General features: G+C 35.8%; 2 protein-coding genes across 6 annotated transcripts; one reads left to right on the top strand and one right to left on the bottom strand.

Moving 5' to 3' along the window:
• Positions 1-30,190: 30,190 nt before the first annotated feature.
• LOC145669708 (uncharacterized) lies at positions 30,191-248,975 on the top strand. Of its 5 annotated transcripts, none has more exons than XM_081738018.1 (4): positions 30,196-30,322; positions 32,590-32,828; positions 60,829-61,889; positions 248,328-248,975. In XM_081738018.1, exons 3-4 carry the CDS (start codon positions 60,856-60,858, stop codon positions 248,383-248,385), a joined length of 1,092 nt encoding a protein of 363 aa, XP_081594144.1. In that variant the 5' UTR covers positions 30,196-30,322; positions 32,590-32,828; positions 60,829-60,855; the 3' UTR covers positions 248,386-248,975. The 5 variants fall into 5 exon arrangements, with proteins under 5 accessions (XP_081594142.1, XP_081594144.1, XP_081594145.1 ...); XM_081738019.1 differs by lacking the exon at positions 248,328-248,975 and adding an exon at positions 190,957-195,272; XM_081738017.1 differs by lacking the exon at positions 248,328-248,975 and adding an exon at positions 190,712-190,938.
• LOC145670626 (large ribosomal subunit protein P2-like) lies at positions 132,389-132,697 on the bottom strand. Its single transcript, XM_081739419.1, has one exon. It carries the CDS (start codon positions 132,662-132,664, stop codon positions 132,389-132,391), a length of 276 nt encoding a protein of 91 aa, XP_081595545.1. The 5' UTR covers positions 132,665-132,697.
• Positions 248,976-258,382: the final 9,407 nt, after the last annotated feature.

Genomic DNA, 258,382 nt, shown 5'->3' with positions numbered 1-258,382 from the left:
TTGGGCAATATAAACAAAATATGTCAAAACTTGCGCCCCTTATGGGCACTTCCATTGTATTGTTGACCATTTTTGGTCATGTTCCCGTTGAGCTATGGTCACCATTATTTATATGTGAAGGTCTTAGACTACGACATCTTCCCACACCAAATTGTATGAGAGCAACGCAAACGTGAAAATTGGGTACTTTTCGAACTCCTGCTTTATATTTTTCAGTTCTTTCAATCAGTGCTATTTTTATGATATCAACTAAAACACTTCATTTCATTTCCTTTCGAGATAGCTGGCTACAGAAAGAAGCTTCACTTTTGGGTGCTACTGAAAAACATTTACTCGATTCAACTTCTATTTGTGAATCTCTACTGACAACGATATCGAGGCAATTTCTGAAACGGTTCGCCAAGTAGTGAAAAATGGATATCCGACAACAGAATGCGGAAAAGATTGTGAATAAAACAAGGAGAGTTCTACAGTACGTGTAAAATCCACATTGATGCCTAGAAAGTTTATGCTGTACGTTTCGTGAGATTGGAACGGCAAAATGCGTAAGGAACTACAGTCGCCTGGTGGAAGGATAGGTCTTGTACTGTAGACAAGTAGCGCGATTAAACCAATCAGCTCAAAAAGGACCTGAACTGAAAAACAGGACAGGTCAGGGTTTATATCCCATGCAGACAACACCAAATTACAAGCATCTATGATAGCCCGCCAGAAATCCGAAGAACTTGCCTGGGCCAGATTATCATGGAGAGTACGTTATGTATAATTAGATCTAGGTCTACTTACAGTTAGAAGTAGATAGAGAGCCAACAGAATATTTAGTAGTCAGTACAACGTGGTTTCTGCAGAGACTGCAAATTATTTTCCATGAATTGCCTTTTTGTAAAATTATGCTTTAAAGCCCACGGACTTGGCACGCCAAGCTTACAACATCGCCATCAGAGAGAGACCACAGAAATTTGTAAGAAGACCACCTTTTACATGTAGATCAGGTTACATGGATTAAAAGAAAAAACACAAGGTTTCTAAGTTTATGAATGACACATTTCTCAAAGATTTCAGCAGTTGGATGTAGGAATGAGGTAGCTGTTAAACGGACAGAAAAGTAAGATTACACACTGTTCAAGAAGAGAGGTAATTAGAAGATGGAATGGTGATGAAACAGATATTGCTTCAGATTCATTGGCAACTAAAAGGTACCAATTGCCAAGAAGAGAATAGCAAGAAAAGTATAGGGAGAACAGAGCGTCCTCCTTCAGGTGGGAATACTCTGCTTTACCTCAAAGTCTGCTTAAATGAAATAACGTATGATAATACAGATATTGAAGTTTGCAATACTTCCTTATATGTTAAATCTTCAAGAAAAATATTAAAATGATTAGACCTTATCTAGAGTAGTTCTGACGCGTGATTAATAACCTAGTAAGAAGTTCGAATAACATATGATTTCTGCAGTAGTCAGGCCTTTAGTATGACTATAATCGCACATTAAAAGGTCTCTGCATAAGGCACATTATGTATGGACGACTCCAAAAGTGCACTACGACCTGCAATTCTTCTTTTCATGCAATAGTGGGCAACCCAAAAAGCTGAGTCGTTGGGTTGGTTCAGAATCAGAAAGACGATGCACCAAACCTCAATTTTGTTACAAATACATCAGTGTGTAAACTGCAAATAAAATAATAAATTGTTAAGAATAGCGTTTTTATGTTTTGAGGAAAATGAATGACATAAATAATTACAAAATGGTCTTAGTGAAACACTACAAACAAGATGAATTGTAAGAAATAGATATCAGAAGAAAGTACTTTCTTTCCTTCTTAAAAAAAAACTGAAAAAAGATCAAAGGTTACATAATGTAAAGGTCTAATATAAAAGCCTAACAGCACAACAACAATTATTCCCAAGAAACAAACACAGACTAAGACACACCATTTGCGTAGCAGAATTGCGGGCCTCCCATTCGAAATAAATACATGGGACTCTACTTGTAAATCTAACTGTTATAATAACAACAATAGTAATAGTAATAATAATAATAATGAGAACTCGCTTCCTTTTCAAACTCTCCAAATCTGTCTAAAATCATGTCTGCATATAGCAGTCATATGTGCACTTTTCTTTTACAATGGAAGGTCCCAAAAGGCCAAGAGGAATAAAGGAATTGAATCTCCAAGAGAGAATAAAAGGCTTTCTTATAATAAATTCTCAAAGCATTATGGTCAAATCTCAAAACATTTACTTTTCCCAGGTGCTTTCTTGTTTCTTTTTCTCGGGGAGAGAAAATTTGGCGCCTAAAAAATTACAGTACAGAATATTGAAAATTTGCAAGTAGATTTATTTACATTGCAATTTGTAGTAATAAAGAAATTGACATTAGAAAACATAATTGTAAAAATTAAGCTTTATTACTTCATCTATCGCATGTCTTAGGTTCCCTAACTCCCTCGCTCCCCTTCTGCGGAGATTGATATCGAAAATTTAGGATATGGAATACAATTGAATCAACAATCAAAGTCTAAATGTGTTCTTCCATCTTCGTACCTAAGGATGAGGACGAAGGGGGTGAATCCAAACAAGCACTTTATGCCAAAAAATTGTTAAAATAAAAGTAGCTATACTTCACCCTTAAGAGAAAAATATTACTGTAATTTCTCTTTTAACACTGTTTCTGATTGCCATAAGAAATCAGCGACAGTACACACACACCACATAGAGTAGCTATATATACTTCACAAATAAGCAAATCGGAAGATGGAATTCTTGTGATAATAAAATGGAATGTTCTACCATATAATCATAATTCACGGTTCTTATTTCTGTCAGTAATTTTAACACAGATTTAGACCTACAAGATTAATAAAACTTAGAAATGAAAGACTTATTTCCTTTTTTCTCTCACACTAAAAGATGTCTGCATTTTGTTGAGACTGTCATTTTGAAGTATGTAAGTCCCATATCGCGGGCTAATTCTGGCTATGGGTATTTTGAGGTTATCAGTACTGGAAAACGTAAAGTTTGTCGACTCCTAAATCTCGAGTTTGTTAAAGGAGATTTCACATTTCATATTATTTATTTGTTACAAAAACACTTCTGATTGACTATATTCGTGGTGAATTACTGAACTCATACTCTCCTCATAAAAAAGCGACAGCTAACACCATTTAGCTAGGTCATCCGATATTGATATCCGATTTCCACATTCGTTTTTGGTAGAGAGACCGTCGCTCTCCTCCTTTTCTCTCTCCCATACTAAAATCAGCAACAACATGAGCACAGTTCTGATTTTAAAATATACATGTATTATTGTCAATAAAGTGAAAGAATAAAAATGAGACGAAACGAGATTCATAAGTTGATGTAGAGAGAAGTTTAAACGTATCTCAATATAAAATTGAAACCAATAGGTATCTGATAGAAATACGGAAGTGACACACAGTGAGAAATGAGATACAGATAAAAATATTAGATTTAAACGTAGTAAGGAAAGACCCTAACATTATAAAGTTCCGTTTCTAGAAATCCGATAGTAATACACAAATAACTTTGTTTTATTTTTTTTCAGAACTCTTTGAATATGTAGAGAATGCTTGAAGAACTCATTAAGTCACTTTCAAAATGAATACGAAACTGGGTGGTCAAATTAAATACTCCTTTTTCAGTGAAGCTAGTGTTTCGAGACACATCTAGGATCATGCCAAAAGTTTAACACTACCCTATCTTCCGCGTGGTTCGGTTGCAAATTCGGTAGTGTTCATTAAACGCACATATCTGAAATACATTATAAGAAACCTAGTAGGTAGCGTAGATCTTACATCCCATTCCAGTCAACTAACGCAAACTGAACAAAAAAGAAAGAACAGGAAAAAACAAAATAAACAAGAAAAAGAATTGAATAAGTATTATTTTACTGCTAAATTTTTATCAGACAGAGCCTACATTAAAAGTCCAAGTTTTATCATAATGAAAATTTACAAAGGTTTGAAAGGAAAACTGGATGTTAGTTTCTTATAGACGTAGCAAATCTTCCATATTTCGCATTTTGTACGTGGATAAAACGAATTGAATTAGAGGATGGAAACGAATTTTGTGTCAAATTAATAGAAATTAAATCTCTCTTGAAATGACCAAAAAGGAGGCCATTTTCTTGTCATTTCTAAACATTTGTCTGTCCCGAACATTCACTCTATTTCAGCTATTGCGGATACAATGTTGTAATTCGCAATGATAAATTGAACAGGTTAGAGCTGAAATGGGTCATCGTTGTGACGCGGTGATTCGATTGAAACTCGGTATCCCACAGGAAAAAAAGAGACTACGTATTTCCTTTACATAAAGTGTGTGTTTGTGTGTGTGTGAGAGAGAAAGAACAATTACACGAAAAGTGGTTAGTACAGAATTAAAATTCTCGAATTGTCCTAGTAGCCGCCGTAGGTATTTGCCCTTTCCCAACCAAGTTTTGTAAATCGTCTCTTTCATGATACAGCCCAGACAGCAAAAATGACTTGCAACAAATTTGCACGAGCTTTGCGGTTCAAGTCTAGCAAACTTGTGCTGCAAGTTCGATGCAAGTTTAATGCAAACATCTTAGTTGACGCTCTTCGAATTTGCAGCACGCCTGCAGTGCAAGTGTATGGTAAGTTAGTAAAGCAAGGTTCTTCAAGGAGTTTACTTGCAAGGAGCCTACCGCAAGTGCATAGCACGTAGGCAACAAATTAGTGCAGGTTTGACACAAGTCTCTGCAAGGATACAACTTGCACTGCAACTCTACAGCAAGTTTTTAGTAAATCTTCCGTAAGTCTACAGCAGGTCTTCAGCAAGTGAGTGTAGTAAGTCTTCTGCAGGTATATACTTGCTTTGCACTGCATCCGTTTAACAAACTGAACATTTCCTGCACACGAACAATCACACAGTATATTTTTCTCAACAACTTTGTCAAACAATACATGTTTAAAATATAAATTATCTCTACGTACTGGACACTTACGTAATTAGCTTAATTATCCACTTGTTTTAATGCTTCACACACTTCGCACCTACTACAAATGGCGGGTTTGCGCAGAAATTTCTAAGATTATACTTTTGTGCCACCTGTTGGTAGAAACTAGAACTAACACATTTGCTACAAAGTTGCAGCAAGCCTCCGAGGCAAGTGAAATCTACCAAGTGAATATCAAATTACGACATTTGCGGGTAACTCTTTCAAAACTCCTGCAGCAAGTGTAAAGTGCACGGAAAGTCTAGCAAGTTAAAATCAAATATAGTGAAAGACTTCCTGCAAACCAACATGCTATTAGGGAGGTGTTTGCTCCCACATTCTTACGGATTTTTCGTTTAGTACGAGAAGTCACTCTTTGAATGTTCACGATCACTCAGTGAAAAATAACCTTTGTCTCTACCAAGATTTGAGCTTACGTTTTGAACGTATACTACTCGTGAGTCCATGGCGTTACTCATGCTCTACCCTCCCACCTGAAACTATTGCTCAAATCTTACTAAGTTCAATTCTGGTCTTTGGAAGGAACCGTAAGCGTACTTAAGAACTTGCACGGCGTAATTACTACATACAGGGTGAGCACAGAAAAGTCCCAGGTTTCAAATTAGTGTAACTTTAATACGCGAAGGAATATTTTGCTGAAATTTTGAACAGCGATACATAAACTCAAAAAGTTTTTGAAGGAAAAATTGAAATCACAAACACTTTATGTGCGCGCCACCTGTACCGCGGGAAATATCGAGGCGGTAATCTAGCTCCAATTACACGTTGTGAAGCATATCTGGTGTGATGGAGTTGACAGCATCACTGATGCGTTCTTGGAGATCGTTCAGAGTTGCGGGTAGTGGAGGTGGATACACTTTGTCCTTCACAAATTCCCACAGAAAGAAGTCACAAAGAGTGAGGTCAGGTGATTTTGCAGGCCACTTGCAAAAACATGACCTTTGACTTCAGAGCGCCCTATCCATCGGTTTGGGAGGTTCTCGTTTAGAAACCTGCGTACAGCACGATGCCAGTATGGCGGCGCTCCATCTTGTAGAACGAAGTCGTCTTTCTCTGCATTACTAAGTTGCGGAATCAACCAGTTACGTAGCAATGCTAAGCAACTTTCACCTGTAATTGTGTGTTCCTGGAAGAAGAACGGACCATGCACCCGACACTGTGATACTGCAAAAAAAAAAAACAACTCATTTTCGGTGAGTTACCTTCCACATTTACAGTTGCATGAGGATTCTGCGTTCCCCATATCCTTATATTGTGTCTATTCACCTTTCCACTTAAGTGAAATGTCGCCTCATCGCTGAAAATGATCTTCGTCAGAGTTTTCGTCGTACTCGATTAAATTTTGCATAGTCTCACAGAACTCACGGCGCTTTACATTGTCTTCTGGATATAACTTCTGAACCAACTGCAGTCGGTACGGGTAACACCGCAAACGCTTGCGTAAGATCTTGCTTACTGTTGTTTGTAGCATCTGCAACTCTCTGCTAACTTTACGTGTACACTTCTGTGGACTGTGTACGAAGGCTGCTCTTACGCGCTCCACAGTTTCCTCGGAGACTGGACGTTGCCCTGAATGTCCTTTTCTTTGGTCACAAATGCACTCCGTCTCAATAAACGTTCTGTGCCATTTCACAATGGATTTGTGTGTGGATGGATGAGCATTAAAATGTTTGAAATCACGCTTCACTTTCACATATAAGCTTGTTTTTGCAAATTGTAAAACGCATCAGCTTCGCTGCTGTGGGTTCAACGCCATTTTCGATGTTACTGCCCTCTAGCTGCCCTGGTCAGAACTAGGATTCCGAAAAGATAGATACGAAAATACTTTTAGTTTACTGAGCTCTGTACAAAATTTCATGTAAATATTCAATTAAATGTTAATTATATGGCACTTTAAAATCAGGTAGTTTCTGTGCTTACGCTGTAGTATATTATTTCTGTAATTTTTCCTGGATTGTATGTTATTTCGTTTATTAGTGGACACTAATTTGTCTGCACGTCGTCGAATAAATTAATTTCGGCGTGCACTTCTCTATAAATAACCTCACAAATGAAGCCATTTCGTTGGAAAGAGCAGAACTGAAATTAGTAAGATTTGACTTATAGTTTCAGTTAGCAGGATAGTATAGGGGTAACGTCCTGGACTCACGAGTAGTATAGGTTCAAAACGTAAGTTCAAATCATGGTCGACAAAGCGATCGTGAATAATCGAAGAGTGACTTCTCGTACTACGCGAGCAATCCGTATGAATGTGGAAACAAATACCTGTATCATGATAGAGACGATTTTCAAATGTTGGTTGTGAAAGAGCAAATATTAACTATGGCGGCTACTAGGACAACTTGAAACACTTAGTTGGTCTAAAGTGTCCAATTTTCATGTTATTGTTAGAAAGAAACACTACCTTTTTTAAAAAAATGTTTCGGGTAGAGTAATCGTTGGTGTATTTGTACCGTCCTAGACATTCAAGCCGAAAATTTCGGTTCGAATTCCCATTAGGTATTATCATTTTTTCATAAAACATTGGGTACGAACGTTGGTTCAAGAAGTTACGAGGCGACAATCCAAATAAAGAGTGTGTGCAGTCTTCATACAGATTAACGATAAGTAGTTTATATATTCGTCTCTTTCTCTATCCATCTCTCGACGTTTCCTTATTATATCTTGCATCTTTCTCTTCTCTTTCTCACACACACTTTATATAAAGGAAATATCTCCTTTTTCCCTTGTGGGTTACCGTGTTACCGTATCACTGCGATGACCCGTTTCAGCTCTAGCGTTTTCACTTTATCATTACGAATTACAACGTATCGCAATAGATGAAATCCAGAGTGGATGTTCGGAACAGACAAACGTTTAAAAATGACAAGAAAATGGCTCCCTTTTTGGCCATTTCAAGAGAGATTAATATTAATTTGACACAAAATTCATTTCCATCCTATAATTGAATTCGTTTTATCTACGTATGAAATGCGAAATATTGAAGATTTGCTACCTCTATAAGGAACCACATCCTCTTCGTCTTTTAAACATTTGTAACTTTTCATTATGATACAACTTGGACTTTTAATGTAGGCTCTTTCTGATAGAAATTTAGCAGTAAAATACGACTCATTCACATTTTCTTTTTGACTATTTTTCATCTTTTTCTTTTCTTTCCTTTTGTTCAGTTTGCATTAATAGTCTGGAATGGAAGGTATGACCTAAGCTACCTACTAGGTTTATTATAATGCATTTCTGAAACATACGTGTAATGAACACTACCGAATTTGCAACCGAACCACGCGGAAGATAGGGCATATGTTAAACTTTTTGCGTGATCCTAGATTTGTCCTGGACCAGTAGCTTTACTGAAAATGGATCATTTAATTTCACCACCCAGTTTGGTTTTGATTTTGAAAGTGACTTAATGAATTTTTCAAGCATTCTCTATATACTTGAATAGTTCCGAAAAAATTTAAAACCAATGTTATTTCCATACTAATGTATCATTTCTGGACACTTAACTTTATAATATTAGGTTGTATCTTACTATGTTTAAACGTAATATTTCTATTTGTTCTCCTTTTTTCTTCTTCTATCTACTTTTCTGTCTCTGTCTTACTTTCGTACCTCTACCAGATATCTACCGGTTTCAGTTTTTCATTGATATATATTTAAGTTTCTTTCTAGATCAGCTTATGAATCTCGTTTCGTCTCATTTTTATTCTTTCACTTTATTGACACTAATACATGTATATTTTGAAATTATAATTGTGCTCAAGTTGTTGCTGATTTTCATGTGGAGAGAGAAATGCAGAAGGGAGAGGCGGTTCTCTTTACCAGATACGATTGTGGGATAAGGTTTATATTGGATGTCTTAGCTGCAAAATGTTAGCTGTCGCTTTTTTATGCGGAGTGAATAATTTCAGTAATTCATGACGAATATAGTCAGTCAGATGTGTTTTGGTAACGAAGAAATAACATCGTCAAGTGTGAAATCCCTTTTAACAAACTGTCGAGTTCTTAAAGTCGGCAAACTTTACACTCTCTAGTACCGATTACCGTGAGCCACAGATAGCCAGATTTATCTCGGTATTGGGAGTTGTATATTTAAAAAATAATGAGCATCTCAGCAAACTGCAGACGTCTTTTAGTCTGAGAGAAAAAAATAATTAAATCTCTCATTTTTAGCTCTACTAATCTTGTAGTTCTCACTCTGTGTCAAAATTACTGACAGAAATAAGGACAATGAATTATGATTATTTTGTAGAATATTCCACTATTTTATTACAAGAATTTCATCTTCCGATTAACTTCGTCATGAAAAATTATAGAGTATATTGCTATACTACGTATACTGTATATTGCTATACTATGTATTCGTAGTGTCGCTGATTTCGGATGGCAATCAGAAACAGAAGTAAGTGATAATTACAGTAATAGTTTTCTATTAAGGGGAAATTACAACTACTTTTATTTTAGCAGATTTTTGGCTAAAATGTTTGTTCGGCTTCATTCCGTTCCTCTCAACCTTGGACAGGGAATGCAAGAACGTATTTCGATTTTCAGTATTGATTCCAATATATTTCATGCATCATTTCTCGGATCTAGGGCTCTGCGATATATCGATATCGATATAAACATATATCAACATTCGATATCTAAAATATATCAACATTGACGTATCGGTATCTGTATCGTAAATTTTCGATGTCGTTCTTGGAGGAGGCGAGGCATAATGATTAAAAAACTTGCGATGGATGACGAAACAAAACTTCACTTTTACAATGATGTCTTCTAATCACAATTTCTTTATTATCACAAATAGTATTGTAAATAAATCCACTTGCAAATTTGCAATATTATGTACTGTAATTTCTCAGGAGCCAAAATTTTTCTGTACCCGAAAAAAGAAAGAAAGAATCACCCGTCAAAAATAAGTGCTTCGAAATTTAACCTAGAATTTACCATAAGAAAGTGTTTTTCCTCTCTCTCGCAGATTTCCATTCCATTTCGCCATTAGACTGCTCATTCACAAAAACTGCACGAATGACCGCTTTATGCAGACATGCTCTTATGCTGAATCAGAGATTTGGAAAGGAAACGAGTTATCAATAATAATAATAATAATAATAATAATAATAATAATAATAATAATAATAATAATAATAATAATATATTATTATTATTATTATTATTATTATAACAATTGGGTTTACAAGTAGGATCCTATGTCGTTGTCTTGCATGGGAGGTATGATAAAGGTGTTTCTTCGTCGTATGTTTGCCTCTCTTTCCGTTCCCTGTGGATGTTCGTTGTTGTGCTGTTATACGTTCACATTAAACCTTTAAATTATGTAAACTTTTTTCTTTTTACGAGTTTTTTGAGAAAGGAGAGAAACTTCTTTCCTCTGATATCTATCTCTTACCATTCATCTTGTTTCAATTCCTTAAGCAAGATCATTTTGTAACTTTTTGTGTCATCCATTTCCCTCATAATAATAAAACCTCATTCTTAACAGTTTATTTTATTTTCTTATTTGCAGTTTGCTATATTTATATATTTGTAATAAAATTGTGGTTTGATCCAACGTCTTTCGAATTCTCAACCAACCTAATGACCGTGTTTTTGGGTTGCCTACTATTGCAGGAAAAGAAGAATTGTAGGTGGTAATGCACTTTTGGAGTCATGTATACATATGCATTGTTATTTTCCAAAGATGGTGTGTTCCTTTTTATAGTTGTGTTTATGCCTATTTAGTAATTGCAATTAAAAGAAATCTTTATATATATATATATATATATATATATATATATATATATATATATATATATATATATATATATATATAGAAGTCGAGATTTCCAGTGCTTCTGAAACCTCGAAACAGTACTTTTAGTTTCGGAATACCAGAAAAAACATGTCATGTCTCACACAAGTCACGTTAACTGTGACCATGTGTGGTGACACAGATGTCCTCTGTGACCTAATTAATTAGAAGTGGGTAGCACACGAAAGTCCAGGTTTGTAGTGTAATGTAAGGCTTTGTATCATTGAAATAAGAAAACAGATTGGCCTACGTCCGAGAGACGGATACGCAACATTAATAAAGTTCTTCCCCACGCCAATTACAAATCGAGTATGTCTAATAATAATAATAATTATAATAATAATAATAATAATAATAATAATAATAATAATAATAATAAAAATTTAGCAATGAACGGGATTTTACTCTAAATTAAATAATATGAGGGTTCGAATATAATTTTGATCTAAATGATAATTTCAAGATTACTGTAAATATACGTGAAGTATATTTTTAACAATAAATTTTTCAACAAAACGAACGATATAAAAAATAACAATCCAACCATAGTCTGAATTACAGCAAAATGCTCTGAATAGAATTTACTATGCTAGAATAATATTATATTTACTTCACAAACTTTATACTTGTCTAATTCTCTTGTAGTCCAATGGGTCACCAGGTCGGACTGCTAACCAGGAACGCCTCGTGTGACAACAGACCAAAGATATACGTAAGGTATAGCAAGTTTAATAAAAAGGAGATCAATTAAGCAAGCAAAAATATGACTATTTAAAGCAATTAGTTAATTATAGAGAAGGTAAATTTTAAATACTTAGGTTTCCTGTTGGATCACGTGAGGCATATGGTTGAGCAATCTGTGTAATGGCGATGCAAAGTTACAATTATCAAACCAACACTTAATAATGCCTTGGCATAAATATTTTCAGTCCACACCATATTAAATGGTATGTCCATACCATAAGTACCATATTAAATAATGAATTAAATCACCTTCATACAAAACATAGCACTAACAACCCATATTACTAGGTGCTGCTAACGAAGAAAAATTGCTTCCGTAGGTCAAGTAGATTTCCTGCCTTCTAACCTCGTCATCGATGAAGAGGACCACAAACCATGAAAATTCCCTCCAGAGGGCAATACAATAGAAGGTTACGTAGATACATGTATGCTCCAAGTATACCAAGGAGCAAAAGTTCATATAGTCCATTTTGACATATTTACCAAAAAAATAAAGAAAAATTACAATGTAATAAATATAATTTGTAACAGACTTAGTAAGAATAATAACGTAAAGACGAACAATCATACGTTACACCCTCACCCAGCACAACAAAAAATTGAGATTTTTTTTAGCCTAAAACGATAATAGCAACTGTTCGATTCAGACAATCTAAATATCTTGTTAGTGGAAACTAAAAAGACTTGCACTCCATGCATTCTATTCTCAAAAAATCCTATCCTTTTCATTCATACAAAACAGTCCTACCAGGAAAGGATGTTAGTGTCGGATAAGTACTAGACATCCAAATTTCTGATCAAACATCGTTGTATGTATCAAATATAATACGTACATATGAAGTATAATAAACGTACATAAATAATAGATATAATAATCACTAATTTACCCTATAAAAGGAACAATCCTCACTAAAAATACTTTAGAATCAATTTTCTTACATACCTTAATATCACATTCTGTGACAATAAACAAAAACAAAGTTTTATATCGGTGATCAAAAATTTTTCAAACATTGGATAACAATAACAGCAATACTAGTTAGAATTCCTCTATATTCTGATTTAGTTGAAGAAAATGGGATCCAAATCAGGTACTTCAGCGAAGAAAAAGAGTAGAAGAGCAGAGGGAAGAGAGGAGACCTTCTGAAGGAAAGAAAAAAGAAGAAACAGAATGTTGCGACATATAAGTGCATATATATACAGAATGACTAGAATATTAAGAGTGTATATATATAATTTTATTAGGAAGAGTAATAGGCAACATTAGGTTAAATTAATCGATCTACACAATCCACAAAATTACGTTACTGATCGAGCTCCATGAAATTTCTTTACTAAAGATACATGGCTCTTACGAACATCACAATCATCCGTAACATTTTGAAGCAATATAGTGTTGGGGTTAAGGTATTTTAACACCTGGTAGGAACCTAGCCTTCCAAATGATAAACTTTTATTTATTTTATCCAGCGCAAGTGACAATCTGAGACTTTATTAAAACTTATTATTCTACTTCAAAATATGAAGGTACTCGATTTTATCATAACAGAGCTTACGACTATGCAATACTCTTTCCATGATCAGTACTGCTATTTTCAATACATTCATATTAGGTTTAGATACAAATACTTTATCAATTCTCCATTTAACATCTAATATGGATCATTCACGTTGTAATTATATTTTAATTCCATAGGAGAGAATTTCGTTTCTTCGTGAACAGAATTATTAAAGGAAAATCTCATCTCCCTGAACATAGTATCCCATTGATTTTGTTTATTATGTACGTATATTTTGAGCGCGTCCTTAACACCACGAATACTACGTTCCGACGAATTAGATGCAGCAAAATATGGCGAAAGTCTAAAATCCCGGATTCCCAAGTTATGCAAAAAATCAACGAAAACTTGTGAAGTAAACACTGAAACTTGTCATGAGTCAAACGATGAATATATACGTGTCTATTCATTAATTTCTGCATAATCTTAATAACAAAAAAAAAAAAGAACTCTTAACTCCCTAAATGGTTCCAGCATCAAGAATTTGCTACAACGATCCACTATAATTAAAATATAACGTCGTGAATTACTTCCAGCTAATGGACTAATGACGTACACATGACGTTCGCAGTTGATAATATTGTTTATTTCAGAGGATAAAACGCCTCTCGGACGAATGTTTGTAGCCTTTGCCTGTAAGCACAATCCGCACGAGGCTATATAGGCGTTAATTTCCTTCTACATTTTCTCCCAAGGATAACGACTCGATATCCTTGCTCTACTTTTCCGTACTCCTAAATGAGTTCCGCGCAGAGGATCATTATGATATAAATCTATAATCATTGGCCTAAGAAAGGCAGGAATACATATTTTATATGGTGAAACGTTAGCTATTGTTTTCTTGCATAAGGTAACATTGACGATATTATGTGTTGTAATTTCTCCCCCTTTTTGTAGACGTTCTACGTTTAATGAACATTCCGGATCTTTTAGTTGGTGCTGCTTTATGGAAATTGAGGAACTTGAGTTATCCCATAAATTAGTATTAAGTAAATTTCGATCTACGTCCTCTTTTCCTGATGTTTGATAAATAGAAAATTCGAAGGGATCATAAACACGTGAAACAAAATCTGCATATGTAATTTGGACAGTTGATTGGTGTTTTACATAAAAATTAAAACAAGACAGTCTATAAATAAGACTGATACTTTTTCATTCGGTTTACACTACTTAATGCAAATGTTAATGCTTGATTATCAATCTGTAAATCAAATCTATCATGTAAATACAACTTGAAACGTTCAATACTCTCAACCACTGCTAATAATTCTAAGTTATAAATACTCTTATGAAAATCTGAAGGTTTAAGTTTGCGGGAGAAAAGCAGCACAGGCCTAATATTTCCTTCATCATCAGTTTGCTCGAGGACACCCCCTTCTGAGGACCCGCATTGAGAAATCTGATCTGACAGTAAACCTTCGGTTCAGATCAGGTAATTTCAAAATCACATGACTCTCAAATAATTACTTTGTCTTATCCAGTGCAGCTTGTTTTTCTTCCCAAACAAATTTCACTTTTGCCGAACCAACTTATGCATGAGATACATAATACCATTGACATTTAGAATGTAACGAGCCTAAAACTGAACAAACTCGGCCAAAGAAATTAATGATTTTTGTTTTTGGGGCCGGGTTGATTTCGAATAATGTCCTAATGCTGAGGACCATTTTCAAATTTCCATTAGATGATATGAAACCCAATCATCTACTTGTTGTTTACACTTGTGCGGAAAAATGTACTTTCGGTAGGTGAAATGGCTATACCATTATTTCTGAAAATTTAAAGAACTGTTATTAATAACTTTTTGTGTTCTTCCACATTATCACTATACAAGATGATATCATCACAATGGAATTCAACACCTTTGTCTCGAAATAATACAAAAGTTTATTCATTACTTCCATCAGAGCGTAGCTCCCCATTGTTCAACCTAAAGGTAATTTATTATACAAAACTACCTGTATAATTGTCGAAGGAAGTGTATTTCCTCACATTTTCAATCAGAGAAATATGTTTATACGCTGCAGTTAAATGTAACAAAGAAAAGATATTACCATTACATCATGAAGAGAGAACATCATCTATAATAGGAGAAGGCTGACTAATAACACAAAGTTTTTTGTTCAATTTAGTAATCAATTACTAATCTTTCGTCTCCTGATTTTTTATTGACTGAAAAGGCTGGTAATGCCCAAGGGCTATTTGATTTCTGAATTATATTATTTTCTCCCATCAAGAATTTTGAATACTGTTTCGACATGGAATATGGTTTAAATCATATGAGATAAAATCTGTTACATATATATTTAATTCATAATTCTTAATGGTACCTACCTTTTTAGTAATAACATCATGATATGACAATGCTAGCTGGTCCATATATTCTTGAAGTTGGTCTTGGAACCCATTGAGTGTAGAATCCACTTTAAATTGCTGGCAAGTACCATAATCTCTCCCACAACGTGTTTGATCTGAAGCTCCATTCCTCCACTGAAAGGCTGACGTGGTTGCAACCTCAACTAATTACTCAAAACTGCTCAACTGGTTTAAGCCATGAACATCACCAGATGGATCATGAATCTACACCATGCTACTTGGGATAGGAAAACATGAAGACCTAGGATTGGGATTGGAAGTTGTAGGAATAAATAACTTCAACATTTCCTTGCCCTGGTTTCGATGACGCACCTCGTTTCCTAGGAAGAGACTTCGAAAAGGTAAAATATGTTACGGGTAAAATCTCTTAAAGGTATTACATTTCACCGAACCAGAAATATATTGTTTATAATAAATAGCGTTATAATCACGATTATTGTTGAACGTTATATGATCATTATATCTATCGATGATCGTGCAATATTTTGATATAGCATCTACACCCAAAATAAATTTAGGGTTCAATCCAGGCCGAACAAAGTATTTAACACTCACTTCTCTCGTTTCAAACACCCACGATAATTCAACATATTCTGTCAAAGTAATAGTCATGCCATCTATTTCCGTTCCTGAAAGGGTTTATTTCTATGCTGTACACTATGAAATCGTTCAAAGTTTGTCACTAATCCATCATCAATTAACGATACAGTCGAGCAAATATTCAGTTCTATTGAAGAATAACTGAAATTTTGTTTCCTGATCATATCAACACTGCTACGCTTTATCACATACGACAGTATTATATGCCTATAACTCTTTTAAATGTTAGATCGATTACGCAAATAATCTTTTGTGTTTCAGAAGTATGTGGCAATTAGAATGTGATGCATATCCTTTTGTAAACAGGAAACGCTGTGTATTTTGGTGTGTGGTTGCCACCTTTCCATTCTAAAATCTAAGGGAGCGTAAGCGAGTGAAGGCGAGTTAGAGCACCGCAGAGCACGTTGTTTTCCATTTTCGTTACCAACAATTCACTTTCTCTTCTCACATAAATCACTTCTACTTACCTTTACGGTTTGTACAAATTCCCTCTGTCTTAAAAAAATTGTGTTCGATACTTTCTTGACTACTTGAACACCACTATCTACTCATTTCTTCCGTAAATCATCCTACGTTTTGCTAATTTTGGTCCCCCAATACTAAACAATTACTTTACTTTTTAGTGTGAATGGAAATGGAACTTAAAATATCATATTATTAATTATACAAAGTAGTCAAATAATTTTAAATTTTTTAACCTCCAAATGCTTTAAAAGCTAGAAGTAAATCATAATATATTAAAATAAAGTAATTAGCCATATGGTTCGTATAACTTGGGACATAAAGTAAAGATATGGAAATAAATTCCTTCCTGGGAATTTGTAGGCCAGGGAGAAAACCGGGAATATTCCCATTTTTTAAATTCCTTCCCATCGGGGATATTCCCACTGCCCATCACTAGCCAGACCAGATTTCTTTTGGGCTGGATAGTACTTAGTCTGGAGTGATTGAGTCAGCAACTTGTAGCGTTTGGGCTATTACACGTTCCGAAATATGGGCCATTAAACTTTTTGAAAAGTGATTTTCCTGCCTTTTTATGCTTCCGAATTCACTAATATGATATTTCTGACGAACACGTTTATTGGAATTGATAGTACTTTGTGTCGACTAGCAAATTAGGAAGTTTGAAGATTTTGGCTGTATTAGTAGGAATTAGTAGGAAAAGTAGGAATCAATACAGTGAATTTCGATTCTTTCGTGTTTTTGCCCTCAAAAGTTCAAGCTCAAATACTGAAGTTAGCGCCCTCTAGCTACTTGCGAAACACGTATTGCCTTAATTTACATATACAAGATCTATGTATAATTTCATTCGCTTCGGTCCAATCCTTCCTGCGCTTCTGCTTTATTATGTCCCTTCTTAGGAGAGGACCTTGGCATCCACACAGTTTTTCCCCACAAACTACAAAACACTTGTTAGCTTATTTTTGTGTATTGTTTCTTAACATACTGTCGTTGCGATTCTCTATGTAATTTAGGCACTTTGAAAATATATTCATGAGCACTTTTCATATTTCCTAATCTAATATTTGGAAGGGCCTTTGCCCCACCCATTTATTTCCTTGTTTCAAGAAAATACGAAACAAGTATTCCCTCATTTTACATCTACTAGGTACAATATCTGTGCACAATTTCATTCAGTTCGGTCCACTTCATACTGCCTTCAGGCGTCAACTTTCGAAATATTGGGAGGGGGCTTTTGTCCCTAATAATTGTTTCTCTGCAGAAAATTAAAAAAAACATGTATTCGTGTATTTTATGTGTAGTATCTAACTGCCAAATTTTATCAAAATCGGGGTGTTACAGTTAGAAACTGTTACATAAAAGTAAAATCTTGTTGCAACTGTGAGTGAAATGCTTGTGGTGAAAGCCGAGCGAGTAAGAAAATTTTTAACAACTCAATTGCTTTGCAAACCGACACCATTGATTTAACAGGGCGTCAATATTTTTAATCATTTCTAGCACTTTTCCTTTCATTTTGCTCGTTCGGCGCCTTCTAGCCATCAGCGCCCGTACGACCGCCCCGGGCGTCGCCTTCTAGGACGGCTCTGCGGGCAACGGATCCGAAATTTAAGGAAACTAGTATAAAACGATTGACGCTTTTCTTATAAATGGATATAAAACATTAAATGCTATAAGTAAATGGGAAGCAGCCCTTTTCTTGTGTTATGAAACTCTTACCTTGGTACTTAGACAGTAACTAAAACTAACTAACTTTATGGCCTATGGAACCCGGAGGTTCAATGCCGCGTTCACAAAAGCTCTCCACTGACTTCTATCTTTAGCTAACTGCATCCAGTTTTTACTTTGTATTCCAATCTCTGCGAGATCCATCTTAATATTGTCCTCCCATCTGCGCCTAGGTCTTCCTAATGGTCGTTTCACTATTGATCTTCCAGTCAAGACTTTGAAAACGTTTCTACTTTCTTTCATTCTAGCTACATGACCCGCCCACCTAAGCCTCCTAGACTTGACGACCCCAACAATGTTGGGTAAACCGTATAAATTATGTAGTTCCTCGTTATGAAGTTTCCGCCATTCCCCATTCCCGTTCCTCTTGGGTCCGAATATTCGTCTCAGGATCTTGTTCTCAAATACTTTCAGTCTATGTTCTTCCCTCAGAGTAAGTGACCATGTTTCGCAGCCATACAAAACAACAGGCATGATTATCGTTTTGTATATTTTAAACTTCAAATTCCTCGACAGAATTCGCGACGACAACAAATTTTGAACCGAATAGTAACACGAATTCACTGCTTTTAGTCGACATTTAATTTCTTCGTGGATATGATTTTCCTCTGTTAATATTGATTCTAGATATTTGAAACTGTCCACTTTATCAAAAATATTATTTAATATTTTAACGCACCAATATTTTGCTGTATTACGGTCCCGACGCACTTCCATGTATTTGGTTTTCTTTGCATTTACTTCTAAACCCATGTCCCTGCAAGCGTTTAATAAGATCTCTGCAATTCTTTCTATTGTTATCCTATCATCCCCTATTAAATTTACATCATTAGCATATGCCATTACCTGGTGAATGCCGTTCAACTCTAGGCCCTGGTTGCTATCTTTGATTTTCCTTATAGCGTATTCCAGAACAAAGTTAAATAATAATGGCGACAACGCATCTCCTTGTTTCAGGCCATTTTCGACGTGAAAGCTCGTGGACAAAAGTTTTCCTACCCGGACTTTACTTTGGGATTTCATTTAAACATATCTTAATTAATGTAATTAGCTTTCTCGGTATTCCAAGTTCTGTAAGAACGTTGTATAATGTTTCTCTCCTAATCGAGTCGTATGCCTTTCTAAAATCAATAAATAGTTGATGCACCGGGGTATTGTTTTCCCACTTTTTTTCGAGTATTTGGCGAATGGTAAATATTTGGTCGATAGTTGATCGATTTCGTCTAAGTCCGCACTGATAATCTCCAATAATTTTATCTGCATATGGGATCAGTCTTGCTAATAGAATATTTGAAAGGATTTTATAGGACGTTCACAGAAGAGAAATGCCTCGATAATTATTACAGTCAGTTTTTTCGCCTTTCTTGAGAATTGGAACAGTGATTGATTCTTTCCACTCTTGTGGCAATTTTTCCTTGTTCCAGATAAGGAGGATGAGTTTGTGTATCTTGTTCCACAATTTTTCGCCTCCAGCTAAAATTAACTCAGCCAGAATTTCATCTACACCCGGAGATTTTTGTTATTTAATTTCTTTATAGTGGTTTCTACTTCTATTCGGTTGGGTTCTGGAATATACGGTTCTGCGGTGTGTATTTCCTTTTCTCCACGCACACTAGTTTTTGGTTGCGTGTTAAGAAAATCGTAAAAGAAATATTTCCATCTATTTAAATGCTATCCGTGTCAGTGAGAACTGTCCCGTCAGATTTCTTTAATATATAAGCACGAGGTTGATAGCCTTTCTTAAATTCGTTGATTCTCTTATACATGTCCCGGATGTTTTTATTTTTACTATTATCTTCAAGTTCCTTAATTTTAACTTTCATAAAATCGCGTTTCTTTGTTCTAAAACTTTTGGAAGTTCCCCGCCTGATATCTGCGAAATTTTGTGTTGTTATTTTATTCGGATTTTGTATCCAGTGTAATTTTGCCTGTTTTCTTTTCTCTGCTAGTTTTATGCATTCCTGGTCGAACCATGGTTTGTTCCAACGTATTTTCGCGTGTTCCAATTTTTCTTTTGCTGAAATTTTAATGCTATCTCTAATTTCAATCCAAGTATCCTCAACACTAGTGCACTCCGAATCTTCTAAAGCCGAGAATCTATTCGAATCTTCAATCTGGTATTTCTCTCTTACCTGGCTCTCTTCTAATTTCTTTAAGTTGAATCTCTCCGTTTTCAGACAATGAATATTACCTTTATTAAACGATAACCTCTCTCGTATTATCGTTGCTACCAGGTAGTGGTCACTGTCACAATCAGCCCCTCTAAACGACCGGACATCAATTATGCTAGATTGCCTTCTTCTATCTACTAAAACGTGATCAATTTGATTATGTGTTCTCCCGTCTGGTGAGTAACTCCAACAACCTTGTAAACGTTCACCAGGATTGAGTTAGCTAAATACCAACAAGTAAAAAACTTTGAATTAATCTTTTATTACAATGCCATCAAATACTGAACGTCTCAATAAATGCTTGAGCAATACAAGACAAGTTGGGCATGAATGCAAAGCTGAATGACAGATAAAAAAATCAATTACAGCATTATTCTTGATGTTCATAATTAGACTTGTTCATTGTAAAATGGGATGCACCTACTATAATCTTTACTTGTATACTTATACATGGTTAGCATCTTTAAAACCAAGTAATGTAGGCACATCTAATTAAAATTACATCTTCTTATCAATGCAGTGCCAATTTAAATATGGAATGGAGGTGAAACATAAACACCAAATTAAATGAGAAAGCGAGAAGAATTCTTTTTTTTTTACAATAATCATGAAATATAGAATGCACAAAAGTAAGCAATAATTAAACTTACTCATCGTAATATGTGTACGCTTATATGAAAACCTCGACTAGTCGGGTGCAAAATATAGTAATGAAGTTAAGTGGACTAAGCAAATAAATTTTCACTGACAGAGACAATGGGCAATTATACTTGCAACTATCAAGAAATGAATGTCATCATGTTGTAACAATAACACAAATTGTTTGCAGATACGGAAATTGGACGCGGAAAACATACGAAAGGTCGTTGGAGGTGTTTAGCGACTTGCAAACATCATTAAGGTGCAATAAGTAAGACCCATGTAGTCAGCATAATAAAACGTTGCGTAACTAACTTAAACATGTAGTGGGGATACCTTACTACGAAGTAAGAAAGAAAGAACTCGAGAGCGATCAGTAAGAACCGCAACAACAACACTGATTCGCCAAAGGAACGAACGTATCGAGCATGTCTCTAAATGATCGTTCCAGTGCTCTTCTTGATATATTTTCACTACCTCTCATATCTGAAAAAGAAATAAAAGAAGCAGTAAGGAAGTTGAAATCGAAAACAGCAAGTGGCCCAGATATGATCCCAACGTACATTGTGAAAGGCTGTTCAGATATATTCTTACAACCTCTGAATATTATATTTAATTTATCTATAAAAACATGTACCTTTCCTGAAAAATGGAAGGAGTCAGTTGTGTATCCAATACCCAAAACAAACTCAGCTAGCAACATCGAACAGTTCCGACCAATTTCTATCTTACCTGCGTTTGCCAAGGTGTATAAATATATACTGCATAAGCGAATAATGGATCATGTTAAACCTGCATTATCTGTCAGTCAGCATGGATTTCTGAAGGGCAGATCTACTGTATCAAATCTAGCACTAATAGCAGACTACATTTCGAAGGAACTTGACAAGCAAGGACAAGTAGATGTCATATATACTGATTTTTCTAAAGCATTTGACGTCATTGACCATGACATTCTCTTAAACAAACTGCCATCCTTTAACTTCTCGAAATCAACTCTGCAATATTTTGCTTCCTACCTTCAAAATCGTAAACAAACTGTATTGTATCGTAATCATAAATCTCAAATCTTTTATGCAACATCTGGAGTCCCTCAAGGCTCGAATCTGGGACCTCTACTTTTCATTTTGGCGGTAAATGATCTTCCTGAGTGCTTTCAGTTTTCTAAAAATCTACTCTTTGCTGATGACCTTAAAATATTCAACAGAATTGAAACAATTCAGGACTGTTTAGAACTTCAGAGTGACTTACAAAATCTTGAAATTTGGTGTAAAAACAATAAATTTAAGTTAAATAGTCGTAAATGCAGTTATTTAACATTCACTAGAAAAGAAAAATATATTCAATATAATTATTCAATATTAGGGGGAAAACTAAAAAACCTTGATTTTATAAGGGATTTGGGAGTTATTTTTGACTCAAAATTAACCTTTATTCAACATATTGAAACTATTTGCAAAGAAGCCTACAAAAATCTTGGATATATTTATCGAGTCAGTAAAGATTTTCAAAATGATCAAACTTTAATTGTGCTGTATTATGCATACGTCAGGTCAAAATTAGAATATTGTAGTAATATATGGAACCCCAATATACAGAAATACTCATTCTTGATTGAGCGTACTCAAAATAAGTTTTTAAGGCTTCTTACCCTTAAGAAAACAAAATTATATCCAAAATTTGAAAGCTACATTAACCTTGTTGAAAATTTTAATTTTGAAACATTAGAACTCAGGAGAAGAAATATTGATTTATTGTTTTTACACAAACTCTTTCATGGCAAAATAGACTGTCCTGATCTTAACGAAAAAATATGTATCCAAGTACCATCTATTAAATTGCGCACTGCTTCGAAAAATACATTTTTTTGTATGACAGCGAAAACAAACGTTTTAAGCAGATCTCCTATATGGAGAGTTAGTGCAACCTACAACAGGTTAGTTAAAGAAAATTTCAACCTGGATGTACTGGCAATGGATGTAAGTAGTTTTAAGAAGTCTATTAATTTGGAAGGCAAATGTAATTATGACCAATAGCTTTATTAACCTATATAATCTGTATAACGATATACTATGTAACACTGTAATTAGGCCTGTGCCTGTTGTGTTATATGTCAATAAATCAAATCAAAACGTAATGAAAAACTAGGAGAAAAAACACCAACTTGTGGTAGATGGACTTCTGGTGTAAATTTAAATAGCTGGAATAACCTGGATAGATTTTTATTGGCCTGGAATAAACATGACTATAAATTCACAGCTTGATAACTAGCAGCTTGGTAAAACTTTCTAACATGCTATGGTCATACTGCTTCCTCATTTAAGTGCAGCACTAACTTATCTGCACTGGCTGCATATACATGAACTTGTAAATAGGCCACATGGAATGCATATCATTTCACTAAAAACACATCATAGTGTGAAACTAATTTCAGCTTCCGTTCGAAGTGGAGAAAACATAAAATGCCCACTACGAAGGTAGGCTCACTTGAGCAAAAATTGTTTTATTCGTAACACTTCACTTGAGAATGACGAACGTATGGCTATTTTATTTGCATTAAACACACACAAAATAAAGGCACCACACATGAGCACTACGTTGATAAATTGAACTTAAAGAATTAATGAGGAATCTCCTGGAACTCCACTTAAGCAGCAAGCCACTAAAGGCTGCAAATAACTTCAAAGAAAAGGGATGCCGAGGCTAATAAATGCAACCAGGGACATCGCTCACTTAATTTATATATGCTATCCTACTTGATGAGAGAAACAAGACAAAACATCATCCATTAACTGTGGAATGTGCAAACACTACTCTCCTGGCGTACATTATTTCATTATATTGGACGAAGGCGCCGAGCTGGAGGGCCCTAGCTAGGCCATATTGGACAGCTTCTTCCGGTACAAACAACATTACTTCTCTCTACTACAGCTATTCATGCGTTTGGGTCTACCTCAAATGCCAACCGCTGACGTTTGATTATTAATGTTTACAAACAGGAAATAGGAATAGAGATTAGCACTGGACACTAAGCGCAGCAACAAATAAACAAACCAACTGGGCGATTCCACATGTGCGCCTGCAGCTTTATTTTAACTTTAGTCTTGTAGCAATATAGAAGGACACATGAACTCCGTGCACTTACGCAAAAATGCCTACTCCAAATTGACACTTCCATGACTAAATTTCACAGGAAAGATATACACTGTAGTAATCAACGCAACTCAAAGAAAGAGAGGGTACATAACGTGACATGCTTGTCGTTGTCAAAATCACTAGTAAGCAGGTAACTTTAAAGTACGACAGACATGCTATGCATTGACAAACACTAACAAACTGAATTTCTGAAGGATTTTAACCGGTGAGGGTGCGTCAGATAAAGTGACTTGTAAATTCGTTGGATTGGACGTGTCGTAGGTTGGGGGCTCCGGCTTAAAGTTTAGCTATTCATAATTGGATTGCTGTTCCTACTAAGAAAACATCACATCTCGGCCGTTCGTACTAATGTTAACGAATACTCCGAAAGGTATTTAGGCACTTAGGAATATTATTAATTTCAATAAGTCACTGCAGAAGATTAAAAATGAATTGCTTAAAACAACTAAGTCCAATGGCCTGACAAAGCACAATGCCGAGCCTTTATTTTATCTAGGGTGCGAAACCATTTGAAAATGGTGGGGGGGGGGGAAGAAGTTCAGCGATCCACATTAATGCTTCGTGAGGCCTCCAAAAAGTTGAAATTTTAATGGATTATTATTATTATTATTATTACTACTACTACTACTACTACTACTACTACTACTACTACTACTACTACTACTACTACTACTACTACTAATAATAATAATAATAATAATAATAATAATAAATGTTTAAACTAGTCGACATTGTTATTTAAAAGTACTTTAATGTTATTTATCCATTTAACCAAAATTGATAACTTATCTACTGCACTTAATATACACTTCGGTGCGTATGGTCCAGGGCTAGACTTTCGTGGGAGCACAATACTCTTGTGTTTACCATCATATTGAAGATGCATTTACGAAAATAGCGGTAGAGATCTATAAGTCAGAAATAATAGTCCCTGAGAACCGATGTCCTAACCAAGCATTAGAACTACTAACTTGAAGCGCTTCACCTGGCCAGCCATAGATCCCCATGAGCTGTAAAGTCAGAGCATAGTTTTTATTATTTATGAAATTCCCGTATCTTCGATAAGTACTTAGTATTTCAGATTGGTCGCTCAGATATCCGGTCATTTATGTAAGTCTAAATAATACTATGTATTTATATTGTATTATTAGCAAGAATATATTATTATAAATAACAGATATGATTTCAATACAAATACTTGATAGGCAACAGAAAGCCGTGTTGCCTCAGTGGCAGAGCGCTCACCTCAGGTGCGTGGGATCCCTGGCTGGATCCTAACTCGCGCCAAATTCTGCTTGTGGTATACAAACAATTGTGTGCGTGGGGGGGTTCTTGGGGTCCTCCCGCTTCCTTCCACTATCTTAATCCACCATTATAATTCATCTCATCATGACCGTCTTCCTTAGCCTTACTGAATATTCGTAGGATGTTAAACCTTAGAAAATGAAAGCACAAATACAATAATACGATTGATTTGCTGATTTAAATTTAGTGTCTCTTTTCAGCAGCGATGTTATGAGATGTGGCCTTACAGTTTAAGGTGGAATCCGAACCACGGTAATCGTTCAAATTTTTGTAAGACGCTCCCACCAGGAATCAAACCCGGACCCCGTGTACCGAAGATGGTGCGCGCGTGCTAGCCACTAGACCAGCGGGGAGAGCCACAATAATACGAGTATTGAATGATTGTGTTACTGTATTTATATACCTAAAATATAATTTGCAATAACGTATCTTACCCTAGAGGAAAATTTTAAGATTAAACTTCACTTTCTTTCCGTGTGTAACGAGAGTTGGACGAGTGATGGCCAGAAGAAACTCACGTATGAGCAGCAGTAACAGCATCCCATAATTTTAAAGGAGGTCCACTGAGTTTAATTGTCAATAAAGATTGCAAGGTATTCGTCAACATACGGTTTATTTCGGAACTTTTAATATGAACAGCACTGAATCCACGTTCACAGGCAACATTTGATAATGGCACAGAACGAACTTTCCGCGTTAAGTCTTTTAAGAACTTGAAAATCATTTACCGACTTAGAACTTGACTTGTACTCTCTCCATAATGACATTGTAGGACCCCGTTTGGTCTAGTGGCTAGCACGCTTGACTTCGGTTAGCGTTGTCCCTGGTTCGATTCCCGGTGGAGTACAGTTGAACGACCAAAGTGGTTCGGATTCCATTATAATCAGTAGGTCCACGTCTCCTTTAGCCTAGCAGGCATAATCGTGGGACGTTAAACTAAATCAAACCAAACCATTCTGACACTGCACTATCAGGATTCAATCCAAACAATTGAGCTGCTTTATATACGACTACGTTGCCGTATAAACCACTCATGCTACTACGATCTTTATTTTCAAACACTGAAAAGCAGTGTAGCACACCATTAGAAGGAAACCTTCTTTCCACTTCGTCTACTAAACTCTGGATTACCTGCCCCCTTATTTGATCAAACTCACTATCATCACTCCCTGTATCACGTTTGTCTGCAGTGCACTAATACAAAGACTTTGGTAGACATCATTTTTCAATGCATTTCTCTCAGAGCTTGGATTAAAGATTCAATTTTTGCTCTATTTCATTGTACGAAACTACTTCCTTTTGCATCGTTTTACTAATATTAGACAGAATCGACCCAATATCCAGAAGAAAACCGAGCAATAGAATGTTCTTTTTCTCCGAATTTTTTTTTTTTTTTTTTTTTTTTTTTTTTTTTTTTGTAAATACCATTCAGTGTCAGTTTAAAACTATCTTTGTTGAAATGGTCAGTATTTTCATATTCCAAAAACATGAATTGCATTATACAAGAAAATATGTCAAGACTGCAAATAATGCATCCTTCTCATTTGAAATCCAATGTATGTGAAACAATCTTTTGATTTTAAGCAGTCCTGCGCATCTGACTGTCGCGATATTTTAAAGTTTTGCAGCTGTAGATGACTTACTGAACACCTTGTGAAGTTCGCCTAACAAACATTCAAAGTTGTGAACAGCATTCACAACACCAAAAACTCTTTCAGATACAAGATCCATTGGATATGCCATACAGTGTACGCTAATTAGGCACGGGTCGACATTTCTTCTAATTTGAGCAGCAACACCTTGTTTGTTACAGTAAACACTATATCCCCGCCCGAACCAAATCCAACAGGCTTTTCTTTAAGATTAAACATATCTATGTCATCTTCGGAAAACGCTTGAATAATTTTCTCTTCAAGGGATTTTGCATCGGCATTTTCTACAGTCACTAATTTATAAAAACAACAACAAGGGTTATTTTCTTCGTCCACATATGTTACATATAACAACAAGTGCTTATCCGCAAACCTGTTTGTAGATTCGTCAACTGAAATTGAAAAACAATCTGTTTAAGAAATTTTACCAATTTTGCACACGTCTGGTACACTAGAGAATAAAGGTCTCCATCTCGTCACAACGAAACAGCTGACAAAGTTAAATACCTGATCCCTTTACAACTAAACTACGTTTCTTAAAACAGGCATGCATTCAAAATTATTGTTTGTTTGAAAATTTTCATTATAGACCTACTTATATATTCATTTTAAGGTGTCTCCCCTTACAGATTTTGTTGGGGGGGAAAGCAAGTATAAAACTTTTGGTGGGGAAAATTCCTCCCGTCCCCCCCCCCCCGGGATTTCGCACCCTGATTTTATCTTTGTTTTTACCAAACCAACACTACTTAAAGATAAATGACCAACGAAATCCTATGTTCACTCTCGGGAGAAGTTTAAACCTCAGATTGATAGCTTGATGATGCACTGTTAAACAACTTCACGATGATAAAAACACAGAGATTGATAATTGCAGACTATAATGTTGCCATTTTCGCGGATGATTACCCAGAATTCCTATCGAAAGTGCGCGAACACGATGGCTTTCAGTGTTGCAAGACCTTGTTATTTGAAAATTTTTACACATTGAAATTAAGGAGTAGTTAAACAATTTACAATAATACAGTGGGGCGCTACACCCACACGATTAATATGTATGTTCACTGGCGTATTTACGATTTTGTTTCGGGAGGGCTTTGCTAACTTTCGGGCGGGGGGGGGGGGCTTTGCCTGAAAATGTGAAAATTCTGCAAGATATTTCATATACTTTACTATAGTAAGTAAGATTTCGGGGGGCTTAAGCCCGAAAACCCCCCTAAATACGCCACTGTGTATGATAATAATTCAACAACGTATTACAATAATTATTTGTAGATAGTCACATGTATTCTATGCACAAGCTAAAAAGCATTGTTACTTTCTCTTATCGTCTTGTATATTACTATATAGAATATTCTGTCAGTTTTTTCTAATTTTTTTAAATCATTGTTTGATTCCTTCATTCATCTCTCTATCTGCAAACAAAACAAAGTGCATGCACGAGCCAATGGTGAGCACAGCTGCCAACTGCGAAATGAGAACTTCCGGTAGTCCAACGCGCCTTGATGTATATAGAACTATACGCTCGACAAGCTATACGCTCGCGACTGTCGCGCACCTGCCGATGAAACCCTGACTGCAGTTACACACACACACACACACAAATTTTATCAGCACCGTTGGGACAACAAACGTCAATTTTCAAAGTTGGTTTCTACGCACTAGTGGTGGTGAAAGGATACCATCTAACGCGGTTTCCCACTGGACGACCATATAGTGTCGCCTGATCGACCAGCTCGCCTGATGGAATGAAAATCGCCAACGTATGGTCGTTCCATTTGTATGAGGATATATATATATAAAGACCTGAGGTAAATTTCAGTTAGTGCCATTTTCTGAAGTTTCGAGTTATAACCGGAATGATGGTCTATGGGCCAAGCCAGTTTAAGTATATTCGGATCTAAGCGCCACATCTGTGCGATGTCCACATAATTGGCAATAGAATGCCTGACCTGTATGTGCGCGGCACAAATTCTCGAGGTAAACTTCATTATCTCAAAACTGTTTAAATGGCACTTACATCTTAATTTACTTCATTTCTACATATATGCTTAGTTAAGTGTATGGCCTAAATTTAGCAGAAGTGGTCCAGCTCTTTTCTCTAAAAAAATATTACAATTTTGGTATTTTCTGTTCACATTCGGTTAGTTTATGGTAGGTTAAATTAGGTTAGTTTAAGTTAGGTTCAGGTAGTTTGTATTATTTTAGTGTAGGAATCCTGCATAATTTTACAAAAAAATGATAGAATCTCGCCTATTTCTACTAATATTAGATTAGTTTAGGTTAGTCCAGGTTAGCTTAGGTTCGTTTATGTTAGGTTAGAAATGGTTATGTTATGGTACGTCTAAGTACTTGCATCATTCATTTACCCTTTAAATTTTGTGTTTTTAAGTGCTTCATGACCCCTTATACTAAACATACTCCAAGAGTATAGTTGCAACATAATTCAGTTTTAGATTTGGGTTACAAATCGCACTAATCTGCTACATTTGCGACAAAACCCTTCTTCTTTATAACCTTCACCTAAGCAATAGTGAATGTTATCTTGGAGAGGAAGAAGGAATTAAATTGTTTCGACAGTGGTCTCTTGCCACGTGTATTATGTAGTTATGTGAATAAGAGAGTGGAGTAGGATTTCCTATACACCAACACTAAACTTCATTTTCTTTTACATTTACACGTACATACAATGTCTACTTTTTATACTCTTTCTTTTCATTTTACACTTTCCACTTTCCTATAACTTTTTGCCCTGTGCTACATGGCTTTCACCCTTCTTTCACTGTTTGAACTTCTTTCACCTCTTCCTGACTCCGAACATTTTCCCCGATTGTGTCCTTTATTCCTAATTGTGTCCTGTAATTGCTTCTAGTTTGATCCAGAGTCACAAATCCTGCGCGTGTGTTACACATAAGACAAAATTTGCAAATGTAGTACACACAATTTTAATGCTGGTGCACCGACCCATTTGACTGATAATGGTTTCAAGACAATTCAAGAAGAAGGCCACATGAAAAAACAAAATGTCTTAATCAGATAATCGTGAGACTGATAGTTTATTGTACGAAGTTATATGCATATATAGGATACAGAATCCAAACGTTACGCGTGTAGCATTAATATTGGTAAGGAACAGCTTTTCTTCCTTCAGTTAGCGTGTGGAATAATTAGAAATCTAATGTTTTACTCCTTTAAACAAATAGTTCAGTCTTCGCCATATTGATTGCCAGTACTAATTAATAACTTCCTGCTTTATAAAGATTATGTTCACTATGTACGTTAGTTTATAATACACTTAATATGGGTTATGTTTAACATATGGGGTCCAGAAGCACGTAAAAGAAGAAGGAAAATTTACTAGTTGATTATGCAACTACTTAGACCTAACACGACATAACCAAATCTATCCTAAACTAACCTAATATTAGTACAAATAAGCGAAATTGTATGATTATATATATATGCCTGACCCCTTCACTAACGTAATGTAACACGAACCAACCTGAATTGACCTAATCTAACCTTATGTGAACAGAAAATACTGAATTGTAATGTTTATAGAAACAATTGCAGAACCCCTTTTGCTAAACATTAGCCCTTAATGACTGCCCAACAGTGTTTTTTTTCTTTGGTGCGTTGAGTTCGTAACAAAACAAACACACACAAAGCAAGGTAAGAATGCACTGTATGCCGAACATCCATTGGATCCGATTCACCTGAACCGATTCCTCGAAACAGTTCAGAGATCAGTTCCCAAAAATAATCCCATGAATCGAAGCAATGAAAAAGTAAATTCTATACAAGTTTTGCAGACCACCTAATAAGAAATCGTAACCTAACTTCACACCAGCACACTAAGATATATATCATGACAATGATAATAGAGTACGGTTGCTAAGCAAATGATCTACCACACTCACCAAGAACTTACTCTTCAAGTGCTACGTACAAGGGCAGTATAATTGAGAACTGACGCTCAAATATTCGGAGAGTTCAATGCAGGTGAAACGCTATCAATTTTGAGATCTAAATGGGGTGCTACCGGCCCCCAAACCCCCCGCTCAAGTACCATAAAAGCATTAAAATCAACAAATAATCAAACCACTACGATAAATGTAACGTAATAAGGAAAAAATATTGTAAAAAAAAAAAATTAACACTCACCACTAATTATAAATCAATCTAGCATGCCCAAAAAATTAGATACATTTCACCAACCACCCAGCAGCAGCCGGAACAACCAGTAGCAGACTACCCACTCCTGACTACGGCGCATTCAACCCACATTAAATTTACGACTACCGAACAACTCGTCCAATCCATCTGCTTTCCAGGTCCTCCGATAAGGTCACTAGAATTTCTAACGATTGTTTCAAGACACTTCTCTACAGATACACAACCAATTCGAAACAGCAGGGGTGCCCACAAGGGGGGGCTATGACGCAAACTGCGTCATTGAAATATTTGGGGGGTTAAAAATCCATATAGATATGTTTGAGGGGGGGGGGTAAAAATTAATCGAAAAGATTTTTTTTTCATGGAAGAACACCTACGGATAGACAATTGAGGGGGGTGCGTCATGGACATGAGGGGGGGTGGGCACCACTGCGAAACAGTGTCTACTACGTTTCGAGGAAATTCCAGAACATTCGCTTATTATGTAGTCATAATTAGTAATATTATAAACAAAAAAAAAAAAAATAATAAAAATAAAAATAAATAAATAAATAAGAATAAAAAAATAAAATAAAAATTCTTCTAAATATTAATCAATCCACACAATATTCCGAAACGATATAAATTCACTTCAATATCAGAAACATATTTCAACAACAAAAGAGAAAAAAAAAATCACTTCAGAATATTAGAAACAAAACAACATACAAACTGACTTAACATCACACTTAACCAACGAAACACGCACATTCAACCGTACACTCTAACATCAGTTACGAATACATAACAACCAATCAGCGAGTTCAACACAACCAATGAACCACACCACAGGAGGCAACATCATTCGAACATCAGTTACGAATACATAACAACCAAACAGCGACTTCAACACAACCAACCAACCACAGCAAGAAGGCAACATCAGTGCCACCAACCGTTAAAACACCGAGTTCGTACCTGTTACAAATAACAGTAATTCCGTTCCTCCAATGGCACTTTCAGTGACAAAATCACTTGTTCGGCATAAACCACTCTAGCCAAAAGAAAAAAAAAGTACAACACTAGGGTGAAAAAAATGTAGGAATATGAAATGATTCAGATACAGAATACCGTGTCAAATATGAATTTCTGTGTGCAGGTCAAGTTTAGGCATACCAATCGAAATAATTGTTGGAAAATTATAATTCTTTGAACTGTTTTTCTCATTTACCTCCAGATCATGATTGGCGACATGACACTATCCCACGTAGCATAGATTAAATTTAAGGGACCACCAGAAGTATTTGGTGAGAAATTTCAATTCTTTTACGATTGGTATATAAATACAGCAATGATTTTATTTACCTGAGCACCGGGGAGGAAGACTAAAAAATTATGCTGGGAAGAATCAATGCCGGAAAATAAAAGTAAATGAAAACAACACTATTTTGATTGCCAAATTCACAAACCTTCTTGGTAAGTCATTATTTTGTAATATTTAGTATAATAAGTTTTTACTTTAGACATTTCATTAATATTTTTGCGATTCTTCGATTCTATGATTTGTTCTTGTCTCTCTGGATTTGAGAACTTACATGTTCTACTAAATTTATTACTGGTACCAAGTCACGTGTGACATGATTTTATACTGTTGATATTTCTTTGACCGGGCAATCGTGGATATGATTTGACGTCATCTGCTGTCATGGTCCGCAGTTTAGCACGTGATTTCTTCGTGGTCATATCGAATAGCGTAGAAGTTCTTTTTGGTCGACAATTCATAAATTAATTAAATTTTTGTCGCTTAAATACATTAGAAAATTGGAGTGATGGTAATGCTTATATGTTCTGTTTTAGTGTCCTGTTAGTGGATCTTTAAAAATTTTTGCTGTGTATGTGGTAAGTGCGACTGATCCACTAAATGCGTACTACGTATGCTGTAATCATAAATGTTCGTCTTACTTGAAGCAATTATGTGTGAGAAGAGAAGCATCGTTAATAGATTTGGGTTCGAGGTAATTGAAATTCTTTTATTCTGCTGTATGTTTGTCTCAGGCGTTACAAGATGTGACAAAATTAAGCAGTAGAACTGTATGCAATTGGGCAAAAGGATTTGTTATTCATGAATAGAGACACAATTTTGTGGTAAATAAGAGTTCGTAATTTCGTTATAGAAATATGCGTAAAGCGGGTAAATTGCGAATAAAAATTCAGTGTGACAACACTATTTTCCTTGATAATTACAATTAGTTACCTTTTGTTTCACCTCAATTTCCACTCATCAATCATGACATGAGCTCATGTGTGACTATATGAAACAATATTTGAATTTTTAAAAAATGACCCCAAGCATCCTCATTGAAAAAAGGTATCGTTTAAAGAAAAACAAAAACAGAGACAAGAGAACATTAACAACGACAAAAAAAAAAAAAAAAAAAAAAAAGTGCACAGTTTACTTATGCAAATAATAAAAAAACATTGCCTCAATTTTTTCTGGTATTAAATTTGTTCTTTGTCGCTAAGTGTGTCATTGTAGCAAGGGAGTGCCCTCTCCACATCAACATTGGAAACTGATAAGAATTAGCCAATGATACAGTTAACAACTGCCAGTAGCAGACGATCTAGTTAGTTACAAATCTAGCCGGCTGTGTCGCAGATATCCAGGTCCGTATTTAGGTAAGTGCTATTCTGTGCTCTAGCACAGGGCGGGAGAATTTAGGGAGCTGCAAAATTTTGTTTTTTTGTAAATGAAATGAAATTAAATCTTCAACTTTTACGTCCCACGATTATGTCGGCTAGGCTAAAGGAAACAGTGATGATGAAGATGGATGAAAAGGTGGAAAGAAATGGAAAGAAGCGGGAGAACCCCGAAAAAACCCACGCACATAGTGTTTGTCCATCACAAAGCTCACTTGGCGCGAGCTGCGATCGAACCAAGGATCTCATGCACCAGAGGTAAACGCCCTACTACTGAGCCACCGCGACCCTCAGGATTTTTTTTAAAGATTCACAATAAAGTGATATTTAAAAGTAGCAACCCACAGCGCGAGAAAATATGTTAATGTGTTTAATTCACTCTAATTATAGTAGTTACTAATTAGCTAGCTTTTCTGTTTATTTTTAAAAAGTCATCCTCTCTCACCCTTACCCAAACTAGTGAGGATGGACTTAGACGTCATGAAAACTGATACTGTTGAAACAATGACCTCAAAAACTATGAATTCGACACTAATATCTGTCGTTTTCGATTACATTTATAACCTCCCCCCATCCCTGGGGAGTTGAGTATGACCTCGAAGTAGAATTGTTTTAAAACTTTCACTGTTTATCTCAGCGACCCCAAGAACTATGAATTCAACTCTAATATTGGTCGTTTTCAGAGGGGGAGGTCGGCAAGTTTTGTGCCGGGGACGGCAAATTATTTAGAACACAGGGGTGCACAAAATATAAATACGGGTCTGCCGATATCACTTTCGTTGCATTGTGGGAACGATTTGAATTTGAATTAGGTATAGAAAGTGGTGCATCAGGCAGTCCCATATTTCATTGTGGTAGACAAATGACGAACTAGTAGCGTTTACTCACGGTCAAGTATGGTGAAGGGAAAAATAATGGTAATAAGTAAATTGTAAAAGTGTCGAAAAATTATCACTTTTGCATAAATTTCGTGGAATATCGAGACATATTGCAAATTTCGCTAATTCGACAGAATTTCGCGTTTATCGCGAGTGTTATATGGCCTAACAAATAATAAAAAGATATATATTTTAGGTGCACAACATTTTCATACAAAACTGATATATTTCGCGTTTTCGCGTGTCATCCACAAGTCTTGTCTTTATTCATGAAGCTTGCTTCAAAATAATATCCACCACATTAAAATCCCAGGTATTTACTTGTAATTATTTTTCATGAGTTGTAAGATATTTAGGTGGTTTCATTCGGATTCATGTTTCCTTCCAAGTACTAGTTCTCTGCAGTTTGCACGATACGTTAGTTTTCTGTTCTTAATTGTAATAGGTGCACTTGCCCCCTTTATGCATAAGATTAAATTTTTTATTTTGTAATTGGAAGAGGGGGTTAAAGAACTTTCCTCCTCATGTATAATTTCTTTCTGAATGAAAATGTGGTTCTTGCTGTAGTTTTATCTATTATTTAATACATAATGTATTTCAATGTTTTGTTACATTGAGAACCGATACGATAGGAAATTCGCTTAGTTCTGTATGTACCAATAAATGAAATAAGCAATGTTTTAAATAATAGTACAATCAAAGCGTCCTTCTTAACGGGTCGACTCTGAATGTAATAAAGCTGGAAATCCATTAGGTATTAGATAAAACTATAGCAAGAACCACCACATTTTCGTAAAAAAAAAAAAAAAAAACATACCCAGGTTGGTCTATACTTTTTGTCTTATCTTAGTATTAGGAATCACCTCCAGAACGTTGTCGATGTTGTTTTGAAACACCCTGTATATATGCATGAGGTGGCAAGTATTGCAACCCCATCTTGCAATTAAAAATCGAGAACTAACGCACTATTCTATATGTACCAGTGTTTAAGATACAGTGTGTTGTAAATAATAGCAGAATTATTACAGTCGGAGCCACCAGTTCAAACTGATTTGATTCGTGAGGAACTAGTTCCTGGTGACATTTGCCAAATTGTTTCGAGGAACAGATTCCTTACGAATCTGTCTATTGAACTATTCAAGTGAGTGAAATAGCCGAAGTAAAACTTGCCTTTTAAATCTTTAATATTAAATTAGACTGCAGTTTAGCTGAAGCTATATGAGACATGGACATACAGTTTAACGTTGGATCCGAACCACATGAGCTCATGCGAATCCAACCCGTGTCTCCTAGACCAAAGACACGTAACCACACAACCAGGAGAGAGTTCATTACTTAGTAATATGTGCATTCAATTGTAAATTTGAAATTTTATAATGAAATACAATTCCTTTTACTAAACAAACTTAAGAAAGTAAGGTCTCAGCTGGGCACGCTTTATTATTTGAAAAGATGTCCCTTTTTGTTATCTTTGATTCTAGGATTCGACTGTGGGATGAAAGAGATGCAAATGATATATGATCTCATTTTATGTAGTAGATCCATTACTTCATAAACTTGATGCTTAATTAGAGTATAATCTACAAAGATAGAAATTTAAGACACATTCAGGATTTGGGTATATATATTGCGTTATCTACAAATTTATTTCATTATCGTTCGTGACAGTCATAAATTCAGTTAAAACACATAATAAAAATAATGAAGTTTAGTGAGGGCGGTGTTAAAATTAATGCGGAAAGATAATTTAAAAATCTGACATAATTAAGAAAAATCTAGTATAATTCAGGCTCGTGTCTGGCATGTTCGCTAGTCTCGAGTGTAATAGCTCTGATTACGATTTACCGAAAAACGAGTGAAAGTTGACATTTGTTGCAAACACTGTCCATTTTCCCTACGTAGTACCGCCTTTCCCATTTTAAATGGAGTGTGTCTAGTTCTCCGCATGCATACTGTGACTAGTTTTTCGAGAATTCTAAAAACAAAGTTTCATGTAGATTGCGAAACTACATTTTTTTTTTAAATGATTGTGTTTCATTCAGTACCATATTATGACTAACTAATGTTAATTGCCTCCATTGCTTCCACTTGATATTTTCAACTGCAGTCTCTGTGTTTGACCGTGTTTGTTTGCTGCTGGTTCCAACTCAGACTTACGTATTCCTTCACCGACCAGAAAACAAATCCAATATCAAATGTACTTCCTGAAAGAAAAGTGGTTAGCAGAATAGACTTTAAAATGCAATTTTCTCAAAAGAAAAAAAGTTTGATATGTATTCGTAATAAATCAAACGTTAAAACCGATTATCAAAACGGTGACGAAACGGAAGAAACAACGTTTAAATGTGAATGGCTGTAATAGGAAATGATCCGTCCTGCTTTTATTTTCATCGATCCTTTTTCAAAATTATAATACCAGTATATCAGTCAGGAAATAGGGGGGCGCGGTGGCTCAGTGGTAGAGCGTTCACCTCTGGTGCTTGGGGTCCCGGGTTCGATCCCAGCCCCCGCCAAGTGAACTTTGTGGTGGACAAACACCGTGCTCGTGGGTTTTCTCGGGGTTCTCCCGTTTCCTCCCACTTTCTTCATTCTACCATTTCACTCATCTCTCATCATCACCGTCTCCTTTAGCCTAACCGGCATAACCGTGGGACGTAAAACTCAAAGATTTCATTTCATTTCATTTCAGTCAGGAAATACACTCTTCTGGTTACTAAAAGCACAGCATAACATACATTATGAAAATGACTCAAATACTCTAAAATTCAAAAAACACACCTACAAGTACAAATGGAAAATCCACCTTTATTCAGTGTAAAAGGTGACAAATAAAGAATAACCGAGTCCCTCATTCTTGCACCATCAGAGATAACATGCAAACATCATTCATCAGCATTACTTCACCAACTAATCACAATGTATAAAACCTTGAATAATTGTAGAAGCGTTGTAAATCTATCAACTCATATCAGCAAAGCGTAAAATGTATTTTTAAGGGCCGTTCACATATTAGGTAACGTGGCAAGGGAAGGGAGGGGTTCGGCGTTGCGTTACGAAGTGTGACATGGGAGGGAGGGGATTACCCTTTCGATACGCAACGCACCATTTTTTACTCTATATTTTTTATTTTTATTTTCAGTTTATATGCAGTCTTTTAATAAAAAAATATTAACATCTTTTCTTTTGTATAACTAAATAAATAAATGTTTCTATTGTTTTGGAAAATTGCAAACATACTCTGTAACCTATATAAAATGAATCATGCAGAAGGAATTCGAAGGCGCTACTAAACACCAACATGACTAGTGACGAATCTTGCGTGTATTACAATACAATTAAACTCCATTTTGTAGTTATCGAATCGTTGAATTTACGCCGCATGGAACTTCTATGAAGTTAGTAGCGATCGTTACCACCGCTTAAAAAAGCTCTCGCGTTCACACTTGTATCGCTATTTCTAAGAGTATGCTTCAAAATTTTGATTTTAATCATTATTCAGTCTATTTTTCTAAGGGCTTTTGCATGTGAAATGAAGGAAGCCTTTTTTTCATGAAATAGTATTCTCCGCGACGGAACGATCTACGATTTGGAAAGCAGTCTAAGATATTAGGAACGGAATTATTTAATATTAATCTCGTATTAAATTTTATGCTCTTTGGATTTGAATTTTTCTCGAAAATCGAGTTTATTCGCATTCTGTCACTGATTTACAACAAAAATAATATGAAAATGGACGAGATTAAGCCCAAATTCGAAATATGATGCCCGAAAGCTTGTTCACAAACGAGATGTCCCGCTTCTTGTACAGCCACGAATCTGTGGTCGACGAGATCTTTATATCATCTACACTGCCGAATTTCAAATACATAAAGCATTCTGGATCTCGGAAGAAGAGGTCGATGCAAGTTTTTTGAATCATGTTCCATCTGTATCTTCTAGCAGTACATCCTTGCCAATTATCATTGATCTAAAAGAGTGGGTAGGATCTCGTTGGAAAAACGACAATGTGTAATATGGAAGAATTAGGAGTGATTATTTAAACAATCTTATGGTGTTAAATTATTATTTAGGTACTATCATTTTCTAATACTGTAATTTGTTGAAAAATGTACTACAAATTTATTCAGAATAGAAGCATTTTGCCATAAAAAGTTTAGCCATTAAAATTAGGTTTTTATTGTAATATCCCCAAAAGAAGCTAAATCTGGTGAAAAAACAAAAATAAAAAACTGTTACGTGACAAAGGGGATTGTTCGGCCTTGCGTTACAAAGTGGGGAAAAAGGAGTGGGGTAGGGTAAAAATTTGACAAAAACAGCGTTACGTATCATACGAACGTCCTTTAACTTGGGATCAACATATTCTTAATGGTGTAAGAGAAATCGATAAAAAAACATTCAAAATGTAAGAAAGAATAATTCAGGGAGAATTACTATAACATTCTCCGTTTAAACGATTACGGTTATTAACACCATTATCCGTATTGAATTTCTTTTACACCAAGTGAACATTGAGTGAACAAACACCATATGTGTGGGTTTTCCCGGGATTGTCCAGTTTCCTTCCACTTCCTTCACGCCACAATTTTATTCATTTCTCGTCATCACTGTATCCTCTAACCTAACCGGCATAACAATGGGATGTAAACCATAAAGATTCCATTTTCATGTTTTGAATTTCTTTTAAAATGCGGAAGTTGAGAAGAGAGACTGACACGAGTAAGGACATACTTCAGCCATAGAAAAATCACATACGCAGAAGTGTAGGGGAACACGGTAAATTAGTGGTAGATTGCTTACCTCTAGTGTTTGTAGTCTCTTTTTCGATCCCCGCCTAAGCAAGTTTGTAGTGCACAACATCGTGTCCGTGTGTTTTCTCGGGATACTGTTTCCCCCACATTCTTATTCCACCAAGTCTTTCATCATCATTCACTTGTCTTAATCATCATTTCCCTTAGCCTAGATATATAATCGTGGAACGTTAAATTGAAAAATTTCATTTTACATATGAGTATAGAAAATTGAAAGAAATTACCAAAAGGTTTCAACCCTTCTCTACCTAGATTAATGCACGATACTAATATAGTTGCACAATGCACAAAAGGTTAAGTTAGTTGGTATAAGCCTTAATTTAGAAATATTGTAAACAGTATTTACTTTCCTTAAAATTGCTAAACAAAAAAAAAAAAAAAAAAAAACGCTAGCAAGCTATAGTACGGAAGTAGATAGGGGCAGGGTGAGATGTGTGATAGAAAAGAAAGGAAAATCTTATGTTACTTTTTAAATGACCAGTTACTTATTATCAAGTTTTTATGAGTAAGCTACACTTTATGCGTTCTAGCCATTTACTTATTTTATTTAGTATTTATTGTTATATATAAGAAAACAAATGTGTTCGTAAATTTCTATAAAACAGCACCGATTTCTCTGCGTAATATTTGTTATTATTTTCACCTTTCTTCCAGTAAAAAAAATACAGTAACTGCAGGTTTAAGAAAACAGTAGAATTTAGCATTTAATTTTTAAAAATAAAACTATTTGTTTTTCATGCCAGATAAACTAAACAAAGAGACTTGTATATAATATTCTAATATGTAAGATCTGTCATAGTCCAGAGAAATTAGATTTGATTATCAGTTCCTTCAATAGTTTCTTGTAAAATACAGAAAATCTTCAGGAGAAATACCAATAAATATTCATCAGTATCAGTAAACATGTATATTACTACCCATCACTGCGCGTAGGGATGGAAGAAAATGTAAGGAGGCCATAACACGTATTCTAAATCATTATTAGTAATGCTTTCAAGATGTAATTATGTGAAACAACATCGTGTACTTTGCCGAAACTTACAAGTTATTACAGTATTATTAGTAATTGGCTACAATACCAGCTTAGGAAACAAAACCGACGTAGAGCCAGTTGTGATAATTTCCACTCTAGCTCGTTGCATAAAATAAAATAATACAAGGGTAATACATTCTAAAAAGTGAATACTCTTGCTAAGTTGAGACGCAACCTCCCAACACACTAAACAAGGCAGCATTGCAACACACAGCTGAGAAAAACACATTTACATACGTCGAGTTGCAGGTAATACATCATACCCTTATAAAAAGCTTATACGGAATGAGCTTATATTTATACACTTTCAAAATACAAAATATAAATGTATACTAATCGATGGGTGAACTCACATTCGGTACCATATTGTTACTGAGTACCTCCAAACAACTAAATTATCTCGCAGTGAATGTAGCTAGGTAATGCTTAAATATGAATTCGTACCAAAGAACTTGCAATAGCAATTATATTTCTAATATGCAAATAAGGTATGGCAAATGCTAGTAGTTTCATATAAAAATAGCAACTAAACAACATATTTACTGCAATGAATATATTGTTGTTCCTTATAATATATGCTGTGGTTTACATATAAAATATAATATGTTAACGTTTGTGTATATTGGTTTTCTTGCCATACACCCTTTCCTTCCACATTCTAATTTCAACGTTTCTTCCATCATTCACTCGTCTTAATATAATCCGTCTTTCTGTGCTTAAAGGGCATAATTGTCAAACGTTAAAAATAAAGGTTTCATTTCAATTGTAAAACTAATTTGTATACTCAGGAATTATGTCATATGGAAACCGAAGATTTCTATAGCAAACCAGTATCAAGATAATAGCAGATAGAAGAAAAAACTTGCATGAACATAATGTAGGAGCAAAACCATTATTTACCTGAGCACGTGCAAACCATATATTTCTCAAACATACAAATTAAGAGTCTTGTTTGCACAAAAAACATATGGATATAGAAGGTCAGTACTGTATAAAGTATTGCGTAGTATATAGTAGGTACATATTGAAATACGCGTAGTAGGCACATTGTAGCATGAGCATGTAACATGGAATTACTTCGTCACTGTCATGAAGTTAACCTGAAGGAGGAGCAAGGGATTTATACGGACATGATTACGATCATACTTCGTAGCGGTAAGACAGCATCTATTACTATTGTAATCATTATACATGACTTGAATTTTAAAACAAAACTATAACTTGATATTGTTTCTTAAAAATACAATTTCCCACTACTTAACATGAAATTATACTTTGTTTTTAAATGATATTACAACTATTGCACTGAATTAATGAAGAAATGTGCTAATAAAAAATTTCCCTACACGAAAAAAATTGCAAGAAAATGGAAATTCCGTCAAACGATATTTAGTGCTGTTTCAATTGCAAGATATTCTTAAGAGAACGAATTAAACCATAATAAACGTAAGCAGTGATTAATGCGTAATGGAAAGACCCATGTGGTCAAAGGCACCGTCCATCACAAAATTTCTGTAGCTAGGCCATCCACGGGCGAAATAAAGATAATTAGGAAATTCTTGCCTAATTTGTTGTAGAAAATGTCTAAGAATCAATAACTGCAGAACTTCAGTAGTTCTCTTAAAAATTGTAAGTTGTAAGTTTATCGAAGTTGATGTCGAAATCCCAAGACTAGTTAAATTTAGCTTCACTTTCTAAATTACGTTGTTATTTAGCCCACATTTTTTACTTCTCATCTGCCCTTAGACTCTTTAAGGAACTACATTCTTTATTTTACTAGTTTCTGCTCTTTTCTATCGCCATGATGAACTGCTACGGGCAATCTTCGTTAAAGGATCTCACGGTACAAAAACGCGGTACACGCTACAAATAGCACCAAAGATTGCACAAATTGCGTAACAAGCTCTGATTAGTCCATTTAAAAATGGAACTTTCCACTTGGGTCTTGAATCATGTAGATAATATGTATTTAATAATAAATCTAAACTAAATGATATTATTTGTAGCAACAATATTCATTATTTCTTACGTTTCTTTAAAAAATAACTTCCGTGCAGTAAGAAGTGCCGAAAATCTTCTGAAATTTCCTTCGCTCATTCTCCTGCGATCTTTTTGTTGAAGACTGAATCGTGCAAATTATATCACCACAGACTAAAGCAAGACAGACTACAACCAGGCTTGAGAAGGAGACTATGTTTTATGTAAATTAAGATGAATATTTGGTAAGACGTAAATGGAGAATAAATAATGTTACATTGAAGAAGATAATCACAACTCTCCCATATAGTAAATGATGATACCGTCAGCATTCTATTTCTTTAACTATCTAATATGAATTTCGCTCATCATAATCATTTAACAACTTTTCTAATGTGCCTCCCAAAAGTATACCAGCTACGAAGGTAAACTCGATTTGTGTATTTATTAGTTGTTGACCTGAAACATTCCATCTGCAGACCTACGATAAGAGTAGTTGTATGGAGTGAAAACACCAAGGAAAGAACGTGTTACTAACAAGAGAGAGAACTTTTACAAGAAATTAAAGAAAGAAGCAAAACAGTAATTTTCTTATATTAGCTTCATATGCTGTTTTGTAAGTCTTTGTAAAGCAGAAGCAATAAACATAAATGAGAGAATAAAATAGGCACGCAAACCTTGAGTGAGAAACTATTTCAACTTTTAATATATTGACTTGTACACCCAGCCACAAAAGTAACTCCACCCTAAGCGCTCTAATACCCTTACTTGGAGTCCAGGTAATTTCCAGTTGTGAGAACACCTAGACAGATGCAACCCTATTTACACGAAACTTTTCTCGGCACTGACAGCAGTTGGTACCCCTGATCCAGTTGTTTATGCGGGTAAAACTGTAAAGTAGGTGACTAACGAAACAGTTCTCCATTCTAAGATTATCTTTCTAGTTCAGAGCGTGTTGTCCAATGAACATCATGTGTTAATCTCAATATTGCTGTGTATGTAATGCACTTTTTCATTATATACTGTATATTCAAAGAAATAAAAACACTGATCACATATAAATCAAAAAATGCTTGAAAGTAGCTGAAAATATCAAATCTAGAACAACTACTGGAAATAACTTTGTAAATGATTGCCTTCATTGGGAGACTTTCTCCAATTCTCCTCATTCCAACATCTTTTTCTTTCTAGGGAAGAGAAGATTTTGCTTATAACACTGAGTATGCATTGCAATTGAAACAGGAACACTTGAAAAATATTCAGCCTGGCCGGGATTCGAACCCGAGTCTACCGAACAAAAGTTCAATGCGCTAACCACTCACCTACCGCGCCAGTTAACCTTCCACCAAAACTAATAACTAGTTAAAATCGTTTCATTGAAAAATATAAACAAGATACTCAAATACAACAAACAAATACAAACAAAATATAAATAAGAAAATATAAGCAACTTGTGTGGGTGTCTTAATGAGTTACTCGATATTTCCTTGTTTTACTTAAAAACAAGTTATATAGGCGTTGCTCAATGAAGAAAGTATCACGAAATGTTCTTCAAGTTGAATCTACGTCATCGGTAGAGCCGTAACTTGTCGGGTGGCAACTGCCCCCGCAGAGAAGTTCCTTGCCGTTCAAGGGGGCCATTTTTAGACAAAATTTTCTTACTCCATATACGATACGAACATGAAATTAGAAATGAAGCATCAAATAAAGTTGCTACTTTACATAAACCGAACAGCACACAAAAGGTAAATAGAAGAAAGATGAGTCGTGAACCCATAACAGTAATATTTGTTCGTATGGCTTTGAGTTTTGTAAATATTGTCAACTTAATAATTTTGCCATGTATAGAATGGGCCCAGGGAGTAACTAACGGAACTACAGACCTTGCCGTGCGGGAGGGCCCACAGGCTTCGGTGGGCTCAAAGATTAAAAGAAAGTTGGAGAGAGGGGGCTGAATAATTAGAAATCAGTTTTTTTTAAGGTGCCCAAATAAGCTTATTAATGTTTGTTCCCCAAGAAAAGAGTTGACTTGATTTTGATTTTAACGTCCAGTTCAGCACCGAGGCTATGAGACGTGGACCTACTGATTAACGTGAAATCCGAACCATATGAGCTCCCGCCGGGAATTGAACCTGGACCTCCCATGCCAAAAGCCCCCCATGTAAAGAACCTAAATAACGGCTCTGGTCGTCAGTTGCAGGGATGGTCCCGATTTACATTACATTTCGTCTCTAACTTCTAATTTCCAAAGAACAACAGACACATTATTTTCACATTCTTTAATTTGTATGCACACATGCTGAAATAGTTCTATATTTATGTTCCACAACTACTAGTTTATTTTCTTACATTCATAAGAGCAGTTTGTGGCAAATTGAACCGGTGGTACTAGCCGAGTGATCCCGGGCGTTTGGCTTCTGATCATGTAGCGCAATCCACTAGGGGTTTGAATTCCTCTGAAGAGCAGGATCGGAATTTTAAATGTCCTCAATATTTGTGTTCGTGTTCCTGTGGTGTTTGTAATACGTCCAAAGCACATGAGAGACCAGTGGCGAACAATACTCCAGTTGGGGCGATTTGTTTAAGAAATTGTAAAAACGAAGTCACATTGCAGCTACTTGGGTTCAAATCCCGTCGTGATAATTACATTTTTTCTGAATGGGAATATAATGTTTATGTAATTAATACTGTAATTATGTTACTCCTTGATTATTATATTATTATTTTTATTATTAGTATTACCACAATTTTTTTAAAAAAAATAACAGTCGAAGGTATTCATGGGAACAGAAAACATATAGCGTATGTCAGATGTGTCTAAGTTTTACTCGTGAACGCAATAATATTATTACGTTTACGGATTTACAGATAGGATTATCATTTTATGACAAGAAATGGAATATAAAGATATGTTAGCTGATATCAGTAATGTAATTTGTTTCACCCTTCTAAGTAGAAAGGTGAGGTGACATCTTAAATAGAATCATTCCCGTGACTAGCAATCCCTATTGTACGTTCGATCACTATTAGCAATTTGTGCACAGCTACGAACAATTCCTTTGAACTCATTTTTGGCCCATACTACAGCAATAAGGACGTGTTTAGACCGTATATGATCATCAATTCTTGTCCAAACACGTTACTTGCCAGGCAGTTACGAAGATTGATACAGATGACGTAATTTTCTGTTGACGTTTCACCTACAATACCTTCAACATTTTTCATGTTACTATACATCAGAAGTATCAGGTTTGTAGATCATAAAAATTTGCTGAATTGCTCCAGCAGGAATCCCCAATATTACAAAACTAATGCGTAAGCCACTACTCTAAGACATCACTGTTGTGGGAGAAGGAAAAATGGAGCTGTAGTGAATTCAGTAATTACACACTTTTACGATTCCAGTGTAATAATGCTGAAACTGTCTGGTTTCAGTCATGATAAAATACTAAAATATTATGCAGAAAGAATAGTCCAGAGAAGTCAAATTTAAATTGACAACTCATATGTACGGGGGTGCTGCCATATGCTCTCGCCTTGGGCCCTGATTTTTCACGGCATGGCGTTGGATAGATACTTATATTAATTGGAATCTGCTGTTTCAGGGGACTTTATTATTTTTTGAAGTTAATTAATTTAACTAATCTTCCTCAGTACCTTGTTTCCTATTTTACGCGTTTTACTCACATTTATAGTTTTTCCACTAACTCTTTATGAAGAGGGACAAAACACATAAACATGGAGGACAGTAAAAATGACAAATACTGCTCGCGCGTTCTTCCCTTGCCTGAAGTAAAACAAAATATGAAAAACGCAATTTTTTGTCTTCCATTTTCTATGTAGTGTCAGATCCAGAGTTGGAGTGGGTCGGGGGTCAACAGCATGTGGCCCACTGCGACGCACCACCCACCGTGACCCACCATTCACTATGACGCAATCTAACCGACCGACCCTTTCTGCTCACTGCATTGTATACAGCATCTTCTGACTCCACAAAACGCCAATGAACTACAAAATTACTCCCCCAAAATATGTTAAATCGCCTATCGATGTGATTTGTTTATATTAGGTTGAGTCTAGAAAGCACTTAAAAAGTATCCCGGAGGAAGCTCGAACCACCAATCTTACGATTAGTGGGCGGGTGTTCTTCCGACTTCGCCACGGAGGCGATAGACACGTCGCTTGTAAAGGAATAAATCGTTGAGATCGTCTTAATTTGGTTAATCAGAGTGCTCTTTTAACCGTATATATAAGACGATAACTGTTTGGGATAAGATAAAATGCGTTCGCCATGTAATTATATAACAAAATGACGCGTGTCTATTTACTTTATTTCATAGTTCACCCATACTCACTTTCTAATGATCGACGACAGTTGCCATCTAAATTCGTAAAATTACCGCACTCAGGAGTCTTCAATTCATGATGTTGAGGCAGAGGTTAGTCTTGACCCCCGGAGCTCACTTAAAGAAACAATTCGTCAGGAAAAAATAATATATAATAATAACCGCATGCTCATGACTGGCAATAGTTCGTATTGGTCCCTTCGGGATTCTCCGCGACAAATCGAAAGAGCGCGGACCAAAACGAAGTCCTTGCTGCAACGCGGTGGTAACTTCAACACCCCGACGCGAGGTATTTGCTTCGACTCGTCGAAACCCTGCCGGCAGTGGGACACTAGCGGCAATCCTTCCACTCGTCTCTACATTGACGATCGATATTTACCCGCAAGTAGGCCACTAGGTGTTGGTGACGTTTACGGCATGGGGCAGGTCCATTTCATGTAGCCTCGCTGCTGAAAGGGACGTTAAACTCAAAATCAACTCAACAAAAAATACAGGGCTTTGCATCATATATCCATATATGCTTACCATGCGCTTTACAATAATTGCTAAAAGCTTGTTTATTATATGGACCGCTTAGAGCACTGGACAATCAACCCATAATTTTTTGAGAAAAATAGACAAAATTTGAAATGTATGCTTCTATATGTTTTTTTTTGCGTACCTTGATTTGGAAGTTTCAAATTCCCGCGTTTGCAGTGAGAAAATGGATAATGCAACAAGGAAATAATTAAACCATGATAATTTAATTGAAATTCATCGTAAGTTTGCGCATGACAAACACTACCATTCTACACTGTAAAGGTTAGATGAATCATTATTGTAACAGAGCGGTGCTTGAGGGATTGACCGCAGAAATTCAAACTCCGAGTAGTTAAAATTTGGCAATCTGGTTTTATTACAAGTATAAACTATAGTCGGTAGAAAAGAGGACGTGGATCCTTGGTCAGAGTTGATGACGGGTCAGTGTTTCGGTGGGTCAGTGGTTCATGGTGGGTGGGGGAGTCGGAGTCGGTCATGGTTCGTACTGGGTCAGAGTGGGCCAAGGTGGTTGGTGATAATGGGTCAGTGGGTCGTGGTGGGTCAAGTTTTCATGGTAGGGGATGCGGTGGCTCAGTGGTAGAGCGTTCACCTCCGGTGTTTGGGGTCCCTGGTTCGATTCCAGCTCGCGCCGTGTGGACTTTGTGGTGGACAAACACTGTGTTCGTTGGTTTTCTCGGGGTTCTCCCGTTTCCTCCCACTTTCTTCATTCCACCATTTCACTCATTTCTCATCACCGTCTCCTTTAGCCTAACCAGCATAATCGTGGGACGTTAAACATAAAGATTTTATTTCAATTTTCAAGGTTTCATGGACCCACGCCATCTCTAATCAAATCTGTAAAACCAAGCCAAACAAAGAGCAATACTACTGCACAAAACGCTCAACATCTTAGCTATTCATGAAACTATTGCATAATCCGAATAACTCTAGTATATCTACAAACCAATCCATTTGTCATATTTTACCGAAATACGTCATGACTTTTCTGACAGCCTAATATTTGAAATGTTGTTAATACGCAAAGTTCATTAGTCTCATCTCTTATTCACTTATTCTCTTATGATCATCACAAACTTTAGGGTACTTCCCGTAGATATAGAAAGGTGAAATGTAGTATCCAGGCTTGGTGTAGCGTGCAAGTAAACCAGTGAAAAGCAACATGATAATATTTCCCTCCTCCAAACCCCCTAAAGTGGAGTGTGTTTATTATTCAACAGAAAGATTTGAAATCCAATCAGAAAATTCATAAAATATAAAATATGTAGCCAAGTCTCGACTTTGCAATAGTAATAATAATAAAAATATTAATAATAAAGGAATAACAAAAATACAAAATCAATTACATAAACAATACCTTCCAATTAAGAAAAAATGATTGCCACGACGCAGTACCGTAACTTGTGGGGCAGGGAGTCACTGGTTCCCAATTCCAGGGAAGCTCACCGCCGTTCAAGGGGTACTCATTTTAAGACACAATTGTCTTACTCCATATACAATATGAAAATGAAATTATAAGTGAAGCATGAAACAGGTTCACTACATTACATAAACAGAACAGCACGCTAAATTTAAACAAAACAATAATGAGTCGTGGGCCCATTTCAGTAAAAAGATGTCTACTATTAAGGGCACAAGAAACAAAATATATTCGTATATTATTGTCAGATTTGTCAATATTATCCCCTTAATTAATTTGTCGTGTATGGAACGGGCCCAGAGGAACGACCCCGCAGACCTTGGTGTGCGGGAGGTTCCAAGAATTTCAGATATCCTCTTATCTTATTGGCCGATACAGATAAGACATAAAGCGTCATGATCCACATACAGCGGAAATTAAGGCAAACTGCTATCGGCCCTCGTCGCCGAGTGTTCTAGGGCAACGTTCTAGAAATGAAAATACTTTTTTGGACATGGTTCAAACCTTTCTCAAGATTTTTTTAAATTTTCATAACACTTTTTCATTAAAATAAGCTTGTAGTTTTACCATACGGATCCATAGTAAAAGTAATAATAATAATAATTTGTGGAAGTAGCAGTTGTAGTAGTACTAGCAGCATCATTGATAATAATTATATTATGTAGAATACTTAAAGAAAGTACTTGAAACTACACACAGCTTTTGTCTCGATTTTCTTCTTTTCGACTCGACTAGAATCGAAAGTCGAGTCAAGTTGGAGGAAGTTTTTCGAGTTGAGTTTTCGAGTCGAGCTCAAAGATGTATGTTTTGAGTCGGGTCGAGTTTGAGTGAAAACTCGGTCGTGCCCGTCCCTACAATTCTTCTTTACCTTGTAGTTTCCAAAGAAGAAAAGACGATACAAATTATTTTCACATTCTTTGAATTATATCAACGCGTGTAGAAATAGTGTGTGCTATGATTATCTAACATAACTACTACTTTATTTTCTTTGTCTGAAGAATTGATGGTAAAATGAGAGAGCAATTAACTGCCATTAGTCGCCCTAGTTCGAATCCCGGTGTGGCATTTATTTTTTTTTGATTGGAATGTAATGTTTATGTAATTGATCTTGTACTTCTGTATACCTACGGGAAGTACGGTACCCTAAAGGTTTTGATGATCATAAGAGAGTAAGTGAATAAGTGCTGAGATCAATGAACTTTGCATATTAACAACATTTAAAGTATCAGGTTGTCGTTAATGTCATGACATATTTCGGTAAAATATGACAAACGATGATTTGTGGATATACTGGATTTATTCGGATTATGCAATACTTATGAATAGCTAAGATTTTGAGCGTTTTGTGTAGTACTATTGCTCTTTGTTTGGTTTGGTTTTACAGATTTTACAACACATAGAAGTTGGAAGACAAAAAATTGCATGTTCTCCTTATTTTATTGTTTTACTTCAGGCAATGGAAGAACGCGCGAATAGTGTATGTGGTTTTTAGTGTCCTCAATGTTTCTGTGTTTTTGTCCCTGTTCTTAAAGAGTTAGTGGAAAAACTGTAAAAGTAAAATGTGTAAAAATAGGAAACAAGGTACTGAGGAAGATTCATTAAATTAGTTAACTCTAAAAAATAATCTAGTGCCCTGAAACACAAGATTCCAATCAGTATTAGTATCTATCCAATGCCGTGCCGTCAAAAATCAGGGCCCGAGGCGAGAGCATATAGCAGCGCCTCCGTACATATGAGTTGTCAATTTAAAGTTGACTTCTCTGGTCTATTATTTCTGCATAATCCTTTACTATTTTATCACGACTGAAATCGGAAAGATTCAGCATTATTACACTGGAATCGTAAAAGTGTGTAATTACTGAATTCACAGAAGCTCCACTTTTTTCTTCTCCCAGAAGAATGATGACTTAGAGTAGTGGCTTAAGCGTTAGTTTGGTAATGTTTGGGACGCGAGTTACAATCGGGGTGTGGCAATTCAGTAAATTTTTACAATCTACAAAACTGATACTTCTGGTGTATACTAATATGAAAAATATTCAATTTCTCTGTGTCTAAGTTGAGACGACCTTTTCCACAGGTGAAATGCCAAGAGCACGAAATTACGTCATTCGTATAAACTTCATTCGTAACCGCCTTGCAAGTAACGTGTTTGGACAAGAATTAGTGCATACATAAGGGCTAAACACGTCCTTACTGCTGTAGAATGGGCCAAAACTGAGTTCCAAGGAATTGTTCGTAGCTGTGCACAAATTGCAAATTGTGATCGAACTGACTACGCTAGTCACCGGAGTGATCCTATTTAAGATGTCACCTCACCTTTCTACGTAGAAGGGCGAAACAAAATGCATTATTGTTATCAGCTAACAAATCTTTATGTTCCATTTCTTCTCATAAAATGATAATTCTATCTGTAAATCCATAAACGTAGTAATATTATTGCGTTCATGTGTACATTTAAGAAACATCTGACATACGCTATATCTTTTCTATTTCTATGAATACCTTCGACTATGTTACTTTTTCTTTCCTTCTGTGGTAATAATAATAATAATAATAATAATAAGGAAATGCCATAATTATAACACTAATTACATAAACATTATCTACTCATTCAGAAAAATTAATAAATTCTACGACGGGATTTGAACCCAGGAGCTGCAATGGGAGTTTCCTGCTTTCACAATTTCTTTTAAACAAATAACCCCAACAGGAGTATTGTTTTCCACTTGTACCTCATGTCCTTTCGACGTATTCCAAACACTACAGGAACACTAACACAGAAATACTGAGATTTAAAATGCCGACCTTGCTCTTCAGAGGAATTTGAACCCGTAGTGGATTGCGCCTCATGATCATGTGGACTAACTTTGCCACAAATTCTTCATATGAACATAAGAAAATAAAGTAGTAGTTATGGAACATGAACATAGAACTGTCTATTTCTACACGTATTGATACAATTTAAAGAATGTGAAAATAACTTGTCTTTTCTTATTTGGGAATTAGAAGTTGTGATAAAGAAGGAATATAATGTAAATCGGGACAACCCCTGCAACCGATGACCAGCGCCGTAACTTACTGGGGGTTCAACCATTAAGAAGCTTATTTGGGCCCCTTAGGAAAACCACTAATTCTTGGGCCCCTTCTTTCCAACTTTCTCGTAATCTTTATGTTCGCCCCGGAGCCTATGGACCCTCCTGCGCGGGAAGGTCTGTAGATCAGTTACTTACTCCCTGGGTCCATTCCGTACATGGCAAAGTTATTAAGAGAACAATATTGATAAATCTCAAAACCATACCAATAAATATTAATTCTAGAGCCCCTAATAGTAGACATTTCTTACTAAAATGGGTCCACGACTCATTTCAGTTCCATTTACTTTTGTGTGCTGCTTTTTTATATAATGTGGCGACCCTATTTGATGTTTCATTTCTAATTTCATGTTCGCATCGTATATGGAGTAAGAAAATTTTGTCTGAAAATGGGCCTCCTTAAACGGCGGGGAGCTTCTCTGGGGGGGGGGGCAGTTGCCCACTGCCCCCCATACGTTATGGCTCTCCCGATGGCTCTAGCCTCAATTTGAAGAACGTTTCGTGATATTTTCCTCATTGAGGAACGTCAATATAACTTGTTTTTGAGTTAAACAAGGAAATCTCGTATATATCATTAAGACACACAAGTTGCTTATATCTTGTTTATATTTGTTTGTTTCTGTTATATTTGAGTATCTTGTTTATATTTTTCAATGAAACGACTTTAACTAGATATTAGTTTGGGTGGAAGTTTAAATGGCGCGGTGTTTGAGTGGTTAATTGAACTTCTATTTGGTGGACCCAGGTTCGAATCCCGGCAAGGCTGAAAGTTTTTTAAGTGTTCCTATTAATTTCAATGCATACTCAGTGTGACAAGCAAGATCTTCTCCAGAAAGAAAAAGATGTTGGAATGAGGAGAATTGGAGGTCTCTCAATGGAGGCAATTATTTAGAAAGTTATTTGCAGCAGTTGTTCTAGATTTGATATTTTCGGCTACTTTCAAGCATTTTCTTATTGATATGTGGTCAGTGTTTTCATTTCTTTGAATATACAGTATATAATTAAAAATACATTACATACACAACAATATTGAAATTAACATATGGTGTTCATTGGACAACACGCTCTGAACCAGAGAGATTGATCTCAGACTGGAGAAATGTTTCGTGCGTCATCTACTCAAAATTTTACTTCCATACAGACTTGACTCAGTGCTACTAACTGCTGTCAGTGCCGAGAAAAGTTACGTGTTAGATTGGTTGCATTTGTCTAGGCGTTCTCTCAACTGCAAATGATCTGGACCCCAAGGAATGGAATTAGTGTGCTTAGGGATGAATTTCTTTTGTGGCTGGGTGTACGGCTGTTTTGGGAGCAGATTGGTAGAATAGTGGTTAATTCATCAGCACGGGACGCGGAAAATCGGGCTTCGAGCCCCGATCCAGTGAAACAATTTTTGACTTACTGAATTCGCACTTACAGAGGATTTGGTGTGTAAAAATATCGTAAAATCTATTTTCAGCCTTCAATAATATAATATAACTGTTAACGTGTTCTGAACATCGAAACTGTATTCTCGAAGTACAACAGCTTGCTTGTGGTTCAAGCCACTTAGTCTGAGTGGAAGGGAACCGAAAAAGTGGAAGAGTGTAAGGTTGCTCTGTTAAAAGACTGGGTAGCGTAGTGGTTACCGCATCGATACAGTACACCGAAGATCCCGGGTTGGAATCTCGTTCCAGTAGTGCACTTCATTCACTCTGTCTGCATTTTTTATTTCGTCTGTTCATTCAGTGTTAAAAGTTATCAAGTGTTGTGAGGATCTCGTAAGTTAGAGGTTGTACAACAGAGTAACACGAAAATTAAAGATATGTGTGTTTATGTATAGACACTGTGTGTAACTAGCACCGATCCCCAAATATCCATAGAAGCAGTATTAAATTTAATTTGGAACCTGGCGTTGGCGCATCCGGGTTTACAGTCTACAGTCGTAATCATGGGAAGGGGAATTAAATCAGTTAAGAAAATGAATGATGAGAAATTAACGAAATGAGGTAAAGTAATTCAATGATTAAAAGTACAGTTTAAAATTCTCAGCGATCACCTTATATCAACTACTAACATTCAAAATGACCATCTTTCCAACCGTTCTTGAACGCTGTTTAGCGTTAGACAAAGTGACAACATAAACCAAAGATCATAAACCAAGTTTCCGAAACTAAAGTTGAATATACTAACCATTTATTTAAGGGAAAGCCTAAATAATTTCCGCTATATATTTTTCAGTTGTGAACTATGGGTGCAATTGTTCTCGCAAATTCAGGCAATATAATTCACTAAATATAAATAAACCTTTTCTCAATGAGTGTAGGCTGCATCACGTTTTCACAGGATTATTGTGTTGGTCACGTTTCGAAAGAAATAACAAAAGTATATTTTTTAAAATAATAGTAATCTAGTTAACTAATTATGTGATAATATTTTGATAGTATATGATTTGCTAAATAAGTAATCATTTTTTAAATACCTTATATAGTGTAATGTGACTTATATATTGTGATTTAATTTTATATTGTAACGTCCGTTTCCGTAGCGAGGCTATATGAGATGGTTACCTATTGGCGTAAGATCCGTACCAGATAATCTCCCACAGGAAATCAAACCTGAGTCTCCCGCGTCGAGTACGCGAACGCTAACTATACAGCCACGTAGTAGCTCTAACGTCGTCTTGTGTTGTAATAAGTAGCAGGGATAACCACCGAAGTGGGCGAACTTCTCAAATGATTTCTTACATCAACAAATACTACTTTGGTGTGTAAGCTTTTACATTCTATCTAAAGGGGTAAGTCTGCAAGGATAACCACAGTTGTGCTGTTTTATTTGGAAGTCTTGCTAGTGTATGCTTACGCTAAATTACGTAATGATTTCAATCAGATATTTGTAGTTTTCTTGCCTTTCAATGTATTATTTGATACATGTTAAACGTTAAGGCACAATATGTTTAAAATATGAGTGAAAGTAGTAGCTATTTTTAAGCCTTTACAACAGTTTGATTATCTGTGTACTCCCTATTCCAGAAAGGATGCCCACATTGATTATGGCTGTTTCGATCTAAAATTTTCTAAGAACAATTTAAGGTAAGGAACAGTAATTGATAGTTGTCAACTTGGAGCCCCCAAGCCAAACTTAGCAGTCGGGAAAATTTATGAAGATGTATTTTTCTTTAAGTGCAGCAACCTATGTTGAAACGCAATTAAGTCTAAAAAAAAGTAACATTCATTGAACTACGTAATGATACGGCATTTGGAAACGGTGTACACATGTAAGGACACACTGGTTTCGTCACCTACGTTTCCATACGTAGGAGAACATTTCCAATTAAAGAAGACATTTCCAAAGAACGTTTCTGATGCGATTTAACTCCAAATTTAGCATCACTAAAACTCTGGCGACAAGAATGGTGATATGAAAAAGTTATCAAAAATAGCTGGGCGATGGTAAAGGGTTAACATGTACAAATAATGACCGACATTTCTTTTGAAACCATAATTCATGTCATTGAAATTAATATTATTAATTGCAATGCCGATAGCGTTAAAAGTCAAAAAGTCCAAGTTCAGCTTTACGGTCTATTTTACTCGTACGGTTTTTGTATATTACACATAAACAATAAAAACAAAATGAAACACGTCTTGATATAAGAAGAATGTCAAGGGAAGTGAAAATCATTAGGTTCGCCAGTGAGCAATTTCACTCAGTTTACGATAAAACGCATGTTAACACTAGAAACAAGAAGCTGTTCATTTTCATCCTTGAACTCATATATGTTTCTCTATATATATGTAATTAAAAGCTCTTTAAAAAGATATTTTTAAATTTTGCATATTTTCTTATTTTATTCTTGAGAGAGATTTTGACATACATCCTAGAACTAAGAGAATAAAACATTTTAGTCCATCCCTAAACTATGTAAGAGATTGCAAGAATCACATTAAGTTTTCTTATATGCAAGTAGTAATGTACTATTGATATTCGAAAATGCGCACCTCTTTATAATTGTAAAGAATATTCCGATAGGGTTTGCTTTCAATTTTACCGTGTTCATTATTACTGCTTTGATTTTATTTCGTTCGTTGGTTTTTGCACTTTAATTGTCGTGGGTGCAATATATTATTTTCTTTCTTTTTCTTTTTCTGTTATGTACAAAGATTTATCGTCCGATCAACTTCTTCAGTTTCAGAATGTTCGTGGAGGAAAAGTAACGTGTTTTGAGAATTTCTTGTAAACGAGGACTTACCTAAGCAGAAATTTACAAATTTTTATTAATATCAGATCACGGCAGCGAAGATGACTTTGAAATTTAGTTAGAATGACTATTTTCCAGAAACATCATTGAGTGAAAACGAGAATAGTGTTTACAACCCGGATTGTGTTCCATTTCATGTTCCAATACCATCTGAAATGAGATCCAAGGAGAGTGGTGGCCAGTATTTCTTACAGAATGACTGTGAAAGATGAAACTTTCGGAAATCCCAAACCCTGATAATCCAACTAGTTGGAGAAGAGGTAAAGCAAACATTCTAAAAGAAAACGGCGGCCCTATATAATTTGGTATTCACAGAATAAATGATGGCGTTTTGACTGCATTCCTCCTGCTCATAGATGAATCCATTTTGCGTCATACAGAAAAATGTACAAAAGCGGAAGCTGGCCGTCAATATTAGGACAACTGTTGGTCAGTGTCATTGGAAAAAAATCGAAGTATGCTTTGCAGTTGTATGTGTTCGTGGGGTATACTCTGCAAAAGGAACATTTATTCAGGACCTTTGATCCACCAGTTGGAGTACTACATTCTTCAGGGAAACTTCTAAGGAATGGATTTTGTAGTGACAAGTTTGTACTGTATCAGAAATGCAGTGTAGATTTATTGATAATTGTATCCGCTGCTACAGGTCTAGTGAAGATATTAGCATCGAGGAGAAACTGCTTCCCAGTGAACAAAATGTAGATTTACGCAGTACATAGATAACAAACGTGGTAAGATGGTCTCAAATTCTAGGTTGCAATTAATGTTGAAACCACATTTTTCAACACCTTTCCATATTTAGAGAAAGAAGATTCGACTCTAGATAATCAACCATTAGGTGAACATGTGGACCTTCTACTAATGAGCCCCTTTCTAAGTCAGGAAAGAAACATTACTGTTGACAGTTTTTTCAATGGTATCCAACTTGCCAAAAAGTTTTTGGCATAGGGGACAATATTGGTTGCTGCTATGAACAAGTCTCAAAGAGAAGTTCTATCTGAAGTAAAGTTCTCGAGCTGAGCTGCATTCAAGCGTTATTCTGAAGTATGAGAACTGTATCATGGCCGTTTATTAAGGGAAGAGGAACAAAAATCGTATTATGGCTAGTACTCTTCAGCCTCAAATTGTAGTAAATAAAGAAGGAAATATGGAAACCAAAAACAGTAATCTTTTACAACACCAGATTTAGTGTTGGTGTCATCGACCAGATGTGTCGTAGGTACACAACATAACGTGCTGGAGTTGGCCTATGCACATCTTCTATAACATGCTAGATGTCATTGCAATAAATTCTTGTACAATTTACAAAGAAGTTACTGAGAGGAATATATCAAGGAGGAACTTTATTGTGCAATTCGCTGAGGAACTACGAGATTATTCATTGAAATAACGGTGGAAAGCACATTCGCAATGATGAAGAAACGCTGATACAAGAAAGAATGGAACACAATAAGTGTAAAATCAGTTTGAACAAAGGAAACAAAACATTGCACACGTGAACTACCTTCCAAAAACACGTGTATGATAAATTCCAATAAGGTGGTGAAAAAGTGGAAGTGTGTCAAAATTTCACTAATAGATAAATAACAGTATTAAATACAAGTTTCAGCAAAAGAAAAATAAAGGATCTGACTAATAATAAAATTCGAAATTTCATTTTAGTATAAGACGTTGCTTTCCCTGCTTGTTGAATTATTTTGTATTGTAATTTATTTTATACTTGATTGTAAAACACATATTCATAATAGAGTTCCTTCGTGGCTCAGCGGTTAGCGAACGCGCCTTTACCGTGGGAGACACGGGTTCGATTCCCGGCGGGAGCTCATATGGTTCGGATTCCACGTTTCTCAGTAGCTCCACGTCTCACATAGCCTCGCTGTTGAACGGGACATTAAACTCAAAATCAACTCAACGTATTCATAATAATAATTGTGTTGATAATATTGTTTATGTGTTAATAATTTTAAGCAAAGAAATAAAAATCCTAAGCAAATTAACATTTTACATAATTTTTACATGTTGGTCAAATTGACCCATTCTCGTCTTTTTAGCTATGTGAGAAATCCTATATACTAGAGTTAATCTGTCGATTGTTCAGTGCCTTGCATTTCATAGCCAGGACATGATTCTGTTACAAGTGTAATTTGACTAAGCTATGATCGAGTCTCTACAGATTCATACACATTGACAATTATGCTACATCAGAGATAATTTTCTCTTTCATATGAGTTTGTTTTAATATATTCGCCACCATTAAAAGAAACTAAATTGACGCCAGTGGTGTCGAAAGACTTATTCAGTTTTTCCAGTTCTTCACTAATTTCTGTTTTAGCTGTTCCAAGGTCATCCTCAAGTTGACAAATGTAAAACAGTTTAGTTCCTTTCAAATTTTAGACTTTCGTAATTTGATGAAGAGCAGTTACAATTGCCTTATTGACTAATAGAGAAAAAAAAAATTCTTAAACGGCCCAGGACTGGAAACTGTCTGTGTGATATTATTTTACAAAACAAAGAAATATATATGACAAAGATTTTTCTTTTTAAAATACCATCAGACTGTCACGCTAAATGGGCCACTTCATTATCCATTAGTGATTTCAGTTAAGGAAGACCAGCTAAGTAATAATGAAAGAAACTTATTAAATGAGATGGACTTCCGTCTGTTTTCGTAAGAGATCAACTCTGAAGCTTCTTTTAAAAGATTGAAACCAGTAAGTTTATCTTTATGCGTGTAAATGCACTCTAAGAATTCACTTTGTCAAAAAAAAAAAAAAATGGTTCTCTTATGCATGGAAATTTATTTGTGAAAACTTTTCGTACTCTTATTATATTCACCGCGTTATTTTAAGGTTCCTTTCGCGAATATTGACCAAATCGTTCCCGACAAAACATGTGTTCTGCAAGTATCTAATCGCATGGTTACCGAGTGTTGGAGTAATATTTTATATATATATATTTTGTTATGGGGCTTTCACTTCCTACTGTTGCGAAATTGTGACATTATGAAATTCGGAAATTGAATTAATAACTTCCCAATACTACCTATGCGGCCACCGCTCGTTCTTATAGAAGATGTGTCACAAAACTTCAGGTTGCGATGTTTACCGAAATACAATTACGTATGTTTCAATCACGCGTAAGGTATGAGGAGAAATTCTAATATCTGAAGATAAGAACTAACTGCTTTATTCAAATTACACAATAGTGAAATTTACTTTCCATAACTGTGATCATGCATTAGACGAATAAAGTGCATAATGATACAAACTTAACAGTGAATTACACGTTAAGTACAAATTGTATCATATTTAATGATTACAATGCTATTCTGAAGAAAAATAATCCCATGCTGTAATCAGAATATTAAAAAGTAACTTCCGTATGACAAATAGCTACAGACAAATGTACACCTGGGAGCTTCTTCGTGGCTAAGCAGTTAGTGTACGCGCTTTTGGCGTGTGAGACGGGTTGGATCCCCGGGAGGAGTTTATGTGGTTCGGATTCCACGTTAATTGGAAGATCCAGTCTCATATTGCTGCGCTGCTGAAAGAGGCGTTAAACTCAAACTTAATTCAACAAATATACACCATATACGTAATTTCATTGCATGTTTTACTTAATTTTACATTCACATATATTCGTTCTCTTAACATCCATCACTATCAGATGTACTTTACTTAACAATTACTTATGACTTGGAATGATTTATGAATATATATATATATATATATATATATATATATATATATATATAGAGAGAGAGAGAGAGAGAGAGAGAGATACAGATATATAACTGATTTATTTTAATGCAATTTTATATAATTATTCATGCATCCAAGAATATACCATTACCTATCAAAAATTTTCTCCCAATGAGTAACCGAGCTAACGATCTTAAGATTAGAAATCCCACACTTCCACTGAGTTAACATGAATACCTTTATCGAGCTGCTTGATATTACTTGAATTTGCAAAACTATGATATTCGTATGCGTTGCACATTCTGTTGTTTTTGGTTCTATTTTTGAGTCTGCTATGAATGCGAGATCAATTTTCGCTCTCCTTCATTGGAGATGCTTTTTCACATATGGAAACACAGATGACAAACTACCGTGTGTTTACATGTATACATAGTTCGAAATTACACTTAAAACTGCTCAGTTCTTCCCGATTGAGAAGTTTTACTCGATTGCTTGAACCTCCAATCTTTAGTTTACTGTTTCGAAGGATGTCTGAAGTTAAACTTGGAAACCTATAGCTCAAAACAACCACAATCAAAACATTAATTTTTAATAGGGTGTACAAATGATAGCAAAATTCCTAGAAATGTTGTCCAAGCATTGAGGTAAGACGTCACAATATAATTCCTCCATGGAACAGTTTTTATATTAGAAAAAAGATTTGCTTCAAAATAAATTCTGATTATTAATTATATTTTTTTGTTTCAGGTGAATACAATTGCTGCGAAACAAAAGATGAATATAGAAGGAAGTGATAGAAAACCAAAACTTGATGCAGTTGTTTCTCTATGTAGGATAACGGATTTTTCCGAATCGAAACAAAATGTTTTGTTACCTAAAACAGAAATTGCATATAATGATTTCCAGTCTAAAATTCATAGGTCAGAATTGTACTTCGAAAAGAAACTTAAGCAAGCAATTGTGTTATGCGAGAAGTTACCTCCACTTAATAAATATGATACGTTTGGTATCACCCATCGAGGCGTTCCAGAGTATTATAATAGGCAGATGAAAACACCACAAAATGTTCTTTCTCCCGTAGAAAATAATAACATTGAAAACTTGAACCCAGACGATATGGTATTAAAACAAAGGAAACTGCGGCCAGGCAATGAACGTAAACAATCCCCAGAATCAATGTCTAAAACAATGCCTGATTCAAAGCAAATTGTTTTGTTACCTAAAACGGAAACTGCTTATAATAACTTGAAACTTAAAAATCGACGCTCAGAATGGTGCTTCGACAAGAAAATTACAAAAGCAATTGTGTTATGCGAGAAGTTACCTCCACTTAACAAATGTGATAATTATAGGTTTTGTCTTGCCAGAAACGTTCGAGAGGATTACAACAAACAGACGAATACAGCACAAAAATTGATTTCTTCCACAGAAAATAATTCCATTGAAAATTCCAACTCAGACGACACAGCAATAAAAAATATGGAACTTCTACGAGGGAGTGAACAGTGCCTAGAGACAAACATGGAAATGAATAGAACGGGATTGAATAAAAGTTTAGAAAATTATCCAAAAGACGCAAAATATAAATCTGTTAACTCGAACAGTGAGAAGTATAAACCTTCATATTCCAAACTGGAAAAGGCTTCAGCCAACACCAGATGTCACCTTGCTGTAAGCAGCATTGATTCAAAATGCACCACTTCTTCACCATGCGTAAAACCTCTCAAGATGGGACTTAAGAGAAAACTAGAGTGTAATTCTAATATTGATACTGAGTCTCACTATACCAATTTCTCACGAAAGAGCAGGTACGTAAAAAGTTTCGCATGGTTTGTACTTTATTTTGTACATAGAACGGAATGAGTATTGGTTTGGGCAAAATTCAGTTAAACTGTTCTGCTAAATCCGACATTACCACAACACAAAAAATTTACATGTGTCATTCAGATGTTATATTTGTAAATTTTCCTTTTATTGTAGCTTTCATTCAAAGCAGTTCGTATGCTATGTGCCCCTCAATAGTGACTACGTATTTCTGATTTATATATTGTAATAATCTTTTAAAGTTTGTCACCTTCAGGTTTTTCGGAACTTCTCAAATTTCCGAAATGTCCTAAAACAAAATATGACACACGGCAACAGTGCATCCATATGATTTCTTTGCGGGGGTGGACATAATAATATGGGAATTGCAGTGGTACCTGACATAAGGGGTATCGAAAATCTGGGGTTTTAGTGTGTATATTTTTTTCTGGAAAGTTAATCAGGAGGTATATTATAAATAGAGTTAACCTTATTGAATTGTGGCAACTTGTATAACATTTGAGCTGAAGGATTTGCTATTTTGGGGTTATTTTCCCGTCCATATAAAATAGTTGGGCTTTAATGGAAATGTATTAACCGATCAAATGATGTTAGTTTTTCTGTCCATGACATTATATTTGTAACCGAAAAATATCAAGTTTCCGAACCAATGGAGGGTTTTCGCTTGAAATTGTATAAATCATGCTACAAATATATTTGCAGTGAAGTAAATAGCTTTTGGAATGAGATTTACGATCATACATGCTATTAATCACTTTGTAATTATTAACAAAGACGATATAAATAAATGTGACGGACTTACTTGTATGATGTTTTAGGTCATAGTGCCGTATAAAATTAAAGACAAAAATTATTATGATCGACATTACCTACTCAGATTATGGCGGTTTCATGTAGTGTTCTTTGCCACATTGATTTCGTGAGTTCTTAAAGATATAGTTTCCTTCTGATTTAATAGTGCTAATCGGTGATTATGTGTTTCCTCATGTATTAAGGAAAAGTTTTCGTTTACTTTCTTTCTTTTCATTTGATCATTTTACGACCTTGATTATTAGGTAAGACTTTGATTTGAAACGTATTCTTTAGTGCTGATTTCTGACTTCAACTGTATTCGAGTGAGCAATCATATTTTCGAATCCTAGGTTTTAAGATTGTATTTCCGAATTCCACAGTATCAAGTACTGTTTAGAAAAATACGTGAAGGAAAATGACAAATAACCTAAGCAAGTGTTAGATTTAACTTTGTCACAGATCACTAATCCTGTTGTATATGAGTAAAATAGAAATGTATATAGATACTTTACGCTGCCCATATAAATTTTGTATTAGTTCGTCTCCTCACAATAATATTCTGGAAGAAGAACTCTTCCGTTCAAGAATTTCCACTGGGTCACGTATAGAAAGTTTATATTCAGTAGTTGTTTAAATACTTAATATTTTAGACACAAAATACATTAGAAATTGACACACAGCCTTCTCTGACGGCGAGACAGGGCGACGCGTTCCACCAAATTTGCTGTACAAGGGGAAGTGTATGGAGGATGAGAATACATATATGGAAGAAATAATGAAGGAAATATAAGCTTTATTATTGTTGTTAAGTAGTAGTATTTTATTGTATATAATATTTATATCAAACTTCTGAGAAGGAATTGTTTTCTTAGAGTCGTGGTATGATGGAAGTAAAACAGAGAAAAAACTACAATTAATGGATAGTATCAAAGCATATAATTCCTATGTTAATACAAAGATGTTAAAGGCCACTGGTAAAAAGAAAACGTAAACTCTGCCAAATCCCGAATTTGTGATTATTAAAAATATACATCCTGGAAAAAATGTATAAAGCCAACGAAGAAAATTCTGTCGCTTTTTCACCTACCAGTTTCGAACATCGACATGTCACCTAGGACGTACCTGGAAGATGAAGATAGTCCCCATCAGCATCTACGACCTTCTGCCAAACTTGTGGAAGGCCATGGATTCCATTCCTATAAAATTTGGTGGGGTGTGAAGCGAAGAAAGTGCCAGATGCATTTTGCATCTCTACTAAGGATCTGAACTGCCATCCTATAAGGTGATAGTCCAAGGAACAAGAAAAGTGATATTCGGGTGGTGCAATGTCCTGGGAGTATGGCGGATGCAATAGTGGTTCCCATCCAAGGCGCAGAATGGTGTCCCGGGTCATACTTTTCACGTGAGGCTTAGCATTGTCGTGTAACAGGAGGGCCCCTTTGCGATTAAGAAGTACTGCCTCCAGAGTTTTGAATTTTTCTTGAACACGGCTCCACTGCTGAGAGTACGTAGTTGTATTGATGCTCTAATCAGCTGGTAGCAGTTCCCAATGCACGATGCCGCGAGCAGTCCACCAAACACACAGGAAGACTGGTGCTGGTTTCGGCTGTTTTGGAACCGGTCATGGGATGTTAACCAATGATGATGGCGCCGTAGAGCTTCGCAGAGGACCCACTTCTCATCATATTTCAACACCCTGTCCAAAAATGGGTCCTTCCTCAGATGAGAGAGCAAACAAACGCAGGTGTCCGCTCCCGTAGCCTTCTGGCCCGGAGTCAAATCATGTGTGACCAATCGATCCAACTTGAAGTGCTTTCCAAGTTGATGGAGGTGCTGCGGACTGTTTCCTCTACTCATACTGAACTTGCCACAACTATTAAACGTATGACGTATAAAATGATGTTTCAAAACGATGGAAAGAAAACTATGGAAAATAAGTTGCATAGATAAATGTTGTGTGTAGAAAATTGAACTGCAATTTAAGAAGGGAAATCGACAAAGACGAGGAAATATGCAGTACGTGTAAAAGTGACAAGAGAAAAGACAAAGAAAATTGAATGTGTTCTGAAGTAAATTAATTCGAAATAGAAAGCAAGGAAATTGTACTAAGATGTTACATAAACGAAGTATGTGAGTGAGTCTAACAGGCGAAATTCAAATTGAGATGATGGAAATAATACATTGAGTTGTATGACAAAGAATAAACTGTATTTAACATAGAAAACAAAACGAAGTAAACGAAAATTGCAAAGCAATTGCGATATCAAGGAATAAGTTCCAAAATATATAGTGAAATGAAGAATAAAATGGGTGATAACATTGCAGGAAGCGCGGTGGCTCAATGGTAGAGCGTTCACCTCCGGTGCTTGGGGTTCCTGGTTTCGATCCCAGCTCGCGCCGTGTGGATTTTGTGGTGGACAAACACCGTGCTCGTGGGTTTTCTCGGGGTTACCCCGTTTCCCCTACTTTCTTCATTTCACCATTTTCACTCATTTCTCGTAATCACTGTCCCTTTTCACCGACTGTTTCTTCCAAAACTTTCAGCTTTGTGTGTGGTTGGATTCGGTTAAAATGACGCGTGCTGCTCAGGATAATCACATTCTTCTAAAGGGAGCCTGAGAACCACTGGTGTACACCACGATGGATTGCTGACGCGATATGACATGCAAGCAGTAATTAACGGAACAATCATCCACTCCCTCACTGTTTCAGTATACGGCTACACTCAAAGACACTTCATAGTAGTAAACTTTTGCTAGCATCGTTCTGGGAATGATCTCTAATTAACAACAATGTTATTCTCATCCGACAACCTACATACTAGCAGCATCCGTTCTGTAGCCAGTACAGTAGATCAACCTGCTATTTATGGTGGCCGGTGACCTGGGACCTTTCTAAGATCAGTAAACCTTCAACAGGCACACATTCTTTCATATCTGTGTTAAAGTTTTAGCATTATTGTCTTTCTACATCACACAAAAAAAATCAGCTTCGAATATAAAAAGTATTACACAGACGAAGAAGTAACGAAGTTGAGAAGGTAAGAGGAGTTGAAAGAAAGCATACAGAAAAATGCAGTTACTCTAAATCGAATGAACAACGTGAAAGTTTTTCAGACGAAAGAAAGGAAGCGTACGTGGTATTTGTTGATTTCGAAAAGTGTTTTAACTGCTTGAATTAAGTAATCTACAAGTTGCTTGAGATGGAAAATCAGACTCGGAACGAGCTTATTTATGAAGTAACAATTAAAAGTTGAAATTGAATCTATATTATAAAATTGAAAGTGACTATGTTCGTGACCCTTAATCTCTTGAATCGCCCAACCGATCTCGATTAAATTTTTGATCTAGGTGCGGTTCTGGCCTGGGATTTTTTTTTAGCTATTTACTTTGATAGTTGAACTTAGTTTTTGGGGGAGCAGGCGGAGACAAAAAAATAAATAAAACTTAATGACTCTTGAACCACCAGACCGATCGCGATAAAATTTTCAACATGGATAAGATTCAGGACTACAAAGTTTTAATATTTTCTCTTTGACGGTAGAACCTAGGGCCGGGAAGGAAGAACCAATTTTGATTAAATTTTCAACGTAGATCACATTCGGGCCTGGGTTGACGTTTGTAATTTTACTTTGACATTGGAACTTAGGGTTGGGGCGGAGGGATATATATGGTAAAAAAATAAAAATAAAAGTGACTTTCTTTGTGACTTCATTACTCTTGAACCACTCTACCGAGCTCGATCAACTTTTCTGCATAGATGAGGTTCGGGCCTGTGATTATTTTTCTAATTTTGCTTTGACTGTGTAACTAGGGGAGAGGGAGAAGGGAGTATATATATATATATATATATATATATATATATATATATATATATATATATATATATATATATATGGAAGTAACTGTCTTTTTGACTTCATCACTCTTCAACCGCCCGACCGATCTTCATGAAACTTTCATCATAGTTGAGGTTCAGATCTGAGATGGTTTTGTCATATCACTTTTACTATGCAATTTAGGAGAGAAAGGAGGGGAAGGAAATTATCGAAATGATCCGAACTTATAAATGATCAAAAATGACCGACATTACTGTCGAATCTATAGTTTTTTGGTCGCTGAGATGGATAGTGACACGTCTGATGCTGATTAAATGCAAATTCAGCACAGCAACTTAGAGGAGGAGGAAGAGGGATATGTGTATATACAGGGCTTGGCCAAAAAATTCTAGAACTTTTGGAAAAATGAAAATCATACCTAGTATGGTGTGGGACTTCCTTTTGCGTCCGAAACAGCTTGGAACTGGCGTATACAGCTCTCAAATCATGGTGTGTAAAATTTTCTACTATTGTTCCTCCAAAACAGGCTCCAGTTCCTTAAGGGATGCTGGTGGAGAGTAATGAGACCGAACACGCCTTTCTAACTCAGACCACAATGGCTCAATGATGTTCAGATCTGGTGATTGTGGGACCCAGGGGAGGTGTGATAGCTCCTCGTCCTGCTCCTCAAACCATGATTTCACCGCTTTTGCATCGAGACAGGGTGCTAAATCATCTTGATAGATGCCATGACCATTAGTGAACAATATTTGGGCCATGGGTAGAACCTGGTCCCCCAAAATGGCCTCACACGTTAGCATTCATCATTCCATGCAGGGATATCATGTTACCTGCAGAAAACCACGATATCACTGCTCATACTCTTAACAGAACGCAAACACGACCGGTTGGTGGAAACAAGACGAAAGGTCGATTCATCGGACCACATTACGTGTTTCCACTCCTCATGAATCCAGTCCTTGTAGTCCTTGCACCACTGGATACGCCTCTTCGCATTTACTGCTGTGACCAGGGGTTTGGCAATAGCGGCTCTGCCATGAACTTTCATTTTATGAAGGTCCCGTCGCACTTTTCGATGAAACCGGGTTCTGTAGGCCCAAGTTGAGTTCAGACGTAATTTTCATTGCAGTGGTCTTCTATTTAGCTGCTACAATCCGTTTTAATACCCACTGGTCCCTATCTTGACAGGATTGTCTTTCGACCTGTGTTGTGTTTTGCAGACGTCGTTTGCCCATGATTTGTGTTTGCCCTCCTGATATTGAACACTGTGCCTTTCGATACCCCCACAATGTTTGCCACTGTTGCCACAAGCTCCAGCAAGACGGTCACCAACGATCATGCCTCTTTGGAAGTCTGTCAGGTCGCCCATTTTACCGCACCACTTTCACGCCACGACACTCACAAGTGATCTGGTTACTGCTGACGGAAGGTCCACACGACACATTGAAAACAAAGAACGATCGGCAACCGCAACACGTGTTGTACAGTGGAGGGCCAAACTTACGTCCTGTATGAAGTGTTTTTAGATTTTTTGTCCCCTATATATAAAAGGGCTGGGGGAAAACACGATAACTGAGAAAATAATGTTTGCAACCTTCCTGCTGCCATCTTTGCTCTTTATTGTAATTTACTTGCAGTAAGCGGTAAGACGAAACACTTTCAACACGTGCCGGCTACTGGAGGATTGATGAGTTTTCGCCACCGATCGACTGTTCGTATGAAGAAGAACAGAGAGACCTAACAATTTCAAAATGCCGAAAATATCAATTATCGTGTTTTCCCCCCGAGTCCTTTATATATATATGATCAAAATGACCAGTATCAGTATCAAAAATGACCAATTGGTTTTCGGGGTCGTTGAGATAGAGTGAGGCTTCCGATACCGTTTACATCCAAATTCAGCCCAACAACTTGGGGGAGGGGAGATATATGTATAAAACTGATTGAAAATGGCTCATATTAGCATCGAATCCATAGTTTTCGGGGTCGTTGAGGTGAAATATGATTTTTTCGATGCCACTAAAAACGAAAACAGCATATTTCATGGGTACCAAACACATGAGATGCCGAGTTATGCATTTAAATTTTCATTTTAACCCAGCGAAGCGAGGAATCGATGCTAATAAATCATATAACAATGAAATTAAAAATGGTATTTAAAAAAATTATGCTCTCAGTGACATATTCGATCAGGAAACAATTTGAAAGGAGGTAGTATAACGACCAGTAAATGTGTATTCCTACGGGAAACACCAGTTTGTAATGTGCTTAACGCTTGTTTTGCATATCTTATATGTCGTTACAGCCCACAGTCCGTAAATTTATATATACAGGGTGTTTAATAAGTAATGGTCATAAATTAAACCGTAGATAGTACATGCCAAAACTAAGAAAAAAGTCTTAGTAAACATGTGTCCGCAAACGCTTCGTAACGGAGATAGGGGCTGTCAAAAGTTTGGGAAAATGAAGTTTAGAGACGAATATCTCAAAAAGTATCAATCGGACAGAGGGCGGTCCAATGAATGACTATCGAAGTCAGACATGCGCTATGCAGAAATGCATGGTTGATAACTCTGCAATGCGCGCGCAAGGGATTCGCCAAAGAAACGGAAGGAATCCCGGAAAATTGTCTAAGGAAAGGGGGCTCGAGATGAACATCGAGGGCGAGTCTATCCACCAGTAATTCGTACGTCGTGGTACCAGGTCGAAAGCTCGAAAAGATACAAAATGGTGGACAATGTTTACGTGCCGTGTGTGGTTGCATAACCAGCAGGAAATGACAGAGGTAATCGAAGTGTGGTGATGTACGTTCAGAATTGCTCCAGGAAGAATTCCGACAACTAATGCATACGTACAAGTGTGGCAGCACTTAGGTAAATCAAACGGTATGCAAGGCACTGATGAAGCATTATGTGCTAAGCAGTTAACGTAACGAATATCCGCAAACTGGATTGCAATGGGAAAAGCATGACAACATTCGAGTATGTGGGAGGCGAATCTGAAACATTCCGCATGTTGAACGCGTAAATGTATTACAACAAGCAAAAGATGATGGACATGTAGTGTTTCTCCATATCAACAAACAGAAATCGTCATGTTGGTAATGTGTACAGCATTAATCATAAGGTAAACAGTAAATACCCAGATGTGTAACCACAGAAGAGATGCATGAGAAATTAACGTACCTCTATCATTAAAGTAAATGTTGGAAGTGTCGTCCATTCATGCGAATGCATGCTCGTACTCGTTTTCGCAAAGATCCACGTACTCGTGATAACATGTCGGCATCCTGTTGAATATGTCCGCACCATTGTTCCACCCTTTCTCGAAAATCTGAGATCAGAACCACTGCATTCAGTGGGCACTTCAGCGGATTTGAACCCGTAACATCATGCACCCAAGGTGAGCTCAACGTCTGTTGCAACCCCGATTCAGTATTTCTAGCTGGCTTGCATGTTCTACCAGTGTTCCTTTCGGCCATTCCATTCATTTTCGCACATCGTTTGTTTTACCTTGGTATTGATACAGTAAAGGACTACTCTGTACATGTGCATTCGTCTTAGGAATGTGCTCTGAAGTAGTTTAGAACATGCACCACCACCTTTCTTCGATTGCCTCTCTCATTTTCTGTTGATTATGCAACCACACTGCACGTAAACATTGTCCGCCATTTTGTATCTTTTCGAGCTTTCGAACTGGTACCACGACGTATGAATTACTGGTGGATAGACTCGCCCTCGATGTTCATCTCGAGCCCCCTTTCCTTAGACAATTTTCCGGGAATCCCTCCGTTTCTTTGGGGAATCCCTTGCGCGCGCATTGCAGAGTTATCAACCATGCATTTTTGCATAGCGCATGTCTGACTTCGATAGTCATTCATTGGACCGCCCTCTGTCCGATTCATACTTTTTGAGATATTCGTCTCTAAACTTCATTTTCCCACACTTTCGACAGCCCCTATCTCCGTTACGAAGTGTTTGCGGACACATGTTTACTAAGACTTTTTTGTTAGTTTTGACATGTACTATCTACGGTTTAATTAATGACCATTACTTATTAAACACCCTATATAATCTAGGTTGCCGTTTTACCAAAATTCATCTAAACACTTTATTTCGATATTACCTTTTTTATTGTAGTACGTAATAGGTTAAACATTCGCACACTTGAAATATTGTACATGTATTTTTTTACAAGATGGACTCTCTCTATATATTATATGATTTCCGTTGCTATGACAACTTACAAAACATGTCATATCACTATCACAACAGAACATCAATCATAATAGCAGAAAAGGAATTAGATCTATTTCTCTTTATATTTTTTCTTCTTCCTTTCTGAACAGTGTGTGCATGTTTTAAAAGTCCATTTTGGCCGTAAATACAAGTTCACAATACCGATACATAATGTCGCCCGAAAAATCGGACTTTTTTCTTCTCCATTTCTTGTTAAAAAATTAAAAAATAAATCCTGGACCGTTAGATACCACGTATTGTTTATTTAAGTTTTCGAATGACCCTCGTGTATGCAATAATTATAATTCATAACATCATATATTTTACTTTTATATCAATATTATTTTCATATTTATCTTTATTCTTATAATTAATTTCATTTTATACAATTCAACATCGACAATAGAAGGTATATTCAACTAACGTCATAAAAGGTGTTTAATTTAAAATCCTTTCGAGGCAATTGATACGTGTTAGAAGTTGGAAGTTAATTAAATCTGTCATTTTCTTGGGCAAAATTAAGAAGATTGCAAAAAGGATATTATTATGATATTTGTATAATTGTTCTCTTAAATGAGAAAAACAAAATGTAAATTATAAATGAAATATCGACAATATCTAGAACAAAACACGATAATCAACGTCATAACAAACTAACATAAAGAAATTATCATATTAAAAATTAGCTCCAAAATTAAATGTCATTCATGTTAACTTTGGTTACAACTTCCAAAGGAACTAAGATAATGTCTTAACTAATTACATCCATTTCCTTTCAATATACTCTGAAATACACCATAACTTAAGTTCAACAATACTGAATCATTTGTTTGAGCATTTATATTATCTTCATAGAATTCAAATAAAGTACAAATACAAACGAAATCATAACGCTATTTACAGTGAAATAAAACAAAAATCAATTGAACATGGTTTTCTCGGACGCCGTAACTTTAGCTTAAGTTACAGGACCAGTGAATTCGTTTAAGTAGCATTGAAAGTCATAAATGGGAATACAGCTTTGTGTTATGTATTTCTACATTTCTTTGTTTCCTATTTTGAGAAATTAGCCATCTATGAAATTTCTACGAAATCCAATTCGAGGAAAACTAGATCTATATGCTTCCTAAGTATAGTACGATTACTATTAGTGTTGCTGCTAAGATTAGTTTCGGTTACATTATTGGTACACGTGGATTTAACATTTCTTTTTACATTGGAATCACACTTTAATCCCACATGGATATTTCGAACTTGGTTTCGATTTAGGTTAGTTTGGTTCAGGTTAGCACTGTATTGCACCATTGATGGATTTTCAAAATTTTGCAATGACACACCTAGATAATTGAAATCAACGCATTGCATCACGTTCTGTAAAAGCACCATCGGATTGTTCACTATTATCATTTTGGTCTTTTCGTAGAGCGAACATTTCAACAGCTCCAACTCAATCGACCAATCACTACAAGCATTGGTGGAAACACACGTTCTCTTTCGGGATTTTCACGAATACTGGAATCAACTTTCTTCCTGCTACATGAACCAAAGTCGTGTACATATCATTAAATGGTTCTATTACAATTACTTCATCTCCAGGATTAATATCATGTTGGATATACTGTGAATGCAAGCAACCAATGGCATTCATTAGACGAAGATAACCATTACTTTTCGCATATTGATGCATACTAAAATCTTCGTTACACACAGCATCAGTAAGACGATCAAAAACGTTCGAATGAAGAGAGACATCTGCATAATCTAAACCAACCAATATCGCAGTATGTTTTTCCGAACACACAGCAAATTCCATCCACACATTTAAATCAGTGATGTGATATTTCTTCGTTAATGCAAGTTTAGGATCTGTATTCTCTATAGTTTCTGTGGAAGGTTCAGATTCACTTAATGCATTCATGCTAACTTGTGGTGAAATTTCTTCAGTAACTGACAAATCTTCCTGTAACTCCTTACTTTGATTATTATACTCAATAATTACAGTTTTCGCAACTTCTGTAGAATTTTGTACTTCGGTAAACCTATGTACAATTTGTTCCATTTTATGATCACTCCGTTCAATTCGCTTATTTGTATTCTCAATTTGTTGTGATGAATGTTGACTATTACTGTTGAGTTGTTCCTTCAATTGTGCAATGTGCTGATTCATTTGTTCACCTAAGTCTTGCTTCAATTGTCCAATGTGTTGTTTAATAAGGTCAGCTAGGTCAGAGGATGTGTATATTTCCCAATTACCACTTGCTTCAGGTGTATTTTCACTACCAGGAAGACTCATTTTAGTATATCTGAAAATGTTTTTTTCCATTCCTTAATAACGTATATTCCGTTTGGTGTATTTAATAAAATTACTACGTAAACTTCAAATCAATCTGCAGTTAGTTATTTAGGAGATTGTTTACTTCTTACAAATCTCCTGATGCGGTGAAACACCCATTTATAACGAAAGGCCCATGAAAAATAATGTTATCCTGGAGCGGAAAACACCAATTTATAACGACCAATAAATGTGTATTCCTACGGAAAACACCAGTTTGTAATGAGCTTAATGCTTGCTTTGCATATCATATATGTCGTTACAGCCCTCAGTCCGTATATTTATATATATAATCTAGGTTACCGTTTTACCAAAGTTCATCTAAACACTTCATTTCGATATTATCTTTCCTTCTTTTTTTCTTTTTTTTTTTTGTAGTACGTAGTAGGTTAAACATTCGCACACTTGAAATATTGTACATGTAGTTTTTGCAAGATGGATTCTCTCTATATATTATATGCTTTCCGTTGCTATGACATCATACGCATATCACCATCACAACAGAACATCAATCATAATAACAGAAAAGAAATTACTTCTATTTCTCTTTATATTTTTCTTCTTCCTTTTTGAACAGTGTGTGCGTATTTTAAAAGTCCATTTTGTGCGTAAATACAAGTTCGCTATACGGTTACAATGGAATTAGTATTTTTGACTTGTTGATTATACGCCTACCGTGGCGGAATCTGAGTAAACAAGGAAATGATATCAGAAAAGTCACACAAAAATTGTGAAAATAGCTTCACATTTAAATAAATATGGGGAAGGATTAAACCAATGGTTTACAGAATGATTGAGACTGTGATAATTCTAGAAACGTTACCAAGGAAAGGAGATTCCAACTCTTGGGTAGTATAATTATTAACGAAAACACAGGATGATTTTTTTTTTAACTCACAGACTTCATTTGGGTCTAGAATTTCTGACCGAAGCCCGATTTTCGTGTGGTTTCTGACAAATAAACAAGAAAGAATGGGAGATTTATGGGACTATGTTTACTTGTTTAACTTCATCCGGGACTACCCCTCAAGAAAAACAGAAAATATTCGTCAGTGTAACTTACAATTGGAATTAATACCAATAAATCAGATATTGTACAGCTATAACCGGTTTCTTCCAACAAACGACGGAGATATTTCTTCGGCGACTTAAGGAGTCAATAACTGATATCTTCTACAACACTCGCCTGCGGAGTAGTAGCCCCCCGTTATGGAGAAGTTTGGAATTTGACCCCGACCTATGTGACGTCATAAGTCAAAGGTCAATGACCTTGGCCCGAGGTCAATGACCAAGGGGTAATTATGACCACACCCTCTAGATTTTGGAAATTGCCAAATCGAAAATTTGGTATGGTAGCTTAGGAGGATAGTATGTACCTCTATTAGTAAAGGGTTCAATCTCGTTCCCTTTCGATGGGTAAAACGTGCCAAAAAGTCAAATTTCAGACGGTTTTGACCTAATTTATTTCCTTTGATGAGGTCTTATTACCTTATATAGTTATATGGGCGTACACAGGGGTCCATTCCCTTTCACAAAACATGGGTACATTAGTGCACCCCTTTAAATTTTTGGGAGGGGTACCTTGGCCCACGCCCTAAAGTTTTGGAAATTGCCCAATTTAGACATTTGGTAATATAGTATAAGTCCATAATATATATCACTATAAATTTTGGTTCACCTCGTTTCTTTTCATGGTTAAAAAATTTCCAAATTTTAAATTTCGGAGGATTTTGAACTAATTTATTTCCTTTGATGAGGTCTTATTGCCTTAAATGGTTATATGGACGTAAACAGGGGTCCATTCCCTTTTAAAAGATATAGGTATATTGATGCACCCCTTTAAATTTTGGGGAGGGGTATCTTGGCCCACCACTTACATTTTGGAAATTGCCCAATTACATTTGGTATCATAGTACTGGACCCTAGTATGTATCATGATAAATTTGGGTGGTCCATCTCGTTCCCTTTTAGGGGTACAAAATTGCCAAAATATAAACGTAAGCAATACGTTGTACCACGGGTTTGGTTTTAGGCCCGATTGATCCCCTTTGATGAGGTCCTATTACCTTATATGGTTATATGGTCATGTATAGGGATCCATTCCCTATCACAACACATAGAAACATTAGTGCACCCCTTTAAATTTTGGCAGGGGCTCATAGGACCACCACTTCATTTTTGCAAATGGTGAAATTTAAGCATTTACAGGACGTAAATTTGTATCATGATAAATTTCGGTGGTTCTTTCATGGGTAAATTGCCAAATTTTTAGTACAACCACGTGTTCGGTTATTGACTCAATTTATCCACTTTGATAAGGTAATAAGGTATGAACGAGTATCCCTTTTCAATTTGGTAGGACCCTTAGGGTGTCAAATGCTACTAGGGTCACGAGATTGATGATTTGGTTTTGATGCGCGAGTCTTTGATACGACAATATATGTTATGAGTCGTGGAAATTTTGAACAAGATCCATGGCATTTAAAAATGTTTTCAACTTTCAAACTAAAAAAATTCAAACCAAGATTTTCAAACAAAAAAATTGAAACGAAAACTTTTAAACAAAAATTTTCAAATTCTGAAACGAAAAAAATTCAAAACAAAAAATTAAAAACAAACTTTCAAACAAAAATTTCAAACTAAAGAATTTTCAAAACAAAAACTTTCAAACAAAAATTTCAAACGAAAAATTTTGAAACAAAATTCTGAAACGAAAAATTTCAAATACAATTTAAAATCAAACAGTGATCAACTTTCACGGTTAACCTCAAATTTTATCAGGTTTTTAACTATTCGATTAATAAATAAACGGTTTTCAACTATTCAATAAGAAGATAAACGGTTTTCAACTATTCGATAAACAGATAAACAGTTTTCCGTTTCTCGCCAACATTTACCAGTAAGTGCAAGAATTTACAAACTAAAAAATAGTCACTTTAATTAGGCATGACATTTGAAACAAGTTGTTAGTGTTCATCATAGATACACAGTGGAAACATCCATTTACATGTATTCTCGCAGGACCTAGTGGGTGTGGAAAAACGTCTTTTGTGAACCGATTACTGTCATCTCCCAACCATGATCAATACGAAATTTTGTCAGATATACTGGTATTATGCAGAATGGCAAGAAGTGTATGCGACAATGGCGGTTCCAATAGAATTTCACGAAGGACTTCCACGAATGAAAGATTTTCAGCCTCAAGATGGACCACATTTGGTTATTGATGACCATATGTGAGAAGTGAATAGTGATATTGTTGATATTTATTGTGTGATATTTATAACGAAAAATGTATTTCATCAAAGTAAAGCAATTAGAAATATGAGTTTAAATTGTTCGTATTGGGCGTTTAAAAATCCGCGTGACAAGTCACAAATCAAGCATATGAGCTATCAAATCATGCCTGATCATACACCGTTTCTACAAGAAAGTTATGCAGACGCAACAAAAAATCCACATGGCTATTTACTGATGGATAATAAAAAAGATACATCCGATGAAATGCGATTTCGTACAAATATTTTTAACGACGATTTGCATCATTATGTTTACATACCAACAAAACATGTTTAAATTATTGAGCATGTGAAAAGCATGACTTAGTCTGTCACGATATCTCCTACAGTGAAACACGCTGATCTGCTACGTGCTCTGCACAAAGCTAAACCGAGATTGCGTAAAGCTATTATTGTCAATGCAGATGCTTCATTAATTCATAGTATTTGTGAATGTTGTTATAATGTCTTAAAAGGCAATGTTCCATTGACGTGCGCAGAAGGCAAGATTAAAGCCTTACAAGAACACGCTCCGCTATCTCGTGGACAATACAAAATCATTGGATAAAAAGAAGAAACATTTAGCCGTAGAAGAAGGAGGATTCTTACCTGCAATATTTGCACCTATTGTAGGAACTGTGTTATCCAGTATTTTGTTTAAACAATAAACATCACGGAACATAGCAAGAAGATTGTTTTAGTGCCACCAGAACTGCTTCAACGAACGCATGCATTATCATCCCGTGCGAGTGAAAATCGAGAATCTAATCTCGATCGTGAAATGCAGTCTATATTGAATACATCGTATCCAAGTAATGAAGGAAAATTGAATCAGTAAAAAAGAATATTACAGAAATATCTTTATGTGGTACGTAAACAATAAGAACCAATACCACTTACAATTACATCAATGAAACCTGATGATGATGTTCAGAATGTTGACGATAGCACAAAGCAAGAAATTTTAACCGCAATACCACAAATGTATCGTAAGTAAGCCGAATTACTATTCCGTCGTTTAAAACAAGATGACCCAATTACTTGGGATCATAAAAGAACAGTGTAAACTACATGGATCCAATATTGTAGATTTAATGTGTGATGTGACTCGACCGAGGAAACATTCTCATCCTCAAGGCTGGGAACTTTTGCAACTACCTTGCATCGTCAAACACACTTCAAGAATTAATTGGTAATTCACCAAGATTAAACTATGTTGTCAAACATAATAGTACAATAGCATCTGAAGGATCTGCACAACCAAAACGTGCACCACAATTATTTTCTTCCGGAGAAGAAGATATGATGATGATGTTTTAGAAGTCCGACCAAAAAAACCGTATTTTTTCCACAATGGTCAACGTACAAACCATAAACAGAAAGTTGAAATCCATTTATTATAATCCAGCACATCATGCATCGTCTTCTACTGCAAAGAAATTATGGCAAGTCACAGAAATATCTATACATCTAGCAAATATAAACCTTTGGTTAAACAACCTACCCACACGTTACATCGTCCTGTACGTCGTCGTTTTCGTTGAGATTTTTGTCAACAAAATTGATGATCAATGAGAATATGATTTGAATGATTTACAATCACTTCAAAACTATAATGACAATTACCGTTATCTTCTTACAGTGATTGATGTGTTTAGTCGGTACGGGTGGGCTGTACCACTAAAATCAAAACGTGCCGAGTATAGTGAATGCATTTGAAATGATTTTTCAGGACAGGAAACCAATTGTGCTACTTAGTGATCAGGGAACTGAATTTACGAACAAGACAGTACAAACGTTTCTCAGGAAACAACGTGCAACATGTTACAACAAAGGATCCAGATATTAAAGCCAGTATCGCAGAAAGATTTAATCAGATATTGAAACATCGTATGTGGAAATACTTTGTCAAATATCAAACATACACTTACATCAAAGTATTGCCTTGTAAATGCATACAATGAAAGTCGACATTCCAATATTAAAATGGCACCTGCAAACGTTTCTCAGGACAATTTACTGGATGTGTGGCATAACTTACACGACGAAAAACTATAACGTTCAAAACAAGATACTTTTGATTATACTATTCGTATTAGTAAGGGAAAACGTATCTTTGACATGGGTTACCTCGAGAACTGGACTTCGGGAAATATTTAGAGTAAAAGCCATTGTATCAAGAAACCCACCAATGTATCGACTAGAGGATTTAAATCATCAACTCATCGGTGGTGTTTTCTATAGACAAGAATTACAATCAGTACCACTCCCTTCGACGTTCCTCATCGACAAACTGTTACGTACAAGAACAAAAGGTCGCAGAAAGGAATATCTCGTCCAGTGGAAAGGATATCGTACCTCATTCAATTCGTGGATCCCTGGAACTTCATTGAAGAAGAAGAAAAATGGAACTTGAAGATTTTTACGTTACACTTTCCAGTAATAGTTCGATCGATTATTTTCCAGAAAATACATTGACTTCGTATATTACTAAATTACAACGACGTGTAGAGTTCCGCCAGAAATGGAATGTACAAATTGTAGAGATTCATTATCCATATTTTTTACGGAACATTAACAGTGAAAACAATAAAATATATTACAAATCATCAAGTAGTAATGATGAGGAATCGTGGAAGGTTGTAACGATCCCTGTACGCTATTTTAACAATATACGGGATCTTATTCATGCAATTAATACACATCATACAGAAACCAATTTATTTATATCTCATGACGCAACTAATAATATATGCCTCATAAGACATCCCAATAAGGAAAGCCATACCTCTGTAGAATTCTCACCAAGTGTAAGTTTAATGCTTGGATTTGAACCGAAAAGTGATTTAAAAGATATGCCAAAGGGACAATATACACCGGATGTACAATTAGGTTTACCATCACAAATGTACGTCTACTGTGACACTGAATCTGTCATTGTTGGAGATACAATGGTACCTTTGCTACAAATTGTCAATATGGATTCTGTGAATCATACTTTTGGAAGTCATGCAGTACAAATCTTTAAACCTGCACATTATGTTCCGGTGAAAAAAAAAATGTGCAAATGGAATTCGACATAAGGGATAGCACAGGTCATCGTATGCCATTCACCTTTGGAACGGTGTGCACAAAACTATATTTCCGTCGTCGTCATGACTGATCCGTATTTGTAATACTACCAAAAACAAGCGTTGTTCGGTATCGGCAACGTCTATGTGAGAAGTCCCTATTGCAGGACATGGCATTGGAAATTTCCTTGGTGGCTTATTTCGTTCCGTGTTACCACTTGTGAAGCAAGGAGCTAAAACTGGGAAAAGAATTATTAAAATCAGGTGCCAATATGATTAATGATGTGATCTCGGGTCAACCGCTGGAAGAGTCGTTTCATCAACGTATGCAAGAGGCAAAATCAAATTTACAAGAAAAAGCTAAAAATAAGTTGAAAACTGCTGGGAAGTGAATATCATAAACGAAAATGGGATGACTGCTCTCAGTTTGAGGTTGACCTTCCAACGATCAACAACTCCATCAACCATACAAAGAGACGCAAATTATCACATAAGAAGAAGAAGAAATCATTGGCATCGTCACCAGATATTTTTGATTAATTCAACGATGGCTTTCTTGCATCATCAATCCTGTGAATGTTTGAAAAGTGAATTGGACATTTTTCAACGTTACCCACGCAAACCAGTGTTCTGGACAATCGTATTATTGGCTACAAACCAATTAGTTCAACAGCTGAAAATTCACCAATAGAAATTGTAGTGAGTGGCAGCAGTGATGAATATATTGATTTGCCACAAACCTTATTGTACACCGAATCACAAATTGTGAAATCAGATGGTTCCTCCTTCACCGAGACGAATAAAGCAATTGCACCTGTCAATGATTTTCAAAATGCTATGTTAAGTGAAGTACAAATCTACTTGAACAATAAACTGATTTCATTTCCGTCACATAATCATCCATATCGTTTGTACCTCGAAAAACTGCTCAATTATTGTGATGGGCTAAAATACTCATTTACAAACAGCAATGTGGTTTCAAGTTACGGCTGGTCATATGAACGCAACCACCAGTGAGAACAAAGGATTTCAACAACGTTATGAACTGACAAAACAATCTATGAAATTCGATATGATTGTACATCTTCATTGTGACATATTGAATTAAGATAAATTTTTATAGGCGGCTGCAGATATGAAAAAAAACCAGCTAACCCTCAAAAAATTCCTACAAAAGGTTTCTCAACGGTTTTTTGTAGTATCAAGAGCACTGAATAACATACTAAAAGTTTACCCAAGTTTGATCACCGGAAAGACCCAATTTTCAAGATGGCGTCCAATATGGCCGTCAAAATACGGATTAACCCGAAAAAATTACTACAAAAAGTTTCTCAACGGTTTTTTGTAGTATCGAGAGCGCTGAATAACATACTAGAAGTTTACTCAAGTTTGACCACCGGAAAGACCCAATTTTCAAGATGGCGTCCAAGATGGCCGATGAAATACGAGTTAACCTTCAAATGCTTCTACGAAAAGTTCAGAGAGCTTTCCGTGGACATCTCTTAATAGACAGATGTCTGAGTCATATAATTATCTCAGATCTGGAGAAAAATAACAAACAAATTGAGTCACTAGTGAATGAAGTAGAAAAATTATATTCATCATTGATATTGAAACAAATCACGATTGAAAATGCGATGAAGTCAGATGCGTTGATCGAAGCAAAACAACTGATTGATACAAGAAGGAGAGAACTTGGCCACAGATCACAAACAAGTCTGCTTTGGACAAACTATCAAAGAATGCTGCAAGTTGCTCGATCACTCATCAAAGCAGACCGCACAGAATGTTGGATGATGCACTTGCAAGCAGTGTCAGACTGACTACCAATATTTTCCGCTGCTGGACATTATAACCACTTAAAATCTGCATATCTCTATGTGCAAGAAATGATCAATTGAGGAACACACATCCTGATGTATATGCTGCTTTCTGCAAGGGATTCCATGTGATTCGCCTCAGTAACCAGTTTTGGGCAGGACTTAGTTCAGACCTAGTTATCGAGCAGACGTTGATGAGGTCTTTAAAGAGTAGTGGCGGATTAACCCACAAAAGTGGGATGACTGAAGAAATGTGTGCTTTGTGGACCATGTCTACACCTATAACATCTCAATGTCACGATGCTATGCAGGCATTCAATGCCCTTACCTACACAACCAGCCATCAGCATCGAGAAACAACAATGTCAAGAGTTAAGAGAGATTACTGGGATTTGGAGTAGATCAAGGGAAAACTTGTAACCTGTACACCATTCTCACCAGACCCTTCTTTGAGAAACATTGTTACGGGTGTAGTTGCCAAAGACGATGTCAATGTGCATAATTCAGAGATTGTTGGGAAAAATATTGTACAAGATATGGTCGGGAAGCCAATCTTTGATATATCATTTAAACGAAAAGACCGTGCAAAAACTCTTGCCGACGAGTCGAGCATTAAAATTAACAAAGACCGAACCATTGATCCTGCTCTTCTCTATCAACAATTTTGGTTATGTCAAAAAATGTAGACCTTTCTCTGGAGAATGTTTTGAGATATGAGCTCAGTCCATTCCCAGCAGCTCTGTTTGAAGCCAAAGAAATATTTCGTAAAAGTGACAAGGCTCAACTGGCTCATACAATTGAGGAGCATGTTATCAAGAAATCCCAAAAAGCCATAATGGATTCGAATCCCAGAACTGAACATTGTGTGTTAAACGGTGGTTCCCTTCTTCATCGCTTGCCTTGGAAAAAGAACGACACGTATTGTGCCATTGCACGCTCATACGATGAATTTACCATAAAACATTACGGAAAAGCAACTGTTATTTTTGATGGTTACAAAGCCGGTCCTTCTATCAAGGATAATGCTCATCATCGATGAGGTCATATCACCCACTCGACCATCAGCTTCAATGCAACAACAGAATTCGCAGGAAATAAAGATGATTTTCTCTCTATATCCTCCCAGAAACATTTATTCACGTGGTCACAGAAGAACTGCGGTTAAGAGGATGCAGTGTTATTAATGCGTCAGAGAATGCAGGCATGGACATTGTCAAGGCAGCTGTCAAATCTTCAGAACAACATCCAACAACGTTGGTAGGAGAAGATACAGATTTACTTATCCTTCTCCTATACTATGCACAGCTAAATAATAAAGGACTATATTTTCGTTCGGACAGGTCTGCATTGCATAAAGTATATGATATCACAGAGATTAAGCGAGTTCTGGGTAATAATGTGTGTTCGCAACTACTGTTCATTCATGCTTACACAGGATGTGATTCAACTTCGCGCATATTTGGTGTAGGCAAGAAGTCAGCATTCCAATAACATATTAGGAGTGAGAAAATGATTCAGAACTGTGGAAATGTGTTTCTGCAGCCACGACAAACAAAACCTATTATAGAGAGACTAGGAAGCAAGGTAATGATAGTTTTATTTGGGGGCAGAAATACTGACTCTCTTCTTTGCGCCACCAACACTTCCGAAAAAAAACTTGTTTCTGCAACGTCATTCGTCACTCCACAGCGCCTTCCTCCTACCGAGTCTTCGACCAAATATCACAGCTTTTGAGTATACTATCAAATCATGGTTTGGATTGGGAAGGACAGTGATATGAATGCAGTTGATTGGGGTTGGAAGCTGTTGCACAATCAGTATGAACCATTTATGAGTGATATACCTGTTGCTCCAGAAAATCTTGTTCATATGATCCACTGCAATTGGACGACTGGATGTCTAACGAAAAGATGCACTTGCATAAGATATGGACTACCATGTACGTCTGAGTGTGGACCGTGTCAAACTGAAAACTGTGAAAATACTTTTAATGATTCTGTTTCGGAAGAAGAATGGGAGAATGAATATTTGTAATTATTTCAATGTTCAAGAATAATTTTGTAATTTTTCGTAAATTAAGTATAAGCAAAATTACTGGTAAAATCAGATGTAAAATAGTTTTATCTAAGGCCCTTAAAATTATAGTGTGGACACTTTACTTTTATAGAATGAAAACTCTATGAATTAAGTGTTTGATGACCATCATGGACGCCACATTAAAAATTGAGCCTTACCGGTTGTCAGACTTAGGTAAACGTTTAGTATGTTATTCAACGCAAACTATAGTACAAGAAAAACGTCAAAAAAAATCACCGATTTTCGTGTCAAAGAAAACTAGAAATTCTTTCAATGAGACTGTTTTGGAAAAGAAATGTGACAATGACTATTTGTAAATACTTTAATGTTAAGAAAACAACATGTTCAGGTAAACTAACGTTAAAGAAAACAGTTTTGGTAATATAGGTGTCATAAATGTATTGTAAGATTCTGAAAACATAGTGTGAACACTAGCTTTACCTTCATAGGATGAGAACTGTAGACGGGTTTGGCGACTATCTTGGACATTATCTTGAAACTGAGGTCTTTAAGGTGGTCAAATTTGGGTAAACTGAGAAAATTTTGTAGAAATAAACGTTCAGAAACTTCTTTGTAGAAATCTTTGGAGAGTTGAGCCGTATTTCCACGGCCATCTTGAAAATCGAGTTTTTCAGGTGGCCAAACTTGGTTAAACTTTTAGTATGTTATTCAGTGCACTCGATACCACAATAAACCGATGAGAAACTTTTTGTGGGAATTTTTTGAGGGTTTCACCTACTTTCACGGCCATCTTGGACGCCATCTTGAAAATTCGGTCTTTCCGGTGGTCAAACTTAGGTAAACTTTTAGTATGTTATTCAGTGCACGTGATACCACGATGAACCGCTGAGAAACTTTTTGTCGGAATTTTTTGAGAGTTTAACCTATTTTGACGGCTATCTTGGACGCCATCTTGAAAATCAGGTCTTTCCGGTGATCAAACTTGGGTAAACTTTTAGTATGTTATTCAGTGCACTCGATACCACAAAAAACCGTTGAGAAACCTTTTGTAGGAATTTTTTGAGGGTTAAACCGTATTTTCAGCCGCCTATTAATTCATGGAGTGGAATTACGTGTAAAACTTATTCCTGCAAAAAAAACTTTTGTCTCATGGCCAGTGAAAGTATTGTCTATGCAAAAGTCAATATTATAGATGCATCATTACAAGTGAAAAAGGTCAGCATTAGCTCTAGTGTCAAATTGGCCCACAATAAAATTTTACAATCTACATCGGCAATGTATGCTCTCACAAGGTTTCAAATGAAATAATTTACCATAGCGAATATACAATCCAAAACTTTTGATAACTTGTTTATGGAAACATTGCCAAATCGTATTGTTGTAGGATTTACATCGAATGAAGCATCCAGTGGAACTATTACCAGTAATCCATTTGAGTTTCAACATCTAAATATTAATTTCTTTACATTGTACGTGGGTGGAAAAGCTGTACCTTCAAAACCATTGCAACCCAGTTTTGAAGAACATCTCTACATTTCATCGTACCACACATTGTTCTCAGGCTCTGACATACATGGTACCAATACTGGAAATACCATTTCAAGAGCCGACTACAAGAATCGATATACACTGTTTGTATTTGACCTAACTTCCGACTCTTCTGCTGGAGATTGTCACCATTGGAACTTAAAACGACATTGAGCCATCCGATTGGAAGTCCATTTCCAAGAAAAATTAGCAGCACCTGCAAACTGTATTGTGTATGGGGAAATTTCCTCACTCCTAGAGATCGACCACCAGCGCAAAATTATCCTGGATTTTTAAATTTCAAGGTATGTATACGTTATGTATCATTTCCATTCATGATGTTGAATACATTACAATTAGCTAGTGCTTTAAACGGTAGTCCATTATTCAGAAATCATTTTACCGGGGTATTTGCAAGCGATGAGCTGCCCTCACGGATTTCTCTTCCTCTGGTAATCATTGTAAATACAGATCCACCCACAAAATTAGGAAGCCATTGGATTGCAATTTATATTGATATCGTGGTGTTGGAGAATATTTTGACAACTATGGCCTTCCTCCTTATGTACCACAACATGTTGCATTCTTAAAACTTAATTGTATGTATTATAAATATAATAATAGCCAAATGCAAAGTTTTGGTTCATCCGTATGTGGTTATTATGCATATTTTTATTTGTGCTGTAAAGAGTAAGATAAATCCCTGCGTAAATTTCAATACTGCAAGAGTCACTTTAGCCTCTTGCTTGTATATATTAAATTTTAATATCGTAGGTATACATATATATTATTAGTATTATTATATGTTTAATTATGATAAAATAAGATGGGGATCCCAGACCTGGGTAGCATTTAATTCATATATTCTGATTAGCATGTAAAAATTATTATCAATATTATTATTGTATATGTGTTTGAATATTCCATGTATTTTTCTTTTCCTTAGAGATTTTTAAAATTATTGACAAAAATCTTTCTTTCTTATTGCTAGTTTTAGAAACCAGTTTATTTCTGGATTTAGCCAGCCAGCTTTCGAGAGGAGGAGCCCGCTTTCTCTCGGAGTATCAATGGATTGTTTGTAAGGGAGGTCAAAGCGTCCCTTTTGGGCAGTTCCCTGTAAATACGAGGATGAGCTGTCATCCTCATCTTCATTTTTGGCTAGGCTTTACGCTCGATGCCTCAAAGATCATTTTTCAGCTTTATGCTAGCTTTTTTTTGCCTTAGTGATGGCATTATAGGTTATGATAGGTTCCTTAGAAGTTTAGCACTTTTCAAGACTCAGATGAGTGATTCTGAGACAGGAAGTTTCACAGCTTTTCAAATGAGAGGCTGTATTCCTGGGTAAGATAGGTATGGTAGGGCAGTCCCTGGTTAGGAATTTCTTTCTTTCCTTAATTATAAGGATTTAGTTAGAAGTTATTAAGTTAATATATGTGATTTTAATTCTACTCCTATTTTGGAAATTTGATTTTTCTTAGAGTTTTTCTGAGGCTCTGTAAGCTTTCAGTTAAGTCTGGTTTCTACTAGGAGGGCCAGCAGCAGGCCAAATTGATATTTACGGCTCCTATGGTTTTGGGTTCTATTCCCCTTATGAAGGCAGGTGTCGTGATCGGCCTGCTGGATAGAGTTTATAGGTCTTACTCTTAAGCGATAGAGATTATGGGCCTATATCGTTTTGTTAAACATTCAACAATTTAACCTGTTCCAGAGTGAGGGACATATTTATTTCCTACTTAAGGAAATATTGCCTTACCTTTAACCTTACCCACTCCTTGTAAATTGATTAGATTAGAATCCTTTATTTAGTAGTATTGCCTCTGATAGGTTTTACTACGAGTAGGCGTTAGGCCAGGTTTCTGAACGAGTGCCGAAGGAACCTTTGAAAATTAAGGGCTCACTGGAAGGCGTGTAAGTGAATGCAAAGAAGGTGAGTCCGCAGGCCCAAAGATTTAGAGTAACTTTAGTTAAATTAAGGTTTCATTTAATGTTCTTAAAAGATAGCAGAGTAGGAACTATATCTCGAATACGGGCTATAGTTTGGAATATAGTTTCCGAGAGCCAACTTGTGGACTCGATAACTCTTTGAGAATTAGATTGATTCAAAGTTAAGCCCAAAGATTTTTCTTTTATAAATAAAGCATAGAGAGGAAAGAATTTAAGGCTTTTATTAACAGGATATGTTCCCGTATGTAATTTCATTGGATCAAATTTTATACCCCTAGGCAAAGCCAGAAACTGATGTCCTCTGGGTTAATAGGATATTAGAATTTGTATAATATCTTTATTATACATCTTTTAAAATATATGCAAGGGATTTGGAGCAGTTATTCTTGAGATTTCGAGTTAATTAATTGAGAATATTTGTATGGCGGGTTGCCTAACATGATTACCATCTCCCGAGCGAGTACGGTCACTAATTATTACTATGATTAATATATACTTACAATCTCATAAGATTCAATATCACATTTTTTTAAATATTTTTTCCTTGCATATAAATGGGAGGCTCAGTCCGTGTTTAATAGAAGGCTGAACTAGTTTATGAAGTTAAGATCTGGAAAGAATATTGGGAATATGGCGGAAACTATAACTTTAGAAGCTTTAAAGAACGCTCTGGGGTTAGAATCAGGAGAAATAAACTCCGAAAATATTTTAGAAGCGATTCGAAAACTCAGAAATAACGGAAGTGAGAGTAGAGAATAACCGATTCCTTGCTTATGAAGGAAAATTTGCGACGACATAAAAGTCCAACTCCCACAGTTCTCTGGAGCATCAGATGAAAATCCTTTTGATCTCACTGATTCAATCAAATACTATTCCAAGAGGAAGGAAATTTCTCTAGAGGAAATTTTGGATAAGGTCGTTCCTTATCTCCTCACTAGAAGTAGCAAGGAATGGTACAATTTTAAGTCTCCATTCTCAAATTTTAAAGAATTTCAACATTTTTTCTTGCAGGAATATTTTAGCTTCAAATATGAGGAAGAATTTGAGGAGCAAATTGCGAAAAGGGTACAACATCCGAACGAATCACTCGCGAAATTCGTTCGTGTAATGGCAGTTTTGTTCTCCAGACTTCAAAATCATCCACGGGAAGTAGAGCAAGTTAGGAAAATAATTTCAAAAGCACATCCCAAGTATAGAATTTATCTCCATGATAAAAAAATTTGCCACTCTTAAAGATTTGGAGTTTCAAGCCCTAAAAATAGAGTCATATTCTTTAGAGGAGCTAAAATATGTAAATTTGCAGAGAGACGGAGAAAAACAGACTGAACTAGCGGTGGTAGGAAAAGAAAATTCTGTTATAGATGAAGTTCCCAAACTTCAACCAGAATCTCTTGATCCTGCCTTTCTCAGGAGGAAAACAAATAAAAGAGAATGTCCAAAGGAAAGCAAACAATCACAAGGCACTATTAAATGTAATTTCTGTGGGGTCCGTGGGCACAAGAAATTTCAGTGTTTTAAGTTTAAAAAGGAAAGCCGAAACGAGAAAGACAATAATCGAAAGGATAAGGTTAGCCTTTGCGAGGAAAACAGTTAAGAAAGCAGCTGGTGGAAAGAATCCCTCCCCTTACATTTATGGGTATTTTTACCGCAAGCCCTTTGATATTTATCTCGATAGCGGCAGTGACATCTGCTTAGTCCACGAAAATATAGCTGAGTTTTGTAGACAATCAGGGGCGAAAATGAAAGATGAGGAACAAACAATTTCGTTCGCTACAGGTTCCAATGTGACTAAACAGGTCATATTCCCCAGATTTTGCATCCGGAAGAAGACTTTTACACAGAAATGTTGTTTCTGGTTTGAACCTCGGAATTGTATTTGGCCTCAATTTTCTTGAGAAGGCAAAAATTGAATTATTGTTAGGAAAGGGTGGATGGCGCTTTCAAGAAGAGAATTTTGTTACTAAGTTCATTGTCCTTGAAGAAGAAGAAAAAGAAACAAAGAAACCGTCAGTGGGCCGACGACTGAGGAAAATAGAGAATGGGGGAAATGAAGGAAATTTGCCTGCACGTGCAGGAAACAAACCCATAGAAGAAGAAGAAAAGGGTTACAACCACAGAAAGAATTTGAGTCACAAGAAGAAGTACAATGAAAATAATGAAAGTAAACATTTTTTTACCCTTGCGTTCTCGTCCGAAAGAACGAGAGAACCGCTAATTTTGTCCACTTTGTAAATAAGCCATGCCTTTTATTCTTGGATAGCGGCAGTAGCCTATCATTTATAAGTGGAAAACAAGCATCCATTCTGAAAGCTGCTGGTTGCAAGTTCAAGAAGGATCCTTTGTCATTGTCTTTAGCCAAGGGTACATTAACTGCTGAAGAGAGCGTGGTTGTAGATGTATTATTTGCAGGTCATAAAGTTAAACAGAAATTCTATTCTATTCCAGGCTTAATAAAGCCTTACATCTGTGGTCGGGACTTTCTCTATAAGAGTAAATTTGATATCCATCGCTTCTGGAGAATGGCAGATCGACGACCAACAGTCACCCTTTTGTATTTTTGATAAACCTTCTTTGAATAGAGATGAGGATGACTCAGAGATTTTGTTTATACGGGAAGATAAAAATGCAATTGTTAATGGAATGCTTGAGCGGGTTCAAGCTAAGGTTGAACTTAAAGAAAAATTGAGAAATGTTTTGTTAAAGCATAAAAATGTGTTTTCAAATAAACCTGGTTTAACCCATTTGATTTAGCATCACATTACAGTTAAAAATCCGAAACCTTTTTACACCCGTCTACGCCCTTTGTCTTTAGAAAAGAAAAAGATAATGTCTGAACTTTTGGATCAAATGGAGGCAGATAAACAAATAGTTAGGTGCAATACAAACTACGTGAGCGCACCTATTTTACATAAGAAAAAGGATGGTTCTTTTAAACTAGTACTTGATAGTAGAAAAATCAATCTGATGACGGAGCCCCAGTGTTGCCAACTTCCGAGTTTAGCTGAGGCTCTTACATACTTAGGAAATAAATCTTGGTTTTGTGTAGTCGATATAAAATATGCTTATGGAGCCATTCCATTGCATCCAGATAGCCAAGATTATACGGGTTTCATTACTCATAAGGGAATATATAAATTCGTTCGCTCGTGTTATGGCCTCCGCGATGTCACGTTTAGTTTAGCCCGTCTAATGCAAATGATTCTCAAGGAATTATATTTTACTAAGGTTATCTGTTACTACGGCGATTTAGTTCTCATAGCTGATTCTCCTGAAGAATTGCTTGAAATCCTAGACACTACATTATGTAGGATTAAAGAAGCTGGCCTAACCTTGAGTCCCGAGAAGGCAGTTTTTCTCTCCGAGGAGATAGAGTTTTTAGGTTTCAAAATCAAGGGCGGAAGAATAAGCTGTACTGAAGAAAAGCTAAAAATGGCGAATCAGATAAATCCCCCTAAAAATGTTAAACAGTTGCAAGGATTATTTGGATTTTTTAATTTCTTCCACTTTTGAATAAAGAATATGTCAGAGATCATAGCGCCTTTAACGTTATTGCTAAAAAACGACGTAAAATTTAAGTGGGAGAAACAGCACGATGATGCACTGGCGCAATTGAAGAAATCGTTGGCGGAAGATCCGAAACTTTTGCTTCCGAAACTAAATGAACCTTACTACGTATTCACCGATGGGTCCAAAGTGGCGAGTGGGTTCACACTCTGTCAGAAAGACGAAGAAGGGAAATGTTCGTTGTTGCCCGTTCGTGGGTCCCGTCGTCTTTCTCTCTCACAACAAAACTATAGTTCAGCGTATTTAGAGCTTTTATCAATCGTTACTGGATTAGAAAAAAATGAAGTCTATTTGATTCACGCTCCGATTATACACGTATATACAGACAAAAAAGGAATAATTTTGTTAATTAAATCAACAAAGTGTCCTGCATTAGTTCAGCGTTGGGCCACCCGTATACCCCGTTTTCCCGTAGTTTTACATTTTCGGAGTGGCAAGAGCCAAGCTGTAGACTACCTATCCAGAATAGAGAGTGGGTATACAGAAGGTCCAGAATTTAAGGGTTCAGAACAGGCAGAAGAGAATCTTCCAATAGAAGGAGAAGACAATGGTTTTATTAAAGTCCATACAGAAGATAAAGGAGTAATTGGCATTAAGGACTTTCCCTCGAATGACTTATTAATTGTTGATTTTGATAGAAGTAAGGCTATGAAGGAAATTAAGAAAAAATTTAAGCGTAAGAAGAGAGAGAAAAACTCGCCGAGTCTAAGCGAGATAAATATTTCTGTCTTGGATAAAAGAAATCTTTTAGCAGAACTTCCTTATTGTATGCTTACTGAAGAATCAGAAGATCGTGGGGAAAAAGAAGGCATTTTGATCGATCTAAATGATTTAAAGAAGATAAAAGAATATCAGAGACCTGATCCTTTTCTGAACAAATTAGATTTAAGCTTAATGAAACTAAGATTTCCTCCAAGAATACACGAGAAAGATTTAGAAAACTAGATAATGTAACATATTTCTCGGATGGTGGTATCCTCATGCGCCGTACGAAATTTCCAAGGCGAGGAGAACGACGTGATTTGGTTACCGCAAATTGTCAGAGCTTCTGCTTGTTACGGCGCGCACATTGCAAAGGAGTCTGTTCATTCATCGTTTTTAGAAATATACAGAAAACTTAGGATGCACTATTTTTGGACGAACAAGCGAAAGGATATTCAAGATTTTGTGAGGAGTTGCATCCCATGTGCACTGTTCAAGGAAAATATTAATACTAAGTTTGGGAAATTACAAAGTAGCTTAGTAGAGCGCCCGAATATTGCCGTTTATATAGATAACCTTGGGCCCCTAACATGTAGCAAGGAGGGATACAGATATTGCCTAGTAATGGTGTATGCCTTTTCCAGGCTAGTGAAGCTCTATCCAGTTAGGAGACTCACTTCGAAAATAGTGATAAACTGTATCATCAATTTTTTCTCAGAATTCGGGTATTATTTTAAGCTGATTAGTGACAATCACTCAATCTTTACTTCAAAAGTCTGGCGAGAAACTTTAAAGGCACTTGGTGTGAAATATTCAAATATTAGTTGTTATAGAGGGAAATCAAACCGAGCTGAAAAGGCCATAAAGGATGTTAAAACTCTATTGGGCCTATATAACAAGCACCATGAAAATTGGAGTAAGGACATAAAGCTGATTGAGTTTGCACTAAATTCAAGAGTAACTAAATCTATGGGCTACACGCCATTCAAGATTCATTTCGGGAGAGATTTCACGCATCCTTTGCTTAATAGGCCTGAGGCAAAAAAGAGATCAATAGATTCGATGGAACAAAATGAAGCGAAAACATATTCCAATTATGTTAAAGAAATTAATAGGAGGATGCAAATTGCTCTGGATAGGGCAAATGAAATACAGAGAAAACACCATAATCAATATAAGAAAGTTTATGATAAGGGGAGAAGAAAAAATCCTTTCAAAATTGGGGAGCGTGTTTGGCTTAGAGTTATTCGGATATCCGAGCCTACGCAGAAAATTTCATCTTCTCTTTAAACCGTTACAGCGGTCCATGGTCTATTCAGACAGGTAGCTGCAAATACATATATAATCAAGAACATATGGACGGGCAAGGAAGTGAAGTCTAATGCCGACATGTTCAAACCTTTCGTTGTACCTCTGAATTTCTGCCGCCACATTCCGGAGCTGAAAGAATAATTCATTCATGAGTTCTCCCAGAAGAAGGAAAAATTAAAAGGAGGGGGGAAAATTAGGTATCCCACTGACACAGTGGTATGACTGTTTCTCTGACCATAGTGAGGTCTCAGAAGTCAGTTTTTTCCCTCTTTCTTTAGCTTTAGTTTAGCTCTAGCCAGCAAAGAAGTAGTTTCGTACTGACGGCACGTAAAGTCCCAATATGAATTCTTCGAGAAGAAAGTCTACGAGATCTGTCTATATAGCTGCCAGACCAAATCCGGAACAGCCAGAATGTTTACAACTTCTGTGTCATGTCGACTCTAGACGCAACAGTAAACGAAGAGAAAGACGTATGAACAATGTGCATTTTAATTCTCAAAAGAAAAGTAAGTTGCAATTTTTCGATAAGTCTGGCTGATTTACGTGATTAAAAGGCGGAGACAAAGTCCGACGACAATAATACTACAACTAATAGATTAGAGCTACTAAGAAAAATTAGTGAAGCACAGAATGCGGATAACAATCGCCCTTTCTACGAGTAAGACAGACCTGGAAGAAGAAGAAAGCGAGTTTCTGGATCTCAATCCAGAAGACCAAAGTCTCTATGAAGAATTCCCGAAAACCCCAGGGAAGGACATACATTTCCTAGATACATGTAAAGTAGGAAATAAGGGTGTAAAGAGACGTCTTCAATTGCAAGTGTCTGTTCTCTAGTGCGAGGTGGTGAGAAAACAAGTGATAGTACGAGACTGTGAACTGTGAATTACAGGCTCTAATGCCCGATATTTTTTTTTAATATTTTGTGCTCAGTGATTATGTTGTGTATTAAGAGAAGTGAACTGAAAGTGACTGAAGACTTTTGTGATAAAGATTACACAGTTTAAATTTCAATATTTAATATTTTAGTGTTATTGTCTGTGTTTAAGTGAATGAAATTTAAAATTTCCTCGATCCTCAGAACGTGGACTGAACGAGACTCTGAACTTTCAAAGATTCTGAGAAATAATTTTAAGCCAAGTGCTTTTGATTTTCTTTTTCTTTTTTTTATTTTGTTGGTTGTGCATATGCAAGAGTCACTTTATGCCTCTTCTTGTATATATTTAAAAAATTTAATATCGTAGATATACATATATATTATTAGTATTATTATATGTTTAATTATGATAAAATAAGATGGGGATCCCAGGCCTGGGTAGCATTTAGTTCATATATTCTGATTAGCATGTAAGAATTATTATCAATATTATTATTGTATATATGTTTGTATATTCCATGTATTTTTTTCCTTAGGGATTCTTAAAATTATTGACAAAAACCTTTCTTTCCTATTGCTAGTTTTAGAAACCAGTTTATTTCTGGATTTAGCCAGCCAGCTTTCGAGAGTGGAGCCCGGTTTCTCTCAGAGTATCAATGGATTGTTTGTAAGGGAGGTCAAAGCGTCCCTTTTCGGTAGTTCCCTATAAATACGAGGAGGAGCTGTCATCCTCATCTTCATTTTTGGCTAGGCTTTACGCTCGACGCCTCGAAGATCATTTTCCAGCTTTATGCTGGCTTTTTTGCCTTAGTGATGGCATTATAGGTTATGATAGGTTCCTTAGAAGTTTAGCACTTTTCAAGACTCAGAGGAGTGATTCTGAGACAGGAAGTTTCACAGCTTTTCAAATGAGAGGCTGTATTCCTGGGTAAGATAGGTTTGGTAGGGCAGTCCCTGGTTAGGAATTTCTTTCTTTTCTTAATTATAAGGATTTAGTTAGAAGTTATTAAGTTAATATATGTGATTTTAATCCTACTTCTATTTTGGAAATTGGATTTTTCTTAGATTTTTCTGAGGCTTTGTAAGCTTTCAGTTAAGTCTGGTTTCTACTTGAGGGCCAGCAGCAGGCCAATTTGATATTTACGGATCCTATGGTTTTGGGTTCTATTTCCCTTATGAAGGCAGGTGTCGTGATCGGCCTGCTGGATAGAGTTTATAGGTCTTACTCTTAAGCGATAGAGATTATGGGCCTATATCGTTTTGTTAAACATTCAACAATTTAACCTGTTCCAGAGTGAGGGACATATTTATTTCCTACTTGAGGAAATATTGCCTTACCTTTAACCTTACCCACTCCTTGTAAATTGATTAGATTAGAATCGTTTATTTAGTAGTATTGCCTCTGATAGGTTTTACTACGAGTAGGCGTTAGGCCAGGTTTCTGAACGAGTGCCGAAGGAACCTTTGAAAGTTAAGGGCTCACTGGAAGGCGTGTAAGTGAATGCAAAGAAGATGAGTCCGCAGGCCCAAAGATTTAGAGTAACTTTAGTTGAAGTAAGGTTTCATTTAATGTTCTTAAAGAGATAGCAGAGTAGGAACTATATCTCGAATATGGGCTATAGTTTGGAATATAGTTTCCGAGAGCCAACTTGTGGACTCGATAACTCTTTGAGCATTAGATTGATTCAAAGTTAAGCCCAAAGATTTTTCTTTTATAAATAAAGCATAGAGAGGAAAGAATTTAAAGCTTTTATTAACAGGATATGTTCCCGTATGTAATTTCATTGGATCAAATTTTATACCCCTAGACAAAGCCAGAAACTGATATCCTGTGGGTTAATAGGATATTAGAATTTGTATAATATCTTTATTATACACCTTTTAAAATATATGCAAGGGATTTGGAGCAGTTATTCTTGAGATTTCGAGTTAATTAATTGAGAATGTTTGTATGGCGGGTTGCCTAACATAATTACCATCTCCTGAGCGAAGTACGGTCACATTATTATTATTATTATTATTATTATTATTATTATTATTATTATTATTATTATTATTATTATTATTATATATACGCAATCCCCATAAGATTTAAGATTAACCCACACATGCTTTCTAAAAATATTTTTTTGTTGCAATACCTGTTCACAACAGTACCATTAGTTAATGATCGCAGACTACTGCAATATATCTTCCATGTTATTTTATCTTATTTATCATTGAAAGTGCACTTGTTTTATCATCATCTATTTCGATACTCACCATCTTTTTCCTCGTCCTTTTTACCCAATTCGCAATACGAAGCTTTGCAAACCGATGCTATGCTGCAAAACATGGAAACAAATAATCAGAATCAAGAAGAGGAGGTCTAATGAAGAAACTCAGCTCAATATACAAACATTGTCAATACCTTAGTGTAACAAGCAAGAAAAAGAAGAAACCAGAAAATGAATAAAATACATTTTAGGCTTATCTATGTTTTTTTAATTTTTTATTTCATCAATATGATACATACAACGTTATCAGACTCAAAGTAATGTTCTCTGCGCTATAAGACGAGAATCATGGTCATGAATATTGTTCAAAATTCCCACCTAACGCATACACAACGTTGACCAGGGACACGTCGTCGTATCAAAGGCTCGCGCATAAAAACCAAGTCATCGATCACGTGACCGTACTAGCATTTGACACCCTAAGGGTCGCACCAAATTGAAAGGGGACACCCGTCCATACATTATAGCCCTATCAAAGAGGATAAGTTGAGTCAATAACCGAACACGTGCTTGTACTAAAATTTGGCAATTTTGTACGCATGAAAGGACCATCGAAATTTATCATGATACATATAGACGTCCTGTAAATGCTTAAATTGGACATTTTCAAAATTAAAGGGGTGTTCCTATGAACCCCTGCCAAAATTTAAAGGATTGCACCAATGAACCTATGTTTTATGATAAGGAATGGACCCCAAAACATGACCGTATAACCATATAAGGTAATAGTACCTCATCAAAGGCGATCAATCGGGCCTAAAACCAAATACGTGGTACAACGTATTGCTTACGATTATATTTTGGCAATTTTGTACCCCTAAAAGGGAACGAGGTGGACCACCCAAGTTTATCATAATACATATTAAGGTCGTATACTATTATACCAAATGTTTAAATTGGGGATTTTCCAAATTTGAAGGGGTCGGCCAATGTAATCCTCCCAAAAATTTAAAGGGGTGCATCAATATGCCCATGTCTTATGAAAGGTAATGGACCCCTGTATACGCCCATATAACTGTATATGGTAATAACACCTCATCAAAGGGGATAAATTAGGTCAAAACCCCCGAAATTTAACTTTTTTTGGCAATTTTTTACCCATTAAAGGAAACGAGATGATTCACCCAAATTTATAGTGATTTATATTAGGGTCCTATACTATTGTACCAATTGTTTAAATTGGGCAGTTTTCAAAATTTAGGGATGGGCCAAGGTATCCCTCCCAAAAATTTAAAGGGGTGCACTAATATACCCATGTCTTATGAAAGGAAATGGACCCCTGTGTACGGCCATATAACTATATAAAATAATAGCACCTCATAAAAGGGGATAAATTAGGTCAAAACGCTCCGAAATTTGACTTTTGGCACTTTTTTGCCCCACAAAATGGAACGAGATGGACCCCAATACTAATACAGGTACATACTTTGGTCCTAAGCTACCATACCAAATTATTAGATTTGCCAATTTCCAAAATTTAATGAAGGTGGTCCTATGTACCCCTGCCAAAATTTAGGGGGTGAACAAAGGTACCCCTGCCAAAATCTAGAGGGGCGGTCCTAAGTTCCCCTCGGTCTTTGACTCCGGGCCAAGGTAATTGACCTTTGGCCTATGACGTCACAAAGATCGGGGTTAAATTCCAAATTTCGCCACAACGGGGGGCCTACTACTTGCAGGGTCCTTATCCTTCCCTGTCTCACTCAGAAGCGGTCCTGTTTCTTCCAATTTGTTCACTAGAGACCATATTGTGTTTTTGTCTCGGGCAGAGCATGAGGTAAATTTGTTTCTTAGTGACCTATGCGTTGCCACAATAGATTCTGTTCTCCCAAAACGAACGATAAACTCATGTTGCTCCAAAGAGTACACTATTCTGACTGTCTTTATCATGCAAAGTTGCACAGAACTATACAGCATAATTCCCAATACAACTGCCCAGTTTTCTCTTTCTTATTGACATTGTCGAGGTTGTCAACTAACGAGAAAAACTGAAATCTTTAAATCGCGCCGCACTTCATTCCAATTGTAAGGTACACTGGCGAATATTTGCTGTTTTTCTTGAGGCGTGGCCGATATTAACCCGAATGAATTTAAACCAGTAAACATATATCCCACCCTTCCTTGATCATTTGCTGTAAACCGTATGGAAATTGGACTTCGATTAGAAATTCTAGACCCAAATGAGATCTGAGAGTTTTACAAAAAAAAAAAAAAAAAAAAAAAATCAACCTGTACAAAATGTAAACGGTAAATAGAAAGGAAAAATAAAGAAATCAAGATTCTTACTAATAATAGGGGTAGAAAATAAAATTTGAAGTAATGAAAAATATTAAGATAGTGTTGCAGAAGAAGTACTACTTAGGGTGAGATAATAGGAAAAAACAAGGATGGTATAGAAATATAAAATTAATGAATGGTTGAATAGTGTAATTCCTACAACAAGACGAACTGCACTAACATACTATATAGAAACTGCTAGACGTATGTCCAAAACGTACTACTGAGAGAATATAATGTATATAATTATAATTCAAGATATAGAAACCTGATACCGATAGGTCAAGTAGCTCTCCACTTACCTCACGTAAATTTACCACAGTTGTGATAGATTTTTTCGACTTTTTAAATGTAAATTTAATTGAATCTTCAAGTATTCTTTGTTGTAGTCGATCCCTTTAACTCTTGCGTACCAAAGGTACCCATAGTAACACACCGCTAGTGGCTTATGGACAGTGCTTACTTAACAAGTAAGCCTTTGCGCCAGTCTAGCGATCTCTTTGTTATAGAACTTTTAGCAATTACTATTGTTATTAACATCATAATATTCATAGTTTTATACAACATTTTCATTCAGGTATGCACATATTAAAACGGGCAAAGTATTAGTTACCACTCATAAAGACAGAAGCATACGAAATTTTCATAAATCAGTATTCCATACCTTTTCCTATGTGAATACACCTATACTCAGCTTTATTAACGTAACGTGTTTTCTACCTTGCTTTTCCTTGATTCAAATGTATTTTCATTTCGTAGGATTTCTGAACAGAAGGCATCGAAAAGTAAGGATAATAGTAAATTGGGTGGACATTTTGGTAGAAACAGCTGCTTGTTTTCAGTTAGATCACGCAAACAGCCCAAAAATGCTGAAATCGATCACAAGGATAATCAGAAAGTTAGTGACGTGAAAGTAGTATTAGATATTATGCGTGATGTGATTAGATGCATTTTGTGTGGTAAGACTTTTAAAAACATGACTCTTGTGCACAAACACATGAAATTGCATTCCATTCATGTGTGTGCTGAGTGTGGGGACTTCTTTGTTTATGAATGCGACCTTAAGAATCATATTTCATTTCATACGAAGAACAACCCCTTCACATGTAAATCTTGTGGCAAAGGATTCCAAATAGGGCGGAATCTAGAAATTCATATTAGAACACACAGTGGTTATAGACCATTTTCGTGTAAAACATGTGGACGAAGATTCACTCAGAAAGCCGCCTTGAAGAAACACTTACTTATTCATTCTGGCATAAAAGATTTTGCGTGTAAACAATGTGGAAAATGTTTTGTGCAGAAAGTGGGTTTGGAAAGACATCTTCGTACTCACTCTGGAATAAAGCCCTTTAAATGTAGTGAATGTGACAAATCATTTTCAGATAACAGTGCGTTTACAAGACATAAAATTATTCATAGTAAAAAGAAACCGTATAAGTGTTCGCTTTGCCCACAATCATTTGCAGATTATGGTGCTTTGCTCAGGCATAAACAAACACATGGAACCGAGAAATACATTTGCGATGAATGTGGTAAATCCTTTTCTGTAAGGTCGTACTTTTTACTCCATTTGACCCTACATAAAAGATTAAAGTCATACAAATGTGAAGTTTGCAACAAAGTATTTGCAAGAAAAACATATTTATTAGTTCACTTAAAAATTCATGATTCATACTTTTATTGGTGTGATATATGTGGCGCACACACTAGAAATAAAGGCAATCTTGTCTCGCATATAAAGAGGAGGCACTTGTGTGAAAGGTATAATTGCCCAATATGTGACAAGGATGTCAAAGGGGCATATCTTAAGAGGCATATGTTAGTACATAATGAAAAACGTGATTATTTTCTTTGTGACTATTGTGGTGTATCATACCAAGCTATAAGTGGTTTGAAATATCATCTAGCTCAATCTCATATGGAATCTAATGTATAAATACGTAAAAATAAAGATCTATGAAAGAAAATTCGCATCTTTAGTACTTCCCTAATTATTTGCAAATTAACTAAGTTAAAATAACAAAGGATGATGAAAAGCCTTAGGAAACATGAATCGCTAGGGATGATGCTACTTTACTACTATGTTTACTTACAGGGTGAACCACGGAAAATTGGAATTGAAATACACTGCCAAACTGAAGCGCATGGTGGCACTAGTTGCCATGCCGTCTACATCACAGATATCTGCCATTTAGTTTACAATAAGTAAGCATTGGCCAGTGTCCGTGCGTGTTGAAGCGGTGGAAGCCTTTGTTCACGAGAAGGGTATAGTTGTTCAGCAAGAGCTGCTACGTAAGCAGGACCGGTATTTTAATGTGCGAAACAGGAAAGCAATTGCCAGATTGGTGAAACAATGAAGAGAAATTGGTTCTTTCGTCTTCAAGAAGCATGAAGAACCTTGAAGGACAGTCAGTACACCAGAAAATATAGACCGTTCTTGTACACCAGCAGCAGCAAAGTCAACAATGATCAGCCTGTTGCCATCCAAGAACACTACACATGTCGCAAACATCAGTGAGTCACGTTTAGAAAGATCTACACTATCATTCATACAAGATACAGACTGTGCAACAGTTGCACCTGTTCGACAAAAAGCTTAAAAAAGAGATGTGAATTGTTTTTATAAAAACTGAATCGCGATAAAGACGAGCTAGACAACATTATGATGCCTGAAGAGCCTAATTTTCACCTTAATGCATGTGTCAACAGAATTTTCGTTACTTGTCGGACACAAATTCTCCACGAGATTCCTCATCAAACCCATAAAATTGTCGTTTGGTGTGGCATCATTGTTGTCAATGGCATTGTGAGCGCATATTTTATGAGGACGAGGAAACTGTGACAGTCAATACCGAGCGCTATGGGAACATGCATATCAACGTTCTTTAACCAACCCTACGCAGAAAAAAGTACTTCAACACAACATGGTTCCAACAAGATGGGCTATATCACTTCCCGGTCGTCTGTGACTATCATGAGAAGAATATTTCCACCAAGTATAATCACTCGCTTCGCAGATATCTCATGGCCGACTAGCTTGCCAGATCTTAGCGCCCCAGACTCCTTTCTTTGGGAGGGGCTGCGGTGGTTCAGCAGTAGAGCGTTCACCTCTAGGGCTTGGGGTCCCTGGTTCAATCCCAGGTTGCGCCAAGTGAACTTGCTGGTGGGCAAACACTATACAAGGATTTTCTCAGGATTCTTCCTTTTCTCACACTTTCTTCAGTTCAGCATTTCATTCATTTCTCATCACACCGTCTGGTTTAGCCTAGCCGGCATAAGCCTGGGACGTAAAACTTAATGATTTCATTTTTCTTTGAGGTTACCTGAGAAAAAAGTTAATTCTATCAGCTGGATAGTCTTCTGAATATAAAGGCAATGATTCAAGAAAAGAATTGTGCAATACTACGAGACTTAATCCGTAATGTGAAGAGGAATTTCCGTGTACAACTGCTGATATGCAATGATCCGAATGGAGGTCATTTAAAGTATGTTATTTTTTTGAAAATAATTACATTGCGGTATTTTGAAAATTACCATTAATGGATATACTTGTACGATAGCGAATCATAAAGTTAGTTAAACTAGTTCGCCGCGAGGGCAAGTTGTGGGTAGTGACTAGTCAATACGGGTCAATTTTCAGTAACTGCTGATACGTCTGAGAGCAAGGCTTGTGTGGTCTCACGTCGTGTTATATGTGCAGAGCCGGCTACATTCATTGGCGCATCAACTGGATGTTCACTCCAAATTGGAGATGCTTGCTACGATCAGATTCCCATGGGCTAAACGGCTCAATTGCATGAACATTCATCGTGAAATCACTGCTGTATGTGGTGAGCCTGCAATATCTCGTCCAGGCATTGTAAAATGGTGTAAACAGTTTGACGTCTGACGCACGGAACTCAGGGACAAATATCTCGAAGGTAGGCCCGCAACGTGCAGTATTGTTCCTATGTTGACCGTGTGGACAGATCATTAGAGAGAATCGGCGCAAAATACTGCAGCAAATTGCCAGACTGCTGAACATTTCGTAGAGCAGTGTGTTCTGCATTGTTCACGAGTGCCTTGGCCTTCGTAAACTGTGTCAAAGATTGGTCCCTCGGATGTTCACAAGGGACAACGTGTCCAATCGTCACTGGAATTTAGCAACGGTATTCTGTGGAGGACTACGAGTTTGTGTGACGAATCGTCGCAGGGGATGAAACGAGGGTCCACCAATTCACCTCCGAATCAAAGAGAACATTGATATAATGGATGCACATATCACCACGAAAGAAGGCCCAAGGATCAATCTTCAGCACGAAAGGTCATGGCGACAGTGTTGATTGACATTGAGGGTGTGGTTCACGTGGAATTTATGCAGTGAGGAAATTAAAGAAAACTGCCGGGTACAATGAGCGCTGGTGTGATTTTGTTGCGCGATAACGCAACACCACACAAGGCCCGTCAAACGTCCGGACTGCTGTAACGATGTGATATGGCAACATCCTCCATACAGTCTAGACTTAGCGCCATGTGATTATCATGTATTCGGTAAGCTGTAAAAATATCTTGCTGGGCGGCGATTCGGAAACGATAATGTAGTGAAACCAACTGTCTGCAGGTGGTTACGTAGCGGTGGAAATGATTTCTATGCATCTTGAATCGAAAAGTTCGTTGACCGTTACAAGAAATATTTACAGTCTCTTGGTGACTATATGGAAAAGTGAACGTAGAGTGTATGTTGTCATAACCGTGTTGCCAATGTGTAGATGGTTATATAAATGATCATGACTTGAAAGTTTAACTTACTTTTTGATTCATCCTCGTACATGTCATGGTTAGTAGTAAAATGCTTCTAGGTCTAACTATCTTCTTTAATGAATGTTTAAATTGCCCCATTTTCCGTGGTTTACTCTGTTTTAGGACCAAGGACAAACTATCAGAACGTAATGCGTATAACACGAATTCAATAAATATGTAGTTGTTGCGAAGCTGTTGAAATGTATTCGAAGTTTAATTGCATTAATTAAATACAAATTATATAACATGTAAAATATATTATTTGCCAGGCCAGGTACTAATCCTAACTGTAATATCCAATTTAAAGTATTCTATGGTGCAGTTTATGTTAAAATGTAAAAATGTTTCAGTAGCACATGTTTCGAACTATGTTAACTCTTGATTTTTCTCTCATATGAGAGCAGATACGAAATTACTTTAGTTCAAAGAGACGATGTGCATCTAGGAATAAAACTCGAGTCTACGTTTACACGTAAACAATATGTAGGTAATGCGATAAACATACGCTGCTTAATCTATTTAGGTAATGTGGAATCCAATATTCCGATTTTAAGCATTGAATGTTAAGACGTGCTAGTACTACAAAAATTATCCCTTGTATTTTTTTCGGGTCAGAATGAGAATAATGTATGGTCAGGTTGTCCTAAAGGTGATATGTTGTGAAGCACTTTTGTAGCAGCTTCGTAGTATATATACTCTGTTCTAGTTTCTTTCTGTCTCGTAGTAGGGGCTATATATTGTACATCATCATAAAGTGTTGCCTTGAATTGATAAATGGTGGTATACGTTCGAAATAACTTTGTATGTAGTACTAGTGCTCCAACAGGTCTTTTCTTTTTGATTGCGTTTTTCTTTCGCAATGCAATCATTCACTGAGCAAGTGATATGAGAATATGAAGCAGTGACATGTTCTTATCGTCGTTAGTTTTGAAACGCAGTGTACCCGTGCATCTTCATCCTGTGCCTATAAATCGAAAACAGTTAGAAAGATGAAACAAAAAGTGATATACAAAAACCACGTTGCACATCCAGTGTCTCTTCCAGACATGTATTTGGGGGCACTGCCCCTCGGAGCTCTGAGAGTGGCCCCCGGAGGAGACCAAAACAATGCGTCTATAATATTATAATAATAAATAGAATAGTGCCAGCATTGCTCCCCGGAATAATAGGTGTGCCCCGAAATACTTTTTTTTTTTGAAAGAACGACTGTGCACATCGAGGTGAGCATTTTGCCTTACCCGTGGGATCCTGGGAAGTAACCTGAAAAATTGAAATGCCAAAGTATCTTGGAAAGACAATGATGAACAAAACTTTTGTAGCTTCTGGGCCACCGTTTATGAAATTGTTACAATTTATCATGTGTCATTTCAGCTAAAATGTTCAGTGCTTATAAATCAAAACCATTGGAGATATAAAGATAAGAGGTAACTAAGGTTAGAAAATGATAGGGAATGGATCGAATATTGCTTTTTTTCTTTACCCTAATATGCATTTTTTCTAGATCCCCTAATATGCAGGCTTGAGGGTTACTCAGAAATCTCAAATGCAATTTTTATTCCCGTCTCCAATTCATTCCTTGCGTAACTTCCATTTTCCAGAGTATCTTTTGCTAACAGTATTAACAACAAAGTCAGAGCTTTGGCCACAGAGATATCTTATAGAAACATCCTATTGCAAAACATGTCTTCATTTAAAATTCTCGACTTATTTCCCAGGACCTCAAGTTACAGGGCTTTTAGGCTCAAGTTCAATGCCCCATTGGATCCATCTCAGTACCCTCTTATCTCAGCTTTTGTTTCATATAACTCCAACCGCTTTTGATTTACAAGCACAGGACATTTTGATTGAAATGCTATCACTTACATGGTACCCCACGTAAGTTACGGTGGCCCACATGAAAAATGTTTTCTACATATTTGTTTGTTTCTTTCTTTCTGACACATGCAACGATATATCTCAAAATCTTTGTTATTTGAAGTGTTTGAGTAATCCCCTGACTTACTGTTAGAGGGGTTTGAGAGTAAAGCAATATATTTCACTCGATGCACACGCTGGCACTCTTATCTCTCTCTTTGTTTCACTCTTTTATCTCTAATCACTTCTGATATATAGGCAGTGAACAAAGTTGCAGACTCACCCTGTGTAATTCGTTTTATGGCTTATATAAGTACAATTTCTGTAGGACAAATTGACATAAATTGCGTGATATAGCATTTTTGATGTTCATATTCGCCAAAGACGCATTACTTGGCTGAAAATCTACGAAAAATGCATAATTTTTATGACTGTAAGAAATACCCCGACTATACTTCTGCTCTGCTGTATTTTGTCACCATGTAGTCATACAACGAGCTATAACTATATAGTGTCAACTTAAAATTGAGAAGATATGTTCTGCGTTCGAGCTAAGCTACGAGTGAAAATCTTCCAAAGTACGTCGAGCTCATTACGTGGCTTTTCATTTACACCACAAAAGATGCACAGGTACATGTTTGGTAGCAACGGAGAATTACGGTGTGATAGCCGAACTTTCCTTCACTCATAGTACTTCTGCACAAAATGAAAGTCCGGTCATTGTTGCATTATTAGCACTTCGTTTTAAAGCTTGAGCAATTATTGAATTATGTGCCACAATTCAAACATCAAAGTCCTCAACGCACTTTCATAGTTTTATTTCCGATTTTGTGCACTACTTATTACGTAACACATTTTCTTTTAATAACTGAGCACATTTACCCTAACATTATCGTTGTGATAAGTATGCCACACTTAGAAATGGTAGTGGATGTACATGTCCTGGATAAAAAAATATCTTAAGAAACGGAGTTGTCCATGTTGAATATATGAAGTATATAATACAGAAATATTATAGGAAAAACACTAAAAGCTGCTGACGAGGGGGGAAAATACTACCTTGTTGAACGATGTACAATCGGACACACAACACGCATAGAGCTAAACATCTAACTTGAGAACAGAAACAATTTCAAGTCTCATGTTACATTATTTGTGTATTCAGCAAACAAATAAAGGTGATTAATGAATGCCATTATATTTTATTATATCACAATCTATATTGTATAGTAAGTAGTTGTGCGGCACCTCACCCCCTGTAGCTGAAAAATCACTTTTTTCCCGGACTTCCTGAGAGCAAGGACTCAATTTTACAGTGTCGCACGATACGTGATGCCTCCCGTACCGTCCAGCTATGGAAAACTGAACACCTCGAAAACTCGTTCTCTTTTACGCCCCCCTTTTTAGGGGTATACTCGTTCCCTTTTACAACCAGAGGTGTACTCGTTCCCTTTCATGAGCATTTCTCAACCCCTATTTTAACAGCAGAAATTACATAAGACTAGGAACACATGTATGTAACATAGCAGAGCTAATAAAAGACTATGATTACATTTCCAACTTTATTTAACATAGGAGAAATTACATAAGTATACGAACACGTATCATAGCTAATAAAAGAGTATAGCTTATTTTCAAACTCTATTTTAATATAGCAGAAATTACTTAAGATACGAACATATAGCAGACCTGAGAAAATATTCCTTTTTTCAACGACTAACATAGCAGAAATTACATAAGACTATTAACACGTAGCAGACAGTAAACACATTTTCCAACCCTTATGTAACGTAACAGAAAATACGTAAGACTACGAACACACAGCAAAGCTAATAAAAGACAATGAACACATTTTCCCACCCTTATGTAACATAGCAGAAATTATAAAAGACTACGAACACGTAGTAGGGCTAATAAGAGAGTTTGACTTATTCTTCCACCCCTATTTTAACATAGCAAGAGTTACATAATATTATGAGCATAGAGACTACAAACGCATATTTTAGCAGACTCCTATTTAACATAGGCATGACTGCAAACATAACACAAAATAATGGGTGTGTATTAGTTCTCTTTTATAATCCCAATTTTAGCATAGCAGGAATTACTTAATACAATGAACACATAATCCAATCAGAAATTACACAGAGACTACGAACACCATTTCTAACGCCTATCTAACATAGCCTAGGTGTGTACTTGTTCTCTTTTACTACTCCTTTTTTCAACCCCTATTTAACACAGCAGAGATTGAACCAATAGCAGGGTTGTACCTTTTATCAATCCCTATGTAACATAGCAGAAATTACACAAAAATTCATCTAATAATATATGTCCCAAAAGTACTGATCATCGACGTCAAAAGTTTAAACACGAATAACTCGTAAACGGATCCACATATTGAGTAGGTGTGTCCATATTTAGTATTGCGTCATCAACTACATGTCCCAAAATGCTGTCAATTGAGGTTAAAGGTCAAATATTTAAACGCTAATAACTCGTAAATGGTGAGACGTACTCAGATGCTATTTCCACATTTAGTAATAGGTCGTCATCAACTACATGTCCCAAAATGCTGTCAATTGAGGTTAAAGGTCAAATATTTAAACCCTAATAACTCGTAAATGGTGAGACGTACTCAGATGCTATTTCCACATTTAGTAATAGGTCGTCAACTACTAAATGTCCCAAAAGTACTGACCATCGAGGTCAAAGGTCAAATATTTAAACCCAAATAACTCGTAAACGGAGCCACATATTGAAGGGGTTTCCACATTTAGTAACAGGTCATCATCTACTATATGTCCCAAAAATACTGATCATCGAGGTCAAAGGTCAACTATTTAAACCTAAATAAGTTGTAAACAGCGACGGATAAATTTGCATGACCTATTCCGTTTTGTTTCAAGTACAAGAATGTGAAGAAGGAATAAATTTGGGTGTCCTATTGACTTCTGTACCAAATATTTATATAATTTTGTACACTACGGAAATAAACGAAGGAATAACTGTGTACTAACCAGTAAAACCAAAGAAGGATTCTTTTAACTAACACAGACTTGTATACCATTTTGTACTACACCAATAATAGAAAGAATAAATTTAGGTGCTCTACGTTTTACACCACGAAAGAAATGAACGTCCATTTTAGCTAGCTGAGTATTTCATACCATTTTGTAGTGTTTAAATACACAAAGGAATAAATTTATGCTAAGTAGAAAATGCGAAAAAACCATTTTAACTGGCTCAAAAGTTCTATACAATTTTGTATTATTTAAACAAACGAAGGGATAACTTTTGAGTGAACTATTCAATTTTGTAGCAAGAAAAAAAGCGCAGAATGACCATTTTAACTAACTCGGAATTTAATATTTTGTACTACTTAAATAAACGAAGAAATAAATTTCGATGGGGTATTTAGTTTTGTACGAACCAGAAAAAAGTGAAAAATTAAAATTAGAGTAACCTCTTTTCTTGTGAACCAACTGGGAGAAGTGAAGGGCCATTGTAGATTTTCTATTATTCAAATAAACGAAGGAATAAATTTTTACTTACCAGAAAAGACGGAGAAGGCTCATTTTAACTAACTCAGCATTTTGTACCTTTTTGTGCTATTCAAATAATCGAGAGAATAAATTTGAGTGATCTATTTTATGTTTGTACCCATCAGAAGAAAAGCAAAGAAGGACTATTTTAACTTACTCAGCACATTATACTTTTTGTTACATTTAAAGAAATAAATAAATAAATGTGGGTTTCCTATTTCCTTTTGTACGAACGAGAAAGCAAAGAAGGACCATTTTAACTGGCTTAGAATTTTATACCTTTTATAATGTTTAATGAAGTGTTAAATTGCTGTGACTATTTAGTTTTTTACCAAACAGACAAAAGCTACACAAACAAAGGAATAAATTTGTACTGTCCAGAAAAAGCGAAGAAGAACCATTTTAACTAGCTCAGAATTTTATATCATTTTGTAATTCTCAAATAAACGATAAATAAATTTGTGTGACCTAATCAGATTGTAGCACGCAGGAAAAAGGAAAGAATTGCCAATTTGTGCTACTCAAATGAACGAAGGAATAAATTTGGGTGGTCCACTTAGTTTTGTACCAACCACGAAAAATATCAAAGAAGGTTCATTTTAACTAGCTCAACATTTTATACATTTCTGTGGGATTCAATTAAATGAAAGAATAAATTTGAATGTTTTATTTTTAGTGGTGCTAGATTTTGTACTATTTGGTACATTGTTTGGTTCACCCAGAGAAAGGACCAGTTTAAAGTAGCATTGCTAAAGAAACTTTTATTGCCTCTCCCGTCACTAAGTTAGGCTCATATTTCTATTGTTAATGGACGTGCGTTTCGCATATTAGGTCTTACATTTATTATAAGTTGGCAAACAACTAACGGCGACGCTAAAGTCCGAAGTTTCCCGGACACTAACTAAATATTTGAACCTGAGGTTTAACCAACCAGAGCTGCCATTGGTTACAGACGAAAAATATTCAATTAGAAGAAGGTTGGTCATAATTCAATTTTAATTTAATTCTGTAGAACAGAGTATAGCAATTAGCGTTATTGAGGGATGAAGAGGTAATAAAGAAGAAGAAACAGCATGTATGACCATTTTGGATCACAGTGTTAATAGACGAAAAGACAGAAGAAAAACCAGACGAAGAAGAGTTCATACCAAAGTAAAAATCAACTCACCAAGGAAATGAAAAGTTTTTCTAAGTTCCATGTTGCACACCATCTATAAAAATGCTGAATTATTAGCAGTAAACAATTTTATTCAACTAAAAAACTATTATTTCAAGTGCTGCAAATATTTAAGCTTCTCAATATTAATTCGTTTTGAATAAAATAAAAAACGTTAAGAATGAGTTACCTAACATCTGTGTTATTAGTTTAGTGAGGATCCTAAGGTACAGTCTATTGAGCGCAAGTTTGTTTATATATATATATATATTTATGTGTGTGTGGGGGGTGTATGTATAACAGGGCACCTTACTAGTGGAAGGCAAACGGCTATTAACATTAGTATTTTAGTGTAATTTCATTAGGCAAAATCTCCATATGTAACGCATTTTTACGTGATGGGAGAGGCAATTAGTAATGCTACTTTAAAGTGGCCCTTTTTCTGGGTGACAACAATATACAAAATAGTACAAAATCTAGTACCATAAAAAAATAGAACACTCAAATTTATTCCTTCGTTTATTTAAATCACACAGAAAGGTATAAAATGCTGGCTACTTAAAATGGATCTTCTTTGCTTTCCTTCTGATTATTACAAAATTTAATAGGTCACTCAAATTTATTCCTTCGTTTATTTGAGTAGCACAAGATGGTATAAAATGGCTAGGTAGTTAAAATAAACCTTTGCTTTTCTTCTGATTGCTACAAAAGTAAAATAAATCACCCAAATTTATTTCCTCGTTTACTCGAATAGCACAAAATAATACAGAAATATTGAGCTGGTAAAATTTACCTTCTTCGCTTTTTTCGTGGCTTTTACAAAACTAAATCGGCCACCCAAATTTATTTCTTCGTTTATTTGATTAGTACAGAGTGTAAATTCTTTCCTTTTTCTGCTTGCTACAAAACTGAATAAGTCACAAAACTGTATTCCTTCGTTTATTTGAATATTACGGTCCTTTTGCGCTTTTTCTGGTTAGTACAAATTTATTCCTTTGTTTAAATAGTACTGGTATAAAATACTAGCTAGTTAAAATTTCGTTTCTCATTGGTACAAAATTGGATACGTCACTCAAATTTATCCCTTCGTTTATTAGAGTAGTACAAGATGGTGTAAAATACTCAGCTTGTTACAATGGTCCTCCTTCGTTTTCTTTGTCGTTGGTAGAGCATCCAAATTTTTTTCTTTCGTTTATTTGATAAGTACCAGTTATACATAAGTTCTGAGTCCTTTTTGTTTTTTTCTGGTTAGTACTAATTTATTCCTTTGTCAATAGTACAAAATGGTATAAAATACTCATAGTTAAAATGGCCGTTCTTTGCTTCTCTTCTGATTAGTACAAAATTGAATAGGTCACTCAAATGTATTTCTTGGGGGCGCAGTGGCTCAGTGGTAGAGCGTTCACATCCGGTACTTGGGGTCCCTGGTTCGATCCCAGCGTGTGGACTTTGTGGTGGACAAACGCCGTGCTCGTGGGTTTTCTTGGGGGGTTGTCCCGTTTCCTCCCACTTTCTTCATTCCACCATTTCACTCATCTCTCATCATCACCATCTCCCTTAGCTTGACAGGCATAACCGTGGGACGTAAAACTTAAAGATTTCATTTCATTTTCAAATCTGTCTTTGTTTATTTGAGTAGTACAAAATGGTATAAAATACTCAGCTAATTAAAATGGCCCTTCTTCACTTTTCTGGTTGGTACAAAATTATTTTTTCCTTTATTTGCGTAGTACAAAAGTTATAAAATTCTCAGTTATTTCAAATGGCGTTTCTCGTTGGTACAAAAGTAAATAAGCCACTGAAATTTATTGCTTCGTTTGTTTGAGTAGCACAAAAAGGTATAACATGCTGAGCTTGTTTAAATGGTCTTTCTTAGCTTTTTCTGGCTAGTACACATTTATTCCTTTGTTTATTTGTGTAGCACAAAAGTTATTAGTTAAATAGTATTTCTTTGCTTTTTCGGTTTGGTACAAATTTATCCTTTCGTTTGTTTAAATGTCACAAAAGCTATAAAATTCTAAGCCAGTTAGAAATGGTTCTTTGCTTTTTCTCGTTGGTACAAAAGGAAATAGGACACGCCAATATATTTATTCATTTTTTAATTCTTTTTGTGCTTGGTACAAAACTAAATACTCCATCCAAATTTATTCCTTCGTTTATTTGAGTATTACAAAATGATATAAAGTCTGAGATAGTTAAAATGGTCCTTCTTCGCTTTCTTCCTACAAAATTGAAAAGCTCACTCAAAAGTTATCCCTTTGTTTGTTTAAATAGTACAAAATGGTATAGAACTTCTGAGAGAGTTAAACTGGTCGTTTTCCCCTTTTTCTAGCTAGTACAAATTTATTCTTTGCTTATTTAAATAGTACAAAATGGTATAAAATACTCAGCTAGTTAAAATGGACGTTCATTTTTCTTTCATGGGTATAAAATGTGGAACAGCTAAATTTAATCTTACCTTTATTGAAGTGGTACAAAGGGTACATAAATTTTGAGTCCCTATTTGATTTTTCTGGTTACTACAAATATATTCCTTTATTTTATTAAATATTTCAAAATGGTATAAAATGCCGAGTTCCCTAAGCTGACATTTCTCGTAGGACAAACAAACTTATTCGTTTGTTTATTTGAACAGTACAAAAGTTACACATAAATTCTGATTCCTTTTTCGCTTTGTCTGGTTAGTACAAATTTACCCGTTTGTTTATTGAAATAGTACAAAATGATTTAAAATAATCAGCTAGTTAAAATGTCATTTTCCATTGGTACAAAATTGAATAGGTCACTGAAATTTATCCCTTCGTTTGTCCAAATAGTACAACATGGTCTAGAAATTCTGAGCGGGTAAAATTAGCATTTCTCGTTGGTACAAAATGAATAGACCACGCCAGTATATTTCTTCGTTTATTTAAATAGTACAAGATGATATACAATTTTCAAATAGTTAAAATGGACCTTCGCCTTTTTTAGGTTAGCATAAAAAGATTTAGGTAGTTAATAAATTCTGAGCTAGTTAAAACGGCATTTCTTGTTGGTACAAAATTAAATAGGTCACCCAAATTTATCCCTTCGTTTGTTTAAATAGTACAAGATGACAAAATTCTCAGCTAGTTAAAATGGCATATCTGTTTTCTTTCTCGTTAGTTCAAAAATAAATATTCTATCCAAATTCATTTTCGTTTATTTGAATAACCCAAAAGGTACGGAAATTTTGAGCTACTTAAAATGGAGTTTCTTTGATTTATTCTGGTTAATAGAAAAGTAAATAAGCCTCTCAAATTTATTCCTCCTTCACTTTTTTCTCCTTGGCACAAAATTGAATAGGTCACAAATTTATCCGTTGCTCCGTTTACGAGTTATTCGGGTTTAAATATTTGACCTTTGACGTCGATAGTCAATACTTTTGATATTTGTAGTAGTTGATGACGTGTTACTAAATGAGGAAACATCATCTCAATATGTACCTTTGTTTAAAAATTATTTATGTTTAAATATTAGACCTTTGATCTCGATGCTCAGTATTTTCGCGACGTTTAGTACTTGATGACCTATTACCAAATGTGGAAACAGAACCTCAATATGTTGCTCCGTTTACGAGTCATTTACGCGTAAATATTTGACCTTTGTCCTCGATGGTCAGTACTTTTGCGACATGTACCATATAAATGCTTGTGTAATTTCTGCTATGTTACATAGGGGTTGATAAAAGGGAACGAATACACACCTTTTATTGGTTCATATTCTCTCCTGTATTAAATAGTTGCGTGTAATATATGCTCATAGTCTTATGTAATTTGTGCTATTTTAAATAGGGTTAAAAATAGGCCATACTCTTTTATCAGCTCTGCTATGTTAATATGCTTGTAGCCTTTCTTGTGTAACCTCTGCTTTCTTAAAATAGGGGTTGATAATAGGGAACGATTACACCCCCATTATTCTCTGTTATGTTGGTAGTTTTTGATATTTTGCATAGGAGTGCTGTTAAAATATGGGTTCGTAGTCTCTTCGTTTATTGCCTTACGTAATTTTTGCTCTGTTAAAAAAGAGGCTAAAAAATGGTCATAAAAGAGAACGAGTACACCCGTAGGCTATGTTAAAGAATTGTTAAAAAGTTAGACGTAGCCTTTCTTATTTAGGGGTTGCGAAATGTGTTCGTAGTCTTATATAATTTCTGCTATGTTACATAGTGGTTGGAAAATGTGTTCATAGTCTTTTATTAACTCTGCTACGTTCGTAGTCTTATATAATTTCTGCTGTTAAGTATGTGGTTGGAAAATGTGTTCATAGTTATATGTAATATGTGCTATATTAAATAGTGGTTGAAAGAAGCCATGTTCTTTTATCAGTTCTGCTACATGATCGTAGTCTTTAGTAATTTCTGCAATGTTAAAATAAGGGTTGAAAAATAAGCCATACTCTTTTATTAGGTATGCTACGTGTTCGTAGTCTTACGTAATTTCTGCTATGTTAAAATAGGTGTTGAAAACGTATTCATAAAGGAACTAGTACACCCCTAAAAAGTGGCAGTAAGAGGGAACTAGTACACCCCTAAAAAGGGGGCATAAAAGAGAACGAGTTTTCGATATGTTCGATTCCCATAGTTGGACGGTACGGGGAGCATCACGTATCGTGCGACACTGGAAAATTGAGTCCTTGCTCTCAGGAAGCCCTGGAGAAAGGTTGATTTTTCAGCTACAGGGGTAAAGTGCTGCACAGCTACTATGGTAACGCTCTCGACTTCGCTGCGAGCAGGCAAGAGTTCGATTTCCGATGTAGTGGAATGTCGAAAACTGTCCCAAAGTCAAACAATATCTAACCTAACTAACAGGATCTATGGCTTCTGGAACTGGAAGGTTCAATGCCCAGTCCTCAAAGGCTCTACACTTATGTCCTTAGCCAATCGGATCCAGTTTCAATTTTGTATTCCTATTTCTACGAGATCATCTTAATATTGCCGTCGTGTCTGCGGCTAGGTTTACCTAACGTTTTTCCATTGCATTTCCAGCTAAAACTTGGAAAGCGTTCCTACTTTCTTCTAGTCTGCCTACATGACCTACACACCCGAATCTTCCAGATTCCATGGTACTAACAATGTTTCGTATACCTACTTACTTTTATTGTTCATGAAATGTGTAATAAATTATGTAAATTCAGTATTTAAAATAGTGTCGTTATTTTACTAGCTGTTAGGAAATATATCCCTACAAATGCCAAAAACAAAATTATACTTACAATTGATGATATATATAAACTGGAAATTTGACTTATTCTAAACTCACTTATAATTCGGAAGATATGCACCGCATTCGTTTTTGTTATATTAGAATCCTATTGCTGTTACTAGTTTAACAAGGCTAATTTTGATAATTGAAAATACACTAAAGAATTCTTGCGAAATAACTCTCAAAATGCAAGAAAATTATTTAGCTAAATACGAAAATAGAAATTGTGTAATAATGAAGTTCATCTTTTTTAATAAAGATTATACATGGGCATATTGAAAGAAAACATCTGTAATGAAATTTAGTGACAACTGATGTGTATTAATCTCCCAATCTTGTCTCAAATAGTTGACGCTGTAGCCAGTTTTCAATAGTTACGTAATTGTCAAATTATCAATAGATTAAATTTCACATTTCCTTTCATGATTTAGCTTAGGTGTTTACAGGCATATTTTCTGAAATATTATTTTTTCTGTACATGTAATCTTAATAACATTCGTATCAAATAAAAAATACGGAAATACCTTTATATGCTTTCTACATATAATACATATCAGTACTTTAACATTGGCCCATGTATATAGATACGAGGTATTTTTCATATTTTGTAATTCACATTTCTCTATTGGTATAATTAAACGCAAATATCAAACCAACTTAACCATCTTTTCTGATCCAATAAGCATACATCTCTACTGAAATCAAAATTGGCAAGTAATCAAGTCTTGAACATTTGTGGGAATTGGTTTTGTAAACACCAGTAAAGAACAGATTTGAATAAAATTAATTAATTTTTGCATTGATATTTGTCTTCTGTTTTATATGTGAAATCTTAATTATTATTCTGCGGGACAAAACTAGTTTGAAAAATTTTGTCAATATTATAAATTTCACGTGATTGATTTTTTTTACATGCCAAGATTTTTTTTCCAAAAAAATAATAATTTAGATATAAGTTACAGTTCAATGCTCGGAAATGCAGTTATTTTACTCTGTGGAAGGAAAAGCTAAAATAAAACTACCTACGAACCATGTTCGTACCCTTTTCCATGCTCTCAAAATTCAACTTCTGCCTAGTAAGATTAATTTCAACTACATTACTAAAACTTTCCCAATGTTATATCTCGTTTTACCTTAATTTTGTGGAAACTTTCAACCAAAAATTTTGCTCCAGATTTACTGATCGGCAAGCAGATGAAACGGGTTATGCCATTGACTAGTTTTCCAATTGCTTCATTTAGTACATTTTCTACAATTTCAGTTCAATCTTTTGTTCAGGAATTTAGTGATCACATTTCAAGTGTATGAAGTGCCTTGCTTTTGCTAACAGCATCAAACTTGCGAATTATATACAGGATCAGGAATTCCATACGACTAACTCCACTTAAAACTACCATCGAGAACCTAATTTCAACCCGAGACGTTCAGTAAATCAGAGGTTCATACGCCTGTTTCCATTGCAATGTTGCATTAAAATATGGGAATATATACTAGATTATAAATATAATACGCCTTTTTGTAATAATCATCAAAATTTTCTCGGCGAACAATTTTCAAAATATCAATTTACGAAACCGAATAAGGAACGACATTACTAAAATAATATAAATTCACATAAGAATTTTCCTAAATATATGGATAACGAACTTTATCATAATTGTCACTACATTCACACTGAAGCTAGTTAAATAACAACATAACTAATTAAAAAGGTGTACAATAACTTTAATAAATGTTAATAATAAACTAAATTTGCAACAACATATTGTAACATTATTTAAAAATTAACACTATAGGAAATTTTAAAGAAAAAAAATCCTACACATCCTCAGTGACGTTTTTGTATTTTCCTCATTTACACCAACCAAATGAAGAAACAGTTCCAGTGGTTCAAATATATACAGACAAGTATCCGTTAAACACTCCTGTAGAATTCGTTTGTAGTGCAATATTTATGCTTTGCTTTGATGAACTTATTTTAGGGATAGTTTATCGATTTGTTAAAAGCAGATACATTTTGTACGTAATTGCTGATCTGTTTCTTAAAAAAAATAATTCAAAAAGTGTAAAAGTTTTCTAAACTATTTTCTTTTTACGATAATGTGACTTTGGAATCACCGTGAACATACATTACTAACCGTTCACCAAAAGTAGCAAAATATAATTGAAAAAGCAGTGAAACTATTTCTATTTCAAGTAGTGTAACAAGAGCTTTTAACCTCTAGTACATAATTTTCTGTGTGTATGTTAGTAGTGTTGCATGTTTCAGTACAGAGCTTGAAAGATCATTCTCATCACTGAAGAATGAAAACATCTTCTTCAAGTAATCCATATCCCGCCAAGTGAACGGTATATTATAAATCCTACACAAGCTTATTATCAACCAGAAAGTATAAAGGGATTGGTGGCAAGAGGATGTGATAGAATGGGGGTCGTGATAGGAATTAAGTTGAGAGCCACTGGCCTAGGGCTAATTAGCTCTCGCTTAAAACATGAAGCACGTAATTCCCCATTGGAAACCCTTTTTTGAGTCTACTTACAACAATGCTATTTGTATGAACATGTAATAAGTTTTTGTCGTATTCCCACGCTTTGAACTGCACTGTCAATGAATTCATAAATTGGGAGTGTTTCCACCTTCCGAAATTAAAGTTCGACTTCCTTCCACCACTACCACGCAGTAGAAGATAACGTCCTACATTGCTTTGAACAATTTGACCTTATTGCACCATACTTTGTACCGGACTTGTATCAACAGTACTGTGCTAATTTGGGTTCATTTAAACCACATTATCTGGTCCGATTTCTAATCTTAATGAAGATAATCCGAATCCATTTTGTAAGTGTGATGAATAAATCGATATAAAGTCCAAAGTATTCAAAAATGAAGAGAGAAATCACGTGATTACTTATTGTGTATTATATTTCCGTTCGTTTCTAATAAAGACAATAGTGTGCCAGTATACGTACAGTTCGAAATACTCAGTACAACGCATACTTGGAACATAAACCTTATTTTATTAGCTGCTCGAAGTGCCCGCCCTCAGTGGTGGATCTAGAAGGTGAAAACTGGGGGGGGGGGCAGAAAGTACCCAGACCCTAACTAGAAACAGAATATAAGAGAATCAATGTGATTCTCTTATAGTAGAAATAGTTAAACAAGTATATATAAACTTTCAAAAATATATAAATAATAGCTGAAATTATTTTGTCACTGAAAATACTGGGGGACCTAGCCCCCCGGCTCTGGCCTACATCCGCCTCTGCCCGCCCTAGACTTCCATACAGTAGTAATTTCTGCGTAAATTCTGTAGGATCTCTATGTTAGTTTCCGCAATTCTACCACTATTCTTTGCCACAGCTCATGTAATGAATGTGACCCTTTGTGACGTAGAGTTTATAGTTTAAGTGCCTCTACAGAAAAAGTCCAACGGAGAAAGATCAGAAAACCTCGCATGGCACTCAATAGGACCTCTGCTATCTATCCAATGATCATGAAACATCTGATCTAAAAATTGTCTAACCTGCACATCATAATGTGGTAGTGGACTATCTTGTTGGAAAATATTCCGAAAAAACTGGATCATCTTCAACTATTTTATTAGTCATAGAGTCCATATAATTTTGTAACAAATCAATATAGGTGTGTCCGTTCAAGTTATGTGGCAGAAAGACAGAGCCAACAATACGACGACTCAGTATGCCTTATGTCTCATCCAGGTCACACCAATATTTGATAATAATGGTACCTTTATTCATTAACGGACTCCAGATAACAAAGCATTTCAAGTCAACATATCAAAAACAAGTTTGAGTAGACAGCTGGGATACTCATGTTGCTCTCTGTCCCCGTTAGCGAAATGAGGACAGATTCGTTTCGTGTAATGTACATTTTCATAGCCTGGTTTGCTAATGATCTCTAAATTAGACAATATACGTTCAACTCTATCACATGCACCGTATTCATTGCATTTCCATTCAAAATATATTTTTGTATATTGGCCCAAAAGAGCTTTCAAATGTGCATTACGTGCTCCTTCTTTTAATTTGCAGTAAATTAATGTTCTGCCCTACACCGTACTAGACGACATGCGTTATATTCATGACAACACAGCGGATGTTTCTGGTACTCTAGAGATGATAGAGATTGCTCAACGGTTAATAGGAAACAAATGAAATTTTAAAATTCAGTGCTACTGTTATTTGTAAAACTTTCGAACGTGACTTCTCCGCAGTGTTGCGTGAACTTTTCAAATAATAACCTTTTTGTAACAAGAATTAAAGGGGCTTTTACACATTATGTTATTTTACAGATGTTGTCATTTAATAATAAAGGTTCCGCTAATAAACCACTGGAAATAGAGCGACACATCTAATGTTTCTCACAGTGCAGATTGTTGGCGTTGATTCATCAGCACAATTAGTAATTGAAAATATTCATAACGTTTACTAGCTTTAAACACAATTTTGTTTGAAAATTCCAGTGTCTAATGGGTAACATTTCTGAAAGCAATTTCTCCTAACATATTGAGCGAAGTTTCAAAACAATCGTATTTTCATAACCATTATCAAATATGCTTTCAAGCGATATGCATTTTGACCCATGTTGTGCTTTATGAAGAAAACATTTCGAAATTAGGCTGCAGGGAATATGGTAGTGCGTCTGAATTTGCCACAGTAATCCGTCCCCCCCCCCCAAACTAAAATTGACGTGTTTCGGTATTTTTCAAACACACCCATCTACTATGAGATACAACGGTTACCAATTTTGAATGAACCACTCTCTCTCTCTTTATATATATATATATGGTGTTTTAAAACAACGCTGATATTTAGATAAGACAAAAAATATAGACTAACCTGGGTGCACAAATCCTTCTTCTCGGAGTTATACGCTGCCGAAAGCATGTCAAAATGAAATTTAAAGCTCCATAACTCAAAACTGTGGAACCTACCGTAGTCAGGTGAACACTTTACTTAGGAACTAATATATTCGCTATAAAAAAATGCATGTTACAGAATCCTATGGTACCTTAGAAAAAATATTTACGGTCTAAGCATTTGGAATTGCCAAGACAGACTAAAATATTTTATTCTTTTGTTTAATTTGCATGATTATACTTTTCTTTATTTTTCTACTGGAATTGACAATTCTCTTTATTAATTATTTTATGGGAATTAGGAAAGATATTCTGAACAATTTTGAAACACTTAACGCGAAGGCGTAGATAAATAGGCTATTTTATTCGATATTTTTGTGAAATGTGTGATACATATTATTCTGTCCATCTTCTTAATTGAAAATTACCATTTCGTCTTAATGTCCCAAAAAATTAGAAAATTGTCATTGAGAAAAACTTTAGGTTTTGCTAACACTTAATGCTAAGGAGTAGATAAACAGATTATTGTACTTTGTTCTCTTCCTAAAATAAGAATATGTTCTTTCTTTCTTCATGATGACCCTCAAGACTCTTTTTTGGTCGATCGCTACTAGTTCCTCTCAAGGAAAAACGTCGCAGAGCAAACAAGTGAATTCAACATGTGCCAACATACTTTCTGAACAGGGTTGGATGTCAATTCATTCTCTTTCATGAAACAAAAATGCATATCTTCGCTCCTGGCCTTAGAAGCGCTAATATCAGCACATACTAACTTGCTTCTATCGTGATGTAATGAACAAAGTGAAAATTTAAACTGGATTTATGTATCTCATAAGGAACTCCCTTCGGCAGTATTCTTTGAAATGGATATCAAATTTCCAAATTAAGAAAGAAGTTGCGAAACTGGTGTTGCCAGGATTCCTCAAAACTTAAGGTCCTCTGTTGCAACGACCTGCGTCAATGAAAAGCAAGATCGGCGTTTTAATTGGGGTAATATGGATTACTTGAAAAAATGAAATGAAATTTTTGTGTTTTACTTCCCACGGTTATGCCGGTTAGACTAAAGGAGACGGTGATAATGAGAGATGAATGAAATGGTGGAATGAAGAAAGTGAGAGGAAACGGGAGAACCCCGAGAAAACCCACGACCACGGTGTTTGTCCACCACAAAGTTCACTTGGCGGGATATGGATTACTTGAAGAAGATGTTTTCATTCTTCAGTGATGAGAATGATCTTTCAAGCTCTGTACTGAAACATGCAACACTACTAACATACACACAGAAAATTATGTACTAGAGGTTAAAAGCTCTTGTTACACTACTTGAAATAGAAATAGTTTCACTGCTTTTTCAATTATATTTTGCTACTTTTGGTGAACGGTTAGTAATGTATGTTCACGGTGATTCCAAAGTCACATTATCGTAAAAAGAAAATAGTTTAGAAAACTTTTACACTTTTTGAATTATTTTTTTTAAGAAACAGATCAGCAATTACGTACAAAATGTATCTGCTTTTAACAAATCGATAAACTATCCCTAAAATAAGTTCATCAAAGCAAAGCATAAATATTGCACTACAAACGAATTCTACAGGAGTGTTTAACGGATACTTGTCTGTATATATTTGAACCACTGGAACTGTTTCTTCATTTGGTTGGTGTAAATGAGGAAAATACAAAAACGTCACTGAGGATGTGTAGGATTTTTTTCTTTAAAATTTCCTATAGTGTTAATTTTTAAATAATGTTACAATATGTTGTTGCAAATTTAGTTTATTATTAACATTTATTAAAGTTATTGTACACCTTTTTAATTAGTTATGTTGTTATTTAACTAGCTTCAGTGTGAATGTAGTGACAATTATGATAAAGTTCGTTATCCATATATTTAGGAAAATTCTTATGTGAATTTTTATTATTTTAGTAATGTCGTTCCTTATTCGGTTTCGTAAATTGATATTTTGAAAATTGTTCGCCGAGAAAATTTTGATGATTATTACAAAAAGGCGTATTATATTTATAATCTAGTATATATTCCCATATTTTAATGCAACATTGCAATGGAAACAGGCGTATGAACCTCTGATTTACTGAACGTCTCGGGTTGAAATTAGGTTCTCGATGGTAGTTTTAAGTGGAGTTAGTCGTATGGAATTCCTGATCCTGTATATAATTCGCAAGTTTGATGCTGTTAGCAAAAGCAAGGCACTTCATACACTTGAAATGTGATCACTAAATTCCTGAACAAAAGATTGAACTGAAATTGTAGAAAATGTACTAAATGAAGCAATTGGAAAACTAGTCAATGGCATAACCCGTTTCATCTGCTTGCCGATCAGTAAATCTGGAGCAAAATTTTTGGTTGAAAGTTTCCACAAAATTAAGGTAAAACGAGATATAACATTGGGAAAGTTTTAGTAATGTAGTTGAAATTAATCTTACTAGGCAGAAGTTGAATTTTGAGAGCATGGAAAAGGGTACGAACATGGTTCGTAGGTAGTTTTATTTTAGCTTTTCCTTCCACAGAGTAAAATAACTGCATTTCCGAGCATTGAACTGTAACTTATATCTAAATTATTATTTTTTTGGAAAAAAAATCTTGGCATGTAAAAAAAATCAATCACGTGAAATTTATAATATTGACAAAATTTTTCAAACTAGTTTTGTCCCGCAGAATAATAATTAAGATTTCACATATAAAACAGAAGACAAATATCAATGCAAAAATTAATTAATTTTATTCAAATCTGTTCTTTACTGGTGTTTACAAAACCAATTCCCACAAATGTTCAAGACTTGATTACTTGCCAATTTTGATTTCAGTAGAGATGTATGCTTATTGGATCAGAAAAGATGGTTAAGTTGGTTTGATATTTGCGTTTAATTATACCAATAGAGAAATGTGAATTACAAAATATGAAAAATACCTCGTATCTATATACATGGGCCAATGTTAAAGTACTGATATGTATTATATGTAGAAAGCATATAAAGGTATTTCCGTATTTTTTATTTGATACGAATGTTATTAAGATTACATGTACAGAAAAAATAATATTTCAGAAAATATGCCTGTAAACACCTAAGCTAAATCATGAAAGGAAATGTGAAATTTAATCTATTGATAATTTGACAATTACGTAACTATTGAAAACTGGCTACAGCGTCAACTATTTGAGACAAGATTGGGAGATTAATACACATCAGTTGTCACTAAATTTCATTACAGATGTTTTCTTTCAATATGCCCATGTATAATCTTTATTAAAAAAGATGAACTTCATTATTACACAATTTCTATTTTCGTATTTAGCTAAATAATTTTCTTGCATTTTGAGAGTTATTTCGCAAGAATTCTTTAGTGTATTTTCAATTATCAAAATTAGCCTTGTTAAACTAGTAACAGCAATAGGATTCTAATATAACAAAAACGAATGCGGTGCATATCTTCCGAATTATAAGTGAGTTTAGAATAAGTCAAATTTCCAGTTTATATATATCATCAATTGTAAGTATAATTTTGTTTTTGGCATTTGTAGGGATATATTTCCTAACAGCTAGTAAAATAACGACACTATTTTAAATACTGAATTTACATAATTTATTACACATTTCATGAACAATAAAAGTAAGTAGGTATACGAAACATTGTTAGTACCATGGAATCTGGAAGATTCGGGTGTGTAGGTCATGTAGGCAGACTAGAAGAAAGTAGGAACGCTTTCCAAGTTTTAGCTGGAAATGCAATGGAAAAACGTTAGGTAAACCTAGCCGCAGACACGACGGCAATATTAAGATGGATCTCGTAGAAATAGGAATACAAAATTGAAACTGGATCCGATTGGCTAAGGACATAAGTGTAGAGCCTTTGAGGACTGGGCATTGAACCTTCCAGTTCCAGAAGCCATAGATCCTGTTAGTTAGGTTAGATATTGTTTGACTTTGGGACAGTTTTCGACATTCCACTACATCGGAAATCGAACTCTTGCCTGCTCGCAGCGAAGTCGAGAGCGTTACCATAGTAGCTGTGCAGCACTTTACCCCTGTAGCTGAAAAATCAACCTTTCTCCAGGGCTTCCTGAGAGCAAGGACTCAATTTTCCAGTGTCGCACGATACGTGATGCTCCCCGTACCGTCCAACTATGGGAATCGAACATATCGAAAACTCGTTCTCTTTTATGCCCCCTTTTTAGGGGTGTACTAGTTCCCTCTTACTGCCACTTTTTAGGGGTGTACTAGTTCCTTTATGAATACGTTTTCAACACCTATTTTAACATAGCAGAAATTACGTAAGACTACGAACACGTAGCATACCTAATAAAAGAGTATGGCTTATTTTTCAACCCTTATTTTAACATTGCAGAAATTACTAAAGACTACGATCATGTAGCAGAACTGATAAAAGAACATGGCTTCTTTCAACCACTATTTAATATAGCACATATTACATATAACTATGAACACATTTTCCAACCACATACTTAACAGCAGAAATTATATAAGACTACGAACGTAGCAGAGTTAATAAAAGACTATGAACACATTTTCCAACCACTATGTAACATAGCAGAAATTATATAAGACTACGAACACATTTCGCAACCCCTAAATAAGAAAGGCTACGTCTAACTTTTTAACAATTCTTTAACATAGCCTACGGGTGTACTCGTTCTCTTTTATGACCATTTTTTAGCCTCTTTTTTAACAGAGCAAAAATTACGTAAGGCAATAAACGAAGAGACTACGAACCCATATTTTAACAGCACTCCTATGCAAAATATCAAAAACTACCAACATAACAGAGAATAATGGGGGTGTAATCGTTCCCTATTATCAACCCCTATTTTAAGAAAGCAGAGGTTACACAAGAAAGGCTACAAGCATATTAACATAGCAGAGCTGATAAAAGAGTATGGCCTATTTTTAACCCTATTTAAAATAGCACAAATTACATAAGACTATGAGCATATATTACACGCAACTATTTAATACAGGAGAGAATATGAACCAATAAAAGGTGTGTATTCGTTCCCTTTTATCAACCCCTATGTAACATAGCAGAAATTACACAAGCATTTATATGGTACATGTCGCAAAAGTACTGACCATCGAGGACAAAGGTCAAATATTTACGCGTAAATGACTCGTAAACGGAGCAACATATTGAGGTTCTGTTTCCACATTTGGTAATAGGTCATCAAGTACTAAACGTCGCGAAAATACTGAGCATCGAGATCAAAGGTCTAATATTTAAACATAAATAATTTTTAAACAAAGGTACATATTGAGATGATGTTTCCTCATTTAGTAACACGTCATCAACTACTACAAATATCAAAAGTATTGACTATCGACGTCAAAGGTCAAATATTTAAACCCGAATAACTCGTAAACGGAGCAACGGATAAATTTGTGACCTATTCAATTTTGTGCCAAGGAGAAAAAAGTGAAGGAGGAATAAATTTGAGAGGCTTATTTACTTTTCTATTAACCAGAATAAATCAAAGAAACTCCATTTTAAGTAGCTCAAAATTTCCGTACCTTTTGGGTTATTCAAATAAACGAAAATGAATTTGGATAGAATATTTATTTTTGAACTAACGAGAAAGAAAACAGATATGCCATTTTAACTAGCTGAGAATTTTGTCATCTTGTACTATTTAAACAAACGAAGGGATAAATTTGGGTGACCTATTTAATTTTGTACCAACAAGAAATGCCGTTTTAACTAGCTCAGAATTTATTAACTACCTAAATCTTTTTATGCTAACCTAAAAAAGGCGAAGGTCCATTTTAACTATTTGAAAATTGTATATCATCTTGTACTATTTAAATAAACGAAGAAATATACTGGCGTGGTCTATTCATTTTGTACCAACGAGAAATGCTAATTTTACCCGCTCAGAATTTCTAGACCATGTTGTACTATTTGGACAAACGAAGGGATAAATTTCAGTGACCTATTCAATTTTGTACCAATGGAAAATGACATTTTAACTAGCTGATTATTTTAAATCATTTTGTACTATTTCAATAAACAAACGGGTAAATTTGTACTAACCAGACAAACGAAAAAGGAATCAGAATTTATGTGTAACTTTTGTACTGTTCAAATAAACAAACGAATAAGTTTGTTTGTCCTACGAGAAATGTCAGCTTAGGGAACTCGGCATTTTATACCATTTTGAAATATTTAATAAAATAAAGGAATATATTTGTAGTAACCAGAAAAATCAAATAGGGACTCAAAATTTATGTACCCTTTGTACCACTTCAATAAAGGTAAGATTAAATTTAGCTGTTCCACATTTTATACCCATGAAAGAAAAATGAACGTCCATTTTAACTAGCTGAGTATTTTATACCATTTTGTACTATTTAAATAAGCAAAGAATAAATTTGTACTAGCTAGAAAAAGGGGAAAACGACCAGTTTAACTCTCTCAGAAGTTCTATACCATTTTGTACTATTTAAACAAACAAAGGGATAACTTTTGAGTGAGCTTTTCAATTTTGTAGGAAGAAAGCGAAGAAGGACCATTTTAACTATCTCAGACTTTATATCATTTTGTAATACTCAAATAAACGAAGAAATAAATTTGGATGGAGTATTTAGTTTTGTACCAAGCACAAAAAGAATTAAAAAATGAATAAATATATTGGCGTGTCCTATTTCCTTTTGTACCAACGAGAAAAAGCAAAGAACCATTTCTAACTGGCTTAGAATTTTATAGCTTTTGTGACATTTAAACAAACGAAAGGATAAATTTGTACCAAACCGAAAAAGCAAAGAAATACTATTTAACTAATAACTTTTGTGCTACACAAATAAACAAAGGAATAAATGTGTACTAGCCAGAAAAAGCTAAGAAAGACCATTTAAACAAGCTCAGCATGTTATACCTTTTTGTGCTACTCAAACAAACGAAGCAATAAATTTCAGTGGCTTATTTACTTTTGTACCAACGAGAAACGCCATTTGAAATAACTGAGAATTTTATAACTTTTGTACTACGCAAATAAAGGAAAAAATAATTTTGTACCAACCAGAAAAGTGAAGAAGGGCCATTTTAATTAGCTGAGTATTTTATACCATTTTGTACTACTCAAATAAACAAAGACAGATTTGAAAATGAAATGAAATCTTTAAGTTTTACGTCCCACGGTTATGCCTGTCAAGCTAAGGGAGATGGTGATGATGAGAGATGAGTGAAATGGTGGAATGAAGAAAGTGGGAGGAAACGGGACAACCCCCCAAGAAAACCCACGAGCACGGCGTTTGTCCACCACAAAGTCCACACGCTGGGATCGAACCAGGGACCCCAAGTACCGGATTTGAACGCTCTACCACTGAGCCACTGCGCCCCCAAGAAATACATTTGAGTGACCTATTCAATTTTGTACTAATCAGAAGAGAAGCAAAGAACGGCCATTTTAACTATGAGTATTTTATACCATTTTGTACTATTGACAAAGGAATAAATTAGTACTAACCAGAAAAAAACAAAAAGGACTCAGAACTTATGTATAACTGGTACTTATCAAATAAACGAAAGAAAAAAATTTGGATGCTCTACCAACGACAAAGAAAACGAAGGAGGACCATTGTAACAAGCTGAGTATTTTACACCATCTTGTACTACTCTAATAAACGAAGGGATAAATTTGAGTGACGTATCCAATTTTGTACCAATGAGAAACGAAATTTTAACTAGCTAGTATTTTATACCACTACTATGTAACCGTTGACTAAAATTAAACTTAATCATTGTCTCACTTGCAAAAGAAATACCCAGAAATGCATTTGTCGCTATGGCTCTTACATATAAGTTCCTTCGACGAAGGTTTAGCTGCGAGCCATATTTCGTTTCTGATTTCACTATAAAAATTGTATAACACTGGAACTAGTCAGTACTATCACGTTTTAGCTACACTTAATCGTCTAGTTATTACCTTTTATTTCCTGTAAAGGCAAGGAAAGCTTCGATTTTCCGTAAAATTCTAAGCGGAGTATAAATCAAGGACACGCCTCCTTCTGATTACAACTTCATCACAAGTACCTTCAAAAACATCCGCGTTCTCTTGAGCAACACATGATGACTATTTTTCATGTCAAAATAGTCCCATGGTCCACTCAAGATTTTTCAATGTTTTCTATTTGCAAGAAGGTATTAAATTACGTAACAATTAATTTAGACGATTTACACAAATTTTTGTAGATATTAGCCCAAAACAATTTTATTCTGTTTCATATGCATGCAAACAAATTTTTACCTACGCTGTAATCTTTATGACGCTTCAACCTTGGCATTACATTTTAGAGCAACCAACAGATGCCGACACACACACGATTTAAACAAAATAGTTGCGATATTTGCTGCATATCAATAAATGCTTAAATGCTTACACCAGATTTAATGAAAATTTTGTAACAATCGATCAGTTATTGCTCCAAAAATAATATTTAATCTGCACTTTGTTCTATTCCCGTTAGTAATCTCACAAAACGAGTAGTTAATATTGTTTAATTTCTTTAAAATTTACCAAAATACTAATGTGTTTGTCTTCATTCTTTTCGGACTCTATTTTCTGCTGTTTAGATTGCAGCCCCGTGAATATTATTCATCCTATTCTTATTTATGAATTTATTGTGAATTACTGTCATTAATATGCCCCCTGTCATTTTTAGATTCTAAATATACTCTTTCATAATAATTCTAATGTGCAGCTCCATGTAGAGTATGGTAATTTAGTTATTATTGGCCTAAATATATATTAAACGCATTATAGAATTTCATAACCACAACTGAGAATACTAATTACAATGGTTACCTGAATGGCATAATCTACTTTTGAAACGTACCATTTAAACACAGACTGGTACAAGTATAGCATAAACGCTCCAGTTAAATACATTTGAAACCGTAAATTGAAATTACTGTTTCAATTTCCCCCCAGCTGGTAAAAAAAAATATTTCGAGAGAATATTTTTTTATTTGGCTTTTTTATGCTTTATAACAGATTTTAAGTTCCCTCGCTTGCATATGATCTTCCCTTACTCTTTGATCAACCTTTATAAGTTATTTTTGTTAATCATATTTCTAATGGAATTTGCTACTTATTCATTTTTCATTATAGCAGCGGTTAGCACAACAGTGATTATGTTTTATGAATGATGAATACACACATATATGAAGACTCAATATAATAACAAAAAATCAAAATAGCTTGAGCAACCATGCTCATTAAACTATTTAGAGCCACTGCAGGATCCTATCAACTGCAGGCTCACGTGAAATTTCTAAGAATACCCACGGAAGTTAGGAACTTAATAATCTAACTTTACTTATTAATTAATAATGATTACACGAGTAATGAAAAAATTGGTAAGAATGAAATAATCACTGCGCACTTATCCTATTATGAAGCAAAATGAACAGCAACTATTAAAAACCGTATACACTGTTACCGACAATAATATAGTCCAGAAAGTTATTTGTATCTCACTCTCTCTATATATTTTTTTTTAATTAAATAACTGAAGACGATAAGTATTGTTGAATGGAGTTTAACAAAAGTTTCTCAAATTGCAAGGAAAAGCAACGAAACAATGCAAGAAAGGAACCAAAATTTAACACATTTTTATTCTTCCTCTTTCGGATAATCTTTTAAAAGAGCCTCTCTTTTCTTTTCACTGCAATTGAACAGTTTAATATTTGAGAAATTTTGTGCTCGAACCTCTCTCCCTAGTAAGTCTTTTAATTCTACGTTATTTTTATTAATCTTTGTGATAATATACGGGCCGAGGTATGTCAACATATACTTGTGCGTTAAGCGTTTGGAAGCGTCCGACAATGGATGCGTTTTTACCATAACTAGATTTCCACGTTCCAAAATAATCTCTGAGGAGGACTTGCCATGTGCCTTTCTGTTATTTTTGTTTCCTAATTTGGGGACAACCTCGATATAACGTTTGTCATTCTTAATATCTCTTAGTTCATCTGGCCACGGGAAGTTATCTTTGTGTTGCTCTGCAGCGGAATAAGAGATGAAAAGCTCTGCAGGCGTTTGCCCAAGTGCACTATGGTAACTATAATTTAAAAGGTCTTGGGTTGGTTTCACTACATCTTTCCATTTAGCGTGGTTGTTATTGCAACATAACCTTATAATTCTATTCAATTCTCGGTGAGTTCTCTCCAATATCCCATTAGCTTTTGGGTTGTAGGGCGTTGTAGTGACGTGTATTATTTTATGTGCCTCACAGTATTTACGCCAGAGACTAGACAAAAATTGGGGACCTTGGTCCGAGAGTATAAATTTCGGGTACGGGAACGTATAAAAATAATTCTTTTCCAATACGCGAATTATTTCTTTCGTAGCTGATGTTCGAAGCGGGAAGTAACATACAAAACGACTATATACGTCTATTACTGACAAAATGAAATAAAATCCATAACTGCATGGCAGCTTACCCACAATATCCACACAAATCTTTTGGTGTGGCCTGTCAGCTTCTATTTTATAGGTTTCCCGTCTTACAATCCGATTTGAATATTTTGTCTTTGCACAAATTTCACAATCGCTTATAAAATCTTTGAAACTTTTTCTCTGGTTCTTCCAATAAAATAATTGTTTGGCAAATTTCACACATTTGTCAACCCCGAAATGCCCTTTATTGTGTATGATTTTTACAAACTTTTGTACCAAAGTTTGAGGCAACACCAAAACCCAACGTTCATCCTGAGAGTTCCGGACGAATAGAATGTCATCAACTACTTCAATATTATTATTACCTGCGTTATTCGCTAATTTCTGTTTTAGCTGATTGCAGAGTTTATCATTACGTTGCTCTTTCAGTGTTTCTTCTCTATCTAACGGGAAATCATCTGCACTGGTTACAAAATAAATACATTTTTCACCAGCGTCACTGGTATCATTAGGAACATTGCGACTTAATACATCGGCAATACTATTGTCAATTCCTTTAATGTGGACAAAGGTTATGTCAAACCTTTGCAGCTTCAATAACAATCTTGTTGTCCTCGGATCCAAATTCTGTAACGTGAACGCATAGGTAACAGCGTTATTATCACAGTGAACAACTATTTTTCGCCCTAAGATGTAGTAGTCAAAATATTCACACAAATAAACTACCGCCAACAACTCCATCTGGAAAATGGAGTACGAAAATTCGTAGGGTTTTAGACGCCTACTGGCATATCCTATCACACGGATCTCTTCCGGAGTATCCCCGTACTGTGCCAAATATCCTGCTATAGCCCCAACCGACATATCTTTCTTCCCCAGTCTTATGAACTACTACGCTTCTTCAGTGTGTGACAAATATGCATATGTAATTTACACGTAGAGAATCAGCAAAAAAGGAAAGCTGATATATGGTTGGCGCCCATGCGTATTTTCTCAGCCATGAGTAGATTCCGGCTATACTATTACTCATTCGAAATTCTAAATTAGTCCGAAATTTTAAATTATTTCGATATTACCACTTTGTGACATTCATCTTGATAACTAGTACATACATCTTGAGCCCACATTGGAAAAGGGTAGTGGTCCAGGGAAGAATATTTCTTCTACCTTCGTCGAAGGAACTTATATGTAAGAGCCATAGCGACAAATGCATTTCTGGGTATTTCTTTTGCAAGTGAGACAATGATTAAGTTTAATTTTAGTACTGACTAGTTCCAGTGTTATACAATTTTTATAGTGAAATCAGAAACGAAATATGGCTCGCAGCTAAACTTACGATACACTGCCATGGGCAGCTTAGCCATTGGTTTGGGCATTACGTAGATTTACTCCCTAATATTATGTGCAATTAAATTCAGCGTTATTAACCACGATGTAGCCTTTAAATTTCAGTAATTTGAAAATTTGATGTCTCCCTATCTCCCTTCACAAGTTTCGGCTGCTAATTCAAAATTGCAATTTAAAGAATTCAAATAAGCATTGGGCAACAAGCAAAATATTAAATATTATGGTATAGATTGATTTAGTTTCAGCACAGTTTCCGAATTTTTCTTCTAGTACGTTGGCATGCCAAAACTTAGTAGGTTAGTTTAAATTTCGGCAAACGATTGTGCATGTATACCTGAGTTAATGAATGTGTGCATGTTGGTGATTGGTGCTTATAGGGAGTTTCTGGTTTCTTGTATTTTAATAGTAATTTCGTAGGTTCTCATGTCCATAAATGTATTTCATCGTCATGTACATAATCATAATGTTTCTTCGATTTGAATGTAAGTGTAGCCGGGTATATGTTCCCTTCAGGAACTGATACTAGCAGGCGAAACTGGGAAATAATGCACCTGTCATAAGTTAAATAATATATTAGTTTGTTATACATAAAGGTATACAATAATAAGCATATTGCAAATAGGTGTACTCCAGTATATATCTGTAGCTCACGGAGGGACCGTAGGAAGTCCACGAGCTAGTTACAATTTAAAAAGAAAATGAAAAATAATTAGCTAATTTCTTATATGTAGTTGTAGATGAAACTCCTTATAGACACCAATTACTATTTGTCTTAGGTTAAATGGTTATAACTTGCATGGATATGTGTTAGTTGCATGTACAGTGTATGTAATCTTGTGATTTAAATATAGATCAAAGTACCTATTAACTAACTGCAAACAATGAAACTGTGCTTAATATTTATTACGAACGCTACTGAAAATATATATACAAAAGCTATACTTAAAAAGAAAATCCAAGGAAGTTTTGAGAAAACATTGGAATCTATGTTAAGATTTTTTTTTTTTTGTTGCGTGGACATATGATGTCCTATGTAAGCATATGTTAACTGATATCACAACGATCTACGACTATTAAAAATTATCCTACTTTGAACGCAGCATTATTATTATTGTTGTTTACTATAGGCTATACGAAGTTAGATCATAATATTAAAATACAGTAAACTTTATATTTAGGTCTTACGGTTCAACCGTGAATGGGTATAGATTAAATTAGTATAAATGGATTGAAGTCTCCATGGGATGGGGGAATGCTGTCCTTGGCAAGAACCTGGAAGAACTTATTTCCATATTGTGTTCCTATGAAAATCAAGCGAGAATTCCGTTGCGTGACACTTCTTTACAGTTGATCATGTTTAGTTATTGGGTGATTCAGTGTTGTGTTCGTTAGCTACTTACTTTCTTTCTTTTCTTCTGCAGCAGCTGCCGCCGGCGCTCCTGCAGCTGGAGCCGCAGCTACACCTCCTGCGGGCATTGATGCTAACTTTTCATGTCCTTTACTAATAAGTTCATCAACATTTTTTCCTTTTAATTCGTTTATCACTTTCTTCAGTTTTTCACTGTCTGATTCAATTCCAACTGAACTAAGGATTTTCTCAATGTCTGCAGCCGATGGGCTTTCCTTTCCGCCGAGAACGGCCAATAAATAAGCTGCAACGTATCGCATCCTTCACGTTCCTTTTCTACACACCTCACGTTAACATATGCTTACATAGGACATCATATGTCCGCGCAACAAGAAAAAAAAATCTTAACATGGCGGTTACAATGGCGACTCAGTCACAGGATTTCTTTAGTTTAATGAATCTTCTGATTGTTGTTTCCTTTGCCTAACTTTAAAAGAAAAGAAAAAAATGTTACATATAATTTGTTTACTTTCTTTCCTTGCATTTGATTATTTACCGTTTATTTTCTTTTATGATGTCTTGGTACAGTACTTCGTCTATCACATGGAGACAATAATTTGATTACTGAAATAATGGAGAAGGGAGACTATTAATAATTTAATGGCTACATAAGTAAACATCATACTGTTTTATGTGAATAGTTGTAGGGGAGAAGTCTGCGTGTCTGGCTGATGGCTGACTGTACATGGTAGTGTATGTATGAGTCAGTGGTTAAAAAAGTCGAATATGCTGGTTAATTTTATGAAAGAAAGTGGACGTGAAGCTGAGATTCACGCATGTTGTGAAGTGAAATGTGACGAACAGCATGCCGAGTCAGTGAACTGTGGTTCCTGCTCTCGATGGTATCATGTGAGCTGTTTGAATCTAACTCGCACACAAATAAGAGTATTAAGACAGGATACACAGCCATGGAGCTGTCCTGATTGCAAACACAAGTTCAATGGCGGTGACAGTTTGGAAAATAGTGAGAATAGGGGTGCAGTGAATTTTCAGTTTGGTGCTCCAAGTAGTAATAATATTGGTAGTTCACCTTTGGTAACCCTTGATACTACAAGAAAAGGTGACAGTGTTGACTCGACTGCCACCACATCTGCGGCAACAGGTATGGGGAGTGCAATGGTAACTGTGCCTGTTGCTGAAGGAGAGTTATCAACGGGGAATGAGACACTCATAAAGCTAATGGCTGATATGATGGCCAAACAGCAAGAAGCGTGGGAAAGATTTTCGAATACTGTTAGTTGTCACCTAGAGTGTAAATTAGAAGAAAAACTTAAAGAAAATTCAGATAATTTAGAACATAAGTTAAACGCTAAGTTTTCCGAACAATTAGAAGAAAAACTTAAAGAAAATTCAGATAATATAGAATCTAAATTAAACGTTAAGTTTACTGAACAGGACAGGAAGTTAGAAGGAAAATTAGGACAGTTAGAAATAAATATTCGGCAAGATGTAGAAACGTTGAAAAATGATTTCTCAATCAGATTGCAAAAACAATGTGACAAGGTAGAAAAGATTGAAAGTTACGTTATAGTTAATATTAATGAATTGCAAGACAAGTTGAAATCAGATATTAACATTTTGTCTGAAAAATTGGTTAGTGTAGATCAGAAATGTGAACATGGGCTAGGTGAGGTTAACGAAAGAGTAGATAACCTTGACGATAAATTTGCTAAGGACATTGCTAAGATAAATGAGGGAATGGAAAATTTATCTGTTGATGTAGACACGGTTAAGATTTATGTAAACGGAAAGACCAGTAAAGTAATGGATCAGTTGGAAGGTGAAATTCGGAAACTGAAGGAAACTGACACAGATTTAGAAAGAAAACTCCAAGATATTACACAGAAGTGCGATTCTCTCAGTGTGAGATTAGACAAACAGGGAGATGTAGTTTCGAAGAACACTGAAGAATTCGCACAAAAGCTTACTGGTGTGCAGGAAATATGCAATACCGAGGCAAGAAATATTGCCTACATTCGGGAAAACGTAAATCAAATGCATGCTGTTGTTGAAGGATTGACGCAAACAATTGCTTGCGAAACTACTCCAACCACAAGTGCAATTGATCAGAGTGTAACTAAGAACTGGGATGATTCCGATCGAGGTAATGATTCGGAAACAAGTAGTAAAGCCCATACTCACTTTCACCATAGTAACAGGCGTACAAATGAGGGTGTTAGGCACTCAACCCCAGTCAGTCGGCGGAAAAGATTGAGATTTTCGGATGAAGAGAAGGGCAATAGAGTACACCACGGGAGAAAGAGACTTAAGTTTTCCCGCAATGAAACAAGTGCAAATGGCAGTAGTACGGTAACCGCGACTTCGAGTAGCTCGTGCAGTGAGGATTCTGATACCTCACACCAAGATAGGAAGTGGCATGGGAAAAAGTCAGTCTCGTTCGATCATAGAAAGCATCGTCGGAGTTCGTACTTCCGCGATCTGCGTGATTTTCCCCGTTTCAGTGGCGTTCTGTCCCAGGGGACAGCACGGATATTTCTGGAGGACCTCACTGAGACAATGGAGTTATATGATCTAAACGAGCGAGATCGGCTTTATATAGCAAGACGGTGTCTCGATGGATCCGCTAGATCGTGGTACCGTAACATTTCACATAAGGTTAAAACTTTCAATGAATTTGTTCGTCGTTTCAGGCGCCAATACATATCCTCTCATCTTGAAGAAGTTCAGAAAAGAGCATTGTATGGTTTGAAATATGATAAAGCGAGATTTCCGTCTCTGGTAGACTTTGCCTGGTTTGTTACCGAAAAATACCATTCCACAGTTTCTAACCCATGTGAGCAGGAGCTTGTGGATCTTATAATGGAATGTCTACCAGCGGAGGAAAGCCGCATACTTAAACTAGGACCCATCACTACCGTCAGGGATCTCACGCTGAGACTCGCCAAGGTTGATTGCAAGCCTGGTGATCGGCTAGAAACATCTAGCAATCAAAATGGTAGTAATAGAAAACTCGCTATCCGTCAGGCAAAAGCTGAGCAAATTACGCAGGGTAAAACTAACAATGTAGTTCCACCGAATTCTTTTAAGGGTAGGGACAATCAGGAGGAACGAAAATATGAAGAGACTAAAACTACGCGAAATAATAGTAGCGTAAATAGCACTAAAAATAGTAGCGATACTTATAGGGGAAATAACCGTAAATACTTTAATAGCCGCAATGGTAACAATAATGGTAATAAGAGATTTAATAATAACCGAAATGGAAATAGATTTAGGCAAAATTCCATTGTGGCAAATAACCAAAATTTTAATTCGGCTAAGAATAGTGCAAATAACAATGATTTTAGGATGCCTATGCCCCTGTATAATGGGTTACCTATTCCTCCTATGTACCCGAGATTCGGTATGCCTTTACCGTATTTCAGCTACGGTTATCCTGGTATGCCTCCATGGCATAATCAAACCAGCCAGAGTTATTCTTCCTCTACTAACACATCTCCTGTGGTAGCTAGTTCTACTGGTCCTAGTCAGGGTTCTGCTAGCACAGAAGGAAATCAGAGCAAGGGTTCGGAAAACTCGCGGTGCAGTCGTCCGTAAGTGGGGATGTTGACGATTGCACCGGTGAACCTCTCTCCCCACAACAAGAAATAGATGAAAACGATTCGGAAACAGTAGTTAAAGAATTTATTTCGGTCAACTCTAATTTGGAATACCCTTTGAAATTCCGTACATATTTCGTGCTAAAAGAGGATCCCGAATACGAAGATAGAAATTTTGAATCCTATCCCTCACCATCAGTTGTTTGTGAGGTGGGTGGAATTCCTATTCGTGTAATCTTGGACACGGGAGCAGAAATTTCTTTGCTAAATTATAACGTTTGGAAGCGAATACAAGACTATCATCCCTCGGCAAAATTGAAGCCCGTTCCTAATTTGAGTCTAAGTGCTTTTGCAGGTCAAGATAGATTTGTCATTAAGGGAATGCAAACACTGACAATTAATATACAGGGAAACCTATTTGATGTCCCAGTATTCGTAATTAAAGATATGAAATCAGATTTTCTTTTAGGCTCACCTTTTTTCGCTAAATTTGGAGTTCACCTTGATGGTGAAAATCGAAAACTCTATTTGAGGAATAATTACGGTGACAAGGTTTCCCTAGATATTAATTATCCAAGTGTTTTGTTAATTCAAATCAAAGATGAAGTTTCCGGTGAATATCAAAAATCAATAGAAGATCTGGAGACAAGTGATTATAATCCTATCTCCGAAGAAGAGATTAGAAATTATATTGAAGACAGGAACGACTTAGATAGTAATATTAGTGATCAACTGTTGAAACTCCTGTTAAAGTACCGGCATCTCTTTTGTGAATATCCTCGTGAAATAAAGTGTGAACCATATAAGATCCAACTTACTGATAATAATCCGGTAGTAGGGAAATTATATCCCATCCCTCAATCGATGCAGGCTGAATTTGAAAAAGAAATTGACAAGTGGATCAAACTAGGAATTGCAAGAGAACAACCAAGCCCTTATAGAAATCCAATCCATTGTGTTAGAAAAGCTTCGGGAGGGGTACGTCCAGTAATCGACCTACGGTTGTTGAATCAAAAGGTCATTACTCCCCGTATTCAAGTAGAGCCTATAAATGAAATCTTAACCCGCATATCCCATAGTAAAGTATTTTCTTCAGTTGATGCAACTATGGGATATTACGGTGTAAAGTTGCATGAAGATTCAGTATCATGCACAAGTTTTGTTTATTTAGGACGCCAATATGTGCTATTAAAACTCCCGATGGGATTAAAATCATCTCCGGCAGTATTTCAGAATGTTATGAATTCATATTTTGGGCTCAAGACTAGGAATTTCGTAATAGTATACCTGGATGATCTTATGTGTTTTAGTAACTCGGTCGAGGACCATTTTCAGCATTTAGAAACAGTCTTTAAAATATTTCAGAGTGCCAACTTTTCCTTAAATTTCAAGAAGTGCCAGTTTGTGCAATCTGAAATTTTATTTCTTGGGCATATTGTCAATGGATTAGAGATTAAAGCTAACCCCAAGCATAACCAAGCCATCCGACAATTCCCAATTCCAACAACTAAGAAGAGACTTCGTTCCTTCTTAGGAATTTTAGCGTGGAGGAAAAAGTTCTTCCCTCACTTCTCCAGCCTGACAGGTCCTCTTTATGACCTCCTGAAGAAGGATCGCAAATTCAAAATGGAACCTCAACACATTGAGCTTTTCAATCAATTGAAAGAAATGCTCAGTAGTCCACCGGCATTAAGCCAGCCTGACTTCAACAAAGAGTTCCATATCTTCTCAGACGCTGCTATGTCGGTTGGGGCTATAGCAGGATATTTGGCACAGTACGGGGATACTCCGGAAGAGATCCGTGTGATAGGATATGCCAGTAGGCGTCTAAAACCCTACGAATTTTCGTACTCCATTTTCCAGATGGAGTTGTTGGCGGTAGTTTATTTGTGTGAATATTTTGACTACTACATCTTAGGGCGAAAAATAGTTGTTCACTGTGATAATAACGCTGTTACCTATGCGTTCACGTTACAGAATTTGGATCCGAGGACAACAAGATTGTTATTGAAGCTGCAAAGGTTTGACATAACCTTTGTCCACATTAAAGGAATTGACAATAGTATTGCCGATGTATTAAGTCGCAATGTTCCTAATGATACCAGTGACGCTGGTGAAAAATGTATTTATTTTGTAACCAGTGCAGATGATTTCCCGTTAGATAGAGAAGAAACACTGAAAGAGCAACGTAATGATAAACTCTGCAATCAGCTAAAACAGAAATTAGCGAATAACGCAGGTAATAATAATATTGAAGTAGTTGATGACATTCTATTCGTCCGGAACTCTCAGGATGAACGTTGGGTTTTGGTGTTGCCTCAAACTTTGGTACAAAAGTTTGTAAAAATCATACACAATAAAGGGCATTTCGGGGTTGACAAATGTGTGAAATTTGCCAAACAATTATTTTATTGGAAGAACCAGAGAAAAAGTTTCAAAGATTTTATAAGCGATTGTGAAATTTGTGCAAAGACAAAATATTCAAATCGGATTGTAAGACGGGAAACCTATAAAATAGAAGCTGACAGGCCACACCAAAAGATTTGTGTGGATATTGTGGGTAAGCTGCCATGCAGTTATGGATTTTATTTCATTTTGTCAGTAATAGACGTATATAGTCGTTTTGTATGTTACTTCCCGCTTCGAACATCAGCTACGAAAGAAATAATTCGCGTATTGGAAAAGAATTATTTTTATACGTTCCCGTACCCGAAATTTATACTCTCGGACCAAGGTCCCCAATTTTTGTCTAGTCTCTGGCGTAAATACTGTGAGGCACATAAAATAATACACGTCACTACAACGCCCTACAACCCAAAAGCTAATGGGATATTGGAGAGAACTCACCGAGAATTGAATAGAATTATAAGGTTATGTTGCAATAACAACCACGCTAAATGGAAAGATGTAGTGAAACCAACCCAAGACCTTTTAAATTATAGTTACCATAGTGCACTTGGGCAAACGCCTGCAGAGCTTTTCATCTCTTATTCCGCTGCAGAGCAACACAAAGATAACTTCCCGTGGCCAGATGAACTAAGAGATATTAAGAATGACAAACGTTATATCGAGGTTGTCCCCAAATTAGGAAACAAAAATAACAGAAAGGCACATGGCAAGTCCTCCTCAGAGATTATTTTGGAACGTGGAAATCTAGTTATGGTAAAAACGCATCCATTGTCGGACGCTTCCAAACGCTTAACGCACAAGTATATGTTGACATACCTCGGCCCGTATATTATCACAAAGATTAATAAAAATAACGTAGAATTAAAAGACTTACTAGGGAGAGAGGTTCGAGCACAAAATTTCTCAAATATTAAACTGTTCAATTGCAGTGAAAAGAAAAGAGAGGCTCTTTTAAAAGATTATCCGAAAGAGGAAGAATAAAAATGTGTTAAATTTTGGTTCCTTTCTTGCATTGTTTCGTTGCTTTTCCTTGCAATTTGAGAAACTTTTGTTAAACTCCATTCAACAATACTTATCGTCTTCAGTTATTTAATTAAAAAAAAATATATAGAGAGAGTGAGATACAAATAACTTTCTGGACTATATTATTGTCGGTAACAGTGTATACGGTTTTTAATAGTTGCTGTTCATTTTGCTTCATAATAGGATAAGTGCGCAGTGATTATTTCATTCTTACCAATTTTTTCATTACTCGTGTAATCATTATTAATTAATAAGTAAAGTTAGATTATTAAGTTCCTAACTTCCGTGGGTATTCTTAGAAATTTCACGTGAGCCTGCAGTTGATAGGATCCTGCAGTGGCTCTAAATAGTTTAATGAGCATGGTTGCTCAAGCTATTTTGATTTTTTGTTATTATATTGAGTCTTCATATATGTGTGTATTCATCATTCATAAAACATAATCACTGTTGTGCTAACCGCTGCTATAATGAAAAATGAATAAGTAGCAAATTCCATTAGAAATATGATTAACAAAAATAACTTATAAAGGTTGATCAAAGAGTAAGGGAAGATCATATGCAAGCGAGGGAACTTAAAATCTGTTATAAAGCATAAAAAAAGCCAAATAAAAAAATATTCTCTCGAAATATTTTTTTTACCAGCTGGGGGGAAATTGAAACAGTAATTTCAATTTACGGTTTCAAATGTATTTAACTGGAGCGTTTATGCTATACTTGTACCAGTCTGTGTTTAAATGGTACGTTTCAAAAGTAGATTATGCCATTCAGGTAACCATTGTAATTAGTATTCTCAGTTGTGGTTATGAAATTCTATAATGCGTTTAATATATATTTAGGCCAATAATAACTAAATTACCATACTCTACATGGAGCTGCACATTAGAATTATTATGAAAGAGTATATTTAGAATCTAAAAATGACAGGGGGCATATTAATGACAGTAATTCACAATAAATTCATAAATAAGAATAGGATGAATAATATTCACGGGGCTGCAATCTAAACAGCAGAAAATAGAGTCCGAAAAGAATGAAGACAAACACATTAGTATTTTGGTAAATTTTAAAGAAATTAAACAATATTAACTACTCGTTTTGTGAGATTACTAACGGGAATAGAACAAAGTGCAGATTAAATATTATTTTTGGAGCAATAACTGATCGATTGTTACAAAATTTTCATTAAATCTGGTGTAAGCATTTAAGCATTTATTGATATGCAGCAAATATCGCAACTATTTTGTTTAAATCGTGTGTGTGTCGGCATCTGTTGGTTGCTCTAAAATGTAATGCCAAGGTTGAAGCGTCATAAAGATTACAGCGTAGGTAAAAATTTGTTTGCATGCATATGAAACAGAATAAAATTGTTTTGGGCTAATATCTACAAAAATTTGTGTAAATCGTCTAAATTAATTGTTACGTAATTTAATACCTTCTTGCAAATAGAAAACATTGAAAAATCTTGAGTGGACCATGGGACTATTTTGACATGAAAAATAGTCATCATGTGTTGCTCAAGAGAACGCGGATGTTTTTGAAGGTACTTGTGATGAAGTTGTAATCAGAAGGAGGCGTGTCCTTGATTTATACTCCGCTTAGAATTTTACGGAAAATCGAAGCTTTCCTTGCCTTTACAGGAAATAAAAGGTAATAACTAGACGATTAAGTGTAGCTAAAACGTGATAGTACTGACTAGTTCCAGTGTTATACAATTTTTATAGTGAAATCAGAAACGAAATATGGCTCGCAGCTAAACCTTCGTCGAAGGAACTTATATGTAAGAGCCATAGCGACAAATGCATTTCTGGGTATTTCTTTTGCAAGTGAGACAATGATTAAGTTTAATTTTAGTCAACGGTTACAACTATTTAAACAAAGGAATAAATTTGTACTAACCAGAAAAAGCGCAAAAGGACCGTAATATTCAAATAAACGAAGGAATACAGTTTTGTGACCTATTCAGTTTTGTAGCAAGCAGAAAAAGGAAAGAATTTACACTCTGTACTAATCAAATAAACGAAGAAATAAATTTGGGTGGCCGATTTAGTTTTGTAAAACCCACGAAAAAAGCGAAGAAGGTAAATTTTACCAGCTCAATATTTCTGTATTATTTTGTGCTATTCGAGTAAACGAGGAAATAAATTTGGGTGATTTATTTTACTTTTGTAGCAATCAGAAGAAAAGCAAAGGTTTATTTTAACTACCTAGTCATTTTATACCATCTTGTGCTACTCAAATAAACGAAGGAATAAATTTGAGTGACCTATTAAATTTTGTAATAATCAGAAGGAAAGCAAAGAAGATCCATTTTAAGTAGCCAGCATTTTATACCTTTCTGTGTGATTTAAATAAACGAAGGAATAAATTTGAGTGTTCTATTTTTTATGGTACTAGATTTTGTACTATTTTGTATATTGTTGTCACCCAGAAAAAGGGCCACTTTAAAGTAGCATTACTAATTGCCTCTCCCATCACGTAAAAATGCGTTACATATGGAGATTTTGCCTAATGAAATTACACTAAAATACTAATGTTAATAGCCGTTTGCCTTCCACTAGTAAGGTGCCCTGTTATACATACACACACCCCCCCCCACACACATAAATATATATATATATATATAAACAAACTTGCGCTCAATAGACTGTACCTTAGGATCCTCACTAAACTAATAACACAGATGTTAGGTAACTCATTCTTAACGTTTTTTATTTTATTCAAAACGAATTAATATTGAGAAGCTTAAATATCTGCAGCACTTGAAATAATAGTTTTTTAGTTGAATAAAATTGTTTACTGCTAATAATTCAGCATTTTTATAGATGGTGTGCAACATGGAACTTAGAAAAACTTTTCATTTCCTTGGTGAGTTGATTTTTACTTTGGTATGAACTCTTCTTCGTCTGGTTTTTCTTCTGTCTTTTCGTCTATTAACACTGTGATCCAAAATGGTCATACATGCTGTTTCTTCTTCTTTATTACCTCTTCATCCCTCAATAACGCTAATTGCTATACTCTGGTCTACAGAATTAAATTAAAATTGAATTATGACCAACCTTCTTCTAATTGAATATTTTTCGTCTGTAACCAATGGCAGCTCTGGTTGGTTAAACCTCAGGTTCAAATATTTAGTTAGTGTCCGGGAAACTTCGGACTTTAGCGTCGCCGTTAGTTGTTTGCCAACTTATAATAAATGTAAGACCTAATATGCGAAACGCACGTCCATTAACAATAGAAATATGAGCCTAACTTAGTGACGGGAGAGGCAATAAAAGTTTCTTTAGCAATGCTACTTTAAAGTGGTCCTTTCTCTGGGTGAACCAAACAATGTACCAAATAGTACAAAATCTAGCACCACTAAAAATAAAACATTCAAATTTATTCTTTCATTTAATTGAATCCCACAGAAATGTATAAAATGTTGAGCTAGTTAAAATGAACCTTCTTTGATATTTTTCGTGGTTGGTACAAAACTAAGTGGACCACCCAAATTTATTCCTTCGTTCATTTGAGTAGCACAAATTGGCAATTCTTTCCTTTTTCCTGCGTGCTACAATCTGATTAGGTCACACAAATTTATTTATCGTTTATTTGAGAATTACCAAATGATATAAAATTCTGAGCTAGTTAAAATGGTTCTTCTTCGCTTTTTCTGGACAGTACAAATTTATTCCTTTGTTTGTGTAGCTTTTGTCTGTTTGGTAAAAAACTAAATAGTCACAGCAATTTAACACTTCATTAAACATTATAAAAGGTATAAAATTCTAAGCCAGTTAAAATGGTCCTTCTTTGCTTTCTCGTTCGTACAAAAGGAAATAGGAAACCCACATTTATTTATTTATTTCTTTAAATGCAACAAAAAGTATAATGTGCTGAGTAAGTTAAAATAGTCCTTCTTTGCTTTTCTTCTGATGGGTACAAACATAAAATAGACCACTCAAATTTATTCTCTCGATTATTTGAATAGCACAAAAAGGTACAAAATGCTGAGTTAGTTAAAATGAGCCTTCTCCGTCTTTTCTGGTAAGTAAAAATTTATTCCTTCGTTTATTTGAATAATAGAAAATCTACAATGGCCCTTCACTTCTCCCAGTTGGTTCACAAGAAAAGAGGTTACTCTAATTTTAATTTTTCACTTTTTTCTGGTTCGTACAAAACTAAATACCCCATCGAAATTTATTTCTTCGTTTATTTAAGTAGTACAAAATATTAAATTCCGAGTTAGTTAAAATGGTCATTCTGCGCTTTTTTTCTTGCTACAAAATTGAATAGTTCACTCAAAAGTTATCCCTTCGTTTGTTTAAATAATACAAAATTGTATAGAACTTTTGAGCCAGTTAAAATGGTTTTTTCGCATTTTCTACTTAGCATAAATTTATTCCTTTGTGTATTTAAACACTACAAAATGGTATGAAATACTCAGCTAGCTAAAATGGACGTTCATTTCTTTCGTGGTGTAAAACGTAGAGCACCTAAATTTATTCTTTCTATTATTGGTGTAGTACAAAATGGTATACAAGTCTGTGTTAGTTAAAAGAATCCTTCTTTGGTTTTACTGGTTAGTACACAGTTATTCCTTCGTTTATTTCCGTAGTGTACAAAATTATATAAATATTTGGTACAGAAGTCAATAGGACACCCAAATTTATTCCTTCTTCACATTCTTATACTTGAAACAAAACGGAATAGGTCATGCAAATTTATCCGTCGCTGTTTACAACTTATTTAGGTTTAAATAGTTGACCTTTGACCTCGATGATCAGTATTTTTGGGACATATAGTAGATGATGACCTGTTACTAAATGTGGAAACCCCTTCAATATGTGGCTCCGTTTACGAGTTATTTGGGTTTAAATATTTGACCTTTGACCTCGATGGTCAGTACTTTTGGGACATTTAGTAGTTGACGACCTATTACTAAATGTGGAAATAGCATCTGAGTACGTCTCACCATTTACGAGTTATTAGGGTTTAAATATTTGACCTTTAACCTCAATTGACAGCATTTTGGGACATGTAGTTGATGACGACCTATTACTAAATGTGGAAATAGCATCTGAGTACGTCTCACCATTTACGAGTTATTAGCGTTTAAATATTTGACCTTTAACCTCAATTGACAGCATTTTGGGACATGTAGTTGATGACGCAATACTAAATATGGACACACCTACTCAATATGTGGATCCGTTTACGAGTTATTCGTGTTTAAACTTTTGACGTCGATGATCAGTACTTTTGGGACATATATTATTAGATGAATTTTTGTGTAATTTCTGCTATGTTACATAGGGATTGATAAAAGGTACAACCCTGCTATTGGTTCAATCTCTGCTGTGTTAAATAGGGGTTGAAAAAAGGAGTAGTAAAAGAGAACAAGTACACACCTAGGCTATGTTAGATAGGCGTTAGAAATGGTGTTCGTAGTCTCTGTGTAATTTCTGATTGGATTATGTGTTCATTGTATTAAGTAATTCCTGCTATGCTAAAATTGGGATTATAAAAGAGAACTAATACACACCCATTATTTTGTGTTATGTTTGCAGTCATGCCTATGTTAAATAGGAGTCTGCTAAAATATGCGTTTGTAGTCTCTATGCTCATAATATTATGTAACTCTTGCTATGTTAAAATAGGGGTGGAAGAATAAGTCAAACTCTCTTATTAGCCCTACTACGTGTTCGTAGTCTTTTATAATTTCTGCTATGTTACATAAGGGTGGGAAAATGTGTTCATTGTCTTTTATTAGCTTTGCTGTGTGTTCGTAGTCTTACGTATTTTCTGTTACGTTACATAAGGGTTGGAAAATGTGTTTACTGTCTGCTACGTGTTAATAGTCTTATGTAATTTCTGCTATGTTAGTCGTTGAAAAAAGGAATATTTTCTCAGGTCTGCTATATGTTCGTATCTTAAGTAATTTCTGCTATATTAAAATAGAGTTTGAAAATAAGCTATACTCTTTTATTAGCTATGATACGTGTTCGTATACTTATGTAATTTCTCCTATGTTAAATAAAGTTGGAAATGTAATCATAGTCTTTTATTAGCTCTGCTATGTTACATACATGTGTTCCTAGTCTTATGTAATTTCTGCTGTTAAAATAGGGGTTGAGAAATGCTCATGAAAGGGAACGAGTACACCTCTGGTTGTAAAAGGGAACGAGTATACCCCTAAAAAGGGGGGCGTAAAAGAGAACGAGTTTTCGAGGTGTTCAGTTTTCCATAGCTGGACGGTACGGGAGGCATCACGTATCGTGCGACACTGTAAAATTGAGTCCTTGCTCTCAGGAAGTCCGGGAAAAAAGTGATTTTTCAGCTACAGGGGGTGAGGTGCCGCACAACTACTTACTATACAATATAGATTGTGATATAATAAAATATAATGGCATTCATTAATCACCTTTATTTGTTTGCTGAATACACAAATAATGTAACATGAGACTTGAAATTGTTTCTGTTCTCAAGTTAGATGTTTAGCTCTATGCGTGTTGTGTGTCCGATTGTACATCGTTCAACAAGGTAGTATTTTCCCCCCTCGTCAGCAGCTTTTAGTGTTTTTCCTATAATATTTCTGTATTATATACTTCATATATTCAACATGGACAACTCCGTTTCTTAAGATATTTTTTTATCCAGGACATGTACATCCACTACCATTTCTAAGTGTGGCATACTTATCACAACGATAATGTTAGGGTAAATGTGCTCAGTTATTAAAAGAAAATGTGTTACGTAATAAGTAGTGCACAAAATCGGAAATAAAACTATGAAAGTGCGTTGAGGACTTTGATGTTTGAATTGTGGCACATAATTCAATAATTGCTCAAGCTTTAAAACGAAGTGCTAATAATGCAACAATGACCGGACTTTCATTTTGTGCAGAAGTACTATGAGTGAAGGAAAGTTCGGCTATCACACCGTAATTCTCCGTTGCTACCAAACATGTACCTGTGCATCTTTTGTGGTGTAAATGAAAAGCCACGTAATGAGCTCGACGTACTTTGGAAGATTTTCACTCGTAGCTTAGCTCGAACGCAGAACATATCTTCTCAATTTTAAGTTGACACTATATAGTTATAGCTCGTTGTATGACTACATGGTGACAAAATACAGCAGAGCAGAAGTATAGTCGGGGTATTTCTTACAGTCATAAAAATTATGCATTTTTCGTAGATTTTCAGCCAAGTAATGCGTCTTTGGCGAATATGAACATCAAAAATGCTATATCACGCAATTTATGTCAATTTGTCCTACAGAAATTGTACTTATATAAGCCATAAAACGAATTACACAGGGTGAGTCTGCAACTTTGTTCACTGCCTATATATCAGAAGTGATTAGAGATAAAAGAGTGAAACAAAGAGAGAGATAAGAGTGCCAGCGTGTGCATCGAGTGAAATATATTGCTTTACTCTCAAACCCCTCTAACAGTAAGTCAGGGGATTACTCAAACACTTCAAATAACAAAGATTTTGAGATATATCGTTGCATGTGTCAGAAAGAAAGAAACAAACAAATATGTAGAAAACATTTTTCATGTGGGCCACCGTAACTTACGTGGGGTACCATGTAAGTGATAGCATTTCAATCAAAATGTCCTGTGCTTGTAAATCAAAAGCGGTTGGAGTTATATGAAACAAAAGCTGAGATAAGAGGGTACTGAGATGGATCCAATGGGGCATTGAACTTGAGCCTAAAAGCCCTGTAACTTGAGGTCCTGGGAAATAAGTCGAGAATTTTAAATGAAGACATGTTTTGCAATAGGATGTTTCTATAAGATATCTCTGTGGCCAAAGCTCTGACTTTGTTGTTAATACTGTTAGCAAAAGATACTCTGGAAAATGGAAGTTACGCAAGGAATGAATTGGTGACGGGAATAAAAATTGCATTTGAGATTTCTGAGTAACCCTCAAGCCTGCATATTAGGGGATCTAGAAAAAATGCATATTAGGGTAAAGAAAAAAAGCAATATTCGATCCATTCCCTATCATTTTCTAACCTTAGTTACCTCTTATCTTTATATCTCCAATGGTTTTGATTTATAAGCACTGAACATTTTAGCTGAAATGACACATGATAAATTGTAACAATTTCATAAACGGTGGCCCAGAAGCTACAAAAGTTTTGTTCATCATTGTCTTTCCAAGATACTTTGGCATTTCAATTTTTCAGGTTACTTCCCAGGATCCCACGGGTAAGGCAAAATGCTCACCTCGATGTGCACAGTCGTTCTTTCAAAAAAAAAAGTATTTCGGGGCACACCTATTATTCCGGGGAGCAATGCTGGCACTATTCTATTTATTATTATAATATTATAGACGCATTGTTTTGGTCTCCTCCGGGGGCCACTCTCAGAGCTCCGAGGGGCAGTGCCCCCAAATACATGTCTGGAAGAGACACTGGATGTGCAACGTGGTTTTTGTATATCACTTTTTGTTTCATCTTTCTAACTGTTTTCGATTTATAGGCACAGGATGAAGATGCACGGGTACACTGCGTTTCAAAACTAACGACGATAAGAACATGTCACTGCTTCATATTCTCATATCACTTGCTCAGTGAATGATTGCATTGCGAAAGAAAAACGCAATCAAAAAGAAAAGACCTGTTGGAGCACTAGTACTACATACAAAGTTATTTCGAACGTATACCACCATTTATCAATTCAAGGCAACACTTTATGATGATGTACAATATATAGCCCCTACTACGAGACAGAAAGAAACTAGAACAGAGTATATATACTACGAAGCTGCTACAAAAGTGCTTCACAACATATCACCTTTAGGACAACCTGACCATACATTATTCTCATTCTGACCCGAAAAAAATACAAGGGATAATTTTTGTAGTACTAGCACGTCTTAACATTCAATGCTTAAAATCGGAATATTGGATTCCACATTACCTAAATAGATTAAGCAGCGTATGTTTATCACATTACCTACATATTGTTTACGTGTAAACGTAGACTCGAGTTTTATTCCTAGACGCACATCGTCTCTTTGAACTGAAGTAATTTCGTATCTGCTCTCATATGAGAGAAAAATCAAGAGTTAACATAGTTCGAAACATGTGCTACTGAAACATTTTTACATTTTAACATAAACTGCACCATAGAATACTTTAAATTGGATATTACAGTTAGGATTAGTACCTGGCCTGGCAAATAATATATTTTACATGTTATATAATTTGTATTTAATTAATGCAATTAAACTTCGAATACATTTCAACAGCTTCGCAACAACTACATATTTATTGAATTCGTGTTATACGCATTACGTTCTGATAGTTTGTCCTTGGTCCTAAAACAGAGTAAACCACGGAAAATGGGGCAATTTAAACATTCATTAAAGAAGATAGTTAGACCTAGAAGCATTTTACTACTAACCATGACATGTACGAGGATGAATCAAAAAGTAAGTTAAACTTTCAAGTCATGATCATTTATATAACCATCTACACATTGGCAACACGGTTATGACAACATACACTCTACGTTCACTTTTCCATATAGTCACCAAGAGACTGTAAATATTTCTTGTAACGGTCAACGAACTTTTCGATTCAAGATGCATAGAAATCATTTCCACCGCTACGTAACCACCTGCAGACAGTTGGTTTCACTACATTATCGTTTCCGAATCGCCGCCCAGCAAGATATTTTTACAGCTTACCGAATACATGATAATCACATGGCGCTAAGTCTAGACTGTATGGAGGATGTTGCCATATCACATCGTTACAGCAGTCCGGACGTTTGACGGGCCTTGTGTGGTGTTGCGTTATCGCGCAACAAAATCACACCAGCGCTCATTGTACCCGGCAGTTTTCTTTAATTTCCTCACTGCATAAATTCCACGTGAACCACACCCTCAATGTCAATCAACACTGTCGCCATGACCTTTCGTGCTGAAGATTGATCCTTGGGCCTTCTTTCGTGGTGATATGTGCATCCATTATATCAATGTTCTCTTTGATTCGGAGGTGAATTGGTGGACCCTCGTTTCATCCCCTGCGACGATTCGTCACACAAACTCGTAGTCCTCCACAGAATACCGTTGCTAAATTCCAGTGACGATTGGACACGTTGTCCCTTGTGAACATCCGAGGGACCAATCTTTGACACAGTTTACGAAGGCCAAGGCACTCGTGAACAATGCAGAACACACTGCTCTACGAAATGTTCAGCAGTCTGGCAATTTGCTGCAGTATTTTGCGCCGATTCTCTCTAATGATCTGTCCACACGGTCAACATAGGAACAATACTGCACGTTGCGGGCCTACCTTCGAGATATTTGTCCCTGAGTTCCGTGCGTCAGACGTCAAACTGTTTACACCATTTTACAATGCCTGGACGAGATATTGCAGGCTCACCACATACAGCAGTGATTTCACGATGAATGTTCATGCAATTGAGCCGTTTAGCCCATGGGAATCTGATCGTAGCAAGCATCTCCAATTTGGAGTGAACATCCAGTTGATGCGCCAATGAATGTAGCCGGCTCTGCACATATAACACGACGTGAGACCACACAAGCCTTGCTCTCAGACGTATCAGCAGTTACTGAAAATTGACCCGTATTGACTAGTCACTACCCACAACTTGCCCTCGCGGCGAACTAGTTTAACTAACTTTATGATTCGCTATCGTACAAGTATATCCATTAATGGTAATTTTCAAAATACCGCAATGTAATTATTTTCAAAAAAATAACATACTTTAAATGACCTCCATTCGGATCATTGCATATCAGCAGTTGTACACGGAAATTCCTCTTCACATTACGGATTAAGTCTCGTAGTATTGCACAATTCTTTTCTTGAATCATTGCCTTTATATTCAGAAGACTATCCAGCTGATAGAATTAACTTTTTTCTCAGGTAACCTCAAAGAAAAATGAAATCATTAAGTTTTACGTCCCAGGCTTATGCCGGCTAGGCTAAACCAGACGGTGTGATGAGAAATGAATGAAATGCTGAACTGAAGAAAGTGTGAGAAAAGGAAGAATCCTGAGAAAATCCTTGTATAGTGTTTGCCCACCAGCAAGTTCACTTGGCGCAACCTGGGATTGAACCAGGGACCCCAAGCCCTAGAGGTGAACGCTCTACTGCTGAACCACCGCAGCCCCTCCCAAAGAAAGGAGTCTGGGGCGCTAAGATCTGGCAAGCTAGTCGGCCATGAGATATCTGCGAAGCGAGTGATTATACTTGGTGGAAATATTCTTCTCATGATAGTCACAGACGACCGGGAAGTGATATAGCCCATCTTGTTGGAACCATGTTGTGTTGAAGTACTTTTTTCTGCGTAGGGTTGGTTAAAGAACGTTGATATGCATGTTCCCATAGCGCTCGGTATTGACTGTCACAGTTTCCTATACGCGCTCACAATGCCATTGACAACAATGATGCCACACCAAACGACAATTTTATGGGTTTGATGAGGAATCTCGTGGAGAATTTGTGTCCGACAAGTAACGAAAATTCTGTTGACACATGCATTAAGGTGAAAATTAGGCTCTTCAGGCATCATAATGTTGTCTAGCTCGTCTTTATCGCGATTCAGTTTTTATAAAAACAATTCACATCTCTTTTTTAAGCTTTTTGTCGAACAGGTGCAACTGTTGCACAGTCTGTATCTTGTATGAATGATAGTGTAGATCTTTCTAAACGTGACTCACTGATGTTTGCGACATGTGTAGTGTTCTTGGATGGGAACAGGCTGATCATTGTTGACTTTGCTGCTGCTGGTGTACAAGAACGGTCTATATTTTCTGGTGTACTGACTGTCCTTCAAGGTTCTTCATGCTTCTTGAAGACGAAAGAACCAATTTCTCTTCATTGTTTCACCAATCTGGCAATTGCTTTCCTGTTTCGCACATTAAAATACCGGTCCTGCTTACGTAGCAGCTCTTGCTGAACAACTATACCCTTCTCGTGAACAAAGGCTTCCACCGCTTCAACACGCACGGACACTGGCCAATGCTTACTTATTGTAAACTAAATGGCAGATATCTGTGATGTAGACGGCATGGCAACTAGTGCCACCATGCGCTTCAGTTTGGCAGTGTATTTCAATTCCAATTTTCCGTGGTTCACCCTGTAAGTAAACATAGTAGTAAAGTAGCATCATCCCTAGCGATTCATGTTTCCTAAGGCTTTTCATCATCCTTTGTTATTTTAACTTAGTTAATTTGCAAATAATTAAGGAAGTACTAAAGATGCGAATTTTCTTTCATAGATCTTTATTTTTACGTATTTATACATTAGATTCCATATGAGATTGAGCTAGATGATATTTCAAACCACTTATAGCTTGGTATGATACACCACAATAGTCACAAAGAAAATAATCACGTTTTTCATTATGTACTAACATATGCCTCTTAAGATATGCCCCTTTGACATCCTTGTCACATATTGGGCAATTATACCTTTCACACAAGTGCCTCCTCTTTATATGTGAGACAAGATTGCCTTTATTTCTAGTGTGTGCGCCACATATATCACACCAATAAAAGTATGAATCATGAATTTTTAAGTGAACTAATAAATATGTTTTTCTTGCAAATACTTTGTTGCAAACTTCACATTTGTATGACTTTAATCTTTTATGTAGGGTCAAATGGAGTAAAAAATACGACCTTACAGAAAAGGATTTACCACATTCATCGCAAATGTATTTCTCGGTTCCATGTGTTTGTTTATGCCTGAGCAAAGCACCATAATCTGCAAATGATTGTGGGCAAAGCGAACACTTATACGGTTTCTTTTTACTATGAATAATTTTATGTCTTGTAAACGCACTGTTATCTGAAAATGATTTGTCACATTCACTACATTTAAAGGGCTTTATTCCAGAGTGAGTACGAAGATGTCTTTCCAAACCCACTTTCTGCACAAAACATTTTCCACATTGTTTACACGCAAAATCTTTTATGCCAGAATGAATAAGTAAGTGTTTCTTCAAGGCGGCTTTCTGAGTGAATCTTCGTCCACATGTTTTACACGAAAATGGTCTATAACCACTGTGTGTTCTAATATGAATTTCTAGATTCCGCCCTATTTGGAATCCTTTGCCACAAGATTTACATGTGAAGGGGTTGTTCTTCGTATGAAATGAAATATGATTCTTAAGGTCGCATTCATAAACAAAGAAGTCCCCACACTCAGCACACACATGAATGGAATGCAATTTCATATGTTTGTGCACAAGAGTCATGTTTTTAAAAGTCTTACCACACAAAATGCATCTAATCACATCACGCATAATATCTAATACTACTTTCACGTCACTAACTTTCTGATTATCCTTGTGATCGATTTCAGCATTTTTGGGCTGTTTGCGTGATCTAACTGAAAACAAGCAGCTGTTTCTACCAAAATGTCCACCCAATTTACTATTATCCTTACTTTTCGATGTCTTCTGTTCAGAAATCCTACGAAATGAAAATACATTTGAATCAAGGAAAAGCAAGGTAGAAAACACGTTACGTTAATAAAGCTGAGTATAGGTGTATTCACATAGGAAAAGGTATGGAATACTGATTTATGGAAATTTCGTATGCTTCTGTCTTTATGAGTGGTAATTAATACTTTGCCCGTTTTACTATGTGCATACCTGAATGAAAATGTTGTATAAAACTATGAATATTATGATGTTAATAACAATAGTAATTGCTAAAAGTTCTATAACAAAGACATCGCTAGACTGGCGCAAAGGCTTACTTGTTAAGTAAGCACTGTCCATAAGCCACTAGCGGTGTGTTACTATGGGTACCTTTGGTACGCAAGAGTTAAAGGGATCGACTACAACAAAGAATACTTGAAGATTCAATTAAATTTACATTTAAAAAGTCGAAAAAATCTATCACAACCGTGGTAAATTTACGTGAGGTAAGTGGAGAGCTACTTGACCTATCGGTATCAGGTTTCTGTATCTTGAATTATAATTATATACATTATATTCTCTCAGTAGTACGTTTTGGATATACGTCTAGCAGTTTCTATATAGTATGTTAGTGCAGTTCGTCTTGTTGTAGGAATTACACTATTCAACCATTCATTAATTTTATATTTCTATACCATCCTTGTTTTTTCCTATTATCTCACCCTAAGTAGTACTTCTTCTGCAACACTATCTTAATATTTTTCATTACTTCACATTTTATTTTCTACCCCTATTATTCGTAAGAATCTTGATTTCTTTATTTTTCCTTTCTATTTACCGTTTACATTTTGTACAGGTTGATTTTTTTTTTTTTTTTGTAAAACTCTCAGATCTCATTTGGGTCTAGAATTTCTAATCGAAGTCCAATTTCCATACGGTTTACAGCAAATGATCAAGGAAGGGTGAGATATATGTTTACTGGTTTAAATTCATTCGGGTTAATATCGGCCACGCCTCAAGAAAAACAGCAAATATTCGCCAGTGTACCTTACAATTGGAATGAAGTGCGGCGCGATTTAAAGATTTCAGTTTTTCTCGTTAGTTGACAACCTCGACAATGTCAATAAGAAAGAGAAAACTGGGCAGTTGTATTGGGAATTATGCTGTATAGTTCTGTGCAACTTTGCATGATAAAGACAATGAGAATAGTGTACTCTTTGGAGCAACATGAGTTTATCGTTCGTTTTGGGAGAACAGAATCTATTGTGGCAACGCAAAGGTCACTAAGAAACAAATTTTCCTCATGCTCTGCCCGAGACAAAAACACAATATGGTCTCTAGTGAACAAATTGGAAGAAACAGGACCGCTTCTGAGTGAGACAGGGAAGGATAAGGACCCTGCAAGTAGTAGGCCCCCCGTTGTGGCGAAATTTGGACTTTAACCCCGATCTTTGTGACGTCATAGGCCAAAGGTCAATGACCTTGGCCCGGAGTCAAAGACCGAGGGGAACTTAGGACCGCCCCTCTAGATTTTGGCAGGGGTACCTTTGTTCACCCCCTAAATTTTGGCAGGGGTACATAGGACCACCCTCATTAAATTTTGGAAATTGGCAAATCTAATAATTTGGTATGGTAGCTTAGGACCAAAGTATGTACCTGTATTAGTATTGGGGTCCATCTCGTTCCATTTTGTGGGGCAAAAAAGTGCCAAAAGTCAAATTTCGGAGCGTTTTGACCTGATTTATCCCCTTTTATGAGGTGCTATTATTTTATATAGTTATATGGCCTGAAGAAATTGAGTTTATTCGCATTCTCGCACTGATTTAGGACAAGAAGAATATGAAAAGAGGTAAACTTAAGTCCGAAGTCCGAAAAAGATGCTCGAAAGCTTGTTCACAAACGAGATGTCCCTCCTCCTCCACATTCACAGCCACTTCGAATCTGTGGTCGACGAGGAAGAGAACTTTGCATCGTCGACACTGGCGAACTTCAAATGCACGAAGCATCCTGGATCCCTGAAAAAGAGGTCAATGTTAGTTCTTTAGATCCTGTTCCACCTTCATCTTCCTTGTCAGTATTTCCTCATGGTCATCATCTGACCGAAAAGGATAGGTGTGATCTCCTTGGGAAAACGACAGTATGCAGTTTTGAAGAATTAAGACTGTTAATTAAGCAATCTTATGGGGTTAAAATATGATTACCATCCTACCATTTTCTAATACGTACCGGTATTTGATTTATTGGCGAAAAACACTACAAATATATTCAGAATACAAGCATTTTGTAATAAAAGTTCTCCCATTAAAAATAGTGTTTTATTACAATAACTCCCAAAATAAGCAAGATTGGTAAAAAACAAAAATACAAAGGTGTTATGTAACGAACGGGGGAGGGGTTCAGCCTTGCGTTACGAAGTGTGACAAGGGGAAGGGAGGGAAAAAATTGGTCAAAAATAGCGTTATGTAATATGTGGACGGTCCCTTAAGACTAAACATTGTGTGTATTGATAGGTAGCCAAGCAGGCCCGTAGCCAGCCCAAAAATATGAGGGGGGCGGTAGAAGTTAGGGGGGTGATCCAACCATATTATAGTTCATCACTATATTATAGTAGTTCATTTGCAAGCTTACCGTGAATATTTTAGGGGGACAGTAAAACTTTAGAGGAGCCCGGCCCCCTAATCCCCATGTGGGTATGGGCCTATAGTCAAGCAACTGATGAAACAAAAAAGCATCAATTGTCAGTTTTTTTAAATGACAAGTTACATTTTCTCAGCACTAATAATTGAATGCTTTCCTTATATGAAAATAAGTTTATTTTCATACTTTGTTATTTTCGGATAACAAAAAACTTTATTTCATTTAAGTATGTTGTTTCGCTTTGTAATAATCTATTACTAAAAGACAGTCAAAAAATATTTTGAAAATATTTTTTGTCCCCAAAACTAGTTAAATCCATTAAAGTATAGGACTAGTAAAAGGTCCACAATCAACTGCTAATGGTAATACGTTTTAACATAGTTTAATTTCAAAACAAATAATGGGGTTAAATCTGACCCCACGATAGTACTTTTGCAGTATAAAAATAAGGATATTAGTGAAGAGTTAATATGAATTATGTTAATAGGAAATTAAATTAAAAATAGTTTACTCTGCATAATCTAATTTAAGAAAAATAATGATAATAATAAAATAAAATAATGCAATAATAAATAGATGGTAATAAAAAAGTTTTATTTTTTTACGGTAATCCTGGATTCTCTCGTGTTGAACAACATGGCTTTCCTCAATGCTGCCTCCAGAAGGGCGATAAATACGTATTAGAAAGCACTCCAGCTCACATTTTTGGTTAGCGAACCACATATAGAAAAATATCTCAAATTTATTTTTCAGACCTGCGCCCCTCCCCCTCAAAAATTCCTGGATCTGTCCCCGATATCGGTTGTTGACAATTAACTGATAATAGTGATAGCGTACCTTTTGAAATGTTTTCAAACGCTCTTTGCATAAGGAACAGTTCTACGTATTCTGTCTTTCTTTTTTCTTTTCTTTTCATTTTTTTCGTCCTTGCGCTCTTTTACTGTGCTGGAAAGGGACTCCAACTATAAGCAGTGTTTCGCCAGGGCGCTTTAAATTAATAAGTTAAAGCGCCTTCGTTTGGCATACGCTATGTAGAACAGCGAGCAGCTCTGAAGTTGAATGTTTTCAAGACCAAGGCCACCGTCGCATTTTGATAAGTACACTGTCGCGTGACACCCTTAGGGAGTTTGTATGCCACAGCAATTGCACTGTGTGTTTCCGTATGATACTGAGATATATCGTTGGCAAGGAAAATAGTTTTGGAAGGAACCAAAGACGACTGTATATAAAAACATTAAAAAGGTATACTAGGCCTGCAAGACTTACATGCCGGGCTTTACAATGATGAATAAGGACAACCACAGTACATGTTGTGGCATGAAAGTTGTAGTCTATGTATCTGCTATGCGACGTTGCCAAGAGACGCCTAATATTTGGTGCGATCAGGAAAAGGAAAAAAGGAAATGAAATCTTTAAAAAATGAAATGAAATCTTTGAGATTTACGTCCCACGGTTATGCCGGTTAGGCTAAAGGAGGTGATAATGAGAAATGAGTGAAAATGGTGGAATGAAGAAAGTGGGAGGAAACGGGAGAACCCCGAGAAAACCCACGAGCACGGTGTTTGTCCACCATAAAGTCCACACGGCGCGAGCTGGAATCGAACCAGGGATCCCAAGCACCGGAGGTGAACGCTCTACCACTGAGCCACCGCGCCCCCAATCAGGAAAAGGAATCACAGACCAGTGTTGGGCAAAATCAATTGAAATCAATTGCAATTGATCAATCAATTTAAAGTAATTGCTCTGAAAATTAATTGCAAATGATTTCAATTGCTAGTGATTTCAATTTGTAATTGACTGTTAATTTCAATTGCAATTGAATTCAATCATAAAATTTGCAATTAAATTTTCGTCAATTTGCACCCTTTGCAATTTTCGTCAATTAATTGGTCACCAGGCAATTGAAACTTTTTAATTGTTAATTGTCAATTGCAAAGGGTGCAATTGAAACATTTAATTGTTAATTGTAATTGACAATTGAAACTTTTGTTAATTGTAATTGTTAATTGCAATTGAACTCAGCAATTAAAACTGAAGATAAGAAGATGTGTGTATATTGTTTTGTCCACTTGTTCCTGTTTTACATATTTCAAATAAGGTACTTATAAGAAATGCTGGATACCTACCTTCCCCCCCCCCCGGGAAGAAAGCCGTGAAATTAAGTATTTTTTAAATATGTTTATGGTTCTATTCCCCTCGAAAGAACTCTATATGCCAGTCATGCATACAATAGAAATGAGCACGAGCGAGTTCGAGCGAGTTCGAGCGAGTTTTCTTTAAAACTCGACTCGACTCGAAGCAGACATCTTTGAGTTCGACTCGAGACCTCGTCTCGAAAAATTTCCCCCAACTCGACTCGAATTCGGATCGAGTTTCCAGTCGAGTCGAGCCAATTCGAGCTAAATCCTTTGTGTAGTTCCAAGTACTACTATCTTCAAGTATCCTACATAGACAATATAACTATCAATGATACTACTAGTACTACTATAACTCATTATTATTATAACACCGTGTACCTGTATAAACATGGAATATAGGCGGCTTTTATCTCAATACTAAAAGTTAGTTGACTGCCGATCTCGGTCGTCAAGAAATCTTCAGGAGGCAAGGACATCGGTCACGAGGTTCTATTTTTGAGTTCAGGAGGAGCAAGTATTCGGACTCGAGCCGAAAATTGTTAAAAGTTATAGGACTCCAGTCAAAAATGTTCAAAATTGCTCGACCCGGGTTTAGAGTTGTCAACGACTCAAACGGCTCGCTCACAGCTCATTCACTTATCAAACCGAACCGAGAAGTGAGCCGAGCCAACAGATCATCCAACCGAGCCAGCTCGAGCCGATGGCTCACACAAGCCGAACCGAACCGAGCTGATTGCTTACCCCAACCGAGCCGGTTCGAACCATCAGCTCATTTAAGCTGACTCGAACCCAGCCTATGGATTCGTTTCAACCGAGCCGAGTCGATGACTCGTTTCTACCGAGCCGGTTCAAGCCATTGGCTCAATTGAACCAAGTCGATGGGTCATCCCAACCAAGCCAGCTCAAGCTGTACGCTCAGTTGAACCGAGCCGAGCCAGTTGACATCACTATCACGGTTGGGCTTCTACTTTGGCTAAAAAATTGACCGTGCAGTTCTCAGCCTTGATGGTAAGAACTACAAAAAAAAATAAATGAAATCTTTAGTTTTACGTCCCACGGTTATGCCGGTTAGGCTAAAGGAGACGGTGATGATGGGAAATGAATGAAATAATGTAATGAAGAAAGAAGTAGGAAAGGGGAGAGCCCCGAGAAAACCCGCGAGCACGGTGTTTGTCCACTACAAAGTCCACACGGCGCGAGCTGGGATCGAACCAGGGACCTCAAGCACCGGCGGTGAACGCTAAGCCACCGCGCACCTGGTAAGAACTACAGTATATACTTAGGTCTCATATTGGTGCTCACCGCGTCATTAACTCGTTCCGCGACCAACGAATTTCGAGGTACTTTGTTTTGCATCTTTTGTGCGAGTTTTGTGTCGCTTTATGCGCTTATTCCCACATTTTGTGCATCACCGGAAGTGGGACAAAGTGGGCCTACAAATATGGCGGACAAGTTATTGCTGTTCTGCCACCAATGAATTTCGAGTTCGTTTCCTTCACATCGTTTTGTGCCGTTTTGTGCGTCATGGGAAGTGGGTTAAAATGAGTCCCCGTATTTTCACGTTTTGTGCGTCACCGGAAGTGGGTCAAAATGAACTTCCAAGATGGGACGAAAATGATCAAGAGTTCCGCCACTATCGAAATTCGAGGTCGTTAATTTTTCATCGCGTAACCTTTTGAGCGTCTATTTCGACGTTTTGTACGTCACTGCAAGACGGTCAAAATTTGCCTCAAAGGTGGGACGAAAATGACCCAATCTCCGCCACTACCGAATTTCGAAGTCCTTCCTTTCGCATCGACTACTGAATTTTCGTGCCGTTTCGTGTCCTTATTTCCAAGTTTTGTGCGTCACCGAAAGTGGGTCAAAATGGGCTTCCAAGATGGGACGAAAATGATCAAGAGTTTCGCCACTATCGAATTTCGAGGTCGTTAATTTCACATCGCGTACCCTTTTGTGCGCCTATTTCGATGTTTTGTGCGTCACTGGAAGACGGTCAAAATGGGCCTCGAAGGGGGGTTAAAAATGACCCACTGCTCCGCCACTACCGAATTTCGTGGTCCTTCCTTTCACATCGACTAGTGAATGTTCCGTGCCGTTTTGTGCCCTTATTTCCACATTTTGCGCGTCACCAGAAGTGTGTCAAAATGGGCCTCCAAAGTGTGACAAAAATGACCCACTGTTCCGACACTATCGAATTTCTAGATCATTACTTTCGCATCGTTTAGTGCCTTTTTTGAAAGCTTCCTGCGCCTATTTCTCGTCTTGTGCATCACCCGAGGTGAGTTAAACGGGCCTTTAAAGTGGGAGTTAAATGGCTCATTGTTCCGCCACTATCGAATTTAGGGGTTGGTTCTTTCGCATCTTTTAGTGCTTGTTTTGTACGTTTTGTGCGTCGCTGGAAGTAGGTCAAAATGGACCTACGAATATAATGAAATAAGTTAATGTTGTTCCGCTACAAACGAATTTGGAGGACGTTTCCTTCACATCGTTTAATGTGTATTTTGTACCGTTCTGTTCGCCTATTTCTACGTTTTGAGCATCACCAGAAATGCGTCAAAATGGTCCATCAAGGTGTGAGGAAATAGAGCCATTTTTCCGCCACTATCGAGTTTGGAGGTCGTTTCTTTCGCATCGTATAGTGCCTGCTTTGTACCGTTTTGTGCTCCTGTTTCTACTTTAGTGCGACAACGAAAATGGGTCAAATTAGTCTACAAGTATAGCGGAATAACTTAATGCTGTTCCGTCACCATCGAATGTCGTGGTCGTTTCCTTCACATTTTTATGCATGATTTGTGTCGCTTTATGCATCAGTGCAAGTGGGTCAAAATGGACCTTGAAAGTGGAATGAATGTCTTTTTCTGCCATATTTGTAGGTCGTCTTTGACCCACTTTCGTTGGCGCACAAAACGTGAAAATATGCGCAGAAACGGTAAATACATGCACTAAACAATACGAAAAAAGCGACCTCGAAATTCGATCTTGGTGGGAGAGTGGGTCATTTTTCTTCCCACATTGAATGCCCATTTTGACACACTACCATTGATTTACAAAACGTGGACATAGGCTTACAAAACGGTAGAAAACACGCACAAGACGATGTGAAGGAAATGACTTCGAAATCGTTCCTGACGAAACAGCATTGACTTGTTCCGCCATATTTGTAGGATAACATTGATCCATTTCCGGTGACGCAGAAAACGAGGAAATAGGCGCACAAAGCGACACAAAAATGGAAATTTAGCTTAATTACATGGAAATTTTAAGTTTGTAAGCTTAATTATATGGAAAATGTTATACATTTTTCCTTTACATTGGTCTACTTTACGTTGATTTGGGACTTTTAAATTTTATTCTTTTTTACACTGAAAAGTATCTATAATTCAACAAGGAAATAATTATGTATTATAATTATAATAATTATCTATATAATTGAATTCATTGTAATTTGGTTCATAAACACTTTACCATTTCGTACTAGCTGTTATGCCCGTTCTTCGCACGGATCAGATAAAATATCAATGTAAACAAACTGAACAACGGGAGAAGAATTAAGAAACATTTCTAAAATTGGACATATTTTGTGTATCCAACAACGTACATGTGTTTTCATTGGGAAGACCGATGGGGGCTGAATTTGAACGTAAACACTATCGGCGGTGTCACTATACATCTGAGCAACCCCGATAAATATGGATTCGACACAAATATTGGTCATTTACTGCTACTTTTACATGTCCCGGTGAACGCCCCCTCAGAACCCCTTGGTTCGAGTTGTGAAAAAAACCTCTGGCCCCCAACCAATACCACGAAAACTATGAATGTGACACTAACATCTGCCATTTTCTACTACTTTTTACATATCCCGGTAAAAGCACCTATGATCATCTGGTTCCAATTTTGAAAAAACAACGCCTTTGGTCCGCAGCCGATGGGGGCTGTATTTGGAAGTCAACGCCTGTGGAAGTATCACCATTCATCTCAGCGACAGCGAAAACTATGGATTTGACACTAATATCGGTAATTTTCCATTATTTTTACATGTCTCGCAACCCCACCCCCAGTGACTCCCGGCCCACATACAATGGTGGCTAAATTTGAAAAAAAAATCGCTAATGAAAGTATCACTATTGATCTCAGCGACCGCGAAAACTACGGATTTGACATCGGTCATTGTGGATTATTTTTACTTGTCTCGTGATCCCCTTTATAATGTCCCCGTTCCTTAGCTCATGGGGGCTAAATGTGAAAGTAAACGCGGTTTTAAGTTTCACCATTGATCCCAGGGACCCCGAAAACTATGGATTTGACATAAACTATTTGGATTTGATTTCGGTCATTTTCGATTATTTTTAGATGTCTCAGAATTCCCCCCTCTGGTGACCCAAGGCCCGCATACAACGGTGGATGAATTTGACTCATCGCTAATGGTAGTGTCACCATTGATATCAGCAACCGCGAAAACTATGGATTTGACACTAATATCGGTCATTTTGGATTACTTTTACGTTTCGGTATCCCCCCCCCCCCCGTTGACTCACGGCCCGCAGCTTAATAGAGAGACTTTGGAAGTTACTGCGATCGGAGTTTCACCATTGACATCAACGACCGCGAAAACTATGAAATCGACACTGATATCGGTCATTTTCTAGTACTTTTGCATGTCCCGGTAGACGCCCCCCTGAGACCCCCTGGTTGAATTTTGTCAAAAACGCCTTGCCTTGGTGTGGGACCTGGACCAAGTTATCTTTGATCAAAATTTGGTAACTCTCGGCCGTCAACTTGTCTGGTCCCCAGGCCGGTCCCGGTAAACGTCCCCCTGAGATCCCCTAGTTCGAAATTAGAATAAAAGCAATTCGTCTTGATCTGGGGCCCTAGACCAAGCTACCCGTGACCAAATTTTGAAAAGTTTCGGTCCACTCGTCTGGTTTCTTTTGACGCGGATACTTTTTCACTCGCACCTATTTTACGTGGGGCACTTTCGACTCGAACCCTATTGACGTGGGGCCATTTTGACTCCGGCCCTTTTGACCAGGGCTTCTTTGACGTGGGCTTTCTTGTCACCGAGTACGGGTTCTTTTGACCAGGAACCATTTTAATTTGGACCCTTTTGACTCAGGTCCTTTGGTCGCCGAACCCTTTTGACACGAGCCCTTTAGACGCGGGCTGTTTCTGACTCGGGCAGTTTTGTCGTGGGGCACTTTTGACTCGGGCATTTCGGTCCACGCCCTTTTGTCCGTACTCTTCTGACATAGAATATTCATCAGCTGAAGTGCGTGGGGGCATGAGGAAGGTATGAGTAAATAGATGATCAACGATACAGAGCGCAGTAAAATTTGTTACGCAACTGGTCATATGTCTCTCCTCGTGATTTGCACTCCTGATCTCAGGCTTTTGAGCCGTGGAATTGTATTTACCGGGCCTTTTGTTGCTGGGCATTTTTGACAGGGACCTTTCTGACGCAGGGCGTCTTTGATTCGGCCTCTTTTAACGCGAGGCCTTTTTGACTCTGGGCTTTTTGTCGCGGGCCCTTTGAATAGGGCCATTTTGACACGGAACCGTCTTAAGCCGTGCCCTTTTGAGGTGTCATTTTTTACCCGGGCATTTTTCAGATAGGGCCTTTTTGTCGCGTCGAACTTTTGATTAGGGCACTTTTGACATTGGGTCTCTTTTGACTCGAACCCTTTTGTCTCTGGTCCCTTTTTACTCTGGCATTTCTGTCTTCGCCCTTTTGTCCGTGCCCTTCAGACAGAGCTATATATATATATATATTCACCAGCAAAAATGTGGGGGGCAGGGATGAGTAAATAGATGATGAACGATCAGGCGCGGAATTGTGTTTACCGGGCCCTTTTGATGTGGGGCTCTTTTGACTCGGCTCCTCTTAACAATGGGCCTTTTAACTTGGGTCTTTTTTACGCAGGGCCGTTTTGGTGCGGAGTTTTCTTTGACCTGGGCTTTTTTTGACATAGGACCCTTTCGACTCGAGCACTTTTGTCATGGGGCCTTTTTAACCGGGTCCGTCTTGACTCGGGCCTTTCCATTCTCGCCCTTTTGTCGGGCCATTCTGATATGGAACCACATAACACAGAAGCTGAAATGTGTGGGACAGGTGGCGGGTATGAGTAAATCGATTATTCAGGGCGCAGCAAAATTAGTTACGCCACTGGTCATATCTCTTTCTTTCTCCTGATTTCCACTCTTGATTTCAGGATTTTTAGCCGTGGAATTGTATTTACCGGGCCCTTTTGACGCGGGAGCGTTTTGACCAGTGCCCTTTTAAGGCGGGGTCCTTTTTGACCTGGGCTTTTTGACATAGGGCCCTTTTGATTCGTCCTCTTTACTGGTGAGGACCATTTGACCTGTGCTTTTTTGAGGCGGGGTCCTCTTTGACTCGGGGTCTCTTCCCGCGACGATCTTTTGACCCGGTCCCTTTTGACGAGGGAAATCTTTTGACGAGTTTCGACTCGGCACTTTTGTTGCGGGGTCTTTCTGACGGGCCATTTTGACTTCGGCCTTTCTATCCTCGCCCTTTTGTCGGGCCCTTTTGACATGGAATCATATATATATATATATATATATATATATATATATATATATATATATATATATATATAATATTATATTATATATTATTATATTCTTATATATATATATATATATATATATATATATATATATATATATATATATATATATATATATATATATATATATATATAAATATAATGCAGCAGCTGAAATGCGCGGGACAGGGGCGGGTATGAGTAAATCGATGATCCAGGGCGCAGTAAAATTACTTACGCCACTTTTCATATCTCTTTCCTTCTCTCTACATTATATCTGGAGATGAAGGTTCTGACTAATAGGCTACAGTGACTATTTTAAAAAGTAAGAGGATATACGCTATCAATGATAAATCTTATGACTTTTAATATATATAGGGCAATAAATCGAAAAACTCTATATCGGTCTTTTACCTCGCCCCCTTCCCGTTGGAAAAAATCCTGCAGGCGTTAGTGATTATCATGTTGCTTAATTACTTTATTATATTGTGCTATACATAGAATAAATATTGTTGTGTTTTATTTAATAATAAGAGTCTTATTTACATTTATTGCGGCCCTTGCTTGACGACAGCGAAACATATTCACGTTCAAGTTAATCAGTTTCCATTCTCAAATGAGAACAGTGAGGCGAATCAAGTAATTCACTAACTCATTTAGGACTTAGAAAAGTGTCCTGGGAAAATGTCACAGTAAATTCCTGAAGAGTGAAAAGCGCTAGTAGCAGTTGTTAGCAGTTATTAACTTTACATATAGGACAATAAATTGAAAAACTGAAAATATGAATCTTTTCAGAGATGACAGTTCGCTGATGCTTCAAATGTATGCCTTTACTCCCCATACTACGTTATTTCATTAGTCAAAATAAAAACTCTTCAAAATTAATCACAATTTTTTATGCAACCATCCCTTCCTCGGAGTACTGCGCTGTCACACCCGTCACGGCGATGTAAAGGCACTTTTGGCGACGAGGATACAAACGATATGGATGATTATGTGACGGAAATGAAATCAGTTTATTGTTCAAGTAGATTTGTACTTCACTTAACATAGCATTTTGAAAATCATTGACAGGTGCAATTGCTTTATTCGTCTCGGTGAAGGAGGAACCATCTGATTTCACAATTTGTGATTCGGTGTGCAATAAGGTTTGTGGCAAATCAATATATTCATCACTGCTGCCACTCACTACAAATTCTATTGGTGAATTTTCAGCTATTGAACTAATTGGTTTGTAGCCAATAATACGATTGTCCAGAACACTGGTTTGCGTGGGTAACGTTGAAAAATGTCCAATTCACTTTTCACACATTCACAGGATTGATGATGCAAGAAAGCCATCGTTGAATTAATCAAAAATATCTGGTGACGATGCCAATGATTTCTTCATCTTTTTTTGTGATAATTTGAGTCTCTTTGTAGGGTTGATGGAGTTGTTGATCGTTGGAAGGTCAACCTCAAACTGAGAGCAGTCATCCCATTTTCGTTTTTGATATTCACTTCCCAGCAGTTTTCAACTTATTTTTAGCTTTTTCTTGTAAATTTGATTTTGCCTCTTGCATACGTTGATGAAACGACTCTTCCAGCGGTTGATTCGAGATCACATCATTAATCATATTGGCACCTGATTTTAATAATTCTTTTCCCACAGTTTTAGCTCCTTGCTTCACAAGTGGTAACACTGAACGAAATAACCACCAAGGAAACTTCCAATGCCATGTCCTGCTTGATAGGGACTTCCCACATAGACGTTGCCGATACCGGTCAACGCTTGTTTTTGGTAGTATTGCAAATACGGATCAGTCATGACGACGACGACGGAAATGTAGTTTTGTACACACCGTTCCAAAGGTGAATGGCATACGATGACCTGTGCTATGCCTTATGTCGATTTCCATTTGCACAATTTTTTTTTCACCGGAACATAATGTGCAGGTTTAAAGATTTGTACTGCATGACTTCCAAAAGTATGATTCACAGGATCCATGTTGACAATTCGTAGCAAAGGTACCATTGTATCTCCAACAATGACACATTCAATGTCACAGTAGACGTACATTTGTGATGGTAAACCTAATTGTACATCCGGTGTATATTGTAACTTTGGCATATCTTTTAAATCACTCTTCGGTTCAAATCCAAGCATTAAACTTACACTTGGTGAGAATTCTACAGAGGTATGGCTTTCCTTATTGGGATGTCTTATGAGGCATATATTATTAGTTGCGTCATGAGATATAAATAAATTGGTTTCTGTATGATGTGTATTAATTGCATGAATAAGATCCCGTATATTGTTAAAATAGCGTACAGGGATTGTTACAACCTTCCACGATTCCTCATCATTACTACTTGATGATTTATAATACATTTTATTGTTTTCACTGTTAATGTTCCGTAAAGAATGTGGATAATGAATCTCTACAATTTGTACATTCCATTTCTGGCGGAACTCTACACGTCGTTGTAATTTAGTAATATACGAATTCAATGTATTTTCTGGAAAATAATCGATCGAACTATTACTGGAAAGTGTAACGTAAAAATCTTAAAGTTCCATTTTTCTTCTTCTTCAATGAAGTTCCAGGGATCCACGAATTGAATGAGGTACGATATCCTTTCCACTGGACGAGATATTCCTTTCTGCGACCTTTTGTTCTTGTACGTAACAGTTTGTCGATGAGGAACGTCGAAGGGAGTGGTACTGATTGTAATTCTTCTCTACAGAAAACACCACCGATGAGTTGATGATTTAAATCCTCTAGTCGATACATTGGTGGGTTTCTTGATACAATGGCTTTTACTCTAAATATTTCCCGAAGTCCAGTTCTTGAGGTAACTTATGTCAAAGATACGTTTTCCTTTACTAATACGAATAGTATAATCAAAAGTATCTTGTTTTGAACGTTATAGTTTTTCGTCGTGTAAGTTATGCCACACATCCAGTAAATTGTCCTGAGAAACGTTTGCAGGTGCCATTTTAATATTGGAATGTCGACTTTCATTGTATGCATTTACAAGGCAATACTTTGATGTAAGTGTATGTTTGATATTTGACAAAGTATTTCCACATACGATGTTTCAATATCTGATTAAATCTTTTTGCGATACTGGCTTTAATATCTGGATCCTTTGTTGTAACATGTTGCACGTTGTTTCCTGAGAAACGTTTGTACTGTCTTGTTCGTAAATTCAGTTCCTTGATCACTACGTAGCACAATTGGTTTCCTGTCCTGAAAAATCATTTCAAATGCATTCACTATACTCGGAACCTTTTGATTTTAGTGGTACAGCCCACCCGTACCGACTAAACACATCAATCACTGTAAGAAAATAACGGTAATTGTCATTATAGTTTTGAAGTGATTGTAAATCATTCAAATCATATTCTCATTGATCATCAATTTTGTTGACAAAAATCTCAACGAAAACGACGACGTACAGGACGATGTAACGTGTGGGTAGGTTGTTTAACCAAAGTTTTATTTTTGCTAGATGTATAGATATTTCTGTGGCTTGCCATAATTTCTTTGCAGTAGAAGACGATGCATGATGTGCTGGATTATAATAAATGGATTTCAACTTTCTGTTTATGGTTTGTACGTTGACCATTGTGGAAAAAATACGGTTTCTTTTTGGTCGGACTTCTAAAACATCATCATCATATCTTCTTCTCCGGAAGAAAATAATTGTGGTGCACGTTTTGGTTGTGCAGATCCTTCAGATGCTATTGTACTATTATGCTTGACAACATAGTTTAATCTTGGTGAATTACCAATTATTTCTTGAGGTGTGTTTGACGATGCAAGGTAGTTGCAAAAGTTCCCAGCCTTGAGGATGAGAATGTTTCCTCGGTCGAGTCACATGACACATTAAATCTACAATATTGGATCCATGTAGTTTACACTGTTCTTTTATGATCCCAAGTAATTGCGTCATCTTGTTTTAAACGACGGAATAGTAATTCGGCTTACTTACGATACATTTGTGGTATTGCGGTTAAAATTTCTTGCTTCGTGCTATCGTCAACATTCTGAACGTCATCATCAGGTTTCATTGATGTAATTGTAAGTGGTATTGGTTCTTACTGTTTACGTACCACATAAAGATATTTCTGTAATATTCTTTTGTACTGATTCAATTTTCCTTCATTACTTGGATACGATGTATTCAATATAGACTGCATTTCACGATCGAGATTAGATTCTTGATTTTCACTCGCACGGGATGATAATGCATGCGTTCGTTGAAGCAGTTCTGGTGGCACTAAAACCATCTTCTTGCTATGTTCCATGATGTTTATTGTTTAAACAAAATACTGGATAACACAGTTCCTACAATAGAAGCAAATAATGCAGGTAAGAATCCTCCTTCTTCTACGGCTAAATGTTTCTTCTTTTTATCCAATGATTTTGTATTGTCCACGAGATAGCGGAGCGTGTTCTTGTAAGGCTTTAATCTTGCCTTCTGCGCACGTCAATGGAACATTGCCTTTTAAGACATTATAACAACATTCACAAATACTATGAATTAATGAAGCGTCTGTATTGACAATAATAGCTTTACGCAATCTCGGTTTAGCTTTGTGCAGAGCACGCAGCAGATCAGCGTGTTTCACTGTAGGAGATATCGTGACAGACTAAGTCATCCTTTTCACATGCACAATAATTTAAACATGTTTTGTTGGTATGTAAACATAATGATGCAAATCGTCGGGAAAAATATTTGTACGAAATCGCATTTCATCGGATGTATCTTGTTTATGATCCATCAGTAAATAGCCATGTGGATTTTTTTGTTGCGTCTGCATAACATTCTTGTAGAAACAGTCTATGATCAGGCATGATTTGATAGCTCATATGCTTGATTTGTGACTTGTCACGCGGATTTTTAAACGCCTAATACGAACAATTTAAACTCATATTTCTATTTGCTTTACTTTGATGAAATACATTTTTCGTTATAAATATCACACAATAAATACCAACAATATCACTATTCACTTCTCGCATATGGTCATCAATAACCAAATGTGGTCCATCTTGAGGCTGAAAATCTTTCATTCGTGGAAGTCCTTCGTGAAATTCTATTGGAACCGCCATTGTCGCATACACTTTTTGCCATTCTGCATAATACCAGTATATCTGACGAAATTTATTATTGATCATGGTTGGGAGATGACAGTAATCGGTTCACAAAAGACGTTTTTCCACACCTACTAGGTCCTGCGAGAATACATGTAAATGGATGTTTCCACTGTGTATCTATGATGAACACTAACAACTTGTTTCAAATGTCATGCCTAATTAAAGTGACTATTTTTTAGTTTGTAAATTCTTGCACTTACTGGTAAATGTTGGCGAGAAACGGAAAACTGTTTATCTGTTTATCGAATATTTGAAAACCGTTTATCTGTTTATTGAATAGTTGAAAACCGTTTATTTATTAGTCGAATAGTTAAAAACGATAAAATTTGAGGTTAACCGTGAAAGTTGATCACTGTTTGATTTTAAATTGTTTTTGAAATTTTTCGTTTCAGAATTTTGTTTCAAAATTTTTCGTTTGAAATTTTTGTTTGAAAGTTTTTGTTTTGAAAATTCTTTAGTTTGAAATTTTTGTTTGAAAGTTTGTTTTAAATTTTTTGTTTTGAAATTTTTTTCGTTTCAGAATTTGAAAATTTTTGTTTAAAAGTTTTCGTTTCAATTTTTTTGTTTGAAAATCTTGGTTTGATTTTTTTTTAGTTTGAAAGTTGAAAACATTTTTAAATGCAATGGATCTTGTTCAAAATTTCCACGACTCATAACATATATTGTCGTATCAAAGACTCGCGCATCAAAACCAAATCATCAATCTCGTGACCATAGTAGCATTTGACACCATAAGGGTCCTACCAAATTGAAAAGGGATACCCGTTCATACCTTATTACCTTATCAAAGTGGATAAATTGAGTCAATAACCGAACACGTGGTTGTACTAAAAATTTGGCAATTTACCCATGAAAGAACCACCGAAATTTATCATGATATATATTTACGTCCTGTAAATGCTTAAATTGCACCATTTCCAAAAATGAAGGGGTGGTCCTATGAGCCCCTGCCAAAATTTAAAGGGGTGCACTAATGTACCTATGTGTTGTGATAGGGAATGGATCCCTATACATGACCATATAACCATATAAGGTAATAGGACCTCATCAAAGGGGATCAATCGGGCCTAAAACCAAACCCGTGGTACAACGTATTGCTTACGTTTATATTTTGGCAATTTTGTACCCCTAAAAGGGAACGAGGTGGACCACCCAAATTTATCATGATACATACTAGGGTTCAGTACTATGATACCAAATGTAATTGGGCAATTTCCAAAATGTAAGTGGTGGGCCAAGATACCCCTCCCCAAAATTTAAAGGGGTGCATCAATATACCTATATCTTTTAAAAGGGAATGGACCCCTGTTTACGTCCATATAACCATTTAAGGCAATAAGACCTCATCAAAGGAAATAAATTAGGTCAAAATCCTCCGAAATTTCAAATTTTGGAAATTTTTTAACCATGAAAGGGAACGAGGTGAACCAAAATTTATAGTGATATATATTATGGACTTATACTATATTACCAAATGTCTAAATTGGGCAATTTCCAAAACTTTAGGGCGTGGGCCAAGGTACCCCTCCCAAAAATTTAAAGGGGTGCACTAATGTACCCATGTCTTGTGAAAGGGAATGGACCCCTGTGTACGCCCATATAACTATATAAGGTAATAAGACCTCATCAAAGGAAATAAATTAGGTCAAAACCGTCTGAAATTTGACTTTTTGGCACTTTTTACCCATCGAAAGGGAACGAGATTGACCCCTTTACTAATAGAGGTACATACTATCCTCCTAAGCTACCATACCAAATTTTCGATTTGGCAATTTCCAAAATCTAGAGGGTGTGGTCATAATTACCCCTTGGTCATTGACCTCGGGCCAAGGTCATTGACCTTTGACTTATGACGTCACATAGGTCGGGGTCAAATTCCAAACTTCGCCAAACTTCGCCATACTACTCCGCAGGCGAGTGTTGTAAAGATATCAGTTATTGAATCCTTAAGTCGCCGAAGAAATATCTCCGTCGTTTGTTGGAAGAAACCGGTTATAGCTGTACAATATCTGATTTATTGGTATTAATTCCAATTGTAAGGTACACTGACGAATATTTTCTGTTTTTCTTGAGGCGTAGTCCCGGATGAAGTTAAACAAGTAAACATAGTCCCATAAATCTCCCATCCTTTCTTGTTTATTTGTCAGAAACCACACGAAAATCGGGCTTCGGTCAGAAATTCTAGACCCAAATGAAGTCTGTGAGTTAAAAAAAATCATCCTGTGTTTTCGTTAATAATTATACTACCTAAGAGTTGGAATCTCCTTTCCTTGGTAACGTTTCTAGAATTATCACAGTCTCAATCATTCTGTAAACCATTGGTTTAATCCTTCCCCATATTTATTTAAATGTGAAGCTATTTTCACAATTTTTGTGTGACTTTTCTGATATCATTTCCTTGTTTACTCAGATTCCGCCACGGTAGGCGTATGATCAAAAAGTCAAAAATACTAATTCCACTGTAACCGTATAGCGAACTTGTATTTACGCACAAAATGGACTTTTAAAATACGCACACACTGTTCAAAAAGGAAGAAGAAAAATATAAAGAGAAATAGAAGTAATTTCTTTTCTGTTATTATGATTGGTGTTCTGTTGTGATGGTGATATGACATGTTTTGTAAAAACTACATGTACATGTAAAACTACATGATATGTCATAGCAACGGAAAGCATATCATATATATAGAGAGAATCCATCTTGTAAAAACTACATGTACAATATTTCAAGTGTGCGAATGTTTAACCTACTACGTACTACAAAAAAAAACAAAAAAAAAAGAAAAAGAAAAAAGAAAGAAAGATAATATCGAAATGAAGTGTTTAGATGAACTTTGGTGAAACGGTAACCTAGATTATATATATAAATATACGGACTGAGGGCTGTAACGACATATATGATATGCAAAGCAAGCATTAAGCTCATTACAAACTGGTGTTTTCCGTAGGAATACACATTTATTGGTCGTTATAAATTGGTGTTTTCCGCTCTAGGATTACATTATTTTTCATGGGCCTTTCGTTATAAATGGGTGTTTCACCGCATCAGGAGATTTGTGAGAAGTAAACAATCTCCTAAATAACTAACTGCAGATTGATTTGAAGTTTACGTAGTAATTTTATTAAATACACCAAACGGAATATACGTTATTAAGAATTGGAAAAAAAAATTTTCAGATATACTAAAATGAGTCTTCCTGGTAGTGAAAATACACCTGAAGCAAGTGGTAATAGGGAAATATACACATCCTCTGACCTAGCTGACCTTATTAAACAGCACATTGGACAATTGAAGCAAGACTTAGGTGAACAAATGAATCAGCACATTGCACAATTGAAGGAACAACTCAACAGTAATAGTCAACATTCATCACAACAAATTGAGAATACAAATAAGCGAATTGAACGGAGTGATCATAAAATGGAACAAATTCTACGTAGGTTTACCGAAGTACAAAATTCTACAGAAGTTGCGAAAACTGTAATTATTGAGTATAATAATCAAAGTAAGGAGTTACAGGAAGATTTGTCAGTTACTGAAGAAATTTCACCACAAGTTAGCATGAATGCATTAAGTGAATCTGAACCTTCCACAAAAACTATAGAGAATACAGATCCTAAACTTGCATTAACGAAGAAATATCACATCACTGATTTAAATGTGTGGATGGAATTTGCTGTGTGTTCGGAAAAACATACTGCGATATTGGTTGGTTTAGATTATGCAGATGTCTCTCTTCATTCGAATGTTTTTGATCGTCTTACTGATGCTGTGTGTAACGAAGATTTTAGTATGCATCAATATGCGAAAAGTAATGGTTATCTTCGTCTAATGAATGCCATTGGTTGCTTGCATTCACAGTATATCCAACATGATATTAATCCTGGAGATGAAGTAATTGTAATAGAACCATTTAATGATATGTACACGACTTTGGTTCATGTAGCAGGAGGAAAGTTGATTCCAGTATTCGTGAAAATCCCGAAAGAGAACGTGTGTTTCCACCAATGCTTGTAGTGATTGGTCGATTGAGTTGGAGCTGTTGAAATGTTCGCTCTACGAAAAGACCAAAATGATAATAGTGAACAATCCGATGGTGCTTTTACAGAACGTGATGCAATGCGTTGATTTCAATTATCTAGGTGTGTCATTGCAAAATTTTGAAAATCCATCAATGGTGCAATACAGTGCTAACCTGAACCAAACTAACCTAAATCGAAACCAAGTTCGAAATATCCATGTGAGATTAAAGTGTGATTCCAATGTAAAAAGAAATGTTAAATCCACGTGTACCAATAATGTAACCGAAACTAATCTTAGTAGCAACACTAATAGTAATCGTACTATACTTAGGAAGCATATAGATCTAGTTTTCCTCGAATTGGATTTCTTAGAAATTTCATAGATGGCTAATTTCTCAAAATAGGAAACAAAGAAATGTAGAAGTAAATAACACAAAGCTGTATTCCCATTTACGACTTTCAATGCTACTTAAACGAATTCATTGGTCCTGTAACTTAAGCTAAAGTTACGGCGTCCGAGAAAACCATGTTCAATTGATTTTTGTTTTATTTCACTGTAAATAGCGTTATGATTTCGTTTGTTATTTGTACTTTATTTGAATTCTATGAAGATAATATAAATGCTCAAACAAATGATTCTGTATTGTTGAACTTAAGTTATGGCGTCCTTCAGAGTATATTGAAAGCAAATGGATGAAATTAGTTAAGACATTATCTTAGTTCCTTTGGAAGTTGTAACCAAAGTTAACATGAATGACATTTAATTTTGGAGCTAATTTTTAATATGATAATTTCTTTATGTTAGTTTGTTATGACGCTGATTATCGTGTTTGGTTCTAGATATTGTCGATATTTCATTTATAATTTACATTTTGTTTTTCTCATTTAAGAGAACAATTATACAAATATCATAATAATATCCTTTTTGCAATCTTCTTAATTTTGCCCAAGAAAATGACAGATTTAATTAACTTCCAACTTCTAACACGTATCAATTGCCTCGAAAGGATTTTAAATTAAACACCTAGTAGTAATCGCCCCACTTGGTCTCACTTTGGACTTTGACCCCGACCTTTGTGACGTCATAGGTCAAAGGTCAATGACCTTGGCCCAGGGTCAATGACCTAGGGGTACTTAGGACCACCCCCTCTAAATTTTGGCAGGGGTACCTTGGCCCACCCCCTAAATTTTGGCAGGGGTACATAGGACCACCCCCTTAAATTTTGGAAATTGCCAAATCTAAAAATTTGGTATGGTAGCCTAGGACCACAGTATGTACCTCTAACAGTATTGGGTGTCTATGTCGTTTCCTTTTATGGGTAAAAAATTGCCAAAAAGTCAAATTTCGGGGGTTTTTGACCTAATTTATCCCCTTTGATGAGGTGTTATTACCCTATATGGTTATATGGGCGTATACAGGGGTCCATTCCCTTTCATAGCATATGGGTATATTAATGCACCCCTTGAAATTTTTGGGAGGGGTACCTTGGCCCACCCCTTCAATTTTGGAAATTGCCCAATTTAAACATTGGGTATTATAGTATAGGACCCTAATATCTATTATGATAAATTTGGGTGGTCCACCTCATTCCCTTCTAGGGGTACAAAATTGCCAAAACTATAAACGTAAGCAATACGTTATACCACGTGTTTGTTTTTGGCTCAATTTATCCCCTTTGATGAGGTGTTATTACATTATATGGTTATATGGTCATGTATAGGGGTCCATTCCCTTTTATAAGATGTGGGTATATTTGTGCACCCCTTGAAAAATTTGGGAGGGGCACCTTGGCCCACCCCTTAAATTTTGGAAATTGACCAATTTAAACATTTGGTATTATAGTACTGCACCCTAACATGTATTATGATAAATTTGGGTGGTCCACCTTGTTCCCTTCTAGGGGTACAAATTTGCCAAAATTTTAGTACAACCACGTGTTTGGTATTTTGGCCCAATTTATTTCCTTGGATGAAGTCCTATTACCTTATATGGTTATGTATAGGGGTCTATTCCCTATCATAAGACATAGGTACATTTGTGCACCCCCAGGAGGGGTACCTTGGCCCACCCCTTAAATTTTGGAAATTGCCCAATTTAAACATTTGGTATTATAGTACAGGTCCTCAATATGTATCATGATAAATTTGGATGGTCTACATCGTTCCCTTTTAGGGGTACAAAAATTGCCAAAATATAAACGTTGTACCACGTGTTTGTTTTTTGGTCCATTTTATCCCCTTTGATGAGATCCTATGATTACAAGGGGTCCATATCCTATCATAAGACATGGGTATATTGTTGCACCCTTCTTAAATTTTGGCAATGGGGGTCCACTGAAATTGTCCAATTGAAGCATAGTACAGGACCTCAATATGTTTCGGTGGTCCTATTTTCAAATTTTTAAGTACAACCATGTGTTCGGTTACTGACTCAATTTATCTTATTTGATAAGGTATGGACGGTATCTCCTTTCAATTTGGTAGTACCCTTCGGGTGTAGTACGGTCACGTGATCAATGATTTGGTTTTGATGCGCGACGAGGTCCCTGGTCAATGTTCTCTAGGAATTAGGTGGAAACTTTGTCCAGGGTTCTCGTCTTATATCGCACAGTTCTTTAGGAGAATCTGATAACGTTGTATATGGAATGGACAATAAAAACACATAAATAAGTATAAATTGTATTTTATTCATTTTTCTGGTTTCTTCTTTTTCTTTCTTATTGACAATGTTTGTATATTGAGCTGGGTTTCTTCATTAGACCGCCTCCTCTTCTTGATTGTAATGATTTGTTTCCATGTTTTGCAGCATAGCACCCGTTTGCAAAGCTTCGTATTGTGAATTCTGTAAAAAAGAACGAGGAAAAAGATGATTAGTATAGAAATAGATTATGATTAAACAATACATTTGCAATGATAAATATGATAAAATTACCTGGAAGGTATATTGCAGCAGTCTACGATCATTAACCGTGGGTACTGTTGTGAACAAGTATTGAATTTCACGCAGAGATTTTCCTTGGGCTTTACAGCACAAATAAAAATAAGCATAATAGCCACATACGGATGAACCAAGACTTTGCATTTGGCTATTATTATATTTATAGTACATACAATGAAGTTTTAAGAATGCAACATGTTGTGGTACATAAGGAGGAAGGCCATAGCTGTCAAAATATTCTCCAACACCGCGATGATCAATATAAATTGCAATCCAATGACTTCCTAGTTTTGTGGATGGATCTGTATTTACAATCATTGCCAGAGGAAGAGAAATCCGTGAGGGCAATTCATCGCTTGCAAATACCCCGGTAAAATGATTTCTGAACAACGGACTACCGTGTAAAGCACTAGCTAATTGTAATGTATTCAACATCGTGAATGGAAATGATACATAACGTATACGTACCTTGTAATTTAAAAGTCCAGGATAATGTTGCGCTGGTGGTCGATCTCTAGGAGTGAGGAAAACTCTCCATACACAATACAGTTTGCAGGTGCTGCTAATTTCTCTTGGAAATGAACTTCCAATCGGATGGCTCCATGTCGTTGTAAATTCCAATAGTGACAATCTCCAGCAGAAGAATCGGGAGTTAGGTCAAATACAAACAGTGTATATCCATTCTTGTAGTCGGCTCTTGAAATTGTATTTCCAGTATTGGTAAAATGTATGCCAGAGCCTGAGAACAATGTGTGGTACGATGAAATGTAGAGATTTTCTTCAAAGTTGGGTTGCAATGGTTTTGAAGGTACAGCTTTTCCATCCACGTACAGTGTAAAGAAATTAATGTTTAGATGTTGAAATTCAAATGGATTGGTGGTAATAGTTCCACTGGATGCTTCATTCGATGTAAATCCTACAATAATACGATTTGGCAATGTTCCCATAAACAGGTTATCAATAGTTTTGGATTGTATATCCTTCGGGATGGTAAATGATTTCATTTGAACCCTTGTCAGAGGATACTTTGCCGGTGTAGATTGTAAAATTTTATTGTGTGCCAATTTAACACTAGGGCTAATGTTGACTTTTTTCACCTGCAACGATGCATCTAGAATATTGATTTTTGCACTGACACCACTTTCACCGGCCATGAGACAAAAGTTTGGTTTTGCAGGAATAAGTTTCACACGTAATTCCACTCCATGAATTAAAAATTTATCTTGATTAAAAATGTCACAATGAAGATGTCCAATCATATCGAATTTCATACTTTGTTTTGTCAGTTCATAGCGTTGTTGAAATCCTTTGTTCTCACTTGTGGTTGCGTTCATATGACCAGCCGTATCTTGAAACCACATTGCTGTTTGTAAATGTGTATTTTTAGCTCCATCACTATAATTGAGCAGTTTTTCCATGTACGAACGATATGGATGATTATGTGACGGAAATGAAATCAGTTTATTGTTCAAGTAGATTTGTACTTCACTAAACATAGCATTTAGAAAATCATTGACAGGTGCAATTGCTTTATCCGTATTGATGAAGGAGGAACCATCTGGTTTCACAATTTGTGCTTGGATGTACAATAAGGTTTGTGGCAAATCAATATATTCATCACTGCTACCACTCACTACAAATTCTATTGGTGAATTTTCAGCTATTGAACTAATTGGTTTGTAGCCTATAATACGATTGTCCAGAACACTGGTTTGCGTGGGCAACGTTGAAAAAATGTCCAATTCACTTTTTACACATTCACAGGATTGATGATGTAAGAAAGCCATCGTTGAATTAATCAAAAATATCTGGTGACGATGCCAATGATCTCTTCTTCTTCTTATGTGATAATTTACGTCTCTTTGTAGGATTGATGGTGTTGTTGATCGTTGGAAGGTCAACCTCAAACTGAGAGCAGTCATCCCATTTTCGTTTATGATATCCACTTCCCAGCATAGTTTTCAACTTATTTTTAGCTTTTTCTTGTAAATTTGTTTTTGCCTCTTGCATACGTTGATGAAACGATTCTTCCAGCGGTTGATTCGAGATCACAACATCATTAATCATATTGGCACCTGATTTTAATAATTCTTTTCCCACAGTTTTAGCTCCTTGCTTCACAAGTGGTAACACTGAACGAAATAAGCCACCAAGGAAACTTCCAATGCCATGTCCTGCTTGATAGGGACTTCCCACATAGACGTTGCCGATACCGGATAACGCTTGTTTTTGGTAGTATTGCAAATACGGATCAGTCATGACGACGACGACGGAAATGTAGTTTTGTACACACCGTTCCAAAGGTGAATGGCATACGATGACCTGTGCTATCCCTTATATCGATTTGTATTTGCTCAAAATTCATTTTTTCCACCGGAACATAATGTGCAGGATTAAAGATTTGTACTGCATGACTTCCAAAAGTATGATTCACAGGATCCATGTTGACAATTCGTAGCAAGGGTACCATTGTATCTCCAACAATGACAGATTCAATAATGTCACAATAGACGTACATTTGTGATGGTAAGCCTAATCGTACATCCGGTGTATATTGTCCCTTTTCCATATCTTTTAAATCACTTTTTGGTTCAAATCCAAGCATTAAACTAACACTTGGTGAAATTTGTACAGAAGTATGGATTTCCTTTTTGGGATGTCTTATGAGGCATATATTATTAGTTGCGTCATGAGATATAAATAAATTGGTTTCTTTATGATGTATATTAATTGCATGAATAAGATCCCGTATATTGTTATAATAGCGTACAGGGATCGTTACAACCTTCCACGGTTCTTGATCATTACTACTTGATGATTTGTAATATATTTTATTGTTTTTACTGTTAATGTTCAGCAAAGAATGTGGATAATGAATCTCTACAATTGCCACATCCCATTTCTGGCGAAACTCTACACGTCGTTGTAATTTCGTAATATATGAAGTCAATGTATTTTCTGGAAAATAATCCATGGAACTATTACTGGGAAGTGTAACGTAAAAATCTTGATCAGGTTCCATTCTTCTTCTTCTTCAATGAAATTGCAGGGATCCACGAATTGAATGAGGAAGGATATCCTTTCCACTGGACGAGATACTCCTTTCTGCGACCATTTGTTCTTGTACGTAATATTTTATCGATGAGGAACGTCGAAGGGAGCGGTACTGGTTGTAATTCTTCTCTGTAGAAAACACCATCGATGAGTTGATGATTTAAATCCTCTAGTCGATACACTGGTGGGTTTCTTGGTACAATGGCTTTTACTTTGAATATTTCCCAAGTCCAGTTCTCGAGGTAACCCTTGTCAAAGATACGTTTTGTTTTACTTATACGAACAGTATCACCAACAGATAAATCCGTATCTTGTTTTGAACGTTGTAGCTTTTTGTCGTATAAGTTATGCCACACCTCAAGTAAATTGTCCTGAGAAACGTTTGCAGGTGCCATTTTAATACTGGAATGCCGACTTTCATTGTATGCTTTTACAAGTAAAGGCAATACTTTGATGTAATTGTATGTTTGATATTTGGTAAAGTATTTCCACATACGATGTTTCAATGTCTGATTAAATCTTTCTGCGATGCTGGCTTTAATATCTGGATCCTTTGTTGTAACATGTTGCACGTTGTGTTTCCTGAGAAACTTTTGTACTGTCTTGTTGGTAAATTCAGTTCCTTGATCACTACGTAGCACAATTGGTTTCCTCTCCTGGAAAATCATTTCAAATGTATTCACTATATCCTCGGCACTTTTTGATTTTAGTGGTACAGCCCACCCGTACCGACTAAACACATCAATCACTGTAAGAATATAGCGGTAATTGTCATTATAGTTTTGAAGTGATTGTAAATCATTTAAATCACATTCCCATTGATCATCAATATTGTTGACAAGATAAAAATCTCTACGGAAACGACGACGTACAGGACGATGTAACGTGTAGGTAGGTTGTTTGTTTAACCAAAGTTTTATTTTGGCTAGAGGTATAGATTTTCCTGTGGCTTGCCATAATTTCTTTGCAGTAGAAAATGATGCAGGATGTGCTGGATTGTAATAAATGGATTTCAACTTTTTGTTCATGGTTTGTACGTTGACCATTGTGGAATGATACGTTTTCTTTTTGGTCGGACTTCTAAAACATCATCATCATCTTCTTCTTCTTCTTCTGCTTCTCCGGAAGAAAATAATTCAGGTGCCGGTTTTGGTGGTGCAGATCCTTCAGATGCTGTTGTACTATTATGCTTGACAATATAGTTTAATCTCCGTGGATTACCGATCAATTCTTGAGGTGTGTTTGACGATGTAAGGTAGTTGCAAAACAATTCCCAGCCTTGAGGATTAGAATGTTTCCTCGGTCGAGTCACATCGCACATTAAATCTACAATATTGGATCCATGTAGTTTATTATCGTTGATGTACACTGTTCCTTTATGATCCCACGTAATTGCGTCATCTTGTTTTAAACGACGGAATAGTAGTTCGGCTTTCTTACGACACATTTGTGGTATTGCGGCTAAAATTTCTTGTTTCGTGCTATCGCCAACATTCGTGACGTCACCATCAGGTTTCATTGATGTAATTGTAAGTGGTATTGGTTCTTCTTGTTTACGTATCACATAAAGATATTTCTGTAATATTCTATTGTACTGATTCCATTTTTCTTCATCACTTGGATACGATGTATTCAATATAGATTGCATTTCACGATCGAGATTAGATTCTCGATTTTCACTCACACGGGATGATGATGCATGCATTCGTTGAAGCATTTCTGGTGGCACTAAAACCATCTTCTTGCTATGTTCCATGATGTTTATTGTTTAAACAAAATACTGGATAACACACTTCCTACAATAGGTGCAAGTAATGCAGGTAAGAATCCTCCTTGTTGTACGGCTAAATGTTTCTTCTTTTTATCCTATGATTTTGTATTGTCCACCAGATAGCGGAGCGTGTTCTTGTAACGCTTTAATCTTGACTTCTGCGCACTTGTCAGTGGAACATTGCCTTTTAAGACATTATAACAACATTCACAAATACTATGAATTAATGAAGCGTCTGCATTGGCAATAATAGCTTTACGCAATCTTGGTTTAGCTTTGTGCAGAGCACGTAGCAGATCAGCGTGTTTCACTGTAGGAGACATCGTGACAGACTAAATCATTCTTTTCGCATGCACAATAATTTAAACATGTTTTGTTGGTACGTAAACATAATGATGCAAATCGTCGGGAAAAATATTTGTACGAAATCGCATTTCATCGGGTGTATCTTGTTTAAGATCCATCAGTAAATAACCATGTGGATTTCTTGTTGCGTCTGCATAACTTTCTTGTAGAAACAGTGGATGCTCAGGCATGATTTGATAACTCATATGCTTGATTTGTGACTTGTCACGTGGATTTTTAAACAACACCAAATACGAACAATTTAAGCTCATATTTCTATTTGCTTTACTTTGATGAAATACATTTTGTGTTATAAAAATCACACTAATATTTCGATGATGTGATCCTTTTGTGAACATATCAACAATATCACTATTCACTTCTCGCATATGGTCATCAATAATAATCAAATGTGGTCCATCTTGAGGCTGAAAATCTTTCATTCGTGGAAGTCCTTCGTGAAATTCTACTGGAACTGGCATTGTTGCATACACGTCTTGCCATTCTGCATAATACCAGTATATCTTACGAAATTTTGCATTGATCATGGTTGGGAGATGTGACAGTAATCGCTTCACAAAATACGTTTTTCCACACCCACTAGGCTCTGCGAGAATACAGGTAAATGGATGTTTCCACTGTGTATCCATGATGAACACTAACACCTTGTTTCAAAAATGATGCGTATTTAAAGCGAGTACAAATTTTTTTGTTTTAGTTTGTAAATTCTTGCACTCACTGGTGTGAAAAGGAAAGAAACAGTTCATCTGTTTATCGAGTAGTTGAAAACCGTTTATTTGTTAATCGAATAGTTGAAAACCGTTTATTTGTTAATCGAATAGTTAAAAACCGGATAAAGTTTAACGGTTAACCGTGAAAGCTGATCACTGTTTGATTTAAATTCTATTTGAAAATTTTTCGTTTCAAATTTGTTTTGAAATTTTTGTTTCAAAAATTTTGTTGAAAATTTTTTTTTCAAATTTTTTTTCAAATTTTTGTTTGAAATTTTTTTTTGTTTGTAAATTTATTCTTTCAAAATTTTTTGTTTGAAAATGTTTCGTTTCAATTTTTTTTTCGTTTCCAAATTTTTTGTTTGAAATTTTTTGTTTCAAAATTTTGTTTGAAATTTTTTTCGTTTGAAAATTTTTAATTTTTTTGTTGCAAAATTTTTTGTTTAAATTTTTTTTGTTCGAAATTTTTGTTTTGAAATTTTTCGTTTCCAATTTTTTTTTGTTTAAAATTTTTTTGTTTCAAACTAAAAAAAACTTTTTGTTTGAAATTTAAGTTTAAAAAATGTTCGAATTTTTTGTTTAAAATTTTTGTTTGAACATTTTTGTTTCGAAATTTTTTCGTTTCAATTTTTGTTTTCATTTTTTTAGTTTGAAAAGTTGAAAAAAAAAGTTTTAAATGCCAAGAATCTTTCCTAGAGAACATTGACCAGGGACCTCGTCGCGCATCAAAAACCAAATCATTGATCACGTGACCGTACTACACCCGAAGGGTACTACCAAATTGAAAGGAGATACCGTCCATACCTTATCAAAGAGGATACATTGAGTCAGTAACCGAACACATGGTTGTACTTAAAAATTTGAAAATAGGACCACCGAAACATATTGAGGTCCTGTACTATGCTTCAATTGGACAATTTCAGTGGACCCCCATTGCCAAAATTTAAGAAGGGTGCAACAATATACCCATGTCTTATGATAGGATATGGACCCCTTGTAATCATAGGATCTCATCAAAGGGGATAAAATGGACCAAAAAACAAACACGTGGTACAACGTTTATATTTTGGCAATTTTTGTACCCCTAAAAGGGAACGATGTAGACCATCCAAATTTATCATGATACATATTGAGGACCTGTACTATAATACCAAATGTTTAAATTGGGCAATTTCCAAAATTTAAGGGGTGGGCCAAGGTACCCCTCCTGGGGGTGCACAAATGTACCTATGTCTTATGATAGGGAATAGACCCCTATACATAACCATATAAGGTAATAGGACTTCATCCAAGGAAATACATTGGGCCAAAATACCAAACACGTGGTTGTACTAAAATTTTGGCAAATTTGTACCCCTAGAAGGGAACAAGGTGGACCACCCAAATTTATCATAATACATGTTAGGGTGCAGTACTATAATACCAAATGTTTAAATTGGTCAATTTCCAAAATTTAAGGGGTGGGCCAAGGTGCCCCTCCCAAATTTTTCAAGGGGTGCACAAATATACCCACATCTTATAAAAGGGAATGTACCCCCATACATGACCATATAACCATATAATGTAATAACACCTCATCAAAGGGGATAAATTGAGCCAAAAACCAAACACGTGGTATAACGTATTGCTTACGTTTATAGTTTTGGCAATTTTGTACCCCTAGAAGGGAATGAGGTGGACCACCCAAATTTATCATAATAGATATTAGGGTCCTATACTATAATACCCAATGTTTAAATTGGGCAATTTCCAAAATTGAAGGGGTGGGCCAAGGTACCCCTCCCAAAAATTTCAAGGGGTGCATTAATATACCCATATGCTATGAAAGGGAATGGACCCCTGTATACGCCCATATAACCATATAGGGTAATAACACCTCATCAAAGGGGATAAATTAGGTCAAAAACCCCCGAAATTTGACTTTTTGGCAATTTTTTACCCATAAAAGGGAACGACATAAACACCCAATACTGTTAGAGGTACATACTGTGGTCCTAGGCTACCATACCAAATTTTTAGATTTGGCAATTTCCAAAATTTAAGGGGGTGGTCCTATGTACCCCTGCCAAAATTTAGGGGGTGGGCCAAGGTACCCCTGCCAAAATTTAGAGGGGGTGGTCCTAAGTACCCCTAGGTCATTGACCCTGGGCCAAGGTCATTGACCTTTGACCTATGACGTCACAAAGGTCGGGGTCAAAGTCCAAAGTGAGACCAAGTGGGGCGATTACTACTCACCTTTTATGACGTTAGTTGAATATACCTTCTATTGTCGATGTTGAATTGTATAAAATGAAATTAATTATAAGAATAAAGATAAATATGAAAATAATATTGATATAAAAGTAAAATATAATATATGATGTTATGAATTGTAATTATTGCATACACGAGGGTCATTCGAAAACTTAAATAAACAATACGTGGTATCTAACGGTCCAGGATTTTTTAATTTTTTAACAAGAAATGGAGAAGAAAAAAGTCCGATTTTTCGGGCGACATTATGTATCGGTATTGTGAACTTGTATTTACGGCCAAAATGGACTTTTAAAACATGCACACACTGTTCAGAAAGGAAGAAGAAAAAATATAAAGGGAAATAGATCTAATTCCTTTTCTGCTATTATGATTGATGTTCTGTTGTGATAGTGATATGACATGTTTTGTAAGTTATCATAGCAATCATATAATATATAGAGAGAGTCCATCTTGTAAAAACTACATGTACAATATTTCAAGTGTGCGAATGTTTAACCTATTACGTACTACAATAAAAAAGGTAATATTGAAATAAAGTGTTTAGATGAATTTTGGTAAAACGGCAACCTAGATTATATATATAAATTTACGGATTGTGGGCTGTAACGACATATAAGATATGCAAAACAAGCGTTAAGCACATTACAAACTGGTGTTTCCCGAAGGAATACACGTTTACTGGTCGTTATACTACCTCCTTTCAAATTGTTTCCTGATCGAATATGTCACTGAGAGCATAATTTTTTAAATACCATTTTTAATTTCATTGTTGTATGATTTATTAGCATCGATTACTCGCTTCGCTGGGTTAAAATGAAAATTTAAACGCATAACTCGGTATCTCATGTGTTTGGTACCCATGAAATATGCTGTTTTCGTTTTTAGTGGCATCGAAAAAATCATATTTCACCTCAACGACCCCGAAAACTATGGATTCGATGCTAATATGAGCCATTTTCAATCAGTTTTATACATATATCTCCCCTCCCCCAAGTTGTTGGGCTGAATTTGGATGTAAACGGTATCGGAAGCCTCACTCTATCTCAACGACCCCGAAAACCAATTGGTCATTTTTGATACTGATACTGATCATTTTGATCATATATATATAAAGGGCTCGGGGGGAAAACACGATAATTGATATTTTCGGCTTTTTGAAATTGTTAGGTCTCTCTGTTCTTCTTCATACGAACAGTCGATCGGTGGCGAAAACTCATCAATCCTCCAGTAGCCGGCACGTGTTGAAAGTGTTTCGTCTTACCGCTTACTGCAAGTAAATTACAATAAAGAGCAAAGATGGCAGCAGGAAGGTTGCAAACATTATTTTCTCAGTTATCGTGTTTTCCCCCAGCCCTTTTATATATAGGGGACAAAAAATCTAAAAGCACTTCATACAGGACGTAAGTTTGGCCCTCCACTGTACAACACGTGTTGCGGTTGCCGATCGTTCTTTGTTTTCAATGTGTCGTGTGGACCTTCCGTCAGCAGTAACCAGATCACTTGTGAGTGTCATGGAGTGAAAGTGGTGCGGTAAAATGGGCGACCTGACAGACTTCCAAAGAGGCATGATCGTTGGTGACCGTCTTGCTGGAGCTTGTGGCAACAGTGGCGAACATTGTGGGGGTATCGAAAGGCACAGTGTCCAATATCAGGAGGGCATACACAAATCATGGGCAAACGACGTCTGCAAAACACAACAGTGGTCGAAAGACAATCCTGTCAAGATAGGGACCAGAGGGTATTAAAACGGATTGTAGCAGCTAAAAAGAAGACCACTGCAATGAAAATTACGTCTGAACTCAACTTGGGCCTACAGAACCCGGTTTCATCGAAAAGTGCGACGGGACCTTCATAAAATGAAAGTTCATGGCAGAGCCGCTATTGCCAAACCCCTGGTCACAGCAGTAAATGCGAAGAGGCGTATCCAGTGGTGCAAGGACTACAAGGACTGGATTCATGAGGAGTGGAAACACGTAATGTGGTCCGATGAATCGACCTTTCGCCTTGTTTCCACCAACCGGTCGTGTTTGCGTTCTGTTAAGAGTATGAGCAGTGATATCGTGGTTTTCTGCAGGTAACATGATATCCCTGCATGGAATGATGAATGCTAACGTGTGAGGCCATTTTGGGGGACCAGGTTCTACCCATGGCCCAAATATTGTTCCCTAATGGTCATGGCATCTATCAAGATGATTTAGCACCCTGTCTCGATGCAAAAGCGGTGAAATCATGGTTTGAGGAGCAGGACCAGGAGCTATCACACCTCCCCTGGGTCCCACAATCACCAGATCTGAACATCATTGAGCCATTGTGGTCTGAGTTAGAAAGGTGTGTTCTGTCTCATTACTCTCCACCAGCATCCCTTAAGAAACTGGAGCATGTTTTGGAGGAACAATAGTAGAAAATTTCACACACCATGATTTGAGAGCTGTATACGCCAGTTCCAAGCTGTTTCGGACGCAAAAGGAGGTCCCACACCATACTAGGTATGATTTTTATTTTTCCAAAAGTTCTAGACTTTTTTGGCCAAGCCCTGTATATACACATATCCCTCTTCCTCCTCCTCTAAGTTGCTGTGCTGAATTTGCATTTAATCAGCATCAGACGTGTCACTACGCATCTCAGCGACCAAAAAACTATAGATTCGACAGTAATGTCGGTCATTTTTGATCATTTATAAGTTCGGATCATTTCGATAATTTCCTTCCCCTCCTTTCTCTCCTAAATTGCATAATAAAAGTGATATGACAAAACCATCTCAGATCTGAACCTCATCTATGATGAAAGTTTCATGAAGATCGGTCGGGCGGTTGAAGAGTGATGAAGTCAAAAAGACAGTTACTTCCATATATATATATATATATATATATACTCCCTTCTCCCTCTCCCCTAGTTACACAGTCAAAGCAAAATTAGAAAAATAATCACAGGCCCGAACCTCATCTATGCAGAAAAGTTGATCGAGCTCGGTAGAGTGGTTCAAGAGTAATGAAGTCACTTTTATTTTTATTTTTTTACCATATATATCCCTCCGCCGCAACCCTAAGTTCCAATGTCAAAGTAAAATTACAAACGTCAACCAAGGCCCGAAAATGATCTACGTTGAAAATTTAATCAAAATTGGTTCTTCCTTCCCGGCCCTAGGTTCTACCGTCAAAGAGAAAATATTAAAAACTTTGTAGTCCTGAATCTTATCCATGTTGAAAATTTTATCGCGATCGGTCTGGTGGTTCAAGAGTCATTAAGTTTTATTTATTTTTTTGTCTCCGCCTGCTCCCCCAAAAACTAAGTTCAACTATCAAAGTAAATAGCTAAAAAAAAATCCCAGGCCAGAGCCGCACCTAGATAAAAAATTTAATCGAGATCGGTTGGGCGGTTCAAGAGATTAAGGGTCACGAACATAGTCACTTTCAATTTTATAATATAGATTCAATTTCAACTTTTAATTGTTACTTCATAAATAAGCTCGTTCCGAGTCTGATTTTCCATCTCAAGCAACTTGTAGATTACTTAATTCAAGCAGTTAAAACACTTTTCGAAATCAACAAATACCACGTACGCTTCTTTCCTTTCGTCTGAAAAACTTTCACGTTGTTCATTCGATTTAGAGTAACTGCATTTTTCTGTATGCTTTCTTTCAACTCCTCTTGCCTTCTCAACTTCGTTACTTCTACGTCTGTGTAATACTTTTTATATTCGAAGCTGATTTTTTTTTCTGTGTGATGTAGAAAGACAATAATGCTAAAACTTTAACACAGATATGAAAGAATGTGTGCCTGTTGAAGGTTTATTGATCTTAGAAAGGTCCCAGGTCACCGGCCACCATAAATAGCAGGTTAATCTACTGTACTGGCTACAGAACGGATGCTGCTAGTATGTAGGTTGTCGGATGAGAATAACATTGTTGTTAATTAGAGATCATTCCCAGAACGATGCTAGCAAAAGTTTACTACTATGAAGTGTCTTTGAGTGTAGCCGTATACTGAAACAGTGAGGGAGTGGATGATTGTTTCGTTAATTACTGCTTGCATGTCATATCGCGTCAGCAATCCATCGTGGTGTACACCAGTGGTTCTCAGGCTCCCTTTAGAAGAATGTGATTATCCTGAGCAGCACGCGTCGTTTTAACCGAATCCAACCACACACAAAGCTGAAAGTTTTGGAAGAAAGGGTCGGTGAAAAGGGACAGTGATTACGAGAAATGAGTGAAAATGGTGAAATGAAGAAAGTAGGGGAAACGGGATAACCCCGAGAAAACCCACGAGCACGGTTTTCCACCACAAAATCCACACGGCGCGAGCTGGGATCGAAACCAGGAACCCCAAGCACCGGAAGTGAACGCTCTACCATTGAGCCACCGCGCTCCCTGCAATGTTATCACTCATTTTATTCTTCATTTCACTATATATTTTGGAACTTATTCCTTGATATTGCAATTGCTTTGCAATTTTCGTTTACTTCGTTTTGTTTTCTATGTTACATAGTTTATTCTTTGTCATACAACTCAATGTATTATTTCCATCATCTCAATTTGAATTTCGCCTGTTAGACTCACTTACATACTTCGTTTATATAACATCTTAGTACATTTTCCTTGCTTTCTATTTCGAATTAATTTACTTCAGAACACATTCAATTTTCTTTGTCTTTTCTCTTGTCACTTTTACACGTACTGTATATTTCCTCGTCTTTGTCGATTTCCCTTCTTAAATTGCAGTTCAATTTTCTACACACAACATTTATCTATGCAACTTATTTTCCATACTTTTCTTTCCATCGTTTTGAAACATCATTTTATACGTCATACGTTTAATAGTTGTGGCAAGTTCAGTATGAGTAGAGGAAACAGTCCGCAGCACCTCTATCAACTTAGAAAGCACTTCAAGTTGGATCGATTGGTCACACATGATTTGACTCCGGGCCAGAAGGCTACGGGAGCGGACACCTGCGTTTGTTTGCTCTCTCATCTGAGGAAGGACCCATTTTTGGACAGGGTGTTGAAATATGATGAGAAGTGGGTCCTCTGCGAAGCTCTACGGCGCCGTCATCATTGGTTAACATCCCATGACCGGTTCCAAAACAGCCGAAACCAGCACCAGTTTTCCTGTGTGTTTGGTGGACTGCTCGCGGCATCGTGCATTGGGAACTGCTACCAGCTGATTAGAGCATCAATACAACTACGTACTCTCAGCAGTGGAGCCGTGTTCAAGAAAAATTCAAAACTCTGGAGCCAGTACTTCCTAATCGCAAAGGGGCCCTCCTGTTACACGACAATGCTAAGGCTCACGTGAAAAGTATGACCCGGGACACCATTCTGCGCCTTGGATGGGAAACACTATTGCATCCGCCATACTCCCAGGACATTGCACCATCCGAATATCACTTTTCTCGTTCCTTGGACTATCACCTTATAGGATGGCAGTTCAGATCCTTAGTAGAGATGCAAAATGCATCTGACACTTTCTTCGCTTCACAGCCCACCAAATTTTATAGCAATGGAATCCATGGCCTTCCACAAGTTTGGCAGAAGGTCGTAGATGCTGATGGGGACTATCTTCATCTTCCAGGTACGTCCTAGGTGACATATCGATGTTCGAAACTGGTAGGTGAAAAAGCGACAGAATTTTCTTCGTTGGCTTTATACTTTTTTTCCAGGATGTATATTTTTAATAATCACAAATTCGGGATTTGCCAGAGTTTACGTTTTCTTTTTACCAGTGGCCTTTAACATCTTTGTATTAACATAGGAATTATATGCTTTGATACTATCCATTAATTGTAGTTTTTTTTCTTTTCTCTGTTTTACTTCCATCATACCACGACACCAAGAAAACAATTCCTTCTCAGAAGTTTGATATAAATATTATATACAATAAAATACTACTACTTAACAACAATAATAAACCTTATATTTCCTTCATTATTTCTTCCATATATGTATTCTCATCCTCCATACACTTCCCCTTGTACAGCAAATTTGGTGGAACGCGTCGCCCTGTCTCGCCGTCAGAGAAGGCTGTGTGTCAATTTCTAATGTATTTTGTGTCTAAAATATTAAGTATTTAAACAACTACTGAATATAAATTTCCTATACGTGATCCAGTGGAAATTCTTGAATGGAAGAGTTCTTCTTCCAGAATATTATTGTGAGGAGACGAACTAATACAAAATTTATATGGGCAGCGTAAAGTATCTATATACATTTCTATTTTACTCATATACAACATGATTAGTGATCTGTGATTTAAGTTTTTAAGTCTTTTTACACAAGTTTTAAATTAAAGTTGTGAAACACTTAGTTTGCCTGGTCTCTTTACAGATATTTTCTGTTCCTGCATTCAAACTATTCTTCAAAACGTCGTCAAAGTGGTTGTCAGCCTCCTAGTATCTCTGTACTTCCATCTTGTTGTGGGTTATATAAGGAGCAATCAACTGAAACCCGTTCGTTCCACGTATTATTGGTATAGTGTGTAGGAGGATATTGTTTGTTTAATAGTGTGTAATGGCTAATGCCTCTTTGTGTTGGGTGTAGGAATTTTGTTGATACGTGTTTCCGTTTTGCAGGTATAATTAGTGAAAGATGGCGTTCATGATCCCCAATCCGTCCAAACAGGACCAGCGTGCCGTCATCCAGTTTCTGAGTGCCGAAGGTTGTCAACCAGCTGAAGTGTTCCGGCGCATGAAAGACGCGTATGGTGATCATGTGTCTGCAAAACAACAGTGGTGGTCTGGGCCAGAATGTTTCGGAAGGGGCGTGAACAAACCACTGATTATCCCCGTCCTGGTCAAGCCCATGTTGTTACCACAGAAGACACGCGTGAAAAGGTGAATGTGGCTATAGCTGCGGATAGACGCATTAATATTCAAGCCATAGCTTGTGACTTTCACATCTTTTGGCCCTTAAAGATGGGTTGAAAGGTCAAACATTTCAGTCTGACGCTGAGGTTCAGGACGCTGTGCGTGATTTGTTTGATACTCAGCCGTCTCAATTTTACATGGACGGCATTTATTTTACATGGACTTACTACTAAGTTACAACTCAATCCACATAATTTGGTATTACCTATTACACTAGATGTAAGTAGACAACCATGAAATGAAATCTTTGAGTTTTATGCCCCATGGTTATGCCGGCTAGAATAAAGGAGACGGTGATGATGAGAAATTAATGCAATGGTGGAATGAAGAAAGTGGAAGGAAACGGGAGAGCCCGTAGGAAACCCACGCGCACGGTGTTTGTCAGTAAACAATCATTCCACATTTCCATATATCATATCAAAATATAATGAAAGGGCAGTACTGCTTGTCGTACCACGGAAGCTCTATTGCCACATCGATATGAAAGATTTATACGAAAGCATAATTGGAGGTTATTTACTTTTATTTCACACAGTCGTTATTGTAGTTTGAGACACAAATAATTTATGAAGTCTCTAAAATCACTATTAAAAACTGTTGTAAAAAAATGAAATAAAGCAACACATACATTCCTTTACAAACGGTATTCCTTTAATATATGACTTTATTTCTCTTCCAAGAATACGACCTCAATGCGGTTAATTAGTTTGACATCACATTTTTTTAAAAAACATAGACTAAAGCTGTGAAAACACTCTAATAATTGGTAACGCTGCGAGTTTTAACTAAAGTAATAATATAAAGAAAACGCAGGGATGTGAGAAAGTGTTTGAGGATAGATCAGAATGGCGTCTGTCACCTTAAAGCCTGCTATCTTCAGGTTTACGCAATTCTCATAAATTGAAATCAGACAACGTGCTATGTCTTTTTAGTACGAATTTCTGATAGATATTATATGCTACTTTACTTTCATCTTAGAGCTACCCATTCCGAAGTTATGACTTTTGTTTCCCCTAACCAAATACGTTAGTCATACATTAAGGACTACTCATTGTTACAGGGGGGGCGCGGTGGCTCAGTTGTAGAGCGTTCACCTCTGGTGCTTGGGGTCCCGGGTTCGATCCCAGCCCCCGCCAAGTGAACTTTGTGGTGGACAAACACCGTGCTCGTGGGTTTTCTCGGGGTACTTCCGTTTCTTCCCACTTTCTTCATTCCACCATTTCACTCATCTCTCATTATCACCGTCTCCTTTAGCCTAACCGGCATAACCGTGGGACGTAAAACTCAAAGATTTCATTTCATTTCATTGTTACAGGACGTGTTCAATGTGTTCTCTATTCCGGTCGATTTTCAGATCCACTCTAACATACCAGTCACGCAAAATTTTGCGAAAAGTATCGGCTTCAATGTTGGAACAAGTGTTCGTAATTAATTCCTTGAGATATTGAAGCTTCCTAATATTCATCACATACACAGTCGACTTCACGTGTACCCACTGTATTAGTCCAGTCGTGTCAGGTAAGGGAAATGAGGTGGTCACTCTACAAGACCTTGCCGACCATTCCACATATTAGGAAAATACTGATCAATGTGCATGCGTGCACAGTTCTCGTAATGAGATGCTATGCCATTTGCTGGGAGCACTTAACAAATGACACATCCTTCCGCACTAGTAAAGGTAAGATGTCGTCTTTTAACATGCACCGTTATGAAGCCCTCGATGAAGATTGAATCCCAGACACACGATTTCCTTGCCAGGAAATTCTATGAATGCATTCATTAAAACAAAGCAGATTACTATCCGAATAGTACTGTACGTTCTATTTGTTAACCTTTTCCGACACGTAAAAGTTTGCTTCATCAGCTAACAAGACCTTAGAAGTGGATGTGAGGTTTAGTTGCAGATGCTCCGGTGCACATTGAGACATTCCGAATTTCGTGAAGTTGTGGCTTATAAAGGTGCCACTTATTCATTGACATATTGCATATTGTTGGTGTGAGACTAACATTACTGTCACGCCATACTCTACGCGTGTTTATCTTGGTACTTAACTGAATAATGCCATTACTTCTACTGTTAATGCATCGTGTGCCACTGGACATGGTCTATCAACTTTGTGTTGATCTACTACAAATACCGTTATTATTATTTCCTCATCATTTTGAATACAGCATTATTGCTGATTGGAGTATTTTCCAGATGATAGTTGTAGATTCGTCTGCAAACACCCTACTACTCGTTCACCGGAGTTAAGCACGATCTTCAATGGCTTTATATTCATCGAAGCCATCTTTTACTAGTAAACAACCTACAACGATACAAACAAAGAGATGTCAATAACTTTCAGATTCTTTGCTCTATAGAAAAAGAACAACACTATTCAATTTCTCTAAAATCGTGCTGTTAAACTAATATATTACGTGCTTTAGTTTCTGTTTAAGTTAATACCGTAAAATTTAAGAAGAAGGAGCTCAAAATGAGAGAAATCATTATGAAATGTTACCAAACATTCCTTGTCCCTGTTACCTACCTACATTATTATGTTAATTGTATTTAGAAGCGTTAAACTTTGGGACCAACATATAACATAGTTTTAAAAAGTTGTTGGGAATTGACGTTTAGTTAGGTAGAGTGAATTTGGTGAAAACCGACCAATGTAATGACGAACGGTCGTCTAGAGATCTAGATGGGAGTGAAAGCATCTGCAAAGTCATCTAGTCAAAGTAAATTGATTCAATATGCGAGAGGAGAAGAATTGAGTTTTTCCTAGCATTGAGACCAACCACACTACCTTTGCGTAGCCCCTAGCAGATACCTATTGAAATAGAATTGTGGAGAGGAGTCCATTCAGACAGACACTGTTAGAGTTTCTAAGTTGTCCGTCGAACCAAAGCTCGAAGACACCTCCAACCAGATGCTGTGGAGGAAATATTGAGAAAATTCCATTAAGTCATTGTATCTGATAGATTGACCGTATTGAAGAAATTAATGTTTAGAAATTTCTTCAATTTTAGCGTTTTTCTTGTGATTTTATTTTATTTGCTATTAATGTATTATTAATTAATTAATCTTTTAGATTCATATTTCGTTTACATTCCTAAGTCACTAGTCTCAATACGTATTATAAGACATAGACGAAATTTGACACTTTCTATCCCAAAATATCATTTGACTCGAGTATATTGAGTTACAAGGGCTGACAACTGTGGAACCTTATAATATCATATTATCTATATGTTCAAATATTACAGTCCGTGGGTAATTTTGCTCCAAGCGAACAAAAATTCCTGATATGAAGAATACTGACGGCCTTGAAATCTTAAATCAACAAGCTAGAAATCTTTATTCTTGTGATACATGATTAACATATTGCATGATTTTACACATTTCTTTAATGCTTATTCTGGAAGAATATTAATTATTTCTGTATTGAAGTATGTCATATTTATTTATTTGTAATACATTTTTAATCTTCTGATGTAAAGGTATTATTTGTGAAGTTGCTGTATAAGATTTCGAAATAATAATTATATTTTGCATTTGAGATAAGTTACTATAAATATGAGAGAAGAATGAATCACGTTAATTGTATAATAATAACATATTTCTTTGTATATTTCTTTTAGGAAAATTGACACTAAAATGGGAATGTATTATCTAATTTTGTTTCTAATTTGGGTAATAGGAACTCCAATGACAGCGGAAAGCAACAAACTATCAATTATGAGAATAGATGAATCAAACACGGAATTGTTCGATTGTGTTTCACACGTTACTAGCATATATCAAAACGAAACACGATCCTTAATAATTTATACAAATAACAACCGTTGAACTGGTAAATATAATATCAAGGTACAAATATGGATTTGTAATTGTTGGTAATCAATGGCAAAATGAAACAAATACACCCAAATTGACAATGAAACAATACCTCTGTCTCAAGATTGTCAGAAGACTCAACAGTTTATTTGATATTATTGCACCATAAGGATAGATTTTCAGAAGTAATTCGAAACTTAAATATCTTCTCTTTAAATTCTAGAAGTAAATTTGTAGTTGTTCTTCTTAGAAGAAATAACCGTTCAAACAAACCAGCAAGTATTTTTAATATTGCATTTCGACGAAGTATATACAACTTGATTGTTGTAACAGCAGACAATAAGAAGTTGCTTCAACCAATAAATATATATACGTATTTTCCATTCTCGGAAACTCTCTGCAAATCGGTAGGAAGAATAACACTTCTAGACCGGTGGCTTAATGGAAACATGATTAAAGGAGCTCAGTCATTTCCTAATGAAATTAACAATCTTCATTCTTGTGTGTTGGCTGCCACAACATGCCATACCCCTCCTATCACATTGGAAACCATGGAAAATGCAATGTAGTAGCTAAAGATCCAACGCCAAATATGTTGTTTACAATCGCAAAAAAAAAAAAAAAAAAAAAAGTTGAATCTTACTTGGGACATTTTTATGAGAACTAATATAGTCGATCATTGCACACCTCTACTGAATGGAACCTTTATTGGTGATATGAAACGAATAACATCAAAAAAGTTGGAAGATCTTGTTATTGTGAAGTGACTTGATTGGCTGGACACCAATGTTACACCTCTAATTATGAGTGTATATTTCATCTAATTATGAGTGGAGATTTCTACCGCATAATATGGATAGTTTGCCAACCCCAACATACCCTAAATGCATGCTCATACTCATTTCTTTCCAATTGCGTTGCTGCCTTTTAATTTTATTTATTTCTGGTGTCTTTATTTTCATAATACTTATGAAAAGCCTTGTTATAAATAGTAATGGTTTGATACTTCGATCTACTTTGATGTACAACTTTTCAATACTTTTAGGTATATCAGTTCCTCAGCCAGATCGTATACCTCTACTAAAACTACTATTTTTAATATGGGTGTTTGGTCCTTTTAGTTTGAAGAACATTTATCAGGCTATTTCTTTCTATTGCTAACAAAGCCAGTTAAATACCCGTTAATTAACACAATGAGAGATCTTGTGGAGTCTGGTATTCCTCTTGGTAGCTAACACTACAGACGACGATTTTTTAATGACACTTCTGAACATCTAAGAGAAGTAGATTCTAGAGAAATGGGAGGATGCTTCTAAAGATGAATTAGCAGAAAAGACAATAAATATTGCACGTGGTGAAAACCGGAGAATAGTTATTGTATCCACTATGGTTGACTATTTGTTATATTATTATTCTCTTTTTGATTCACAGGGTAATATTTTGATTCACAAAGTTTAAGAGATAATAGCTATAATGCCTAGTAGTTATCTCCTGCGTCCTAATTCTCCTTACGTGAAATCTTTCAATCAGGTGATTCAAGAGTGGTTTCAGTCCGGATTGCTTAAGAAATGTAAAACGGATTCTTTATTTGAACTGCTAATAACGAAATGTCATTCCATGTTGCATGATGAAGCTGACAATTTAGTACTTATTTCCTTAAAGAATTTAGTTCCTGTTTTTGTATTGTTTGTGCTTGCACTAGCCTTGAGTATATTGGCATCCATCTTACAATTAATACTTAAATGTCTGCTCCAGATTACGGAAAAGTAAACACTATTCATAGGTTTATCTTCCGCACGTTAATTGCGGAAGATGATATAACATTTCAATGCGATATTTTGCATTATATTAGAAATTTCTACTTCTTAGAAAATGGTAAGTACGACTGATTTCATATTAAATTGTAATCGTTAATATCTACAACTATCTTTCTATCTGTAAGTCTATCTATGCTTATCTATGCTTATGTGTATGTGTAAAATATACAATGATGTGACCATCTCTATTAGTTGATGCAAACATACCAACACATTTAAAGTAGCAATTTGCAAACATTGGCCGTAAATAAAAGGCAAGTTTACTAGAAGTTCCTAGAACATATTGTATAACAAACTTATGTAATGTAACTATATATATAATATGCATGGGAAAACTATGATTTCACGAACACCATACCAGCTCAACTCAAGGAACTCTGTTTCGGAAACATGGTATTATGAATGTGAGACACACCTTGTCAAGAACATAAATTACTTTACACGTTGGAAAATATATTCATTTCCTACGTGAAAGGTACAACTATAATGTCAGATCTTGATAATAAATCAATATAAAATTATGAAACATTAAAACACTGAGTATATGCCTGAATTCATATAGAGGTCAGTTAATGAGAATTATCATCACATGCAAAAAAATGCAAGTTCAGATTGTTAAGTTTTTGTTTAATAGTAGCTTGATATACAGGGTGTTCTAGAAACGGCGCCGACGGACCACAGATGATAGAACATTATTCCACAAACCCCCCCAAAAAAAACGAAAATGTTATATGACGGTATGCCCTTCAGGAACTCCTTGTGCCGCTATGAAACATCAAAATATCACAACGCGGCAATGTCGCAGGTTGGGCACATTAGCATTACTCTACGAATACAACAAGAAAGTTGAATCGATTGCTTAACTGATAAGTGATGCTAGTGTCTATTAATATCGACTTTAACTGTCATCTGGAAAGAATCGTTCTGACTATTTGACAGATTAGTAGATCTAATCTATGGTTCTTTATTTGCAGCGTTGCCACGTAGTGCAATTTGTGCTTCAACACTCTTAACATGAGGACCCATATATATATACATATGCCTTATTTTGACTTGGAGAATAATGCTCAGTAGTCCGTGAGCACCATTTTTAGAACACCCGATATATATATGTTCGTATCCAAAATAAAGATAGTTAATTAGCCTACTTTACAGTACTGTTTAAACAATAATTATAGTTATTAGTATTAATAAGCAAGAAAGAAAAAGTTACAATATTATTTTGTAACCATTTGAATTCGAGGTCTCTGTTTGGGGGGACATTTATTTGTAACCAACTCGTGTAATCTGGTCGCTGTTCGTGGTGCGTGGTCCTACCAATAAGTATTCTCCTGAGACTGAACTTACCTGGACAGGACGATGAAGGATCTCTTCAAGAAGAGGTTACAAATTGTTTCCAAATCGCTCGTCGGTCTCAATGATGAGATGAGCATTAGGCGCCGTGAGGTCCAAGAACATCACGAACGATCAGACGGTCATCCAGACCACAACGCACATAAACATAACTCACACAAACAACAACAACACACTGGATTAAATAACACTATACTTATTTATTAAAATGCTTTGATATGAAAAAAAGTAACGAAGTCAAATGAACACAACACAACACAGAATATGTGTAATAATTTTCATCACTGAAATCACACTTTGCCTTTTTAATGCAATGTAGCCCTCTATATATTTATTAAGATTATAATTCAGATTTCACTGCAAATGCTTCTCTCACAGCATTGACGCATTCGGGGGATTAGCACTGGAGGAAAAGTTGCCTGGATAATCCCACGAGGAATCCAGTTGCTGCGCCAAACAATACTGAAGCGTAAAGATGAGTCTTCTGCAAATTAAAATAGAGACTCTCCAAAGTAGAATGCTGATGTTGGCGGACGAGTATATAACTGAAATGTACGCACAAGGTCTGCGGACCTGGGACTTCACTATTTGGGGTTAGCCGTAAGAAAACTTCGCTGCGCCGACCGCTTGTGCCCCTTAACACAAAATCATACTTGATTCCCAACCCAAGATGCATGGTGGCTGCATACAATACCGGAGTCAAACTCCCTGAGCACCAAAGCTCAAGGCACGGGCTGCAATGGTCGACTGCAAAGAGTTGGCAGTTCATTCCGAAAATCACTGTTAAATCACCTGTGTGCACATGCAAACAGAATACGGAAAACAATTTATGTTAATTTTAGTCAACTGCCTACAATGCACGAGACACTGCGATAACTCTGGCGTGAGAAAGTACAGACAAGGAACTGCAAAGGGTACCCAGTTGGTGCCATTTTGGTCACTTGAACATCTGATCAGCCATTTTTTCTCTAAACTACTGCAATATTTCCATAAGCGATTAAAGAAAGCACTTAACTTAGTTCCAAATAACTGCAGAATATATACTGTGCATAATAATAAGTCAGGGAGAAACACTGAAATGGTTCGTCCCTAACTGAAATGTTCTCACCAAAAGCAATGTTTTAAATATATATATATGAAAAAAACAATGAGAGACTTCTTTGTTCAATTGTGTGGGAAGGAAGCAATTTCCACCGAAGAAAGAACTTTTTTGCGACGCAGAACAAGGTATAAATCGGAAATAATAATCACTGTCTTTACGAAGTATACAGGGCGTCCAAAAAGTACTTCTAAAACCTGGTAGCGGTCATAGATTGGCACTCGCTAGGGAACGACCTGTTAAGTTCATAAGTAAACAGGTTGAGGACTCCTGGCCGTTCAACGAGATTTGAGTAAAATTAGGCTTTTCACCAAAAATTTAAAACCAGTTAGTTGGCAACAGTGTGATATGGTGTGAGACTTACGTGCATAAACGATGAATGGTTTTCCACCTGAAAAGGGCTATTTAAAAAAGCTAAAAACTTCTTCACTCACTACAACGTGATGAGGTTCCTGTATGAGCAGTATCCAATCCAAATGTTCCATGAAGTGATAAGATCCTCTTGAATGTTTGTATTCGGTTTTCCTTATCTTCCGTTTCTTCACATGTTGAAACCATGCTGTCTTCCTGTGTTGAGTATCCTCCAAGGTTCTCCAACGATGAGCTGATGAGGGAAAAAGGGGATTTTTTTAAACACTGGTGTGAGAAACGAGGTACGGTTAAAACACTTGTATGATAACTTTTTTCTACTGAAAGTGCGCAGAAAGCGTTTATAGAGCTATTTAACTCTTACTTTTTTCTAAAAAAAATACTTTTCGTAAAATGTTTTAAGTGTTCCGCTTCGATTACTTTGTTTGGTATAATATGAAATAAATTAACACAGTTAATAACTATTCATGAAAATATTGACTTAAAGAATTATGAAACATTGCAATAAAAGTTAGTAAATGTCTTCTTTTAAATATACTGATATCTGTATTTAAAATATTAGAATATGAATGAATATCCAAGTCTAAAACGTGTTAAACGTATTAAAATATTAAAATTATTGTGAAAGTTTCAATATTACTATAATATATTTGAAAACTTGAAAATCATTGAAAAAGTAAAATGAATGAAAATGTAAACCCACAATAAACTGACAATATGCAAACAAAATAAGATTTTCATCTGTATGTCTTTTTTTAATGTGCCTCGTGTTCTTTGGCAGAAAAAAACAAAAAATCGTTTTTCAAAAATAAAATAAAAATAAACTTAAGGGTCAAAATTGACGTTCATATTAATTCCAAGAAACAAGCATGACTCTGTATATCAAGAAAAGATTGTGATTTCGTTGACATGTATGAAGAAAATTCGGCACGTCACAAGATCAAAGTGACTTCTGCTCGCCATGCGAAAATCAAGACTTTAGTTCGATAATGCTCAATGTAACAAGTGATTCATTTTGAAACAAAGTTGTTATTAGCTTAGGCCTAGAATAATGGTTATTCACTTTTAAAAACGTAAACATTGTAGGATTACCTGAATATGTGGGTATTATCTGCACAAGAACATATTAATAAAGCGTTGAAAACTATACAGTGTTGATCCAAGCTTCTGAAAGGTCTGAATCAAGAAAGTTGACTCACTAGTCCAAACATTCCTGAAAACAAACGGTCATTACACCATGAATTGACCAAAACCATAGGTGGGAAAAATGTGTAATACTACACGTACTTACACACAAAACATGCAATCGGCACCTGTGATGCAAAACTAGAAACGTGAAAAGGCCTACAACCATAAGCACTTTGAAAATGTTTCTGAACATAACTGAAAGATCAACACTAATATTCAGTAAAAATACATGTATGTTCACTGGAACAGAACGTACGTCTTCCACCTAGAAAAGATGTGTAAACACACAAAATACAAATGCTCTCGTAGCATCGTGAAATATGTCTCTATAAGACAAAATACATGAGACCTATTAAAAAAAACATGGGATACAAACAAAACATATAGTCAACGACAAAATTTAACTTTCTGGTCGGTCTGAAACACCTAAATTAAATTCCCTACAAAACAGCTGTAACTAGCATCCTTAGACCTCTTCGCTATAAAATATTCAAACTGGTATTATTAACGCATTAAAATTCAGTCATCTTGCATATGAAAATATTGGCAGAAAGTAATTTTCATAAAACATTATGGCTTCATGCTGTTGGAAAGAAAGAAAATAAGTTTATTTTTTTGGAATATCGATATCTCAGAGACGGCTGAAACCTCATAAAAATTGGGCCACGTCGATTATTGAAGAAAATCATCCGTCATTGGTAGTATGGCTGAAACCTAAAGAATTGTATTCCAAAACCTTAGGCCATGTTGAATTCTGAGGGAAATCCTCCATACTGTTTGTTATGGCTGAAACCCAAAGATTTATATTCCAAAACCTTTGGCAATGTTGATTTGTAAAGATCTTCCATAACGATAGCAATTTTTCTAATAAATTCCAAATAGTTTTGGAACATACTGTGACTAAAATATAATTTTCTCAAAATTAATAAAAACATTACAACACATTAGAGTACAAATCCACAAATATAATTAAAGTTAACAAACATAACGATATTCATTAGAATATTACTAGACAATAAAATATACTCAAAATATTTAACCTAAGAATACACATACTTAATTGCGGGTACCATAAAGGAAGAAAAGAAATGAAAAACTATATTTTGCGATTGATGGCAAAAATACAATTAGCTATGGAATATTCAATGGATTCGCCGCATCCGTTTTGCAAGAGATCCGCAATTCCAAGAAATATTGCGTCCCTAAAAATATATATTTATCCCCATAAAATATTCTACCCGAAGAAGTTTCCCGACTGTCGTTTAGTGGTCTAGAGAAGACGAAAAGAATGTTAATTGGAAATTACAAGAAAATATAGAAGTTAAACTTATTTCCACATACATATTAATATGGGAAAAAACGACCGTTCGCCATCATAGTATCTGTTCATATAGTTCCTTCTTGAATGAAAAGATTACTGCTTTCGTTTGGAAGATATACTATTCACATGACATTCCTGCACATACTATTAACCAACGAGGAAGTGCCTGTTTTCACTCGTTTAAGGCTTAGCCTACTTTCCTTTTTATACTTTTCTCTTCGAACGAAATATATCATGTCCCATCCTGGAAATTCAAATAAGTCAAAATCGGGTAAATGAGGTTAAACAAAATTACAGTAAACACTTCAAAATGAAAACGAAAATCTAAGATTAACACTACGAAAGAAATTTAACATTCATTATAGGGTAAAATTTCATGTTCTACGCATGTGACTACATACTAAGATTCAATCACAAATATAAAAATGTATATATAATTAACAACCAAAAGTTTTCTTATTCTGGGCATCTCGATACATTCTTTTTTAACTCTAAAAAGAAAATCAAACATTAATTGAGAGTCATGCGTATGATAACATGTTTAAGAATTTGGAAAGTGTGAAGGGATTCTATAAATAACATGTAATAACATATTTAAGAATTTAGAAAGTGGGAAGGGATCCTAAAAAGAAATTTAAAATTTAAAACAGAATGAAATATAAGGGCAAAACATCCTCCCAATTGCTGGAGATACGGAACTGCGCTACTAGTTCAAATTGCTTTTAGAAAATGCAATTTCTCTACGTATTTAGAATGCATTTTTACTAAAAATCCTTAATTCAAACATCTGAAATGAAAACAAAAAAAGATTAATGACATTAAGCTAATAGTAAGTCATTGATAAGGTTTGAGACATTGATAAATAGTTGGATGTATGAGGTACGGCAGTGAGGATAGACAGAAAAAAAAATCAATCAGCTGTGTATCGTCCTTTATTCATTGACATAAACAGGTGGTCGAAAATGCAGCGGCTATCTTACCAAACTAAAGAAAAACGTGTTTTTTCTCTTTGCTGAATAGTTGAAAGCTAGAAGCAAAAATGAGTTTAAAAGAAATGCGTAGTTCTCCTTTTAGTGTGCATGTATTCTGATCAAAAGCTGAAAGCAAAAAGGAAGAAAAATGAATACATGTTTATCACCTAGAAATGCGTCGCTCTCCTGGGAGAAAAATTTGTATCAATATACAAAATCTTGGTTACTTTTTTCTCTTTCTATGATTACTGTTTCTGTCTTGGTAACTGCAGTCTGTTCGTTTATTCCTACAATGATTACTACTACGTACAAAAATATTCTTAATGTTGTTACACAAGTTGCGGTTCCTGTCTCGTTTGTGATAACTCAGGTTACGTGGCCGTGATTTACGACTCCTTTTGTGTTTGTTATTCTTTCGTGTACGGTCTTGGTTCTGATTCCAATTTAATTGTCGTATTGTTTACGTTCCAGTCGGCATATCTCTGCCTATTGCTATAAGTATGACCTCGTTTGTGCTTTTTTACTCTGTGGTTTGTGACAGCTGTTGTTGTGCGCTAACGACTTCTGTCGTCTACAATCATATGTTCGCAATTGTCACTACTACTACTATTAGGGATGTTATTAGATTCTGAATAAATAAAATCATTGTCACGTTTGTTACGAGGTTGGTTGAGAATACCTGCCCCTGGTTGGAATTAAGATGTCTGCGTTTCCTTTTCATTAGGAGTGTTCTCCTCAGGTTCCTCTAGCTCAGGTTCCAATTTCAATGTTTTGTTTCGACTGTGTCTATATGTAAACTAACCCAGCGCTCTTTATTAGCCTGACATCTATCTCTGGCTGATTCCAGCTGACACTGGAGGGATTGTGTGTATTCATGCAAACCTCCTAAGTGATTCTGAATTTTACCGACTTTTGTTTCTATTCGTTCTACACGCTGACATGTTTCTTCAGTTTGTTGCCTAACTTCGACGCTGGTCTGTGTGACGAGTTCGATTGCCTGTTTCGTACTATGACTAACTTCGTGAAGTTGGTCATGAATCTTAAGTGTTATGCCATCGTATTTTTGTTCGACAATTCCGTTCCTACGTTTACTTTTAGCCTCTACAGTCCTAATACTCTGTTCTAATTTTTGGTTATTTTCGCGACATTCTTTTTGTACAGCGTCTAACTTCTGGCCTAACTCACTGTTTAGCACTTTCTCTAATCTGTCAATCTAATCTGTCTTTATTTCCCTCTTCGAATTTAGCTAGGTTCTCTCTATTTTCCTTTTTTAAATCTTCAATATTCTTTTAAAAGTAAACATATCTTAGTAACCATATCTACTTCTTGGTGTGCCATCTTGTACAGGAACAAACTTAAAACGTACGATTAAAACAGAATAAACTATCACGAAAACATATGATTAAAATTACCTGAAAGAGATTTTTTTAGATTACTGGTTCTAAGCCTGAAAAGAAATGATATATTAAAGTATTGACCTTATAATTATATTCGAGCACCAACGGTCTGGATTGGGGTCGGTAGTTCGGGAGTCATTTATTTGTAACCATTTCAATTCGAGGTCTCTGTTTGGGTGGACATTTATTTGTAACCAACTCGTGTAATCTGGTCGCTGTTCGTGGTTCGTTGTCCTACCAATCAGTATTCTCCTGAGACTGGAACTTACCTGGACAGGACGATGAAGGACCTCTCCAAGAAGAGGTTACAAATTGTTTCCAAATCGCTAGTCGGTCTCAATGATGAGATGAGCATTAGGCGCCGAGAGGTTCGGGTGTCTCGTCTCGAAAACCTCACGGACGATCAGACGGTCATCCAAACCAAAACGCACAAAACATCACTCACACAAATAACGAAAACACACTGGATTAAATAACACTATACTTATTTATTAAAATACTATGATATAAAAGAAAGTAACGAAGAGAAATAAACACAACACAACACAGAATATGTGTAATAATTTTCATCACTGAAATCACATTTTGCCTTTTTAATGCAATGTAGACCTTTACATATATACGAGATTATAATTCAGATTTCACTTCAAATTCTTCTCTCACACCATTGACACACTTGAGGGATTAGGACTGGGGGAAAAGTTGCCTGGATAATTCAACGAGGAATCCAGTTGCTGCGCCAAATAATACTGAAGCGTAAAGTTGAGTCTTCAGCAAATCAAAATGGAGAGTCTCCAAAGTAGAATGCTGATGTTGGAGGAGGCGTATATACTGAAATGTACGCACAAGGTCTGCGGACCTGGGACTTAACTAGTTGGGGTTAGCCGTAAGAAAACGTTCTTCGCCGGCTAATAGCTTGTGCCCCTTAACACAAAATCATACTTGATTCCCAACGCAATGTGCGTGGTGGCTGCATACAATACCGGAGTCAAATTCCCTGAGCACAAAAGCTCAAGGCACGGGCTGCAATGGTCGACTGCAGAGTGTTGGCAGTTCATTCCGTAAACCACTCAGTTAAATCACCTGTGTGCACATGCAAACAGAATACGAAAAACAATTTATGTTAATTTTAGTCAACTGCCTACAATGCACGAGACACTGCGATAACTCTGGCGTGAGAAAGTACAGATAAGGAACTGCAAAGGGTACGCAGTTGGTGCCACTGTGGTCACTTGAACATCTGGTCAGCCAGTATTTCTCTAAACTACTGCAATATTTCCATAAGCGATTAAAGAAAGCACTTAATTTAGTTCCAAATAACTGCAGAACATATACTGTGCATAATAATAAGTCAGGGAGAAACACTGAAATGGTATGTTACTAACTGAAATGATCTCACCAAAAGCATTGTTTTAAATATATATATGGAGAAACAATGAGAGAATTCTATGTCCAGTTGTGTGGAAGGGAAGCAATTTCCACCGAAGAAGGAACTTATTTGCGTCACAGACCAAAGTATAAATCGGAAATAATAATCACTGTCTTTCCGAAATATACAAGGCGTCCACAAAAAGTACTTCTATAACCTGGTAGCGGTTATAATTTTTCTCGGTAAAACAATAATGATACATCTTAGGACACTAAATACATTATTGTTATTGCAAATATTGAATTGTGTAAGGTTACATAGACTAAAACTGTATTGAAGTCTTTCTAAAACATTAATATGGCAACAAGCAGTACGTAATTTTATCGTACATGTTTTATAGCCTTGGAGGCCAGGCTTCCGACTTTCAATGTAGTGGACTTGATCCTCACCTGAACGAGAAAGAGAGAAGTTAAAAAAAATAAAAATGTTGAATCGGAAAGGGGGGATGTGCCCGAGAATGACAGAGACAAGGAAAATTTACTTTCTCAGCTGTTGTCACATCTATAACTTTGACATTTTCCTTTAGCTATAGATAGTCCCATAATCTGCTTCTGTGGATTGGTGTTCAGCTGTAGTCTATGCAACCCGCATTATACAACACTGGATAAAAAAAAAAAAAAAAAAAAAACCCTTTTAGTTCGGGAACGAATGAGTGGATTTCCATCAAGTTTGCAGGTTTTGTCTAGGATGACGTTGTGTCTATTGTGAACTAAAATTAATTCAAATGCTTTAGTGTGTGCTTAGAAATAATGTGTGGTATTTTACGTAGTACTAAGATTCACACAACAAATACAATTAACCATCATCGTCACACAGTAAGTATTAAGCTATAAAAGTAATTCTAGTTTATAAAGAATTTTAACAATATGACTAACCTCACAAAACATTTCAGAACGATAGACCGTATGGTGTCTAAGAAAAAGGTACACTCATGTCCAAAATTATTGTCGCATGTCTATAAATATGTTTTTGAATGAATATAATTTGATAACGAATTCGCCTGGTATTTCTTACAATTCTAGTATGTGTATAATCGGCAAAGACTTGTATGTGCAAAAATGCATGTCAAAAGAGCAGTAAATAAGAACGATAGAACGAAAATAAAACTTTGTTGTCCATTTAGCAACATTTTCTTTTACTCATTCTAATTTCCGTACTTATAATTCTTTCCCTATGAAATTTACCACAAATATACATTTCCCGATTGTACACATAGTATCAGTATTAAAAATAGCCTGCAAAGTCATTATCAAATTATATACTTATAAGAAGACAGTTTTAGATATGCCACAATCATATTGGACATGAGTTTACATATACGTAGAAAAAATGTGCTTCTGAGAAAAACGTATTTAAAGGTTAGCAGAGTTTAAATGATTTACTGGTTACGTGAAGCACTTAGAATGCACCGTAACCATATTTTTCGTTGTCTTCTGTGTCTTTCTCATTTATCGTCTCTGCTTTTTTCCTTTTTCTTGGGTCTTTTGTCTGATGTTATCCCTAACTTCTACTCATCTGATGTTATTCCTAACTTCTTCCAAAACTCACACCTGATCGAAGAACCAATATTAAAACATTACAATGCACCATACACAGCTATATGTACCACTCTTTCACTAGCAAATGACGTTTTTGGACAGCGTTGCAAATCATGTTATTGAAACTTTCATTCGGATTTTGAGTCTTGCCGCGAAGACAGTTCTTTCTTGATGAGCTGTGGGGCAGCAAATGCTCGAAAGGTTGGATTAGTATGATTCATTACTGCTTCTGGTAAAAAGTGTTTGTGCTCGTAATGTTCCCCTGTCACTTGGTTTCTGTTCTAACCACACCACGAATTTTTTCACCTTTTGGACACAACACATATATAGTTTGGTTTGCTTTCGGTTGATAATTTATGAAAATAGATTCCCTATATAGCCTTTCGCATTGCTTGTAGGACACGCAAGTTTTCTCTTATGGCTTTCCTATAGTATACTTGTAGAGAATCGATTTCCTTTCCCGTAAGTCGTCCCTTAACCCCCAGCGGTTTTCCATCTTCAAGTTTCTGTACTTTGTTGTCTTTGAGTAGACGCCGTTGTCTGCCACTCACCCTTTTCTGTACATGACTAATACACTCTAACTTTACTTTTTCACAGTTTTCGTCATATAGTTAACTCTCAGCTATTAACTTGAACTCACTAAATCACCATCTCCAAAATATCTTGTATATCGTACACAAAATTTCGTCCCTGAACTGTTGAAAGTGATCTTCACAGCCGCAACCTCCATGCTTCCTCTCGATTCACTGTAGTTTTGGAGCATGATGATACATGGTTTTCCTTAAATTCTGCATTCGCTTTGTGCAATTTTGATGTAGTGAAACATATATGGCAATATTTGGACATGCACTGTATATGTAACACCTTGTCTGTATCAATTGTGCTAACTGATGTTACACCATATAATGAAGTATGGCCTCTTTTCATCAACGTTCCATCTACACTTACATTCCACATCTTCATTTAGTTGATTTGTTTTACAGCTTCAGAGCAAGCTGCTTTCGTATTTTCTTCCACTACATGCTCAAGAGCTAAAGAAGAGATTTGTTTATTTTGTCAAATTTCTTTGCAGATGGAGATATATTCATCAAACTACAAAATATTTGAACAATTTATCGTCCTTTACCTAAGCAACGCGTTCCATTAAACTAATCTAATATTAGACTCAGATGTCTTGTTTGAAACGTAGAAATCGGTCATGGCTCCACAAGCTTCTCAATATATTTCTAAGAGAAATGTAACACCACAACGCTTATCCTTATACTCCACTAAAGACATCTGACCAGAGATAGTACAAGAAACACAGGAACATGCATTTCGAATTGCTGCAGACAACGATATTAAGTCAATTAGGCGATAATTAGGTCTACTTTCATTGCAGAACAGTCAGAAATGCCAGAACAACTATCGAGAGACTCTGTAACTTTACTCATGGAAGCACTTGCACGTCCGAAATCAAACTTTGTTTTCAAAGCTCCTCTGGGCACTGTTTTATCTACCAAATGCGATGTAAATATGTTCCCACTGAATTTACGTTTTATATACACTCTTTCACTTCTTCCCATAGTAAAAAAAAAAAAACTAGCACCACAGCAAAGCATATAGCAGCCAAATATAAAAATTAATGGAGTATAATTAAGGAAAACAATGCTCGTTGCAAACATGCATGAAGTTAGTGTTTCTTCCAGACATGTTTTTTGGGAGGAGCACTGCCCCCGGGAGCTCTGAAAGTGTACCTCGGGAAGAGTCCAAAATAACATATCTATAATATAATAATAAATAGAATAGTACCAGCAATGCCCTTCCGAATACTGTATCCCGCGGAACATTTTTTTTTCTGAAAGAAACACTGCATGACATACTATTTTTAATGAGAATGCGCTGACTAGAGGCAGAAATGAAGGTGTTGCCAGTTCTTGACATCAACAACCCCTAGACAGACGTGAAAAACACATCTTTAGTAGACAGAAATAATATAAGGAAAGAACCCTTCAAAAAGTGAACACAAGGGGCAAATTACATAAAACGTACATTTTACATTCGTTGAAAATCTCCCATCTTTACTCATACAAACTAAAGTTTTCCTATACTGGACTCCCAATAGCTTCATGAAAGTTACAGGCTTAACACTATAAGCGCCATGTGAATATATTTTATGCACACTTGGTCTGTTCCTAGGGGTCATTGCATATATCTTATGCATACTTTTGTTTTCTGCTGGAGGCGAATTCATAAATTTCATTTTTTTCTGTTTCGGGTCTCTCTCTTTTATTCTCTGTTTGTTAAAAAAATATTAATTTTGTTGTTGTTCTATACATTTGATTATATTTTATGATGATTTTTGCGAAAATACGAGTGTGCATAAATTATATCCACATGGCCCCTGGCATAAAATTGAGAAGTAAATTTTCATGTTATTGAAATTTATGATAAATTTATTTCAAAAGTTTGGCTAAATAAGTTCTTATAATGCTCGAAATTTCAAAGTATTTGGAGATAACATTTCAAACAAGTACATTTTTCTTATTTTTTTCTAAATATTCATTCTTAGCTTTTATAAACCAAAAGATAACAAAGTTTTTCTGATAAGAAAATATAAGAACAAATGACAGTTTATCTCAAGAGTTAGCAGGGAAAATCACCATTTTTTCCCGTTTTTCAAACTTACAATGTGTTTTTCAAAAAAGCAATCTTGGCAAATCGCATTGTCCTCTGAACACCCGGGACATACGGTTAAAACTTGCTTAGAGTGTTTCGCTGCATGTGCTCTTCCAAAGCTCTGAGAACAGCTTGGTATAGCTTTATGTACAACGACGCCTTTTCTTATCTGATGTTTGGAGAATGTGTTTTCTTGAAGAAGGCTGCCCATCGGGATGAACTGTGTCTTCTTTCTTCTTGCGAAATATCTAAGCAAGGGAAAAGTTTTCACGAAAGTCAGTAACTTGGTAACTTTCGCTCGTCACCTTTTTGAAAATTGCGTGCGCATTAACTAGAGCCGTGTTAGTAAGTAGTTCTATTGCCACTTTTCGGTACCATTTCATTCCCTTCCGTTGTTGTTGCATAAGAAGCCATCTGGTCGGATACATCAATATACGACTTTGCTTCACTGTATTCCAAAATCGTGGAAGGTTTTTTTGTTGTGTTTTTGTTGTGCTTGTATGTAACTTCTGTCATGGTTGGCACATCTTCAATGGAAAGAAATAAAACATCACGCTTATCCCTCCACTTCCTCACAATCACATTAGTATTGCTTTGCAGAGCGATCATTTCAATTTTTTGGAGTTTCGCTGAAACTACTGGTTTTGGATTTCCTTTCCGTGTTTTCCTCAAGGTTCCTATCAAATGTGTTTGATTGCTGTTGAGTTCGTGAGCCAAAGCAACACTGGTATAAAAATTGTCTGTGAACAACATTCTACCGGCATTCAATAATGGACTCATCATTTCCATCACTATCTTTGTTGACACAGCTTGCTTTGTTGATTTGGCCTCTTTCCCTCCGTAGAGTTTTACGTACCAAGTGTATCCATCCTTGACACAAAGCTTGAATAATTTCAGTCCGTATTTGTGTCTTTTACCTGGTATGTACTGCTTCAAACTAAGTCTTCCTCGAAACGGTACTCGAGCAATGGCAGTCAGTTCTCTTTAAGGAAGTTTAAATTTTCTCTAGACAGTGATTCTTGACGGAGATTGGTCTGGTGAGAAACAGGAACCCATTATCAAGCATCCAGTATTCTTAAAAGGGAAAATTATGGTGGTTCAAATTTGCTTTTCTGGGGTGGCATCTCGCTTGGAGGACGTGCTGAACTCTGTTCTCATGCGTGACACAATGACAGCTCAGCACAATAGGGATAATGTTCTGAATCGTGACGTTGTACCCCTCGCACGTACTAGAGGTCAGGAATTTATTCTAAAGGACGATAATGCTCGTGCCCATAGGGAACAATTGGTCGATCATTACTTCGAGCAATACCATATTCAACGAATGGAGTTTCCATCGAGGTCCCCGGACCTTAACCTGATCGAACATATGTGAGATGCTTTAGGGCAACGCATTCCAAGCCTTATACCCCTCCACCCCAGCCCCCGCCAAGTGAACTTTGTGGTGGACAAACACCGTGTGCGTGGGTTCTCTCGGGGTTCTCCCGTTTCCTCCCACTTTCTTCGTTCCACCATTTCATTCATCACTCATCATCACCGTCTCCTTTACCTAACCGGCATAACCGTGGGACGTAAAACTTAAAGATTTCATTTCCTTTTTTTATACCCCTCCCTAAACTTTCCAAGATCTTCAATGAGCTCCTTGTCAACAATGGACCCAGAATCCAAATGCTCTGGTACAAACACTTATTGACAGCCTGAGACAACGTTGTGAATCCTGTATTACTATGCACGGTGAGTATATCCCTTATTGGTGTCAGCAAACTATTTTTTTTGTGGCTTCAGTGTTTTTCAGTTTGAGTGCCACCTACGTCCAATATCATTTTTGCTCCACGAGCGTACTTTCGTTTGGTAATTTTCCTTGCTGTACGGCTTAAATAGATGCTTCTTTAATTCCAATAACAGTTTGTTCACCAGCATGCGTTTACTTTCCTTATACTCCTGAGTATCCATTTGTTGCTTCATTTATGACGGTCAGTGTAATAGAGTCTTATTCAAACTCGTCAGCTGCAAGGAAGAGACGGAGAAGGAGTTGCCCTACTAGCATTGGTGCAAAAGAGTTATACACACATAGAAAGGAATTATTCACTCTAAAATCCTTTCTAAGTGGAATAGTGTGGCATTCCAAGTAATGATTCCATACTGACAAAAATTAAATCTTAGAGTTTTACGTCCCGCGGTTATGCCGGTTAGACTAAAGGAGACGGTGATGATGAGAGATGAGTGAAATGGTGGAATGAAGAAAGTGGGAGGAAACGGGAGAACCCCGAGAAAACACACGGGCACGGTGTTTGTCCACCACAAAGTTCACTTGGCGGGGGCTGGGATCGAACCCGGGACCCCAAGCACCAGAGGTGAACGCTCTGCCACTGAGCCACCGCGCCCCCCTGATTTCATACTGTTTGATAAGATCACACATAGTACGTCATACCTAGTTATGTGGATTGGCACCGACTAACAGCGTAGCCACACGTCTACACTACATACACCTAGTTTCCGTAACAAAACTGGTGGGATTTTGCCGCGTAAAAGCTGTAAAAAAATCCCTATATTCATATCTTGTTAGAATAGGTTAACATACATGTAATATATCTTGTTGTAAATCAAAATTTTTCATTTGTTTTATTCGAAAAATGCGAATTGGATCATACATTAGCTTCATTAATTTCCGTTTATCTCACGTCAGAACATGTAAAATTATATGTAATCATTAAAAAACGTTGTTCTTTTTATTTCATGCATTTCTTGTTCCTATATAGGTTTGCTTTTCTGGATAAGAATTGTCTTTAAATGTAAATTAAAATGTGTACATTCTTTAAAAAGTCAATAGAACTAAGTTCTTGTATACTTGAATTCCAAATACATATTGTTCTTTGCATATTCTGATAAGTAGACATTACCACTGTCAATTTCAGAAAACATACAGTTCCCAAGTGTGTAAACCATGTATTGTACCAACTGGTGAATATGTAACTATTCTTGATATTTACAATGTTTGTATCAAAATAATGTTTTGCACTTCTATTGTTTCAGCCTTACGTGAATTAAACATTTACACAGCTTTACATTTCATTTATTTAACACACACATTATATACGAACGAGAATTCAGCGTTGGAGCGCATCTTTAAATAGGAGTTTTCAAATATTTTTTTCTTTTACCAATATATATTATACGGATCACATTATTGAGGTAAAGTAAATTGTTAATGAGAATTTTTCTTTACTTAATTAAATAAGGTATTATTTTACAATTAGAATAACTGAGTTCAAGTTATTGCAAAACATCCAATGTGATGTGTCGTTCACATATGGATTAACTATTGCACCACTTTCTGTTAGAACAGAAGTATTTTGTAAATAGAAGACAGTTATACTATTCAATTAATATTTCCTCATCATTCACATATGTCATTTTCAATTATCATTCAGCGTGTTATATCTTTGTAGTAGAACATTAACATAAACCAAAACAAAAAATACTCGACCTCAAAGTTAGTGTATCAAATTTTGTTTTGTTATAACAGTTTTCGCAAATAAAATGTCGTTTATATATTGTCAGTTTTCTCAAAATATAATAATTATACGTAATTTTCAATATGTAGTCTTCAATTATTGAAAGGGTTAATGACAACTGTTAATTACAATGCAGAATTTGATATAATATTTACTTATAGTATCCAAAAGAAGAAGCAAAATCGCAATAATTTCTTCGAGTATACTATGTAAGATATTTTCTCACATTCCACTATCTCATTTCATTCAGTTTTGAAAACATTTTCGTCTCTCTCTCTGCTTCTTGAGGGATGTCGTACGAGTAATCAAACATCTTACTCCTTTCGGCAATTAAACAAAATATTAAGCATTAGATTGCGCGCGTAATCTATCTGCCAACAGATTACTAATATACGCAATTTCTAAATAGTTAATTTCAATTGTTTATCAGTTAATTAAAAATAACCTACTAGACCCCTGATATTAGAAACCAGAGGCGACGGGATTGAAGTTCTGCCGTAGATATTTGAATAGATAAATACAAGTTTAAACAGCGTAGCTAAGAAATACCATATCAAAATGTACGAAGATGCTCCTGATACTATTGTTTTGTTTAGAATTATTTTGTTTAAAATACACTTGATAAATATGAAATTTAATTATAGTTTTTCTTTCAATTTCCCTCACAGTTGATCAGTTCGTAATTACTTCTATTTTATATATATACAAGTCAGCATCGTTATTTCAGGCAACGTTTGAGAGCATCAGACTTTCACGTTTTGTACCGGTACATTAGTAGACAATCGATTAAAGTATGTGTATTCCTCAACCTCTTGGGGGGCAATTTCCCCCTCCTGCTCTCCCTAAATGACACCCATGATGCAATGCCCGTAAGGGATCTAATATGCATGTCATTAAGTAATACCTATGTATTAATTAATGTTACGATATATAACTTCAAAAAGATAAGTCCAAGAATATAATGGGCATTATACTATAGAGTTGCACAATAATAAATAAGACAAATTACAGAAAATATGAATAAACATACAGCCACTTCTCAAGAAACATTTTCTATTGGACTCTCCAATTGAAGTAATACACTACCAAAAATCCTCAAAATAGAGTTTACCCTAGTTTAACGTTCTTTTTGAAATATATAGACCCTATATGTAGGCTGAACGATATGTCTAGGACGGATCGAAAGCGGTCACCTCTTTACGGTAGAAGGAGTTAAAATATCTTCAAGGGCGCTGATATAATGCCAAATATATCAGCGCTGAAAGATATTGGTGTCGGGTCTAAATATTATACATAAAGTGAACTGCGATAAATGCAATGATAAAAAGGAGTGGTTACTTCTTTATGTGCACCCCCAAAAACAGATGGAACATTCAGACGCATTCCCTTCAGTGGTAATCCTTTAGTGCAATGACTTCCACTTCTATGATAGATCATTGCATTAGTCTAGGTCGACTTTCCTGTGTAATATTTTGACACGACAGCGTTGCCCTTTCCCTTAACAAGATACTGGATATTATACCAGTGCTTTCGTCATTTTCTGAGGGCCTCCCACGGTAAATGTGTGCCTCTTTCCGACCCTTGTCCATAAGACATTTTTCTCTAATTTCATTCATTAGCTCATTAAGTTTCTCGATCTATTATCCTAAAAATATGTATATGCGGTAGTTGCGCCTAATATAAGCGTACCTCTTATCTTTAATGGTTCGTGTAAATTTGAGTGTAAGATGATTTTGTATAACATCATGTCGTTATATAACTGCAGTTCTAGTTAGTATGACCTTCGTATTTCTTTTATCGCGATTAGCTCCTTCGTGGATAAGCAGTTAGCGTACGCGCCTTTGGGCGTGGGAGACCCGGATTCGATTTCCGGAGGCCCCTCATGTTTATCGGATTCCACGCTAATCAGTACGTCAAATCTCATATAGTCTCGCTGCAAAAAGGGACATTAAACTCAAAGTCAACTCACCTCTTTTACCGCGGCTGAATTGCTTTATGTATCATGTGTTGTGTCAAGAGTGGGAAAGAGATGAATCTAAGAAAGCGGTAATGAGCTCCTTTTATTTTGATTTTATCTAGTTGAATGCTGATAGAGTTTTATGTTCTCGCCTGCGTATTACTGAAATAGTGAAATAATTTCATGAAACTTTACTATGTTAACGGGAGTGACGAATAGAATATGTGAATAGTTTATATCTTCCTAATTTGGTCATGTATGACTGTAATTGGTATTTTTTAAATTCCGGAATTATAATAGAATGTATTTCATGTTAAGTATATGTTTTATTCTGGTTGTATACACAAGTTTGTTTCGAATACGTGAATACTTTCCAAATTCTATAATACGGTTAAAGTCTGTTATGCTGTGCATAACGTCCAATGAGCATAGCTATTAATTAACGAACATTGCTTTACTTGTTATGCATATTATATAGTTAATTAAATACACTGGAAACAGGAGCAAAATTTATTGAATGATTTTGTATGTGTCCACTATAAGTACCAATGATTTGTTTAGTGCTATGTATATCTTCATACGTAGTAATTACTTTATTTTATTACGTTGCAAATTAACAATGAGCTCGTAAAGAAGAAGTAAACATATTGTAATAGCCAGAGAAGGTAAAATAAAAAGTATGCTTCGCAACGAAAGAATGCAAATGAACTCACTATCGAGAAAGTGTCGATACTTTTAAGGTGCTTCTCGAATGACTTGGTCCAACGAAATAAACAGAAAGGTTCGGAAAAAATACAATTGGGCAATCGAAGAATTTTTAATATTACTTCTTTATTTATAACAGGTTTCAGATACAGCACTAGGTCATTGTACACTGAAACGTTTTATCAAATATGTAACGTAACAATAGAATAACAATTTGAAATCAAGATGGTACAGTACAATGGCAACATTACAAAGATAGTTCATTTATAGGTGATCTGAAGGTATGCTCATTTGAAAAAAAAAACGTCTAAAATTTCTGGTATCTGATTACATGTGCTAACAACTCGGTTTGGAAGGGACCTTTGGACAATATTAACTCTCACAGCTCAAGTGTAAAAGAGATCACTAGACCGTGTTGTTTTAGCAGGTACGCGAAAATTGATCTAACTTAGTAACTGTTCACATGATATATGGCCATTTACACTTTTATGCAAAAATATTAGATCAGAAATTTTGTTTCTCAGTAGGGGAAGTTTGATATTGAGAAATGTTAAAACATCATTTTTTGGAAGTGTTCGGAGGTGAGATACTCGGTAGGAACAATGGCTAAAAGGAAATTAATTACAGAATTTAGATGTGTAGGCCAGGCCATAGACCAGATAGGAGAACAGTATTCAATAGTGGGAGCAACATATGACTTACAGAACAAGCTTAACTAATTAAAATTATTTATGTCAGTGAAGCGATAAAGGAGTCCTAGTTTTCTCATAGCAGTACAAGATATTGTGCTTATATGATCCGCAAAAGTAAGCTTACTGTCATTAATAACACCAAGATCTCTGAAAGAGGTGACAGGATTTATGTTCTGATGACCAATTTTGTAGATGTGGTTTATAGCTTCCTTTTTTAGAGAAATCGTAAGAAAAGCGCATTTTTCGATGTTTAAACTAAGTTTCCAAGAGTTACGCCAGGTGAGAAGAATAGAAGGATCATGCTGAAGAGCAAGAGCATCGTACTTTGATTTAACTTGTATTTAGAGTTTGCAATCATCAGCAAATAGAATAATATTGGTAGAGCTGTTTGTGAACAAAGAAGGCTGATCGTCCATGTATAATAAAAATAGAAGTGGACCCAGAACACTATCTTGAGGAACTCCAGAAGTTCCCATAGGAATAATGCCAGGAAAATAACCTGAAACTGAAACTCGTTGTGTCCTATTACTGAGATATGTTTCTAGAAGACTAAGTAATTTACCATGTATATTGAATCTAGAACTGAGTTTGTATAGAAGAAGATGGTGTGGAAGAGAATCGGAAGCCTTAGACAGGTACAAATACAAAATGTCGAGTTGAGAATTTTCTGAGATGCTGTCCACGGCATCGGACAGAAGAACTGATAAATTAGTATGACAAGATTTTCGTGGCAAAAAGCCGTGTTGTGGGGACTTTATAAATGGAGCAACAAGTTGAAAGAACCTGTTTTTGATTATCGTTTCACAAAGAAGTGAGAGTGGAGATAATAAGGAAATAGGTCTATAGTAGGACACATCATTTTTATTTTTACCAGACTTATGAACAGGGGTGATAGTAGCTGTTCCAACTGGTGGGAAAGACACTTTCTGCGAAAAAGTGATTTAGTAAAACTGAAAGGGGTTGAGAAAGGGGACTGGCAACCCTGCGTAGGAAGCAAATATAGATAGTATCTGGTCATAAGGCGCGATGTTAGGGCAATGACCAGAGAAGAGAGAGTACTTCAGTCGGTGTGATACTGATAGAAGACAAAGACTCACAAGGAAGGGTCACGCAATTGCTCCGTTGAGATCCGAACGAGACAATTGTGTTTGCATTTGATATGTTATAACTAGACGAATCCCAAAGTTATACGTGCCACCGGGCAGAATATCGTGAGTTACAACATATTTTGTAATGGAAAAGCTTCAAAAATTTTTTGGCAGAATACGTACTTTGAACCGAGTCATTTGTTCAGAAGCAGTTGGGTAAATGGAAAAGTCGGCTAACACGTACCCGATTATTTTCAAGGACAAACCTTTTGGGATACAAAAGTTTGCCCCAGGTTCCTCTGCAGGGTCCCAGACGGGATCCAACTCAAAATTTTCAAATGACAAGTGGGGATATGGGGCACTTCGTTTGAAAGCTATTGTAAGATATTGCTATTGCAAGCTATTGCAAGTGAAGCAATATCTTTACAAGAACGATCTTGATCGCCAAGTGCAATTTTGTGTCTGAGTTATCGAGTAATTACGGTTAAACTACATTTTTATGCAGATACTCTTTTCAGATGAAGCTGACCTCTACGTAAATGGAGAGGTTAATAGGCAGAACATGCTCTATTGATCACCTAACAACCCAGCGTGGAAAGATCCCTCCAACGCGGCCAGCGCAAAGAAAATTATGATGTTGGTAGGCATATGAGGAACAGGAATAATCGACCATTTTTTCATTCCATAACCTTTACAGGAATAGATACTGCGAGCTGCAATACCCGAGGATGATACATTCCCTCAGTTTTCTCAACACAATGGCGCTTTCTTCATTATGGATTCGTGGTGCGTCACTACTTGAACAATTCCCTAGAAGATGGATTGATCGATGAGAGGCAGCTGAATGGCCTGCCCAATCATCATACTTAACGTTATTTTATTTCTAGCTTTGTGAACATGTTTGAGCTATGGTTTGTGCAGTAAAACTTCATTATTTACAAAATCTATAACAACGTATTGCTACCGTCCGTGCACAAATTTGATCCTATACTCTAAAATACTTTGAATCCACTGCAATTGGAAGAAACTTCTGCAAATGTGCATTACTCAATACAAACATGTGGAACATACTCTTAACAGGCAAATGTGTTCAAAGTGGGAAAAATCAGAGGCGGTATATTTTATTACGATTTTGACTCCAGATACCGGCTATTTAAATGTTTAAATGCTGTGAGCTGTGTAGCTTAAAAGATTGCATTTTTATTTACGTAATGACTGAAAACCACTGGAAAGCTTCTTTTTGTTACGGGGAGGAGAACAGGGAGAGACATGAACAACTTTCTGGAAACAAAAATAAAAAATAGCCCCTTACGTTATATTATAGGAAATTATACACGAAAATGCTCAAAAAGCGACTTTTTTATTAACAATTTTCAGTGCGAAAACTCCCGGAACCCCACTCGAATGAGAAGTATTTCAAACTCCGGTAAGATCCGCCCCACAGCAGACAACTCCTAAATCCGCCCATGCTTAAAACACGACGCTTATAAGAATTAAAATAAGACGACACATATGTAACGAAAAAACAATTCAATTTGGCACAGCAAAATATAGACTAGATGAACTTCTTTCAAACACCTCATTTTAAAAACATAAGGTAGAAAAAAAAGGTAAAAATGTTGATATTGTCAACTTAGAAATTAGTTCTACATAAGAAATAAAATCTTGTTATGTGTAAAGCTATTTGTCAATACCTATAAAAATGGACATATTAGAGGTATTTAGCACTTACTCTTCCGTAACGGTATGTCGTGATCATTGAAAAACCAGATGCTGTATGCCTTCATCATTAAAAAAAAACAAAAACAAAACAGAGGCTGTATGACATACCACAACATACCGTCTCACTTCGACCACTGCCAATAACATTTCACCAGATTAAGTTACATGACATCTGATTGCATATTTGACATTCTGAGAAAATTCTAGTGCATGGCCATATATCACACTAACAACTTATCTTCCGTAATTACAATTTCGAATCTACGATGACGACAGTCCACGTGATATACTCCGAAAGTATTCCTCTGGGCCTACTGTGTATCTCTCGTCTCGCATTCAATGAAACTACATCCCTGTAGTTTTCAGAAAAGATGACAGGGGGTTTTGATACAACCTTTGTAAAGTAGTTGCATCAATAATGAAGTTGGAAACACGTAGTTCGTTGTTTCCAATTTAACAGAATGTCTTGCTGAAAAAACAATATTCGTTGAAGTTCAGTGTATTCTTCCGTACTAAGGCTACACGAAACTGATCCTACGGTTTTGATATAAATAGAACTACCGTTGTATGTATCCTCTCCCAGCGAGAATCACAGCTGACATCAAATGTATATGTGCACGCGAAATACTAACTAAACCAGTGGATAGGGCTATGTGAGATATCAATCCTCGGATGAAAATCCGAGTAGTGATTTACAGTCCACTTTCAACAGCATCGCTCCAGGACTACTAAACGCCAACCTTGCATGAGCCTGGATCGAGGTTTCAACACACCACAGGCTAAGAGCTTTACCACTCTTTGAATGCCTTACCAATTCCTTCAAACTTCTATTCGCTACGCCAATTTCCATTTTCAAAAAAGATATAGGTGAAGTTGATAGATCCATGGATTGCTTCACCACAAATAGATAGAATTGAATGAAATTGAGCATGCATTTCAAGATATGTATTTTCACTTTAGGGCACAACAATGATCAAGCAGGGGCGTTGTTAAGGGAGTAAGGAAGCACCTCCACCCCAAAGTTACTATTTTTTTTGACAAGTTGGCAAATTAAAACACCTAGTTGGCAATTTCAAAAACGCTGTTTTGTTCAATTGACTTACATAGCTTAACATTTTCGTAGGTAACTTTTATAGACTTGGCATAAATTTTGTGTAGTGGCCCTCGTTACATAGTCGCTAAAGTTCTCACCTTCAGTGTGAGCAGTCCCAGGTTCGATTCACTGTGGCGACACTCGGTCGAAAAAGTGTAAAACGCTTTTTCAGGCCAACCATCCTGAATGAGGTTTTCCTGGGTTTTCCTCATTCACGCCAGACAAATGCTGGGGCGGTACCTAACATGTAGATCCCAGGTAGCTTCCCTCCTTCCCTTTCCACGGATTGTGTGCTCGCCGAGGGATGTCATTCCTCATACGTGACGGGCTAAATGTCCATAGATGCCGAAAGCCCAGAAATCTAAATCCTAAATATTGTGCAGTTTCCTATCTTGAAATAAATTGATATATTCGTTTAAAGCTTCTTTACTTGTTGCAAGTAATCATTCTTCACTTGCGGACAAAATTAAAAGAAAGAGGCGTTTCGGTGGCAGCTGGCAGCGCGCAAAAACATTTGATACAAGATCGTATACAAGACACCAGGCAGATTGTGGGGATTAATAAGAATTGATATTAAGAAAGCAACAAGGCAGTGACTGCTTAGTATAAACTTTTTACTATGTAAATTTGACAAATTTAAGTTGTTTTTTTCGCAACAGTAACGTCAAAGGGAAGTAGATTTTGATATCAGAGTATACTGTTTGACCGTGTCTCTTTGTGTGTGACTAGACCTTTCGCTTTGAGACAAAAGGTGATCATATTAATACGGAGGATAGCTTATTTCAGTTGTGTTTTGTAGTAAGACTTTCTATTTACAGGACTTTTCGAGTATGGAGAACTGAACAATGTTTTGGGAATAGTATAACAGTAGGTTTCTGGGGGTGTTGTTCGAAATAGAATGAAATCTTTAAGTCTTACGTCCCACGATTATGCCAGCTAAGCTAAAGGGGAGGTGTTGTTCTGTGGGGTTCAGTGTTTCCAATTTGGCGGAAAAGTCGCTAAATCTGGGTGATTCGACCTCCACGATAGCGACATTAAAAATCATTTTTCCGATTGGCGACTTTGGTTTTGGTTATTTTTAAATGACGATTTAGTTACTTACTCGTAAATTTAGCGACTTTTTGCTGCAAACAATCTGCTAATCTGTAGAGAAGCATTAGTTCAAAACAGTTTTTATGTTCTATTCTTTCTTTTTGTTTGTTTTACTCAGAGCAAGTGATGAAGACTTTGGGAATACAGCGTACCCACTCTCCACAATCCTGCATTGTTATCTGTTACCCTTGCCCTCTAACGCAGAACAATTACAAACTTGATGTTCTTTAGTTCACAGAGCTTCCGTTGAGAGACACAAGCAATACAGATTTACCGATAGCAACGAGATTAGCTATAGACGCTTGAATAGAATTGAAGTGGGTATTTGCTATATTTGTCCTTTGGGATCTTTTAATTATTCTGCACTTTTTCTTTCAAAAAATGCAAAACGTCAGTACTGTATTGTTAATTATTTCGAAACTATTTTGATTCCAAATTATGAACAAATTACCCGAAACAATGTGAAATTATCCCTGAATTCAAGGATTGGTTTCGCCCTGTTTACAAAGACATTAGTAGAACATATAGTATATTTTACATCTACAACTTTAAAACAATGCTTATAGACAACGGATTTCACGAATAACTTTTTAAGGGATTTTTACCCTTATTGGAGTCAATTCACAGGCTATGTCCAGAAAAAATGGTCACAGCTAAACAACTACAACAAGATGGCTTTCGTGAGCTACGATGTGAAATCAGGCTATGGCTGGCCAACGGGTTCATTACATAAACTAACTCAATCGTTCTCAAGACAATATAAATCTTAAACCGTAAACTATGTTACATTACTAAAAGTTACGGCTTACCAACGGTCTTTGGCTAGCAAAACGATTTGTGAGTTAGGGCTGACTAGATAGTTTGTCTTATGAGATCAGCTTGAGACTTCATTTCAATGTTCCGTTACGAAATAAATGACTAGCAATGACTAGCCAAACGGTTCATCATTATATATCAAATTTAATACCGCATACTTCTCCAAGATAATTTAAATTCAAATCAGTAAACTAGAAGTCGTTAAACTGACTACACTTTCAACTTTAGCAACAATTCAAATCTACGATGTAATCTGTTTAGGTGATCACTCTCAATCTGTAAGATTTTCAAAAAGTTTGAGTTTGATAATTGTAGTTCGAAAATATTTTGAATTCGAAATTTGAGTTTCAACTTTCGAACTCTGAGTTCGAAAATTTTTAATCTGAACTTTGAGTTCGATTTTTTAAATTCAAAACTTTAGATCGAAAACTTTTAGGTTGAAATTTTGATTTGCAAGTTTTAAGTTTGAAACTTTCTGAGTTCGAAAAAAAATTGTTTGAAAATTTGGTTTGAAAGTTTTTAGTTCTCAAATTCGGTTTGAAATATTAAGTTCGAAAATTTTAAGTTTAAAAAATTTCGTTCTAGAAAGTTTGGTTTTATATTTTTTTAATGTTTAGATTTTCAAAATTTGTTTCAAAATTTTATTTGAAATCTTTTAGTTTCAAAATTTTTGTTTGACATTATTTGTTTGATTTTTTTATTTGAAAATTTTAGTTCGAAATATTTTTTGATAAGTTTAATTTTTTTAGTTTTAAAATTTTTAGTTTCTCAAAATTTTTAGTTTTGAAAATTCTTGCACTCAGCGGAACCGTTTCGAAAAAGAATCGGAGCAGTTTAGATTTTCAAAATCTGGCAACATTGTTTCTGCTTACTGATCAACAAACGCAGACGTTTAAAAAATCGCTCGAACAATGAACTAATCAAATTTAAGCAAAGAGTCATCTTTTTATTTAATCCACGAACGGAAACGAGAGGTACTAACTAGGTCCAAAATCACATCGTCCCATCCCTTTTATCCTTCTCAAAGAATAAATATATCCTATCAAAGTAAACCATTACACATTATTTGACAATTAAATACTGTATATGTTTAATATGCAATAAGAAAAGAATGCAATGATACTGAAAACGAATACGTAAGCACATGTAACACACGAATAGATAAAAACCGTTTATTTGTTAATCGAATAGTTAAAAACCGTTTATTTGTTAATCCAATAGTTAAAAACCGGTTAAGGTTTGACGGTTAACCGTGAAACAATTCCCCCTTCGCACTCACCGAAAATTTTTGGCTACAATATTTTGAGATGATGATTTTAACTAAACCGTCAATGTTATTTAAGATATAAATTACACGAACTAACACCAAGACCAAGAAGGTAACCTTAAAGTATCGTGGTTCTCTCTTATCAAAAAGCTTAAGAGGAGTGCATTAAAGTACGCATATCCTCATTATATGTAAATAAAGTGACAGTAAACTACTTTGAAGAGCTCACACAACGTCTATGTAGAGCATAAATCCAAAACAGCACAAAAAATTGTTAATATCAGTCATATAAGCCATCACCGAGAATCAAACTCATGACCTTCGGAAACTAAATCTAGCCTGTGCATGCCTATAACGTATTAAAGAAAATACATGAGGTTAGAAACCTTCCGCAATTATATCTTTAGCTATTTTAGGTGATCAAATACTAAAATTAGTTCTGGAGACCATGACTTTGGTTCTGCCAAATTAACCCACCAATCATGAAATTTCAGTGTTCGTTCATGTACCCATGCCCTGTAAAAGCCTATACTCATGACGTCATTATTATTTATCCACGAACGGAAACGAAAGGTAGTAACTAGGTTCAGCTCATCACTTTCCTCTTTTACCTTCTCTAGGAATGATTGTATTCTTTCAAAGTAAACCATTACACATAAATGTTCTTGTTTTTCATAAGAAATAACTCCTCAATGTTATCTCCTTACAAAAGTATGATTAATCGTTATTACAATGAACCAATCAGTTTTAAGCAAAAAGTAAATGTGGCGTCACAGAAGAAAACAAGAGGTACTAACTAGGTCAAAAATAATCTCATCTCATCCCTTTTCTCCTTCTCAAGGAATGAATATATTTTTTCAAAGTAAACCATTACACACTATTTGACAATTAAACACCGTACTTGTTCGAACAAACAATACCAACGATACTGTGACAACGAATACGTAAACATATGTAACGCGATATAGTTGACGTTTCCTCTTCAACATATGATAATAAGTCATGCAGAAAGAAGCTTTTTAAATCTTTTCAACAGTTTTATTTAATCCACAAACGAATACAATATAAACTATTATTGTTAACTAAGTCCGGGATCGCCCCTCCCCCTCTTTTACACGTTTCAAATAAATGTATGCTTTCCTGGACACACTTTTGGACGATTGAATATCGTGGTTCGAGTCCCATAAGTTCCATGAATGAAAACTAAACCTTAACCAAAATTAAGTATTCCTCCCAAAGTTTTCGAGTTAAGTTGATTTTGAGTTTAACGTCCCGTTCAGCAGCGAGGAAGGAACCTACTAATTAACGTGAAATCCAAACCGCATGAGCTCCTTCCGGGAATCGAACCCTGGTCTCCCACGTTAAAGGCGCATACGCTAACCTGTTAGCCACGGAGGAACTCCAAAGTTTTCGAGTTTCATATTAATACTAATACTAATTTATACTATTACTGGAGTCTACTAATTCATAATGTAATAGATCATCAAGAAAGAGATCAAACCTTGTTTTAGTAATTTTATACTCATAAAAGGGAACGAAAAATAAAAAGCATTCGTAAACCTGTACTATTTCATAACGTAATGAATCATCAAGACCATATTTTTAATTTTAAAGAATCATCATAACCTCTAATCCAAAACTCCCAATTGAATGACGTCATAGCCTGGCCAAGGTATACATGGCCCCTGGATAAGCATAAGCAAAATTTCAACAGGTTACGCAATCTCGGGCCAAAGCATCTCTGATTCATCACTATTTTCCATGGTGGCCCCAAATTGGATAATCAAAATTTAGATTGGGTGAGGCCCATACTACTACTACGGCGAAGATATCAGACAGACTATGTTATGATTCAGGACAGATATCGGAATAGCTTGAGAAAAGCGAAGACCGTTCTCGAGGCTGATTTTTTTTCTAGTCACAACCTTGTGCTGGCCAAAGTCGATATTTAACTGAAAACTGTAGGCAAAAGAAAAGTATGTAACAAGGTGTTGAATAGTAAAAAGTTCGGAAACGAGGAAATAAGAAATCTTCTCGTTGAGAAATTCGAAGAAAAATACTCAGACAAGGAAAGGTAGTAACAGACAGTTGAGACATATTAATCTTTTCATACAGTATTCTGCAGAAAAGGAAGTAGGTTAACGCGTACACTTACTGCTAAGAAACCTTGTTTTACAGAAAAGATGTTGCAGTAAATGAGAGAAAAGAAGAGTTGAAACATGTTGATATGGAAGAGGGCTGAAAGATATACAGAAAGTTAAACAATAAGTTGCGAAGGAAAAGAGACATAGCAAGGGTTTAGTTTTACAAAAGAGAATGCGAGAGCGTAGAAAAATTAGAAATATTTGGGAAATATGAGAAATATACGAAGCGAAATCTATGAAACTTCGGAGGGAACAAGGGGATTTTACGATGACAGCAGAAAATAAAAATGGGAGGTAGTCGGCGAGAGAAGTGAATTTTTACCAAGATTGAAAGAATATGTTGAGGGCCTATATGAGAGTAGTAATAGGCCATATGGCTGAGATATTGAACTAGAAAATGAAGTGCAAAAGCTATATCCGAGATTAGAAATGGAAAGGCAACCGGAATAGGTAATAAATCAATGGAAGTCATAAAGAAGTGGAAGACAAGGATAAGAAAGAATTGTTCCGACTGTGCAATGAAATATATGAAACATTAGAGTAACCAAAAAACTTCGTGAAGACGATCGTGGTACCGTTACCTTCACAGTGAAGGATTATCTGAATGTAATATTAATAATTGTTCCTCATCACTTCCAATTCTATTACAAAGAGAGAAAAATACCAGACTGTTATAAGAATGAGCACTAATATAATTATAATCAAAAACTATTTTAAATTTGTAAGTCATACTTTATGAAATTAGTCAAGTTCGTTCATCCGAATGATATATTGGACCACATAATATTTCCATGCTGATAGCTTTAATTATTTATATTTACATATGTTTTGCTTATTTCTTTCTCTCTTGGTTGGTAATTTTGACATATCTTCTTTTCTCTTTTTGTGTTGTATTCGCAATTGGTTTAAACCTTGGTAGCGTTTGTTACAAATGTTCCACATATAATTCAAATACCCAATGTCATAAAATAAAATTTAATGAAAATAAAATATCCTGCTTACCTGCACTCCTCGGACCACAGATTGGAAAACAGTGATCTGATATGTTTTCTCTCCTCCACCCAATTTTGCGCTTACTGTATCCCAGATTGTGCTACTTTTCTCTATATATACTATGATGAAACTGACAATAATCCATAAAATAGTTTGGAACTTTACTTCGAATACAGCTATATATTTTTTAAGAGCAAGTAATATGCATGTGGATATACTCTTTTCAGCACTTCTACTTTTAATGTTATTTTTCTGCACTTCTTTCCGTTGCTATGTCTTTCGTTGCCGGCTCTTGATCAATTTGTTCTGGCTCAGTAATTTCCCTGTCATTTTGCGTTTCATCCCGCATTATCATCTTTGAACACTGTACCTTTGTGGTTATGTCGAGAAGCTACTTTTTTCTTTGATAATATGATGAACCTTAATCACTTAACACAGACTATGATTCCAAGTCTAATTTTTCATATCTACAATTTTCACAACTTAACGTAATTCTTTTTCAATTTGAAGAATTCAATCTCGGGTGACTTTCCTGTTGTTTTCTTTTAAACCTATATCAATTAGTTTTAGTTCAGTTAATAACTGAATAAATTTGCCCAACATTCCTATCTACTTAACTCCTACGCCATACAAACATTTGGATCTCAATTCATTTGTTAAAATGGAAATAATTTGTGTTTCAGTTAAGATTGGTGCTCTTTTGTGAAGATGAATTAACATGCCACATACGTAGCTTTGGCATTTAACATAGCTTAGTCTTTGATATATGTAGCTTTATATGTTTCACTTTACTTCTGTATCCTGTACTATATTTAGGCAAAAAAACAACATACATTTACTTCGTTCTTAAAACATGTCTTTATGTCGTCCTTAAAAGGATGTTTTGCAACTGTATTCTATCTATAAATACCAATAATCCGTACCTAAAAAATACTTCAATTCTAATTCCTTAGCTTATTCTTAAAAAAATACATTTCATCCTGTTATCAAACGTGGCAAAGAGTTGCTTTATTATAATTTTTTATGAACGTATTTTGCGAAATGAAAACCACTACTATTAACGATTACAATAGGTCTTTGGTTTTTATTTTGATGCTCCTGTTCGGAATGAGGCAGTATGGAAGGCATTGGACTGGTTATGATATTCACCTTATATGTTGTTAAGGAAAGAAGATTGTGATCTTTTCGTGTCGGATCGCAATTTGAAAATCATTCTACTCAAAGTTCCACAACTATGCAAATTGTATCTTAAAAGCGATTGTATATAGTTATGCACATTTCTCGTTAAGCTCTTTCATTCTATTATTTTTTTATGTAGAAAAAGTTTTAGTTTTCTTTACAACTGTCTTTATACTATAACCTTGATTTTCGAACTTTGTCTACCAATGCATTACCTCTTAAATGTTCTTAGACAGTTCTTTAATTTTAATGTAAAGACATCTTTATATGTCGAATAACCAGTTCAACCAAAATGTTTGAAACCTTAATATACGTAAAGAGTGTGAAAGAGGTAGTTAGACGATATTTATATGCAAAATGTTTATCACGTGACTTTTATGGCAAAAGCCGTTACATTTCACAGACGTATATTCAAAATCAAAGTGTATGGTGGTTATATCTTTAAAGTAATGTCACTGAGAAGTCCAGCATTAAGTTCAGAACATATCTGTGCACCTTACAACACACCATTCATCGTTCTTTGCACGTTGTACAGCAGGATAAGTTGAATTTCATGTTCAATAGAGTCCTACAAAACATGCAAGCTTGCAGGTCGTGTCACGTCGATGAATCTGACGAGTGTATAGGCCATGCAATACCACTGTAAAGAGAGAATAATTCCTATTAACATTCTCCAAAAGAGTCGTCATGATTGCATTAGTTGTGTGTGCGATGTGGTTTCATTCTCTTCTATCCTAACTTGCTTAAGATGATACCTTCTTAGTTGTGACAAAAGTTTCCAGCATGGACACATATCGAGTGCTGACGTGACAGTCAATGTTCTAATCTTCACCTTGAAACAATATATCCAATAATATATTCCATATTCCATTAAAGCAGACATCAGGCCATTAATTTTGTGCTATGACGAGGGACATCATTAATCAACTTTTGGTTTTCAGGTACCCAGTAACGAAAATTTTTCTTATTCACATACCTATTGATGCAAAAGTGAGCCTTGTCAGATATACTTAATTTATGGACAAGGTTTGGAGCCCCATAAAATTAGTCCCATCAATCTCCGGCAATATTTAATATGTGCATTGTAATCTTGATGATGTAACTAGTGGACCAATAGAATTTTGTATGGATTGAGGTTTAAGTTTTGATGTAACATCCTTCACGCACTTCTGTCTCACATGCCTAATGATATGGAATGGCGACGCTCAGAATGCTGGGACCTCGTATTGCTTCCTCTTTTATCCTTTCTACATTTGCCTCTGTACGCACAAAACGTTGGTAACCTGGTGATTTCCTTGTCTTGGCTGAAGCAGTGGCTCGGAAATTCTACACTGAATTCAGAATAGTCCGCCGCATCTACAAATTCCTATTTCTCTCTAAAATGATGCGTGAACGTATACTGTATTGTTTTTCCAGAGAATACTCTACAGCAAATCGCGGTGATCGTTAGATTAACGATACACCGCTACTGTAACGTGCGTGAGAAGGATCACATGATTGCACATACGCGTTAGTAGTACTAGTGCCTACTATTGAATGGCTGATAAGGATCACGTGACCCTATGTTCCGCCCCGCGGGAAATTCAAAATTATCCCCGCCCTTAGGTCACATAGTTTTAGCCCACATCCTCGCGAATAATTAAAAATTAGTCCCTCACCCTCTTTTATGATCAGGAGTTTTGAATTAAGGGCTGTGGAGATCTATTTCATTTCCTTTTATGGGCATAAAATTTCATTATGGCTCTTTGATAGACTCTTTCTTACTTTATATTGTTATATTGAGTACAGAAGTACAGGAATGTTAACTGTATGAGATATGTATATGCACAGCTTAATATTTTTTCTCTTTTTATAGATACAAATTTTCGATGTTTTCATTATCTTTGATGCGGTCTTCATTGCCTTATATTGTTATGTGATTGGGTACAGAAGTACATGAATATCGTTTGGAGGTAAAATGTCTTAATTCTCTTTCGTGCAACAAGGATACATGAACAATGTTTTGTGTGATCCATGACTAATTTCGACCCGTTTGGATGATTATACAATTACGAAAAAGTGAGAACTTATTCTAGCTTTCGGGGTCAAGGTTTAGATTTGATTGGTGGGTTTCGAGCCATAATGTTTAAATATTGTCAAATGTGGTTTCACTCATATTCATTATCTGAGACGTGTAAACTACAGGAGTCTAGGACCTTGATAAATAATAACATCAATCCATAATGTTTCTATTTGTGAATAAAAATAAAAATGGCATCACCTTTACTCTTATTAAATCAGATCAGTTTATTATAACAAGTCACCTAACGAGACAGCAATGAGTACGAAATAATGTTGTGGGATTGAGCAATTTTTTTTAAAAAAAAAAGCTCTCCGTTTTGTTGCTCAGTTAAAAAATAAGTACTTAGTAGATGAAAATAATAATATCAAAACTTTCAGAATAAAAGCTCTCAAATCGAATTTTTGGATATAATTTTTTTCAAACAAAAGTCAAACTAAAATTCACTAACTCAAAATCTCCAATTCAAAATTTAGAACTCAAAATTATTCAAATCATTTTTTCCAACTAAATGTTTTCATCAAACTTTTCAATCTAAACGTTTTTACTTTAAAATTTCAAATTGAAATTTCTAAACGTTAAATTCATTTTTTCAAGTGAATATTTTAATACAAAATTTAGAAAATTTTTTCAACCTCAATTTGTAAATTAAAAATTTTCGAACTAAAAATGCTAAACCAAATTTTAGAAAACGAAAATTTTCGACTAAAAATTTCAGACCAAAATTTTCGAATCAAAACTTCCGAACTAAAAGTTTCAATAAGACTATTCGCTCTATTTTTTAAATTAAAAAATTTAAATTAAAATTTTAAAAGAAAAGTTTCAGACTCAAAAATTTCCAAATCAAATTTTGACAAAATTAACATTTTCAAACTGAAAATTTTGTAACCAAAAATTTTCAAACCAAATGTGTTCGAACCAAGAATTCTCAAACCGAAATTTTCGAAGTAAAATGTTTAAACCAAATTTTAGGAAACAAATCATTCTTTAATCAAAATTTTAGAACGAAGTTTGAAAAACAAAAATTATCAAATTTAAACTTTATAACTAAAAAATTTGGGATCTAATTCATTCTTAATAAAAGTATTCAATGCAAAATTTTCGAACTAAAAAACAAACTAAATTTTGGAAATCTAGAAATTCTCTAATTGAAATATTCGAACTCAAAATCTTCACATTGAATTTTGGAAAAGATTAAAAATTTCCAAAGTTAAAACTTTCTAACTACAGTTTTCAAGTCAATTTTTAGAACTAAAATCTGTCGAACTCAAAATTAAAAAAAAATATTCAAACGAAAGAAAAAATAATCAGTGGTCGGGAAATGGGTTTTGAGAAATAGTAGAAGATATTGACTTTATTCAAATATATGTATTATAACGAAAAGTATTTTTTATGTAATACAATTCGTAAATTTGTAAAAATGAAACTGCGGAATCTTGAAGAAAAGTAAGCTAGAAGTATCATTTTTCAGTCTTCAAGACGTTCCTCTCTACGAAGAGAAGCAAAATCTTACTTTACATAGCGATCACGAACTTGTTTTCCTGAAAGAAGAAAAGCAAGCAATCATCGATCTTATCACACTAAAAAAGACACGAAATGTTCAAAAATTTACCCGTAGAAGAAAGATGTATAGCAATCTCTGTTAAGTTGTTGCTGCATCCGTATATCCCTCCTTTGAGTTTGAATATTCAAGATGGCTTCATTCATGTTCTTCTGTTGCTGCTTCCCGTATGGTTAAGGTGAAATGGAAAACGGTCTCGCCGGGTATTTAGTTTTTCACCTTTTTTTTTTTTTTTTTTTTTTTTGTTTTTGACGTTTTCATACGGAACCGTATCATAGGAGTTCGTATCTCTGTACACCGCTTTGAAAACTTGATGCTGTAGATTATTTTCTTTGCGGGTAATGATGCTATGATCTATCATGCGGCATATTGTGTGTGGAATCGTGAATGTTGCTTGTCCATGCATTGATTGTAAACCATTTCTTTTATCTTCTTGAAATTTGATGGTGTGCAGCTTGATAGTTATTCGTAAATCCTACAAATATTGCATATATAACTGGTATCGTTTGTGTCAGGATTAAATTCTTGTAAGTCTCAGGTTTTAGGTCCTCCACTAACATAGGGCCTGATGTAGGTCTATACTAAAGGATCTCATCTAACATACAGCCTAAATAGTTTGAAGGTTCAATGCTTGGCTCTCCAGGCTTTTCCGTGAATATTACAGAATCCATGTCAAAGTACGAGGGTCACTTCAAAAGTTCTGCACACTGTAAGATATGGAATTTAATAATCTTTACAGGCATTCAATATATTCCCCATTCTTACTTATGACAGTTTCTCAACGTTTTGGTAAATTTTATCTTCCGGATAAGGCACCGTGTTTGTTGAGCTGTCTGATATATATGACTACCTCACTGGGACCTTTGTCAAACGTTTCGAAACGTTTTCCAAAGTCTGGTGGTCTCAACTCAGGACAGTACGGTGGGTATAGAAGTATTTTCCATACACAATTATCAAGTATTTCCCTCTCTTGTAGGGCAGTATGCGGTCTTGCATTATCGTGCAAAATGAGTACATCAGCTGCAAGTATGCCAGGCCTTCCTTGACGAATTATCGGATTAAATGTTTTGCGGAAACAGCTTGTAGTATACAGACGTTCCCTGCGGTACTTTATTTATGTCTCTAACTACATTCATGTCATACAAGATCATGATCAGTTTAACCTTTGATTATTGGCTGCCGAATTTCTTCGAGCGTGAAGAGTCCTAATATTTCTATTGTGATAACTGGGACTTGAGTTCTGATTCAAAACCTCGTATCAATGTTTCTCCAACTTCAACAATCCTTCATGGAAACTGATCTTCTGTTCGGTAACGTTCGAGCAATTATTCTGCGATTCTTTTGCTTCATGCTTTCTGGTCTTCTCTCAAATCATGTGGAACCTCTCTAGCAGCGATTTTCCTCATCCCAAACTTCAAAGTAATGATTCTGTAAATTACAATGATAGATATTATGGCTTCGTATGCAATTTTCTCATATGTTTTTCGTCGATCCTATACCTAAATGTCATTCACAATAATCTCAGAGGTGTAGTCTGTAGCAGTTGATAGTATTCCACGTATTGGGTAGTGCGCGGTGCTTATACGACCTTCAAGGAAATGAGATGACCACTGTGAAGCAGTGCTATTATCCACTACACCATTTCCTCAAACCTCTCTCGAAACATTTTAAATTTCAGTTTGATTCTTTCCACGTTGAGTTTCTATTTTTATGTTGGAACCCTGTCACTATGCGTAATCCTTCCTTAGACGGCTTCACCTTCCATTTTAACACTGCATTTTTCACAACACAACCACCCGAAGCAGCAAACACAGACACAGCTGACAAGATCAAGCTTTGACTCACAAATACGCTGTGTGCAAGACTTTAGAAGGGCAACACTCGTATCTGCACATTTTCAGGAACTTCTTCAACGTCAGACGTGTTTAACATGTTGTAAACGTTCCAAGAACAAGATTGGTATATCGATTTTGGATAGGACCACGTTCACTATATTCCCAAACCCCTATAACATTGTATTATTGATTGGAACAATTTGATAGACTTGAATATCAAATGAAGTTACTTTCTCATAAAATTCTTCTGGCTGACCAATAACACTGGTTTGACTAAAGTTCGAAGCTTGTACAATTTTCCCGTATTGGAAATTCAAGTTCAGGTATAACAAACTTCGTCAAACAGGATTATTTTCAATTTTGGCAGCGTTCAAAGCAATGCCTTCACACTCTAGGATGGTTTGTATAAATTTGGTTTTATCTTCGGTGTCCCACGTACTTGGCCATCCAGAAGCTCCCATCTTTGATTTTAGAAATGTATTGATGTACTCGATGAACAGGCTACATTTTTTAGTGATTGGATTATATTGCTCAATGTCATAATCCCAAATTTCAAAGGTTTCCACAGACATATCCCAGTTCGGTAGCTTTTTCTATCTCGTATGACACATATGTTTCTGTGGAACACTGATCATGATCGTTGTAGTTCCACGTTGCTGTAGGAGTGGCATTCATTTCTTCAATACAAGCACCTCAGAATGGAAACTAATTTTTTGTTTCATCTATATGGTAGAACCTCGTGAAAGAGATTTTGACGTGAGAGGATCATCATTTATATCACACCATTTACTTCAGTTCATTTATATTTTCATCCTCTTGAGCATAAATTTTTGGGTGAGAAAAAGTATATTTATTACACTTGTTCATTTACTTATATAAAATAACAAAATCTACGTATCTTACTTTTCCCCTTCAATCTCGTTGACTTGATAGAGTTCTACATGATAAAAATTTTCACATGGTAAGATCGTCATTTTTATCAGACCATTTATTCCCTATTCAGCGTAAGCTCTAAACTCCGATAAACAAAATATTTGTATCCTTCCGCTTGCCACAAATACGATTGGCTAGTAATGTATCACTCCCACTCCCCACGGGGAGGAGCAAATTATATACACGTGCATTTTGACAATACTGGCTCGTGTTGTCCAGATACTTACAGCAGCAGCAGAAAAGAAAGAAAAAACTCGAAAGATTAAAAAAAAAAATTGAATTTCGCTGGTAAACAATTGTTGCTTAGTGAGTAAATGTTTAGCTTGGTGTTTCACCACAATGCTTGCGGAACTGGGATTCATATCAGCCATCTTTCAGACTTAAAAGCAGAACACGCCTCCACAGTTGAATTGGCGCCATAATTACTGCGCATGCTTAGTGTTTATTTCTATTGTTTCATTGACCACACTCGGTTGCAGCATTAATAGATAATTTGTATTATATTTTTGTCATTTATAATAATGTAGTAGTTTTATATGGAGCTTCATAGTAAAAATAGTAATCCAATCCCATGAACTAGTTTCCGGAGGAGTACAAGCGTCGGTAGGACAACAGCAAATCAGTGAAATTTAGTTTCATGTGGCTTTGTTTATCGCAGTTTAGAGCTTACGCCGAACAGGGTATAGTTCATTTATAAGTGGCATATTCTCATCACTTTGAAAACAAATTCGTGGGTACCCTATGGGATACCGTGATATATGGGTATAGTCTAGGAATATTCAGATAGTAAGACTATCCATAGCTTTGGATTGATTATTTTAACAAAAGAAACACTGACCAAAGCTTAAAACACTCTATATTTTAAATTAAATGGTCTCGAATATCTAACATATCTTTCTTCAGACAATATCGAAAATAAATGAAAATACAGATATATATATAGTCATTGTTATGACAAAGTTTAAATTCTTAAACAGTCATATATATAGTCATTGTTATCAAAAAGTTTAAATTTTTTAACAGACATATATATAGTTATTGTTGTACTTTTTCTGCGTTCTATTTTCTCAGGGGGGCGCCGCAAACTGAGATTACGAACTATGCCGAACACCGTGTGACGTCATGAGGTAAGCACAGCCAAGCCAGTGATGCCAGATTATGGGAAATTTCCCGTAAAATGTGAAATTCTGAGCACTGACAGGAATGCGTGAATTTTTCTTTAAAATAGGCTGGAATCGGGAAATGGAGGCATTCTCAACTTTTTTAAATACACTATAGACGAACAAATATTCCATCATATATTGTATCAAATATTTCATCAAAGTGGAATTTGAACATTTATGATACCAAGTTGTATGCAACTTTTGGGTTGGTTACAACATTTGACACAACTGCTCTAAATTATAACTTGTTCTAGTTCTATCCAACATTATATCAAAGAAAACAAACGATAATCGCTATGCGGTGGCACTAAAATTGAGTATGTGGAAACGAAAAGCAATTGACATTATTTTGATGCATACTAGCAGTAATCTGTTTTGTATAACTATAAAATTAAAGAATATTAGGGCTAAATACCACAGGCGACTTCCCAAAATTGGCGTAGATTGAGAATATTCCGTGACATTTTTTTTTTAAAAAAAGCAAACCTTTTTTTCACTTTTCTTGATTTAAAAGATTTCTTAAGACGTTCTGGCATGTTATTACTTTGGTGCATGCTCAGATTATTGCGTATAGATTGACAATATGCCTGTATATGATGTGTATGGAACGATCATGTGCTATCTTGTTATATGTAGTTATTTCTTCACGAAATTAATTCGTAATGCCTTAAAAATTGTTTCTCATTGTAGAAGTTGCATTCATGAGTGCAGATTCACTTTACGAGGACTTTCTTTAAGGATCTTCACTTCAGCGAAATTAAACTACCGCTAATTTTAGTTTTTCTATATCTTCAAAACTAATAAAAAATATTCGAAAAGCAGAAACGTAGTGAACTAGACAATACAATTGTGCATGTGATACTTTTAATACAATTCCCTATCTGTTTTTGGTATGCCGTTATTTACATAACCCACAAAAACTGTTAAATCTATCTACAGTTGCAAATCGAAAGCAGATAGATGAGTTGTGATAACGGTATCACACACAAAATCGTATTGTTTAGTTTACTACGTTTCTACTTTTCGGGTATTTTTATTTATTTTAAGGATATTACAGAAAAACTGTAAAATTAACGGTAGTTTAATTACGCAGTAGTGAAGACCTCTAAGGTGTAATTACGCATCGAACGAATATCATTTACAAAGAGACTGCAGGAAAAACATCTTACGATAGGTGGCCATTAAAAGCGAGGATGATATTTAACCGATTCAGAACAGGAGCACAGCAAGGGACCTACAAGTTAGCACAGGGTTTTGTTCGCAAGAGGCAGAGACATCAATAGCTGAAGGTGAGGGCCAAAATGACGGTAACGAAAAACACTTGATGTTGCATAAAATCAAAATAGGTTAGAGTATGTAATATTTTCGCATTTCTAAATATAAATTACAATTTTCCTACACTGAAAAAATCCTCGGGAATTTAATATCCTACAGAACCCTCGTTAATATGTACTCTCTCATTTTAACTGTAAAACCTAACATTTGGTAACTGTTTAGTAATGGGGACCAACACTATCGAAGACTGAAAACAATCTGCCTTGCGAGACTCTAACCCGCCTTTACTCGCTAACGCTCGCTCGGCAATACTGTGTGAATTAAATGTTATTAAGCTAATGTAACAGAATGTTAATAGAAAATCGCAAAAAAATCAATTAAAAACCTGCCCCTCCCAAAGCTAAACAATAGCCAAACATTTTATGACGAACTATTTATTCTTAATCAGTGTCCCAAACTTACAAAAGTTACTCGAAATTTAACTGAATTAGAAGAAATTTAAACATCGGACTAATAAATAGAATGTAGATTCATACGTATTTACTGAACAAGAAAGGAACCATGGAAATAAGATTTATTTTGGAATAGCAATAAAGGAGGGAAATGAGACAGAAGTAACTGTGAATAATCATTCCATCCATTTCTACAACCTTATTCATTATAGGTACACCAGCAGGTGCCACCATAAAACTCACTACACTACATATACGTTCATGTGACCTAACAACTGAATCAAGAAATATAAACAACTGAGCAATGATATTCACCTTTATATTTGATCGTTTATAATGGGTGCGAAAATTTTACCCGTCTTATTTGACCAAATTATCGTCAAGGAAACGTTTGATACAATATTTGATGGAAAAGTTTGACGATGTATAATAGGCTTTAGGTGTAAGACCCTTAACACTGAGCTCTTTTGTGATACAAATGAACCTCAAAAATACAAAAAGACTTGAAAAATCAAGTTAATGTAAAGCAATTCCAAAATACCATGCTTTTCGCTGCTTTTTTCGTGACGGAACAGGCAATGTGCTGCAACACAAAAATCGTTAGGCCAAAACAACTGAATTAATTCTGGCTTTCCTGAACATAGCATTCTCTTCCAAACCATAAAGAACGACATTGTGTTTGTTAAAAAAAAATGTACACAGTATTTTTTTTAAATGTTTTTTACCTTATCATGCATAACTATAAATAAATACCTTTTTATACTACGAGAATGAATTCCCTTGTACATCATAGTCCGTCTAAAATTGTTTACTACTAGATAAAAAACTATATCTATTTAGGTTAGTGGGAAATTTTGTGGCTTTGGACGGGAATTTTGCTGTTAAAAGACTGGCATCACTGAGCCAAGAAAATACTCGCGTCTGCTTACCCGGTGACGTCACGCATCCAACGATTGGGCTGGCGCAACCTGTAGTGTATATACGAACCTTGTATTTGCTGACGCCTTCAGCCAATTCCGAAAGTCTTCTTGTTCACTTTCCAACTAATCACATTCCGCCATTTTTGGTTTGTATAAGGGTCTTTTTATTTTCTTCTTGTCTGTGCTATCCAAACTTCCTTGCCATAATTCATTAATAAGTAAGCCTCCTGTCCAGTTCATCTGTTTATCTCTTCCTACCTTGTTTATCCAATCTGCTTGTTTCCACTTCGTTATCATCATTCTTTGCTCCAACTTCTAAAGGAGTAAAAAAAGAAGGGGGTAAGAACTTGATCATGTTTTGTAAGTGTGCGGATGACTGTCTAGGCTTGTGGAAAGGGGTTAAGGGACAATTAGAGAAGTTCAAAGATAGTGTGGAAGATAAAGAAAAAGGATAAGATTGGACATGGAGTTGGAAGAAAATGAAAGAATAAACTTTTTATACATGACCATAATAAAACAAGGAAAAGGGCTGGTTACGAGTTGATGCCAGAAATAGTGCTCAGCGGTAGGAAGAGATAAACTGATGAACTGGACAGGAGGCTTACCGTTATAAACGCACCCCAAAAATTGCATATTTACAGAATACATCGTTCATGACATTTCGGAGCATGAATTTGAACAAATCTTTAATTAGGATCTAGCAATTCAATCGAGTAAAAATTTCGAGTATTTACGAATTACCATAATTATTACCAACAATGATTACTTCCTTTTAGCTAGGGGTAAGCGTGAAAGCAACGTGGGAGGACGCCGTTACCCCACTTCAAGATATTACCCATGGCATCCCTCTACTTTCTAAAAATATTTAAATTGGCCAAAATAGGGACATGGAACTTAGTGATGTCACCTACCTTTTCAGATCTACTTTTAATTCTGCTTTTAGCAATTTTTTTTCTTATGCAAGAATAATAACCCAAGTGAGACGGATGAAGTAATGTATGTCTATGGTACAGAAGCGTGGGATACTACAGTCATTATGTGACGTATTTAGATCGAACAGAAATAAAGTTGTAGAGTATTGACTATTGATTTGTATAAAGGAGCTTTATTTCAAAAAGCACTTACTTAGATGTTACGTCGTTACGTAGATGATTTTATAAACGTAAGCATCATAGTGTTATATATATTAATCTTCTATATATTAAACCCTTCCGGAGATGCTGAGGAAAATGGTAAAAGCTCCTACAACATTTACAATGTATTTGTGACAGCTATTTAAAGCAATTATTAATTTCCTTTGTTTATAGAGCATATCAGTAAAACTTTTAATAGGCGCATTCCTGGAATGGCATATTTAAAGCAGTGTTGCAAACATCATAAGCGTTTACCACATTTCCAAACCAGTTTCAGGTGTTTAATTTCTGTAAACAACATTACGATTATAACAGGTATTGAAGTATATCTATGCGGTTAAATGATCTATTTACCTATACTATTTTTTAAATAAAGACTTTTTTGAAAATATGTAATGTTTAGTCCCTTGAAACTTTCCTCCTGTTCGTTCAAAATTCTTCATATCATCATCATAGTTTAGCCACTAACTCATTTGGAATATGTATCAACCTGTCAGTCTCTCTTGTACTTTTATTTTTGTAGAGGTCACCAAAATTTGCATGTTGTTATTTTTGTAACGTTCTTTGGTTTGAGAAAGAATAATAAGTTTCGTATTGTACCTTTCCAATTGAGACCCAAATTTACAGTATGTAATAACGTGAAGTAATGACATTGGAGAAAATATAACTTTTATATTGGGTTGGCAGCACTGTCAGCTGGGTGGTGATGTGCAGTATATAAATCAGAGTCTCATGGTACAAAATTTAATTTTTGTATCTATTACTTCGAAAGTTACAAGAACGAATCAATACATATGATCAAACTTTTATATATTATGTGGTGCTGCTCTGGCTTAGTTTATCTATCATTTCTTATGATAATTCCTTAGAGGCATCGAACATATTAATGTTGTGATACTGTCGTTACTAGTTTACAACACCGTCGAGTAAACAGAACATTCAAAGGACATTGGAATTATGTCAAAACACTAACGTTGTAACGAAAGAGACATACAATTTGTACTGTTAGCTTTCATGAAGAGTTCATGAAAAATACCACTATTTTCTTATAGCTTTCAACTTATTTGCAATACCTGCACGTGAATGTTCCAAGCTCTGAATGAAATTTTAGACAGAAATCTTAATATAAAATGTATCAGTATTAAAAACCAAGACTTGATTCATTTGTGCACAGAACGCGAAAAATATTGTATTGAATATGACATTAGCTCTTTATTAATATAGAATGATTTAGATGTCAGATTATTGTGACAGAATAAACTTTACATCTCGTAGGATATTATCTTTGTTGTCATTGATTCTACACGAAAGTGAAGGGGTCATTGAAATTTAGTAAATATTGTGAAATTGTATATTTTCAATTGAGCAATCCTCCCTCCCCTTGCCGCTTCTTAACAACGGATGACATAATTATATAAATTTAGACAGCTTATGGGACACACATGTCGTATATATATATAAATTCGATTTGAGGAAGATGTCCTTGCTGTACAATGAAGAAAAAAATAAAAAAGTAAACTTCATTGTTACTTGCCTATGAAGTTATAAATGATGATTTTCGGCTCTATTTAGTCTCTGCGATATGCCTCTTCAATGTTTAGCATCCTCGGACAACATTTCACAAGACGCATCTTTTCCTTCTAGAAATTTGCTCATAGAATCGCTAGTCATTTTCACCGCTTACTCTGAAAAGCTTTTCAAGGAAAAAAATCTATGTGAAAATCTAAGACTTGAATTTTTAATAACATGACATCCATTAGCTTGGTACCAATTCACAAGATCACTCGTTTCATGATAGTTGCCTGATTTATGTTTCGGAAGAAAACCAAGACAGATGACTATAAAAGCTTTCCACGCTTTGTTGTCAAGGGGATTCTACAGTTCTGAAAAATGGTAGTCATCCAAGAATGATGATTTCTGGCCTAATAAATAATCCTGCTTTCAGTTTCTTTCTATCGCTATCATTGAGAACCTGAAATTTTAAATACATGAATGCAGAATATTTTTTATAAGAGCTTCTACAAAATTTTTCATACGAGTCAATTTGATATGCAGTGGTGGTAAGCACACTGCTTCCAGATTCACCAAAGTAAGAGCTTTATGTTTAGGCCATTACTTCTTAAAAACAGGATCTGATTTTATAAAATCCTATACCAAAGTAAAATAAATTATATTGAACCTACTGTTTATCCTAGTTTCATCACAAAAATATCTGTTGATGTGAAATGGAAACAAAAACACTGAACTCATGCAACCGCTTTTATAGGTATCGTCAAATATCAATAGTACAATCTCCCTAACAATTTAAATGTAACTAGGGCCTATCTCAATCATTGGTTGTCATAACCAGAACTTCAAGATCAATTTAACAGATTTATACTAATAAGGTAAATTTTACGACAGACATTCTACCAAATACTCATTTTAAAAGAATTATTACAATCCATCAAGCTATGAACTCTAACAGGAAAATACAAATCAATAATTGCAGGGGTGGATTCCAAAAGAGCCTAAGTCAATTTTTGTCGATTTTGAAATATTGGTTCCATTAAGTTCTATCTCAGCATCTGCGAATTGAACAGGGTTTCATGCCAAAACTCGATAAGTCAAATTAGTTGTAGGCAAAAGAGAACAACGTTGTTTACCAAAATGTCCTTAGTCTGCGGTACTCTCTGAAGTTATTTTCTGACTCATGTCTAGAAACACTTATAAAACTCTTGCTATAGATGATTATTTCACAGTTATTTTACGAACAGTAGGCAATTACAAGTTTGTTTAATGTAGATTACTTTTCTTTTACAGAAATAGAATCGTGGTAACACACAAAATATTCGTCTCCTGAAAAAAAACTTACTTTTTGACTTAGCCTTTTTGGAATTGAGCTCTTCAATTTAATAACAACACTTAATAATAATCTCTTCGAAACGACAACGAACTTATTTCTCACGCAGGCACTAATTTTATAACTATATAGGGCAATGAATTACTTTTCTCAAACATTCCCAATATAGTTTTCAGAATTTAAATAACTCTTCTAAATTACATAAGATATCATGAACCCCCTAAATAAATTAGAAGAAGTACGTGAAAATGCAGGATTGTATCTTCGGACTCCATTCGACGATATACTATATGACACAAAAATACCTCGGTATTCTTCAGACTCTTGTGATCGATGATTTAGTTAGGAAGCTAACGTCTCGTACAGAAATTTAGTAGAGCCAAAATAGTTCAGATTTTTTCCACCATATAGCAAATCACTCTGACCAATCAGCAATTGAATCGATCTAACTTTTTGTTTATTATTATTATTATTATTATTATTATTATTATTATTATTATTATTATTATTATTATTATTATTATTATTATTATTATTACACTGAAATAATTAGAAATTATTTATAACTCTCTGCAATCTTCTTGATTGATATTTAATCCTTGTCTTGGCATATACCCTGTATATGATCGAAAAATAATTGTATTCCCATTCGACTACCTGCAAAAGGCCACGGCTTTTGAGAACCAGTTGCATATGTTATGTCACTTTGAAAGTTTAAAAAGAATGTGTTTAGCACTGATATCATTCAATAAAAGAAACTATATACATATCCTTGGTCAAACATTTCCGTATACTAACCTTTCCGCAACAGACATTGCCATAGTCAGCCTTTGTCAAAAAGTCACTGTGACACAACAAAGTTATGAAACCAGAAAGGACTTGTTTCTCAACAATGATTAAGGAAGATAACATAACTATTATACGTACATGTTAATATTGTTGACATTTTCAATAATAAAGATTTATATATATATATATATATAAATCTTTATTATTGAACTATGGTGAAATATTTCAGACCCTAGGTAATTTACATTGTAAAAGTCGCAGTACGTGGTTTGGTCCATAAATCTACAGGGTGTTTCAAAACAACACCGACAACCTTCGGGAGGTGATTCCTGACACTACGAAAAGACGAAAAATATAGACAAACCCGGGTGCATAAATGCTTTCTTAAGGAGTTATAGGCTGTCGGAAACAAGCAGAAATGAAGTTTAAAGGTCCATAGCCCAGAACTATGGTACCTACTGTTGTCGGATCAAGACTTCACTTAGAAATTAATAAGAGCACTAGGGGAGACCAGGGTGTTCAAGAACACTTAAGCTTTGATTATAAATAACTGTATTGTTTTCGGAGATAAAGTTAAAATTTCTTGTGTATAGAAAGCTTGAAGTTTACTAAAGTGCAGAGGAAAGTCAAAAGTAACATTTTTCTACAAATCAGGGAGATGTTTTAAAAATGTGCCTATGTTCGATATTGCTCGAGTGGTCGGGGTAATGCCAAACATAGTGTTTACTTTAAACTTTCCTTTACGAAAGAAGTGAAATACATTAAAATACTTGAAAATTACATCGTAATTTAATATTTAAATCTTTAGTAAGAATTATAATTATAGACATAGCCAATAAATTTAGTAAATAATAAATATAGCAAACTATTCTAATTAATAAAGCTAATAACACTTATTACCAACACATGGTCTATTTCCTAAACCAATTTCATTAACTTATTACTTACCTTTCAATAAAGAAAACCATTTAAAAATTTTTGAGAATTTTTTTTCGCACGATGGGGTAATCCCGAACCTCCAGGATAAAGACAAACATTTTGTCTGGCATTTCCCCATGAGACGCCATTTTATTACTATAGTTGAAACTAATTGTTGACTGTATAGAGGCTAGTAAGATTACAAAGAACTAGTGTTCAAATATAGGGGAATATATAGCTTTATCTGTAACAATATAAATATGAGCCAACTTACCTTGCCCACATAGTTGAATCAACGTTATAAATGAACTGGCGAAAACAAGAACATTTTTCATCCTGGCAATTCATTCAACTGACGGTCACCAAATTTATGCTACACTTTTTCCGCTCTCTCCGCTAGTATATAGCAAAATCGCTTGTTTCCTAACAAGCTTTCTTGGGCGTAAACTTGGGTGTTCGGCATTACCTCAGTGCTCGCCAATACCCCGGCTTACCCAAAAATACGTTTCAGAATCCTGCGGTACTCCCACTACAATTTTTTTGAGAGAGTTTGGCTACGGGCATATAATTTGAAGTACTCACTGACAACGTGTATAAAAATTGTATCGGAAGTACCACAGGATTCTGGAACACGGATATTTGGATAGAGCAGATACCAGTTCCTAAGTGAAGCCTTGACCCGACTACAGGGAGTCTCATCGTATTGGAGGTATGGTCCTTTAAAATTCATTTTTTCATAAAATGTCCATTGAAGCTTTCCTGGCGAAGTATTGCAAAAGGCTTCTCAGTTTAGCATACAGGAAAGTGATTTGATTTCTGTATGTTTTCGGCAGCCTATAACTCCGAAATGTCGGATTTCTGAACCTAGGTTGTTCTATACCTTTTGCCTTTTTTTGATGTCAGGAATCACCTCGCAAACGTTGTCGGTATTATTTTGAAACACCCTGTATAACATACCATATGACGGTTGGAAACTCTGAGATTCCATCGTAGTAGTTCGATATAAAGCTTGGTTTATCAATTTCGAAACTATATAAACTTATAACATTGGAGAATCACTATTGGAGTCTGTTCGTTCTGGGAAAATAATCTCTACGTCCTATGCTATTCCTCTAGGAAAAAGCCCACTGCATATTTTTAAAAGGAATTCATAAGAACTACTAAATAAGTGAACTGTTACTCTCAAAAACAATCAAAACTATTTGATATAAACATAAACTATAAAGTATTAATCGGATGGAACTTTATTTACTGTAGTAATAGAGTTTACGCTGTAAATATTAGTTTTAAAATTATGTCCGTTTACCTAGAACTAATAAAGGATTTATTTTAACCAAACTTAAGTATACTAGCCGTTTGTTCAGGTTTTCAGTTTAAAAATAGTATAGATAGTATTCCATACGAGGAAAAATCAATAGAGGACAATAAACATCTCTTTCTTAAGAAGTTGTTCAACAACTTGTTTAAACATTACTGTTAGAAGTGTAACGAATAACTTTTGATATTGACTTTGTTCATATCTTAAACATATCCTCAAAATTGATATCAATTGCTTTGGTTATGTGTATAGGACAATAAACACTTTTTTTAAAAAAAATATTACAACTACACCTACGGCCAAATAAACACAATATTTCATGTTAGTTTCGAAATGTGGGCTATGTTAGCGCAAGAGTCAAAGTGATCCCTCCAGTAGTGATCATATAATTTATTTACTGGTACTGATAGTGTTACGGAACTGTCAGCTGTATTGCTTATTTCTGCTTGAAAAGTTTTACTGATGATATACAATCACATAGGCTTAGATGGGGAAAGTATCAAACATCTTTGAAATCTTAGTAGCAGTGATCATCCTTCCTTAAAGAAAGGCTATATTTTCGATGGTATGAATAAAAAGATATCGTTCAACTAAAGTGGCGGAATTAATTTTTTGTTTATGCTTAGCACCTAAAAATTCATAGAGCCCACGAATGTAGTAGAACTGTATTTTGTAGACCAAAGATCCATTATCCACAATCAGGTGGCTTGCAATCACTACTTCAAAGTGAGCGACTGCCCTCACCACACTACAATTATCCGTCTGGTAGAACGGTTTCGGCAATATTATTCAGTCTTCAAACTTACAAATTTAACCTAGATTACGTTCGGCTCGGACACTCGGAAACGTTCAACGACAGAGGAATAGCATTAACGACAACCCAAACATTAGTGATCTGACAATATAAACCACTTCGTGGCACTCAGCTGGGGATGACGCGAAGGTCATTGCAAAGAATTGTAAAGACAAAGTTGAAATTGTTCCCGTAAATATTGCAACTGATGCAGAAGTTAACCCTCGGAGACACACCACCCGTCTCAAGTATGATTTTCACTTCCGAGAGTTGGTAACGGAACAACAGGACTTTCTTCAGAATCTGGTAATGAGCGAGGAGGTCCATTTTCACTTAATGAATAGTCAAGAAACAAAGTTTCAGAATTTCGGCTCAGGAAAACTCTAAGGTCAGATGTCAGCGTGATTTGCATTCATAAATGTGTACAGTGTGAAGTGGCGGGATCTCAGAACGTATCATCGGTATTTATTTCTTAGGAAAAAATGTTACAGTTACAGTTGCAGGGGAGCAATATTGCACAAGAATCAGGGACTTTCTACAGATCGTCTGTAGCTAATAATCCTGCTCCCTGGTTTCAGCAATATGACGCAACTGCTCACGCAGCATAAATCCTGGGCATTGCTAACACAATCCTTGGGGAGAGTGTTATTTCCAAGTACCGTACTCAAATTTCAACTGGCCATCACCTTCAACTGACATAAAAGCCACAATTTTTATCCCTCAAGGAATATCTCAATGAACATGTATACATCAAACATATAGCCAGCATAGAGCATGCAACATCAATAATCAGAATGAGGGCCGTGAATTACAGCCAGAAATTCTCCGCAAAAAGTTGGATAACGTACTGGAAATGATCACTGTGATGATGACTGACTGTGATGCTGCGTGTGGATAATTTATCCACATCTAGTGTTTTCACATTTCCCAACTATGTACTTGATATATGGAGAAGGAATAATTTCTTGAATTTCCACACAGAAGAAAAATATACATTATTCAAATCAATCCATGTGGTATGTGCCATCCTGTACTTTATGTGGAGAGACCCCAATAATACTATTTTACCAGAACATCTCCAATTTTCGGTGGAGTTCAGGAAACTTACTGTTGAAGTGTGCACAGAAAGCATGCACCCTTGCAGTGGCGTATTTACGATTTTGTTTCGGGAGGGGCTTTGCTAACTTTCGGGGGGGGCTTTGCCTGAAAATGTGAAAATTCTGCAAGATATTTCATATACTTTACTATAGTAAGATAGATTTCGGGGGGGGGGCTTAAGCCCGGAAGCCACCCCCCTAAATACGCCACTGCACCCTTGGGTAATCAATAACAACAATGTTCGTTTAAATATTGTTCAGAATCAAAATGGTGACTATATTGAACTTCTCTCTACTAGAACATGTTTCTACAGTGTGTTCCCTATTTGATACTTTCATTACAAATGTCATTCCAATAAAAGTTTACTAGTCTCATACTGTTAACCACACATACTAGTCCCACAAATCACTGTTAACCACTCGTCACCGCGGTGAAGCCGTTCACTGTACATGTATGTAAAGGTGTACAGATGTTTCCGTATGATAACAATGTTATTCCATCACAGTCTAATTATTTGATATTTTATGTATACGTTCTTGAATCATGTTATAACTTATAAACCTCTAAACAGAACACTACCGGAGTGGTGCATCAACTAATTATTTCCGGAACTAATTCAAGTATCGAACCAAAGACTCTACTGGATGCATGTATTATGCATCTAACTAATGTTCCGTTTATCCGCTTAAAGTTTAAGCAGAAATTAAAGTGTGCGTGTGCTTCTGTGAAAAGTGTAACTCATTTTATGTTTTCCTTTTCTAGGAGTACCTGGAACAGGGATCGTATTAGAAAACTACATGACACTTTTTGGAAAATTTAAAGGTTCTTTGTACCTTAAAACGAAAATGCTTAAGTAAATTGTAATATATCCATTTTTATGGTTATCAGAGGGTACAAACGTCATTAAAGATAGTATGTATTTTATCAGACTTGGCCTTATGAACGAAAAATGCAAACAACAAATAACGAGTATTTCAATTGCTCATTGTGGTAGTTGGGGTAATACTAACTTACACATCCATACTGGAGAGACAAGGAGTTGTAATATAATGAAAGAGACTAAGGTAAGTAAATATATTATTTAGAGTTCATTAGTATATAATAGAAATTATTGTACATTTGCTGTCATGCATCAATTGATCAATTCTGTCATTCAACTAATCTAGTTTGTACTATTAAATTGTTCAAAATGATGAAATGTCTAAATTATATCGAAAAGAACAATTCTGAATTGGTCACAATAACCTAATAAATCTCATAATAAGGTTTGATTGCATAAGTAGAAACTCGGATGGAATGCCTTCTGGGAATATAATTTACTTGATACTGCTTTCCGTTCTAAAGTTTCAACCTACGAATCAATCGCATATGTCTCTCATGTTATTACGAAAATACCACAGTTTCATATATATTTATATGTAGAAAGGAGAAATATAATGAATTTTTGAAATCAATATTTATATTTATGTTTGACTTCAACCTATTAACTTTTATCTAAAACTGTACATTGATATTTCTATTCCAAGGTAATAGATATAAGATACAGTTGCTTATCTTAAACATTTTATGACAGAAGTCAGAGTTTGAGAATATCTGATTTTTTAAAATTGAATCCAAAATTAAATATTTGATTTCTGACAATTAACTTTTTACTTATAAAAGACATATTAAGATTTATTAATAGACTACTGTATGCATTATAGGACTCCGCAAAATCCTTATGGAAATTGGATTTCGGTGGAATCGATTGAAACCGTGATTGTCATAGATATTGTGATCCTGAGAAAAAAATTCAATGGAAATAACCACCAATCACTGACCGTTTGGCCACTACAAGGTGATTTTAAAAAACACACCAGAACGTGACGACATTCTGCGTTTATGGTGAAAATTTATGAAGCAATAAAAATACTTAGCTTTTATCTTCGTATACTACAACCTGGTAAGGAAGGTGGTAAGTAGCAGCTAACACCATTTAAGCATAGGTAACATCCCGATATTCATTAAGCGGACAAAGGAAAGACCCCGAAGTCCTACAGAAAATGACCGCCTTAAGCCGATCCTCCCGAATGTGAACAAATACTGTACCAACTGACCTAAAGTTGCTCGGTAGCCACAAACTAACACATTTTTCAGCATTACGACATCTACAACGTATTACACATTCATTCATTTTCAGAGGAATATAAAATATCGATATACCCGGCTGTTTTAAAACAATGTCAACCTGTAGTGGCCAAACGGTAAATGAATGATGATTATGTTCATTAAGACATTTTCTAACAGTGACAAGATCTACAACCTATCACAGTTTCATTCAATTTCACCGAAATAGAGATCATCTTTATACTCGGATATATTTTAAAGAAATGGCACTGAAGTGAGCAAACGGTCAGTGATTGACGGTGGTGCCCATTGAGACTTTATCTCAAGATCACAATATCTACAACATATCACGATTTCGATTAATTCAAAGGAAATCCAAAGTCGATAAGAATTGTGCGGGATCCTTTGTTTCAACGAAATTAGAGATTAACCCATAACAACGCACGCCAGAATTTTTGACATAACAACACAGGCCCTTCTGTGAGACTCCCTCTGGAAGTTACACTCGTTATTAACCGGTGTTTGTACTGAACAATAAAAATTGTCTATTTTTATCCTCTGTGAAAGCTTACTTACCAAAATAAATGCAAATAACCGTTACAATCTTCGTTAAATGATAACTATTACAAATACCAAATACAATAACGAGAAAACTTTTTCCTATTTTGATAGTAATATATTACTATTGAAAAAAAACACTTTTACTATAGTTCACAGAAACTACATGATCCATATGCAATGAAATAAAGGATCCTTTTTATGAAAAATACACAAAGTTATAAAAAAGACAAAAATTTTAAGAAAAATACATTGTTTCTAGAAAGTCATGTTTTTAAATGGAAAATTGAACTGTGCTATAAATTTCAATATTTGAGTCACTAGAAACTGTACAAATGATCAATACCTTTTCCATTTCCATTGTGACCAAGATTAATTAATGTTTTTAAAACAAAAATACCAAAGTGTTTTGTTTGTTTTTAATTTTTACTTTGTACAGTGGCGGCAAATCTTAACAGAACACTCATGGTCCGATCACGGTCCGATCATGGTATTTGCATCATGGTCCAATTTGAAAGCAAAGTTTTCATCAACTGTCAAATTTTCATCACTTCCTTCTTCTTTCTCCAACCACTGGATAGTAACAGTCCGAAAAGATAAACCATTTAAGCTCACAGCAAGCGAAGGACCAGGAATAACATCCATTACGTTACAGCACACGCCCGTCTCTCAGGCGGCAAGCCAAAATGAACAATTAGTAATGTGATCCCTATAAGAGCTACAAACACAACGGCATCAGCACAAGGAACGATTAGGTGATAGCGCCACGTAATTTTACAACAGAAGAAAATAAAAAAAAGCAAGTTAGTAGTACTTTGATCAGTCTCGGAGACGGGCGTGTGTTGTTACGGGTTAAAATATAAAGTTAACCAAGAAAATTATGACACTTTTTATAGAGGTCTGTGTTCAATAAGCCATCAACCCGCGAGTTGAATGCGAATGAAGATAAGATGAAGGTCAGTTGTTGGTGCGGGTTTATCCAACTTAATACCTGGTTGTGACAGTTCAGTTACACCGTGACCTTGCTTAAGGACAGTGTGATAATGGAACCTGTGTTGTTACGGGCGTGTGTTGTTACGGGTTAAAATATAAAGTTAACCAAGAAGGTTCTGTCACTTTTTATAGAGGTCTGTGTTCAATTAGCCCTCAACACGCGAGTTGAATGCGAATGAAGACGAAGGTCAGTTGTTGGTGCGGGTATATCAACCTAATACCTGGTTGTGTCAGTTCAGTTACACCGTGACCTTGATTAAGGACAGTGTGATAATGGGACCTCCACACAACATTGTAAGGGTGTGAAATCTGTACGAGTTCAAACTGGGGTCAAACGCCCCTGCAGTGGACAGAATATATACCAGGCCCGTTGGCGAAGGTGTCGTAACTATGCGAACAGTGCTGCAGTGATTTAACAAGTTCCAGGAAGGTAGCGAAAAACTCGAAGATTCACCACGTGCCGGAAGTCCAACACATGTAAAAAAATAAAGATCTTCAGGCAGTAATCGAGGCGAACAGTGGCTAGACATGTGAAGAACTGGGCCTACAATTCAGTGTGAGTAGAGAAACCATTCGGCAGCACCTCCATCAACTTGGGATGTACGACAAGTTGGGTCGATGGGTCCTACATGCTTTGACACCGGGCCAGATGGAAACACTAGCAGACACCTGTGTTTCTTTCCTGTCTCGTCTGAGGAAGGAGCCATTTATGGACAGGGTGTTGAAATGTGATGAGAAGTGGATTCTGTACGAAGCTCCGTGGTGCCGCATCGTTGGTCAGCATCCATGAACCGGTTTCAAAACAGCTGACACCAGCACTGCACGATAAGAAGGTCCTCCTATGATGAACTGCTCGAGGGTTGCTGGAGTGCTTGCGATATCGTGCATTTGGAACTCCTACCAGCTGGTCAAAGCATCAATGCAACTGTGTACTGTGAGCAGTTGAGCAGTGTTAAAAAAACTCAAAACTCTGGAGCCAGCATTTCTGAATCCAAAAGGGGTTCTCCTTTTACAGAACAACGCTAAACTCCACGTGGCTAGGATGACCTGGAACACCATTCTACGCCTTGGATGGGAAACACTATTGCATGCGCCACACTCCCGAACATTGTACCGTCCGATGATCACATGTTCCATTCCATCGACAATCAACTTAGAGGACACCGGTTCAAACCCCAGCAGAGGGGCAAAATGAACTTGATACCCTCTTCGCTTCACGGCCCACTAAGTTCTTCCGCAATGTAATCATCGGCGTTCCAAAACTTTGGCAGAAGGTCGTCGATACTGATGGGGACTACTTTTTTATCTATTTCCAGGTGCATCTTAAGTCACATATCGATGTTCGAAGGTGATGGGTAGAAAGGCGACAGAACTTTCTTGGTTATCTTTATAAGAAAGGTTATTTAATACTAAAAATTATGGAAAATGAAATTCAATGAAGTCTTTGAGTTTTACGTCTCACAGTTATGCAGCGTGGAATAAAGATGACAATGATGATACGAAATGAATGAAATGTAGAAAGCATGAACAAACGGAGAGCTCCGAGAAAAACAACGTTTGTGGTGTTTGCACACTACAAAGCCTACTTGGCTCGAGCTGGGATCGAACAAGAGACCGCACGCCCCAGAAGTAAAGGCTATACCACTCACCTTCGCGATCCATTGAAAATTCGTGGTTAACTATGAAGCTATACACGTGTAAAGCTATACGTGTGTATACTATGAAGTATATACAGTGGTGCCACTCAGCTGGTTCTCACCGGTTCGCTAGAATCGGTTGTTAAAATATTTCGAGTTCTCAGAACGGTTTCTTATACTCTGACATTACACCGTATTTTACACAGTTATATCCAGGAACATTAAATTTTAATTTATCTTTGTTTTTACTTTGCACATTCCTGCAGATATAGGGTTAAAAGGAAATGATCTCTCAGAACAAGATATAAGCAATTATTGTTTAATCTCAAATGTTCAGATATCAAGAATAAGAAGTGGGATCTCAAGAGTATTATGGGGAGGATTAGTTATATTTGAAAGGAGTACATATCATTATCAACAATTGTCGATCCATTGGTGAATTAAGGGCTTTCAAATCCTTTTGCTAACCATCTGTCTTGGATGATTCATTTGCAAGATATTCGAAGTGCTACCTAATTTCGTCAGAACACTTTGTATTGGCATACTTAGGTCCCTCATTCTCATTTTTATTACACAGTAAAAAATTTGGTTTTGTCTATTTTCTATTGTTTGTTTGTTTCTAAGCTATCTATTCATCTACACTTTCTCCTCTCTCTCTATCTCGATATATATCGTTGACCGTCGAAATCTGCACACGCAACGCAAAGAATCATAATTAATTACTTGTGAATTTATTAGTTAGTTCATATTACTAGTAGCTAGCAAATCTAGTGATTTGGATGAATACTACAAATCCTTAAGAAACAACTTAGTATTGTTAAAGTAAGTTAATGACCACAAAGTCTGTAGAAGATATAAGAAAAAGTTTTAACCTATACTAATCACGATAGAGGAATGTGTGAGAAGAGGTCAATGAATGATTGACCAGCAGTGTGGAAAAGTCAGCTCGCAATGGATCCCGTGAAAGTGGCATATCGATGCATGTAATGCATATGGTTTTACATAAGGAACTCAATTTTTGTCCGCAGAAACATTATGTGGAGACAGCAACAAAAATACATGAATCAGAGACTGCTAAAATTCCATAGGGTCAAGCCCAGCACTTTTGCTGGTATCACAAATATCTAGATAGGCATTCCAACTTTCACACAACTTTTCAAACAATTGGTAACCTTGTCGATCACTGAAACAAGGCTTTGCTGGGCAATTGATATACGAAGACAAATCCTCACTTTAGAATTATACTCTATTGTTTAGAGTGTGTTGTCCAATGACTATACGTGAAAGGCATTAATTCGTCTTTCGTATAATATATTACTTCACTACGTACTGTATATTAGAAGAAGAAAGAAACATTTATCATACATATGTTAAGAGATTGTTGAAATGAATTAAGCATATCATATCTGGATCAATTGAAGGAGATACCTTTGTAAATCTTTGTCTAAGTTTATTGCCCTATTCCTAATCTCCATCATTTTTTTCATCTTAACGTCTCTTTTGTCCCAGAGAACATCAACTTTCTTACCACACTGAGTATGGATTGGAATTGAAATTGATGCATGTTAAAAATTTTGAACCTACTGGAATCCGAACTCATACTTATCCGTTTGAAAATCCAATGCGTTAACTACTCACCTACACTAAACAGTTCCTAGAGTTTACGCAAGGTGTACAGATTCTTTCATGTAAGTCTAGATTAGTCACTAAGGCCCCACGATGAGAAATCATTATTTGAGTTAATTAATTTTCTTCATCAAATTGTATTGTGTTAATAGTTAATATTTCAATTATATTATTTCTTTTTATTTCAATTATATTATTTATTAGTAACAATCATTGTAGTGATTCATCCTGTTTTACATCACTAGTATTATGGCGGCCCAAAGAAAACTGCGACTTGAGTTTGAAATGGCAAGGCATGTAATTTCAAATTATTCACTCTGAACGCAGTCGTAACTGACTGTAAACAAATCCTTGAGTGGAGGGAATAACAAATGATACAATACGAATTTGAAGTAACGTATTATATAATCGAGTGGTTTAGGTAAATAGATTGTTAGTCTTTGGCTCATCCGTTCAAATTCTGAAGTTACGTTTTTGTTACTAACATACGCAGACATTAAGAATATTAAAAATATTAACAATTTGTTTCTTTTATTTTCAAAGTCAAGTAGGAAACAAGATCATATCAATGGTAAATGTAAAATGCCGTAGTTAAGAGAAATGTTTAATACATTCAATATGTTATTATTATCGTCTCGAGCGCGAGGCACCAGGGATTGATTCTCAGTTGTAGCTTAAAAGTTTGCATTGACGTTAAGTTGTTGGTTCACGTTTCAAATATGCCTGCTGCTGAAAGTTACTATAAACTCTAACAAGCCACTTTATTCTCTGAGTCGTATCATAAACCCATTCTGCAATGTCCTTAAAAAGTAATTCATTTCATTCTTGTACAACACTTTGAAGTGACAACATTATAAAGTTTGTAGACATTAATCAGAAAATATTTACATTGTTCATAATAACGACGTAAAGGATTGATTGTTTCGCTAGGAAAAATGAAGTTATATTAAAACTAGCGTCCTGTTTAGTAGTGCACTTGAAAGTTGCAATAATGAAATCAAATAGTGAGTTTTATGTCCCGCGGGTATGCCGGCTAGGCTAAAGGAATCGGCGATGATGAAAAATGAATGAAATGGTGGAATGAAGAAAGTGGGAGAAAACGGGTGAACCCCGAGGAAATGAATGGACACGGTGCTTGTCCACAACAAAATTCACTTGGGGGAGCAGGATTTGAACCCAGGAATTCATGCACCAGAGGTAAACTGAGCCACCGCGGCCCCTTTTGAAAGTTGTAGTATTGCAGAAAGGCATTAAATCCCAATTAATTAATTAATAAATCACTTAACAAATATGGCATAGTTAGTCGTAGGTGTTAGTTAGTTGTTATGGGTTTGATTTGTTGGTTGGACGTCACATATTTTTGATCTCATACTGATTTGGGGGTCTAATATTATAAATGGTCACCTAAAAACTATTTAATATTTAAAGGTCGAAATTGGGAAGACATATATAGTCAGGTAAACAAAGCATTCTGAAACCAGACATGCATCATTCTATTTAATTATTTCTTCAATTGCTAATACAGCGCTATGTTTCCGTTACTGTGGCACTTCTGCTATTTCCGTTAAAAAAAAATCATCTGTTTCGTTTCAAGCTAACTTAAAGAAATCATAGATAATTCCTCAGAGACAAAAACAAATCATAGTCTGACAGTGTCAGGGCCAAGGCAAATGTCTAGTATAATGTTCCCGGACGTTAGTGTGGACTTTTCCACAAACAGAGGAGTATCTTCTTGCTTCATCTTTCTCACCGCGTTGTTAACAACCCCGTAGATCTAGTTTCTTTCTTATTTGTTCTTAACGTCTTTTTACCTACAATTTAAGCCCGTAATAGTCGGAGCAAATAAATCCGTAAACTAGAATGTTATAGTTGATCAATGGAAGGATTTTTACCTGCATTTGGGCCACCCTATAGATTATTAACATTGTATCATGAATTGAATTAAGTCTCAATAGAGATTTGCAGATAGAAATCCAGTCAAACATATGTTTTGTGAGTCAGATAATATGGTGAGGTTGCTTTTCTAGGCAGCCTTCTCCAAATGATGTATCACTGTTTGGAATGAAGATTTAGATTGTTAGTAATCTCATGACTTCCTACGTATCAGCGTGCTAAAATTTATCCCAAATATAATTTACTTGTTTATAGTTTTTTCTTACTACGAATAGAGTTTTAAAAATTAAAATTTCTAGAACGAGAGTTATTAAGTCATATTTTAGCTGTTGCTCTGTGATAATGTATCTTTCCCATAAACAGCATATATTTCTTCAGGGATTTGTTCAGCATTTGCGTCTTTAGCAGAATAAACTTTTTAAACGTAGCGCAAATGAGCACAAATATCAAAACTCTTCACGGCTCAATACTTTACATCTGAATCAAGGGATTCCAGTGCGTTCCACATATCTTCTAGCCCAAAATATCAGCTGTCAAAAGTATTAGATATGACTAGCTGCTGTACATAAGTTGAGATTTCATGAACTAATATCATCTTTTCCATAATACTCAATATTTTTTATATTACGTAATATTTTTACCATTTTGTGTTGTAACCACATGTGTTCAGAAATTCAAATTTCGTAAAACGGACGAACCCAGTTTTACATCTAAGCTATTTAGTCTGCGCCAATTGAATGGTTTGCTAGAATTTTTTCATAGTTTTACAAATATAAACTAAAATTGAATGTTGAATAAATATATTTTTTGAGGCTCTGAAGCTAGCGACTTACTATCAGTAAGTTCCTGCAATTGAGGTACCGTCAAATATCTTTCAACTGCGCTTTCATTGTTGAAATTATGCTGATACATGTGAAAACTCAAATAACTCATTGTGAGAATAGCAAGAAAGCTTTAGTTGTTGATCGACAAAAGAAGGGCTTAAAGTTCAAATGAACTACGGATCCATCACGTAAAATTTTGAAATATTTGGTATGATCTTAATGTAAGTTTTCAACTTGATGCAAAGCGTTGAATTTCCTGACCAAGTTTAGTTTGGGAATCGAACCAATTGAAAATCAATATAGTTTGTATTTACTTACCAAGCATTCATCAGCAACCACTCTGACCATAACCGGATGCTCAAAAATGACACTGTGAAACATTTACATTACAGATCATATATATTTCCTTAACTAAAGTATTATAGAGACTCGGTTAGGCATAAGGAGATTCAATTGTGCAACTGTTACTGACTGTGACATGACATAAAAAACTGTCGTTTCAGCCAAATTGTAAGGCATTTTCGTAAAATCAGATATGAAAAGTTACTAAGGAATTAAGTGTTTTCCGGTCCTTTTTCCACTATCATCAGTAATAAAAAGTGTTCTTCGACCCACCCACTGTTTGTTTATTTGTAACGTATTATGGTATTTATAATGTAAATTACAACTTATGCGAAAAGTGTACTGGAAGTATGCGTTATTTGTAGAAAGTTCAATATTTATCAAACCTGGATTTAGATAATTAAATCTGCTAAATCTTTAATGTTTAAATATCCAAAGATTTAAACTTTTGAAAATTCTGTTATTTCTATTATTATTGTTACTGTTTGTGAAGAAACACTCTCTTTAAATATTTACCTGAAATGACAGATTTCAACATTGAAGTGCCTCATAATGACTTTTGCCTATATGTTGTGAAGAAGGTACGACGATATTCATCGCAGATGGAAGAATATATGCAGGAGCAAGCCATTGCTTAGTATACTACCAGGAAGTCGGGATCTGCATTTATGGGAGATAAGCTTAACTTAAGGTCTGCCAATTTTTGAATTCTCAATTTCTGTAATCTCCTAAAATTTCTGTTAAACCCCAGGTTAGGTGAGATAGAAGATTAACCTTTGAAAATATATGTAAGCTTACATGCATCTGTCATCGTATTGTGAAAATAATTGTTTGGACA

Source organism: Thermobia domestica, chromosome 14 (genome assembly GCF_964235325.1).
Source record: "Thermobia domestica chromosome 14, izTheDome1.hap1.1, whole genome shotgun sequence".
NCBI classification, from domain to species: Eukaryota; Metazoa; Arthropoda; class Insecta; order Zygentoma; family Lepismatidae; genus Thermobia; species Thermobia domestica.
Note: the sequence above shows the minus strand (reverse complement) of the source record. Positions and strands in the feature narration are given on the sequence as shown.

Coding starts and splice junctions, on each gene's coding strand:
- LOC145670626 (XM_081739419.1), bottom strand. CDS start 132,664: ATGCGATACGTTGCAGCTTATTTATTGGCCGTTCTCGGCGGAAAGGAA.
- LOC145669708 (XM_081738016.1), top strand. CDS start 60,856: ATGAATATAGAAGGAAGTGATAGAAAACCAAAACTTGATGCAGTTGTT. Junction 61,890..98,542: donor AATTTCTCACGAAAGAGCAG/GTACGTAAAAAG, acceptor TTCATTTCGTAG/GATTTCTGAACAGAAGGCAT.